At 44.8% G+C, this 287,004-nt stretch overlaps 1 protein-coding gene across 2 annotated transcripts; it reads left to right on the top strand.

Moving 5' to 3' along the window:
- Positions 1 to 6,582: 6,582 nt before the first annotated feature.
- On the top strand, positions 6,583 to 165,099 carry LOC138246098 (F-box and WD repeat domain containing protein 10B-like). 2 transcript variants are annotated; one of them, XM_069200335.1, is made up of 14 exons: positions 6,583 to 7,357; positions 51,550 to 51,750; positions 58,612 to 58,818; positions 59,255 to 59,382; positions 76,354 to 76,476; positions 86,406 to 86,509; positions 108,912 to 109,115; positions 111,753 to 111,874; positions 117,016 to 117,164; positions 139,250 to 139,392; positions 149,824 to 149,982; positions 158,504 to 158,793; positions 161,518 to 161,706; positions 164,202 to 165,099. In XM_069200335.1, the coding sequence occupies exons 1-14, from the start codon at positions 6,817 to 6,819 to the stop codon at positions 165,065 to 165,067; spliced, it is 3,426 nt and encodes a 1,141-aa protein (XP_069056436.1). In that variant the 5' UTR covers positions 6,583 to 6,816; the 3' UTR covers positions 165,068 to 165,099. The 2 variants fall into 2 exon arrangements, with proteins under 2 accessions (XP_069056436.1, XP_069056437.1); XM_069200336.1 differs by lacking the exon at positions 108,912 to 109,115.
- Positions 165,100 to 287,004: the final 121,905 nt, after the last annotated feature.

Raw genomic sequence — 287,004 nt, forward strand, 5'->3', positions numbered from 1 at the left:
GTAGTAACTTGAAATAACTCTAACTGTAACTGGTGAATTTCTATGGCTTTGTAAGTTTAAAATGTGAGCCTAACTATAACATCCCTGTAGCCTTTGTTTTTTAAGCAAATTTAACATTTAAAAAAAAAAATCTATTTCCTAACTATAACATCCCTGTAACCTTTGTTTTTTTCAGTGAATGTCAATGTTTTTTTTAATGTTAAGTAATTTTAATTACTATACGTTAATTCAACCACCGCCATGTACAGCCAAAGGGGGTTGAAGCCAGTCCCTACGGCCAACCCCTATAATCATTCAACTGCGTGGCTGTGTGTGACGCAGGGTTTGTTCTCAGCAGCAGTTGACAAGAAAGAACCCTGTCACAGTCACTACATGAGATACTGCGCTCAAAAAAGGCAAAGATGCAAATACCTCACCTCCATCTAGGATCACAGATTACATTTCAAGGTGGAAATGCCGAGAAAACACACTTGCTTTGCCTTGGCCATGCACACAAAGTTAGGCTGATTAGTACTTTACAGAAGTGGAGCTTCAATGTGGACACCTGCTTTGCTCTGCAGGTCATTTTACAGAAATTAAACCTTAGCGGCCACTGAGGTTTGATTTCTGTAAAATTACCATTGTACCAGAATGAATCCTGCCATGTGTATTTATCCAACAACAGGCACTGTTTTGTGCAAAATGTCTACCCAACTGGAAGACTTTCTACTAGCTTATTAGTGAGTGCTACCTCCTTGGGTAAATATATAGTGCATCTCCTACACTACAGCTACATAAAGGGTGGAGAGGAAATGGCTATGGCGAATGGCGAGGCCCCCACGGTCCAAGCCGGCTGCCGACTCCTCTGGGAGCTGGCATTGCTCCCGCAAGCAGGGAGCTGCTTTAAATAGCAGCTCCCTGCTTGCAGGAGCAATGATTTCAACTTTTTCTCTGAACGCATATTTGCATGCAGGGAAACAGATGACAACACCGCTTTCCGCAAGCGGGAGCTGTTTAACAGCTCTCACTTGCAGAAAGCAGAGTTATGTTTGCTTTTGCTTGGTCGGAGCTGTCAGCTCCCTCCTGAGGGTGTGCACCTTGGGAGGTAGCAGGAGCTGGCCTTAGAGGTTGGCGGTTCCCAGGGCCATCTATGGCTTCCTAAGAGGGGCCGCGTGGGCTCCCTCCATTCTTTAATTTAGCCCCGGGGAGGTTTTAGTCTCGGGGTTGGGAGTCCATGTCGGACCCCCTATATTCATTTCTTTCAGCCCCTTGGAGGTGGCGGACCCAGGGGATGTGTGGGGGGAGGGTCATGTCGTCCCCCATAAATTATATAAATTGCTCCTGGGAGCTGGCGGTTCCCATTGCTGATGAGGGGCCATGCTGGGCCATCCAGATTAATTTAAGATCCTCTGCCCCAGGGAAGTGGTGGTCTCGAGGGTGTTGGGGGATGCTGTGTAGGCACCGCCTGCATACATATTTTTCATTGCCCTGGGGTGGTGGCGGTCCCCGGGGCTGCAGGTGGTCCCATGCAGGCCCCCACATCAATTTACAAACTTTGGCAATTAATTCAATGCCAATGAATACAACACATGGCTAGTTATATCATTTGACTCTGTTGCACCTTCCAAAATCATCCATTATAATCAACAATACTCTCCTGTCCTTTAGTATAATGGTGAATTAAAAAAGACCAAGCATGCAAGCAAATGCCTTAAACATATCTGTAGAAGGCATTATGCTGACCCCGATGAAGAGACTTACAAACAAGAAATTAACTATAGCAAAAAAGTCAATTAAATCTTCCTGCATCACCTACTATGCCACAGAAATTGAGTAACACAATTTTCACATAAGACTTTTGCCATTGTAAAGAACCTACCCAAACCTTCCTTGTGTGCAAAAATCATTCAACCATCTCAACAGATATGCAACAATCTACTTAAATTCTTTCTTGATAAGATTTCCCAGTTGTATATCAACGTTCCTCAGATTACACCAATAGACACTTTAACTAGCTTTCTGCCTGCCACTCAGGCCCATAATGGAGCCTCACTGAAATACTTTGATCTTCTTGAACCAGAACAAGTCTTGTCTCTTATGACTAGCACATCATCAGGCTCACCTATGTATCCTTGTCCCCATGTTATTCTTATTCTTGTCTTAGATGAGATCGCTACAGTGATGACCGAGTTACTCAATCTATCCTTGACTCAAGCCTGCATACCCAAACCATGGAGAATTTATCTAGTGATCCCCTTGTTAATGAAACAGACAGCTGATTTCATAGTTTTGTCAATCTTTAGACCCATCTCCCGCCTACTGTGTCTGGGTAAATTAGTTGAAAAGGCAGTTAATCTTCAACTATCCGTACATCTAGAAAAGAATTCCATTCTGGACTCCTCACAGTCAGTAAAATGATGACTATTACTGACAATGTAAGGCTAGTTTTGGACCAGGGATGATCAGCTGCCCTGGTCATACTCTATCTTTCTGTCACATTTGATAAGCTGTCAGATCCCATTCTCGCATCCAGGCTTGAGGACATAGCAGTCTGCAAACTGGCCATAAAACAGTTGCACTCTTTCTTTAGTGATTGTATACTAATGGTATTCCTTATCTCTTTGCCCTCTCTTGCTACATCACTTAAATTTAGCATCCATTTGTGATCATTAAGTCCCACCGTGTTCAACATTTACATCTACCCACTTGCTAATCTTGTCGGGAAGTTTGGTTGAGATATAATCTCCTACTTGGAGAATACGCAAATTCTCTTAATCATCTGATCCAATCTTAAGGACACGCAAGAAAAATGTAATTCTTGTAGCCAAAAGGATGCGCGCCAACTACCTGAAATTAATGGTGACAAGACTGAAGTGCACGTCTTCGATCTAGGAACACCTATGAGCTCAAGTAAATGGTGGCCCTCCAGTCTAAGCACTTGCCCCACACTTGTCAATCCTACTAAGAATCTTGGAATTATTATGTATTATGAATCACATTTGACCGCAAGCAGGTCATGGTCCCCATAATCACAAAAACACCCATACCACATGCAACAACACATTATAAGGGGGTGTCATTTTAAATAAAGCAGGCCTATTTGGCTTAGTCATGTGGTCACCACATCAACATATAAGGCAAGCCTATTGACTTTGTCAAAGGGTCATCACATCATTATATAAGGCTAGCTTATTGCCTTGTCAAGGGAACACCACATAAAAAGATAAGACAAGCCTACTGGTTTTTTCAAGGAGTCACCACACTACTAAAGATAATAATCACAGATTAGGATTCATCATTAAAAACAAATAGATCTAAGAATCATAGAGAAATGCTTTCATTGTTAATACATGCATTACAATTACATTAATGATCATTATCAGTAATAGTATTTTAAATAAAGCATTTTGAAAGCAATCATAAATATGTGTAAGAATCTTTCATTATCGCATTTCAGTTACATAAAATACAGTCAAAGGACCAACCACTAGGTGCCCCTACATTCCCAAGCTGAAGAACACCAAGCCCTAGCTCCAAGAATGCTTGAATTATATTGTAATTTGTATGGGAGGGGTCATAATTTCAAAAAACCCAGAAACGTATGGCAAGTTGTTGATCCTCCTGGAAGCGGGGTGGTTTGCTGCAACTAATGTAGACCCCCCATAATGTCTAGACATTTTGTTGATACTGCCCCTGTCCAGTTTGGGGCACCACAAGAGAAAAATGTACACAAATCAAGTCCACTCATGGTGCATTATGGGATACTCCTTCGTGGAGCTGTGCATATCATATGAGTGACTCCTGCTGCTTCCAAATTACTGTGTGCCAATGCACCGCATACTTCCTTTAGGGAATCCTGGGTGCCCAGGTGTAGGTATGCACCAGCTACCCGTATGCACCTTGGATGCAGAGTGAGAGAGCTTGCATCTTTGTTGCTGCTCCCACAGGGGGCTCAACAGGTATCCTGCTCCTGCGATGCAGGTGGGGGTGGTCCACTGTGGCTTGGCCTCTCCCACTGCCCCCTGTCACAGGCACAGAGAGGTAGCACCCTCCTGGAGCTTCTTTGAGTGATGGTTCTGGTCCCTGAGTATGCGGTGCTGGTACTCACTATTACTTTGTCGGCCCCCAGGGAGATGGACGAACCTGTGGGGCACTCTGGCCACAGGGGAGGAGGGCCTACCCATGCCCACTCCCCCAGAAAATGATTAAATAAAGATGCACCAACCCCCAGGGACTGGCATACCCAGAGGAAAGTCTTTAAAAATGAGCAACAGCCCAGGTGCTCCATTTTCTTCGGGGGGGGGGGTCAAAGGTCACATCTTTTGAGGAGCATAACCCCAGCCTGATGGGCAGATTTTGTTATTCTTGGTCTCATTTCACTCCTGATGGTAGCCTCCAGGGGCTATTATAGCAGGCTCCCTGAAGGATGTACTTTGCGGGGAGATGGTTTTACTGTCTACCTGCGCCAGTCTTCGCTTCTTGTGGTGCTACTGTCTTGCTAGAGGGGTAGCTTGCACAGACCTTTGGTACTAGCCAGAAGGGTACCCTCCTGCCAACGCACCAAATCTCCAGAAGCTTCTGGCTGTCTTGCAGGGCACTTAGGGTGGCGGTGAAGAACAAATATTCCCCTAACTGGTCCTTAGGGGACATAAGTAGGCCAGAGCCCCTGGTCCTGGAGAGACCCATCTTGTTCTGGGATCAGCTACAGACAAAGCCCTTTGTCTATCTTTGTAGGGCATCAGATGGCTTCTCCTTCCAGCTGTTTACGATTCTGGTATCATTGCAGTACAGGTCCAGGATCTTCCTTCCTGTACTTCCTTTGTACAGGGGTTTATAAGAGGGGTGGAATGTCTCGATGTCAGGCATCCCAGGCCAATCCTAGGATGCCACATCATCCTCCCACTCCTGTTCCAGCACAGCATTCTGAAACAATGTAATATGGCAGAACATGTCTTCCCCTCTTTAGAGCTTCCTGTTCTCATCCAGAAGTGTGGCTATCATATTGGGCAAACTCTTCCCTGTCATCACGAAAAATCGCCTTTGGGGCAGCTCCTCGTCTCATTGGTTTTGGGGTCAAGTTGTCTAGAGGGACACAGGAAGGGGCCAGGCCTGGTATCAGTTTTATCTGAATGTGACAGGATAGAAATAATTGGAGTCTATCTAGTCCTTGGACCCAGCACCCAGGCCATCCTGAAAAGGTAAGGCCAGTACCTTCCCACACCCAATTCACATCCTTCCACCGGGGAGTCATCAGCAGTCAAGTGGCAGTTGAAAAGCATAGAAAACCCTTAGAGTTATTAGGTAGTAAAATAATAACTTTTTGCCTAAGATAGACAAAAACTGATTTTACCCATAAATTGGATTTAGGAGAACTATAAAAATGAGTCCTAGAACTATCTCCCTAGCTATTACCAATCCAAATTGAGCATTTATTAAATGTGACAATGTATTCAGTGTATCCCTAGGGAAGCAGTCATCCTTGGTACCGTGAAAATAGTTTCTGCGTATAGTTATTTCTTCCTTTTTTTACGTTTCATTATCGATGGAAATATGGAGTACAAACATTGAGCACACAGACCTCCATAGTATGTACCATCCACAGGCAGACACATGCAACACAACACTCACATGCAAGTATCACACGCTGTACCAACACTCACATGCAAGTATCACATGCTGTACCAACACTCACATGCAAGTATCACACACTGTCCATCGCTGCACATAATCTATGCAGTCCAATGGTAAGTTAAGTGCACAGCCACAAACTTTACACGAGTGGGCCAGTAGCCCCCACTCCTGTTACACAGGTTATAAAAACCTGTTCACATTGCTGATTTTACTGAACACAAAAACGGGTATGCTGTCACCACTGTGCTTGTGTCACTTAACTCTAGGTATGGGCAGTAGCCTCTTACCCTCATAATAGTGCTTGGTCTGTCCCTGCCAGTCTAAACAGACTTCACTACTGAGAGACAGGTCTAGAGTATGGGTACTCAGAGCAGGGGTGCTTGTCCGTCACCATAATACGGGGGAGATATCCTTCCCCACAAGTTACTATGAGATTCTGTAAGGCATTAATACATCTTGTTAACTTCCATTCTAAGAGTATGAAAAAACAATGACAATTTATCAAACATATTTTTTTTAAAAAATCTGCATATAATACACTTAGTAGTCGTTTTTGCAAATAGTTTCTTTGGTGGGTGTTTTCCGCTCCAACATTCCACTGGGGAGAGTCTGATTTGATTCCTATACTGGCTTTCAGTGAAATTTGGTGCTGGTCAGCCATTGCAGGTCACCTGTCACGTTCTTAGCATAGGTCCTAGGTTCTTCAAGCTAAATTGTGTTTACGGAAATACAACTACACACGTACATTCAGAGAGCACACTGCGAGCTGAATTGTCTTTGGAGTCTTTAGTAATATGCGTATCCGGTACTAGTAGTTACCGGACAAGTATACTCGGACAACCTTCTATGGAAAATATGTGTGTTCGCGCGTCCTATGATACTTACTGTAAGGTCTGGGGTGCGCGCCGTCTCGGTGGTGCGCGGTAGCTCCTTCTGTCTCCTAGGAGTCCTATACAATAAAGACCGAGTTCCAGAAACAGAAGCCGCGGTGCCGGCGCTGGGCTCGGGAAATCAGAGCAGGCTCACTCTGCGGGAGAAAAGTTGACCTGTAGATGAAAAGCTTATTATTTCGGTACTTTCTGTGCGATGGCATGGGGGCCGTCCCCGCACCCCGCGGGGCCCCTGTCCCCCTAAACCTTGGGAGATGAAGGACTCGTTTCTCTCAATCTGGACTGGTGCTCGGGCTTTACAGTACCTGTGGCCAGGATGAAGAGCGCGGTTCTGGGCGCTATGGAGAGCCTGGAGTTCCGGCTTGACGCGGCCCCGGACCTGCGCTGCAGGAGCGATGTGTCCCGGGTCAGCGTCTGCCAGTCGTGCGAGACCTGCGTACTGTCCAGCAGGGCGGCGCTCACCCGAGAGTGGCTGCTGCGGGCCGGGGAGGCGTCGAGGCGGCGCTTTGCAGCGGGGCTGGTGAGGCGCCTAGATAGCGCAGACCTGCTGGCTTACGCCGAGAAGCTGCTGCAGCCCACTCTCGGCAAGGACTTCACATACTCCAGGTCGCGCATCAATCCCAGCCTGCTGGGCGACGCGGGCAGCGCCAGCTCCGACCGGGCGCTCGACCGGGGCCGCCTGGAGCGCTTCATGTCCGAGACCTGGGACTGGTTCCGGACCTGCTCCTACTGGACCAAGGCCAACTACGTGCTGCTGGTGCTCAGGCTGTGCGATCCCGATATGCTGTACATGCTGGCCAACCTGGTGCGGGTGCTGCTGGCCCGGAAGGTCCACCACAGCTCTGCCAAGGTCTCAGGTAAGTGGAGAGCATCGCAGGACCCTCGAACTATTTCAGTCTGAAAATGCTGGACCACAGCGCCTGGAGGCCAATTCAAAGAGGGGCGCGGGTCAGCGTTCATTGGTGCAGCAAGTGCATTGGCACCGAGGCCCAGGTGCTTGAGGAGCGCTCCGAACCGTGATTATTGCTGTATTTTATAACTCAATCAGCAGCCGGGGGTAATTTCTTTCTAGACACTGGAGCCGATCATGCACTCGGTTTGACCATGTTGGCAATGTGACGAAGGCATTTCTACAGGATTTATTGTCATAAATTTGCAGAAGATGTGGGCTAGTATACAAGTGGTAACCAGGGTCGGATTGGGATCACAATTAGGCCCATGCACTCCCCCAAAAAAGTGGCCCACATTCCCGGATCGTCCCTTTTCAATGATCACCATTTGCTTAGTCCCATTGGACTAATTTTTAGAGAAATGGTGTTAAAATAAGCATTTAGCTTATAGAGGAGGTAAAGTTGGTGAAAACCAGAAACACTGAAGTTTGGCCAGGCTGGCGAGGTGAAATAAAACAACCACCCATCTGGACGTTTTTTATCAGCATGACCGGTATTTTTAGCTGGTACGAAAACGAAGAAACTCACCTAAAGCCGGTATTTTTACTGTGGTCATTATATACTTTAAAAGCAAACGTAATGCAAAAGCGCTTTGAAATGTTTTCTTAAAGGTGAGTTAAGCCTTAACAAAGGCAGGAAAGTAATTTTGAAAAGGAATATGGATGTTTTGTATAAACAGGCTTCATTATTTATCATGACTCGGGCCTTTGTAGAATTTGGCCGTTTATTTTTTGCTTGTGTAGTTTTACATAGCATGAACTCGGCCCAAACGCATTGGAGCGATTACATGAGCACTAGTTACACTATACAAGATAACATTAATTTGTATTTAGGCCTTGGGAAATTCATTGATTTGCCCACAAACACAGGATGCTGAGCCTATTCTGGGATTCGAAAGTAGTTTACAGTCTCTCTCTTTTTCTCTCTTGAAAGGTGGCCTAACAGCGAGGCCTATCCAAACGCACAACCTCCACCAGTGCCTAAAAGACACTGGGGCCAGGTGACAACATCTGGTCAAGAGCGAGGCTTCTGCACACTCCCTCCCTTGATCACCATGGCCAGAATTTGGCCCAACAGGGAGGTGTTCGGACATGGGGCTTGAGATGAAAATGGCTCATGGGCCAGAGTAATACCTGCCCCTCTCGGCCTTAGTGCTGCTTGCACCCTGTGCTCAGTGTTTGTTGGTGCCCCTCAATGACCCACTGCCACGGATTCCCTCACTGCCACCCTTTAAAAGTGCACCTCAAGTCTCCACAACCACTATCTCTCAGATGCATTTAGTAAGTTTTATAGCGCCACTCATACCTTTGTAGGGTGCCAGAGCACTTTACATTGCACACACAGTACACAGAGACAATAAATCATAATTGTGTTAATCATTGAATGAGAAATGTTACATAAGGTAGAGGACAACAAGGTGTAGGAGTCACATCCCAACCATAGTGGTAGGCCGTATAGTTTAAGAGTGCTTGTTCTGGAGAAGCACAAACTCAATTTGAAATGTTACATAATGGTTGGAGATTCTCCTTAATAATAAGAATTGATTTAGACCCAAATGAACCCTTTTTGCAAAATTAGGATAATGAAAGACTGTGGAAAAATCATAATGCTCTAACCTATACCTTGCAGTACACATGCAGTTCTTTGATGACTGTTAATAGCTTACAGTTATATATTTTTATTTTAACTTACAACTTGCAAGTAACAAAAGCACCTCTTTGACAAAAGTAGTGACCCACTGACCCATTTGCATTATATACACTTTTTGATCTGCATGGTACATGTTCTTTGTAGCAGGCATATTAACCCTCCCGCTACCTTAAAACTTCCACTAGAGGAAACTCCAGTCTCTCTCCAGACAGAACATTTATCACCATTGACAAATTTATTGTTGCCTGAAAATTGCTGGAGGCAAGGAACGCCATAGCAGGTGCTTTAAAACCATAATATACCTGCAAACTCGGCACCCCTACCCTAAGTCAGCACCTGGTGCGGTAGCACCGTGTGCACCGCCCTATAGCCGGCCCTGGGTGGAGGCATGACTGAGATGAGTACACATTACAGTGGCCTAGAAAGGCCTGCCAGACCGTAAAGCTCTGTGGGGTGGTTAACTGAGGCCGTAAAAAACAGCCCACATGTGACCCTTAGGCGCGGCCCATCGGCCAGTTCCCGACTACCAGCCTTGCCAATCTGACCCTGGTGATAACCTAGCTTACCCCTCAAACACATTGTAGCTGCCTTGATTATTATTATTATTATTATTATTATGATTATTATTGCTCCTCTTCCTGTTTGAGAGATTTTGATACCGCCATCTTGTTGGGTTGACGGCATAGTCTTTTTCTTTCCATGCCGGCTCAGGCTGCCTCTCGACAATATTTGAGGACTGAGGGGCCCCGGCCGCGCAGTGGACGCGTGCAGCGGGCGTGTCGCTGGCGCGCCAAAGGCGCACCAAAGGCAAGCCCGTCTGCGCCTGTCCGCGCCCTGGAGCGTCCTGGGCTCGGAGATGCTGCCCTTTTCCCTCCAACAAGGTTAGTCTACTCCTCTTTACAACTATTGTCATGCAGACCCACTGATCCCTGTGTCTCTCAGCTAACTGGCTATCTCCACCCTCCACTGGCTCCCCATTAAAGAAAGGATTCAGTTTAAATCTCTCTGTATTGTCCACAGGGCCCTACATGGTAAAGGTCCCATCTCTTTGAGGAAACGTATTTTTCTGCACACTCCTTCTAGGAGCCTCCGCTCCTCCTCTCTTAGGTATGCACACATTTCTCGCTTTAAGAGAGCCTGGGGTAATAACTCCTTTTCCAGCAAGGCCTCCCACCTTTGGAACACCCTTCCTACGGAGCTCCGTTTTGAATCCTCCGAGCGCCTTTTTAGGAAAAAGCTTAAAACTTTTTTATTCTGTAAATAATATTGACTCTCTTTCCCACTCGTGTTTCGTTGCTTTTAGCGCTGGGATGCCTTCGGGTCGCCACGCGCTCTATAAATTCTATAAACTAAACTAAACTCCGAGAACTCCATTCACTCCCCTTAGCCGCCAAAGTCGATAGTGCAATGATTTAGCACTTGTTGCTATATGCAGAAATTGACTTTTTTAACTCGGAACCTCTGTAAATAGTCAGTGTTATTATTATTGCTATCCCATGGCTATTCTATCCTACCAAGACAGTTGAAAAACTGATTTTACTTGAGGAACTGAAGCTGTGACGGCAGGTGATGCACACCATCACCTAGGCACCAATGCCTATTTTCTTTCTTTCTTTCTTTCTTTCTTTCTTTCTTTCTTTCTTTCTTTCTTTCTTTCTTTCTTTCTTTCTTTCTTTCTTCTACACACCCCCATTGCTCCCCAAGGACAAAACAAATAGAACATACAAAATGCATAATGAGCACACACCAGACCAATGGAAACACCACAAAACAACAATAAACTCAGCAAGAAGAGACAACACAAACAGTATACAAATACACTACAAAAAGTTTCCAAGGGTATCTACACACAAAATCCCACAACCATACCAGAGGCCTAAGGGACCTAACTACTTATTCAGCAGAGGGATCCTGAACACATGGAGAAACACCAGAGTCCCCTTGAGGAGAGTTGCCTTATTTCAGGGAGATGGCATGGAAGTTGTGCAAACCTTGAAGGACGATGAATTTAGTGGATGGATGTTAATGAAGGACAATGAATTTCAGAGAGGCGGGATATTAGGTGGCAGTAGTCGGGGTTACATGCAGACGTTGCAGCTGGGGACTCTGGTGTTTCTCCCTGTGAGCAGGGTTCATCTGTTGGACAGGCAGTTAGGTCCTGTAGACCTCCAATGTGGGTGGGGGATTTTCTGTGTACTTATACTTGGGTATGTTCATACTGTGTTTGTATTTGTGTACTGTTTGTTGATTCTTCCCCCAAATAAACGTTTTGTTTTATCTTAGCAGTTCTCTTAAAGTCTCAGTTTTGTGAGCAAAATCCAGTACAAATTTAGAAAAAAACTCCACTAGAGCCATGAATGAATGCAGTTTACCTCTATTATCAGGAATTTCTGCATTAATTATCACACTTGACGGGTTTCATTTGGGCTTAATTCCCTCTCTCAAAATGAGATGCCCCAAATACTCAGCTTCTTTTTCCTTCCTTAAGGGCACCCCTAAATTAGCAATGCAATTTTGACTTTGCAAAAGGTCTCATTGTGTGCAGAGATTCTATTTTCAAAGATAATATGTTGTCATGGAAAACACAACATTTGTAACACCAAGTTAAATATTAGATATTAATTTTTGAAAAAACTTGACGCTGCTGACAGACCAAATGCCATTCTATTGAATTGAAATACCCTCTTACTGGGAATACATTTTGTCAAACGTCTGGAATCAGGATGTACCATAACTTGTCAGGGGTGTGGAATTCCTATAGCCCGACGCCCAGGACATGTTGTTTGGGGTAAGGACAACACATTTCCATGTTATATTGTCCTTGGGCCAAGTAGGCTCCACCCCTGCAGCACAAACCCTTTGGCTGCCAGTTTACAGTACCACATTATGGAACAGGGAGTTTGTCTGGAGTTAAGGTAAAGTTTGTGTCCAAATGTTAATGCTGGTCGAACTTGTATTTATGGTTCATTAATGAAAAGCCTTCACTATTAGGGTGAGCACTCCAAATAAATGCTAAAAGCTCAGACTGCACAACTGACATTGGTTCCAGTAAAAAAAAACGTGTACATACATTTGCAAAGTTTAATTTGTGGTTACCTATAATGTTCCTAGAATGCTGTATGATTAGATGCAAACTTGAAAGCAAGATTGATGATTCTTTGCTTTCAAAATAAAAAAGTTCACAAAAAATGAAACTAGAATTTTTTTTTTTGCTAAATTACTGTGACAGTTTAGGTACCATTTCTTTAAAGCATCATTTAGTACAATGTGTTGATACATGCTAGTATTTCCCAAAAATATTCATAGTGGAAAATCAGTCTAAACAGTTTCAAGATTATGGGAAACGTAAAAATAAACAAGCATTGGCAAAGTCAATAGGTCCAACATTGGTGGTCAGTCTTTTGGTTTTGGCAATGCGTGTCTTGTTTTGACATGGCTTTTGTAAAACATTATTGTTGTGGGAGCTGCCATGCCCTCACCATTGTAACAAACATTGGCAAAAAGCAAATATATTTTTTGGTCTCAAAAAGCACACATTGCCACAGTAGTTCCTGGTCCTGAACAAAATTATTTTGCTCCTTGTTAAAGGACAGAATGCTGTCACTCATAATGAAGGCAGCCGGTAGATAGATAGAGAGAGGGAGATATAATTTTAATAAAAACAAAATGTCTTGGTTAACTCAATACCTAATTAAATTCTTAAAGAAGGTCAAAAAAGTGCATCCGTGGTAAATGTCTGTGCATTAGTACAGATTTACTTATTTCATGAATGCAGAATTTACAGAAGAAGACCAGGAAACCTTACTACTAGAAAATATTTGTGAAGTGTATTTTTTTAGCACAAGCAAATATTCATGTGTAGATTTGTTCATGTGAAAAATCTGTTCAGTGTTTATAAGTTCACTTTCCCATCAACCACTTTTTTCCCAACCCTGGAAGAAGTTTTGCTTCTGCCATTGTCAGGAGACAATTTTCAACCTTTCTCAGTATGGGAAAAGATTAGAGAAGCACAGGTGAAAACCCTTAAAACATGCACGTTAGTAGGTTTGCACAGACTAAAACAAAAAGAGTATTCCTACCCTGGAGCTATTGCTTACCTCTACCTCCAGCCCCAGTATATAGATCTGTGGAATGGTGTCAAAATGTAGAAATTCCTTGTATTGAAGCTCTAGTATAGAATTGGCCTGGAATAATCAGATAAGCTATTACCAGAGCTTTTATCTAATGAGATTGCTGCCATAATTTGTCGCCACACTACATGGCACCAAAGGTACAAGTAGATTTTTTTTACAGGACAAGTAGATTTATGAAGCAACCTGCCACAAGGACAAGTAGATATTTAGTTAAATTCCACACCCCTGTTGGTGATATGCACCCCTCAAATCCAGCTTTGAGAAAAACCTACCCCCAGACAACATGAGGATCAGTTCATTAATGTTCTGAAGTGGAAAATAGCAACATTGTTATTTATGAGACTGCACAAATCAACACAAAACCTCAACGAGCCGTCAGATTTCATTGTTATTAACACAAGTGTGATCCATTCTGACGCTTCTACTGCTTCTATTACCTTATTGCTTATCATCTGATCCCAAATTCCTTTCACCTCCTCCCTGATTGCCAAGAGAACCTTCCTTGCAACACTTCTGACTAGCACAACACCTTCTTCATCACAATCTTATGTGCATACCCTCGGGCTTAACCTAGTCTGTCTTTAAAGACTTTTTGATGTTCCTTCAAAATGGCATTCAACTCTACATCTTTGTCTACCACCATCACTTGATTAATCACCCTTAGGTTCACTATTATGTATAAATTCTGTTGGGGTGACCCACCCAGGATAGGTGATCTTGACTATGCTACAAAGACTTTGCCAACATTTTCACTGCCTTGAAATGTTATCCCTGAGGTGTTAAAACCTATCACACCTATATCCAGCCCCTGATACCCTTTCAGAATCACCTCTGTTTCTTTGAGTACTTCACCAGGCCACATGACATCAAGCAGCTGTTTGGGTATAATAGTGAGCAGTGATCCAGAATCCACCATCAACAAGACATCTTTTCCATTAATATTAAAAAAATGGCCTTGGGGCAGACTTTCTTTTTAGAATCCCCTCAAGCCTATTTATTTTGCCACTATCCGCCATTGTTTCTTTGTGCCCAATTTCTTCATCTGCTTCCATCTACCAGTGAGACAGGTCATTGGCTCAAAGCTTTACACATTCTGTCAGAATGTCAGTTTTTTCACAACTGTGACACTCTTTGCTGTAGCAGAACAGTGCTTTGAGTCACCTAAATGAAAATGACCACCACACCCAGGGCATGATATTGTGACCATGTTTCCCGTCTAGTTTGATGCACTCATAATTTCTAACTTAATCTGATCCACATTGACGTGTGCTTCAGCCACCTCTAACACTTTTACGAGTTCCAGACGTTGCATCACCTTCATCCATCTTTCACTTTCCTCCACCATCTTGGCTATCGTTCTCACACCCTTAAGAGAGGGTTTGCAGGCTGCCCAGAGACATTCTGGATTTTTATTGCGGCAGCACTTCTTTTTAGCTCCTCTTTCATTTGTCCAAATTGACATTGAGCTGCCAATTCCCTTAGTATAGCTACAGACTCATCGACTGACTCAGAGGTTTTCTGTGGTTGGATGTAGAATTTATGACCACACTATGCTATATTTACTGTCTTCACGAAATGACATTGCAAACATAGTTGTGTCTCCTTGTACACATTAGTAATTTCATTTCCTTGTTCATCTCGTACAAACGGTAACTATTTAAGTACATGTTGACTCTCTTTACCCAACAACCCAAGGAGAAGAGCTTTCGTTCTCATGGAGAGAAAATCCACCCAATCCGTAGCTTGTAAATAGTTTTTAGGTGTCTCAATCCAATCCTCCAATTTTATTGGAGGATTACCAGGAAGTATGAGAAAGCTCAGTGGGGTGACAATAGATTTATAGTACACTTTTTATTAGAAAACTGAGAGGGACTGAAATCTATCACTGAGCAACTGGTGGCGTTGTGATCAGCAAGGATACAGAGTATGCAAAAATCCCTGGTATTTTCTTTGAGGGAGTGGCTGAAGGCAGAGACACACTTGTTGGAAGCACGGCGTGGAGTGGGTTAAAAAGATGCTCATAGACCAAAAGTGTTGTCAGCAGCAGCTTTATTTGACAGAAGTATGAGGGCTCCAGCAGGGCTATCCAATAAGGATTGCAACACTGGAGTAACTGACTAGTAGCTGACTTGAACACTCTAAGCATAACATTCTGCATAATTATATGTAAACAAGGAAGGGAATGTGTGGCAGAAGAGAATTATATACCACAGACCTTCCTCCTTCACAAAAATATAAAACATATGAATACTAAGAATGCATTAAGACAAATATTACATACTTGTTATCAATCATTGTAACATTAAGTAATAAAAGAATAACCATACAATAATTATATTCAAGCATTACATAATGTAGTCCTTAATTTTAGCAGGGAACTTGTTGCATCATCCACTCCACCTCATACCTTAAACACTGCCTTTTTTCCTGTATCATACACTTCTTGTCTCTGAACACTTATATCACTGAGTTCCCCTGAAACCAGTCCTAATGTTGCTGCTCTGCTCAAATCTCCTAACCCTGGAGCATTAAAAAAAAAACATTATCATTTGCAGGATTAGAAACATTTAATTCACCCTGCTCCCAAACTCTGTCATCACACAGTCACCCTATTAAAATTTCATACCGCCTCACTTTAAATTCTGATGGCATTATTGAGGGCGTCAACTACTTGAACAGGGTCAGACCAACTGGCTGTATCTTTTCCAGAATCGGAAGCCAATTTCAGTCCCACCCAATCACCCACTTTCACACAACCACTACTACTTTTTCTAGTTCCATAAAGGTCTTCAATCTGCATTTGTACATGTTAACAGAGTACCTGATCTCATGATAATTAATGTTGAAACTTTTACCACACTTATGTTGCAACCACCAAGCAACAAGCTTTGATCCTCCTTTACGTTCTCTTAGAGATAGTTTGGTGACTTGATTGAGAGTGATCCTGTATGTGAGAAGTGTGACTTGTAACAATCTTTATCTCCATTGACCACTAACTGAATATCTTCCTTAATGACTCTATTAAATCTCTCCACATGACCATTAGCCTCAGGTGGAACACAGATATTTTCTTGTGTATAATACCACATTTCAACAAAAAAAATCATCTGTATACTTAATGACAAATAAGGTTCCATTTTCTGAGACACTGACTTCAGGTAATCCTTCTCTACAGAACAACTCATCCAAAAACTCAACTGCATATTTTAAAGTGAGTTTCCCCATCATCCTCACTTCTGGCCACTTAGAATAATAATATACTGCAACTATGCCAAACACTTCTTATCTTGGGAATACAGAAAATGTGGTCAAAATATCAATACTTCGTTTCTTCCAAGGCCCACCAAGTAACTCAACAGGGATGAATTCAGCTACTGATGCCTTAGCTGATTTGTCACTTGAACCACACAACTTACATCTCTTCACCCAGTCCTCCACCATCGCATCCAAACCAGATCTCTAGTATTGTTCAAGCACTCTACTCCTTGTGCCGGAAAGACCTTTGTGACACTCGTGCGCATTCTATCATTTTTTCTCTTCAATTGAAAGTAGTAATTACTTTATCTCCTCTGAAAATCACCCTATTTTCAACAACTATTTGATCAGAAATCTTATAAAAATCATAAATTCACCAGAGACAGTGCTCTGCAGGCTGTTGTTTGGTTGTGTACTGTTTCACATTTTTCAGAGACATATCGTTTTTAACTTCTTCAAACCATTCTTCCTCTGTTATATATTCTGACTTTCCACAACCAATTTCCATCTTCGAAACATCAAAGAAAGGATAAGCTACCTCACACTCAAGTTCTTTAGACATGCACAGGCCATCTATTTCCATCGGTAGTCCTGGCATGCAATCTGCGTGCACATTATTTTTTCCTTGTGCATGTTCAATCCTGTATTGGAATGCTTGTAATTTGGAAGCCAATGTAGATAAAATTGTAGCTGATATCCTGCTGCATAGAATTTCTGTCATTCTGCTGGAATGGATTGGAGACGAGTAAACTGCCCTGCCCATATGTAAATGACGAGATCTACACAATGTATCTGTTTGAATTCTAATGTCAGAAAGTCTATTCCATAAAAATAACCAGTGTAAAGGTATTTTTTCTGTTTCATTTTTATTTAATTGATTGGATGAGAATATTTATCAGACTGGAGTCTTGTATGTAGATAAAATTGTTCAACACACTAAGAAGACGTTGTGTGCCAGGGAGAGGGGGTAGTGTATTTCTCCTGGTCTTGGACAAACATTAGGTTTTATTGTAGTATGGGTTTGGGACATGGCCTGATTGTAGTATGACAGTGAGTGGTATGTGTTGTCAGTGTGTTTGAATTTGTAGGGGGTGTGTTTCTTCTTGGGGGATATTTTCATTACTGTATGTGTTGTTATGTTGAATAATGTCATAACCCTATGTTCAATTAATAAGATTTTACTATGTGTATAATTTGTATACTATGTTGCATCAGACAACATATAGGTATCATTGTAGAACCGTATGGTAGTGAAGTATTTAATAAATGTCTGTTTCTCATTAGTTTGTGGCTTGAAACATTAATGTATTTAACTACCTTGGATATTTTAAACCATAATTAAATAGTTGGATGGCAAGTTTTTTGATAGTTTTACGCTGTGTTTCATCTGGGATTGCCAGCCTTATATTCGTTGTTGCAGGGGTTCTCTGTTGATTTTCACTAAAACTCAGTAAAACCCAGAAATGCTACCAGCTTTTCTCAGGTGGTAGGACAAGGAGCTTTCACTATGGGTTCTACATTGCACATTTTCGGTTTTATTCCATCACTTGATATGGGATGGCCTAAATATTCACCTCACATTTACGACATTGGCATTATGAAAGTTTTAGAGTCAAAACTTTCCTCTGTAGGGCAAATAATATATCCTACAATTTTTTTAATCATGTTTAGTGATGTCATTATCAAAAGCTAAAATATCATCTTGGAATGCAACTGCTCCTGGAACCCCCTCTAAAGTTTCCATCATCAGTCTTGGAAAACCAGAGGCCACACTGGCTAATCCAAAAGGCATTCTACGATAGTGGAAGATGCCTTCAGGAGTGACAAACGCTGTTAAATATTTGGATTCGTCCTCTAGAACAACCTAATCATATGCACTTGCTAGAGCTAATGCTGAAATGAAGAAAGATGCTTCTGCTAAGGTAGTTACCATTTCATACAGATTTGGTAAGGGGTGTGAGTCTACTCATATTTCATCATTAGGACTGCAAAGATCCTGAGCTTTGAACAGAAATTATTACTGGAGAATCCAATGGAGATGATTCTACAGGTTCAATAATGTCTTTGCTTACCAAATCAGCCAATATTTTCCTGAGTTTACTCCTGTAAGTTAAAGGCATTTTACTTAAAGTTTAATGGGAATGGCATTCTCCTTTAAAATTATTTTATGTGTAAAACCTTTAAATTTGCCCAATTTATCAACAAAGACAGAACTAAATGTCTTCTTCAAATATTCCAAAAGTGCATCAGAATCTAAAGTGGTACACTCACTGTTAGTTTCAACTAAACTGATAATGTGTTCTGGAGGATCAGCTATAGGGTCAAGTTTAATACCCATCTCTTCCTGATCAGACCATCCTAACAGTGGCTGTCCTTTCTAGATTTTTCCTCTAGTGTGCCTTCTTAAAAATTCCAAATCAGCCCAGAAATATCCAAGCTAATTGATTTTTATGCCCCGTATACCCACCTGGGGAGACCTCGGGTGAGGACTACATCTTATTAGGCCAGCTGTCATCAAGTACATCATTACTTGCAATAGTAAACCAAGCACAGAAATCTGCAAATATCAAGATGGGTTTTTCATCAATGTTAACAAAGCACGAGGGAAAACTCTTGATTTTCTGTGATTTGAATGCTTTGCAATCAATACTGATAACCAAATTGGGATCATATCATCCAGATGTATCATTTTCATCTTCATCTTCTTCTGTTACAAATTGTACTTTCTTGCTGTCTGAACTTATACACACTCTATTGAAGTGTCCCATTTTGTTACATTTAGAACCTATTTTCTCTAAAGATGGACAATTACAAAAAATTCTTAAGTGTGTTTGGCTACCACATCTATAACAAAATGGGTTGGAGTTCTTTCTCTCCCATGAGCTGTTGTTTTTTTTCTCCGCATTTTTTTGAAACCATATTAACTTGCATTTTGGGCTCACCTCTAACTTCCCGAACAAAAACCGTGAGAATGTTCAAAGTCGTTAACTATTTCTATAGCAGTGTTAAGTGTCATGTCAGCTGTTACCCATAGCCTTTCTTGTACCTTTTAGTTATTGATTTTCCTCAAGATTTGGTATTGTAACACTTGCTCATAATTAATATGTTCAAAATCACAAGTTGATGCAAGTGACCTTAAGACTGAAGCATAATCCTCTATAGATTCATCATTACCCTGTTTACTCAAATAATATTTATATAATTCCATAACTACATTGTTTTATTTCTCCACACCCTACCCACATCTGTTTGGAAGCATTCTCATAAACCTCTATATTACCTGGCCCATCCAAAGCAGAGATCTTAATACATTTCTTTAACCTATATCCACCTAACAGGGGTGTGGAATTCCTATTGCCCAACTCTCAAGACATATTGTTTGGGGTCAAGGACAACACGTTTTGATGTTCATTATGTGCTTGGGACAAGTAGTCCCAACCCCTGCATCACAAACCCTTTGGCTACCAGTGTACAGTACCACATTATTGATCAAAGAAGGGAATTGTCTGGAGTTAAGGTAATATTTGTGTCCATATGTTAATGCTGTTCGAACTTGTATTTATTGTTCATTAATGCAAACCCTTTATTATTAGTGTGAACGCTCTAAGGAAATGTAAGCTCGGACTCCGCCGGTGACAGAGGTCCCAGTATAAAAATATGTACACTCATTTTCGAAGTTTACAATATGAGGCTAGATATAATGCTCTCAGAATGCTCTCTGATTAGAAGCTAATATCTGCAGAAGCTTGAAAGCAAGATTAATGAGTCTGCTTTCAAATTAAATGTTCACAAAAAGTGCAACTTTGAAAAAAAGTTTTGCTAAACTACTGTGAAATTTTAGGTAGCATTTCTTTGAAGCATTATCTACTAAACTGTGTTGATGCATGACAGTATTCCCCAAAATATTCCTAATGAAAAATCAGTGCAACCAGTTTCAACAAGATTATGGGAAGCATGAAAATAAACAATCATTGTTAAAGCCAATAGGTATGACATTGGTGTTCAGTCTTTTTGGTTTCACAATGCATGTCTTGTTTTGACATTGTTTTTGTAAAACTTTGTTATTGTGGGAGCTGCAGGCCCCTAAACATTATAACAATCATTAGCAAAGTACAGTAATATTTTTGGTCTCCAAACGCACACATTGCCACAGAAGCCTCTTGCACTGAACAAAATTACTTTGTATGGCAATCTGCTCCCTGTGAAAGATCAGAATGCTGTCACTCACAATGAAGCCAATCTATAGAAAGATTTATATAGCAAGAGGCAGAATTTTAATAAAAACAAAACGTCTTGGTTAACTCAAGACCTAATTAGGGGCCCAATTCTTAAATAAAGTCAGAAAGGGCACCACTAGTATATTCCCTTGCATTTGTGCAGATTTATAGCTTTCATGAATTCACAATAATCTAGAGAAGTTGGCCAGGAATTTGTGCTCCTAGAAAATATTTGTGAACTGCTCTTTAGCACAAGCAGATATGCGCATGTAGATTTAGCTCATGAGAAAATCTGTTGAGCGTTTACAGGTACACTTTCCCTCCAACCTCCTTTTCAAAGAATTTTTATTTCTGCATTTGTGAGGAGTAAATTCCCAACCTTTCTCAGTATGGGAAAAGATTAGAAAAGAGTCAGTGAAAACATGCAAGCTACTAGGTTTGCACAGACTCCAAAGCACATTCCATCCCTGGGACAGTTGTTTAACGCTACCTCCAGGCCCTGTATGTAAATTTGTGGAAAGGTGGCAAAATGCGGGAATTTCTAGAATTCAAACCCTGCTATAGTATGAGCCTTGGCATAGTCAGAGAGGCTATTTATTAGAGCTCCTATATATTGAGATTGCTGCCATAATTTATCGCTGCACTTCGCAGTACTAAAGGGCCAGGTGGACTTTTTTACAGGACAAATAGATTTATGTAGCAACCTTTCCCACAGACAAGTAGATATTTGATTAAATTCCACACCCCGGTCCCAAATAATGTTTTAATAACGCTAAGTTTGCAGCAGCAGAAAAAGAAGAATTACCTGCTAAAACATCCACATAAGCAAGAAATACAGCTTCTCGATGGTGGTGGTACAATGCTAGACATGTGAAACAAATTGCCTTACTGTTATTGAATAAGCATACAATAATGACTTAACAAAAAGAAAGTGGTCAGTTATGTCACTTGGCAAAATAAATAAAGTAGACACCATGGGAAACGTCAGAAACAATGACTGCGGAACAACGATTAGGTTGTTAACGCAAGCGGAACCACGCTTGCGTTAACATCAACTCCCTTTTTCTCTGCCTTAACCATGCTTGTGCTGAACAATGCACATGCGTGGTTAAGGCAGAGAAAAAGGGAGAGTGCATCGGGAGAGGATGCAGTCAGCTAAGTGGGGCCAGGGGGGAGTTGGGGGTAGTTTTTAGGGGTGGGGTGGGTTAAGGGCTTGAGTGGGGTGGGTTGGGTGGTCGGGGTAGTGTGTCTTTTGTAGGGGTGGAGGTGGGGGGATTGGGGTGGTGCTGGTTTTTAGGGGTGGGGTATTGGGGCAGTTCTGTTTTTAGGGGCGGGTTCGGGAGATCAGGGTAGTTCTGTTTTTAGGGGCAGGGTGGGGGGTCGGGTAGTTTTGTTTTGGGGTGGGGGTTGAGGTAGTTTTGTTTTTGGGGGTGAGGGGTGGGGTAGTTTGGTTTTTGGAGGTGGGGAATTGGGGTAGTCTGTTTTTTGTGGGTGAGAGATCAGGTAATAGGTTTTTGGGGGTGGGGGATCGGGGTAGTTTGGTTTTTGGGGTTGGGTGGATCAGGGTAGGTAGGTTTTTGGAGGTACTTTTGTTTTTGGGGGTGGGGGGTCGGGGTAGTTTTGTTTTTTGGGCGGGGTGGGGGTCGGGGTAGTTTTGTTTTTGGGTGGTGGGGGATCGGCGAGTTTGTTTTTTGGGGTTGGGGGTTTGAGGTACTTTTGTTTTTGGGAGTGGGTGTAGTTTTGTTTTTGGGGCAGGGGTGGAGGGTCGGGGTAGTTTTGTTTTTGGGGGTGGGGGTGAGGGGATGGGGTAGTTTGGTATTTGGGGGCGGGGGCTTGGGTAGTTTTTTTTTTGGGGCTGGGGGGGTCAGTGTTGTTTTGTTTCTGGGGTGGGGGATCGGAGTAGTTTGGTTTTTTGGGGGGATCAGGGTAGTTAGGTTTTTGGGGGTGGGGGAATCAGGGTAGTTAATTTTTGAGGGGTGGGGTGGAGGGATCAGACTACTTTTGTTTTTGGGGGTGGGGGATCGGGGTAGTTTGGTTTTTGGGGGTGGATCGGGGTAGTTTGGTTTTTGGGGGTGGGAGGATCGGGGTAGTTTGGTTTTTAGGGGCGGGGTGGGGGTCGGTTGTTTTTAGGGCGGGTGGGAGAGGTCGGGATGGGTTTAGGGCTTAGGGTGGGTGAGAGGTATCCGGGGTACTTTTGTTTTAGGAGTGAGGGTCGGGTAGTTTTAGTATTAGGAGTGGGGTACTTCTGGGCCTTAGGGCTGGTGGGAGGTCGCATGCTCATGCCGTTCCCACACATGCCTTTACTAGGCATGCTTTTACAATGAAAAATCGTTGTAAAGGCATACGTGGTAAAGTCATTTGTGGTAGCAACGCGGTCGTTGTTCCGACCATGTTGTTTAGGCAAGCGTGGTTCCAGCATTCGTTGTTGCATCCTACATTCGCACAAATACAGTGTACTGTCACAGAAATGTTAATTGACATGTAATAAATAGTGTTGCAGAATTTGTTTTTTGAAGTGATTGACAACTTCCTTCAACACAGCTTGAAGGTGTTCTATTATTTTATTTTAAGGTGTGGCAATGGCTGTTGACATTGGCTCCAATATATATATTTTTGAAATAAATCAAGGATATATCCATTAAATGAGAGTTGTGTACTTAGAAATAGCCCAGCAATCCAAAAGCCAAAGAAGAAAATGACGTGACGTGGCAACTTTCCTGGAACAGTCAATGTGAAAATAACCACATAGACGAACAATGCACTCTATTTATAAACAAAAAGCAAAGATGTGACGAGAGAGTCAGAAGTAGATTTACTAGTGTTTAATAATCCTGTACATTCGGAAACTCTAAATGGTGCTCAAGTATAGCACAGAGGTGGGGAAGCATAGTTTGAAATCAGCTAAAGGGCATGAGAATGTCACGGAGGAGAAGCACAAGGCAGTGCACTGTAATGAGCACATATGTGTATGCTGAATTATGACAAAAGTGAAATACCTGGAAAGATTTGCCAACAGCATCCAACCTCTGGAACACAATACAGAGAAGACTGCTTGTGTTTCCTTGATCCAGTGAAGAGAAAGCACTGAGTGCTGCCAGGTAAGAGAAATTACATTTTTTTTTAAAAGACTGGATGTCCCTGCTTTCCACAGATGTCGCCAGTGTGGAGTGGATGAAAAAGATGCTCATAAACTAAAAGTGTTACCAGCAGTAGCTTTATTCCACAGACGTATAAGGGCTTCAACACGGGCATCCAATCAGGGCTGGAGTAACTGACCAGTAGCAGACCTGAACATTGTAAGCACAATTATATGTAAATAAGGAAGAGGCTGTGTGATAGACGAGAACAGGATACCACACACAATGGCTGAAAACTAAGGCACTCTTGGAGGATGTTATTGGCACACAGCAGGTACCCAATATCAAGCTGCTGGTGGCCCGCTGGGGGTAGCGACACAGCTTGTTGGTCCAAAGCGCACACGCACAGTCAGTCAGAGCGGGAGGCCCACCGGGTGGGTGCTCAAGGTCACACTTGCACTAACAAGAACGGCAAAGATGTGAAGAGGGTGAAAGTGCTAATAAAACTCGCCCTGAGACAAATGTATAGTCTGCAACTTGTGTGTATCGTGCAAAACTGTCCTAAGGGAAATCCTCATTAGTTTTTATCCCAGGCATCTCTTCAGCGCAGAGAAATTCATGGAGCATGCTTGGACAGCTTGTCACCAAAATGGTAGTAATAAAACAGGGAACTTGATTGAAGATCACGTTTATTAAGCAGCAAAACCCTCTTACACCCAAGGCCAGGCACCACACAGCAACTGCCAAAAAATACTTTCAAAAGTCCACTAGTCCTGAAATGTTGTGGTGATGTTGTGACGTCTGTTGCGTAGCCAACATTTCTACATGCATCATATTAAAGACAAACAAAGAATTACACTTTACTACTGGTGGGTCAGATTACAAGGTCTTAGGAAATGCTGTTTGAGGTCCCTTTTAAAGGTGGAGAAAAACGAGGGAAAGGTTTTTGGGCCTCATTACAACATTGGTGGTTGGACCAGCTGACCGCCAATGCCGTGAGATGATGCCACCATCATACCGATGGAGTCCCCCCTTCCCCACTGTATTACAATGTTGCCGCCAGGCTGACCAGCAGGAACATTGTAATAGAGCATTCCCGCAGGTCATTCCGGAGGGAACAGTGCTACTGTACAGGACTTCACTCCCTTAAGGGAGCGGAGTCCTATACCGTAGCACAAAGGGGGCCTAGCAGCACCCCCCGGATGGGCACCATCTTCAAAGCAGACAGTGCCCATTCGGATGGCCCCCTGCACTGCCCATGCCTGAGCCACGGTCATAGGCAGTGCCGGCCCCCCCTGTGGCTTCTGGCTTTCTGCCATCCTTTTTACAGCGGGGTCCCCACCATGAAAAGGCTGGCATAAAGTGAAGTTGGAATCTACCAGGCGCCGCTGAGTTCAGCGCTGCCATGGCTGGTTCCAAGCCTGACCGCCGTCACCCCGTCAGGATCTACGGTCCTGGCAGGGACTGTGGTCTTTAGGCGGGTCCACCTGCCAAAGTTGTAATTGGGCGGTTAGACCACCTGGAGTATGGCTGTCCGATCATCAACGTGAGTGTGGCAGTCCTCGGACTGCCACACTCATAATGAGGCCCTTAGTCTTTGTTTTGCTAGCACATAATTTGCCCTTATCTCCAGTCTATGCTGCAAAGAAGATCAACAAAGCCAGTGCTTAGTTTGTAAAAGAATGAGTGCTGGGGCCTGAAGTCATGCTCAGAAGAACACAAAAGGCGCTATCGAAGGACAGCACTCCGAGTACTAAGGCATACACCTCCAGAAATGCCCTGCCTCTTTATCTCACTCTTCTGTGGACTTTGTCATCCCTGCTTCCTACATTTGTCACAGCTTTTCTGTCTTTCTCTTCCTCCTTCTTTCCCCCTTATGTGTTTTTCTCTCTCGTTTGTTGAGAAAAAATACATGTCAGCCCCCAAAGCTCAACTCCGATGCCCCCCTCACCCCTCCGCAACAACTGGGTCAATTTAAGCACTGGACAAACCAAGAAGCCCGATCAGTGAGAAATCTCAGGTAAGTTATCTAAATATGAATAATATAATGTACTCTTGCTCCTGTGAATCAAAATGCCTTTAGTCCTATGGAAGGATTCTGCTACCGGCAGTCGGGAAATTGAAGACCTGTGTGCAGATATATATATATATATATATATATATATATATATATATATATATATATATATAGTATATACGTAACCAAACCAAGAAGCCTGATCAATGAGAAATTTCAGGTAAGTTATCTAAAGTCCTGTGGAAGGATTCTGCTACCTGCAGCTGGAACATTGCAGACCTGATGGCAGAAATATGTATATTAATTATGATAATATAACTATGTAGTATACATGACCATTGTTGAGTGTGAGGAGGGGCCATCATTCACGAGAGGTGAAGCTCTTCAGTGTGAATTTACCTTTCTGCACAAATTTAACCCTTGGAATCCTGGTTTTGGTGAAATGCCATTTATTAAAACAAATATACATGAAAAAATGCCATATCAAAAAGCATATGAGTAAAATATGCTATTTCTTACCCTTGTTGAAGGAGTGAAGTAGTATCATGACGCAAGGCTTTGACTCTCAGGAATCATGGTCCTTCCCCACACACATACTTTTTAGTTTTGCTTATTGTTGTTTTAATCTTTGGTGCTTGGCACTCCTGTTTTTGCACTGTGCTGGTTGGAGGTGGGTGGTAGATTAAGTTTAAGTTTAGTTTTATAGCGCATGCAAAATCCCAGAGGTGCCTTGGTGCCAACAAAAAGTTAGAGACAGGAAACAGCTAAGCTGGCTAATTAACAAAAAGCAAGGTTTTAAGCCCTTTCCTAATGAAGAACAAGTTAGATTGTGTTTTTAAATGCATGGGTAGCTTATTCCATGCTTTTCCAGTAGACTGTACGAAATTCTTCGTACCCCAAAGTGCTTTGATTTAACCTGGGGACCCTTATGTTTTTGTAGAAGGCAGAGTGTAGTTTTCTGTTGGGATCATACCAACAGAACCTTGACTCGTAAATATTCAGGTCCAGAGTCATGCAAAGCTTAATGGGCCTCACAGAGAGCCTTAAAAACGGTGTGTTTCTTTACCGACAGCCAGTGTAGATCAACAATTGCATGGGAGATTGACTGAAAATGTGGAATAGATATGGGGGCCATTTTGTTTGTACCGCTCCCTTGTTCTGAGGGATCTCCTCCTTACTCCCAGCCCATGCTCTATAAAAATGCGGCCGTAGATTGAACGTCTTTGCTCTTTTATATTACCTTTCTACATACATTCCAATGTATGAATTTGAAGTGGTTGGTGGGTATACTTTTCATTTTTCTTATTGTTGGTATAATCTTGGACATTTGGTGCTCCGGTGTTTTTTGCACCTTGCTGGTTAGAGGCAGGTGGTAGATTAGACAGCAGTTTTGCTTGTGCTGCTTCTTCAAGCAGTTGACGCTCTAGTCTTTTGTTCTGGAGGGATCGCCTCCCTACTTCCCATCCACGCTTTATAAAAACGTGGCCATGACGCAGAGGCGCCAATTAAGAGATTGGACTTCTCTGCTCTTCTATATTGCTTTGCTGCAAGTATTTCAAGGTATGCATTGAAGAGCTCCGCCAGGTGGCCACTTGATTCTTCCTTTTTGATATAAAGATGGGCAGAGGTCCCTGGAGCATCTGATTGGTTACGTCAGGCGGGTGACATCCCTGGGTCCCTCTGACAGGTAGGTCACTGCAGAGAGTGACCAACCCCCTTTTAGAGTTATTTAAGGGCTCCCTCGCGAGTTGGTCCTCGAGGAACTCTCTGGAAGGCATCTTCTGCCCCTGGCCTCTGGAACTGCTGCTGGTCTTCGCGTGGAACTGAACAAGTCTGCTTCTGGTGGGAAGGTTCCCACTGCAACATTGTTTCTCCGGGTCCTGCAAGAATTTGGCAACATCCCAGGCTATGCTTCCTCCAGGGTCACAGGAACTCGGTTTGCACCAGGAAGCAAGAAGGAATTTCCCTTGGAGTGAAGGAGTTACTCCCCTGCAACTGAAGGCACCTCAAGGCATCGTTGGTTGGGTTTACTGTCTCTGGACATCTGAAGATCCTGCAAAATAGGTGGTGAGTCCGTGGCCTCCTTTGGGTCCTGCTTGTCTTCTATCCAAGTTGGGAGACTATAGGCCCTTGCTCCTGCTACTGCATTGGCTTCTTTGTGCACTGCGACTGTTGCATTTGCCAAGGCTTGGTGACTCTTCCTCTGGGAGAGCTTAAGCCTCCAAGAAGCCCTTGTCCCCAGCACTCTGCAATCCAAAGATCAGCTCCTGTCCTGTAACGTGTGACTCCCTCTGTCTGGCGCCTGTGGGTCACTCGTGGGCGCTCCATCGACTTCTGTTGGCCTTCCTGTGTGCTGAGGGCCAGCTCTGATTCCACTTTCTGGGTAGTGTCCCCTGGACCTTCCTGGTTCCCACAAACTCCTCTGTTTACCCTTGTCAGTGCCTGGTCACTGACTCTCCTGCAATCCAGCGACCATTGAGGGACAGCTTGTAAGTGACTCCTGGGATGTTCATCGACTCCTGGACCCTGCAGCTGGACTTCTTCCACTGACTTGCAGGAACTTTATCTTCAGCGTGGGCATTGCCACCTGCACCACCTGGGCACCTCATTGGGTGCTGGACTCTGTCCCCTTCCTTTGCAGGTCCTCCATGTCCGGAATCCAACCCTGGGTTCCACCAGCCTGGTTCACGAGTCATGACAGCAGCTGGACAATCTGAGGCATCCACAGTCTTCTGAGAGAGTCCCCTCTCCCCTCTGAATCTGGGTCCCAGGTGTAGGTACTCCTGACTTCTGGGTATACTGGGGTGGGGGCACTCCCCATCCATCCTCTTGCATACTGGTTTCCTCAGGCAACGGTCCTAAATTCCACAATCTCCAACAGCTACTTTCTGTGTTAGCCTATGGGACAACTGGATGGGCAACTGACTTACTCCTGGTTGCTGGGGTCACCTACTATACTTACCTCTGGTGTTTCTAACTGACCCCAGCCCCTAGCTAACCACCAAACTTACCTTGGTTGGAGTTCCACTTTCACATTCCACTTTTTAGTATATGGTTTGACTCTCCCCTAGGGCCCTGTATATTGCTATGCTCTTTTGGGGAGTTATTTTATGTGTATAATAGTATATAAATCCCCAAAGGGAGATATACCAATTTCAGTTAGTAACAGTACTGTAATAAATGATCCTTTATTTTTGCAAAACTGGTGTTGTTCTTTCTTGTAACTGATACTTTCTGACTACTGTGGCATTGTAAGTGCTTTACATACCTTCTGGATAAGCTTTAGCAGCTCGTTTCAGCCACCCCTAGAGAGCTTCTGCTATCTGGACCCCTGTTCACTATCACTAATAATTGTCTGGCCTCAATGTAGGGCACCACACCATAGGTGTACACCATAAACCAAGCCAGCCTCCTACATAGGTGGTGCAGCGCTGGGACAGGACACTTGCATTGCTTCACCACTTGGTCAGCAGTGATGTTTCATTAGAAAGATTACTACTAACTACTACTAGAGTGTATCTGTCACATCCTTACCCTCCCTTGCCTCAGTGAGACTTGAGAAGGCCAAGCTCAAGCTGAAACAGCAGCAACTGGCTCTAGAGAGGGGGGCCCTAGAGATGGAGAGGGAGAGAAAGAATTTGGGGTTATAATCCCCTGGTGGCAGCATAAGGGATTCCAGGGTCAGGAAATGTTCCTTTGATTCCAGGAATCTCAGCAGGATAGCCCCCATTACAAGGCTGGTGGTGACAGCTCTAGAGAGGGACTGTAAGGTACAGAGGGTCCTTCAGAGGCAGTGGGCAGCTATCCTGTGGCTCTCCTTTGTAGACAAAGGTAGAGATAAACTTTTGACTTTAAGGGAGGAAGACTGCAAATCCACAGGGGGAACCCTATCACCCTACCCTATCTAGGGTTAATACAACGTCACAAAAAAGAGAATGACAGGTAGGGACAAATTAAATCCTAAATTAAATAAACAGTCATTAATTCTGTTAATCCTAGATTTAATTTCTTTCTCAAATTTATTTCAAAAAATTAAATAGTAAAAAAGGAAGCTATGGTAGTGTAATCCAAAGTCTAATACACATAACATAAATTGCTGCACTATTATTTACAAAACTCATATATAAACCACAATGAGCCACACATTGCACAAAGTACAGTAACAAAACTAACAAAACATCATACCCTACACATTTAAACAGTGGTCACTATAACACAACTGCCAAGGTGATCCACTTCTATTAACTCAGCCAGTGGGCTTTTAATGCACTTGACTATCACTCACTTGTGTATTTCTTTCACACAAGCGTGTATTGGTGCATTTTGAAATATTTTTTACTATATAGTCCATTAATTCGGTAAGCCCAATGTACTTGTAAGGAGAAGTCAACGCGTTTCGGCCTGTAGATTAAGGCCTCATCAGGACTGGATAAGGGCACAAGTGATTCTAAAAAACAATTAAACAGACAAAAAACAATTCTTTCAACTATACATACAATATCCTACACATATTAATCAGGTCTAGAAAGTATATGGTCTCACTGACAACAGACTATTTGGTATTTACAACCTTTCATTTGTGAACATATTAGCTCATACCAGAAGCATGAAAAAGATAAAAAATATATAACAAATATATATAATGGTGAATCTAACTTGAATCTCAAACATCTAATGCTTTTGTACAACCCCATACAACCTAATTTACCCGTGTTTATCCTATTATGAATTAGCTTAAATGAAAAACCATCATTATATAGACTTACTTTGTGGAGAACGACAACCGGTCAAGCCCTTTTAGTCATCTCACATTTCGGGCCGGTTATTGAATATATCGAAGCCGTCAAGGCTCCAAACTCTCCTGTCAGTGGGGCGAACAAAAACCTCGTAAAAACTAAGGTTTATGTTTGAGATGCAGTTGTTCTACAAGTTGTTGAACAGGAATCACATTAAACCGCTAGTCTTACCGGCTACAGCGTTTACTAATCGCGTATCATTCTTCAACCACGTTGATTCAGGTCGCGTCTCTGCGTCAATCTGGTTGCTAAGCAACGTGGCAACGTTGCACTCATTTAAACGTAATGGCGTTACGAATAACGTCATAACGTTAAGGGCTGAAATAGCCCTCCGATCCCTGTGTTATTCAACTATGTGGATCCTTATTCACATTAACGTGAGTCAATATCGGTGGCCATCTTAGGATGGACAGCACCGTCTTATGTTAATTGCTTGCTACAAGCATAAATGTTACTGTAACTGGAGAGCTCTCAATCTCTATGTGAACACCAAGCGTTAGTGAACTCGAAAAGCGGTGGAAATAATAGGATGGAGTCAAACTAGCGAGGGCCCCCTATGTTCATTTAAATAGAGGCCTCTAAATATTAAAAAGACTCTCAGAGTAATTATGTCGGCCATCTTTACTGTCCCTCATTTTAAAAGAAACAAGGACTTCCTGCCCAGGATGATTTTTGTTATTATTACCCAAAAAGAGAAGTGTATCACTAAATTCTCAGGACTTTTTTTTAAAAATTAAACATTTCACCACAGACACTATATCTCCCATCGTCACAGTATCCACTCTTTCTTCGGTATTGCCATCACAATAGTGACTATACATATCAGTCCAAGGGCAATCAATATTAGCTGGTACTATAAACTATACCACACAGTCTATTGTAATCCCAAAGGAGCCAAGCCTCACTTCAAGAGTAGGTAACTCAAAAATTCAGGAACTCATTTAATTAAAGCCCACATTTCATCATCATCATTCAGACCAGTTTTTGCTGTTTGGAATTTCTCAATAAATCTTGCTTCCATTTTTAGTAATTTCTTTGTCGTTGTTGGTCCATCAGATTTAGTTTGTATTACCAATAATACTGTCCACCAGATGTCTTCTTCTGTGTGTGTGTAATCCACAAAATGTTCGACTAATGGTGCTCCTTTCACTCCACATTTAATTCGTGAACGGTGCTGCAGGATCCTGGTTTTTATTGGTTGCGAAGTCTGTCCAATATACGCTTTTCCACAAGGACACAAAATGCAATAGATCACATTTTTAGTGTTACAATTAGTAAAGTCATTTTGCACATGCACTCTGCCATTTATTTTAACCTCTTTGGTATCTTGCGTGTATTTACATGCCAGACATTTGCCACATCTAAAGTGCCCTTGGATTGCTGGTAGTTGTAATAGGGATCTCAAATCTTTTTTCTTTTTTTCTGGTTGTTTTTGCACTGCCTTAACCAATTGATCTTTCAGACTTCGTGCCTTCTTAAACGAAAAAAGTGGTTTGTCTATATTCAATTCACTGATTATTTTCCAATTACGTTCAATAATAGATCGTATTTTATTTGCCTTAGGGCTAAATGTGATCACACATGTTAAAGGTACATCTTTTGTCTTTTCTTTTGGGACCAATAATGTTTCCCTAGGAGTAAACCATGCCCTTTTCGCTGCATTCTTAACCAATTTTTTGGGGTACCCTCTCTCAGTAAGTTTCCTAGTCAATTCTTCCGCATTGTCAAAATAATCAGTTTTTTCTGTACAATTCCTCCTGATTCTCAAAAATTGCCCATAAGGTAAATTTTCTTTGAGTGTCCGTGGATGTCCACTGGAGAAATGTAACAAAGTGTTACGGTCAGTAGTTTTTTTATATAAACTGACTGCTAGTTTACCATTTTTGTTCCATATCCATAGATCAAGGAAATTAATTTTGGTTTTGTCCTTACTCATAGTAAAATTGAAATCGACTGTGCGGTGGTTTAGCCAGTCATGGAAAGCTTTTAAAGTTTCCTCTGATCCTTGCCATACCATCAGGATGTCATCGATGTATCGAAACCAGTGGTTAATATGCTCCCTAAAAGGGTTAGTTTGAGGATAAACCCATTTGTGTTCGAAATAATCCATCACTAGGTTAGCGACCTCTGGGGCAAAGCTACAGCCCATCGCTACGCCTTTAACTTGGCGATATAACTGATCGTTATATATAAAAAAGTTGTTTTTTAAGCAAAGAGTCGCTAACTCTACTAGGAATTCCGTGGGCGGAGTGTGAGGCATAATGTTATTGTTCAAAGTCTTTCTGATAATTTCAATAGCTTCGTCTTGCGGAATGTTAGTATACAATGACTCAATGTCAAACGTAACCAACAGCTGACTGTTCTCCTCAAATGTTAAATTTTCCAACTTGTTGATAATATCCATGGAATCCCTTACATAAGCTGATGTCTTAATCACAGCAGGTTTTATGAATGCATCAACAAATTGAGCAAGAGGTTCTAGGATGGAGCCACACGCTGATACTATTGGTCTCCCTGGTGGATGCTCAGCATTTTTATGGATCTTAGGGAGCATATAAAAACAAGGGGTTCTTGCGTCAGATTGGCTCAAAAAGTTAAACTCTTTTTTACCAATCCAACCTTGTTCTTCCGCTTTAACCAGAAGTAAATCAATTTGTCTCCCAACCTGTTTAGGTGTATCATCTTGTATTTCCCGATAATGAAGAGGGTTACTCAATTGTCTCATGGCTTCCAAGTTGTACTGTTCTTTATCCCAAATTATGATCCCACCTCCTTTATCTGCCGGTTTTATGATTATTTCTTGGTTGTCAGCCAACTCTTTTATGGCTTCTTTTTCTATTTTAGAGCAATTATCATTGAAATTAATTATTTTAGAGTTAAGTAAATCTAGTTCCTTCAGAACCACATTTTCAAATACTCTAATTTCTTCAGGTAACTCATTTCTCTCTGGTAAAAAACTCGATTTTGGTCTAAAGCCACTGTCTTCAATTCCATCCTGTATAGGAGTTATACTAAAAAAAGCTCTCAATCTAACCTTACGTAGAAATTGCAGTATTTCTATTTTACTTTCAACCGAGTCTTGGTTCTTAATAGGGACAAAAGACAATCCTTTACTTAGCACATGTTTTTCTATTTGTGTAAGAGAGTGTGAAGACAAATTGTAAATAGGAATTGAATCCTCAGATTGCAGAATTCAGAATGCAGCGAAAAGGGCATGGTTTACTCCTAGGGAAACATTATTGGTCCCAAAAGAAAAGACAAAAGATGTACCTTTAACATGTGTGATCACATTTAGCCCTAAGGCAAATAAAATACGATCTATTATTGAACGTAATTGGAAAATAATCAGTGAATTGAATATAGACAAACCACTTTTTTCGTTTAAGAAGGCACGAAGTCTGAAAGATCAATTGGTTAAGGCAGTGCAAAAACAACCAGAAAAAAAGAAAAAAGATTTGAGATCCCTATTACAACTACCAGCAATCCAAGGGCACTTTAGATGTGGCAAATGTCTGGCATGTAAATACACGCAAGATACCAAAGAGGTTAAAATAAATGGCAGAGTGCATGTGCAAAATGACTTTACTAATTGTAACACTAAAAATGTGATCTATTGCATTTTGTGTCCTTGTGGAAAAGCGTATATTGGACAGACTTCGCAACCAATAAAAACCAGGATCCTGCAGCACCGTTCACGAATTAAATGTGGAGTGAAAGGAGCACCATTAGTCGAACATTTTGTGGATTACACACACACACAGAAGAAGACATCTGGTGGACAGTATTATTGGTAATACAAACTAAATCTGATGGACCAACAACGACAAAGAAATTACTAAAAATGGAAGCAAGATTTATTGAGAAATTCCAAACAGCAAAAACTGGTCTGAATGATGATGATGAAATGTGGGCTTTAATTAAATGAGTTCCTGAATTTTTGAGTTACCTACTCTTGAAGTGAGGCTTGGCTCCTTTGGGATTACAATAGACTGTGTGGTATAGTTTATAGTACCAGCTAATATTGATTGCCCTTGGACTGATATGTATAGTCACTATTGTGATGGCAATACCGAAGAAAGAGTGGATACTGTGACGATGGGAGATATAGTGTCTGTGGTGAAATGTTTAATTTTTAAAAAAAAGTCCTGAGAATTTAGTGATACACTTCTCTTTTTGGGTAATAATAACAAAAATCATCCTGGGCAGGAAGTCCTTGTTTCTTTTAAAATGAGGGACAGTAAAGATGGCCGACATAATTACTCTGAGAGTCTTTTTAATATTTAGAGGCCTCTATTTAAATGAACATAGGGGGCCCTCGCTAGTTTGACTCCATCCTATTATTTCCACCGCTTTTCGAGTTCACTAACGCTTGGTGTTCACATAGAGATTGAGAGCTCTCCAGTTACAGTAACATTTATGCTTGTAGCAAGCAATTAACATAAGACGGTGCTGTCCGTCCTAAGATGGCCACCGATATTGACTCACGTTAATGTGAATAAGGATCCACATAGTTGAATAACACAGGGATCTGAGGGCTATTTCAGCCCTTAACGTTATGACGTTATTCGTAACGCCATTACGTTTAAATGAGTGCAACGTTGCCACGTTGCTTAGCAACCGGATTGACGCAGAGACGCGACCTGAATCAACGTGGTTGAAGAATGATACGCGATTAGTAAACGCTGTAGCCGGTAAGACTAGCGGTTTAATGTGATTCCTGTTCAACAACTTGTAGAACAACTGCATCTCAAACATAAACCTTAGTTTTTACGAGGTTTTTGTTCGCCCCACTGACAGGAGAGTTTGGAGCCTTGACGGCTTCGATATATTCAATAACCGGCCCGAAATGTGAGATGACTAAAAGGGCTTGACCGGTTGTCGTTCTCCACAAAGTAAGTCTATATAATGATGGTTTTTCATTTAAGCTAATTCATAATAGGATAAACACGGGTAAATTAGGTTGTATGGGGTTGAACAAAAGCATTAGATGTTTGAGATTCAAGTTATATTCACCATTATATATATTTGTTATATATTTTTTATCTTTTTCATGCTTCTGGTATGAGCTAATATGTTCACAAATGAAAGGTTGTAAATACCAAATAGTCTGTTGTCAGTGAGACCATATACTTTCTAGACCTGATTAATATGTGTAGGATATTGTATGTATAGTTGAAAGAATTGTTTTTTGTCTGTTTAATTGTTTTTTAGAATCACTTGTGCCCTTATCCAGTCCTGATGAGGCCTTAATCTACAGGCCGAAACGCGTTGACTTCTCCTTACAAGTACATTGGGCTTACCGAATTAATGGACTATATAGTAAAAAATATTTCAAAATGCACCAATACACGCTTGTGTGAAAGAAATACACAAGTGAGTGATAGTCAAGTGCATTAAAAGCCCACTGGCTGAGTTAATAGAAGTGGATCACCTTGGCAGTTGTGTTATAGTGACCACTGTTTAAATGTGTAGGGTATGATGTTTTGTTAGTTTTGTTACTGTACTTTGTGCAATGTGTGGCTCATTGTGGTTTATATATGAGTTTTGTAAATAATAGTGCAGCAATTTATGTTATGTGTATTAGACTTTGGATTACACTACCATAGCTTCCTTTTTTACTATTTAATTTTTTGAAATAAATTTGAGAAAGAAATTAAATCTAGGATTAACAGAATTAATGACTGTTTATTTAATTTAGGATTTAATTTGTCCCTACCTGTCATTCTCTTTTTTGTGACGTTTAAGGGAGGAAGATGCAGATAACTACCAGGTCTTGAAGAAGGGTCTGATTGATGGGTTTGGGCTCACAACTGAGGAGTACAGAATTAAGTTCATAGAAACTCAGAAGGAGTCTCCTAAGAAGGGGTAGATGTTGTGGACTATGCAGCTAAGCCTCTGGAAGGCTCACAAAGTTCCTCTGGGGTGGGTCCAAATCCTCTTCCTCCTTCTCCCTCAAAAAGATAAGATAATCGTTATTGCTCGAGATCTTAAAATACTTGAAAACAGCAGGGTAGAGAATTTTGTCGGGGCCTGATAAAGGTCCTTGGAAAACCTACCTCATCAGACTCATTACAGTCATTAATAAAGCTGTCTGTTCAGACCCGGAAAAAAAGCAATCCTTTGCAATCATAGATAAGTTTTGAAAACTGATTTCATGAAAAGATGGTAAAACATGTAAACTATCATTCGCTAGTTGTCAACCAAGGCGCTCTACTAATCAGACTCATTACGGGCATTAATCAGGCTACCTATTCTGCTCCAAAGAGAAAACATTCATGAACGGTACCATGAATAGGTTTTAAAAACTGAATTCATAAGGAGATGTTAAAACATGTAAACAGTCATTTACGAGTTGTCGACCGGGGCACTCTGCATATCAAACGATTACCCCAAGACTGCTATGGTCACTTTCTTGTGAAACAGTTGTTGAAACTTTACCCCCCTGCAGCAGAATGGAATTGACTCACCCTTGAGCCAACGTATTACCGCCAGTCTGCAGTAGCAGACATTATGAGTTAAAAAAATCCTGTTTTAGCAGCTTTCTTCTTTCCAGGTCAAGAGACGGACAGGTGCAAAAGGCGTGCAAAGTTTCTCGATTATGGCCACATAAGCTGCAGTTTTGGTCAGAATACTGATCTTTCCAGGAGAGGCGAGCGTCTTTGATGTAGAAGAATCCCATTCGGTATAGCAAGAATTGATGTTTTACTTTAATGGAAAAGTATTCAGCTAAATAACCTTGTGGGGACGGAGTTGAATAAGACCCCAGGACTGCCCAGGCATGCTGTCTTTTGACCAAAGAGGTCTTGTCTGTGATAAGCAATAGGGAGTGGACAGAGATATTAACTAATCTGTTAAATGCAGACTTCCCCATGCCACACTTCCATGCTTCTTACATTCCCTGACTTTGGATGACTTGATTTAGGTAGTTTCCCCAAGTTCCTTTTCTGTTGCTAATTTGTTGCCCCTGCACTTCTTGCCATCTAGGTGTTCTCCGTGGACCATAGTCGCCAATGTGTTAAGAAAGGCTCCCTTTCACTGAAAGACTTGAATTTTTTAAGCCCATCTCCAACCTGGGCCGGGGAGTCGCTTTTCAGAATGTTAAGAACAGCCTTATATATTTTAACTTGGCTGGTGTTTAGTAAGGGGATCTCCTGGCCCTGCAATACTTCGGTGCCATAGGAAATATCTGGCAGCAACTGGGCTGACATGATTTTTAGGACAATTAGGACAAACCTACTTCCTCTTAAGCTGCTTGAAACTATATATTAATGAGTGGACCTTTGCTGGATCGAAAGCAGGTGGCGCTTCCATTTCAAATGTGGTTCAAGATAGGCTCCTTCAAAAAGAAGCCTTGGTGCTTCTTGTGTTATGAACGAGGCCATAGGACAGGTGACAGCACCTGTCCTAAGAAAAGCACCAAGGGTACTACTGGCACTTCCCCTCCGCCTCCTAGTGCCCCTAGCAATAGCACTGGTGGTAGTACTTCAAACAAGGGCATAGCTGGGTTCGCCTTGGGGAATGTAGTGGACTCTGGCCTTTCCAGAGAAAATACTGAAGCGGTCTTGGTATCGGAGGGTGGCATTGACCTTGTCACTCTGGCCTCCTAATATGAAGAAATACAGGCAGGACCCCCTGATTAATGCTATTGAGGCAGAGGCTTACAGGGACACAGGTGTCAGTGTCACTATGGTGACTGAAAAACTGGTGTCCCCTGAGCGGATCCTAGTTGGTCAGTTACCAACACAGACAACATCACTACGTGCCACCCCATGGAAGTTGTCAACTTTAGCTGGGGGGGTTACTGGCCTTAAAAGAGTTGTAGTGTCCTCTTCCATTCCTGTTGATTGTCTGATGGGCAATGATTTAGAGACCTCAGCACAGGCTGAAGTGGAGCTGCAGACCCATGCAACAATGCTGGGTATCCCTGCCAATGTCTTTGTGACAACAAGAACACCGGCCAGGAAACAGGGAGATTCATGAGCACTGGAGCTTGAAAATATTGACAAGTCGGCTCTAAGGATCAGTCTCCTCAGAGGGATGATCTTACTCTGTGTGGAGAAGCCTGCATCATAGGAGCTGGGTGCCGACACAGTAGAGCTCTTGGTTGCAGGTTGGGAAGAACTGAGCTTGGAGTAGAAGACCTGCCCCTCTCTTGAAGGCCTTTGAGGTGGGTGGTAGATTAGGAAGTCATTTTGTTTGTGCCGCTGCCTCAAGCAGCTGACGCTGCAGTCTTTTGCTAGGAGGGTTTCTCCTCCCTACTCCCGGCCCATGCTCTATAAAAACACGGCCATGGTGCAGACACACCGGTAAACAGATTGGACTTCTCTGCTCTTTTATATTGCTTTGCTGAAAATATTTAAGTTATAAATTTGAATTGGTTTGTGGGTATACTTGTTAATTTTTCGTATTGTTCTAGTCTTCACCTCTTGGCACTCCTGTTTTAGGCGGGTGTTAGATTAGGCAGTCATTGCGTTTGTGCTCCTCCATTGAGCAATTGACGCCCTAGTCTTTTGTTCTGGGGGGTAGTCTCCTCAATACTCCCTGCCCATGCTCCATAAAAACATGCCCGTTGTGTGGACGCCCTGCACATCAATCGCAACGGACCCATTGGGCAGAAATGCTGGTTCTTCTCGCTTAGCATTACATACTCGGCAACTCAATTTCGAGCCCTGCCTCCTGTAATGTTGGGAGTCTGTAAAACCTCTGCTGCTCCTGATAACCATCCTATATGCTGTTGTTACTGTGATTGTGGTAGGGTAGCTGAGCATGCAGTAAGGAATAGTTGTTCCCGTACTACAGTTTCTAGTGGTAACCTTTTAGTCGCTCCTCAGACATTAGACAACTTACTGTTTTTTTTTAATCTCAATTGTTCTCTGTCCATACGCATCATATGTAAGTTTTTAATTTCCTAATTGATTATATGCCGGATGCCTTTTTTCATATGGAAACTTGGCTGAATGATGCTTCCATGCGTGACATTATAACCTCTGTGCCAGCTGAGTAGTCTTCTAAGGCTTAGTACCAGTGTAAAATTGAACATCTGGTAATTCCAGATTGTGAGTGTGTTATCTTCTCACTGGGTTAGAAAAAAGAATTTCAGCATTTCTGGTTCCCTCATTTACCATCCATACAGGCCAGCTAGAAGATGGTGCTCTATGACTTTTACTCTTAAATTCCCCAATTGTAATATTTGGGTGACTTCAATATTCACTTTGAAAATCTCAACTGTAGTCTTGCTTCTTCCCATCTAAGTGATTTCAAGGCCTTAGATCTACAACTACTAGTCAGTTTGCCTACTCATAAAGCAGGGCATTTACTTGATCCTTTTTTTGTAATCTTAGGATGGCACTGTTAGGCCACCCTCTTCCACTTATCTGGTCTGATCACTTTGTTGTACCAGTTCTCATTTTGATTAAAACCCACAGGGAGCATACTTTGGCCTATTCACCTTTCTCTAGACATTAGTGTAAACTCAATTCAGCAACCTTCAGTTCACTTCTTCATGACACAATGCCAGAGTTAGTTGGGACTGTGGACACTGACTCCAGGGTTATTGACTCCAGGCTGTGGTCCTCACTAGATTCTGTGCTTCCACTCAAACCAGATCTCAGTACTAAATCCCACTTCTTTGCCCCTTGGTTTAAGGACTCTTTACTTGGATTAAAAAAAGATGTAAACACCTGGAACGGGCCTCGCACTGACAGTTTCTCTTTGAGGATAAAATTAAGTATAAGCTGGCTAAGAGGATTTGTCTTAATGTCTGTCATTCTGCACGGGCCACTTACTGCTCTGATAAAATTGTTCCTGCTCAGAATCATCCTAAAATGCTCTTTCAGATTGTTAAATTGTTAACAAATCCTGCCAATCTTTCACCATACCCCTTACTCTCACAGAAACAGTGTGATGAATCAGGTGCCTATTTTTGAAAAAATGTGGCACCATCTCTCTCACTTCTCCTGTATGTTCTCTGGGACCTTATCCCTTATTGAGTACTCTACGTTTGTATCTCTTCTGGATATTACAATGTCGGTCTCACCGCTAGACCCTCCAGCACCTGCTAACCTGAGTAAAATTTGTCCTCTGCTCTTTCCTATCATGATAAATCTTCTTGATTCTTCTTTACTTGAAGGTTCAGTTGTGACATCCTGGAAAGATGAGATAGTGGTACCTTTACTGAAGAAACCTAACCTGGATTTCTCAAATTGTGCTGACTATCAACCCATTTCGTTATTGCCAATGTTTTCTAAGATTCTTCAACAGCTGTCAGCCTATCTGGAAACCAATGGCCTTTAACACTCTTCTGGATTTAGGGCTGACCATAATGCAGAAACAACATTATTAGGTGTTACTGAATAGCTTATATTACAGCTCGACAGGGGTGGCACCACAGCCCACATCCTTTTAGACCAGTGCTGTTGTTGATACTGTCTCTCACTTGATGCTTGGAGGATCTGGGTATTCCAGATACGGCGCTGGCTTGGCTACTCTCTTTTCTGCAAGTCTATTCCTTCCAATTCTTCCTCATACATGTTACCTTTAGGGTCCCTAAGAGCTTTGTCTAGAGCCCCACTTTGTTTAACGTATATGTGCCTCCACTGAAATACGTAGTTGAAGGCTGCAGTCTCACTCTGTTTTTATACACAGATGCACAAATTATTTTATCCCTATCCCCTAATGAAGATCGGAGCTCAGTTGCTCTGAATTCTTGCCTTACCAGTGTGGCAACTAGAATAAACAATAAGTCTTTAAAGCTAAATGAGAAAAACTCTGAAGTTCTACGGTACGGCAATCAACCTCTACTCCGGAGCTGGCACTGTTGGCCTATCGATCTTCTAGACCACTCCTACCCCTGCGCAGGTGGTTAGGAACTTAGGGGTCTGACTTGATGGCAAGCTTACTATGGACGAGCAAATAACCAAGGTAAGCAGCCTCTTGTTTCGGAATCCTTAGGTGTTTAAAGAAATAACTTTGGTTCCTTCATTTCCAAGCCCAAAGGACGGTTGTGCAAGTCCTTATTATTTTAAACTTGATTATGGTAACATTATCTGGGTTCAACAAAATCTGTAATCAGGAGATTACTAGTCATTCAGAATGTGATGGCATGAATGCTATACAATCTACTTAAATATTCCTTGGTATCTCACCATCTTCAGAACCTACAGTAGATCCCAGTTGGCAAGCGCGCACAGTTTAAAGTATTGTGCTCCATGTTCCTCAGAGTCATAAGGTGTGGCAAAGTGGTTGCTCCTTTTCTAACCCAGACCTAAAACTTTGGAATTCCCTGCCTGCCTCATGTAGGCTTTGTAATTTGTTTGAAAAGTTTTTTAAAACTCCTGAAGACGTGTCTTTTTTAACTTCTTACCCCAGCCCCTTCATATATATATATACACAAACACATACATATATATTTTTATTTTTCCCCACTAAAAAACAAAGGTTATAGGGGCGTTATAGTTAAGTCCAGATTTTACACACACAAAACCATAGGAATTGAGCTGTTACAGTTGTAGTTATAACTATAGTAACTATAACTCGTGCCATAATGTAACTAAAACTTGTGCCTTCGCCATGCACAGTTTTCTCACCAATAATTTTACTGCAGATGTTACAATATTATCATCAGTGATGTCATAGACGATGTCATGAGTGATGTAATATCTGGGATAATTAGCAGTGCAAGCGAAGGGCATAAGTTATAGTTACCTAATGGCACAAGTTGAAATAGCTCAAACTATAACAGCTGAATTTATGTGGTTTTGTGGGTGTAAAATCTGAACTGAACCATAAAGCCTCTGTAGTGAATTTCTAAGGGTTTCTTTTAATTCTATTTCCTAACTATCCTAATGTTAAGTAAGATACCTGTCGCAATGCATGGTGGGCGGTGGGTTGAATGCAGTGCCTGACCTGGCAGCTCCTATCCCCCCCTCTTCCTTGCCAGTCATTGTCTAAGTCCATAACCCTGCTCCCTGCTTATAGTCCTGTGTGGCCATTGTTCTGCCCTCCTGCCCTCAACAGTTAGCTTGCTGCCCCATCCACTGCCTCCCTATCCTCTGTTGTCCGAGTCCATGCATCAGCCTCCTCTCTCCTGCCCCACCATTCCAGTGGGCTGCCACTACCCTCCATTTAGCTTGATATCCTTGCCAACTCTCTCTGCCCTCTGTTGCCCGATTCTATGCCCCTTCATTGCCCTCCTGCTTAGCCTCTGAGCGTAGCTTGTTGCCGCTACCCTCCCTTCCCCCTACCCTCTGATGTCTATGTGCATGCCCCTGCTCCCTCCCTTTTTGCCCACCATGTTCCATGGACCTACCACTGCCCTTCCTATCTACTCTGAGTGTTCTGTTGAGCTGCCACTGCCCCTCCCACCTGCCTAGCATGATCAGATGGCTGCCTCCTGTCCCTGTCAACCCATCCTGCCTGTCCGAGTTCCATACCCCTATCCCCTCCCTCCTGTCCTCCATGGTCCATTTTGCTGCCACTCCCTTCTGCCCTACATGCTATGCTGTGCTACATCTGCTCCTCCTGCTTGCCCTGCATGGTCTGTTGTAGAGTCTGTTGCTCTGCCTTCTCTTCTCTATGTTCAGCCACTTCCAGCCCCCTTCTGTCCTCTATGGTCCTTTGCGCATGCCCCTGCCCCACCTACTTGCCCACCATGGTTGTTATGCTGCCACTAACCCCCCTGCTTGCCATGCTTGGTTTTCTGTGCTGCCACAGCCCTTCCCACCTACCCTGTGTGGTCAGCTTGCTGCCTCTGACCCGCTCCCACCTTCCGTCCGTTGTCTGTGTGTATGATATTATAGTCTCACTGTTGCCCTCAATGGTGTGTTGTGCTTCCAGTGCCTATCCTGCCGGCCCTCCATGGTCAGCTTGCTGCTCCTGCCCCTTGCCCCCAGCCCTCCGTTTTCCATGCGCAGGTCCCTATCCCCTCCCTCCTGCCTTGTCTGCTCCGTTGTTGTGCCCCTGCACCCTCCCTCCTGCCCTTCATGATCTGTTATGCTGCAACTGTCCCTCCTGTCTATCCAGTGTCGTCAGGTTGCTGCCCTTGCCTCTTCCCCTCTGCTCTCTGTTGTTCTGTGCATGGCCATGGCCCCTCCCTATTGCTTTCCATGGTCCGTTGTGCCGCACTGCTGTCCCGCTTACCCTGTGTGTTGTATTGTGCTGCTGCAACCCCTTACATCTGCCCTGTAAGGTCAGTTTGGTGTCCCTGCCCATCTCCTTCATGCCCTCCATTTCCCCATTGAATTAGATTGAAAAAAGGAGATTTTAGGGAAGACCCGGATAAAATAAAGCCCTTTTGGGCTTAAAAACATTGGGTGTTTCCTGCGTGAATTGTGTCTGTTGGCATGTATGGTTGTACTGCCACTGCCTCTTCCTTCTGCCATCAGTGGTCTGTTATATCACCACAGCCTCTCTTGCCTGTCCTACATGATTGGTTTGTTTCCTCAGCCCCCTTTTCCCCTTACCCACCATGGTCCATGGGGGGGCCTGCCCAGCGTGTTCAACATGTTTCCTCCTCGTCCTCCTCCCTACCCTCAATTATCTGAGACCAGGCCCTTGACCTCTGCTTCCCCACATTATTCTAATGAACAACTAGATTGCCAACATTCTACATTTGTTACAAAAGCGTGGGACACCTAACATCAACTTGATGAAATCAAAACTGTAAAACCTAAAGCATTTCCTTTAGAAATTATAAAAATGAGAGGGTCAGATTCCCAGAGAAATTATGGTTAGTGCTCTAAAAAACTAAAATGACGATAACACACTTTTAAGTTTCTTGCTATCTTTATGTTTTTTATCCAGTTTATCACTTGATTATATGTTACACTTAGTGGAGAGGATGTAGCATTACGGCCAGAGCTGCAGACTTTGCAACTGGGGAACCAGGTTCAAGTTTCAGCGACAGCTTGACACCCTGTGATTCTGTGCAAATCACTTAGGCCCTCATTACGAACTCGGCGGGTTTCCGGTGTCACACAATGAGGAATAACTGAATGGTGTCTGTTTCTGCACCTATTCCCATATGTTTTTCTCAACTCTGGGGTATTTTCCGCAGGCATATTCCATCCGGGTTTTAACTTGTGAACTGTATGATTTTAAAGGGCATGGAATTACCGCACATTTCAGAATCCTGATTTAGCTGCTAATGATGTTTATAGGCTGAATCAGGATTTACGAGATGGTGTAATTTTCTATTGCAGTGCCATTATGCATAAATTAATGCCACAAAAGATGAACTTGTAGGAACAGCTTTTGAACAGCCATTAAACATAGAAAAGGGGTTGCCAAAGGTAAAATTACAAGCCAGATATGTTTGCACATTTCCCAGCTTAATAAAATTTGATGAAAACAAAAATTATCTCTATGTAGCAAAAATTATCTTGCAGAGCTGAAAAAACATGCCCTGTGCTTAGGCAAGAGAACCTTCACAACATTCACAAATGGTGAAAATCAGGAACTTCATAAAACTTTGCTGCTAAAAATACATTTTAAACACTCAAACAAAATACCTAGATAGTGGTGTTTATAACAAGGTAGTAAAGTATTTATAGTAGTAGAAATAAAGTAACATTAATATGCTGCATTAGTCCCATCACGAAACTGGCAAAAAACTGCTCCTCTTTATAAAAGCATTCTGCAGAACTGAGTACTCCCCTAGCGCCTCTCCCCCCAATGCCAATGCTCCCCCATACCCCCTCCACCTCCTCACCGTTGAGGAATGCAGCCTTCCCCCTCAGTGGACCATTGGCACCTTGGTTTCTACTGTATGACTTAGTTCCAGGAATTCCACATTATGTTTATTGTGGACTGGGTCAGTTTTAAGGTGATGTATACAATCGAAGTGTACTTACAGTGGTAACAGGCTGCTTGCTTGCTTGCTGTTCATTTCATCTGCAGTACATCACATCATGTGAGGCCACAACCTCTAGACCAGTCCACTGTCATGGACTGATATCGTCTATAGTTTTACTGTTTTTCCCATTCCAAGATGGCCAATCAATCAATCAATCAATCGAACTAGTTGTAAAGAGCTGCTTCTCACCCAAGCGGGTATCCAGTCCCTGTGCTACTACGTCAGTTGAAGAGCCAGGTTTTGAGTCCCTTCTCGAAGTGGGTCAGTGAGGGTGAAGTGCGTAGGTGGAGGGGGTTCCAAGTCTTGCTGGTGAGGTAGGAGACGAGGCAATCTCCTGTGGGGCGGCGTCTGATGCGTTGCAACTGAGCGACGGTAGGAGAGCGGAGTCGAGGTACATGGGAGGCAGATGGAAGCTCAGGAGGTGGTTCATGTAGGCGGGTCCTTGGTCGTGGAAGGATTTGTAGGCGTGGGTCAGGAGCTTAAATTGACATCTTTTCTGGATGGGGAGCCAGTGGAAGCCTGTCCGATGCTGGGTGATGTGGGTCCTTTTTGGCAGGTTGAAGATCAGTCAGGCTTCCGTGTTTTGGATCGTCTGGAGTCTTCTCATGAGATTGGTGGTGGTGCCGGCATAGAGTGCCTTGCCTTAGTCCAGTTTGTTTATAATGAGAGCCTGCATCACCGTTTGCCTGGTGTTGACTGGGAGCCACTTAAAGACTTTGTGGGGCAGGCGAAGGGTGTGAAAGCAGGATGAAGCAACTGCGTTGACCTGGCGTTCCATGGAGAGTTCCCTGTCCAGAATGATGGAGAGGTTGCGGGCGTGGTCTTTTGGAGTGGGGTTGGGTTTGAGTTCTGATGACCCCCAGGAGTCGTTCCAGAGGGAGGTGTGTCTGATGAAGATCAGTACTTCGGCTTTGTCCGTGTTGAGCTTCAAGCAGTGTCTCTTTATCCAGGCTCTTCATGCAGTTGTGGAAGTTGGTCTTCGTTGTGGTGCAAGAGAATGAACTGGGTGTTGTCGGCACAGGATTTATGTTGTGGTTTCTGACGATGTCTGTGAGTGGAGTCATGTAGATATTGAAGAGTGTGGGACTTAGGGAGGAACCTCGAGGGATGCTGCAGGTGGTGTGCTTCGATTGAAAATGAAGAGAAGGAGCCAGAATATCTGGGTGCCCCTGAGAGAAATTATGCCATCTGTCTCAGACGGGAGATGAATGTGCGGTGTGAGACGGTGTCTAAAGTTTTGGAGGTCGAGCAGGATCAGGGCAGCTGATTCTCCTGTGTCGAGTTAAGCAGTTTGCAAATGTCGTCATATGCGGTGATAAGGGCTGTCTTGGTGCTGTGGTTGGCTCTGAATCCTGATTGAGAGGGGTCCAGTAGGTTCTTTCTTTACAGGTGTTTTGTGAGTTGGAAGTTGATGGCCTTCTCTGAGACTTTGGCAGGGAATGGGCTCAGAGTGATGGGATGGTAGTTCTGGAGTTCGCTGGGGTCAGCCGATGGTTTCCTGAGGAGTTGTCTTACCTCTGCGTGTTTACAGGCATCAGGAAACATGACTGTGGTGATGGAGGTGTTCAGGATGGCAGTAAGCTGGAGGCTGATCTCATCTCTAAGAGTTGGTGGTGGCATGGGTCGGTGAGTGCTCCAGAGTGGATGAAGTTCATGATAGTGTTTGTGTTCATTGTGCTGAGCTGTTCCCATGCAGTGAGAGGGTGGTCAGCGGCTGTGGGAGGGTGGGTTGCACAGATGTTGGTTGGGGGACGAAGTTTCTGTAAATGGTTTCTATCTTGTTGTGGAAGTGGTCGACAAGAGTGAGGCAGAGTTCCTGTGTGGGGGGCTTGAGGTTCTGGTGGCTTGCGGGTGAACCCTGACAATGGTAAAGAGTTCCTTGGTTTGGTTGACGCTGGTCTTGATCCGGCATGTCAAGGCCTCCTTCTTCTTGGCTTTGAGCTGGTGGTGGTAGTTATTGAGTGCTTCTTTGAAGGTGGCCCATTCATTGTTGTTTCTGCTGGTCCGCCACTTTCTTTCATGTTGTTTGCATTTGCATTTTGCTGTGCTGAGTTCCAGGGTGTACCAGCTGGCATGTCTGTTGGATCTGTGCAGTCTGCTTTGTTTGGTGGGTGCGACTAGGTCGGTGGCATGGGTGATCCAGGAGTTGAAGTTCTCTGTAGCCTGGTTCAGGTCAGTGGTTTGTTGGGTTGGGTTGGGTAGTGTTGAGGGCGAGTTTCAATTGATGTTGGGTGAACTTGGTCCAGCTGCAAGAGAGGGCGCTGTGGTTGTTGGGGGTGGACTGGTGATGGTGAAATGTACGTTGAGGGGGTCTGACCAGGTGAGATCCAAGATGTGGCTGTAACTGATTCTGTTACTGGATGTGAAAATGGAGTCCAGCATGTGACCTGCTTTGTGCATGGGGTCTGTGACCAGTTGCTTGAGGCCGGTGTGGTCCAATCGTTCAAGGAGGTCTGTGGAGTTGGTGTCTCGGGGGTTGTCCAGATGGAAATTGAGGTCTCCCAGGAAGAGGTACTGTTCGGATTTGATGGCAAGCGGCATAATGAATTCAGCGATGGCGTCAATGAGGCCGGCTAGGGGCCCTGGGGGTCTGTAGGCGAGGGTGGCTTTAATGGTTGTTTTGTTGTTGAAGCGAAGCCGGAAGTTCATGTTTTCCCTGATTGGCGTGGTCTTGTCATCTTTGGTTGTGCCAACAATGAATTATTTGTGGATGATTGCGACGCAGCCTCCGTGACTGTTGGTGCAGGTGCAGTGTTTCATCTTGAAGCCGGTGCGTGTGGAGGTGGCAATGTCGGGGGCTGGAACTGGGGTGAGCCAGATACCTGTGATGAAGGTTACGTTGTTTGCAAGGTTGGAGATGGTGTCCCAGATGTTGGTGGTGTGTTTGCAGAGTGATCTGACGTTGATCACTATGCGGCCAGCAGGGGTGGCGTTGAGGTGAACTGACAGTAGATGCAAATAAAGGGTCCTGCTGTGGAGCGAGGAGATGCAAGGTAGCAGTTGTTGTTTCGTTTGGGGTTCAGGGCGATGAGGTCTGCGGTGGAGTATCTGTGGGAGTGTGGAGAGAAAGTGTTCCTGGCACTGGTCGCAGTCCAGGCACAGACAGGAGCGTGCGGGCTTGCGTTTGGCGCACCTGCTGCACGTCCGTGCTGCGGCCTTCATTACACAGGTCAGAGGGTGGGGCGCTAGGGCTGCGGAAACAGCACAGGAGAGAGTGGGAACAATGTAGTGGAGAAACGGCACGGTGGTCCAAGGGCTGCCCTGCCCGCTAAAGGCCATGACAAAGGTAAAGGAAGCCTGGACACAAGGAGCCTGGCTAGAGCTGGCAATGACCTGCCAACACATTATTTCTAAACGCAGCCATGCTGGAAATTCAAACCAATAAAACACAATGTACAATACCATTGCAGGAGTGCTGCTGTGCTTAATTTTATTTGTTATTTTTTCCATGTTTTTCTTATAATTTATTTTGCCTATGTTGTTGAAGTTTATTGTGGTTGTGTAAGTGGCTGAATGCAAAAATGAATCTATGGTTCCTGAATAGATGAACAAGTATTAAGATGGCAGTGTGCATATATGACATATTGAATGTCTAAACCCATCACGGACTGACGAGGTACTTTAATATAAAAGTTAGATCTATTAGCATTACCAAAGCTTGTTTTAGCTCGCCTCTGCCACTAAAGACTGGAAGGAACCATGTGCAAATTAGCCTGATCCCATCATAAAAGGAAGACTCCAGACATAACTGCTAGGCCACTTCCCTTCTGAAAATGGTGACAAATAACTTTAGACCGTTTTGGCCTAGTTAAAACAACCTTACAGGGAGTGCAGAATTATTAGGCAAATGAGTATTTTGACCACATCATCCTCTTTATGCATGTTGTCTTACTCCAAGCTGTATAGGCTCGAAAGCCTACTACCAATTAAGCATATTAGGTGATGTGCATCTCTGTAATGAGAAGGGGTGTGGTCTAATGACATCAACACCCTATATCAGGTGTGCATAATTATTAGGCAACTTCCTTTCCTTTGGCAAAATGGGTCAAAAGAAGGACTTGACAGGCTCAGAAAAGTCAAAAATAGTGAGATATCTTGCAGAGGGATGCAGCACTCTTAAAATTGCAAAGCTTCTGAAGCGTGATCATCGAACAATCAAGCGTTTCATTCAAAATAGTCAACAGGGTCGCAAGAAGCGTGTGGAAAAACCAAGGTGCAAAATAACTGCCCATGAACTGAGAAAAGTCAAGCGTGCAGCTGCCACGATGCCACTTGCCACCAGTTTGGCCATATTTCAGAGCTGCAACATCACTGGAGTGCCCAAAAGCACAAGGTGTGCAATACTCAGAGACATGGCCAAGGTAAGAAAGGCTGAAAGACGACCACCACTGAACAAGACACACAAGCTGAAACGTCAAGACTGGGCCAATAAATATCTCAAGACTGATTTTTCTAAGGTTTTATGGACTGATGAAATGAGAGTGAGTCTTGATGGGCCAGATGGATGGGCCCGTGGCGGGATTGGTAAAGGGCAGAGAGCTCCAGTGCGACTCAGACGCCAGCAAGGTGGAGGTGGAGTACTGGTTTGGGCTGGTATCATCAAAGATGAGCTTGTGGGGCCTTTTCGGGTTGAGGATGGAGTCAAGCTCAACTCCCAGTCCTACTGCCAGTTCCTGGAAGACACCTTCTTCAAGCAGTGGTACAGGAAGAAGTCTGCATCCTTCAAGAAAAACATGATTTTCATGCAGGACAATGCTCCATCACACGCGTCCAAGTACTCCACAGCGTGGCTGGCAAGAAAGGGTATAAAAGAAGGAAATCTAATGACATGGCTTCCTTGTTCACCTGATCTGAACCCCATTGAGAACCTGTGGTCCATCATCAAATGTGAGATTTACAAGGAGGGAAAACAGTACACCTCTCTGAACAGTGTCTGGGAGGCTGTGGTTGCTGCTGCACGCAATGTTGATGGTGAACAGATCAAAACACTGACAGAATCCATGGATGGCAGGCTTTTGAGTGTCCTTGCAAAGAAAGGTGGCTATATTGGTCACTGATTTGTTTTTGTTTTGTTTTTTAATGTCAGAAATGTATATTTGTGAATGTTGAGATGTTATATTGGTTTCACTGGTAATAATAAATAATTGAAATGGGTATATATATTTTTTTTGTTAAGTTGCCTAATAATTATGCACAGTAATAGTCACCTGCACACACAGATATCCCCCTAACATAGCTAAAACTAAAAACAAACTAAAAACTACTTCCAAAAATATTCAGCTTTGATATTAATGAGTTTTTTGGGTTCATTGAGAACATGGTTGTTGTTCAATAATAAAATTAATCCTCAAAAATACAACTTGCCTAATAATTCTGCACTCCCTGTATTGTCAGCGTTCTGTACTTTCCGGCGCAATATCTGTATTATTTTTCATTGAGATGATGGTCTACATCTGGTTTTAGTATGCTTTTGATGGTCTGAATATTTTCTCCCAAAAAATAATTGTTGTGCAGAAACTGGCAGCTTGAGAGAGGTGCAAGCTGGATATGTTCAACACTCGTGTATTTTAGTTATTCTGAATGGTTGTATACGCCTAAACTAATGCTTTTTAATGAAATGCAACATCAGCTATTTCCATGGCCTCGTGCTCTTGTTTTTTTACAGTAATTGTTTTCTGCCTGCTTTGAGGAGGCATGATAGAACAGTAATATGTTGAATTTGAACAGAAAGACATGGTGACTTCACTAGCTGCACGCCCCATTCTGTAGGTTCACCTGATGTGACTTGTTCTGCCCAAGTCTTGTCATGGTTCCTGAAGCATTGTTTTGCTGGGAATTATCCCTGTTTCCCTGTGATCTGTGTGTGTGTGGGATATGACAACCAATTTCTCCACCACCAACTCAATGTCCAGTTTCAGCGTTCACCCTCAATAATAATGTTAGATGTTTCATGCTGAGATTGTATGGAGTTTCAGAAAAGCGATTTATATTTCCACCATTCAAGTGACAATCAAAGTTCTAATCATCTTTATCAGTTATATACTTAAGTTAGGGTTGCTTGTGTTTACAAGTGTACATCCTTTTTTGTTGTCTGTGTTGTCAGAGATACGTACCAGAGAAGATGACAACGTCTCCATCCCCGAATCTCACTACACCTATAGGACTGATGATCACCCAGAACTGGAGATGTTGGTACAAGCCTGCCCGGAATATCAAGAGATATCATCAGACACCATCTTTGAGCATTTCAAATCTTTAATCCCGGAGGACAATCCTTACCCCATTGAAGAAATCAGGGCCTCTGGTAAGATTTGACATCAGTCAGTGGGCTTTTCTATCCCTGCTTCAGCAAACACTTTTTTGCTCAGTTAGAAAACAATATGTTTCCAAGACTGGTTATACTCTATCTATGGGGTTTCACCATATTATCTTATGACTGGTCTCACTGATGTAATAATCGATGTGTCCCAAAATGCATTTTTTTTTATCATTGACCACCATATATTTGTATTTTTGTCCCTGAAACTGGCTAATCTTAGCTACAATTAAAGCTCTAATAAGTCTTTCAGTTCATGTTGGGTGATGTGTAAATGGTTTGTCATACTACTATGTTTGTTGTTGCTAAATCTGTCAATAGTTTCTTTTTAATTTATTTTTAACCTACCTGTGCAATTACAATTTTTATTATTTCGTAAAGTGCAAAATGTGGTAGGGTAGTTCCATTTCAAGTACGTTTATGATGCTGTCCTCGAGACACACCCCTTGTGTAAAGTGATTTTCCTCTTAGCAGTGAGCAATGGGAATGACCCCAAGCTGGAACACCCATACCATAGGCAAAATAAAGTGTGAGATCTCACTGTAGTAGCAATTAAAGACAAAGGGCAAGCCTAGAAACTTCCTCACCTTCAAAAACAGAATCTGCAATACCTTTCCTCACCCCTGCATCAACCAAATTACAGTGCTCAAGAAAACCACTATGCATCCCTATTAATTTAAGGGTCTCTTGGAATTTCTAAATATAGCCTGGTCCCTCCCTCCTCACTTAAGTGTCTTGGTCTCCTTATTCCAGATACATGAATGCAAAAAATACACTCCCACTGTCCTTAAAGCTATCCTCATCCCATCATGTGGCCATAGACAGAATGAGTGCCTTTTTTAAAAGTACCTAATATGGTACTATCTTGCATGCAAATAGTGATGCACCTTTCTACAGTTTTGCATCCTCGAGTGTCCACTTTCTCAGAAATGTACTCTAAGGGCCAGATGTAGCAAAGGGTTTTACCCATTCTATGTCTATGGGAAAATGTGTTCGTACATATGGCCCTAAGTTCCTAAAACCCTGCATGAAAAATTTGATCTTGACTTAAATCGTCCAATTTTCTGCTCTCTTTTTATTTGAATGGCCCTCACCTTTCTTTCCATCCTGTACACCCCACCTCTCTCTGAGTACATCCTAAGTCATGTGCATGATTTCATAGATGTCTATTCAGTTTCTGCAAATTGACCACACTTGGTCTCGAAGATCATAACCTGTCCTTCTTTGAAAGTCATACCATGCAACCTATCAGTGCCTAATCTCCTTTAGCTCATCAACTAATCCCACCAACTATCTGCATGAACTCACATAACTCCCCACTAATGATGACACTTAACCCTTACTAATCTAATTCACCACAAAGACACTGGAATAGATGCATGGAATGGTCTCCTTCAGAACATATGACTAATGTCAATAAGTAACACCAACCAATAACCACTGATTAATCACTAACAGCGTGCTGCCCATGGACGTCATTTGCCATTTGTGACCCCTGGCCTCCGAAGTGGCAAATTCAGTTCCAGGAACACAGGGGCAGCTTGTCCTAATGGACATCAGTTGGAGCTCCACTCTTTGTTTTCTGTCAATTTTTATTACCCTAATAGTGAATAATAAAAATGGGCTACAATTAGCTGGGAATATGCCCTTCCACGGCAGCTGAGGAAAGTGAAAATGCTTTTAAATATATGTTGTGTGTGTGCTTGCAGGTGAGAGTGTGTTTATGTAACAGTGTGTGTGTGTAAGTGTAAATTTGTGTGTATGTGTATGTGTAATTATGTGTGTGTGAGTGAAAGTGGAGGTCAAAGGGTACGTGATGTCACTTCCACTACCCTTGGCATTTTGGTGAATCGACGTCCATGATGCTGCTTGGTGTAAAGTGTTTCTGTGCCTTGTTGTGGGTAGTACTCACTATGTAATGCAATGACAATATATTATTTTTATATTTATAATGTATTTTTTTAGAAGAATCCTTTGGGATTAGTGAATGTGTGTCCAAGATGAGTGAGTTTTTGCACACAGGTGATAACTTTATTAAAAATAAGTACGGATTATGAAGCTGTTAAGAGGATGATCTACAAAGGATACGTTATTTTTGTTCTTCTATGAGTAACCAATATAATATGATGGGTAAAGCTGCTGGAGCGGTTTATAGTACCAGGGCTCACCATGACACAAAAAAATCAATTGTGCTATTGAATATTTAAACTGTCAAGACACTTACCGTGGATTGTCTCTCTGGTCGGATCCATGTCAGATATCCAGGATAACCAGTGACAATGTAAATAGTTCACATTTCCTATAACTATAAGTATATTTATTCAGTGTGGAAACAATGCAAATAGACCATTGATCCAACCCTCCTCGACCAATTTTGATCAACAGTGATTTAACTATCTTTTGTAATTCTTTCTTTTGTTATTTCCGGAATGCATAATTTATTAATTCATACATAATGTATTTCCTTTACACCGCATATTTTTATTATCAACTGTATTCTGTACACTGATCATGTCATACCAAAATACCTAACACAAGATCCTTTAAACAGAGAGGTCTGTTTGGGTAGGATCATTTATAAATAGAGACCACTAATTTGGGTAACGAAATAGGTTTTTGGCGGTTTTAAGAAGAAATTCAGAGGAAGGCAGGATTGTATTCAGTTGGTGATCTGTAGATTTGTTATCAAAGTGGGGCATGTCTGTCAGCTTTGTTTATGGATACAAATTAAAAAGAAGTAGACTAATGCAAAGTGTCTTGCTCTTTAGTACTCCCCCACTTTAGGCCATTTATGTTCCACCACAGCTCTAGTGCCTCGCCCATATTCACAGGTATTTCAAATAGGTTCCACCTATTTAGTATGCCCAGATTTTGTGCTTTTTGATCACCTGGTTTTGGACTTTGTAGTGTGGTCTCACTACCTGTGTCACCCAAGGTAATCACATGGTAAATGGAGTGAGCATGTTTACTGCCAGTGTCTGCCTTTTAAGATAAGGCAGCTGCAGCGCAGCGGGCCCTTTGACGTTTATAGGTGAACATGGGTGCAAGCACATGCTGGCTGCGCATGTGAGACCACTATTATGCGCATCCTGGTAACTGTCCATAGTTAACATGGTGCAGAGGGGATTCTGCCAGGTTAGATGTGGACCTGGGTTAGGCCTCATAATAATAGTGCGCACTCACAGGTAAGGTCTGTAGGGCTTACTGGTATTTCTGTAGTGTCACTATGTTATACACTTAGGGCGAAACCTGCCTTAAAGTGCAATTTCACTTACCTTAGGCCCACAAAGTCTTGTAAGGTATGTAACAGATGAAACATGTGTATCACGTTTGAATTCTCAGGTCCCACAAACCTACTTGTATATATTATGAGTAATCCAGAATTTTCATATTTCTCTGGCTCAGCTCAACATCAGATTCGTGGCTTTTTGTCACCCCACTGGGTCAAGATAAATACATTGCAGTGGAACAGAGGGACAAATGCCTCCCCACACAAAAGAATTAATTAACAGTGCATCACTCAACTCCTCGGTAGGAAAGAATGGGGAAGAAAATCTTCATCTGTAAAGAAGCTGTCACACTGTACCAGGGTTGGGACAGTCCATGCCACTGACCTAAGGAGGAACCCAGGCTTCTGGAGCCAACACACAAGGGGCTCCTCTTTGAAGTTTTGGTGGGAAAGTTCTTGGCAGTGATGTCAGTTAGAAGCAGCGCTGAGGCTCCCAGAGTAGATGTGAACAGAGACCCCTTGACAGCGCTACCTTGAATTGTCCCAGCATGCTGTACTGAAGGGTTGAGACAGGGGTGGAGAGGTGATATTGCACACTAGGATTGGATGGATGCCTAGAAGAACTTTCTTCCCCATTTAAAAACTATTGCACAAGGTTGAATACTGTAATGGGGGAACAGCGGCAACCCCATGGAACCACCAGATGGACTAAGGAATGTGCCCACAGCTGACCCTAGGACCAATGGGTCTCTCTGGGACAAGGTAAGCTGGTTCCCCTACACCCGCTGATGTCCAGATGAGGGAACAGCTGGACTTCTGTGCCCTGCAGGGGGAGAGGAGCACCAGAGACAGTGAGTGTAATGTTGTTATCCCTAGGCAGAGCTTAACAAAAGATGACAAAAGTAGAGAAATTTGTTGCACTCCCCAATGGACTATCATGAGTGGAACAGTGACGTTCTGAAGTCTTTTGTCCGTAATCTCAGTTTATGTAGCTCTGGAGTAATGCATAGCTTTACTCAAAAATCTTGCTAGGCACTTGCAGTGTAATAAAAAGCCCTGAATAAAAACATATTTTTGAGAACTTGTTGCCGTCATAATATTTTAGTTACTGTATTGCAGGAGATATCTACCAGTACATCAGCAAAGAGAGGATAGAAGGTAGTCCACTTATGTACATTGCTGATTGTAACTGCCAGGGCGATGTTGGACACAATTGTACAGTTAATATGTTGCTGGATTTTGCCTTTGATAAAAATGCTCATTGCTCTGTACTTCCCCTTGACGTATTTAAATATGGCACCAGTTGAATAGAGTATGTTTCTGTTAGATGCCTCACAGAGGATATTCTTGGTGTAAGCAGCCTTTGCCATGGAAAAAAACTCTCCCTGGGTGGTTCACAGAGCCTTTTAAGTAGTCATGTCTTTGTGCATCAGTGTAGACAGCCCGTTATACTGTTTTTTTAAAAACTTTGTTTATTGGTATTTTAACAATTAGCCAAGTGTTGTGCCCCTTAGCTCAGGGCACCGATTCAAACATATACATTGCAGCTGGTTCATGGACAGTAACAGAATTGTTTCATGGCCCTTCTGGGTGCAATACTGGTATTCTATATATACAGTACTTCGGATTACAACCGCCTTGCCTTGCAACCTCTGTTCCATTTCAATCATATGACATTCACTATCGTCCTAGTTGTTACCGTGTTAACGCAACTAATGAAAACATGAGAACAATGCGCTGGAGGTGCATTTCCGTGCTGCGGTGTGATTGGGGCATGCATGTGTATTTGAGCTCTCCAGTTTGGGGGGGTCTTTATTTCTACCTCTATCCTTCCCCATTTCTGGTGTAGTAGTGGGGGTCCCTCCGGATGGTCTCCATTATCCTCCCCAAATTGACCGTTGAGGCCGTACTTATATGTTGGTGTCAGTGCAGCGGGCCCCAGGCCTCCCACCTCAAATAATAGATTATCAAGACCTCTCTGTTGCCTGTCATATGTTTGTTATATGTGTTCCCCCACATCTCCTCAGCCCACCGCTAACAATGCTTTGTCCTTTCCGAGTTCCCGAACCCCACCTACTTCTCGTCTCTGTGCTTCCCAGGCCTCTAATACCTCAGTCTACAATGGGGCTATGTAACACGTCCGGACCCCCGGGCGTCCTCCCTACGTAATACCTGTAATTCGACTTAGGCTCAAGTTGATACATCTCGTCTCCAGTCCACTAGGGCCGGGCCCGTAGGAGATTTCCAGGCCATGGCAACAGCCAGTTATACTGTTATAGGATGATTCCTGACTGTCCTTTGCTACTGAGGCAGTTCCCTTCATAAACTGGGATTGACTGGGCACGTGCTTTCATCACATAGAGTCATTGAAATCCTCATGCAGGTTCTTTATTGTGGTCACTTGTGGCTGCTACGGACATCATACTATTGTTAAGAACATCTGTCAGGAAGTTATTGAACAATCTAATCATCACCTTTGACTTTAACTCACTTGAGTGAAGGAGAGATGTGTGTAGAACACAGCATGATCAGTTTTGTTGCATGTGAGGATGATCACAGAGGTACCTTCGAGGTTCAGAACATTCCTATTGGTATGGGTAGGCAGGATGATGAGATGATCATTGTCTGCGTTGGACAGGAGTAAGAAAAGTTAATCTATTATGGTCTTGGTGAATGCACAGCCTGATAGTTTGAAGTATCCAAAGAAGAAGATGTGCATGTACCTAACTGAGACTACAGTGATGAAGTCTGATCTTTGGGTCAACAAGGCTGCTTTGTTGTCGTTTTTATGACAGATGAGGTTGAACATGAAATTCTGCATCTAATCTGTGTATCAATGGAACTAGACATAGTGATCACAGCATGTTTAAAGCAGATATTCACAATCGAGGAAAGTCTGGACATACTTATGGCACTCCCTAGACAATTGTGAGTGGAAGAAGGAAGTTTCCAGGACTCTTCCTGAGTTCTCAATTTCTGTAGCTGTTACAGAGTTATTTAATGGAGTTCCCATAATTGCTCCTAAGTGCTTACAACATGAGAAGAAGCCCAAAATCAAACATACATTTGAGAACTTTAAACATCAAAATATGTGAATTACTAAATTTCACAAAATGTGCATATTTGTATACACAAACAGCGTTATATACCTTAACAGTTCAAGGAATCATTTTGTATGTTGCTAGCAGCAATACCTTTTGTTGGCCCAGCAAAATCAGTACAAAGATATTGAAGAGACATGCCCCTTCTTTGTATAAAACCTAAACCTTCAAATGCTCCAATTGAGCAAGTTTAGTATAAAACATGTAATAAATTCGTACATTAAATGGCAGTTTAGATTAATATCACTTTATTGAGGAGCGATTGATGCTTCAAAAAAATCTTCCTTGAGAAGGATGGGTAGTTACAGACTGATTGCAGGTCAGGAAATCTCCAGGTTTGAATGATAACATTTCTCTTGGAGACCGTTTTCAGGTTAGTATTCTTCAAAAAGACAGAATACTTATGATAATACAATGGAAATGATTGTGTTTCGCACCATCAGTGAGTTAAGTTCTCTTTGTACTAAGGCTGCACAGGGTTTTAGTTGGTTTTGTATTAATAGTGCTGCCTTGTGTCAGGTATTTCTAGGTCTCAGCAGGACCATTTCTGGTCCTCTCAGCAGGAGCCATTGATGGTGGATGACAAGGCACCAGGACCATCCACCATTTCCTTGGATGACCCTGCCTTAATGCTGGTTCCAACTTCATTTCAGTCCTCGTCAGGAGTCAGCAAGCACAAGGACTTCATCAGATGTCTCCCAGTGCATCTTTCTAAAAGCATCCTGGGTGAGTTATCTTTGGCAGTGCCTCATAGGGGAAATATGGCACCACAGACCGCTTATCTATTGGTTGTATTGCTATCTCCTCATGCTGATCCTTTTCTTCCCCAGAACCCCAGCTGTCATTTCTCTTTCCTCTTTCGAGGGATCCATGAGAACTCTCCTTTCTTCATTTTCTTTCATCTTTTACCAGGAAAAGTAAAACTAAAGTATGATACCAATTTCATGGACCTGTCAAATCTCTTATGTGGTGGTATGAACACCTTTCCATTTCTTTATTTTGTAACAGTTTTACAGGATTGAAGTGTGTACACTTTTTATTATTCTGACAGTCATAACTTCACCACTTCAGCTAGGAAAAAAGGAATAACTGAAGAGCAAACCAATTACCAAATTGACTGAAATTATAACATGTTCTTAGACACTTTTGTTTTCTTATTAAGGAATCTTGGATGTGAAATCTCTTCTGAATTGTCTCAAAGTGAGTCTGCACTGGCGATACCTGGCAGAAGAGGTCAGGAAGGACAAGGTGGTCCAAAGTTCGGTCCAGGATGAAGCCATGATCCTGCAGGTACCTGTGATAAGGGTCATGATCCATTCTTGTGGGTACACTTCTATTCTTCCCTTACCGGCTGGGGGTGTGATTTTTCAGGGGATTGCCATAGATCAACTCAGTATGTGTTTCTAGATTAAAAAATAGACATTATAATTAACTGGGCCTATCTACCAGGACCTATGATAGACTTTTCACATAACTGCAACATTCCGTGGTAGGGAAACGCCTACCACATTCTACATTACATCCCATTGCCTACATTAAGCGCACCACCTTAATTACTAGTTCTATCTTGCTATATTAGTAGAATTCGTAGGCTCCATTATAGTAACAAGTCTGCTGGATTTTGGGTGGCAGCACCACCAAGTCAGGAGACTGAGTCTGACCCCACACCATGTGACAGCTGTTGGCCTAACGCTTCACGCTATCTAGCAGCACCTCACCAGTACCAAAGGTATAGGTGGTTTGTGGCATCCTATTGCTTGACACTCAGACTCCTCAGGAAAGTCGAGGTAGAACTGATCATACCCTTTTCTCTCAGTTATACGTCTCATACATGCAAAGACAAACAGAAGAAGAATCTTGTTTCAGTAGATTTTTATTGAAGCAACTGCGTTCTATGCAAAAAGACATGAATTGCGATTATGAGGATAATGAAAGACAACACTGTTACAGCAATGAACAGGAAAGTAAAACACAGGAAGAGTCCCACCATACTGTCACAACAGCATCCCTAATATCTGTACCTATACTACTACATTTTTGTTTGAAAGCAATAGCAGTGGTAGGCCTAATCTGCCCCTCTAGTCCCGGAAAGGCAGCCCAATCCCCACACCTGTACTAGAGGTAATTTAGAGGTCTGTTAGTCTGCTAGGAGTCCTCTCAAGTAGACAAAGAGGAAGCATGAGGTTTCAGCAGAAACTGCAAGGATGTGCAGCATGAGATGGCAAGCTGGCTGGAATGTCCCCTCTGCCTTATTTTCGGGCAGCCTGTTGTTTTATATTAAAACATGTTGGTGTTCTGAGAACTGCCCAGACATGATAATGTGTCTTGTCTGTGTAAGGTAGACACTGCACTCTCTGGAGCGGCAATACCCGGTAAACTATCATGTATAGCCTTGGAGTCAGCACAGGATGGAATATTGTGCAGAGAAATGAATACAAATTCTGCCTGGAAAGGCAGCTGATATAAAATAATAAAACATAAAATGAAGCCCTGCTAAAATAATAAGAACACAGGCCTCAGACCCAAACTAAAATAAATGTGCTAAAATAACCCCACAGCACCCTCCTCATTGTCGGGTTGAGCGTGCCAAGGTCCATAAAAAATAACCTACGACTGAAGTCACTATGCCCCTCATTCTAACTTCGGCGGGCGGCGGGCACCGCCCGCCGGGCGGGAACCGCCACTTGGCCACTCCGCGGTCAAAAGACCGCGGAGGCCATTCTGGCTTTTCCGCTGGGCCGGTGGGCGTCCGCCAAAGGAGCGCCCGCCAGCCCAGCGGGAAAGGCCCTGCAACAATGAAGCCGGCTCCGAATGGAGCCGGTGGAGTTGCAGGGGTGCGACGGGTGCAGTTGCACCCGTCACGATTTTCACTGTCTGCTAAGCAGACAGTGAAAATCTTTATGGGGCCCTGTTAGGGGACCCCTGCACTGCCCATGACAGTGGCATGGGCAGTGCAGGGGCCCCACGACACCCGTTCCCGCCATCCTGTTTCTGGCGGTGAAAACCGCCAGAAACAGGCTGGCGGGAAGGGGGTCGGAATCCCCATGGCGGCGCTGCGGAGGATTCCCCCAGCCGGGGGAAATCCGGCGGGAAACCGCCGGACCCGGCTGGGCGACCGCAGCTTCACAGCCGCAGTCGGAATACAAAATGAAGCACCGCCAGCCTGTTGGCGGTGCTTCAGCCGGCCTCCACCCTGGCGGTCATAGACCGCCAGGGTCAGAAAGAGGCCCTATATCTGCAACAAATCTTACTAAAACAAAGTAAAATAAAATGTACATATAAGGAGATAAAATGTCAATGTTGACAAGAAGGACAGACCAAGAGGAAGCCAATTTTGGTGTTCTTGATAAGCTAGTGGTATTTCTAAATACACGTATTGGAATGTAATGTGTGGGTGCATGTGCTGGAGTGTAGTGATAAAATATGTGTGTTCCCATCTGCTGCTGGAAAGGTGACCCAGGAGTAAAACATTTCAGTTCCATATGCTCAACAACAAATGCAACTTCTCCTCCCTCGTCTGTGAGGCCATTTTTTCTTAAGTGTGTTGTGAGGGGTAGTCTCATGCTTGTTGCAATTATGACCCTGTTTTAGTCCACTATTTTTTCAAATGGAATAGAATTGTTTAGAGATAGTAACACCAGTCGGGGAATCCTTTTGAGAGTCAAACCTTGAACAACCTACAGCATCAAATAGGTACTACCCATCTAGCTGAGGAGGATATTCCCTAGTTCCACAGATGTCTCCGTATAAGTTTATCAGGGTGCCTTTTGCACAAAATGAGACGGAGATACTTAGAAGATCTGAAAAGTTAATGCCTAACCAACATTGGTGGCGCCATGTCGTAGACTCCCGTTATAGAAACAAGACTGCTGGATTTTGGGCGGTAGCACCACCAAGTCAGGAGAATGAGTCTGATCCCACATCATGTGACAGCTGTCGGCCTAACCCTTCTGGCTAACTACCAGCACCCCATCAGTACCAAAGGTAAAGGTGGTTTGTGTCAGTCTATTGCATGGCACTCAGACTCCTTAGGGAAGTCGAGGTAGGACAGATCATACCCCTTTCTCTCAGTTATACAAGTCGCATACATGCAAAGACAACCAGAAGCAGAATCTTGGTTCAATAGGTTTTATTGAAACAACTGCGTTCTATGTAGAAGGGCATGAATTGCGATTATGAAGATAAGGAAACCCAACACTATTACAGCAGTGACCAGGAAACTGAAACACAGGAAGTCCCACCATATTGTCACAGTAGCATCCCTAATATCCCTAAGTTTCTACATGAGAGCAGTAGCAGTGGTAGACCTAATCCACCCTTTTAGTCCCAGCAAGGAAGCCCAATCCCCGTACCTGTGTTAGAGGTAATGAAGAGGTCTGTTAGTCTCCTGGGAGTCCTGCCACGTAGACAAAGTGGAAGCGTAAGGTTTCACCAAAAAATGGGACGACATGCAGCATGAGATGGCAAGCTGGCTGGAATTTCCCCTCTGGCTTATTTTTGGGCAACTTGTTGTTTCAGAAAAAAAACATGTTGGTGTTCTGAGTACTGACCAAACTTGATAATGTGTTTTGTCTGTGTAAGGTAGACATTGCGCTCTCTGGACCAGAAGCATCTGGCAAACTATTGTGTATAGCCTTGAATTGAGTACAGGATGAAATGTTGTGCAGAAAAATGAATAACAATTCTGCGTGGAAGGGCAACTGAAATAAAATAATAAAACATTGCCACCAAAATGAAGCCTTGCTAAAATAAAAAGAGCAATAAAATGGCAAGTGACTAGGTGAGAGGATACAGGCCTCAGACCCAAGATAAAATAAATGTGCCTACATAAACTGCTAAAATAACTTAATGACATAGAGATTGCTGGTTGTACTACCCCATTCAAAATACATTTAGGAAAAACCTTGAGCTTGCACCTACCTATGTCTTTAGTTTCATCTTTTTTTATGAAAGTATAATGGTATCAGCCTTTATTTATGCTATGACCTTCCTATTTTACATCTAATAATATTTTGGACCCAAAGGAATTTGCTAGCCTGTCTGCAAATAACGCCTATGTGTTTTCTGTGTCTTGGGTGAGATTTACTTAATTTCTTGATATTCTCCAGCACTGTTACATGGAATGTGGTAATGTCAAATATTTGTCTTTCTATGATTCCAGCAGGGTTGTGTAATTAAATCAGTGCTAGCAAAAAACTTGAAGACCCAATGCAGGTAGATGTGTATTCTTTTCCAGACGCCGTTCTGCAGTTAAACATGCCCAGGTCTAGGATATACAAAACACTTTTCCTATTAGAAACCAGATTCAGGGGGTCATTCCGACCCTGGCGGCCGGCGGTTTGCTGGCGGGAACACCGCCAACAGGCTGGCGGTGTCCCGCCAGCTGTTATGACCATGGCGCAAAAGCCACGGCCATACCGCCGGCCCCTCCACTTAACCGCCAGGTTTCCGCCTGGCGGTCATAATCCCCAGGGCAGCGGTGCAAGCACCGCTGCCCTGGGGATTATGAGTCCCCGTCCGCCAGCCTGTCCGTGGCGGTAGACACCGCCATGGAAAGGCTGGCGGTAAGGGGACGCACGGGCCCCTGGGGGCCCCAGCACTGCCCATGCACTTGGCATGGGCAGTGCAGGGGCCCCCAGGCGTAGCCCTGTCGCGCATTTCACTGCCCGAATGCACCCGCTGCACATCAACATTGCCCCCGGCTCTATTACGACCCGGCGGCAATGTTGATGTGCCATTTCCGCTGGGCCAGCGGACGGTAACGCTGTTACCGTCCGCTGGCCCAGCGGAAATGTCGGAATAGGGAGGCATGAATACCGCCGGCAATGGCGGTATTCTGTCTCCCCCGGCCTCGGCGGTCTGGAAAAAAGACCGCCGAGGTCGGAATGACCACCAGAGTCTGTTGTGGAGGAGTTTGCTTTTGATACATTGATACAGTACAAAATCTACTGATCCTTGTGTCTGCCTCCCGCTACTGGCCCTTACTTTATGCTATTATGCATTTTAACGAGGCACCCGATTAGTCCATTTCTAGGCTTTGCCAACAAACAGCTTTTAGCTGTTGTTGTCGAGGACTTATTGTGAATAATACCAATACTTTCAGTGGGTTTTGCTACTGCCCATTGCTTAGGATTTACTGGCCTTTTTATTAGTCCCATTTGCTTGCTTCTTATTTGATAGCTTTCCTTCCTCTTCTTTTGTTTATTCCTCACCTGGAACATAGCTTCTTTACAATCCTTTTGATTGAATTCCTTGTAACCTCTTACTGCGTATACTGAGTTTACTATTTTTTTCTTTTCCTTTGAGCATTCTAAGGGAATGCATATATTGTCTTCTACAGTCCCTTGTGTCCTGCCTCCCCATTCAAACCAACTACGCTCTCATGCCACCAGTTTGTTTGTTGCTTTCCCATTACCTCCAATGCAACTCAGTTTGGACTTTTGTCATTTTACACCCCTCAGTTGCTTCCAACCCCCACCCCCAGCTGCTCCACTTTTGCTCCCTATCATAAGCTATTTTTATTTTAATAAAGTTATTTTTAGGAGGGCTTGGTAGCTGCACCTTGCTGCTGGCTTACACCTTTCCAAAACAAGACACTTTGGAGCACTTGTTATGTAATTTTGAGATTTACTCCTCCAAAATGGGCGACCTCTGTCTTGGTACTGTAAATTAAAACAAAATGTCCTCTGCATTATGAGGCATGCACACATGTGCGTGCTCATGCATGTACAAACACCTGTGATGAAGCTAAGTCACAGTAGTCTCCTGGCACATACATGTATGTGTTTTGACAAATACACATATATGTATCATATCATTTTTCCTGCTTTTTACTGATGCTTAACAGCATCAGCTAAAAGAGTTGGCAAAGCCAATAGGTCTTCTTAGCAGCCAAAAGGCGAGACCTATTTGTTTTGCCAGTGCTTTTTAATAATGTCTTTACACATAAATTAAGTGGAAATCAACTTCTTTCCCTATCTGCATTTATTTGCAAATATGAAAAAAGAAATTAGATCTTTTTATGAGTGCCTCGCCATGTTGGCAGGACAGTATTTGTGCATTTTGAAAATGTAAAGACTTTAAGAAATTGTAAAACTTTGGAATAAAGGTAAATATATACAGACGTCAACATGTGCCCGCACGAAAAATGCCAGTGGTTTCAAGTGAGACTATTGTTTTACTGTATATTGCTATTTAGCTCATGTAAACCCTACAGCCGTTGAAGTTTGTGTGTACAATTTTCATTTAAAATGTGTGGAAATATACTCATTGCAAACTCATTATTTGGCTAACCCAAAATAATTATGGACCAGTTAGAGATATTAGTTTATTTCCTTCCTGTCCTGTCGTCTTGGAACTAGCATGTATAGGTGATTGGATGACGGATGCTAAGTTGAAGAAGTTACATGTGCTGCATGCTGCCTGACTGGAGAGTTATGTTTCCAGGGCAACTTTGGCTCCATGTGTGTCCTGCCCACGTTCATAACGCCCCATTGTCATCTCGAAGTGAATGCCATTAGACCCTTCCTATTTTCACAGAATGTTTTTTTTCTCATTGAGTTTCTGTTTAGGATTTTGTAATTTGTTCCTACCTGATATTACACATTTGACCATAGGCTGATTTTCTCCACCCCCCCCTTCCAAAGTGATTGCTAAGGTTTCCAGCTCAATATAATTTTGACAACATATTTGCCACTGCCAACTCAAAGCCATTTTAAAAAATAAGAAAAAACAATGATTTTTCACTTTAGGAAAAGCCTTCAGTAGAAAGAATTAGTCAATTTCTTCCTACAATATTTTCTTTATCCTAGGAAAGCATTACATTTCTCAGCACAACATTCTTTCAGTCTGTGCTTTCCTGAAGGCTGCAGCGAGATAGGATTGTCGGCACAAGTGCTACACTGCGTCTCTAATATTCACAGAAATACATGTATTTTTATGCAGGGACATTTTCTCAGAACATCATTTGTTTTATTATAAAAATATTTCCCTGTCTCATGTATGTTAGAGGGAGGTTTCAGCCAGATGACCACAACTGCATTTTGTCTGACTTTGTTACAGCTGCTTGCTGAGACCACTGGTTCCCTGGTCCACATGGGGATGGTGTCTCTGTAGATAACAGGCTTCTTTACTTTCATACTCAGGCATGGGGGATGATGTCTTCCCAGGGGGAAATCATGCTTAGGTAGGAATCGCATATTTGGTGCATAGTGACAGTATGGTGGGACTTTTCCTGTGTTTTACTTTTCATGTCATCATTGTGCTCCTAATATGTTTCATCATTTTAACTATTGCATTTCATGCCATTTTATCTGAGACACCGCTGATTCAATAAATCTTATTGATCCATTTTCTGCCTGTGTTTGTTTTAGCATGTGTAAGACTAATGTAACTGAGTGAAAATGATTAGATCTGATCCACCATGATTTCCCTGAGAAGTCATAATGTCATATCCCCGGTTGCCACAAATTGTCCCTCTCATGGGCAGAGATGAGGCGCTGCTAACTGGCTGGAAACGGATTAGGCCAACAGTTGTCACATGGTGTGGGATTTGGACTCAGTTCCCCACAACTCAGGTGATGCTGCCACCCAAATCCAGCAGCCTCATTGGTACAGTGGGAGCCAATGCAACAAAGCACCGCCAAAGTTTGGTCAGGCACTGATTTTCGCATCCTCCTGAGTATCTTTGCCTCACTACGTGCTAAGGGCACCTCAATACTATATACGGAGATGTCCGTGGAATTGAGGATTTCTTCCGCTGCTAGGTAGGTAGTACCTATCCGATGCTGTAGGTTGATCAAGCTTGAACCTTAAAAGGATCAAACCCCATTTAGTGCCCTTATCTCTGAACAGGTATATCTACTGTGGCGAACCTGCAACGGGTAGTAATTGCAGCAAACCTGTGATTTCCCCTCAGTGCCCATTTGCTAGCTAGTGGCCTTACAGCCCAGGGGGGTCCTGTAACATTTGTAGTTGAGGCTCATCCAGCCTATAGAACAGAAAGATTCTATTCTTGGGTCAACTTTCCAGCAGTCAATGGTAACACTAATACATTTCATCATTACACACCTGCTAAAATACCTGCACAATACAGAGTTTATGCATACTTAGAGATACCTGTCTTTTCAAGGCCATAATAACTGACTTGATGGCACCCTACCTCATGCAGTACTACACGTTAGGTTAGGTCCTCTGAGCAATGATGGTCCTACTTGGCCTTTACTGGCCACATATACACCGCATCCTGATGCAGGCACCTCGGCGGTAGCTGAGCTTTATCGCTTATATGTTGAAGTTACAGTGATATATTAATTCTTACGACAGTTTGTAATGCAAACATTAAATACTAACCCAGTATGCCCCAGCGTAACGCCAGGCATGAACCCTGCAACTGTACATTCGATTATGGGTAAGCTACCTGCCAAATGAGAAGACATTTATTTTTGGTTAGCTCAAAAAACAAATGCGCTGGAAGCAGTTTTTCTCCATACGAGACCTCAAGATAAACATAGAATTCCCACTATGTGCTTGCCATTTGGGATGGTTCCCACAGTAGATAACTGCAGTACTTGGGGCACGGTATTTACCATGCTCTATACTACTGCACATGGTACACCAACATTTGCCAATCTTCTAGAAGTGTTAAAACAAATTCAAGATTAATATAGGGCTGCCCTGGCCCTGGATTTGGGGGTGCAATTAATGGGTAATTTTGCACTGCATCTTAAATAATATTAAGAAGTCTTAAAGAGGAAGCAGTAGCACTAGCAGCGCGCATGTGGCCTCGGGACGTTCCTGTACAGGATCAAGAACGTGAGCTTCCAAAGGTTATCTCTGAGACCTACTCTAGTATTGGTCGGGATAGCCTGGGAGCTAGACCTAGTAAACCATAATTACAAGATAAATCCAATAAGGACTCTACCAAGCAAGCACTATAAAGTTCTAAAAAATGCTGGATAAACAAAAACAAACACCTAAAAAAGAAAGGGGAGAACCTCCGCTTTCGGAGACCCATCAAAACGGATATAATATTATAAATAGAGATAATATAAAAATCTTGTTCTGTTCAGGACTCACTGGATATGTGCAGTGAGAGAGCTGGGCGGTGAGAACAGCAAACTGAGTATGTGAAACCGAGAAAGCAGTCACAACGCTCATCAGAAGTGTCTGTTACGAAAGAAGCGAAACCTCCCCAACAAAAACCTCAATTTAAAAAAAAAAAAAGGTGGCTGCGGTTTCTATACAAATATGATATTTTATTGCCCGAAAAAGTTTGGCCACCAGAATTTGTCCCTATTCTCCCATATAGGGAAGAGGTAATTGAACCCCCTTTTTCACTCCTTGCTTCAAGAGAGCTCAGGGAGGCTTGTGCTACTGATTGGGCATTGGTGTAGGGACCCGCGTTATATCGCAACCAGGTAGGGTTATAATTCCAATTAGATTCCAATCACAACCTCAACCCCAATATCCAATACAGCATGAAGCTAGAGTACCCGTGAGGGAAATCCTCACATAGCTAGAGTACCAGGGCATAATTGAACCCTTTGTATCACCAATGAACAAACTGTTGTTCCCTGTAGCTAAACCGGACCATTCATAAAATATAGTCTTAGACTACAGACATTTAAATAGTCACATATGCACATTTGTCATTCAAAATGCATACAGTACAACACTTATTAATAATATAGTATCCAAAAAGTACAAAAAAAACTTGGATATTTCCAGTGTTTTTTTCTGCCAAAATATAATGCCTGAAAGTAGGGATTTAACAAGTTTTAGCACTTTAGGCTCACAGAAAAAAATTGCCGACTCCCACAAGGGTATAAAAACAGTCCAGAATTGTATACAGCTCGTGTTACTTCAATTTTACACAGCATTGACCTGGAGGCATTGTCCTATGTATAAGATATCTACCTTACGAATTATGATCTTGTTTAGCATATAAAACAGGAAGCTGCATTGTTGTGGGATTTGCCAAATTAGGCTATAAATTTAGTTTAAAAAAAACAAAAATAGCCTTCTTAGTGTCCTATATTTGAGATACCAACTATCAGATGAAGTCAAGAACCTAGCACCCCAATTTTTAGAAAAATGTGCAAAATTGCAGCCACCATCAAAAAGCTCCAATCATTGTTAGGCTTTTTAAACTTTGACGGAACTTACATTCCAGATTATGCACAACACATTAAACTATTATATGACTTAATACGTCCTGACTTTTCAATCAAATATTGGACAGTCGAACACACATGCATTCTCAGAGCATTGCAACAAGGCATTCTTGCAGCCAAACACTTATACACAAGAGACAAACAGATTTGGTCATCAGAGTAATTGCTGGTGCCATTGGTTTCACCAATGTAACGTTCAATGAGGGTGATGCCATCCCTGCTGCATACAAATCACATTTGTATTCCACAGCTGTAAAACGCTTTGCTCCCACTGAACAAATTCTGACTGCTGTTCAAATGGCTGTCATTAAAGAGAGACCTCTGGCCCAGGGGAAACCCACTATTGTCATATCTCCGACCCCAGCCCTCAAGGCTGTCACAAAAGCCAGTGTTCCTAACGCTAAGGCACTACATTGACGTTGGATTCAATGGGCAATGTCTCTGATGGCCTCTGATGTTGATTATGTATTTGATCCAAAATTACAAACTCAAGAATTTCTCTAATTTGAACTAGAATACCCAGTTCCAGTTAACACTTTGCCTATTGAACCATATCAAATAATTGTGCACACTGATGGCTCAGCCCAACCAGCAGTAGGCACTAAACATCAATACTCTGCCACCTGTGCTGTTGTGAGTGGCTACATGAAGGATCGTGAATTCCATCCACAACACACCTACACACAGACCTTAAGGGACTGCGCTGCACAATTAGCAGAGCTCAAGGCTCTGTTGTTGGCTTCAGAACTCACGGATCCAGGACAGTTAACATTAATCATCTGTGATTCATACTACTGTGCCTAGTCCTTCAATGAATACCTGCATTACTGGCGCCAGAATGGGTTCAGAGAATCAAAAGGCAACACCATGAAGCACAGACTCAGACACAGATCTGAAAGAAACGCTACCCAATATCCATGTAGTTCATACATTGGGACATCAACGTGTTGGAATACATGTTACGGGCAATGCCTTGACTGATGAAGCGGCCAAGTCAGCAGGAGCTACGGCTTTTGTTGCTGCAACAATTCATTCACGGATGAGGTTGGATGATGAAACACTGGCTGCTGTTAAAGCTTCGGCTGAAGGCAAGCCTGTGCCAAAGGAATATTATGCCAGATATTGCTGCCACATATGTAGCCTCAATACCACCCTAGTAACAATACCAGGGATGGTTGATTGTGTGATCCCCAACAAAGATCAAAGACCTGAGTTGGTTAAAACAGCGCATGAGGGAGTTGCTCGTGTGGCGGCTACTATTTCACTATTGCAAGCAAGTTCTTGGTGGCCAGCTCTATGCAAACAGACCAAGCAGTATGTCCTTTGCTGTGACATCTGTCAGCAAATAAAAGGGTCCACCATCAAACGCCCACCGCAGACACCCCTCCTAATTTCCAGCAAACCTATACAATGTGTTTACCTGGACATTGTGGCTCTCTTGACACCTGATGGTGCATACAAATACATCTTAGTCGCTGTTGACTCATGCTCCAGATTTCTATGGGTATTGCCATAACACTCGGCTGACAGTCGAACTGTTATTAAAGATTTGCAAGTCTTTATCTGCACATATTCAGTTGCTGCTTTCAACTTGGACTAGGGCCCTGCTTCCTCCTCACGGGCATTCAGGGGCACCATGGCCATGTTAGGGGTCCAACTGTATCATTCATCTCCGCATCATCCCAAGGGAAACAGTGTTGTGGAGTGAAGCAACTGGAACTTAAATCAATCCTTAACAGCTGGTGTATTAGACACGGTCGTAGTTGACTTATTCACCAGTATGGAGTCCAGAGAGCACTTAATAATCTGCCCAGAAGGTCCCTGGGAGGTTGTTCCCCATATGAATGCCTGTTCGGAACACAAATGTATGTTCCAGATCTTGAAGGTCCTGGCCTGGAGCCGTCAGATACACCTTTTGACAGAAATGAACATGTCACTGTCTTGCAGGACTTACAAATGTTCTGTGATGACAACGCATCTGCCAGTGCTGCCTCCTTGGGAATAAGGGATGCACCAATATCACCAACTACTAGATTTAAAAAGTTGGGGATCTAGCGTGTGAAAAGATTGCTGTGAAAAAGGAGTTTGTTCCTTCTTATCATGCACCAGTTCCAGTCCTGGGACTGTTATTCTACCACCTCAGCTTGGTTCTAAAAAAAACTGCTTTGTCTCCATTGACAATGTCAAGCTACACCATATCGCCGATCCTGCACAGCAGACCTAGAGGACTCCGTGGTAGTCCCCGACTCCCTCTCACTACAGGCCATGATGTTCCTCTACAGGTTTTGAGCAGCCACGCTGACAACTCTCCAGGCTTGGGGAGGGTAGAAAATGATTGTTCATTAGTCCCATTAACTTCTTCTGTGACACATATTATCAACAATATTGAGCACTTTTACTCAAATTCAACTTGGATAGAATAGTCTACTATGAATCACCAAGGGAAACTTCTGCTGGTTCTCCTGAACTGCTTCTGGATATTTTGCTGATGTCAGTCACTCTTTCACTGCCTCTTCTGCCTCTTCTGGAACAAGACTGTCACAAGCACGTAAGCTGATACATTGGTTCAAAATTAACTGTTTCATTCTTCCATGGAACTATCTTTGGCTCTTATTAACTATACTTACCTTCCACCTTTGGATTGGGTTTGTCATCGTCTTTTTCTTATTAATATGTGGTCATTACCTTCATGAATGCTCTACAGTTGAACTAGTGGGTGAGGATCTAAAACCACATTTTCCCTCCCATAAGGCCTGCAGAGACTTGTCCCTAGTGAACATTTCAGATATACCAATTCCTGATGTGATTGTTTGGGATAAATTTTTTTTTGATATATATGACCCGACAAAGGTTATTCAAATTCCATATGTATTTAAACTTTCAATGAATGATGTAATGACACCTGAAGTTGTTTCTGATGATTGGGATGTAAAAACAGTTGATTCTATGTTACCTGGATTAGACTATAGTGTATTTGAAAGTGAAGATGTTTATCAATCAAAAGACAATGTATGGAGATATGTTCTGTTATAATTATTATGGACATCATTACATTTCCAGAGCAAGTACCCCAAAGACTATTTTTAAAAACACACAATGGGAACATTGTCCAACTCCGCCAATGAGGAGTTCGAAAACATACTCTGATAAGTTTTTTTTTCTTTTTTTTTTCTGGGCACAATGTTAAAAATGCTGAGTCGTATTATTTTAAATTGCCAATAATGGAAATGCACCTTCTCTTATTAACTGCTAAAAAATTGATTTATTCTGATTCCTTTCCTGAATATTATCTGAAGACGATTGATTTAAAAAGTGTATGGGGAACTAAGTATTGGCAAATATTTAGAGCATGCCTGATACCTGTCTAAATGATAATTATAAATGAAACTGTACAACAGGCAAGTTGTTCAGGCTTGGCAAAAATTAAGGAGTTGAACGCATCCAGTATCCCTGCCCCTGCTAAATTTTATAAATGGCAAAAATGTATTAATGTAATTGAAGATCAGCCCAGTGGGTGGGTCCAAAATGGAACATTTAACACATCACTTTCACAGCGTATGGTGATTGTGGCCAGTGGACACAAATGGTTGTCATGCGCGTTTTGTAAACTCCACAGTGGTTTTTAGATCAAAATAGAACAGACCCTTGCTATGTGTCATCAGAACATTCGGGTATAGTAACAACATACAGTGTAGGGGAAACTGTGCCAGAAATGGTTAAAAAGTTCCTCACTTTTATGCTGTTAAAGAACACCTTAGTCTACTCACTAATAACGCAGACTTGCAGGATTCCCTGTTAGGCCCCAGAAGACAATGTAAAAGGCGCTTCTTATATGCAGTTTATGATGAACTTGGGAAACTTTCCCAACAAGAAGCTGCTGCCTGGTTAAGGAAAATAGATCAGGAAAATTTACAGAAAGCATTAGCCATTGTAGATAACACCTTGTCCGACTGCATATACACTTTAAACAGTATTGTTTTATCTGCAGTAGACATTGTACAAAGTGACATATCATTTTTACAACATGGACAGAGCCAGCTAAGGTGCATTATGCAGCTGGGTTGGACACTACAAACATTGAAATCCGGTTGCGTTCCCTGGCAACATATCAGCGCAAGGGACATATTTTCAGCATTTAGTTTGACACAACAGCAACAAATATTGGCTAAGAAGGAAACAACCTACGTTATGTTAAACATTGAGAAATTAGAAAAGTTGTTTTTTACTGTGGCTGGAATACCATCTGCTGAATGGTTAATACATGGGGCTATCAGTCTGCCTATTTCAACACTGCAAATTCAATTCTGCTTGAAACACAATCCAGTAGGCAGATATGAAAGGCTAGGAGATAGTTACATTCATGAGTGTGGGAGCACAAATGTCTCAATGGCATGAAAGATGTCTTTCTTAGCAGCGGTGAATGTGAGACTTCTGTGAGCCATTCAATGGTTTACAGGCAGCTGTCCTTGCACGGAGTGTGTAACGCTTCGGCAGTGAATTTGGCTTGCTATCTGAAGGGAGTTCCTGTCCCCTTGATTAGACCTGTGTTGCAGGTTCTTTCTGATGAAAGCTATGTGTTTCTTAACAGTGAGAACTGTTGTGGAATGCAAGCCGGAATTGCTTACGTCCTTTCGGTCTCCCGAATTGTCACCTTTTGCAGGAATGTTCTTTTCCCCTTACACAACAGATGAAAGTAGCAGATATTTGGCCTCACATTGCTACTTCAAATGTGAATTTTGAGAAGTTAATCAGACTACAGGCTTTATTATTTCAAAAACATGTGGTGTTGATATCTGTACGCGAGACCCATGCACTCTAAGTGGAGAGGTCATCTGCAGAAATGCAGTCCCTATTAAATACAAACTTTACAAGACACTTTGGTGAACTCGTGGGATGAATTATTAATGTGTCTACTACTACTGGGATTGTACATTTCCTTATGGCTGTTGGTTCTGGTTTCAGTAACACCTTCTCCTCTATATTTGGCTTAATACTGTCAGCCAGACCCTCAATATTTTTAAATATTTGCAGGGGATTTCTGATTACTTTGGCTATGATAGGTGGCGTCTGGCTGTTGCTGTTTTGTATTTGCAATTGGCTGCTTCATCTCAGAAAGAAGGACTGATGGCGATTCCACCAGCGCAACTGTATAATGAATGCATGGTGCAGTATTTCGGAGCACCACTCCTGGAAGAACTGGAGTGCAACTGGTCTCTGTCATTCAGACTGGTTTTGGATTGTGTGCAGCCCATGTTTCAGTGCCTCTGGTGCCTTTTCGAATGTGTACTGAAAGTTTGTCTTTGTACGTGGCGCTTACTTTCATTGGACACTGATCTGTTGATGTTCTCGCTGAGGGCTCATTACCAGACATGCACGTTGAAGGTGCATTTGCTACGGGAAGCCGTCTATGAGCTGCACTTCATGGATCATGCACCTCTCAACTCAGCATTGGGCACAACACTGAATGCTGCTGCCTCACCTGGAGCTCAGGCTTTAGAACATGAGTGCTGTTTGGTTCTCCCTGGCACCAATTTGGTAACATTCCACCTGCTGAAGTGGAACATTTCTTTGTTTCAGTTGTCCTGGCTGTCATTGGATATTTTCTAAATGACACTGATTTTTAACTTTAGTTTCATTGGCGCCACTGCTAGACTTCTAAATTGACCTTTTCTAACATTTCCTTCATATACACATGCACAAGTGTGTTTTAACTTGTCACAATTTACATTTATGGATATATGTAATAAAGCATTGCATTTTAGTTGCTTTTAATTAGGAACTAGGCTGATATAAAACTTCTGAACTGACAAGGGGAGGGCTGTTGTAGGGCCATTTTAGTGATGTCTCTGGGTGCGTTGTTTTAGCAACTAGGCCTGCTGCTGGTGCTCTTTAGCCTAGTAACATTTTATTCTATTTCATTTTATTATTTTAGAATCGGCCACATTCGTGGTGGTGTTTTATTTTCTTCATCTTGTTTTTCTTGTGCCTAGGAAAGCATTACATTTCTTAGCACAACCTTCTTTTACTTTGTACTTTCCTCAAGGCTGCAGCAGGATAGGATTGTCAGCACAAGTGGTACACTGCGTCTCTAACATTGACAGAAATACATGTATTTTTATGTGGGGACACTTTCTCAGAACATCAGTTGTTTTATTATAAAAACATTTCCCTGCCCCACGTTAGATGGAGGTTCCAGCCAGATGACCATGACCACATGCTGTTTGACTTTGTTATAACTGCTTGCTGAGAACACCAGTTCCCTGGTCCACATGGGGATGGTGTCTCTATAGCTAACAGGCATTTTCGCTTCTGTCATAGTCGGGTATGGGGGATGATGTCTTCCCAGGGGGGAATCCTGAAGGGCTGGATAGGGTTTATCCTGCTGAGCTCTAACATAGCTTAGGTAGGAATTGGATACATTGTGCATAGTGACAGTATGGTGGGACTTTTCATGTGTTTCACTTTTCTTGTCACCATTTTGCTCCTAGTGTGTTTCATCATCCTAATTATTGCATTTCATGCAATTCTATCTAAGATGCAGCTGATTCAATAAATATTATTGAACCATGTTTCTGCCTCTGTTTGTCTTTGCATGTGTGACACTGATGTAACTGAGAGAAAAGGATGGTATCTGATCCACTGAGATATCCCTGAGAAGTCACAATGTCATGCGCCTGGTTACCAGAAATCGTCCGTGGTCTTGGGCAGAGATGAGGCACTGCTAGCTGGCCGGAAATGGATTAGGCCGACAGTTGTCACATGGTGTGGGATTTGGACTCAGTTCCCCACAATGCAGGTGATGCTGCCACCCAAAACCAGCAGCCTCATTGGTGCAGTGAAAGCCAACACAAGAGAACTTCACGCAGTGTTCAGCAGTCCAACTGAGGGGTGCTGAGGGATATCAAGTGGTAAAGTCATGAAGCTTAATCCTAGGCCTAGACATGAGTGACAGCCAGAGAGTAAACCATTACTAACTCAGGCCTGATCAGGGTCATATGCTTACTTGAAAGCTGCTTTCCCCAGGAGCCAGTCCACTGACCAAATCACAAAACTCTTGACAATGTTTTTTTTTGTTTTTTTTTTGCAGGGCACATCCCCGAAGGGAGTGAGTGCTTGCTATGCCAAAGTCCGTGAAGTCCCAGTGCCAAAACTGGCTGAGGATGGAGACACAATTCTGAAAATTGAAAACCTGCCCCTGGCCAGACTAAAGGTAAGATAGTGGTTCACTGTTTTTCTTGCTTAGAGAGATCAGCAAGAAGGTCTTGTGGTCTCTGGTCTAAGAGGCTCATTCAGAGCTGCTGGAGGATGTAATGTTTTATTTGACCATATAACACATACTTGCTATACCACATTTTCTTTCTAAACCTCAGAGAGCTTCCAAACCTTGAAAATTCTGTTAAATATTTGTAGAGACAGGGAAAATAATTTACCCATACTTCAGATATCACTTCTGTTCATTCACTGCACAATGGGGTTTTCAATTTTATCTATGTAGTGCTTTAAATGTATGAATTTCTCACTATTCATATTATGTTTTAATTTTGCTTAATTATTTTCACTGTCACTATATTTTAAAAAGATATCACTGTGAATATAGGGATATTTCTTTACTGTATCCAAATCAATCAATCAGTCAGTGTTTGTAGAGCACTGCTTATCACCCCGTGGGGTATCCAACGTTGGGGGCTGATGCTGAGGTCTGACGGCCTCTCCTTGAAGAGCCAGGTCTTGAGCTTCTTCCTGAAGTCGGGGAGGGTGTGTGCGGTTCTCAGGTTGTGGGGTAGGTTGTGCTAGGACTTGGCGGCGAGGTAGGAGAAGAAATGGCCTCCCCAGCGGCTTCAGCAGATGCGTGGGATGTGTGTGTGGGCGAGGAAGGTTGATCAGAGTTCTGTGGCAGGTTGGTGGAAGGGCAGATGGTGGTTAATATGTTTGGATCTGATGTTGTGGAGAGCTGTGTAAGCAAGGGTCAGAACCTTGACTTTGCATCTCTTATGCACGGGCAGCCAATGGAGGCTTCTGAGGTGAGGGGTGATGCTGGCAAGTTTGGAGAGGTTAGGAGGAGCCTGGCTGTGGAGTTCTGTATAGTTTGGAGGCATTTGAGGAGTTGGGTGGTGACGCCGTCGTAGAGTGTGTTTCTGTAGTCTAGCCTGTTGGTAATGAGGGCTTGGTTTACCGTTTTTCTGGAGTCGATGGGGATCTATCTGAAAGTCTTTCATATCATGTGGAGGAGGAGGAAGCAGGAGGAGGCAACTGTGTTTATCTGTTGTTTGAAGGTGAGTTTGCTGTTGATGATTAATCCGATGTTGCGGGCGTGGTCTGTCGGGGTCAGGGTTTGCCTTAAAGCGTGGTGCACCAGGTGTTGTCCCAGGGGGAGGTGTTGTTTCCGAAAATGATCACTTCTCTCTTGTACGTGTTCAGTTTCAAGCAGTTTGATCTCATCCACTTGCTGACATTGGTCATGGCATTGCTGAAGGTGGCTCTGGGGATGGCATGCTCCTTAGAGAGTAAGAGTATGATTTGCATGTGTTGTCTGAATATGAGATGATGTTGAGTCTGTGAGTGTGGACAATGTCGGCCAGAGGCGTCATGTAGGTGTTAAAAAGGGTGTGGCTGAGTGGGGACCCCTGGGGAACGCCATAGATGATGTTCTTAGGTTTTGAGATAAAATTAGGTAGGCGGATTCCTTGAGTGCATCCTGTGAGGAAAGCGTGGATCCACCTAAGGACGTTTCTCCGGGTTCCGATGTGGTGGAGTCCGGTGATGAGGGTGCGATGGGAGACGGTGTTGAAAGCCGCTGAGATGTCAAGGAGGATTAGTGCTACTTTCTCTCTGAGGTTGAGGAGAGGTCTGATGTTTTCCTTTTCAGGGATCAGTGCAGTCTTGGTGCTGTGGTTGGTGAGGAAACCGGTTTGGGAGGCATCCAGTAAATTGTGTTCTTCCAGGTGTTTGAAGAGCTGTCGCTTGTAAGCTCTTTACAGAACTTTGGTGGGGAAGGGTAGTAGCGAGATTGGGCGGTAGTTCTTGTTCACTGGGGTAGGTGGATCGTTTCATCAGGAGCGGTTTTACCTCTGCATGCTTCCAGGCATCAGGAATGGTGGCCGTCGTGATGGAGGCATTCAGGATGGGAGTGAGGGTGCTGCTGATCTCCCCCGTCCCAAGTTGAAGATGTATTGGGGGCATGGGTCGCTGGGTGATCCGGAGTGGGTGAAGCTCATGATGGCTGATGTCTCCTGAATCGTTAGTTTCCAGTTGGTGATCAGGTGGCTGTGTGGGTGGTGTCAGCAGAATTAGAAGCTGGTTGAGACTGGTGGTTTGAGGGGCAAAGTTACTGTACATTGCCTGTATTTTGTCATGGAAGTAGTCTGACAGCGAGTCCCAGAGAGCCTGGGAGGGTTGGATTATGTTCTCGGTGGCTGCAGGGTAGGAGAACTCTCTCATGATACTGAAAAGCTCTTTGGAGTGGTTAGTGCTCTTCTCTATGTGGTTAATCAGAGTGTCCTTTTTTGCTTCCTGAGGTGGTGATGATATTTGTTGAAGGCTGCTTTGAAGGTGACGTGGTCTGATAGGTTTTTGCTAGTGGGCCTTCTTATTTCGAGTCACGTGCATTTTCTCGTCAGTGGGCGGGGTTCGGTGTAAACCAGCCGGCAGGCTTTCTGGATCTTCTGGTGTTGGAATTTCTTGTGGGGGCGATCTCGTCGATGTAGTTGAAGATCCAGTAGGAGAAGTTGTGGGCATCTTGCTCAACATTGCCAGTGTGGTTGGGTCTGTTGGTGCTGAGGGCGGTGATCCATTGGGTCTTGGTGATTATTCCCAACCTGCGGTGTGGGAGGGTGTGGTGTGCGGAGAAGAGTTCAGATGTGCTTTTTATGATGAAATATATGATGTGGCGGTCACTCCATGGTAGCTCCATCGTAGCTCCATCGTGTGGGAGAATTTCATCCTGTGAAAGTGGGATCCAGGGTCTGTCCTGTGTTATGCGTGGGGCTAGTGACCAGTTGTTTGAGTCCATTGTTGCTCAAGTTGCCTAGGAGGTTGGTGGAGTTGCAGTCATTGGGGTCGTCAAGATGGAAATTGAGGTCCTCCGGGAGGACGTAGAGTCTGGAGTCAATGGCAAAGGGGGAGATGAACTCAGTGATAGTCTTGCAGAAGAAAGGACAGGTACCCGGTGATCGGTACGCGAGGGTTTCTCTGATGTTGGTTCTGGCATAGGTTTAGATTTGGAAATTAAGGTGTTCCTAGATGGGGTAACGTTTCGTCCTCAGTGTTGGTGCATAGGAGGTTGTGGATGACGGTGATGCCTCCTCCGTGCTTGTTGTGGTGATCTCTGTGGATGAGTTTGTAGCCTTGAGGAGTTGTGCAAGTGATGTTGGGAGATGATGCGGTGGTGAGCCATGTGTCTGTGATGAATATCAGGTCCGGGTTGAGAGTGGTTATGGTGTCTCCGATTGTCTGTGGCACGTTGGCAGAGGGATCTGACGTTGAGTAGTACGGAGTGGAGTTGTTTCTTGTGATGAGTGGTCGGCGCTGTTTGACCTGCGGTAGCTTCGGTGTTGCAGGTGAAGCGGCATGGGTGGCAGGGGAAAGGTACTACTGTGGTCCAGGGAGACGCGCTGCAGCAGTTGTCTTGATTCCTGGGGACCAGGTCCACAGTTCAGAGTCTGAGTATCGGTGGATGGTAGGAGAATGAGGGTTTCTGGTGCTGGGCAGGGTCCAAGCACTGACAGGGGCAGGCGGGCTTGCCTTTGGTGCGTGCCCACTGCACGGCTGCACTGTGGCCTCCATTAAGTAGGTCCTGGGAAGGGAGGGACACTGGGTAGTGGTGGCGGAGCGGGAAAAAAATGTGGGAAGCAGTGGGAGAGGCACAGGGGCTGAACAAAGGCAAAACAAAGTGGGCTACAGAATACAGAAACGTACCAAAAAGGCTACAAAAGAATACAGAAAATAAGGCTGCAACAGAATACAAAAAAAATAAGGCTGCAAAAGAATAAAAAGCTACAAGGATAATGCTACAAAATAATTCAAAGAGTATGAGAATAAGGCTTCCGCTACCAAAATTAACCGTTAAGGCTGATAATAGGGCTGAATAAGCTGACAATAGTGCTTTCAGTAAAAATACTGAGGCATTCTACCAGAGCTCAGGACAATGGAAGGCGGCAGTCAGGTGGCGTGGGGGAGCTGGCATGAAGACCTGCTCAATGGGGCCTCACTGCGGCCTCCATTAAGTAGGTCCTGGGGAGAGAGAGGCGCTTGGTGGAGATAGGCAGGCTGGCGGGGAGCAGGAAAAAACAGGGGGATACAGCAGGGGCAATGCAGGGACTGAAGAAAGGCAAAACAAAGCGGGCTAGGGAACAAAGAAACTTACCAAAAAGGCTACAAAAGAATACAGAAAATAAGGTTGCAAAAGAATACAAAAAATAAGGCTGCAAAAGAATAAAAAGCTACAAGGATAAGACTACAAAATCATACAAAGAGTACCAGAATAAGTTAGAGCAAATATTTAGTATGAATTGAAATTCTTTCATTCTTGGGTAGCACTGGTCGGTACAAAAATCCTTTAAACTTCCACATGTGCTGAGGCTGAGAGCAGTGCTCCGTGGGTAAGGATTGTTCTGTTGTTTGTTTAAAATGTACTACAACATGTCTCTGATATTGAATGTACCATCCTGGGCAGGGGCAAGTAATAATTTGTATTCCAGTGTGTTAGAAAATGGGTTATTAGTTGTGTGGCCGGCACAAATAATTGGGTCCACATTTGTCCTCCACTGGGAACCAAACACCCCATTGTAGAGCTGACCCTCATATAGGGTATTGAAGCAGAGCACTCCATGGCCTGCTTAAGTAAGGTGGTGTGGACAAGCAATCCCAATTCACAGATACACAATGACAGCACTCAATAAGTGATTGTCCTGTCTGTGCTTTTTTTCTTTTGAAAAAGGAAAAGTACATTCATTTCACACACACTAGTCAATACTATGCAGCAACTTAAAAATATACATAAGCGGATGGAAATGCTTCTTGGTGATAATGCGTAATCACCCTTACCCCTCCCCAAGGGAAGTCTAGATCAACATATCACAGTTCATAATATTTACTTGTATGAAAATGCAATAATTGAATATAACTTTGAATGAACTCTCTTAATATGGTCAATAAACATTCATACTTTTGAACATGAATGGTGGTCTGCATCAGTATTTCATTAAAGCATTTACAAGGGAAAAGGTTTGAGCATGTTTCAGTGATTGGTGAACTCAACATAACTTTGAGTATGAATTGCATAATCCAAATATCATATTTATAATAGCAACCAATGTAATTATATCCTTTCACCGATAAGAGGATGTTTGTAGCACACACTGTTAATACCATAAAGCATAAAATACTGCACTTTAAACATGGCCCCTAGAGAGCCTCACCTTTAGTATTACACCAGTGTGCAATTACCATCTTTCACCCCTACAGAATGTATAAGAACAAAAACTCACATTGAACCAATTCAGGCCACAAGGATTGCAGCCATAGTTTTTGCCCTTAGAGAGCACAGCACTCCTAGCTGTAGAGCAAAAGCTCCAGTCTGGGGAGTCCCTGGAAACTCCTAAAATCCCTTGAGCGTTTATTATTTTAGAGTCCCACCCAACTTAGGGTGGGGACTCTGGAAATATTTTGGGGGGAGGCTGCACTGCTCCTGCAGCTCCTCCCGCACCCTTGCTACATTTTGGTGGTGACCCCGCTCTCCTGGGGACACCACTGACCCCGCTCTCCTGGGGACACCACAAAGCCAAAACAACTGTTGTTTCATGTCTGACTGCGCTGGGGAGAGACGCTTACTTCATTGCTTTTTTTCTTTTTGTTTTATATGCGGCCTCACGCAGCTCTCTCTGTTTCCTCAGGGTGCCCATCCTGCCCAGGGCACCCTGTGTGCATCCTGTCCATGGTGGAAGCTCACAGAGTCCTCCCCTGGCTGCCCTGGATGACTTCCTGCATGGCCAGAACGAGAGCTGTCAGCCACATTCAGGTCTGCACACTGCTGCAGGCAGACATGCTGTGTGTGGCTGACGTTGTCCCTCCCCAGACATGGGTGGAAGGCGGGCCATTAGGCGGGAGTGTTTCAGTCATGGATGTGGAATTCCTATCACCTGATGCCCTGGACATATTGTTTGTGGTCAAGGGCAACAAGTGTTCATGTTTATTTTGTCCTTGGGAAAAGTAGGCCTAACCCCTTGTAGCACAAACCCTTTGGCTGTCAGTTTACAGAGACAAGAACTGTCTGCAATTGAGGTAATATGTGTATCCATATTTTAATGCTGTTCGAACTTGTATTTACGGTTTATCAATTAAAAGCCTTCATTATTAGGGTGAGCGCTGTAAATTAATGTTTTAAGGTCACTCCGCACTACTGACAGTGGTTCCAGAAAAAAAAAATTGTACACACGTTCGAAGAGATTAAAAATATGAAGCTAAGTATAATGTTCCCAGAATGCTCTCTGATTAGGTGCAAATGTTTTCAGAAGCTTGTAAGCATGAGTGATGATTCTTTGCTTTCCAAATAAAATGCTCAGAAAAAAATGCAAGTAGGGAAAAAAACGTTTTGCTACTATGAAATTTTAGATGCTATTTCTTTGAAGCGTCATTTAGTAAAATGTGCTGATGCATGCTAGTATTTTGAAAACATATCCCTAATGGAAAATCAGTGTAACCATTTTGTACAACATTATGGAAACCATGAAAATAAACAAGCACTGGCAAAACCAACCAGTCCGACATTTTTTGTGAGCCTTTTGGTTTCATCAATGTGTGTCTTGTTTTGGGGTGGCTTTTGTATCACTTTGTTGTTGTGGGAGCTGCCAGGCCCTCACCATTGTAGCAAACACTGGCAAAAAGAAAAAAAAAAGGTTTTTTTTGTCTCACAAAGCACACATTGCCACCAGTGGCATAACAAACGCCCCACAGCCCCCCTCCAGGGCCCCACCTGCCCTGAGTGAGTCTGGAGCGGAGGCCTCCATGTTCTTTGCAGGAGGGCCCCCTCCAGTTTCATTATGCCACTGATTGTCACAGTGACTCCTGGCATTGAACAAAACTACTTTGTGTGCCAATATGCTCCCTGCGGAAGAGCAGAATGCGATCACTAACAGTCAAGCCGATTGATAGAGAAATAAAAGTTTAATGAAAACAATGGGGGTCATTACGACCCTGGTGGTCTGTTGACCGCCAGGGTCGTTGTGGCAGTCTGAACGCCGCCAAAGCTTTGCAGGTAGTGAACATGGCGACAGGCGCTGGTGCACCCTAAGCACTACAGCATTGCTGCTGGCTCGATTATAAGCTGGAGACAGTGGTGTAAGCTGTTTCTCACTGGGCCTGCAGGTGGAACCTCAGTTTCTACCCTCTGACCCAGTGGGAAACTCGTAATGGGGTCCGTGAGGAGGTGGGCGCACTGGCGGCAACCTGCCCATCGGGACTTCAGCGGATGGTGTAAACCGTCTGCCAAAGTCATAATGACCCCCAAAATGTCTTTGTTAACACCAGACCTAATTAGAAACCCAATTCCTAAAGAAAGTCACCACAGTGCACCTTTGGTATATGTCTTTGAATTATTCGCTTTAATGAATTCACAAGAACTTACAGAAGTAGACCAGGAAATTGTACTCCTAGAAAATGTGTGTTAACTGTATTTTAGCACAAGCAAATGTGCATGTGTAGATTTCCTTATGTGAAAATCTATTGAGCGATTACAAATTCATTTTTCCTCCAACCACTTGTTTCCCAACCCTTGAAGAACTTCTACTTCTGCCCTTGTCAGGAGTACATTTTCAACCTTTCTCATTATGGGGAAAGATTAGAGAAGAGCTGGTGAGAATCCTTAAAACATGCAAGTTAGTAGGTTTGCAGACTCCAAGGCATTCCAGCCCTGGAAGTATTGCTTACTGCTTCCTCCAACCTCAGTATGTAGATCTGTGAAAGGTGGCAAAATAAGGAAATTGCTATAGTAGGGATTGAAATTGCAGGTATTCAAGCCCTACTATAGTATTAGCCCTGCCATAACCAGAGAGGCTATTATCAGAGCTCTTACATAATGAGATTTCCACTATAATTTTTTGCTGCACTACGTGGCACCAAAGTAGATGTTTTACTGGACAAGTAGATTTAAGAAGCAACCTGTTCTATGGACAATTAGTATTTTATTAAATTCCACACCCCTGAGCAGCACTACCCCTTACTGTTTTACACACGGGTCCTAGGATTGAGGTCCTGGGCCCCCTTCCTGCACTTGTGGGTTAGTGCAATGGCGCTCCCTTGCCATCGATCTTCTCAGGACCCAGGGAAGGGGTCCTGGGCCTCTAATCCCCTCAAACAGGGAAGCACGATGGTGCTCCCTTGTAACAAAGATCTTCTCATGGCCCAAGGATGGGGTCCTGGGCCCCTTCCTGCCCCAATGGGGAAAGCGCAACAGCCTTCCCCTCCTTGTCGTCTGCTTTGCGGCAACCTCCGGGGCCTGGTCCCCATCCCCCCTTGGAGGAAAACAATCATCTGACAGCAGAGCTCCACACTTGCGCTGGCGGGTTGGGATCAAAGGTCACCATAATTTTAAACAATCATAACACAGCCCTCTCTTGGACTAATTTGGACAATCTTTGTCTCGTTTTGCTCCTCGTGGCAAGCCCTAGCCACCTGGAGTACTTTATTGAGACGTTTTGGCCTCCAAGGCAACAAACTCTGCAGGGAACAGGTTTCACTGGCTCCCTGCGCCAGCCTTTCGATTTGTTTTCCTGTGGGCCTCTCCTCCTCCTTGCACAGAAGCTCAGTCTTTCCCCCAACTGGTCCTCAGGGGGTGTAGGGGTACCATCTTCCCTGCTCCTGGGGAGTGCCCCACTGGCCCTGGGGTCAATCAGGGTCAGAGTCCTTGGGCCAGATGGTAGTCAGGGGGTTCCTCCTTCCAGTTGTCCATGCTGGCTGCCTCCAGTTCTAGTGTCCAGCAGAAAAGCACATCCAAGAGAGAGCTATCTTCCCTGTACAGGACTTTATAAGTGGGGTCGGGAGTGTCCAGCGGGGCTGCAACTCTGATCTATTCTGAGGTGCCATTCCATCTGTCTGTCCCTGACCCAACCTCCCTGCACAGTCTTCTGGGATAGCTAAAAATGGTGTCTCTCAGGAGTCACTTGCCTCATGTGTCTTGGGATCTCAGCTCCACCTCTCACTGAAATCACTGCCAGGGCCTCCCCCAGCAAATCTTCAAAGGGGCCCTAGTACTGGTTTGGCTCCAGAGGTCTGAACCCCTCCTTTGTGTAGTGGCATGGGGCAGGCCCTGTCCCTGCCACAGTGTGACAGCTGGCTGATTGATTCAAAGCAGTCCACCCCACCCCTTTTCTTCTCAGGAGATGACTTAAGCACAGTTAATTGCTCCTTTTGTCGGGGGAGGCCTTTGTTCCTGCAGCTGGAGAGAAAAGTAATTACCCCAGCCCAGCAGGATGTCAAATGGCCTTGTTTGTGATCCTGAGCTGAGCAAGAGAAATATGACATTCGTGGATGACCCATCTGCTTTACAGATATGTCTATGGCCTTTACAGAATTGCTCTTTTCAGACAGGTTACATTGTACATCGGTACGACTCTGGAATCTGTAGACCAAAGGGAAGTGGAGCTGTGCCCTAAGGCAGCATTCCCCATAAGGGTATATTGGAGTGACACTGCAGACAAGACATTAAACCACACTGACTTTCCCTATTTGTGTTCACCCACATTATAAGGCCTATCCAAGATCAATACCCAACCCTGCATAGTCATTCCTGTGCCAGGCCACCTGTGTGCAATTCCTGTATTGTGCATGATGGGAGTCTCCCTTGTACAGCATTCACACGTGTGCATGTGCACACATGTAACCAGCCATGTGCCTTTTACCCTTTGCTGCGCTGCAGTGACCTTATTTTTAAATACGGACACTGGTGGTAGAAATACGCAGTCCATTTGCCATGGTTTACTGTGAGTGAGCCCCAGGATATGAGGCTCCACCATGGTAAAAGGTTAAAAACCAGGTGATCAAAAAGTGAAAAATATGGGTGGATTAGAACGTCCGAACCACCTTCTCACACAGTGAAAGTCTTCTATTATTTTAAATATATATTTATATTTTCTACTTCTTTTCCAGGATGACCTGGAGGCAGCTTACACTGGGCTGGAGACTGAAACAATATCAATGGAAGAAAGAAACGTCTTCTGCGGCTCCTACAATGTTATGGTGCTCACAGATCAGTATGTATTCTCTTTTGCAACTTGGGCTAGGCCGATACTCTCTCCCCCCATATGTAGCCATTCAAAAGACAATACTCATAGGGTAATAATCTTCTGTATAAAATCATGGAGTAGATGTTTTGGCTGTGTATATCCCCTCGAAACCTGTGTACAAGTGTAAAGGAAGGAGCTTTTTGTTTGCTCCTATTGAGTTACCTTAACATTGCAACCACTTTCAAATTGTTGTGTCTCCTTCCTTCACTTGTTTCAAACAGTTGCCACCTTTTTTTAACATTGCCTCTCTCACAGGGAGCCAGCTGAGAGTATGTTACCATGGGATGCGTTTCCTAGTGTCGGATTCTCCAACGATACAACTGATGAGAGGTTTCTGGAAGCACCTAATTTTGGTACACAATGCATTGCAAATCTTTCTTGCATTCGTTTAGGATTACGTATTATCTGGCATCTGGAGAGACGTGGAAGCAGGTTCTCTAGCAACACTTTGAATCTTACTTGGACAATGGGGAGATGTAGAAGGCAGGCATAAAATCAAGAGCATTGTGGAAGTGTCACTTCATCCCTGTACTCCCAGGAGATTGGATTCCTAAATTGTTCTACCATACCCTTATGAGGGCTTTGGTCTTTGCTTGGCCTTCATAGTCCATGTTTATACACCCTGACACATTTTGTGATGGACAACATTCTCAAAATGACCTGAAGAAATTGGCTTAAATGTACCAGTGGTACACATAAGACAGTCATAGTGCATGGCCAGCTCCTCTGGCATGCTGACTGGCCATGAAAATCAGGGTAGCCACTCTGATCAGAACTTTGTGAGTATGTCGTCCAGGAAATGTGTGCAGCATTAGACAACAGGTCTTTCTTAATTCTGAGTGAGAGACCCCCAGTATTGTGAACTCTGCTTTTGAAAATGACGATTGGAATTGGCAATAGGGATCACTGTGTGGTTAAAGGGACCAAGGCAGCCAACGACCAGCTGACATAAGCATGCTTGTGGCATCGCAGCAGCTATTAAGTAGTCTATCATGGACCTCTTCTAATTGTAATTACTTGCATGGGGGGGGATCTGTGAGTGGTTGGGTATACCACATATTTTCATATTCTAATAATACACAACATATTGTGTTATAATGGTGTCACTAATGAATGCTACTCAGTAGGTACAAAATGGAATTTAAGATTCACAAATGGCTCGGCAAATTCTAAATTTTGTCACACATTAATACATTGCAATTTGCCAGTTTTGTTTTTAATGACATCCTCATTTAGAGAAAGCTGACTGGGCGCCTCACTGATCCTTCCAATTTAGAACTCCCCACCTGTTCGCCAGAGAATTTTTGATGAAGTGCTACCACTAACATGGTGGCAGCACTTTTGGCAAAGAAAGGTTGACTTTCATCCTGCCATGCAATTGTGGCATGGCAGACTGGTTGGCATTGTTCTTTCTTCAAAGAAACCCCGCCCATCAAGGCCTAGGTTTGTCTTTAAAAAGTAGTTGGAAGAAGAGCTGTTCCCCTACCTCTATAATAGTTAGGAGAGCTAAGAGATGATTTTTTTTATTGATGTCCCATTATCATCCATCCCAAAATGAGGCTATGTGAAATTGACTTTATTCTGCACATCTTTGACAACCAAAGTGACTTTTAGATGCTGGCCTTAAATTTCAGAAGAAGCAGCATGTTACCAGACTTTCTTGATCCAGAGCAGCCAGGTATGTGATTGACAAAGAACTAAGATCTGGTCTGTACTACTCATATAGCATTGGTCATATCACAAACAGTGGCTGCAAATTGCACACTAAACTTTTGCAGCCTCCCCAGAATTTTATGATGGGAATGATGTACTAATCATTCAGATCAGAAAATGGATATTTATAGGTCACAAACCTGAGTTTCAATTTGCTATCCCCTTCAAATGGATGCTCATGCCATGATGGAGGCCTGGGAAGAAGAAAAAAACCTCTGCCCTTAATGAGACCCATGCTGGTTCAAAATATATTGATGTCCAGGGAAGACATCAGAGGCAACATGCAGTGGTCTTCTGTACCAATGTCTGCGCCTCTCCCCCTGAAGCTGCCTGCAAAGGTTCTCAAGTGATTCTTCTTTGAACTGCTTTTGAATTTCTTTACCACCCTACTGTGGGTGTCAGTAACTCATCAGTGGCATATTACTGCAATTGCAGATTCAAAGGTATTTTGCTGTTGCAAACCCTGTGGTTTTGTGAATTATTTGCTTACATGATAAGAGTTAGGTGGCCCTTGAGGGTCGGGAGGACATGGCGGGCTGCAGCGGCGCTGCCGCGCGCTGAGCACCGCGTCTTCCGGGTTAGGGAGGCGGCGGGGCGAGAGCTCCCTGTGCATGCCGAATGTGTTGGCCTGACTTTTTGGATCTCTCGAGTCACGGGAGCAGCGAGCCGGCTCTGACATCGTTGTCTGGCTCCTCAGGGGCTCTGTGGAAGCGAGCAGCCCTGGAGCTTCGGTGTTCCCGGAGGGCCATAGCACAGGCCCCCCTCCGGGGAGAAGCAGGCAGGGGCAGAGCCAGCACAGGCAAAAGCTGGCTTAGCCTCAGAGAAGGCTCGTCCAGGAGGCTGCAGGAAGGTGAGGAGTGGGAGTGGAGCACTGGAAGGGCCTGGAAAGTCTTCAGGGGCCCAACAAGGACTGCCCAAGCTGTGGAACACGTGGAGTGGGGCTCAATTACAAAGTAGGAGGGTCTCGGACCCTGTTTGTTTGGAGACTGTTGGTCCTCTCTCTAACTCTGCTTGTTTAGCTGATGGTGAAGGGCCTCGGAGACCTAGGGATGAAGTCAGTACCACCGGGGCAGTGGGCCAGACCCTAAAAAAACAGTCCAGAGGTCTGTGCAGCAAAAAAAATAGCAGGGTTGCCCCTAAAATCACCCCCTCTGTGAGATCCTTCTTTAAACTTAAGCCTGGGATGGGAGTCTTCTTATTAGAGACTGTGCTGGAAAGGCACTACAAAGATGCAGGAGCAATCGGATAAAAGTTATTTTGGACTAGGGGGCCCCCTTCAAGTAGTTGAGATCCCAAAAAGCTCTGGTGAGGTGTCAGCTTGGGGGGGGGAGGGCTCCCCTCTCCTCAGGCAACTGGCAGCGAGGAGCCTCCTGCTGAGGTAACACAGAGCTCTTTGGAGGGTAGTATCCCTTGTAAGGTTCCGGCTGATCAGTCGGCCTCCTCTCGACATGCTTCTGGCAAGGAGCCTTCAGTAGAAGCGATGTTAGTCTCCCTCTCGAAGGATATTGGGAAAGGGTTCTCTATTTCAGAAAAAATCAGGCAGAGATTAGAGAGGCCTGTGAGGCTTTGGAAAAGAAGCTGGATCTCCTGTCATTAAGAACACAAGCCCTGGAAGCCACAGTGGGGACTATGAAAGAGGAAATTGAAGCGAACAAAGTCGATATTTAGGCCTTGAAAGACTCTGAGCAGGCTCTTCAGAATAAATTGGAACAATTAGAAAATAATTCAAGGAGAAATAACTTGAGGGTTCTGCATGTTCCGGAAGGGGCTGAAGGAGTTGATTTGAAGGCTTTTCTAGTATCACTTTTGAAGTCCGTGCTCTCATTAGAGGAGAGAAGAAATTGCGCGGGACATTCAGACGATACATAGAGACCCCTTCAGGAAAAATCCAAGTGTTAGCAAGCCTCGGAAAATTCTGATTAACTTTGTAACATATGGTCTGAAGGAGAACATTTTTTTAAAAGTACTAAAATTTGGATCCTTAAAAGCGCAGGATTTTTCGTTCGAAGTCAAATCAGATCTCTCTAGGATTGCCATCAACAGGCAGTGGGTGTTGGGGGAACGGCTAGAGGAGTTTAGATTATTGGGAGCTTCTGCACAACTTAAATTTCCCGCTATTCTAAAGATTATGTTCAATAATAAGATGTATAATGTGAGAGATGGGAAAGCTGCGGATGAGCTGTTGGCTACGCTTAAGTCGGGGGCAGAACGAGGGGGAAGTAACATCTGTGGCCCTAACCCGGGAATCACGTGTGCTCTAATTATGGACATAATTCGGTCCACTTTTCGAAGGGGGTCTTCCATGGGAATGGTGGGAGGCGGGAGGGGGTGGGGCACAGGGTGGGGAGCATGTGGGGAAAAAAAACAAAAAAAGGTTCCTCATTCACCTCAATCAATGTGGCACCCAGGGGATAATGGCTGGTGAGAGTAGTGAATGCCGGGACCTCTCTTCTTTTCAGATACTCTCTTGGAATGTGAATGGCTTAAGAACAAAGGGGAGGAGAGACAAAATTTCACAATATTTAAAAGATTCCTCAGCTCAAATTTTAATTCTACAGGAGACACATCTGACCAGAGAAGAGAGGGTTGATCTCTTCAAAAAGCAAGCATGGGTACACTCATATGCTTGTACGGAGCACAATTTCAATGCTCGGGGTGTTGCCATTTTAGTTAAGCATGGGACCAAGGCAGGATTAATAGAGGTACGATCGGATCCAGTGGGAAGATGGCTTATAGCTAAACTACAAATTTATGACAGAAGATTTACAGTGGCGGGGTTCTATGGTCCAAATTGTGACGATATTGCCCCTCTTGAAAAATGCTTTTCACAGTTAGTTGACTTTCCGTATCCGGTCTTAATTGCTGGAGACTTTAATGTTGTGCTAGATAATAAACTAGATAGATCTGAGAAGTGCAGGTCACTAGGGACTCCAAAATCTCAACGTTTTTTGAGAGGAGTGATGAGAGAGTGGGGGTCAAGGGATGTATGGCGGCAGAGGAAGAAAGATCTAAGGGAGTTCTCCTTTTACAATCATAAATATAAGCATGTCTCTCGTATAGATTATTTTCTTATTGATTGTAGGCTTGAAAGTTTGGTAGGTAATATTACTTATTTACCTGCCCACCTCTCAGATCACGCAGCAGTGATATTAGATTTAAAGGTGGTTGGACGGTCAGGTGGTAGTAGATGGACGTTTGACCGCACGCTACTGCAAGATTTGGAGGCCTTTGACCAGTTGCGAACAGAGGCAGAGGTCTTTTTCAAAGCTAATTTGGGCATGGCTTCTCTGTCAGTGGTACGGGACACTTTTAAAGCAGCTATGAGAGGTAAAGTTATGGGTATAGCTAGCTATAAGAATAGGCAGTGTAGGGCTACTATTTTTCAGTTGGAACGGGAAATGCTTAAAGTGAGGAGGCAACTATTGGGGAACACTGAGGAGGAGGAGGGTGAGGTTTTGGAGAATAAATTGAAAGAGATTTCAGTTGGAGGAGGTGTTGCAAGCCAGAGTCGCCAAAAGAGTAGAGGCTAGTAAATTAGCCCACTTTCAGTACGGGGAGAATGCAGGCAAGTTACTAGCTTGGAGCAAGCAAGATTTAGCAAGGAACTATATTAAGGAAGTAGAGCTAAATCAAGCAGACGACAGATCATCGAATAGTGAGGAAATGGATGTAGCTTTCCACTCTTTTTTTTCTGAATTGTATAAAGGAGAGGCTGAGGTAAGAGAGAAGGACATCAGTAAATGGTTGGCGGATGATACACTCCCAACTATATCACAAGAAGAACAAATCGTTTTGAATAGTCCGATCTCAGCTGGGGAAATCAGGAAGGTGTTGATGGGCAGTAAGGATGGTAAGGCACCTGGGCCCATTGACATTCCTATGGAATTCTATAAATTGATGGCAGAGTCAATAATTCCAGTTTTGGTAGAATTATTTGCTGCGATCTTTGAAGATAGGGCCCCTATCCCTGGTTCATGGAATGAGGCTACGATCACTTTAATTCAGAAATCGGGTAAGAGTCCGATTAAGTGTGAGTCTTACAGGCCTATCTCTTTGCTGACCTGCGATTATAAGATATTTGCTAATATTCTAGCTGATAAACTCAGCAGAGTGGTGGGTCAATTAATTCACCCTGATCAAAAAGGATTTATCAAGGGTAGGTTTCTTTATAAATTGACATACAATTTGGCGGGGGCAATAGGTATGGCCACATCTTTTGAAATGCCCTTGGCTGTGTTTACCCTGGATGCAATGAAGGCCTTTGATAGGGGGAACTGGAGATACTTAGCATTCATTCTGAGATCAGCTGGTCTAGGAGAAAACTTGTGTGGAGCTATAGGTCTAATATATAGAGATCCCATCGCTAGAGTTTTAGTAAACGGTAATCTTAATGAGCCTCTGAAGATCACAAGGGGCACTAGGCAGGGTTGTCCTCTCGCCCCGTTGTTGTTTGACTTGTATATAGAGCCACTGGCTAGGAAAATAAGAGGCAATTCGGTTATTGTTCCTTTTAAGTGTAATAGTTGGGTGAAAAAGGTGGCTCTGTATGCTGACAACCTCTTAATTTATATGGCTGATCTGGTATCTGCCCTGCCTATGCTTTTGTCCTTAGCTGAAGAATTTGGTGAAGTTTCGGGATTTCGGGTAAATACAGAGAAAACAGAGGCTATGGCTTGGAATCATTTGTCGGTGGGACAGATACAACTGAAGACAGAAATTAGATATTTAGGGATTTCATATACCCAGGATATTCATCTCCTTGCAATGACGAACCTAAAACCAGTGGTAGAGGAAGGGTGCAGATCTCTTCAGAGATGGATGTACCTTCCCCTGACATTGGTAGGGAGGGTTAATTTGGTGAAAATTATGATTCTGCCAAAACTTAATTTTTTGTATAGCTCTATACCTTTACCAATGCATAAGCAGTATTTGTTAAAGCTTCAACAGGCTATTACCTCTTTTATTTGGGCATCAAAAGGATATAGGATTTCATGGAAAAAACTGAGGACAAAGAGGGAAAAAGGGGCGCTAGCACTCCCAGACTTAAACTATTACGCTTGGGCATTCCAATTGAACTCTGTAAAAATGCTGTTTTCCACTCCTGACGCCTCGGCTATTGGTGTAATGTTTAAAGCTATGTTGGGCACGGTCAAGGGAGCCGCTAAGGGATATCTTTTTAAGTTTGGAGATCCAAAATTCTTTAAAAAAATAAAATTGAAAATCCTCTGGGATCTTGCGACAAATTGGTACTATTTGAGGCTGGCGGCAGGAGTTAGTTACTACAGCCCATATGCTCCAATTTAGGACTCTCCTGGTACCCCAGAATGTTTAAAGGATGTTTTAGCATTGCCATTGAAGAAGGCAGGGATAGTGTCTTGGGGGGATTTGTTTAGCGAAGGTGTGCCAATCTGTCTGGAAGATCTTGAGGTGAAGCTTTTCTATATTGAAGTATGTTAAAATAAAAGGCTGGCTACGGGAATCAGAAGTGCTATGTGGGGCTGCCGGCTTTTTGGAAGAATCTGTGTTAACTGAGTCCCCCAGACTTAAGCGGGTTTCAAATTGGTATTGGGAGATACTAGAAGGTCTAGATGGGGAATTTACACTGCCCTCCTCCCTATGGGGGAAGGCTTTGCCACAAGGAAAAGTGGTGCAGTGGTGGGAATCCTCTATGTCAACTCTGTTTAAGATTGCAAAGCTGGCATCTCTCCGGAGGAATCATTTGTTTACGATTCATAGAGCATATCTGTCCCCAGGAAGGCTCTCTAGAATAGGCAGCAACAAGGCAATTAAGTGTCCTAAATGTGACTTACAGCTTGCTCCTGATGTTCATATGTTTTATGAGTGTCCAGGGGTGGAGCGTTTTTGGAAAGATCTTTGTAAATATCTCTCTCATTTGTTGGGATGGGAGGTTTTGGTAGCTCTCCCTTTGATTATTTTTGGCCAGACGCAAGGGGCAGCTGGAGAAAGGCACAATGCCAGTAAAGCACACAAGGACTTTTTTATTCTATCTTGGTGGCTAGGAGGGAAATTTGTCGAAAAAGGATGGTGAAAACACCTCCCTCGCTCAAGGATTGGCTGCAAGCCCTTCTCTACTTTGCAAAAATGGACTTGGCGGTGGGAGGCTCATGCAAGAGGAAAGAGGAAATGTGGGCCCCTTTTCTTGGTTGGCAAGGAAGATGAATATGCACATAGGGAGCGTACAAAATGAGGGTTGGTCTGTTAATGTCCAATGATTATTTTTCCTCCTCCCCCTCTCTTGTTAGACTGGGTGGCGCAGGTATACCTTTTACCGCTTGATGTCTATATGAGAGAAAATGGGGGCTCCTCGGCATGATCAGCTTCTCTCGGGAAATGGTGCCAGGATTAACTATGGGGCTGATATAGGAGTTTCTGTGATGTGCATGAGGACAAAAATGTTAGGTGGCCCTCAATCACTCAGTGACATAATGACATGGAGTGCCATATGTTATCAACAACCACTAAAAAACTCTGCCTAACTTTCTTGAAGACTGAAGCAATGAAAAAAAACAGTTGCAGGAATAACTCATTTAACAGAAATGTTGAGAAAATAAATGAGGAGTCAAATGACACCTATTTGCAGGTCTAAGAATTTAGGCCCTCATTACGACTTTGGTGGTCCGAGAACCACCACAGTGTCAATGGCGGTCACACCGCCGCCGAAGAAGACCGCAGTGGCGGTGTTCCCAACAGAACACAGCCAAAACTCTGCCAGTGCGGGCAGACTGCCGCGGATGGCAGTAGGCATTTGCAGGCCGGTGGAGACCATGTTCCCGCCGAACATATTACACCCCAGCACACCACAACGATTTCCGTGGTGGTTTCACCACACGAAAAGCCTGGTGGAAACGAGGAACATAAAAGGAGATACTCATCTTCAGGAACAGACACGTCCACAGCCGCCATGGAACCCGAACTGGAAGTCTTCCCACTGCTCCTGCTGGCCATACAACTCCAGAACCAGGGACGGCGATGAAGACAACAGCCTTAAGTACACAGCCCCAGCACACACTATAGGCAAGACCATTAGTACACACCCACACACAACACACAACCCCTGCATTGCTAGCCACGCCCATGCACACACACGCAAACATACACCCACCCCAACACACAAACACATCTACATACACACTCACACACACACCACGTCCAACATAAACGTGTCATACACACACACACCACTGCCACTTTCAGACACCTCCACACACAACACCACCAAGTCACACAACCACAACACCATCGTAACCACACAAAAGCAATGGCCGAGAGACATAATGCACACCTCCACAGGAAAAAACATACTGCCAGCAACACGTAACAACACACAACAAATAGTAACACTGCCAAACAACGTGTCACATCACACGCCACCTCCAAAGTACATCACAGATGCATCACAACACAGCCACAATGACAACACTTTTCAGAACAAGTCCATAGCACAGCTCATCCACACAACTCATGCTGCTACACAAACACATCACATAAACAGAAGTCACACACCAAATCGCGCATATAAACTGTAAACTTCGCACTTGTATAGCGCACTACTCACCTGTTAGGGACTCAAGGCGCTGTACCCATACCACTGTGGAACCCCTCCTGGGTTTTCCCTGTGGGGCACCCACTCCTGCACAGCCCCAGGGTGGAGTCAGGCATCCAAGTGCAGTGAGGGCCGTTGTGGAGATTAAGTAAGCTATTGCCCAGAGTTACAGAGTGAGACCCATCAATTAGATTAGGCACTGAGGCGAGAATTATCTGGTCCAAGGGAATTGAGCCCAAGACCCGCTGAGGTGGTAATTGAACCCTGGTCCCGGGCCAGATCTCTGCATCAGGGTCTGCCGCTCTAACCATTATGCCACACTTCTCCACTTCTCCACATATACAACACATACATGTGGACGGAAAGGCAGGACAAGGCGGTAAACCTAGACAACAACGGATGACTGGTGCATATATATTAAAATAAAGGTCCAGTCATTAAAATTGACTATATACAACATAGGCCTACTGGCCAGTCCAAACGTGTCCATCAGCCCAGGCACACTGGGCAGAGTCTCTGACCACAGCTTGACTCCTGACTGTAAAGTGGCCTCCACATGGCAGGGGCATCAATGGCCATGCAGGCAGCTCAGGAGCACTGGGGGGGGGGAGGGGCTAAGGTGGGGGTTTGGTTTTGGGAGGGGGGTCCTTTGGTTTGGCTTTGGGAGTGGGACCCTTTGGTTTGGCTTTGGGGTCGATTTTGATTTTGAGGGGGGTGGCTTACCCCTTCGTATGGCCCTTTGGAGGAGGTCCCTTGCCTTTTGGGGGGTGGTAGTCTTTGCTGGGGGTGGTGGATGGGATGGGCAGTACCAGAGGTGCCATGGGAGGACTGGGAGGTGGAAGGACTGGGTATGGGGAGGGCATGAGGGCACTTGAGGGAAACAGGGACAGGGTCAGTGGGAGGGAACAGGGCAAACTCATACAGAAATGATTTTTTAGGGACACAAGGGTGCTCATGGGAAAAATGTGTGGGGGGAGAGGGAGTGGTTGAGAGGTGTGTCGTGGTAGGTGCCTTGGGTGCAGGTGCGTGGGTGGAAGCTATGTGTCTACTTGGTGGGTGCGTGTGGGCGTTTAGGTCTTGGGAAGAGGTGGGAGGAGATTCAGGAGATGACAGAGTGGATGTGTGAGTGTGTGTTGGGCTGGTGCCTGCAGGTAAGGTGGATGTGCTGCATGTGGGGGTGTTGGTAGTAGTGTTGAGTGTGCATGTGGTGAATGGAGTGGATGTATGGGGGTCTGCTATTGTGGTGGCTGTGGATGTTGTTATGACTGCATGTGTCTGTTGTCTGTGTGCATGGCCGGACTTGTGGTGCCCTTGTGGTGTCCTTGTATGTCCTTGCAAACCGTGTCTGTTGAAGTGGATGAATGCTGGTCTGACTGTGCTCTGGATGGGTGTACGGAAAGGGGTGTGGGATTAGGCACCTGTAGCGGGGGGGCGGAAGACTAAGGGACACTGGCTGCCATCATTGAGGAGGCCAGAGCCTCAAAGGATCCCTGCAGGCCAGTCAGTGCACTGTGAATGCCTCCCAGTAAGGCATTGGTATGCTGCATCTGTGATGCCAGACCCTGGATGGCATTCACAATGGTTGACTGTCCCACAGAGATGAACCTCAGGGGGTCAATAGGCTCCTCATTGAGGGCAGCAGGGCTGACTGGGGCAGGGGCAGAGGTGCCTGCGGCGAAGGAGACGCCCACTCTCCTGGGTGAGCGGGCACGAGCAACTGGATGGGGAGCTACAGAGAGGGCGGTGCTGGTAAGGGGGTTGGCAGACAAGGATGGTGCTGGGCTTGTCCCAGATGGGTCCGCCACCCCCAGGGAGCATCCATGGGAGGAGGAATCCAAAGAGGATGTTGTAGAACCAGTCTCCCCCTGTGGCACTCTCCTGGTCCCCTCAGCTCTGCTGGTGTCAGCCTCCTAGGTCCCGTGGGCTGCAGCTTCCCCACTCGCCGGTGCCCCTTCTCCTTCGCCTAATGATGTTGATGCACACACAGACAGACAACCAAAAAATCTGCTGGTATGTATGCCTTTACATTGAAATGCTCAACTTTGGAAAATCAGAGGGGAAACAGGAAGGGTCATAAAATGCACAGTAGCACAGTAGCACAGTACTTGGCACACACACATTGTTATTTACATAGACCTACCCTGTACTCCTTACTCTATCGATTTCTGCATGGCAAGGTAGCATGCCAACAAATCCATAAATAATGTGGCCAGTAACATTTCGTCCCCTGCAGCCATCTGCACCTACAGTCTGAGGCAGCTGATTGAGATCACACCAATTATCTCTGTCATAGTGGCAGGCTATTAGTGATGGCAACTCCCTGACCTCAGGTATACTGATGCCGATGGAAGAAGCTGGTCACCCGAAAGATGACAAATGTCAGGAGACAATAGCCCACAATCAAGTTCCTACCCTCATGAGTCACTGTCTGCATGGTACTGGCACACATAACCACTACAATTCCTGTCAAGGTGGCTCATACCCATAGGCGATGTGCAACTACCAATGATCTACACAACATCTACCCACTAATAGGCCAACCAAACCCATGCATGACAAACATTAGGGAGGTGTGAGCCTGTACTTACCCGCTTGTGGCTGCTATGCTGCCCTCAAGCGCCCATCCACCTCATGGTAGGCCACTGCCAAAATGCAGGCCATTAGGGGGGTCAGGGTCCGAGGGGCACCCCTCCCTCATTGGCAGGACGTCCCCAGCTGGGCCTCCACAGTCTTCTGGGCCCAGCGTCTCAGGTCCTCTCACCACATTCTGCAGTGGGTGCTCCACCGGGCATGGACCCACAGGGTCCGCACTTGCTTGGCGATGGCACGCCAAATCCCCTTCTTCTGATGGGCGCTGACCTGCATGGGTGACACAGACAGAAAGAGAAAGTCATGTAGAGTGGCATCACACCAACACCAGTTGACTTCACACATCTGCCACATCTCATGACCACACAAATGTGTCGTTATGGCCCTTCCGCACCTACTTCTTCGCCATCGGCATGCGTCCCCTACGTGTGCATCATCTCCACACCTTTCAACCACATACACATCGCCTGACAGGAACATTGGACTCATCTGCTGCTCTGGTGCCCCATACAACTGTCCATACAGGGGTAGTTCCCCATCCTCAAGCTTTACTAGTTCCTCGTGGGTGGAGGCAGGAGCCCTATCTCCTGCAAGACGTGGCGTAATGGCTCCAAGAGACAGAACACAGCAGCTCACACAGTGGAGGTCTTTCTTGCACGAGTGTCAGGAGTAAAGTGAGCTATGCAACACAAAATGGTGGTCACTGCCTCTGCATACATGACCGTTACCACCGGCGGTGATCATCATTGGCCCCTGTCTCCCATAGGCAACAATGTTATCCAATGAGGAGTTGCATGGTGGTTGCAACTGCCTACCGCCATGACATCTAAGGCTGGCGGAAGGCTGTAATCCCTATGCCATCCCTCCCACAGTACAGGTCTTATCTGTGCTATACTTCCTTGCCTCAGGCTTGTTCCATATGACAGTGGGCTTGGCAGCAGGGATGTCACAGCCTATCTTCAGTATAGTGTTGAACAATGTACTGTGTGCTTTACTGAAACACCTGGGCAGCTACATCAGGTTCCCCCAACATGCGGATTTGACCACTGTAAGATCTGACTTCTATGCCATGGCACATGTCCCTCATGTGATAGGGAACATAGATGGTTCCTCCCAGGGTCAATGAACAAGTGTACAGGAACAGAAAAAGCTTTTACTCCATCAATGTCCAGGTGGTGTGTCTTGCTGACCAGTACATCTCACAGGTGACGGACAGGTTTCCAGGATCTGTGCATGACTTCTACATCCTGAGGCGCAGCAATGTCCCACACATGATGGCACAACTACAGAGAGAGAGGGCCTGGCTCGTTGGTATGTATCCAGTAGTATGTTTGCAACTGTAATGACACCTTCTTCACATTCTACCCTGTGTCTCTACCGGTATTGTGATAGCTCCAACCTTTGTGCACATAGGTGACTCTGGCTATCCTATCCTTCCATGGCGGCTGACACCAGTGAGATATCCAACAACAGATGGTGAAAACTGTTTCAATGAGGCCCACGGCAGGACGAGGCGTGTCATCGAGAGGACCATCGGCCTGCTAAAGGCCAGATTTCAGTGTCTACACGTCTCAGGAGGCTCCCTGCTCTACAGGCCACTGAAGGTCTGCCAGATCCTAGTTGCCTGCTGCATGCAACACAATATGGCTCTGACACATCACATATGTTGAGGAGGTGGCATCTGGATCTGTGGCTGATGATGGTGACATAGACACTGATGAGGAGGCAGATGATGAGGATGTAGTTGACTAGGACAGAGTTGATCCAACAATACTTCCAATAATCTACCGGTATGTGTCAAGTGTCTTGTATGTGAACGGTTCTTCTGTCTGCCTTGTGACATAGCTCATCCTGGTGTGTGCCATCAGTGGAGCTGTAAAGAGCAGCTATCCCTCTGTGTGGGTTTGTGGCAATAACATTTTGACCATTAGGGGAGGTGTTATTGTTCATATGTCAGTGCTATGCTTACTGTGCTGTTGGCTGCCATCACATCTACAAGGGATTGGCCTGTTGTATGGTCCCAGTAATACAGTGTCAACTGCAATAGGACTGGCAACCAAGGTTGTGTCAACAATATAATAACTCATCCAGAGTGCACACAATGGACGAGTATGGCAGCTAACTCATACTAACAGTGGAACTTGGCTTTAGTTGGGTACTGTGAGCTGTGAGGGATGGACCATCTTGAATGGATGTCTTGAAAATGTGGATCTGCTATGGTATTTTGGGTTCAAATGACACGTATGTACTCGCACTAGGAAGGACAACAGTATACTGCATGTGTGTTGGCTGTGCAACAGTGACTCCTATTGTGATAGTTGTCCCTGACTTGGTGTACTTGCAGGTAAATTGGATGTGCTACTTTAGTTCCTGCCTTGATTGGTGGCTCCCTTGACACAGGATTTGAGGATGAGTCTGTTCTACTACCAAACTTGCTGCACATGCCCCCTACCCCTTCTGCCCATCATACAGACATTTGCTGGTCAATGGTTTAAGTAAGCTGACATATTGTACAACAGTTAATTTGTACATGTGACAATAAAAACAAGTTAGCAGTAGCTGTGTGCAATGGTGTTTATTGTGATTTACAAGTGCAATAGGTGATGAGTGGGAACATGGTGGATGAAATCATCAGAGCAGTTGGCCCAGCTGTAAGTAGTACAGGTCCAGTATCCAAGGGCAATGAGAATCTGGCAGTAGTATTGGCATCAGCTCCTGCAGGATGCCTGGATGGATAACCTTGTTTACGGGGGGTTCCTCAGCTACAGAGGGAGGGGTGCAAGTTGCCTGTGGGACCTCTGGCAGGGCCTCCATTCCACTAGCTGAGGTGAAAGTGGATGGCACAGATGGTGTGTGGCTAGTGGAAGGGACCTGCTGGTGGAAGGAGGACACATGCAGGATGGTTGTCAGTACCTTTAGCACCCCTGCAGTGGAGGCCATGTTGACATTGTGAGCCTGCCACTGCTGCATGGCCTCCTGGTGGTATACCCTCTGCAGCCTCTAGTTCTCCTGCAAGGTGGAGAGTATCTGGCCCATTTTGTCCTGGGATGGGTGAAATACTCCCAGGACTTGGGAGATAGCCTCCTGGCCAGACCTTTCCCTTGGGGCCCCATCCCTTGGCCCACAGTGCCCTCCCACTAACCCTGGCCCCCTGTGCCCCTGCCACAGTGTACCCACTCCCAGCTACACCACGACCTTCATCGTCTTGTGTGTGAAGGGTAGACTCAGGTCCCTGTACTGTGGGGCACACTGCTGTTTGAACAGTCCTTGAGACACAAGTTTGGGGACCAGGAGTTGCCTGTATTGTTGTTACCACAGGGGTGGGGGGGCTCAGATGTGGGCATGGTGAGGCTGGTGGTGGTGGACTGACCAGATTCCACAGATGGGCCAGGTAAGTCGTCAATGTCCAGACATCCAGAACTGTAGTCCTCACTGGGGCCTTCATCCTGGGAGGGCTGTCTGTCTCTGGCATCCTCTGCAGGGTGGCAGTGGCAGGGATGCCTGTGGATGGAGAGGAGGAGAGTTACATTGTGGAGGTGTACTTGTTTGTATCATTGTCTGATGCATACAGTGGCTGGACTTGTTTCCCCGTGATGGCAATGACATCTGTGGCACTGCAGACATTGTTAGTGGGTGATGGATTGTGGAACTGGTTCCATGTTCCATGGAGGTTTGTGGATTGTGGATAATATAGCTTTCATTGCCATGTATTGATACACAGTCAAAGCATCCAGTTATTGTAGCTGGAGCGATGGTTTTAGGTGCAGGTGTTCCATTGTGAAATGGGACTGGCAGCTTTTCATGTGTTGGGCGTCAGGCATTGTGGAAGTTGTGCTTGCCATTGTGAGTGCTATCTGTGCAATAGGGGTGGAATGTGTGGGATGGTTGCAGTGCAGCGTAGGGGCATTGGGTGATTGAGTGGGGGGAGGAAGTGTGAGGTGGGTTGAATTAGGGAGTTATAGGGTGGCGGGGACGCATGCTGTACAGGCATCGTTGGTGGCAAGGGAGTGGTAGTGACTTACCGGAATCCAGTCCTCCGATTATTCAAGACCTTCTCCTCCCATGATGTGAACTCTGGGGGAGGAGGTGGGGGCCCACTGCCAGTCTTGTTGATGGCAATGTGGTGTTATACCATGGAACGCACCTTCCCCCATAGGTCGTTCCACCTCTTCCTGAAATCCTCCCTTGTGCGTGGATGGTTGCCCACTGCATTGACCCTGTTGACGATCCTCGGCCATAACTCAATTTTCCTGGCTATGGATGTTTGCTGGACCTGTGCTCCGAACAATTGTGGCTCTTCCCTGGCGATTTCATCGACCATGACCCTCAACTCTTCGTCTGTGAATCATGGGTGTTTTTGAGGGGACATGGTGGTAGTGAAGTGGATTGGGGGGGTGTTGTGCGCAAGGGTGGTGTGTGAGGTGGTTCGGTTGGTGTGGTGGTGGGTTGTGGTGTTTGTGTGCAGTTGCGCTGTGTGTGCCAATGGTTTATCTATGCTATATATTGGGTATTGCAGTATTTCTGGGTCTGTGTGAATCGTTCCTTTTACAGTGTATTGTGGGAAGTGTGGGGGGTGTTTTATAGTGGTGTGTTTGGGTGTGTCTGGTGTGTGTATGTGTCTCAGGTGTGGGGTGTTCGTACTGTCCAGTGTGGCTTTGGGTTGTTTTGGAGGTGTTTTTTTAAGCGTAGCGAGTCACACCCTCAATGGTTTATTGCCGTGGAAGGACCGCTGTGCTGATTTGTGGGTCATAATGTGGAGGGCAGAATGTTGTTGGTGTGGTGGTGCTGGTGGTGGAACTGCCTCTCTCCCGCCCTCGGCCGGCTTGGTCGTGTGGATTTTTGGCTGGTTTTGGGCGTTCTTCTGTCTGTGACTCGTAATACGGCAATCGTGAGACTGCCAACACTGGCGGTCTTTTGGCGGCCGCCACCACGGCAGTCTTCCATACAGACCGCCAAAGTCGTAATGAGGGCCTTAATGTGTTCCTTGAATGGCAATCAATAAATGCTTTCAGGAGAAGAATGTATCATTTCTGTTTGATACCTCTCATCAGTTTTGCTGAGGAATTCTAAATCGACTGCAATCGCCACAAACCATAAACAACTAATTGAAGATACAAATTGTTTTTATAGTTCATCAGCAAGGCAATAAGCACTGCACTGGTAATGGCTGTTTTATTAGCAAGTTTCAGAAGGGAGATACAAATCCGTTTTTTTCATTCAAAACAGATGCTGGAAACAGAGATGACATGTCAATAAATGTGATAAAATGTTTTCCATTTGGGAATGCAAACACAGGGATCTTGGTTTATATATATATATATATATATATATATATATATATATATATATATATATATATATATATATATATATATAGACTGAAAACAGCAAAGGTTACAGAGACGTTATATTTAGGTTCTGAATTTACTCCTTCAAAACTATAGGAAATCCCCTGTTATAGTTAATTATCTAAAGTAACTATAACTTGTGCCCTAAGGTAACTATGACTCGTGACGGGAGTTGGCCTCAGCATATCTCTCCTGGTGTGAGAATAGGTGTAAGAGGGTGTATCTGGGATTTAGAGTGGGTGGCTGTAAGAGTCTCTATCTGGGTGTGAGAGTGCATACATCAGTGTCTTAGTGTGTGAGTCAGTGTCTGCACAGGTCTGTGAGTTGATGCGTGAGGGTGTCAATGGGTCTGTGAGTGGGTGTATGAAAGTCTGAGTGGGTCTGTGAGTGAGTGCGTGAGTGTCTGAGTAGGTCTGTGAGTGGGTGGGTGAGTAAGGGTCTGTGTGGGTGTGTGTGAGTGGGAGAAAGAGATTAAAAGAGAGAGTTAAAGGGATATAGTTTTTTAGGCTTTGATAGATGATTTGCATAGAATGAGATATTTCTGCACAAAATGAAAAAAATGTATTTGTCAATTAAAAACAGTAAGATCACCTTTCAGTATGAGCCTTAAACATTTCCAGTTGGAAAAAAAGGAGGGAAATGACCAAGGATACACCTGGACTCGAACCCTCAACGCTCAGTGTGAAGGTCTGTGACCTTCACACTTAAGCTATTCTTTTTTTTTTTAAATATGTATTTTTTTGCCCTTTATGGGCTATCTGGCACCATGAGGGGACCCTCAAGGCCTCCTCTGCAGTCCCTGACGCCATATATCACAAAAAGCGTCCTGGGAAGGTGGTGGTCCCCCGGGCTGTGGGGGGCCGGGAGGCCTCCCACATTCAAAATTATGAATGCCCCCGGGACCTGGCCCACCTGGGAACTTAATAAAAAAACAAGCGCAGGAGCTTGTGCTTTAAAAAAAAAAAAAAAAACATTCCCATGAATATTGAGAATTTGCAGCAAAAATAATTTTAAAAATGCTTTTTTGCTCTTGGGTGGGGGAGGGGAGGCTCCCTCTGGGACCCCACCACCAGAGCTAAGGGGTCAGGGTGTCTATACCCTGGCCCTTTTTCTTTCTTTTTTTCTTGTGTTTTTTTCTGTGACTTGGCTGAAGGCAAGTCCCAAGATGCCTGCCAACACTTCCTGGTTTAAAGTGTTGGCAGCCAATCTGAAATGTGCATTTCTCTGAACGAGCTCATCTTATTTCGTGAATACTTAGCGGCCAGAGATATACAAATTTGGATTTCCCTAAATTTCTCAAAAACTACTGAACGGATTTACACCAAATAAGCAAAAGCACAATCTGCGTACCGAAAGCTAGCTTTCTGCCAAAATTGGAGTCCGGACGTCCAGTGATTTCGGCTGTAGACAAGTCTAAAAGTCCTATGTGAATTAACATGAGAAATGCAATTTTTTTCACCCCCCCCCTTTTCTCAGCCCCTGCTTGACAGATCACCCTGAAACTTTTCGTGCACAACAAGAATCACTGTGACGACACTTTTTTGGGAAAATTTAGTTAAGATTAGTCAAACAGTGCCAAAAATATAGGCAAGTCACAAAACGCTTTTTGTATGGGAACATGGTCCTAATTATAACTACCTGGTGGCGACTGCCGCTAGGAGAGATATATATTTCATTAAAAAAAACAAAGGTTACAGGGACGTTATAGTTACGTTCAGATTTTACGTACACAAATCATAGAAATTCAGCAGTAATAGTTATACTTATCTCAAGAAACTGTAACTCGTATTCTAGGGTAACTATAGCTCACGCCCTGCCATGCACAGTTTTCTCATCAATAATTTTATTGCAAATGTTGCAGTGATATTAAAAATGATGTCATAGAAGATATCATGAGTGATGTTATATGTGGGGTAATTATAGCAGTGCATGGCCTGCAGGTCACAGAAGATGTGAGCATTGAACTCAAATGGTTGAAAAAAAAGGAGGACCATGGTAAAAGTACAGAAATGCAAAGGACATCACTCTTTGATCATTCTGATGTGTACAGAAATTAATCTCATAAAGAACATCCCCACCACTCTGAAATGCAGGATCACATCTCCCTGAAAAACATGTTTACCCAAGCGAAGTTGCTACCAAAGAATAAACAGTGGCATATTGGTATACTACAGTCATTCTCATGCAAGGCACTTTGGCAAGCCAATGATGCATTGAAGCCCCTTGTGCACAGTACTTCATTGTCCTTCAGACACCACTGAAGGCTACAATGTTTTCACCCATATACACAAACTGTGTCCTACTTGATGTGTGCACATGCTCACACCCAACTCTACACCTCTTCATGCTACTCATTTATGACTCCACACTTCTGAAATATATGATAGTGGCTGCCTTGTGAACACATGGGTTAAGACATCCTACCACAACACAACCACTAGCCAACAGAGAGAATGCAGCATAGTGCATGCCCTGATATAATTCCCAATTGAGGAAGGCGTTGGAGTGCAAGGTGCAGAAACAGTGATTCTTGGCCCTTCATCTTGGTCCTTCATCAAGGCTGCTGCAGAACTGCCTCATACTTCACAATATGGCATCAACAAACAATTAAAAATGATACAAAATCACCCACAAAACCTTCTTGGGCCCATAAAACAAATACTCATGCCTTTTCGTATACATCTGTCACTTGAGAATTGTCGAAGCATGCCTCCAATTAGAGTCCAGGAGATGCATCACAGGCATCTTGGACCTTTCTGCTGCCTTTGACAGCATTGATTACACTCTCTTGCTGAAGGTTGTGTCTCACACTTGGATTGATGGTACATCTTTGTCCTGGATCGGATTTTTATTTAGTGACATTTCTCAGTGGGTAGCCCTCTCCCCTTTTTCTGATTCGAGCTGAGACCTGCCAAATGGCGAGCCTGCCACCATCCTGCAAAATCGCACTTGCTAGATATCTTTTATGTTGACTGTTCTGTTATATTGGTTCATAGTACATTTTATAAGTCTTAAGCATAGAACCAGTGGCTCTCAAGTGAATATAATCTATGCTTTAACGCCATTCAGTATTGGCTGTTGAATCCTACTGATCATCACTCCATCTATTTGGACATCCTTCTGATTCCTGCTGTTTTCCCTCCCCATACTCCCCAAATTTCATTCGAGCCTATATCCTCCATCTGTAGAACTACTCCACTTAAGTTTAAGCATTTTGTAAATTGAGAATCGTGATGCATCAATTCCAAGCTCTCTCTCTCATTCCCAAGATCAACTCATTAAAAAGACTGTCTTTCTTTAATCTTGGACTGTTCCACCAGTACATCCCATTGGGTCACTGAGCATGGATTAGGGAAATGCAATATAACTTGGACTTCCAGATTACATCACCGTTCACCTGTGTTGCTATTCATCAATGCTTATAAGTATTTAAAAAAACGTGCAATTTGTAATTTTAAGAACAGTGCTTCTGATTGAATGAAGCTAGATTTAAAAAATCAGGGCAGTGCCTATTGTCTATTTCTCGATATATTTGAGAAGAAGGTCAGTTTTCTAAAATATTGATGAAAATTATTCCCTCTTTCACTCCCATTCCTCTATCGTGTGCTGTCATAATGGCATGACATTCCTGTCACATGCCATTGTATTCGTACTATCTATAGGCACCCTAAGTACTGCCACCCAACTCCTAGAAAAAGCAGTCATAAGCATGTGTACATGTGCAATGCTGTTAAATGCTCAGGCACTGCAGTATATGTGTAGAAACTACCATCATACAACTGCTGTCATCAAATACTACTGTACAGCTAACAGATATCCATCTATAGTAGAATGAGTAGGTTCTGCAGTTACATTCCATGGTTCAGTTTAATATTGTCTGGGACTGCCATCACAAGGCTCATGTGAAGACTTCTGGACTGGGAAAACCATAAATTACCCAGTGAAGTCATCAAAGGCATAGGCACAGTAATTATATGACCAGGGACTTCATGTCTTCACAAAATGTGATCCCATGTACCCAAGAACTGTACGAACACCCACCCATCCATGCATGCATCCACACAGAAACGCATGTGCATATAATTATTCATTCATACACACACCTGGATGGTGATAGGAGCACTGGGTGTTACTGAAGTGATTCTGTGTGGCATTCAGGGTGAGAGCCCCGCTCATGACTTATACGGAGTAGTCCCAGGTTACAGTCAAGGGCTGCAGACCTAGTTTGGTATATCCTGGTACAAAGAATGAGCCATGCACTGAGTATACCATATAAATACATTCACCACAGCCCACCACTGAAGCTAAGGACATGTTTGTTGAATTGTACTGATGCACAGAGCATTCAGCCATGGGCCTTTGCAACATACATACATAGGGTGTCATTACGCCAATGTGGCAGTCCAGCAGCCACTTTATGACTGTTGCGGTCAGACCGCCAGCACCACAAGAACACAACGTTTCAGCGGTCTGGTGGTTCTAATCCGCCAGGGCAGCGCTGCCCCGGGGATTATGAGTTCCTTCTCTGCCGCCGATTACATGGCGGTAGCCCGGCCATGTAAAGGCTGGTGGAGATGGGGTATAGGGGGCCCCATAAGGGTGCACCCTATGCACTGCAACATTGCCACCAGCTCAATTATGGTCCTGCTGGGCCAGCGGGAAACTCATAATGGGGCCCGCAGGAAGGGAACCACACTGGCGGTAACCTGACCGCAGGAGTTTGTTGGATGGCCGTTTCCGTCCGCCAAACTCACAATGACCCCCATAATCACTAATTACGTTCAGCAGTCAAATTTATATGAATTCATTATTTTTTTTAAGTATTGTTACCTTTTATAAAGACAACAACATTCTTAAAAGTGTCAATCCTTTTAAATGAATACCCCACAATTGAAAATGTCCGAAAATCAATAGTGAAAACACAAAAGTTATTAAAAATCACTACTATTCCATGTAAATCCTCAACCAAAAACTACACATATGTTTTCAAAGTAGATTGTCGACCACTGGAGCACTTATTGAACTATTCAGGCTCAACTACATTCAGAATTTAGGGAATTCAGAATTGACATAGAGTAGACAGACATCCTCCTCTTTTCTGTGTGTACCTGCAACATTCTGATCTAAAATGTCTCATATTTTTGCAATCATCCAGAGAAGACCTGAGCAGAGTTATCCATTATGATGGTGGCAAAATGGTGGCCTCTGGATCAGCTGACCGCAAGGTGAGACTGTACGACATCTCTCTAATGAAGGAAGTGCTGCCAGTCATTCATGGACATGCTGGGAGTATCCGAGCAGTGGTCATCTGCGAGCAGCGAGGGTTTGTGGTGAGCGGGAGTTATGATCTGAGTATTAGGTAAGAGTAACTTGAATTGTTGTGGTGCATGTGTTAGGTTGTGTTGTGTGTTAGGCTATGGTCTGTGGACTAGGGGCCTCATTGACGAGGCCTTAGCGCCACACTGCACCACCGGAGGGTAATTGTTTTTAATGGTGCAGTGTGCCAGCCCATATTTACAAGGCCACCTTGCATGGCTTTTGATGGCCTTGTAAATATGGCCCCTTTTCACACGTAAGACTGCGTGAAAGGAGCATTTCATGGGTGATTGTTGCTTGGGATGTTCCCATGCATCACCCATGGAACCCGAAGGAATCCAATACATTCCCAGATTTACAAGTCTGGGAATGCGTCAGATTCCTACACCACCTCAAGGATGGCGTAAGAGTGAGGCAACAGGGAGAAATGTCTTTACTTCTACCCTTGTGTTCCTCTTCCTGTGTGTGCTGCATTCTGCAGCACACATAGAAAGAGGAAAATACCTCTTGTGATTGTTTTTGTGGAGGAAGGTGTCCCTTCCTGCACAAAAACAATCATCCTCACAACGCAGGCCCTCCTAGCATTACAGTGCAAGGGTGTCTTTGTTGGCGCAAGCAGCAGTTTGTGCACCAGCGCAGGGGGAGAGAACAGAAATGCACTGTATCTTGTAGATACATAGCATTTCGGTGCAGGGCTCAAGTTTGATAAACACTGTAAAATGTACTTTCGTACACCCTTCAGTCTAAAAAAGTAACATATGGAGTGATGACTCACAAAAGGTTAATGAGCGCACAGAACAAATCATCTGTGGAAGCTAGTTAACAAAATAGACAGGAGAAGAAAGGAGCAATTGCATTGGAAAGCCAAAGATAAACACATAGTACGGCCTTCCATATGGCAATATATGTGGGAGCATGAAGAAGAAGGTGAAATCTCAGGAAGATCATGTGTTTGCTTAGGAAGGGTAAGGGAGATATGACATAATGGGAGTTAAGAAATGTATATTAGACATGAGGTAGAGGCAAAGTAGACGGGTGGAGTTGGGAGGGGATTTAGTCAAGGAGATAAAAGAAAAGGAGTTCAGTGACAGTGGAGTGGGTGTTTTATGTCATGAGAATATAACAGGATGGGGATTGGACAGGCTTGGGACTGAGGACTCTGAATCTACTGTAAAACTTCAGACAGTATGCTTGACAGAGTCACTTATGCGTAGAGGTCCTTTGCAGAGGTCCTCTTCTTGTATAACTAGAATTGGAGATTTCAGAGAGTCTCTGTGGTAATGATTGACATTGCCATGGACAGCAGCATGATCGAGCAGTTTTTTTCTGCCCTAATATTCTGTAAGCAAACAGGGATGACATTAAAGTGAGAAAACATCAGTTTTGGAGGAAATAGAGATGTGTACAGACTATTAACATGTTCATTAGAAATAGAAATATTATTTCAACGTTGAGAGTGTTTCTACATATTTAATGAGAAATTAATACACGTCCAGCTTTATTAGAAGCTGACTCCTGTTTTGTATTTTAATCCTCTACAATGTGGCACCTAAAGTATGTGACCGAATTACATTTATGTAATCTTGCTTGCCTGGTAAGCAAGTGTTGTGTTCAGATACCACTTCATATTGTCTGGTTGAACATGAATAGCTTAGATAGGCAGAGGCAACTCATTGGGGATTCACCATTGAGGGGTTAAGGTGTAACCCTAGATCTTCTTCTAGAAATACTACATTTCTTAAGATGGTTCACTGTATTTTATTTACAAATACTCGTTTTTTCCCTGTTGCTGTGCAATATGTGATATATCCACAACATCACTACCCAACGTGGTGGCGAGTCCCAGTAGAGGCTCAGGATGCCAAAGATGCACCCACCAAACAGAAACATACAGAGTGGAGGGAATGACTCCGAAGACTCTAAGACACATTGCACCATAAAGCCCAACCTTCAAGGCTGTCAGATTTTAAACCCATTCTGCAACATTAAAACAAATAACCTGAAATAAGCTGACAAAACAAGCAACTGAAGAACCTTACTCATTGATTTATTTCTAGGGAAGCAGTTGGAGTATGACCTGCTACCTGTGTGGCCTTTACCTTCCAAAATAAAGCCTAGACAGTCACCATAAGGCTTTGCTACCATGCAGTGCAGACAGTTAAAAGCGCGACTGGGCTGTCCATGGGCGCCCTGCACTGCCCATGTCCAGTGCATGGGCAGTGCAGAAGCACCCTGTCTCTACCAGCTTTTACATGGTGGTGCAACCTCCATGTAAAAGCTGGCGGAGAGGGGGGGTTGCAATTCCCAGCAGATTAGGACTGCCAGTCCCGCTAGTGGAGGGAAACTGGCGGTGCTGGAAGTCCAACCGTGGCGCAACCGCCACAGTCATAATGTGGCGGTCAGACCGCCACCGCGACCCTGCCAGTTTGAAGACCGCCGGGGTCGTAATGACCGCCTAAGTGTCTACTGCTATTGAGGAGCAAAAACTCAACTTGTGTAAGTAGACCATCTCATATAAACTTTAGTTACTTGCTCCTACCTTCTGTCACATGTGAGCTCCACAAACAATTTAGCAAAGAATAAACTCACCCAAGTATTGAAAACCATTCACTGATTTCTAGTACCATGACGTTGATTTTAAGATAATGTTACTCTTGTTTGTTCTGTGTTCTTTCTTCAGAAAATGGGACTATCATACTGGTGAATGTTTGAGATTTTTTCGAGGTCACACTGGAACAGTAACCTGCCTTGATCTGAAGGAGAACAGACTGACTTCTGGTGCAAGGGACTGTCAAGTGAAAGGTTAGTGAGGCGTTACTAGAAAGTTCTCAATATTTTGCACCAAATGGTTGCCATATAGACCTACAGTTAAAGTTCATGTATTACTTCAATAATAGGTTGGTTTCCCCTTCAAAATTGGTAATGGTGATTTTCCTTTTTTCCCCTTTTCTTAAAATTCTTACATCTGTGGCTACCTCTGTCACTCTTGACTTTTGCCCATGGACATCGATTAGGTCTTACCAATAGTAACAGCTCTGCCATACCTTTTTTACCCTTGTCAGCATTATTTGTCCCCAAGTCTCGGGGGCCACATAGGCAGCAACAGAAATAGAAAGCAGAGGGGCTTATTTAGTGTTTGGTAGAGAGGATACTCCATTGCAGCAGCAACAGAGTACCCTCTCTGCCAAACTGAAGGTCCGCAAATCTGATTTACAATTAGACAGACCTTAAGTATCTCAGCGAATGAGACTACTCCATATTTGTCACTGACAGACTCCTCGGGCAGCCAGATGGATTAAGGGCCAATAGAGGTTTGACCATTCGGCCACCCACCCAATTTAAAGGGGTCGAAAAGTCAGTTTTTATTCCCCCCTTATCACCATGAACAATGTGCTATTGTGCATTATTTAAATGACCCACACATCATGGAAGAAATTTCCCATGATGTTGGGGTGAGTATTTTTTGTTTTTTAAAACATAAAAATCCTACTTTAGGGTTTTGTTTTTGGGAAAATGATAACCTACTAAACATAAAAGAGGGGAGAGCTGACCCAATTATTGAGAATGAAGGCCTGGGTACTCTGTATATCAACAACATACAATACCCTCATTCACCATTCCTTGAAAAGATACACATTTAACAAGAAGACATTTTGCAACATGTTAATAATTAATTTACTTAAATGCAGAAAAAGTATTCAATAAACACAAGTACGTTGTTGACCATGCTTACAAAGCAATGCCTAATCAACACAAATAACAAATGAAATCTACTCACTGACCATCACCATTAAAAAAAACATTTCACAGTGTTTGTCCAGAGTTTTATGATCACCCAAAAATCTTTTCAAAACAAATAGTCCTTTCATAAATGTCCCATAGCGTGGGTGTAAAACAGTGTCAAATAGTCCAATGTCAAGGGCTCAGTTCATTATCATTGTTAGCACCCAAACAATCCAACGCCTCTGCCTAAGCGTTTTGATCTCCCAGGGGCTTAGTTACACAAGATCTTCATCGGGGGCCACATCTTTAAAAGCTTAAAAGAATGCAAGCACATAATATTTCTATATGATTTAATGTGTGTAAAATAAAATAGCCAATTTTGAGTTTATAATTATCTAAAATGTTCCCATCACCTCACCCATGTGAGTGCTCTATTGCTCATAAATGGTAATATCAAGGGGTAATTGCTTTAAAACGTGTCACTGCTTTTTACAAAAAAAGCTGAGAAAGATTATAGCACCACAAACCATTTGTTGATGCCATTTTCAGGAAAACAAACACAAGCTTTCTTCTTCAGCTCTTTATTTACATTTTTTTATTGTATTTTGGCTAATTTCTTGGTCTCCTCTAGGGGAACCCACAAACTCTGGGTACCTGTAGAATATCTACGATGTTGGAAAGAAAGGACGCAAATTTGACGTGGGTAGCTTATGTGGGCAAAAAGTTATGAGGGCCTAAGCGCAAACTGCCCCAAATAGCCAAAAAAATGCCTGCCACCGGCGGGGAAAAGTCCTGGCAGCAAAGGGTTAAGTCAACATTTATTGACATGTTGAAAAATGTCTGCATGTCTTGTTGAATTTGTATCTTTTCAAAGAATGGTGAATGAGGGTGTTGTATATTGTTGATAAAACCTATGACAAGAAAACTGTCAAATTGTTAACTTATTGACAGGAACCAGCTTGACAGAGATTCCTGTCAATAACTAGAGCTGGATATTGGGCTGACAGACAATTCTAAATTTAGAGGGTGAGTACTCTGCAAGGGCGATGGAGCATTTCACACCATCACCATGATGGAGTACAGTTTGTCTTCCAAAGTCTAAATCAGGGCCACAGTTTTAAGAGCCTTGTTACCCTTCCCAGTGCTGCCTCTAGAATCAACTGCAGCATCAAATGAGAGGCTTTTGAGGAGATAAGAAATTGAACAAGGAGTCAACCATGTGATTTAATGTGGCGTTACCCCTGGCATTTTGGTGAACTAACATCCATGCTTGTGGTGTATGTTTATTCTTTCATCAATTGCTTTGTCTTTTACAACTGTGTTGATGCACAGAACCTAATCATTTTGGATAAGGACATGGTTTTCATCACTGCAATTCTGTCCTCTGCCTGCATGGCAATCATTAGCAAAGTTACAAATGGCCTTAAGTAAAAATATGTTGCCATATTTAGACTAGTGCCATGGTCAATTGTTACTGTTCACTTACATGTGTCATACATTCAGGACTCTTTCAAAATTTCACTATCCTTACCAGCCCAGATTATGTGTTACTTTTTTTAACCACTTAAGATTTTGAAACAAATGTTTCAATACTCCCAGAGTCCAGTTATTGTTTCTGCTTGGAGCAACTACAGGAATTCCCTATAGTCAAGCTCCAAGTCTACCTAATAGGACTGTTATACATTACGCAGAATGTGGAAGTTCAGCTAATGATATGAACCCATCAACAAAACAAATCTCATCTAACCTTGGTATCTTTTAAGTTCTTCCTGCATTCTTGTCAACAACTGTATTCTGGGAAGGTCTGTTGAGAAGCCTTCTCTTTTTTAAATATTTGTTTATTGGAATTTCCAAATAGTAAACAAACAAGCAACAACTGTTTAGGATCAGTTTGTACAACACAAGTTCACCTGTTATTGACTGTCATTTGTTAATCAGTGATAACCAACACGGGTCTAGTGCCACAGACAACATATGTCCCCTCTCCAAGACAGTACATAGAATCAGACTCACTTAATGTATCCCAGTAGTTGGTAGTAACGCAGGAGTGCCAAATCGGGTCTCTCTGTGGAAGGCACCTACACGTCGCTTACAAATCATTTTATCAATTGTCAAGCGAAAATGCAACTCCTAGTATCCATTGTGCTACTTTGCATGGAAAAATAAACATGAAAGGTTTTACGTTTTTCTATAAGAGGAGGAAAAATTAATAAAAGGGAAAATGCCTCGCTGGTAATCTTATAGCTCTTTATTGAAGATGAAGATTAGAAATTGATAAATCAACAATCCACTAAACTTCTTTTGACATCAGGGAGAAGAAAAGAGCCAAGCAAGAAATCAGTTGAGGAATCTAGAAAACCAATGGATTTGGCTTTCTGGATTTGATCTCTCGGAACCACTCAATGAAACGTGTCCCTAATATTTGCAGTTACATTCTGTATGTCTTATATGTCTCTCATTTACAGCCACTATTGTGAATGCCAGAATCTACATTTGGCCATTCACTGCTGTGATGCAACAACAGTAGGTGACAAAACTTGTTTGTGACTATTGCTTTGCCATAAAGGAAATCCAGGCTGATCTGGCAGTGCTCTCTGAGATAAGGAGGAGGAGCGTCCCCTACCCCTCCCCCAGCAGCAGCAGCTGCAAACCTTTTCCCAAAAAACAATCATAAACTGTGTTTATGATTGTTTTTTGGGAAAAGGGTTGGGAAAACGGTGGTGATGAGCAAAGAGGGGGAGTGCACACTCCCCCTCAGGGCGCATGTGTGTTTGGCCAGCCGTCTAGGGCGGTCAAACACACATCCGCACAGGGCTCTCTCCAGTGCATCAACACAGTTGCTGGGCTTGAGAGAGCCTGCACAGGCTCCCAGTCTGCCTGAGAGCGCCCTGGCTGTGGGCGCTCCCAGCCAATCCTAATTCTGCTCTAAGCAGCGTCAGGATTGGCGCAGGGCAGGCTGGTAGAATGTGCCTGCCTGCAGCGAGACAGGAGGAGGCAGAGTAGCGGCGCAGGAGCAGAGGTAAGTGTTTTTAAAAAAACAAATTGTATTTAATTGAATTCTTCTCCCCCCCTGCGCACGCGCCACCCTGCCCCTTTTAATAAGCGCGAGCCGCAACTGCAGTGCAGTGATGGCTGTCTGCTCCCATGGGGTGCAGATTCTGAAGAAAAGGCACAGAGTGTGGTGGGTGGTAGGGCGCTAGGTATTTTTGTCTGTTTTTTACATTTGGGACAGGGAGTAGAGAGCGTGTTATGCATGGCTCCACTATCACACCTCTTCCTCTGCATAGAAAATGCAGATGATTTGGGGGGCAAACATAACAAAATTATAGATGAGTAAAAATTGAACAGCAGGACTATTCCACACCTCGGGGTTTCGAGTGCCATCATAGACAACCTGAGCTTAAATCATTTTGTCTATTTGATGTCACTCGGGCCCCTCAGTGAATATCATGTCTGTTACTCCTTGTTTACTCATATATAATTGTAAATGTGGCATCTTGGTATATCACGTTTGCATAGTTCGTACCCTTCAGTTGGGACTACAAAAACTGATTGCTTCCTAATTCATAGACATTCTTATTTAGAGAAGGTTGGTTCCATGCAAAATCAATGTTAAACGTTTGTTAAGGTTATTAGCTCACATTTAACTGTGTTTTGCTATTTACAGTGATGTAGTATCACTGTATTACAAATGATGCAATACCTGATTTGTAATGCCTCATTATAGCACTGGAAACCCCTAGCTGGTAGGGTCAGCAAACCTCTGCTAACTAGGCACCTGTAAACTTGATCACATTTGCACTGTTTCTGTGTATTGTTATTGTTAAAAGCTAACACTTGTGGTAATACTATGATTACTGACGGCATCACCACTAGTACCGCGGTGTGGTATTTCCTGAAATTTTCTATTAAACTGTTAAACATACAGAGTTATTAATTTATTATCCTGAAGTAAGAAGAAAAATAGTATCTTTTAGCAAATGAAAACTATGTTAAAGAATCGATAAGAAACAGACTTGGAGGAGTCTGCTGGCCATGGCATATTTAAGCTAAATTTGTCAATATTTGCTTAGCATTATTATTGAAAGCTGAGTATCCACAATTGAATATCTGCACGAAATAATGTACTAAAACAAATAATATGTTACAAATGACACCTGGTCACTGTTAGTGTTATATTCTTTTGCAAATTGTAATCAATATTTGCTCTGTTTTTACAGTGTGGAATGTTGAAACTGGAAAATGCCTTATGACTTTTAAACATAAAGATCCCATTTCGGCAGTGAAATTGCACAATGACTTTATTGTAAGCGGCTGTGAGAAAGGACTGGTGAAAGTATGGCATGTACCAAGTGCTCAACTGATCAAGGTAAGAAGAGAACAATGGCAGGGGTTAAGTAACAGGTAGCTTCATAGAGAGGGAAGAAAAAGATTACTATGAAACAAAGTTGAAAGGGTGTAACTTGACTGGAGCGTAGGTCAAAAGCAGCAGCAAAAACAAGGTAATGGATGGAATGCATAGTTGACTAAATTCACCACTGGCAGTTGTTTGGGATGATTTGCCCACCATGCCACTTCAAACAAAGACCTGCTTTATACAAATCAATACAAACCCAGCTCCTCCTGGAAACAGTCTGTCCCAAACTGCCAGGCAAGGCCCCCTCCTGAAGGGACCACATGCAACCTCAGAATGGTTTTGACCTACTTAGGTCTTCTCAATGAGGTGTAGCTTGATTCCTGTGGTACAGTGAGCACAGGACCCACATCCCTCGCTAACGCGTTTCCTAAAAACCATATTAAAATAAACAATTTTAGATTTAATTTTTTATTATTTTCAAACCTGTGTTGGGCTAAAACCGTCACTGTCCTGTCCACCTAGACAGATGTTCAGTCAAGCCATTGCCTATTCTTATACCCCTGAGGCAATCTTGCAAACGTTCACTGAAATCCCCTGAATGAAAACATGGTTAGATACTAGTCATTAATCCAGTACTGTAAGCATTCTGTACAGTATGTGTATGTGCATTCTCATTTCTATAGTCTAATTCTCTTCTGTATGAATTAACAGGTATGGAAACGAAGAGCATGCATGGTGGAGTGGAAAGGCACTATTATACCAGGATGTTTTAGCTGATCCAAAAAAGCTTTTATATCACCCTTAGCTTCAGACTACAAAGGGTATATTGTGCTTGATCTTGAGGCTCACCCCTTGAAGGAATCATGTGTAACAGATTTTTTGTCGCACCCCACTTGGTTTCTATATAATGCAGGAGTTTGTTTTCTTGCACATATTTTCCCTGGTTTCTTTAGGTACTGTGGGCGTGGGCAACCCCTATAATTGTACACTCCTAAATATTACCTTAAAAACTCATCCTCGGATTGATGAATTAGAGCTGGAGTTAAACCTCAGTTTCATGATGCAATGAGTCCCCAAGATAAGGCACCCCACAACATATCAAAATACAGTTAAGTAAACACCCACTCAATATTTGAGTTACAGGTCGAAAATAGAATTTTAAAGATTTATTATAAAAATTCAAAAGGTGCGGTACAGAAATCATGCATGCCAAAGCATAAAGTCAGCACCGTGAAAGCAGTCAGTAAGCAGTGCATACAGAGTAGGTGCAAAACCAAAATAGTTCTAAGTCCCAGATGAGCAGCAAAATCAAAGTGGAATCAGGCAACCTCCCTTGTGGCATCGAAATACGTTCTGGCTCAACCCTCAAAATAAGGGGTTTAAATGGACAGTGTTGCATACAAAATCATCAATTTCTGCAGACTTATCATGGGGAAAGCTAAACTATCACCTAATCACCAAATCAGAGTACAACTTTATAAAACTTCATATTGCTTTAGCATCTAAGCTCTTTCACACTACATGAATATTGATTCTCCCCACTCTATGCTAATGGCATCCAAAAACAAAGTGATAGATGGAATGTTTGAATTAATCTCAGCCACTGGTGATCTCTCGGGCGCATCCCAGTTCATTGGTTTTTGCCCACCATGTCACCTTGGTTTGGACCCAGCCATATTCAAATGAGCCTTGACCCTTCTGCAGTGGGAACAATCCAGTCTGAACTGCCAAGACAGGTCCTCTCTGAACCGGAACTCAAGCAACTCAAAACCAGTTTTCCTTTTATTATGGGCTCATCGGAAAGGTGTAGCTTGAGTCCAGTGACACATTGAGTCTGGGAACCACATTTGGGCATGTTTTCATTGAGAACAGCAAGAACAACGTCAATATAAATAAACAAACATGACTCTGCATGACTGCGTGTTGCAGAAGTAACACACCATGTATGTGCGAAAGGAGTCATCCATTTTCACCTAGATGGCGGCAACAGTTAATATGAGGCCTAGTTACATAAGCCAGAAAAACACACTTTAGTACATCATCGCATTGTCGTTTCAAGTGCATTAGCACTATGTCAATGTGTACACTTTAAGTCAAGAGTAAATCCACATTCTGCACGTTGTCAATAATGCACAAAAATATAAAAAGCACAGAAATTTCAACAGTACCGACAAGGAAAATGTTTGTTTAGTTATCTCCTCACCGTATGGCTGTACTGCTCACAAAACCTGGTAGCTAGTCATCCTCTGGAATAATGATGTGCTTCTAAAAAATAAGACCAGACTGTAGCTTTAATTTGCGCTATATAGCTCCCTCATTGTGTATTTCTACTTCATAGACTATCTGGGGGATTTATATGCCCATCTCCTGTCACATGCTGTATATACTTCTTTGTTGGCATCACCACCAGATGCTCCTTTGGAATCTGGCAAAATATTGTAACTTCTGCTGCGTGCAGAAGCAAGCGCCATTCCGCACAAGTATCTCTAGTTTGTAGGGATTCCTTCTTTGTTAAACCAGCTATCTTTTCTTTAGAAAGTGAGTCTTTCAGAGCAAACCTTTCTCTTCCTTCTTTATATTAACTTCTCATTCACTCACCTGTTAACTTTTCTGTCCGGCATACTTGCCCTTTGTGTGATACTCAGTCTGTTCAGTCCTTTCTGTCCTTTTAATGTCCCCAGAATTCTGTAAATAACTAGAAAGGCTATCAGAATGTTGATAGCTATCTAGCTTCAAATTCTATTACATCCCCTCAAATATATTCACCCCTACTGGACTCCTGCAGTGGAGGAGTTCCAGTTATGGTTTTTTGCTTCACCTTTTGATTTCTCTTTGTCTACAACTCAGCTTTCTCCTTGCTGGAGCCCTCATTCTAATTTTTTGCTTTGAGTTGTGGTTTCACAGATCGAGAGCCTGAGGTATCACAGCCCATAGAGGTGTAAACCTCTGAAATAATCTTTGGATGTTCTTGTTCACAATCTGGAATGGGAAACACTACCACCCTCTGGCGCTCTGCCAGAACTGCAGCTTCCACTCAACTATTACTCAGTATTATCAAGGAGACCATTTCAAAATCACCTATTAGTTTCATCACTAAGTCAAGAGAAGGTGCAGAAACTTGCTCGTTTTGTATTTGTTTTCTGTAAAACGTCAAAGGATGTAGCATGTGTAGTAGTATAAATACTTACATTTGTTGTTCCCCACATGGTACACTGTTCTATGGGTAGTACCATACCAAGTGGAACAAATTGATAGTATCCTATGTGCATCCTGGGGTGTTGCGAGAGGATTTTGTTCGTGCTTTGCTTATGATCATTAATAGTTTGAGGACTAAACTGCCTGCACCGCAGAATGCGTGTGTTGTGCAGGACTGAGAACAAACACTGCCATAGCAGTTCACTGTAGAACATATTGTTGAAGTCACCTATAGATGGCCACTATCTCGTTTATTAAATGCCCTGCAGCAGCAAAATTCGCTATAGCAGGTTATGGTGTTCACCCAGCTAATACGGGCCCGGTAGATCCCTAGCTAAGAGGAGTTGTGTAGCGGGTGCCCTGAAATGTATCCCTATGAAATTAGATTGCTCCATTATCCAACAGATTTAAAACGTGAGGTTCAAAATTTGAAATCAAAACTAGGAAATAACCTAAGTCAAGCACTTGACAAACTTACAGTAGAAAGGACACCAATGTGTCCATACTAAAGGAGGTAATCAATGTTACAACGGACATCTGTGCTAACAGTAATAAGTTAATATCTTGGTTGTGTCGTCCAGAATTACTCACAGGCTACAAAAATGTGTCACATGTATTGGTTGCCTTTAATATGATTTCTAGATAATTCTTCCATACCACGGCCCAGGAATAGATCCTCCTAACTCTGGCGTTGATATACAAACAACTTGGTCAATGTGCCACCCTAGGACAGAAAGCCAGCTGGACTGCAATCACCACACAACCCACTGAGCACTAAGTTGACAGGTATACATTTACCACTGATAAGACACGTTCTGGCATGCCCCCATGTGCAACCCTCCGTAGTTGGCTAAAATACACTACACTTTCCTGTCTCAAGCATAATGGCATGCAATTTTAGAGCCATTCCTACAACTCCAGTGGGAGCTAAGGCAGCTGTAAGTGGGTCACCCCTATTTTCTACATTCATCAACAATCTGCAACGCTTTAAACTTTTCAGTTCTGGAAGTAAACACCCACACCTTATAAACATTCTTATTACATAGAATTCACCTCTATGGCAGTATTACACCTACTTAACATTGAGACATGCACAGACATCAACTAGTGAATATCTATTCTCAAAAGGAGTTTTAGCTTTTTCCCAACAGGTTTGGCTTTAAGTCAAAACCGAATTTGAAATCTACCTCTGCAGCACATATCAGGTACGGTCGCCTTTACCTTGTTTAACAAGGAGTACTACTTGCAATCCATAGTTTTATTAATTGATAAACAGGGAATGCAGCCCTTCTACCCTAGCCTTAAAGGGCAGCGGGACCCTTTCCCTCAGAGCTGGCTCACACACTGTGTCCCGGGACACAGTAGCTCCTAGGCCGCTGGAGCCTGGGCAGGGAAGGCAAGCCTGCTTCCATCCGGCAGGAGCTTTGAAAATGCTCCTGCTGGGTGGGAACAGACCTCTTATGGGCAGGAAAACTATGATTGCTCCCACCTAGCGGGAGCAGGCACCAACAGTTGCTGCTGGGCGGGAGCAATGCCGGCTCCTAAAACACCTAGGATGGGTGCCTGAAGGAAACAACTTGGGCCCTTGGGCTCCACCTGTGGCCTCAAATGTACTGTTTGGTGAGTGCCCTGCATAGGCACTGGGGCACCCACCCTGGGGTCCCTTGTGGCTTTAGGGAAGTGGGGGAAGTTGCCCATCCCCTTATTAGAAAAAAGGGCCTGGGGCCCACAGTGGCACAGGAGGGAACTGCACAGCCCCACCCCTCCAAATATGTTTTGGCACGTGGCCTCACTTCTCTTAAAAAGTAATTACAGCCCCAGGGAATGGGGTCGCTAGGTCCTGAAAAGGCTCAGGACGGAGGGCTGTACACAACATTCCTCTTTTTTGGACAAATTGGCCCTGGTAAATGGCGCCAGCCTAAGTGTGGACAGGACCTGTGCGACCATCTACATGCTGCGCTTGCAAGTCGTGTGTGGGGTTGGCGGCTAACAGTGGGTTAGATGCCATCCCTGGCAGCAGGCCAGACCCTTCAGCCAACCCCACCCTGCACATAGCCAAAGGCCATGAGCGGTGGCAGCTTGGCTGTCTGCGGGAGGGATGGCTTTACGTATGGTAATAAAATATTACATTACGTTACAAAAAATCCTAGAAATCAACTGAAAATACCTAACGTTTACAGTGACTATAACTTGCAACCTCGTCATGCGCAGCTAATTACCCACATATTACATCACTCATCCCATGATGTATCACTGATAACATAACTGGAACATTTTATATTACATCTTTGATGCCAAGACTATGCATGACAAAGGTGCATGGTATAGTTACTTAGGGGCGAAGCTATAGTTACTGGGGATGCATATCTATAACTGGCGAATTTCAGTGGTTTATTGAGTTTAAAACATTACGTTGTCACTGAAATTTTCACCTAACGATAACATACACATATTGTGTGAAATTGGGTAATTGGTTGTGTGGGGTGATAGCCCTCTGCAAGTAATGACCACAATCCCTTGCAGGTAAACCACAAAAACTCACTAAATTTACCTGTGCTTAACCCTGAGTAGCATGACAGTCAGGATTAACCTAGAGGCAACGTGTAAAGTATTTTTGGAGCACACAAACAGTAATCAAGTGAAAACACAAGACAAGAAAAATCTCAAACCAATTTAGAAAAGAGTACATTTTAATAATGTATTTGACACCAAAATGACGAAAATCCAATCAGTAGTACCAGAGATATGATTTTTTAGAATTTTTTGTGAAAACTGGCACCTGAAAGTTAAATGCACCAACCGCATGAGACTGCGTCAAAGTGGAAAAATATGGCCAAACGCAATGGAGAACAGTTTGGATACAAGAAGTGGATTGACCCCGATCAGTGATTATCGATTGCCCTCGGTCATAGAAAAAAAATCTGAGAAAAAGTGCCTGAAAAGGTAAAGTTCACCGGGCCAAAGCTGCAGGAGATGTCTGAGAAAGGAGCGTCTTCGTCAGATAGACTTGGGTTGAAGCCTCAATTAAAATTTCTAAGTTTGGTCTTAGTCTCTGAAAGGGAAGTCAAAAAGCTGCAGCAGGATGAGACAGGTAGCTTTAACCGAAGACGGTTCTGTGAGGCCGGAAACCCATTTGGCAAAGGATTGTTGAAAAGGATTTGTTGCTGCATGAGAAGCCACAAAGTCAATTCAACTGGTGATGCACCTCGGGCAGATTGGAGCCGGTTTGTTCAGGTCTTCCCCTAGTTCTCAAGGCACTTTTGGGACAAAATTTGTCTATTTCTCAGTTTTGGATTTTGGCCATCTGGGACCCTTAAGCACCACTTCAAAGATTTCAGGACTTGTGGGGGAGGGCACTACTTGGAGGGTCAGGACTCATTCAGGCGGCGTCCAGATGTGGATTCAAGATGGTGGAAGCCTTTTGTGTCCCTGTGGCTCTGAACAGGAAGCCAGCACACTATCCCTTGTGAGTCACTCCAGAGGTTCTGGGACAGTTGAAGATCCATTCCTTGTACCTAGACAGAAGTGGCAGAGCAGGAGGACAAAAGGGCAGCAATCCAGCAGGGCAGCAGTCCTTCACAACAGCAGTCCAGCAGAGTAGCAGTCTTTCCGGCAGCACTACAGTCCTTCTTCCTGGCAGATTATCCACAAGTTCAGAAGTATTTAGGTTGAGCATAGCAGAGCGCAAGCGCTGCTTTTCCGACGTGTTGGTATCTATATGGGCTTTTAACCACGGCCACCGCACGCCCATCACTACCTCTCGTTCATGGTCCTTTCTTTTCATTGGTAATGAGCTTTACGTTTGCCCCGCCTTGGGGCAGTTTTGTTACTGCCTTGCAGATCGATCCTGTTACATGGATAATTGGACTTTTGATGATAACTTTGTGAGGAAACTTATTTTTCCTTTTGTGTGTCTCCTTCACGCTTCTGGCGACGCTTTGAATCTGCTTGGTTTTTTCAAGGAGAGATTCTGCTCACATATTCCTGTTACTAAAATTTCATTCATGTTTTTGTATTCGGGAGTTTTAGTTGAGTGTTTTTGTTCTGTGGTGTTGGCAGTCTTTCTGAATCCAAGAGTCATCCCTTCATTTTACTAATACTCAAGAAGGAACCGCAGGTAATGGAGCAGAGGGGCTGGCGTCATCACCCTGGAGGGGATCTGGGTGCTGTCCTGTTATTAATCCCTTGGCTAGGAGTGTAAAACAGATCCAGATGGATTGCTGCCGTTTCTACATTCAGTAACACTTCATTTAGAAGTATGACAAGCTTGGGATCCCCCGAACGACTGCCAGTTACCTAAATATTTCAGAACGAGTTGACTAAAGAGCGTGGAGAGATTGTGGGTGCATAGTGAGAGCTACAATTTTCTGAGCAGTAAGGAATTCTGGACAAGTGCCCTATTGCACAACCATCTGGTGATGCACACCATATTTCCTGAGCTGGAAAGAAGTCCACTCTACCTCAGCATTGGTTTTGTGTGCACAGTAACAAGCACAGGGTAACAAATAATAATGCTGTGATGGAGACATTGGCTTTCCTGAAGAATGGCTGAGTAAACCGACTGTAAAACAGCTCTGCACTAAACCACAACTAACCACAAAAGAGATAATATGAACGGTGGGGAAACCGGTTCCAGCACTGACGCTTGTGATCTTGCGCAGATCATCGTTTGAAACCTGAGTCAGCTGTTGAGGAACATTTCAATATTTAAATATCTAAGTGAATCAGCCTTGCGTTCTGCCATTCCCAAACGAGTTGTGTCATTAGAGTTCTGCATCATACATTGAACCCGAGAGGCGGTCTCTCCTTGAGATGGGTTGAGACGCCCCCGCCTCCTCTCCGAGGCCAGGAGTGGAGGAGAAGCTCATAGCTACGTCTTGATTGCACCTCCATAATCAAAAGGGCAGGAGGTCACTGCGCTTTCTCTTTTGTGCTGCTGACGCGTCCTACAAGGAAGAGAAACAAAGCACTGATTCAGTGGCGCACAGCCAAGGCCGAAAGTGATGCTCTACCAGGCACAATGTTGACATTTTTTCGTAAAAAGCATACCTGGAATCTATAAAGTATTCTGGGGTATAGATTAGTTAATTTTTTTCTTACAGAAACAGAGGTTTTCCCAATTTCCCAGTTATTTACCTTTACGGTTGGTAAAAAAAACTTGAATTTCTTCATATTAGTTGAATGTTTTTTCCACATGTATGGTGGGATATTTTCTCGCAGCACGCTAGAGTTGCTCCGAAAACTGATGTGTTACTGTGAGGGAAGCTTACACTGCTGGTTCCTCTGCTGTGTCTGCTGTGTGTGAGTGAATCTTGCACTGCTGCCTGTGCTTTGTCTGCTGTGTGTGAGTGAATCTTACACTGCTGCCTGTGCTGTATCTGCTGTGTGTGGGGGAAGCTTGCAATGCTGGTGCCTGCAATGTATCTGCTGTGTGTGAGGGAAGCTTCCATTGTACCTTCTCTGTGAGAAAAGCTTGCACTGTACCTTCTCCGTGAGGGAGCATGCACTGCAGTCTGTACTGTATCCACTGTGTGCAAGGGAAGCATGCACTGCTGGTGACTGTAATGTATCTGGTGTGTGAGGAAAGCTTCCATTGTACCTTCTGTGTGAAAAAAGCTTGCATTGTACCTTCTCTGTGAGGTAAGCTTACATTGTACCTTCCGTGGGAGGGAAGCTTGCAATGTACCGTCTCTGAGAGGGAAGCTTGCCTGGTACCTTCTGTGTGAGGGACGCTTGCATTGTATCTTCTCTGTGAGGGAAGCTTGCACTCCTGCTGTGCTGTATATGGTATGTGAGGGAACCTTGGACTGCTGCCTGCACTGTATCTGTTTCTTGTGTAAGGGAATCTTGTATTGTGCATTCTCTAAGAGGGAAGCTTGCACCGCTGCCTGCACTGTATCTGTTCTGTGGATAAGGGAAGCTTGCATTCTACATTCTCTGTGAGGGAAAATTGCACTGCTGCTGTGCTGTATCTGCTCCATGTGTAAGACATTGCATTGTGACATGTGCATTGTACATTCTCTGAGAGGGAAGCTTGCCCTGCTGCTGTGCTGTATCTGTTCCATGTGTAAGTGAAGCTTGCATTGTACGTTCTCTGAGAGGGAAGCTTGCACTGCTGCTGTACTGTATCTGTGTGTGAGGCCAGCTTGCAGTGTACCTTCTGTGTGAAGGAATCTTGCACTACTGTTGTGCTGTATCTGGTGCATGAGGAAGGCTTGCACTGCTGCGTGCACTGTATCTGTTCCTTATGTGAGGGAATCTTGCATTGTACATTATCTTAGAGGGAAGCTTTCACCGCTGCTGTGCTGTATCTGCTATGTGTGAGGAAAGCTAGCATTTTACCTTCTGTTTGAAGAAAGCTTGCACTTCTGCTGTGCCATATCTGGTGTGTGAGGGAAGCTTGCACCGCTGCCTGCATTGTATCTGTTCCTTGGGTAAGGGAAGCTCTCATTGTAAAGTCTCTGAGAGGGAAGCTTGCACTGCTGCTGCCAATCTGCTGTGTATGAGGGAAGCTTGCATTGGACTTTCTGTGTAAGGGGAGCTTCCACCAGTTCCAAAATAAACTACCTATCCCTCTCTATCTTCCTTTCTATCTATTCTATGCAGCTCCTACCCATATATATTCACCATACCACATAGTTACACTACACAAATACACTCAGTACCACACAATTCCACACATAACAATTCATATACAAACCCTAAATTTCCACTTCACAACACGTACATCCACTACACTCCAAACCAAATCACATAAATAAAAGACATTTGCCCTCATTATGACCCTGGCGGTCTTCGCCATGGCCACAGTGGTGGTTTCTCTGCCGAAAGACTGGCGGTAAAGACGGTCACATTATGAGTGTGAGCCACATCCCCGCTCATACCGCCAGGGCGGTTGGACATGCTGGGCTGGAGATTAGCATTTTCGACCCGGCGGTCCAACGAAGACCGCTGGTAGTATTAGGAGACGGCTTTCCACCAGGATTTCCGTGGCAGTAGCACTGCCACGAAAACCCTGGCTGAAAGGCTAGCAGTGTCAGGAAATATCTTTCCTGTCACCAGCAGTTGACTCCCCCACACCCCCTTCAAGCCCAATACCCCTCCACCCCCCTCCATACCAGAACCCCTGACCCCCCTCACCGGAACCCTCTTCTAGTACAGCTCCCCCTCCCCCAAGTGCCCACCCCCCTTTCTAGGACAGAGCCCCACCCCCTTCTAGTACAGCACCCCCAACCCTCTTCTAGTACAGTGCCCCCTTCCCCCACCCCCCCACATACATGCACACAGACACCCTGCATACACTCATTCACGCGCCTTGTATACACTCATACACCAACACTGACATACATGCATATACTCACAAGCATCCATACATGCATACACTTCAACATTCATAGACGCACTCACTTCAACATTCATACTTGCATTCCACCACGCATACACATATACATTCACATGTGCATACACACACCCATGCACACACATGCATACACATACACGCACACACGCAGACAACACCCACATGCACACAAAACACCCATCACCCTCCCACCCCCTCCCCTGTCGGACACCCAACTTACCTTGGTTGCCGAGGAGGTCGTCCGGCAGGGAATGGGAACGGGCACTTCCACAGCTGGCAGCACCCTGCCATCAGGACACTGCCAGGCCGTATTACATGTCATAATACGGCTGGTAGAGTCCTTTTGGCGGGGTGGGGCCGATGGTGGAACAGCCCATGCGTCTCTGACCGCCAGCATGACTACTGGAATTTTCCAAAAAAGTGTGTCCAAGAATCTGGTTTTGCATAGGAACTTTCGGGGTGATCTCTCAAGTGGGGGCTGAGAAAAAGGGGCCATGTCCCATTTTAATTGCCATAGAGATTTTAGGCGCGACTACGGGCTGAACTGCAGTATGAAATTACATTAAATTTAGCAGGAAGGTAGCTCGTAGTCCAGAAAGAGTGTTTTGTTATTTGGTGTAAATTCCTTCAGTAGTTTTTGAACTACTAAAAGAAAACCAAATTTGTATATTTAGAGGCGCAAAGGATTCACAAATTTGCCCTATATTGTGCAAAGATCTGATTGGCTGCCAACACTTCAACCAGGAAGAGTTGGCAACCATGTTGAGACTCTGCTTTAGCCGAGTCTGAAAAACAAATGAAATAAATAGGAAAGGGCAAAGGGTACATTTACCCTAACCCCTAGCCTTGATGCAGGGGTACCCCTACTATATCCCCCACACCTCACTCCCACCCACGGCTTAAAAGTATTTTTTTTTAAAATACAATCACAGCGAAAATCGCGGAAAATACACAAATTTTGCAGTTTTTTTTTTTAAAAAGCAAGAATTTTCTCCTGGGCTTGCTTTTCATTTTGCCCACAGGTGGGCTAGGTCCTGGGGGCATTGCCAGAATATAGGACAGGGGCATAGAGTCCAAGCCCCCTCCCCCCCCCCATATGGCTTATGGGGACCTCCAACTCCCCAGGGCACTTCATATTATGTATGCAGGGCATGCACAGTAATTTTTTGTATGTAGGCGGGGCATCTCCATGGCAAATGCTGTTAAATGTATGTGCAGGCCTGTCAAAACCCCCCTCTACCCCATGGACTGCCACTTATTAGGGGTCAAATGGTCTTTAATGAATGCGCTCTGTGGTCCGCCACATCCCTGGGGCAATGAATGTAATGTATGGGGGGAGGGCTGCGTGGCCCCCCTGCAGACCCAGAGGCCACCACCTCTCCAGGACTCAATTGACTTAATGTAGAGGGTCCGTTGCGGACCCCCAGCCCCAGGGACCACCACCTGTCGGGGGCAAAATTAAATGAAGGAGGGGGGCCACATGGCTTCCCCTCGTGGAAACATAGATGGCCCTGAGGTCTGCCACCCCCCAAGACTGCCTCCTGCTACCCCCTGAGGTGCCCACCCTTAGGAGGTAGCTGTTTCCTTTTGCTTGGCGGGAGCTGACAGTTACCGTCAAGCAGAAGCAAACATAACTGTGCTTTCAGCAAGTAGGAGCTATCATAGAAATTCAGCAGTTGTAGTTAGTTTTTTCAAGTAACTGTAACTTGTGCCCTAAGGTAACTATAACTCGTGCCCTCACCATTCACTGCTAATTACCCCACATATTGCAACACTCATGACATCTTTGATAACATAATTGATAATATCAATATATTATTTGCAGTAAAACTATTGAGACGAAAACTGTGCATGGCAGGGCCACGGGCTATAGGGCCTGATTATGATCTTGGCGGATGGGATATTCCACCACAAATGTGACGGATATCCCATCCACAGTATTACAAGTTCCATAGGATATAATGGACGGCGGACGGGATATCTGTCACGTTTGTGGTGGAGTATCCCATCCGCCAAGATCGTAATCAGGCCCATAATTATCCTAGGGCTTGAGTTTTAGTTACTTGAAATAACTCTTAACTATAACCCCAGAATTTCGATTCTTTTGTACATTGAAAATGTGAGCCTAACTATAACGTCTCTGTAACCTTTGATTTGTTAAAGTAAATTTCTGTGCTTTTTTCATTCTATTTCCTAACTATAACGTCCCTGTAACCTTTGTTTTTTTCAGTGAAAAAATAAATAAATATATATATATATATATATATATATATGTTTGATGGCATGTGTAGCTGCAGATACACAAGCTATGCATTATTCCGCCATCTAGTGTTGGGCTCGGAGTGTTACAAGTTGTTTTTCTTCGAAGAAGTCTTTTCGTAGTCACGGGATCGAGTGACTCCTCCTCTCGGTCAAACTGCGCATGGTTATCAACTCCACTGTTAGATTGTTTTCTTTCCGCTGTCGGGTTTGGACGTGTTTCCTCTCGCTCTGAGATTTCGAATCGGAAACTTCAGAAAACTCCCTTAATCGTCAGTATTGTTTCAATCGCATTTCCACCTAGCCTCGAACAGATAGTACTGTCGGAAACTAGATTTTGCCCTTCTGGGTGCGTCCGCACGACTCAGGCCTGTTCCGGCCTACCGCGTCGAAGCCTGATGGATCGGCCTCCATTTCGATTTTTCCTCAATGCCACGCAAAATTTCCCTACACAGATCAACACTTTGTTTGTAATTTGTGTCTTTCTCCCGATCACAAAGAAGAAGATTGTGAGGCCTGTCGATCGTTTAGATCCAATAAGACCCTGCGTGATCAGAGAGCCAGAATATTGGAAATGGCGTCGAAGAGTACAGAACATCTCGACATCATGGAGGAAGAACAGGCGCAGACAGAGGTCTCCATTAGAGACATTGACTCCAAACAAGAATAGTTAGAAGATAGGCCTATCACTGCTGGACAGCATGTGAGTACGTCTGCCCCTACGCCCACTTATAAAAAATAATCGACGGCCTTGGGTACACCGATGCCAGAGAGCCATGGTTCGACCCGAAAAAAGACTCTTGTCAAACGACCTTCAGGTTCGGCGTCGAAAAAGGCCACTCCTCCGTCGGTATCGGAGTTGAGTAAATCCATTAAGAGTTCTACTTCGGACTCGAGCAAGCATGCTCACTCCTCGGAGTTGAAGCCTCGATGCCCTGCTTCGGAGCCGAAACAAGCGGCTGCATTTTCGGGACCGAAACAGCTACCATCTTCATAGCCGATAAAATCTTCTTATTCAGAAGAGCAAGGACTTTCGAACCGTCTTAAACAGATCTCAAAATCACTGCATGAACAATCTTATAGACCTTCTGATGAGGACACTGAGATTCAGCCTATCCTTGAGGTTATGGATAACAGACAATCAAGGATCCACATCCATAAAGAGACTGGCAGAATAGTTACTGCACCTCCTCTACAAACCAAAAGGAACCTGGCCTTTCAAGAACAATTAGACACTGCTCAACCACCAGCAAAAATGTATAAACAGAAGGAGAAGCTAGTACCTGCCCATACTTCTCCCCCTCATTCTCCACGACTTTCTTTTCCGCCTCCACCCACTAGCCCACCACCCTTACCTTCACCAACTCATTCGCAATATTAACATGGTGATACAGTTAATCCTTGGGATCTATAGGACCCAGATGCTATTCCTGACAATGATCCTGATTTATGCCCTTCTAAGCCTTCTCCACCAGAGGACAATACTGCAATACAGGTTGTTTCCAGGGCAGCAGCATACCATGGGGTGCTTATGCCCACTGAGCCCCTAGAAGAGGATTTTCTGTTTAACACTCTATCCTCCACACACACAAGATATCAATGCCTTCCTATGCTACCTGGCATGGTTAAACATACAGATCAAATATTTAGTGAGCCAGTCAAAGCTAGAGTAATACCTCCACGCATTGCTAAAAAGTATAAACCTGCTCCTACAGACCCTGATTATATTACACACCAAGTTCCTCCAGACTCAGTGGTAGTAAGTGCGGCTAGAAAAAGGGCTAATAGCCAGTCATCGGGGATGCTCCTCCCCCTGATAAGGAGAGTAGGAAATTCGATGCTGCTGGCAAGAGGTTAGCCACACAGGCTGCCAACCAATGGTGAATTGCCAATTCGCAAGCCTTGCTAGCAAGATACAATAGAGCCCACTGGGATGAGATTCAGGAACTCCTATATCACCCCCAAAAGGAACACCAAAAAAGGGTACTGGCACAGCAAATTGTGGAAGAGGGTCAGGCCATAAGCAATAATCAAATACAGTCTGCCCTTGATGCTGCAGATACAGCAGCTAGAAGTATCAATACTGCCAATACTATATGTAGATATGCATGGCTACGCTCTTCTGGTTTTAAACCAGAAATCCAGCAGGCAGTGCTCAACATGCCTTTTAATAAAAAAGCAATTGTTTGGCCCTCAAGTCGATATGGCTATAGAAAAACTGAGGAAAGACTCAGATACTGCCAAAGCAATGGGAGCATTATTTGCCTTCCATCAACCCCACACATCTCCTGTGGGGGGGAGGCTGCAGGAATTCCACTCCCATTGGCAAAACATCACCACAGACCATTGGGTATTGTCAATTATCCTCAATGGCTATTGCCTAGAATTGGTTTCTACCCCTCCAAACATTCCTCCATGTTACCACGAGCCGTCCCCAGAACACAATGTTCTATTACAGCAAGAAGTACAATCGCTACTACTAAAACAAGCAATAGAATTGGTCCCACATTCTCAACAAGGAACAAGAGTATACTCACTATACTTCCTCATTCCCAAAACGGATGGCACTCTCAGGCCCATCCTAGACCTCAGATCCCTAAATCTATATATCCTTTCAGAACACTTTCACATGGTAACTCTGCAGGACCTCATCCCGCTACTTCAAAAACAAGATTACATGACTGCACTAGACCTCAAAGATTCATATTTCCATTTACCCATCCATCCAGCTCACAGAAAATACCTAAGGTTTGTGATAGCAGGAAAACATTATCAATTCAAAGTTCTACCATTCGGCATAACAACAGCTCCAAGGGTATTCACAAAATGTATAGCAGTAGTGGCAGCCTACCTAAGAAGACAACACATATATGTCTTTCCATATCGAGACGATTGGTTAATAAAATCAAGCAATTTTATACAATGCCAAGGACACACTCAATACGTAAAAGAGACACTACATACACTAAGGTTCACTCTCAACTACCAAAAATCTCATCTTCAGCCATCACAGGTGCAACCTTACCTAGGTGCTATTTTAAATATGCAAAAGGCTTTAGCCTATCCAAATACACAAAGGATACAAGCTTTCCAGAATCGCATACCACAAATGCGGCCAAATCAACAATACACTGTAAGATTTATCATGAAACTATTAGGAATTATGGCATCCTGCATAGCAATAGTACTGCATGCAAGACTAAACATGAGGACACTACAACAGTGCCTCTCACAGCAATGGTCTCAAGCACAGGGCCAATTGCAAGATCTAGTGTTGTTGGACCGCCAAACGTACAAGTCCTTTCAATGGTGGAATCTCAGCAATTTAATAAAGTGGCAGTCATTTCAAGACCCTGTGCCTCAGACCACAATAACAGATGCATCAATGATAGGTTGGGAAGCTCATCTCAACAACCTTACCATTCAAGGTGAATGGGATTCAAAACAGAGAAAGTTTCACATAAACCATTTAGAATTATTAGCTGTGTTCCATGCCCTAAAAGTGTTTCAACCCTTTCTCGAACACGAGATTGTTCTGATAAAAACAGACAATATGACAACCATGTATTACCTGAAGAAACAAAGCAGGACACATTCATCTCAACTGTCCCTTCTATCCCAAACAATATAGAAATGGGCAATTCACAATCACATTAATCTATTAGCAGAATACATTCCAGAAATACACAATCAGCTAGCGGATCTCCTAAGCAGGACACAACAAGAGACACACGAATGGGAGATTCACTCCCAGGTACTTCAACAGTACTTTCAAAAGTGGGGAACACCAGAAATAGACCTATTCGCAACAATCGAAAAAGCAAAAATGCCAAAACTTTGCATTCAGACACCCACATCCTCTATCCAATGCCAATGCTCTATGGATCAACTAGTCAGGGATATTTGTTTACGCTTTTCCCCCTCACCCACTACTTCCCTTTCTGGTCAACAAACTACGTCAGACTTCTCGCACCATGATGCTCGTGGCTCGACAACATTGGTACACAAAACTCCTAGACCTGTCAGTAGTACCTCACTCCAAACTTCCAAACAGACCGGATTTGTTAACACAAAACCAGGGACAAATCAGACATCCAAATCTCAGTGCTCTCAACTTAGCCATTTGGCTCCTGAAGTCATAGAATTTGGATACTTAAAACTTACATTACAATGCATGGAAGTTCTCAAACAAGCATGCAAGCCTACAATTAGGCAATGCTATGCTAAGAAATTGAAAATATTTTTTTACTACTGTCAATCTAAAAATACTGATCCACTTATAGCCTCAATACAAGATATTGTATGCTATCTACTTCATTTGCAGAAATCAAATCTAGCTTTCTCATCCATTAAAATCCATCTTACTGCAATATCCGTATACTTGCAGACTATTCAACATAACTCTCTTTTCAGAGTTCCAGTTATAAAAGCCTTCATGGAAGGATTAAAACGTATTGTTTCCCCTAGATAACCACCTGTTCCTCCTTGGAATCTAAATATTGTACTCACCAGACTCATGGGCCCGCTGTCAGAGTCACCAGATACTCGGGGTCTGTGCACGTTCCCAACACTTCCACCACAAGACAGCTCCAATACTCTGATAGGAATTGTCACAGAGTCTAAGAGTCCAAGTGGGGAAAAGGGGATTAGGAAGGGAACAGCTGGGAAGGAGACCTGTAGGGAGCAAAAAGGTTAAAACACACAATATCAAGATTATATCATATTAATTAGTACTAGGCTATGACTCTAAGCATTGTCATTCTGGAAACATGGACAACCTAAGCATAGACTTAAATAACTAGGCTTCAAGATGACTAGATACCTGTGAGGGAATCAAGAAAGATTAAATGCAACTTTCAAATTCAAGTATTATCTTTTGCATGAGGATCAGGAAATAATCTGAATGATTTCTAATCCATCATATGAATCGTGCTTGAGGAATAAATTTTTTACATACAACATCACATCTAGAACTCTAGCATTTTTGTTTTCTCAAAATTGCAAGAACATGAATTGCGCACATTGCAGATTTTCACAAAGGTTGTAAATACCATGGAATGATTGTGCACCATGAATAGCATTAGTTAGACTCGAGAAATAAATTGTGCGTCTTGCCGACTCGGAGGTCACCAAGGAAATGCCATGAAGTGGTAGCGCATAATGAACACCGTGATTTTAAACACAAGAAATAAATTGCGCGTATTGCCGATTCGAGCACCCCCAAGTAAATGCCTTGAAATGGTAACGCTCGCTGAATAGCATTAGTTCAACACAAGAAATGAATTGCGTGTTCTGCCGATTCGAATGTCAGTCAATAAATGTCATGTAATGGTAACACACAATGAATATCATGAATTAGACACAGGAAATGAATCGCGTGTCTTGCCGATTCGAAGCCCACTATGTGAATGCCAAGGAATGGTGGCGCACATTGAATATCATGAATTAAACACAAGAAAAGGAATCGCGCGTCTTGCCGATTCGAAGCCCACCATGTGAATGCCAAGGAATGGTGGCGCACATTGAATATCATGAATAAAACACAAGAAAAGGAATTGCGCGACTTGCCGATTCGAAGACTACCATATGATTAACAAGACATGGTAGCGTACAGGGAATAACATGAATTACACACAAGAATTGAATCGCGCGTCATGCCGATTCGAATGCCACCATGTAACTGCCAAGAAATGGTAGCGCACAATGAATATCAAAGGTTAAAGCACGAGGAACGAATTGCGCGTCTTGCAGATTCGAATGCCACCATGTAACTGCCAAGAAATGGTAGTGCACAATGAATATCAAGGGTTAAAGCACGAGGAACGAATCACGTGTCTTTGCCGATTTGAATATTAACATGTTTATGCCAGAAAAAACCCAGAGCATATTCACACGAACAAGAAAAAATCTCTCAACGTGAAAATTAGGCCCAAGAGCTCAAATGCCTTCGAAAACGGGATCGGGGGCCCAGCCCGACCTCCGTCTTACCGCCCTGATCAAGGATCACCAATGTAAATGAAGGGCAAAGGCCTGGAATATCAAAGTAGGCCTCCGGAACAGGAGCTCAGGAAGTTGCTGCTGCTCTGCACCGGGACCTCTGAATAGTGAGCACGTGGAGCTGGGCTGGCTCCCTTTTATAGAGTCTTAGCCCAGCCCACCAACCACACCCTGGCATATTGCAGGGAAAGCTTCTAAAAGGCCCTGGAAGGGGACCACACCCTGACACAGTCTGAAAGCCTGCAGCAGTACATTGCATGTGAACAGTATTTATATGCATGCTGAACATAAGTCTTCAGGATTTAACTATGTAATGCAAAAGGTTAAACAACATCATATCAGCACAATGCATAAATGATGTTAGCTTGAAATTGTTAGGTTTTTGCATTCTAGTCGCCCGTAGAGCGCGCACTGCCCTGATGTTGACACCCACCTTTTGAATCCATGCATTCAGTTCTTAACATGGAAAGTTGCCTTCCTGGTAGCCATTACTTAATTGCAAAGAGTTAGTGAAATACAAGCATTCATGCTTGAAGAACCCTTTTTCCAAGTACACAAACATAAGGTTGTACTTAGAAAAAATCCCACATTTCTACCAAAAGTGGTATCACCTTTTCACATAAACCAAACAGTACGATTGCCAATCTTCTTTCCACAGCCAGACTCAATTGCAGACAGAGCTCTTCATACTCTTGACCTTAAGAGCTCTAATGTACTATGTTGATAGAACCAAAGAATTCATGAAACAAAACAGCTTTTCGTTGCCTTTCAACAACCACATAAAGGGAATCCTATCTCTAAACAAGGGTTAGCAGGATGGATTGTTAAATGTATACAAACATGTTACATTAAGGCAAAAAGACAACTTTTAATCACACCTAAAGCACATTCTACTAGAAAGAAAGGTGCATCTATGGTATTCTTAGGAAACATACCAATGGCAGACATATATAATGTTGCCACATGGTCTACTCCTCATACATTTACTAAACATTATTGTGTAACTGTATTTTCAAAGCAACAGGCTACTGTAGGCCAGGCTGTATTAAGAGCACTATTTCAAATAGCTTCATCTCCTACAGGCTTGCCACCGCTATTTTTTGGGAGGACTAACTGCCTTGTAGTCTATGCACAGCTTGCTTATCTGCAGCTACACATGCCATCAAACGGAAAATGTAACTTATATATACATACATATACATCTGTTTGTGGCATGTAGTACTGCAGATTCACATGCACCCTCCCTCCTCCCCGGAAGCCTCAAATTAAGACTTTAGTTGTCATCAGTTCAAAACTATACTGAGATAAGCATATAACATTTTCTCAGATGATTATCCACTTACCTAATATGCTCAATCTTTCTCGTAGGTAATCCAATTAGACAAGTCACAATATAAATTTACATAAAGGAAACAAAGAAAACCAAACCAGTATAAGTCATATCTGTTACTTGTAGTGTTCATGATGTCCTCATACAGCCAGATCTCCTAACCAGACACACTGGAATCCTCCAGAAAGCCAACATAGATTGCCATATAAGAGAATGATAGTGTGTGAGATATCTAAGAAATTATTTTTGTGTGAATATAAAAACAACTTAAAAAAGCTAAATAGGGCTTAATCCTTTGACCACCAGATATAATATGCACAATCATTCAATATTAGTTAATACATGTGACTGCAGATGAAGGTCTAGTTCCTCATCTTACTTCAGACCAAAGGGAACTAGACTATTGACATCAATAAACATACATAACTCAAGTCTCCTCAATTTGAGAGTTCTCTCACCACCTCTAATATGTTTAGGCACATGGGCAATCCCCAAATTGTTTATTTTGGTCCGTTCACGATAGTGACATTCTTTGCAATGTGTGCCAGTCCTGTAATTGCCATCTTCATGACTTAGGGCCCTAATGTGCTCAAGAACTATTTTCTTCACAGGAGAAACTGTACTTGCCACACTGTTATATATTATGTAAGTAATATGGCAAGCAATTTTATATTTTCATCCTGTATGAGTTCACTGACTTTCATAGTGGATGCAAATATAAAATTCCTTGCAATCTGTGAGGTTATAAGCAAAGCAAGGTGGGAGCACAAGTCCCAGTTAGGTCAGTGAGCTATAACTGGTGAATTTCAGTGGTCTTTTGAGCTTAACATGTTTCACTTTAACTGATGTTTTTACTTATCTATGATGTCACTTTAATCTTGTTTTTTTAGTGAATTTCTGAGGTTTTTCTTAATGTAAAATAAGATATTTCTACCATCCCTAAACATAACATTGCTTTAATCTTTGGTTTTCTTGAATGCATTTCTCATGTATTTTTTGCTATAAAGTAAGACATTTTTATATTCTTCCCAAACCTAATCATAACATCACTTAGACCTTTGTTTTTTTTCAGTAAAATTATAGGGTTTTTTAAAATATACAATACGATCTTATCGCCTTACCCAATGCCCTGCGAGTGACCAACCCTCCGACACTGCACAGCCTTCAGCGATGCATGGCTTTGGGTTAGGCAGCCAACTCTCTCAATCCCATTTTTTTAAAATATTTTTTTTCAGGCACTCTGTGGGATCTCAGTGAACCTCAATTGTTTTGTTTTAATTTTGGACCTTGGGGCCTGAGGGTCTCTTTAGGGCCAATCAGAAGTGTTGAACATTTGAATTGCAGCCCAAATGTCAATATAGCTATACATTTTGAACCCTAATTTCTCCCAAAATTCTGGACAGATTTACATGAAATCGCAAAAAGCATGCTTTCAGGGCAAAGATTTAAATTTCTGCCAAATTTAGTGCAATTCCTTTCAGCTGTTTTGACTGTAGTGCTGTATAAAATCCCCTAAGGAAATTCCATGGGGAAATTGTGTTTTGTGACACTCCCTTTTTCCTGGCCCTTGCTTGAAAATTCACCATGAAACATTTCAGAAAGAGGGGAGGTGATTTAACGTTTTTGTTGTAAAGTTTTGTGCAGACTCTTCAAACAGCACTGTAGCTCCACTATATAACTAACTATAATTACAAAGTGGAGACTGCCACTGTGTACTTTATATATGTATATATATAATAATGTATATATACCCGCACACACGCATATGTATATTTATTGTTATATGCATCCTGTTTATTCTGAATCATAAAATTGTCTTTCTATTGCAGCATTTCATTTATTCAACTGTATGCTGCTGATGGTTTAAAGAGCTGAGGAATGTTTCCTTTATTTCTCATCAGAAATTATTCTCTGGGTATCACTCGGAGATTACTGATTTTCTTTTTCTTTTGGTAGACGTTATCAGGGCACAAAGGAGCTATAAAATGCCTTTCTTTTGACCTGTGGCACTTGGTGTCTGGCAGCGCCGATGGTTATGTCCTTGCTTGGAGCATGATGGGAAAACACCGCAAACAGCTCATGTCATTCCGCCATCCAAAGTAAGTACCTTCAGACATTGTGATGATACCGTCTGCAGTTACACCCTCCTCAAAAAAGATCCATACTTTCCGCACCTGAGACCAGTGTGTGGTTGGTACTCCTGGGCATGGGCGTATGAAGTGTGGGGGACGCGGGGGATGTATCCCCCTCAGATTTTGGAGGGTGGGGGACACTGGGTCGAAGGTGGGGGGGACAAGGGGACACAATAATTTCCCCTCTCACATCTATTATTTAGAGGGCCATTAGCGCACAAAAGCGCTACTTATGATAGCCCTGCACTGACCATCCTCCAATCTGATGGTAACAGAATGAGGTGAGTCCGGAGGCCCCCTGCTCCCTCTGCCCTTTTGTTTGTCCTGTTCACAGCTGTGGGGATTAAGGGTGCTTGTAAGAACAAAGGGCAGGAGGAGGAGAAAAGAGTTTTGGATGATTACTATCTGCATCACCTGTCGCCTTGAAGAGGAGCACTGCAGGAGGCCTTCAAGAGGAGCTGCAAGACAACGAGGAAGATCTACAGAGGAAACAGAGTCCCACTCACCCTGATGCCTGCAGGCTAGAAAGGAGACTCTGTGAAACAAAATATTTGTATTTGCCTAAGATCACACCAGTTGGTGAAACAGTGAAGTCGACATTGAGCCCAGATTTGACCTTTTCACACAACAATTTAGCTATTAGAAGGGTATATTTTTCTAACATTTATGTTTAATGTTTTGTTTTCTAGGTAATGAAGCGCTTGATTACAGCGTGGCTAACAGGGAGAAGCCATATTTCATTTTGGGCCGTTATGCCTAGCGTTATTATTTATGTTGTTGTTATCATTACATACTTCAGCATATTGAAGTATATTATCTTTTCTCTATCTTTTCTTCACTCTACTCTGAAACAATCTACCCTATGCCACTGCACCCTACACCACTTTTCTCCACTCTGTGCAACTCTATGCCACTGCAATCTATGCTGTACCACTCCATTCTACACCACGCCACTGCAATCTATACTATTCGACTCTAACCATTGCACACTACGCCCCTGCACTCTGCCAGTGCACTGTTCATCACTTTACTCAAAACCAATGCATTCTATCCCACTGCACTCTATGCCAATCTACTCTTCACCACAGCACTCTATTCCACTGCTTTCAACGCCACTGTACTCTGCGCCACAGCACTCTATGCCACTGCACTCTATGTCACTCTACAGTGCACCACTGTACTCTGCGACCCTCTAATCTGCAACATTGCACTTTCTGCCACTGAACTCCATGCCACTCTACTCTGCACCACTGCACTCAATGCCACTGTGCTCTGTCCCACTGCACTCTTTTCTGCACCACTGCACTCTAATCTACTCTACACCACTCCACTGTAGGGCACTTCACTACTTTGAAATCAGCTCCTCTATGCCACTTCACTCTACGCAACTCTACTCTATGCTATGCCAGTCTAATCTATCCTGCATCACGCCAATGTACCCTGCACCACTACAATCTGCTCTTCACCGCTCTATGCTACTGCATTCGCCATCACTATGCTCCACTCTGCAACAATCTACCCTTCACCACTATACTGTACTCTGCAGCAAACTACTCCATGCCACTACACTCTATGCCACTCTATTCTACTCTGCACCACTGTACTCTACGCCACTCTTCTCTACTCTGCATCACTCTACATCACTGCACTCTACACCAATGCATTCTATGCCACTCTACTCAACAGCACTGCCCTTTATGACACTCTACTCTGCAACACTGCACTCTGCCACTGAACTATACTCCTCTCTACTCTGAACCACGGCACTTTACTCTGCACCGCTCAACTATATGCCACTCTACTGCACTCTATACCAGTGTACTATATGCCACTACACTCTATGCCACTCTACTCTGCATCACTGCACTCTACACCAGTCTACTCTACCTTGCACCACTCCACTCTACCATGCAACCATCACTCTATGACACAGCACTCTGAACCACTGCAATCTATGCTGTGCCACTCCACTCTGCTCCCCTCTACTCTTCACCACTCTACGCTACTGCACTGTATGCTAAACCAGTGCAGTATTAGCCAATGCACTCTACACCACTTTACTCAAAACCAATGCACTCTATACCACTACACTCTACACCAATCTACTTTGCACCACTGTACTCTATGCCACTTCACTCTAGACCACCCAACTCAACTGTATGACACTTCACTCTGACATTACACTTCATGATACTAGACTCTGACACTCTATTCCATTAAACTCTAACACTTTCTCCACTTTGTAACTCCCTACACAACTCCCTATACGCCACTCCATTCCACTTTACTCCACTGTATGCCACTCCACACCATTCTATGCCACTTCAATCTACGATACTCTATTCAAGGCCATTGCACAACCTTCTATGCCACTCCACTATACAACAATGTACTATGTTCACTGTAACACTCTACCCAACTTTCTCTATGCCACTTCACATTACTTTACTTCATTCTACTCCAGTTCACTCTTCCTTATGCCTTTCCACTCTACGACACTCTGCCACTCCACTCCATGACACTACTCCACTCTACTACTACTTTATGGCATTGGCGTTTGATTAGAGATTCAGATCTCCATTGATTGCCTTCTCACTCATATGAGACGTGAGTCAGATTTATCTTCGCCATTTTGGTTACAAGCACTCTGTAACCCTTTTAACTCAAGCTTAACGAAGGCTTAGGATGATCCTGATACTTGTCTAGGGGATTGAAATAACGTCGGCCAAAGTACCTTGACTTGAATTTGTGATATTGTACATAAGTTGGCATAAGCATAGGGACTATGAGCTAATGACGTCTTGATTCACTATTTGAGTCATTCATGTAAATGTTGGTGTATAAAAGCTTGTAAATCATTATTGTGGATGCTAACCTTGTAGGAAAGTAGCCTCTTTCTAGCTTGGTTACACCCACATTTGGCCTGTTTGCCAGTGTGTTTGAGTGTGTCTACTGGGATCCTGCTAATCAGACAGGTTTCTGCCCTCCTGTTGCTTGAGAAGCTCAAGCTCATGAAGGCAGAACAAAGGATTTCCTTTGGGAGAGGGGTGTTACACCCTCTCCCTTTGGAAATAGGAGTTACAGGCTTGGGAGGTGAAGCTTACTTCCCCAGGCCACTGGAAATGCTTTGAAGGGCACTTTTGGTGCCCTCCTTGCATAATCCAGTCTACTCCGGTTCAGGTACCCCGAGTCCCTGCTCTGGCACGAAACTGGACAAAGGAAAGGGGAGTGACCACTCCCCTGTCCTTCACCACCCCAGGTGTGGTGCTCAGAGCTCCTCCAGAGGGTCCCTGTGTTTTGCCATCTTGGATTCCAAGTTGGCAGCGAATTCTGGGAGCATCTGAGTGGCCAGTGCCAGCAGGTGGTGTCAGAGCCGTCCCCTGATAGGTGCTTACCTGTTTAGCTGACCAATCCCCCTTTCATGGCTATTTTGGGTCTCTCATTTGGGAGGTTCTTCAGATTCGGATTGCAAGACTCCAGCAGGAATCCTCTGCATCCTTTACTTCACCTTTTCACTAAAGAAACTGCATCTGGACCCTCCAGGAACTCCACAAACTGCAACAACGAAGCAAAGACAACTTCTGCAACATTGTATCTTCAGCTCTTGCCAGCAAATGCAACTGTTTCCCGGTCGTGCATCCTTAGAGGACAGCCTGTCTTCAGCCTGCACCAGAAGAATGAAAAATCTCCCTTGGAGTGAAGGAATCACTTCCCTGCTTCAGCAGGCACCCCTCTGCAACGACGACCATCTGCTTGGGTCCCCTCTCCTGTTGAGTTGCATGGATCCTACATCACGGGTGGTGGACGGAAGTGGTCCCGATGGTCCTGACGTCCTACTGTCCAACTTTGGTGGAGTTAAGAGCTTGCCTTCCCACGCAAGACAGTAACCCTGTTCACCACGTGTTTTTCAGTTGCCAAGGCTTGTTGGCATCCTTCTATGAAATTCTTTGTGCACAATGTAACTCTGGCCCCCAGCACTCCCTCCTGCAATGCACAGCTTCCTGAGTGGTTCTCTGGTGGCGTGGGATCCTTTGTTTTTGTGCTGCATGGGCCTCCTTTTGCAACTCCTTTGTCCCTGTGCTGGAGGACTCCTGTGTGCATTGGCTGGTCTTCTGTGGGCTCTCTGAGTTGCTGAGAGCCCCCTCTGACTCCTCCTCCTGGGTAGAGTCAACCAGGTCCCTCCTGGTCCCAGGCAGTGCCATTTTACGCTAATCGTGAGCTTTGCGTGTGCCAAGGTTTGTTGGCGGAATCCAGCAACGCAAACCAGACTGCAATCATCCATCCGGTGTGGGATATCATCTGCACCAACCAGGAACCCGCATCCATCTTCTTGGGTGCAGTACTGACTGTTGTTCTTCACCAGTGGTTCTTCTTTTGCACCTTGGATCGGGTTAGCAGGGGCTCTTGTCCTCCCTGTACTCTTCTGTGCTTCTTGAACCTAATCCCATTCTTCCACAGGTCTTTAGGTCCAGGAATCCATCCTTTGTGTCTTGAAGTATCTTCTGGTTCTTGCATTATCTTCTTTCTTGTCTTCTTTGTGTTCTAGGAAAGTTACTGTGATTTACTCCTGCTTTCCTGGGCTCTCAGGTGGGTTCTATTACTTACCTTTGGTGTTTTCTAATACTTCCAGCGCCCCTCTACACACCACACTTGCCTAGGTGGGAAACCGACATTCGCATTCTACTTTCTTAGTATATGGTTTGTGTTTCCCCTAGGCCCATTTATAACCATTGTGATTTTCACTAATTGCACTTTTCTAACTGTTTTTATTGCTGTTGCTGCATACTAGTGTATATAATTGGTGTATTACTTACCTCCTAAGGGAGTATAGTCTCTATGGTATTTTTGGCATTTGTGTCACTAAAATAAAGTACATTTATTTCTGTAACTCTGAGTATTTTCTTTCATGTGTGTGAGTGCTGTGTGACTACAGTGGTATTGCATGAGCTTTGCATGTCTCTTAGATAAGCCTTGGCTACAGCTACCCCTAGAGAGCCTGGCTTCTAGACACTGCCTACATTTCACTAATAAGGGATAACTGGACCTGGTATAAGGTGTAAGTACCATAGGTACCCAATACAAACCAGGCCAGCCTCCTCTAAACCACTGTACTATATAGGTTACTTTTTACATTTTTCTTGTAATTGGTGACATTGGGTCATCCAGATAACTTGTGTAATGCCCGAATACCAGTCTTTCTCGATTTCCCCTGTTGATGTTTTCCCACTACATGTGATCTTTTATATTTTGATTGAATAAATGTATGAAACATTCCATTTGCATACTACTTTAATATCATTGTTTATGGGAGTGGTGTTGCATTTTATTCAAGTGACCCCTGTTCCTTTAAAGTTAGTTTACTGCTCCATTTTAGGACACTCTACTTACTCCATGACACTACGCCACACCAGTCGATGACACATCATTCTCCTTTATGCCATTAACTTTGAGCCATGCTGAATAGTAGTCTCACTAGTGTGCAGCATGGCTAAAACACATTGGCAAAGGCAATAGAACTTGCATAGGCGAGACCTATTGGCTTTGCCAATGCTTGTTTATAATGCATGATCTTCAAGGTGACTTGCAATATCCTTATGTATGCCAGGAGTATTTTACCCCATATAATACATGGTCACACCACAAACCACTTAAAACCTTAGTGCATAGCTTCTGTCATTGCGAGCTATTAAAGTAGAGCAGAAGAAAGAAAAGAAACATTCATTTTTTTGCTTTAAACAGCTGCATTAATTATGCTCTGTGACCTGATCTGCCTTTTACCTTGGATGCTAGCTCTGACAGAAGGCACTGTAATGTCAGAACTCGACTGTAATAACCCTATCATAGTCATTTTCCGATGTCTTTTCTTTATAATCAGTGAATGTCTTTTCTTTATACACAGTGACTTGGTGCATCACAAACAGCCGTTTCTAAAGAAATAAGTGACTGCAGTTTATACAGAGATTAGAGAATCCATGTTTATATAGCCTGTAACTGCAAGAGCTTCTTCAGTTGAAATGCTTCTAGTTATGACTGATGTGGAGCTGAGCTGCCCAAGATCACACATAGGAGTAGAAGTGTTATTACAACTATGGTTTCCGAGCATAGTTTACAACTCTTGTACATAATCGCTTTTGATATCTCCAGTGCGGTTCCAATTGGAAGGTGAAGGGCATGGTGGGTGTGGGGCGCAAAGGGTATGTTCTTCCTTTTTACCCTCCTACCTTTATTTGCTTGGTGCATGAAGATGCAAGGTTAATCAACATGTTATTTTTACATTTGAGCTAATTACTTTGTGAATGTAAATAACAATTAAAGATACTTTCAGACTGTGAAACATGCCTTCCTTTCTCCGTATTTCACTTCCAATATATATGATTGCGTATATTTATCGGAATCAGCAGTTCGTAAACAACGAGCGATTTGTATAGGGTTGATTGAAAGTCCCCAAGGCTGTCCCTGTCCCCCCCAGAAATGTATTGTCTCCTACTCCTCTGCTCCTGGGGGTTGACTTTCAATGGTGATGGAACTGGATAAAATGTTGCATTGTATACATACATTTCAAATTACAAAAATGCTTACAGTAATTAAGTGAAAGGCAAATATTGGTATCCCTAGAATATCAATATGGGGATCCGAAAGATATCAGTAAAACCTCAATACCTGGGGCGGAAAGATGTGACTATATTTATTCTGCGAGGTGCTAAGAAACGATGTGTTAAAACATGGCTGGCCTGCTTTGAGATCAAACGCCTTTAATTATTTTTTGGTGTTAAGAATAAAGGAATGAGTTTATGCATTAGACAGCACAGGATATATTTGTGGCATCATGCAATTAGAACTGGCCATATATCCAAATATCACATTTTATGAGATAAACAAGCTTTCACACCTTGACATTTTTTAATTGACCTCCGTTGCAGCCAGCTCTACACAGATACAAATAATACAGCGTAGGTTTAATCTCCACGTTGAGGTTCTTTTTTAAATGTATTTTGATTCTTATCCTTATGTACATAATGTGTGGGCATAGGCACAGTCTTGCTGGCATGTATCGAGCTGAAAACCTCTAGAAAGGGCTGCATGGATGACTTGTAGGATTCTGATTGAATCCTAACAAACTGGGATTTTAAACCCCAATATACTTTAGCTGATGCAGGCATCAATTCTAGTGTATGCTTAGAGTTACAGTTGCTTTAAGGATTTCTGCCTCTGTCTGAGAAAAATAGTGTCCAAACCGCATCCCGGGGCTAGAACTCAATACAGTAAAATGGTTGCCGCTTATAAGTACTGCAAGTACCTTATGGTGTCCATTAAGGTTTTTTGTGCTGGTTGACTTTACATGTGAATGTGTTATTGTTTGGTTCTTAACCTATAAATACCTGGGGGCTACACATGTCGGTGCTTCCCAGATTCTGTGCAAACATTGGAGGCCACTTCACTTACTATTTGTGGTTTGTGTCCGTGACATAGATACATTTTAAGGGCATATTTTGTTTGACATTTATAATGGGTCGCCAAGGATTTACATTCACAACACAGTTTTGAGCTAGGCACTTTTTAAATATGCACAGTATGCTATATGAGTCTTTAGGATTTATGTTGACACTTTATTTGCTCAGGCTAGAAGGCAACGTTTTTGGCTATGTCAGTGGGAGAAGGGCCAACTGGAACTATCCAGCCATACCTTTTATTTTTACAGAAGTGCTTTCCAAGGTACATCCAAAGCCCAATACTAGCCTAACAAAAATTGTAATTCAGAAAAGGCAGTAGTGGGAACAGAATACCCAGTCACTGCTTCCACCTCACTGTCTTCACAGTCTAAAAGAGAGAGAAAGGGTTAATGAGTCTTATGGCTACTGCCTTGATTTTTAGGTAAAGCGTACAAGTGCTCTGACCTGTTGTAATCTATTTGTGGGCTTTTAACCACTCCTATCACTGTCACTCATTCGTGGGCTTGCCTTTCAAAAATCCTTTGTTATCAGTGGTAAATACTTTGTTTGTCCCTCCCTGAGGCATTTTGGTTACCGCGTTGGACATCGACCCAGTTACATGGATAATTGAACAATCGCCCATACGTTTGACTGGGAGCAAACTTCTTTTTCCTTTTGTGTCTCTCCTTCGCGCTCATGCTCATGGCGGCCATGGCACTTTGAATCAACTCGCTTATGTCAACTGTTTTACTTTTCATTTTCAATTTAAGTGTCAAGAAAATTCCAGTTCGGAATTTACAACCTTAACAGCTTTAACTCGAGCAAACGTGAGACCCACTGCATTGCAAATGCTTTTTTAGTAACGGAACAGCAACTGGGAAGGGTCAGCTTGATATTACAGAACCAGTCAACATGTTGGACGTTTCCTTCACCCTGAATATAATTACATCTGTAAAAACCTCTTCCATCCATAAGAACAGACAGTACACGTGCTGTACCACATTAGGTTAGAAAAGAGGTAGTTTCACTGGTAGGCGTGTACCTTTAACCTTTAGATATCCTTACTAGATACAGTTTTGGATTTGTGAAATTTACCAGTAAGACAAGTTCAACATTTCGAAGAAGGCAGATGCGTCTGTAGAACTAGTGCAAATAGTGGGCAGAGCCTGCTACTTGTAAGCCATGTTAAGTTATGGACATTTGTCATTTATTATAGTTTTATCTGGATCCTTGTAGCTCTCAATGCAGTGCCAGTTGTCGACTTCTCTCACATTACTGATTCCAGTAACTTCATGATTCTCATGTCACTGTCGTCTCCCCTATAATATTAGATTGCCCAAGTTCCCTAAGTATAAGTCGCTTTTCACTAGGACATATTTTAACCACATAACTCAGAGATAAAGCTCTGTGGAGCCAAAACCAGTGCCTGAAAGTTTTTTGTATGTTGTTGATTTCATAATAAAAATATTAAATGTCATATTTTCCTTATTTTTTATTTTTTATGTGAAATCAAAGTTTCCCTTTCAAAGCAGAGAAAATATGGCTTTGCTAGTTAATAAGCCATATTATTAGTAAACGAAAAAGTAAAATGGTTATCAAGGTAAATCTGTACAAACATAAACAAGAGAAAATAAACATTTTCCAATGCAGTAAATGTGGTCTTTCATACTGTTTACCTTTATCAATGACCACCAGCTGGGAAAAAAGAAAGGTCTCTGAGCATCTTCCTTCTTAAGAGAGTTGCTTACTACTGTCATCACACTGGGCTGCAGAGGACTAACAGGGGTGGCAATAAATTAATTATAATTGCAGGACAGGCCTGTCTCCCTGTCACCTCCTTGACGGAGCAGCCTACAGGGCTTGTGTTTTTCTACTTTTTCGGTAGTCCCCTACAACTGGGCAGTTTACATGGGTATTATGTGTGAGTGCTACTTGTGTGTAAAAGAAGCATGTATTACATGAATGATGGGTACTTAAGATGGAGGCTTCGAAGGGGAGAGGCCCTTGCATGAAAAAGGTGTTGCTCATAAGAAGCGGAGGCTGCAGGGAACTCAAGAGACGCAAAACGACTCCTCTACTATCACAAGGAGTGCAACCCACACTGACGTACTGCCAGTGAGGAACGGAGGCCTGGACATATTTCTCCAGTAGAAGTAGCATTCGCATCTGTGCTTGAGGGTGTGCTGATATTCAACAGAATTTACATTTCATGTTGTGATGTAGCTCCAAGAAGTGCCAAAGGGTTATGTAAATGGCAAGTGGTACACATGGTCAGACTCACAAGAAGCTTTATGTACTGAGGGAAGACTAAGGGCCTCATTACGACATTGGCAGTCTGAGGACAGCCAATGCCACGGTGGCAGTAAGACCGCCACCGTGGCGGTGTGGCTGGCACATGATGACTCTGGTGGCCGGACCGCCAAAGGACTGCTGTCCCTGCCAGGAACATGGTTCCTGATGGGCTGATGGTGGTCGGACTCGTGCTCAGCTGAGCACGAGTCCCCTTTCCGCCAGCCTTTCAATGGTGGTTCAGTCCCCATGGAAAGGCTGGCAGAGAGGCTGTGCTGGGAACTACTGGGGGGGCCTGCACTGCCCAAGACCATGTCGTGGGCAGTGCAGGCCCCCCCCGCCCAGCACCCTCGGAATGAGCACTGCCTGCTGGTTGGACAGTGATTTGTTGCATTTCCCCTGATGTCTGTAGAGTGCTGAATCCCACACCAACTCCCTGAGTAAGCTTTGTTCTGCTCGACTTTGCTATCCTGAGAGTCAAGTGCTAAAGTATTGTACTGGGTGATCAGCTTTGGGTTCAATAGTAGGGTAAGCCTCGGGACTCTAGTGATAAATGGTCCTAACTCACCCTAATTGAGCCTGAAAAAACCTTGGCACCTTCTCTGAGTCTTCACATGTACACCGTTTTTAAATTGTCTCTTGCATTTGACCCAATATGCTGTTGATTCTTATTTTCCAGGGAGGTGCTATGCTTGGAGTTGCTTTACCTCAGAGTCATTACTGGCTGTGCTGACGGCAAAATACGTGTGTTTAACTTGCTCAGTGGAGACTGTCTAAGGGTTGTCAGAGTCAACAGTAAAGCAGACCCTGTAGCTTCCTTCTGCATTCAAGGAAACAGGTGAGTGGGACATCATCAAAGGCCCCGTCCTCCACTGGTTACATGTCCAACAGAGGAGAGATACTCTTTCTAATTGCAGTCGATTGGCCTAATGGAGTTTTAAGAGATAAAACTATGAAAACACAAAGAAATGCTTTTGTGTTGGGAGGGTCTGATAATAAGTGTGCAGAGCGCTAATTAAAACATGTAACATGCATGCATCAACACACAATATCCGCATTCGACTATTTCTTACTGTACTATTAAACGTGTTGCAGTGTACAAAGAGAAGCACCACCGACCTCCTGCGGGGCTGTGGTTTATTTATGCAAAATCCACAGAGGGGTAGCAGTGTCAGTAATATCCTACTAAAATGGGTGTATTCAACATGGAATTGCACAGCAGAGGCAGCAGTGTCAATGATGTCCTACATTGGCAATATCTGCCACAAATCCTGGGAATCCAGAGCAAAGTGGGATAAAAGTCAAGGGATGAAGGCACAGCTCTAGGTGAAAGCTTTCAGAGAAGGAGGTCAAACACAAGTCCACCAATTTACAAAAATCGAAAACATTTTTAGGAATTCATAAATGCTTCTGGGCCAAACGCTCATAGATTCCAGACACATTGCTGTTTCATAGGTATGGGTCCCAAGACTTACAGTTTATTTTTATTTATTTAGCATTTGTATTAAGTGCCACTCAGCTGGGAAGCAGTCAGGCCCTATGCAACAGAACACCAATATGTAATTAAAGGGTTGCCCAGGGTTTTGGTGTCATTCACATAAAAAGAGCACCACATACCCTAGCATGATGTTTAATCCAACTGCCATATGAGTCAAGCTTTACAACCTACATCTTTCTCTTGAGCCATAATCCTAATCTAGGAGCTACAACGTCAACAAGATAACTTGACCCATAAGAGCAACCTGAATTTGTTGTTTAAAGCCTTTCCTAAAAAATAAAAAAAAAACTTTCAAATAGCTAATGAAAACGTAATGTACAGTAAAGATCTGTGATTTCTTCACTAATTTTATTATTGCATACCTAGCCAGGCAAAATCATTATGATTTACTGCTCGCAAGTTTTTCTCCTAACTACTAAGCAGTAAAGCATGGTTCATCTGTAGGCCTATTTATCTCACTGGTAAGAGTGAGTGTGATTGCTGAAGCTATGTGACTGCAGCAGATGCGCTTGCAACTGAGCGAAAGGTAAACCTTATGGATGCTGAACTTGGGCCCAATTCACAAAGGTAAATATGCCTGTATATATTTGCTCATGTGTAGTTCTACTCCTGCATTTCAGTGTAAATATCCACTTTTTTGCTACTCATCGTTTATGAGTGGCGATTTACACTTCCGTGTATACATGCACCTCGTCTCCCCCTCAAGTGAGAGAGTGGAGCCTCCTACAACAAAATTTAAGATTGTAAAGTTCCTATTAGTAACTTTTCACCTGTTGGTGGAGATCTCTGCTACCATGGTGGAGAGCTCCCTATGCGATATTATAAAGAAATTTAATGATTTTATTTTTTAATTAAACATAGTTCCATGTATAACATGAATGAATATAAAATAGTTTTAAATACTTACTATCAATGTAGAGCTAATAAAATAAAATGTTACAGCACATTAACTGTATATTAGATAATAACAAGGTAAATATTTTAAATTATAAATACAAAAATACAATACTTTATAAAAACATCCTTACTAAACATTTTATTCTATTTTTTATAAAACTTACTTAAACGTTAGTCAGTTAATTTAAATATTTGAATAATTTGTAACTTGTGTATATATATATATATATATATATATATATATATGTTCGATGGCATGTGTAGCTGCAGATACACATGCTGTGCATTATCCTGCCATCTAGTGTTGGGCTCGGAGTGTTACAAGTTGTTTTTCTTCTAAGAAGTCTTTTCGAGTCACAAGAACGAGGGACTCCTCCCTTTCGGCTCCATTGTGCATGGGCGTCGACTCCATCTTAGATTGTTTTCTTTCCGCTATCGGGTTCGGACGTGTTCCTCTTCACTCAGTATTTCGAATCAGGAAAGTTAGTTAATCATCGAAAATTTGACGGTATTGTTCGCGCTCAGTACCGGTTTAGTGTTAGGACATCGACACCGATTGAAGAAGCGCTCCGGCGGCCCTTCGGGGCTTCCACTCTTCAGCGGGGCCTGGTCGGCCCGACCGCGTCCATCGTCGAAACTCATGGACCAGACCCCCTTCTGCCCGAATTGCCACGGCAAGTATCCATATACGGACCAACACTTGGTCTGTAACCTGTGTCTATCACCGGAACACAGGGAGGATACCTGCGAGGCCTGCCGGGCTTTTCGATCGAAAAAGACCCTACGCGATTGAAGAGCTAGAAGACTTCAGATGGCGTAGACACCGGCCGAACAGATCGACGTCGAGGAGGAGGAGAGAATCTCCATACAAGAATCGGACTCGGACGACTCCGAAAGTGAGCTACCGACGGCACAGGAAAAAACTGTGAGTAAAACTGCCCCGGCCAAGACTCACTCCAAAATCATAAAGGCCAAGGGGATGCCATCGCCAATAGGCCATGGCTTAACCCGAAAACACGGTGACCAACCATCGGCACTGAAAAAGGCCTCCCAACAGCCGAAGACATCCGACTCTGGTCGAGAAACCAGCTCCGAACCATCTCGGCACCGAGAATTCGATACACCCAAAGTAAAAAAGGTTTCCTCGGAGCCGAAAAAGACAGTTCCGAAACCTTCGGTGTCGAAAAAGGCAGCCTCGGAGCCGAAAACAGGTTCTTACACAGAAGAACACAGACTTTCCACTCAAATGCAAGAGCACAGATTTGAGCAGGAATTAAGTATGGGAGAGCCAGACCATACTCAAAGGAGGCTGCACATCCAGAAAGAGACTGGTAAAATTCAAACTCTTCCTCAAATAAAAAGAAAGCTAGCATTTCAGGAGTCGGAAATGCAGCCAAAGGCAAAGGTGGCAAGAGACAGTACACCACCAGCAAGGTTTTCCCCACAGCCTTCTCCACTGCACTCACCACAGCTGTCCCCGGTAGCAACACCCCCAATGCAGGATGACCCGGATGCATGGGACTTATATGATGCACCGACAACAGTCCCGATTGTTACCCGGCAAGGCCGTCACCACCAGAGGACAGCACTGCATATATGCAGGTGTTATCAAGAGCAGCTACTTTCCACAATGTGGCAATGCATGCGGAACCAATAGAAGATGACTTCTTATTTAACACCCTGGCATCCACTCACAGCTCTTTTCAAAGTTTGCCAATGCTCCCAGGCATGCTAAAGCATGCCAAACAGGTGTTCCAGGACCCTGTGAAAGGCAGAGCCATCACGCCTAGGGTGGAGAAGAAATATAAACCTCCCCCAACAGACCCTGTGTTTATAACACAGCAGCTGACACCAGATTCAGTAGTTGTGGGAGCTGCCAGAAAAAGGGTGAACTCCCAATCATCAGGAGACGCACCACCGCCCGACAAGGAAAGTCGGAAGTTCGATGCTGCGGGCAAACGGGTGGCATCACAGGCAGCCAATCAATGGCAAATTGCCAATTCGCAGGCTAAACTGGCTCGCTACGACAGGGCACACTTGGACGAGATGCAACATATAATACAGCACTTGCCCAAGGAACACCAAAAACGTGCCCAACAGGTTGTTGAGGAAGGACAGGCGATTTCCAACAACCAAATAAGGTCTGCATTGGACTCGGCAGACACAGCAGCATGGACAGTAAACACTGCGGTAACCATTCGCAGGCATGCATGGTTACGGAGCTCAGGTTTTAAACCAGAAATCCAGCAAGCCGTGCTCAATATGCAATTTAACCAAGAACAATTGTTTGGGCCGGAGGTGGACACGGCAATCGAAAAACTAGAAAAGGATACAGACACGGCCAAAGCCATGGGCACGCTCTACTCCCCACAAAGCAGAGGCACTTTTAGAAGACCACAGTTTAGAGGGGGGTTTTGTTCCCAAACCGCAGACCTTTCCGCCTCACAGGCCAAACCCACCTATCAGGGGCAGTACCAGAGAGGAGGCTTTCGAGGATCCTACAGGGGTGGACAATTCCCAGAAACAAGGGGAAAATTCCAAAGCCCAAAGGCACCTCAATCCAAACAGTGACTTCAATGTCACAAACCCCCAACACTCAACACCAGTGGGGGGGAGACTTACTGCATACTACCAAAACTGGACAAACATAACTACGGACGCATGGGTCCTAGTCCAACATGGGCATTGCATAGAATTCATAAATTACCACCAGATGTGCCCCCAAGAGCACACAATATGTCCAAACAACACTTAGACCTGTTACAGCTAGAAGTCCAAGCATTGTTACATAAACAAGCAATAGAACTAGTACCCAACCATTAAAAAGGAACAGGTGTCTACTCCCTGTATTTCCTAATTCCAAAGAAAGACAAAACGCTGAGACCCATATTAGACCTCAGAACACTGAATCTCTACATCAAAGCAGATCACTTCCACATGGTAACACTTCAAGACGTGATTCCCTTGCTCAAAAAACAGGACTACATGTCAACGTTAGATCTAAAGGATGCATATTTCCACATACCCATACATCCTTCTCACAGGAAATACTTAAGGTTTATAATTCAGGGCGTGCATTACCAATTCAAGGTGTTACCATTCGGGATAACAACAGCCCCAAGGGTATTCACAAAATGCCTTGCAGTAGTAGCCGCTCATATAAGGAGACAGCACATGCATGTATTCCCATACTTAGACGATTGGTTAATAAAAACCAGCACTCGGCAACAGTGTCTTCAACACACACAATACGTTATAGAAACTCTACACAAACTAGGGTTCTCTATAAATTACCAAAAATCACATCTACAACCATCCCAAATACAACAATACTTGGGAGCAACACTCGATACACAAAAAGCGATTGCCACTCCAAGTCCACAAATGGTACAAGCGTTCCAGAATATAATACTAAACATACCGCCAAACCAACACTACCAAGTGAGGTCTGTAATGGAACTTCTAGGCATGATGTCTTCATGCATAGCCATTGTCCCAAACGCAAGACTACACATGCGGCCCTTACAACAGTGCCTAGCAAGCCAATGGACACAAGCACAGGGTCAACTCCAAGATCTAGTGTTGTTAGACCGCCAGACACACTTCTCGCTTCAGTGGTGGAACCCTATAAATTTAAACCAAGGGCGGCCATTCCTAGACCCAGTGCCTCAATACGTGATCACAACAGATGCTTCCATGATGGGGTGGGGAGCACACCTCAACCAGCACAGTATACAGGGACAATGGAGCATTCAACAAAAACAACTGCACATAAATCATTTAGAACTGTTGGCAGTGTTCCTAGCATTGAAAGCATTTCAACCACTGATAGCCCACAAACACATTCTTGTCAAAACAGACAACATGACGACAATGTATTACCTCAACAAGCAAGGAGGGACACACTCGTCACAACTGTGCCTCTCAGCACAGAAAATTTGGCATTGGGCAATTCACAGTCACATTCGCCTGATAGCACAATACATCCCAGGTATTCAAAACCAGTTAGCCGACAATCTCACTCAAGATCACCAACAGACACACGAATGGGAAATTCATCCCCAAATCCTACGAGATTACTTTCAACGTTGGGGAACACCAAAAATAGACCTATTCGCAACAAAGGAAAACGCAAAATGCCAAAACTTCGCGTCCAGGTACCCACACCCTCTGTCCAAGGGCAATGCGTTATGGATGAGTTGGTCAGGGATATTTGTTTACGCTTTTCCCCCTCTCCCACTCATTCCTTATCTGGTAAACAAACTGAGGCAAAACAGACTCAAACTAATACTCATAGCACCAACCTGGGCTCGCCAACCGTGGTACACAACACTGCTGGACCTATCAGTGGTACCTCATGTCAAATTACCAAACAGACCAGACCTGTTAACTCAACACAAACAACAGATCAGACACCCAAATCCAGCATCGCTCAATCTAGCAATATGGCTCCTGAAGTCTTAGAGTTTGGACACTTAGACCTTACACAAGAATGTATGGAGGTCATTAAAGAAACTAGGAAACCTACTACAAGACATTGTTTTGCAAACAAATGGAAAAGATTTGTTTACTACTGCCACAATAATCAAATTCAACCACTACATGCTTCTGCAAAAAACATTGTAAGTTACTTATTACACTTACAAAAATCTAAACTAGCATTCTCTTCTATTAAAATACATCTCACAGCAATTCTGCCTATCTGCAGAATACACATTCTACATCGCTTTTTAGAATCCCAGTTATCAAAGCATTTATGGAGGGATTAAAAAGAATCATACCCCCGAGAACACCACCAGTACCTTCGTGGAACCTTAACATTGTATTAACACGACTCATGGGACCACCATTTGAACCCATGCACTCTTGTGAAATGGTATACTTAACTTGGAAGGTAGCCTTCCTAATAGCTATCACATCTCTTAGAAGAGCAAGTGAGATACAAGCATTCACTATACAAGAACCCTTTATACAAATACATAAACATAAAGTGGTTCTCCGTACAAATCCCAAATTCTTACCAAAGGTTATATCACCATTCCACCTAAACCAAACAGTGGAACTCCCGGTCTTCTTTCCACAACCAGACTCAGTAGCCGAAAGAGCCTTACATACATTAGATATTAAAAGAGCACTAATGTATTACATTGACAGAACAAAACAGTTTCGCAAAACAAAAAAAATTTGTAGCCTTCCAAAAACCTCATGCAGGAAATCCTATATCCAAATAAGGCATTGCCAGATGGATAGTGAAATGTATTCAAACCTGCTATATTAAAGCAAAAAGAGATCTACCTATTACACCAAATGCACATTCCACTAGGAAAAAAGGCGTCACAATGGCTTTTCTAGGGAATATACCTATGACAGAAATTTGTAAGGCAGCCACATGGTCTACACCTCATACATTCACAAAACATTACTGTGTAGATGTGTTAACAACACAACAAGCCACAGTAGGACAGGCAGTATTACGAACATTATTTTATACAACTTCAACTCCTACAGGCTAAGCCACCGCTTTTGGGGAGATTACTGCTTACTAGTCTATGCACAGCATGTGTATCTGCAGCTACACATGCCATTGAACGGAAAATGTCACTTACCCAGTGTACATCTGTTCGTGGCATGAGACGCTGCAGATTCACATGCGCCCTCCCACCTCCCCGGGAGCCTGTAGCCGTTGTTAGTTGAATAAGAATTGTAAATTTGTAAATATATATTATTTTAAGACACATTATGTACATACATACCTACTCCATTGCATGGGCACATCTAGTATACTCTCAACTCCTACCTCACTCTCAGCGGGGAAAACAATCTAAGATGGAGTCGACGCCCATGCGCAATGGAGCCGAAAGGGAGGAGTCCCTCGGTCTCGTGACTCGAAAAGGCTTCTTCGAAGAAAAACAACTTGTAACACTCCGAGCCCAACACTAGATGGCAGGATAATGCACAGCATGTGAATCTGCAGCGTCTCATGCCACGAACAGATGTACACTGGGTAAGTGACATTTTCCATATATAAATATATATATATATATATATATAGTGGGCCACTTGAAGGTGTGATGCCGAAACACGTAGGCCCTTATTTTTATTTTGTTCACATGTTGAAATAAATATGTGATATTTTTCACCCACATATTGCTTTTGAAGACTAGTCTTTGGCGTTGTGAGTACACCACTGATTGATTCATATCTGTGCCACCACATCACGAGTTGGGAAAACTACTGTGTGACGGCGTGCATGTGTGTGTGTGTATATATATATATATATATATATATATATATATATATATATATATATACACATAATACATCTATCATATATGTGTGTATATATATATATATATATATATATGAAACAAAATTCCTAATTTCATGAATTTAACATGTTTCTTTAATTCAGTGTGTTGCAGTACAAGTGGTTAGGCATGTGTGTTGGTTGCCTTACTCCAAGACTGGGATGGAGTACATTTACACCTATTTTGACACATTTAGGGGGTGTAGTAACTTTAGAAATGTATGTTGTGAAATGCAAATGTCTTACTCTGGTGCGTGGGTGTTTTCTATTAGCATGTCCCTCCCAAACCCTCCTTAAATTTCCCTTAACCTTACCCATCTATGAGTAGCCATTCCCCAATCCCCCAACACACCCCAGTCATTCCTACTGGTACTAAAGAATAACATACTTATATGTGAAGAGATTTCTTCCACTATAGCACAGATCTCCGCACAAAAATAGACAGGCGAAGCGAAGACGGATAGATGGAGACAGGGGTCTCCGGTCGTAAGGTTGTGAATGGCATTTTGTAGTACGTGAGTAGTACTACTTAACATACTTCAACATGCAAGTTGTGAATTGGATCCGCTGGGTCTCCTCAATCAAAAAATTTAAGATGTGGTATTATGCTGACCAGAAAAAGTTCACTGCTGATTTTATTTTTCTTTATGTTCACAGAATAGTGCTTAATGCCCTGAGTAGTGTGCTGATATTCCAGTTTGAGGAGGTGCAATGGGATTACTCCATAGCTGCAGAAAGGGTGGATGTGCCAAAAGAAAAAGACAAGTACAAGCGGGCTCCCTTCCGGGTGCAGTCCTATGCCTATGTGCGGGCCCAAAGGATGAAGAGGGTGGGATCCAGCAACAGAAAGCTGTACCTGCAGACAGATGAAGACCTAGAGGATGGTGCAAGCCGACTTTCCCATCACGCACGCAGTCTGTCAGCCCGAAGCATGAAGACAGCACAAGGTAATATGTCTATTCCTTTCAGTCTCTTTTATGAAGGTTGTCTTTGATATTACGCCTCTCTTCCCAACAAAATAACATAACGTGCTAATTGCATGTTCCCACTGTATGGTATCTTAGCATCGAATGACTGATGTTACAGTGCATAATTGGTGCTGGGGTGGGGGCACTGCACTTATTGTTGGGGACCAACACTTACTTTTACCCGTACCAAATATTTACTGAGTACAAGAGAGGGAAAACATATAGATCGGAAAGACAGAGGTAGAACAAGATAGCAAAACCATCATAAACAGAAAGCAGCAACCTGCAAGTGTGTGTAAAACGGGTAGAGGGTCACTGGCAGCAGATTAAAGATTACTAGCATTTAATTGCATCGGCCGCTGGCTTCTGAGCAGAGCTTCGGGCACCAGCACTGTTTTTTTTCAGAAATTAAGTTCTGGACCTTTATTGTTAACCACTTCGATCATACTCAATTTTATCGACTTCAAAAGGAGCAGTGGAGCCCCAGGATTCAAACCTGTGATGATTAGGTCAAACACAGATCCCTGCAGTGGATGCATTAATCCACTGATCCACCAGATAATCTAATCCTCTTGAAATAGAAATCAGTCCTCCAATTCACAATGGAAAAGTGGGCCACACAGCAGATAATCTCCTACCATGTATGTCTTATATCACCCCAGGTCTGACTGATTTTGTCGCTTATCCTAACCCTCACCTCTATGGTTCGCCATCTCCTTTAACTACCTAATGGATTAGAGTTTTGTGGAATCCCATGGTTAGTGAACAAATGCAAGATATTAAGTGAGATCTTGTTTTAGGCTGTTAAAAAAAGAATACAGCTTATAAATAATGTTGCACACAAATAATACAATCACATATTAAAAGAGAAACAGGTTGGAAGAGCATGGAATGAGATAAAAGAATTGCTAGGCATCACACAGTGTAGTTCGTTACGTTGTTTTAGCCATTTCCGAAAATACAATAGGAATAAATGAGAACAAATGAGAATAATTAAGCCTAGCTAATGTTTATTTCAGTGATAAGTGGCATGCTGTGAAATCGTGTAATTTTGTAGACTGGGGGATTCGTATTATGAATTCATTTTCTATGAGATGCACTATATGGAGAGCACTGGCGGCTGAGGTGCGTCACATGTTTAATCATATTGCATATGAGTCAGCAGAACAAGAAGATGGTGGCACAGGACACTGGAAACGCGAAACAGTGCAAACCTTTCCTCATCAATTTCCTCTCCTCCTCAAAAGGTCAACAGTTCTGTGCCTAAGAACTCCTTGCTCCTGGAAATCCAGCACAGCCCTGCGGCCATGGCAGGATTCTTAGTGTGTGCTGCAAGTTCCGGTTTATTTTGTGATTCACATCTTGGTGACATACATTAGCAGAGAAGATAAGTAAATCACAGACATGGAAGCTGATGGCTCTGGGCTATAGAGATGGTCCAGAGAGTGGCCTGCCTAAGAGATACTCTCTTCTCAGCATGCCACAGACATGGCCACAAGGCTCCTAGGAGGATTCAGGAGCTGTCAAGTGGCCAGGGCCTGCACACTAAGGCCTATCTGCACATTCGTGTTTTCCCTCCAGCCCAACTAAAGGGTATATAAGATAAACCTGTTTGTTGGCGTTTTAGGCAGTGGGGAGATTAAAATGGGTTTTCACTAGGGTCATCTAGACAGAGTTTCATCACCGTTCCTTTTCACCAATTTTTACAGGCTTTAAATATGTGGACAGACTGTGTGACAGTATCGGTCACGTGTGCAGTGAAGGAACATCCTGCAAGCTGACAGGCAGTGGGAAGGTCCTGGTCCATGTAAATAGGTAGTGTGAGGAGCTTGGTGCTCATGGATAAGTGGTGGCAGGGGTCTTGGGGCACATAGACAATCTAAGGATCTCGGGGTACATAGACAGATAGTATAAGAAACATGGTGCACGTGCGCAGGTGGTATTTGGAGCTTGAAGTATATAAAAAGTGGACACAACTGAGGGCCCCTGGACTTGATTTGTGAGACTGGGGGCAGTTAAGCAAAATTAGCACACATAATCAGTTTGAGACATCTGCTATACATGAAGAGTATGTGAGGAACTTGGAGAGCTTGACAGAATATTATGGACTGGTGAGCACATAAAAATAATTCTATGAACTTGGTTTGCATTTACAAATCAGGTAAGTAAATTGGGGCACACAGTCACGCAGTTTGAGTTAGATGGAGAGTGTTAGGGGTAGGTAGCATTTGGGCAAATTAACCACTAGGTTCATAGCGGACAAGGAAGATAGTGTGGGGAGAACATGGAGAGGCAGTGTGAGGAGGTTGGGAGAGAGTATGTGATGATGTAAATTAGCTAGCATTGTAATGGCTGTCATAAATCCAAAGTGCTGTGAATTAGTATATTTTATGGCAACTATACTGTCCAGGTGCAGTCAGCTTGCTGTCGGTCTTCCATGAAAGGTATCCTCTACCACTTTAATGCTTAACCCTTTTTACTCTGCACAATATATTGGCACGATCATTAGGTAGTAGCACTGTTTGGAAATTAGTATATGCATTCTTTAGCTGGATGAGACTGTGCCCAGACAGGATTACTACATAAATGTACTGGTGTTGACGTGTTAAAAGCATCGGGCAATTTATCAAAATGCAATCACATTTTTTATAACACATTATTCAACCACTGAGCCCAAATTAACCTCTTCTCTCACCCCAACAGAACGACAGCTGGAGTCCCAGAAGCCCGCCTCCTGGCCACAAATCCAAAGTTTCCGTCGGAGCTCTGCCTACATCGACCTGCAGCCAGAGTTCTATAAGAAGCCTCCGTCTGCCAAAAAGCCAGGCAATGGCAACGCAGAATGCAACAGCCGAATGAGTACCGCCCACTTGAAACTGAAGGTAGATTCTGGTAAGTTGACTCTGTAGTTTTGAATTGTAATCTAATACAGAGTGCTACATTCACAAGAAATTTTGTTTTCAAATATAGATTTTGCGGATGTGCCCGAATATTACAAATAAGTCTGCATTTTGTGCACTTTCTAATTCATGGAGCAGTTGTTAGTGCTTATTCTCAACAATAACCCCGCATGATCAACTCAGAAACACTGTTCATGTAGTTTGACAATATAAAAAAAATACGCCACCTAGAAAAAAAGTCCAGATTTACTCTATTAGAGATTGGATTAAGAACCTATCAATTTATCAGTAGTCGAGAACACGAATTTCAGAATGATAGACAAAGAATTTATTGATTTATTTATATTTTTCCTGTAGCGCCACAGTACCGAACGGTATTAGAGTGTTATACAAGGAACATTCAAGGCAATCCAAAGCCAGTGAAGTAAGAAACTGGAGAGAAGGGGATCGGAGATGGGGAACCACTTTAGCGGACAGAGGGTTAATCAGAGCTCAGTGGAGATGAGAAGAGTTAGAATCGACATCAAGGAAGGACAGTAGCGAACAGGTGTCCAAGGCGTAGTGTTCTTTAAAGAGGAAATTAGGTGAGACGGAAGTAACACACAATTTCTGTTTATGTAGACATGAGTAACCATTAACCCAAATGTAACTTGGAAAGGTGGGTCTTCAGTCAGAAAGTCAGGTAATGTTTTTAGTTGTGCTGGTGGAGAGTTCCAAATGCTTACAGAGGTGCTAGTAAACTACTGATTCAGTGCTTGCGTCATTCGGAATTTTGATGCAAAATGATTTTTTAAATGACGGCATCTGACTTGAGAATGTTAATGTTACGTGAATACAATGTATCTAATGTACTTGAGCAGAGTAAAAAAAAAATGTCTAGTAAAAGGGACAAATGTAACATTGCTGATCTGGCATTAATTAGGGGAGTCATGAGATGTAAGGTGGACGACATAGTCAGGCCAATATGCCAGGGGCAGAGGTCCCTTGAACTGCAATATGAGGATGTCCCAGAGATGCCTTCAGTACTCTTAGTTGGTCAGAGGAGTATAACGAACCTGAGAGCTGAGGTACATGGCAGGCTCTAGTTTCTGCCAACCAGGCATCTTCAGGACACATCTGTCTACCCTGGACAGGCCCAAGATGGCTTATCTTTGATTTGCCTGTTGCACAGATAAGCTTCCATCCTCCACAAGCGTTCTAACAAAGTGCCCTTAGTAATACTGAACCTATTATCCCTAATAGATTAGCAGTAGTACCCGGGAAATGGAAGCCTGCTAGATGAGACTAGATTGGCTAACTGCAACTGACTTAGGGTGTTCTTTCTGACAATAGGACGGAATAGTGTGAAAGTGTAAAGCACAGTAAAAGTGAAGCATAATGACATGCAACTCACTGATAATTTTCAGAGACCATCTGGCCTTCATGCTTGGGTGGACATGCTCCTGTCGCATTATGTGTGGGGAGGTGACTTAGTGTTACTAGTTGTGTTAGGAGCAACATAGCTGTTGGCTACGTGTAATAAGTGGACACAAGTGAGAGTAGTGGACCTACACCTCAAACCAGCATTTACTCAAAACATCTTCCAAGTTCAATAACGAAAATTCTGACAGAGAACACAGAGTGATGTCAACCAAGCCATTATACAGCTTAAAATCAGAGAGAATATAATATTGTGGCATATATGGGCTCTGTTGGATGGGTGTGAAATATTCTGTCTAATTTGTTCTTTTGGGTGATTGTCTTGCTTTTATATACAGTATTTAGTTATAATTGTGGCCAATTATGTCACTTTTGCATTTAAAAGTGACATTGGCTCTTTTTTGTGACTTTAATTGTCCAAGTAAGTGATGTCCGCAAAGTTGTTATATGTGAGGTTGCATGACTTTATGATGAGTGCAAAGAGGAGTTGTGGTTTTATAGCTGCTCATAATTTGTGAATTTCAGTGTTTTGGGGATTTTAAATCATTGCTATAATGTTATTTCAGCTGATTTTTTTCAGTGTTTTCTTTCAAATGTAAAATAGTATATGAGCTTGTTAGAGAACTGTAACATGTTTTCAGAATATAATACAACATACACCCACACACAGACATGCACACAGATTCACACACACACACACACACACACACACACACACACACACTCCCCCTCTTTTCCTCTTTCTCTTTACTGAAACTCTTTTTCTCTTTCGCTCAGTATTTCATACAGTCTAGGAAACACAATTTGAAGCCCGATTTGTACGAAAAGTTGATAAGATGTCATATTATATTCACAAATGTACTCATTTATATGTTCTGCTTGGAAAATTCTAACATTGCACTTTTAGTTTCCCGATTTATTACTAATCTCAATTTTGTGTGCAATGCGTAGACTAGCAAAATAAAACGCAATCACAGAACCAAAAAACAGCAACCAAGTAACATTCTTGAAATGTTCAAAGAAGGCATGGTATATGTGAGTATAGTAATGTGTTCTTTCCACATACAGATGGAGACTCTGGATGCTCCACATTTAGGCCTAAGTCGGCACTCTTACTCAGTGAAGAAGCAGCTTTGAAACGCATGCAACAGCGAGGTCCTCACAATCCACTGAGTCCTGACCACATCCTCCTGACCGTCAGCACATTGCATCACTGTCGGGGACCTGACCAGGTGGGCTCTAACATGGAACACAATGCAGCTGTTCGTGATGCCTGGGGAATGCCACTTATCTTTCAGCACTACACGAGGGAGCTGTCAAAGGCCAAAAGTGTGGACCAGAAAAAGATGGATCAGCTGGCAAAATTAAAACCTACCTGTGCCACCCTGGGACTGCAGACTGTCGGTACCCCATTTGAAATCAAGACATTTAGCTTGAATTTGAAGCACTCTTTTCATGGTTCAGATGTGCCATCTTCTATTCCTATGCCAACCCTTCTGCGTTCAAGATCCTGCTGTAGTTATCGGGAGCCGAACCTGGTCACCATCCGTCAGAAAAGACCAGCTTCAACTGGGGAGGGTTGTGTGAGGCCAGCAGGTGACCCCCCTAACACAGGTCCTGTCCAGCCTGTTCGCATGGTGATGGGTGTATCTAGGAAAGACTTGCCCGCAAAGCGGGAAAGACCAGACACCTTTGTGCCAGCAAATCCTTTCCGTGAGAACTGTGGCTTCAAACTTCTGACCGTGAAACAACTCAGAGAGTACCAGGATGAGAAAGCTTCGGAATATCTAAAATCCCAATGTAAGATTCTAGCCAGTGATGAGAAAAAAAGCAAGAAGGCTTGGCTCATGAAAGTCAAAGGATTACCACTTGAAGAATTTTTGAATGAGTGCAAAGTAGCAGCTCCTGAGCTTGGTACAAATGTCTTCATTTGAATAAAGATTATTTGGCAGGAAGTATCTTTAAATATGTGTTGATCTTTTACAGTTCCCACTTCCCAGCCAGAACTAATAATCCATCTGAGCCTAAGAGACCTCTGATTGTGATGCTTCAGGTTAGATCTTGGCAGACTTATTACTCCGTCAGAAATATAATGGAAATCCCATCTATCATATTATAAGTGCCCATGGACGTCAATTCAACAAAATTCCAGGGGTAGCGGAAGTGACATCATGCGCTATTTCATCTTTACTTTCAGGCACACACACATGCTTAGATAAACACACATTCACACACTCGCTTTTACAAAAGCACAGTCTCACACGCAAGCATGCACACAACATACATTTAAAAGGATTTGTTACTTGCCACAGCTACCAAGGAGGGTCATGTTCCAGCCAACTGTACTCCATTTTATGTTACACTAATAGTGAATAATATGCTATTCACTATTAGTGTAATAAAAAAAAACTGATTGAAAACAAGGAAGTCGAGCCCCAAGCAACGTCCATAAGGACGAGCTGCCCCTTTGTTCCTTTCATGTTTTCGCCACCTCTGAGGCCAGGGGTCGCAGTTGCAGTGCCAAGGGTTGCAAGGGGCATGCTCAGGGTCGTATCTGCGAGTCATGGTGACCCCTAAATGATGTCCGTGTTTGTGACATTTGATTTATTGCACTTGTAATATGGCAGACAGGATATCGGTCTGTGACAGAGTAACCAGTAGGCCAAACTCCAAATCAGGCTGAGAGTGTCTACACGTGTACCCACTATAAATAGGTGGAACAGGACTTCTGCTAGTTTTTGGTGGTTGTCCTGCAACTGCCAAACTTTAAATAACCTCCAGCATGTTCTTTAGTTTATTTGTTTTGTAAAGCTTTCAAACATGTATATAAGTGTGCAGTTGAAGGTAGGAATTTTGGGAAGTAGGTGATTTAAGAATCATTTCTTCCCTAGTGAATATTTTGTGGAGAACAGCATTATAAAGCAGGATTGACTAAATTATCGATGAAGGAAAGACAAATAAATCATAGTTTATTTAGTCAACGCACAAGAAAGCTCTGTTCCGTCTACCTCTAGGGTAAAATATATTACAAAAAATATACAGTGTTGCACGCAGCAGAAAACAAGCTCTCATGTATCCGTTTCTCATAACAGAAGTGTGCCTCATTTTTTCAACTAACATGTACACAATAGAGCCCCTGGAGGTACAGTTTTCCATTAATAAATAGCCCAGCAAATGAATGTAGCACATTTGTCGATATTCTGTATGCAAATGTATGTTCTTGAGTTCGAGTCTCTGGAGTAAACATGAATCAGTGTGAATAGAGGAAAAACATGTTTTGTTTCCGACAGCAAACAAACCTGTTCCCCCATCCTATCAAGTAAGCATGTTTTAACTGTTGGTATCTTTTTAACCCCTTAGCTGCCAGGCCATTTCCCCCTCAAGTGCCAGGCCTTTTTTTGGCTATTTGGGACAGTTCGCGCTTAGGCCCTCGTACATTTTTGTCCACATAAGATACCTACGCCAAATTTGCGTCCTTTTTTTCCAACATCCTAGGGATTCTAGAGGTACCCAGAGTTTGTGGGTTCCCCTGAAGGAGACCAAGAAATTAGCCAAAATACAGCAAAAATTTTGTTTTTCAAAAAACAAAATGGGAAAAAAGGGCTGCAGAAGAAGGCTTGTGGTTTTATTCCTGAAAATAGCATCAATGAAGGGTTTGTGGTGCTAAAATCACCAGCTTCCAGCAACAGGCAGACTTGGATGAGAAAACCACATTTTCCAACACAATTTTGGCATTTTACTGGGACATACCCCATCTTTACTATTTTTTGTGCTTTTAGCCTCCTTCCAGTTAGTGACAGAAATGGGTGTGAAACCAATGTAGACAAAATTCTGAATTCATCAAGGGGTCATTTGTGTAGATCCTACAAGGTTTTCCTACAGAAAATAGCAGCTGAAATAAAAAAATATTTAAATTGAGGTTAAAAAACAACTATTTTTCGCCACGTTTGCAGGGATATATAGTGCTTGTAGGTTCATCAAGAACCCTAGGTACCCAGAGCCAATAAATGAGCTGCACCTTGCAATGGGTTTTCAATGTATATCAAGTATACAACAATTCCTTTGGTGAAATATAAAGAGTGAAAAATAGATATCAAGGAAACCTTTGTATTTCCAAAATGGGCCTAAGATAAGGTGTTGAGAAGCAGTGGTTATTTGCACATCTCTGAATTTTGGGGTCCCCATACTAGCATATGAATTACAGGGCATTTCTCAAATAGATGTCTTTTTTACACACAGTCTTACATTTGGAAGGAAAAAATGTAGAGAAAGACGAGAGGCAATAACACTTGGTCTTCTATTCTGTGTCCCCCCAAGTCTCCTGATAAAAATGGCACCTCACTTGAGTGGGTAGGCCTAATGCCCGCAACAGGAAACGCAACATGGACACATCACATATTTACATTGAAACCTGAGGTGTTTTTTGGAAACTGCCTTGCTGTGGATTTTGGCTCTAGCTCAGCCAGCACCTAGGGAAACCTAGCAAACCTGTGCATTTTTTAAAACTAGACACCTAGGGGAATCCAGGATGGGGTGACTTGTGGGGCTCTCATCAGGTTTATTACCCAGAATCCTTTCCAAACCTCAGAATGTAGCAAAAAAACAGACATTTTCCTCAGATTTCGGTGATGGAAAGTTGTAGAATCTGAGGGGATCCACAAACTTTCTTCTACCCACAGTTCCCAAATGGTTCCTCACTTGTGTGGGTAGGCCTTGTGCCCGCAATAGAAAATGTCCCAAAACACAACATGGACACATCACATTTTCCTGAAGAAAACTGACCTGTTTTTAGAAAGTGCGTAGCAGTGGATTTTGGCCTCTAGCTCAGCCGGCACTTAGGAAAACTTTCCAAACCTGGACATTTGTGGAAACTAGACACCAAGGGGAATTCAGAATGGGGGTGACTTGTGGGTTTCTCACCAGGTTCTATTACCCAGAATCCTTTGCAAACCTCAAAAATTGGCAAGAAAAAACACTTTTTCTTCACATATTGGTGATGGAAATTTCTGGAATCTAAGAGGAGCCACAAATTTCCTTCCACCCAGCACTCCCCCAAGTCTCCCAATAAAAATGGTACCTCACTTGTGTGGGTAGGCCTTGTGCCTGCAACAGGAAATGCCCAAAAACACAACATGGGCACATCACATTTTCTCAAAGAAAACAAACCTGTTTTTTGCAAAGTGCCTACCTATGGATTTTGGCCTCTAGCTCAGCCGGCACCTAGTAAAGCCTACCAAACCTGGAAATTTCTGAAAACTAGACACCAAGGGGAATTTAGAATGGGGTGACGTGTGGGGCTCTCACCAGGTGCTATTACCCAGAATCCTTTGCAAACTCAACATTTGGCAAAAAAAACACTTTTTCCTCACATTTCGGTAATGGAAAGTTCTGGAATCTGAGGGGAGCCACAAACTTTCTTCTACCCAGAGTTCCCCCAAGTCTCCCGATAAAAATGGTACCTCACTTGTGTGGGTAGGCCTTGTGTCCGCGACATGAAATGCCCCAAAACACAATGTGGACACATCAAAATGATCTATTACAAAACTACCTGTTTTTGCACGGGGGGCACCTGCATTTGTGGTCCCGGGTGCGACTGTCATCTAGGGAAACCTACCAAACCCAGACATTTTTTAAAACTAGACACCCAATGGAGTCCAGGGAGGTGTGGCTTGCGTGGATCCCGCAACATTTTCTTACCCAGACTCCTCTGCAAACCTCAAATATAGCTAAAAAAAAACACATTTTCCACACTTTTCTTTGTAGGATTACTGCGCCGGTACAAATTTCTTACCACCCAATGTTCCCCTTGGTCTTCCGATAAACATGATACCTCACTTGTGTGGGTGGCCCAGGTGCCTCTAACAGGAAAAGGCCAAAAACGTGTAGAGATTGAGGGGATAGCACTGCGAGTTGATAAAGACCATTTTTTCTTTTATACATTTTTAGGCTGACTCTGCTTTGGGGACCCACACAAGTGAGGTACCATTTTACTTGGGAGACTGGGGGGAATGGTGGGTGGTAGGAAATTTGTGCCGGCACGGTGATTCTACAAAGGAAAGTGAGGAAAAGATGCTTTTTAAGGAAATTTTGAGGTTTGCAGAGGAGTGTGGGCAAGAAAAATGTTGGGGGATCCACGCAAGACACACCTCCCTGGATTCCTCCAGGTGTCTAGGTTTCAAAAATGTCTCTGAGTTTGGTAGGTTTCCCTAGATGACCGCCGCACCAGTGACCAAAAATGCAGGTCCCTTCCGTACCCTGTGGAAAAAGAGGTAGGTTTGTAGTAGATCATTTTGCTGTATCCACATCCTTCTGTGATGTTCCAAACACTAAAATTGTAAAAAGAAACGCACTTAGGTTATGTTAAGAAGACCCCTCACCCACCAATCAAGTTGGTGGCATGCTTCATCATCGGGGTCCCACCCCAGACAGTGCTGCGATGCCTGATTACAGCAGAGCAGGTTTTGCCATTTTTACCACACATAATGGTTGGATTTGGCACAAGGGTGAGTGATGGTTCGGTAGATCAAATTTTATTAACAAGAGATTTCACAAAAATGAAATGCACTGTTAATAACTGAAAGGCCAAAAAACTGAACCAATGACTTACAACTCGTGATCTGTAAAGCCGCGTCAAGGCACCAACCGTTTTACAGTCCATTCACACACCTTTCATAAATGACATGCACAAGACCATTCATGCCGCCAGCCGTGGGCCCAGCACATTACAACACTTGCATCAACAGACGGCGCCATTCAAGGGCCAATCACTTTCATATGCCCACATGCCTGTTACAGCAACCACACCAGCTGATGGGAGTGTGTGGACTGGCATTTGGCTGGCAGTGTGTTGCAGTGACCAACAGAAAGTCACTATTTACACCGCCAACCAAGCGCCACTCCACGCACACTGCCAGCCAGTTTTTAAACAACAAAGAATCCACTAATTAGAAATAAGTACAAAACTACAAACACAAAAGTTCTAACTGAATACATTACAGTAATGCCAACCGTGAAACTGAACATAGGAAAATAAATAAAGGGCAGTTTACGCTCACGGTAGTTCCCAGTAATTCTGTGTGTGGTAACGCTTGAAACAGCCAGCCACACATAGTCCAGGCTTTGAAGGACAGTCTGGGCAGTGCATCCGGCTGTCCCTCTGAATACCTCTTCAGGCACAGACTCTCCATATCTTAGTGGGCAAGTCTTTTTTGGGAGTGGGAGGAATGTGATCAGGAAAGTGGCGATCTTTCAATCTAGCCACATCCTCCACCACTTCCTCTCTAGGAACTCTTGCCTATTCCACCACAATAAGACTCTCTGTCACTGACTCCTGAAATTTAACAAATGTCATCCTTGACTCAGGGGAACACTCTTTCAACATAATAAAAGCATTAAAAGTTGCCAAATGAAACAAATGGATGGCTAACGTTTTATACCACACGTAAGAATTATGAAGAGCAATGTAAGGTTCTGACCTCTGATCTACTCTGTCAACACCACCCAGGTGCTAATTGTAGTCCAAAATGCATGCAGGTTTGCACACTTCGGCAACCTGACCCCAAACAGTCACAGAGGAAGTACTCAGTTAGCATGTACACATCCCTCCTGTCTGCAAATTTCAGAGCTAGCAGCTCATTACTATGCAAGGCACTGCATTGTTCCCTTTCAAGTTTTTTACAGACAAGCTACCTTGGATAGCCTTCCCAGTTAGAATGGGTTGTGCCACATGCAACAGTGTCCACTCTGAACAATTCATTGAACAACTGCACTCCAGTGTTGAAGTTATCTACTTACAAATGGTGACCTTTATTAAACAGTCATCTACCAAGATCCCACACAATTTTCTCACTAACTCCAAAACTGGGCGGACAACCAGGGGAGGGGGTGTTCAATACTGGAATCCCTACCAGTGCAGATCCGTAAATTATACACATATCCTGTACTACTTTCAGACAGCATATACATCTTAATTCCATACTGTGCCCTCTTGCTAGGAATGTACTGCTTAAAAAACAAACGCCTGCTGAACAAGCTCTTCAAAAATACATTGTCCATAAACAATTCAAAGAAATTGACAGGCAAAACGTTTTCCATATTTACTGTATACCCTGGGAGACTAGTAAAGGCAGGTAACTGTGGCTGCTCCATGTTTGTGGCAACCCAGTTGTCAGGTCTTCCAATGGGAAACCTTTCAGCCCCAGGCTGCTGCACTATTGCACATCAGTGTCCTCCTCTAATACGGGCCCTTCATCTGTACTGAGAGTGGCTTCATCATCAGAATATTCCTGTCTGACAGAAAAAACTCACTGCCAGACTCTCCCACTTCCTCCTCTGCCTCAGATGCAAAGTCATTCTCATAATCATTGTCAGAAGACGACTCAATCAAAAAGTAGGCCAACAACTTGCTGAGCGGTCAATCTGCAGCTAGCCAAGGTCTTTTCTAAGAAGTGTAACTTGACAAATGCACCACCAACAACAAGCACTGTCTAAAATAAGTAATAAACAAAGTGTGGCTTTATCACAATGAGTTAGGTACTCAAAAACTATACCACTCACTTGCCTGAAAAAGCTAGACTCACCAGCAACTACTCTGCACTGACACAGCAATCACCAATGACATCCCACTAAAAAGAAAAAAATAAAAGAAAATTAGACATAACACAACACAAATATCATTGTGCACAAATCTAAGGACAATTTCACACACAATTCTGCATTTAGTACACTACCTACAAACATGTCATTCATGCATGGCAACAATACTCCTTTGGAGTAAATTGTTTTTACTTACCTAAAACATGCAACTTCGTAAACCGCAGGTCAACCACTGCCAAAACCGCAAGGAGCCACAGCAAAGGAAGCAAAAGCTTTGAACTAGAACAAAATGGAGAAATAAACTGTTATACTCACAAATGCAACTACTGTGTCAGTTGACAAACAGCCCACCACCAAGCATTTAGATGTTTTCCCTGGTGCCTAAGTGGATTCTGCCCCCTTTTGGCGACCCTTGGCAAAGGGGACGCCCCAACACAAAAAGAACAAAGGAAACAAAAAAATCCCTGGCGCCTTGGTGGCTTCTGCCTTTTGGAGGCAGATGGGCCTAAAAAAATAATATTCCCCCCCCCCCCATGGAAAGCGACCCTTGCCCAAGGGGCCAACTACCACACATAAAGCGCGCGCGCGCACACACACACACACACACACACACACACACACACACACACACGATCCCTGGTGCTAAGTGGGTTCTGGCCCCCTTGGGGGCAGATGGTCCTAAAACAAATAGGCTGATCTGCCCCCAGGGGAGGCAGAACTGCCCAACAGTGCTTTGCCCCCTATGGGGGGCGGCCCTTGCCCAAGGGGCCACCCCCCCACACAAAAGAAACAAAGAGCAAAACATCCATGGCGTTGCTGTGGCTTCTGCCCCCAAGGGGGGCAGAAATGGCATAAAACATATTGGCCCCCTTGCCCAAGGGGCCGCTCCCCGCAACATAAACCAAACAAAACACAGTATAAACAAAAATCCCTGGTGTCTAGTGGGGATTCCTCCTGCCCGATCGCATGGCAATCGGGCAGCAGGAATGCTGAAAGAGACATCGAGGGAAAGGAAAACCCTTTGCTTTCCCCTGAGGCCTGTTTTAGAGGAATCCCTCCCCCCCCCCCCCCCGCTGGAGGAGAAACTAACCTCCTCTTCCCTCGACGGGCTGGAAGCAAATGGCTTCCTGCGCGTCTGGCAGCCTCTAATGACGTCAACGTGCAATCGTGCACTGACGTCATTAGATGGGGGAGGGGCGGCGGTGGAAGGGAAAGCAATTTCCCTTCCATCTCTGCCCTGATGGGGTGGGTGGGAGGCTCAGGGGGTGAGCGCTAGCGCTCCACCCCCCCCATGTGCTGTGTGCAGGACGAGCTGGTCTCGTCCTCAGCACACGGCGACTGTGGCCGAGGGCGACACAAGCTTGTCCATGGCACCCGAGGGGTTAAATGCTTAAATACAGCAGGAAACAGCAAATTACCCCATTACCTTTCACTTATTCTCTGCTGCTGCATAGAATCTGGCATGCTTACTTTTTTACGAGTGAAACACGGATAGTAGTTTTTTACATCTGCACATTTTTTATGGATGTGGGATGGCGGTGGAGGGGAAAACGATTCCCCTTCCATCCCTGCCCTGATGGGGTGAGTAGGAGGCCCATGGGGGGAGCCCTAACGCTCCCCCCATGAGCTGGGTGGAGGACGAGCTGGTCTCGTCCTCGGCACACAGCGACCGTGGCCGAGGGCGACACCAGCTCGTCCATGGCACCCGAGGGGTTAAATGCTTAAATACAGCAGGAACCAGCAGCAAATTACCCCATTACCTTTCAATTAGTTTCTGCCGCTGCATGGAATCCGGCATGCTTACTTTAACGAGTGAAACATGGATAGTAGTTTTTTTACATCTGCACATTTTTGGTGGATGTGGCAATATTTTTCATAGTCTTTTGTGGCTTGCCATGCTACTTCTGCTATTATCGTAAAAAGGCAGCGAGTTCATGATTTTTGTCCTTTCACTCCTTATATCCCTTCCCTCTAAGGATTCCTTTCTGATACCGTCTATAGGACGTTTAGCAAGATATTAAAATTCCATGATAATTCCAAGTTTAAGGGGAGTGATTATGATTATGGGAAAGTAATCACTATTACAATTTGGTCAATTATTCTACTTCTAGCCATTGTATTTGTGTGAGATATGTGATCATACTTGTGTATTCTTGATCTGGTGCACTTTGGCTCATCTAAAAGCTGTTTTTGAGGTCTTCTTTGGTTTCATCAAGTAATTTATGTAAACTTTTGAGAAAACACGTTTTTGTGACCTGGTTAATTTCTGTTTTCATATTTAATTTGGAGCCAGTGTATAAATGTATTGTTTTTGAGAGTGCTACCCGGTATGAGGGGTATGCAGTCTGACTTTTATGTGGGTACATTTTTCATAGTGCATATTATTAGTTACATCTAGTCTATGTTGGGGGTGAGTTTGCGCACGTCCATTCTTATGGACAGCAATTCTTTTTTTATTGAAGATGTTGATAATAACCTATTGGTCTGGTGATGATGATGATGAACAAGTGCTTGATGTAATAAAAGTGTGGCTGATGGTTGTAATATACATGTAATGAAAGTAGTAAAACATAGTCAATAAAAACGAGTGCCCTACTTTTAAATAAATCAAATCTTCTAGAATACATTATATGGAGAAAACATGTTGCAGCAAAAGGTAATTTTAAGTATTACAACAACAGATCCATCTGCTGCTGATAACATATGCCTTAATACATCTAAACCATGGTATCAACTTCTGCTTAGGACTTCCCTTAAGGCAAATGGCCTATCACTAGCAATATATTGTACTCAATGGTCTATTTACACCTGCAACAAATCAAATCATCCTCAGTCCATTCACAGAAGTATCACCACCTATATTCTATTCATAATTCTGCACTTACCTCACCACTCATACTTACGTACTTACTCTATCAAATCATCTTTGCTTCACATGGACCATGATTGCCTTACAATATTGTGGCTTTAATAAGCTTTACAGCTTCTATCCTTCCTCTTGGAGTATCTCCAGAACCTAATATTTGTCTTCATCCTACCTCTCCCTATCCCATTAGGTACCTTCACTCCCTACTCACATATCCTACTCTCATAATACTCGTATCTTGCAAACCTCATGCTAGCTGCAAACCCTATCCCCTGTCCCAAAAGTGCTTCTTTTCCCCGATTGCACTCATACTCATCACAGCGAGCTTGGCACAAAGCCATGTATCTCATATCTTTGACCATGTCACTATTTGTTACAGTATCTGGGATGCTTTCACATCTGCACCCCTCTTTAATTAACTTATACTGGACAATAATACTATAATTCACGAGGGTGGTCTTGCCAGTATCCATAGTAACTTTATCTGTATTACAAACCTCTTATCTTAATCTTCCTCTTCTGAACTACTTTGTACCAGAAAAACTCTTGACACCTAACTTCACTGTCATTCTCCACATTAACTACTGCCATTCTGGATACAAGAAACTCTTTATTACTGATTTCCTCGATTTAATTTCCTACAAAATAGTCTCTTCTCCTAATAATGCTTACTTTGGTGACTTCAACCTCTCAGCAGACCTCAGCATAAAAGGCATGAGATGCTCCCTTCTTGACATTATTTCCTTCTTCAAACTAACATCCCATATTTGTGTTCCAACTTATTCTAATGTTAACAACATTCACCTGATTATGTCTGCCATGTCAAGTCCCAATTCCTCTAGACTGGTCTGATCATGAAGTAATTCCTTTTCATATTGATACTAAAGGCCCCACCTATGGGACAACCAAAACCAGATGTAATAATCAGTCAAGCTTTAAAGACATTGCTGATAGAAAATCTAAAAAAAATTAACTGCATTCCCATCTACTACCTAGGTTTCTCCTGTCAAACTGCTTTGCACAACAAACAACACCTGAAAGACTTCAGTAGATACTTCTCTCGTGTTTTATGTCATATATGGAGGCTGGCAAAATTTGTCCCCTACTGAATAAAAAACAGACTCCACAAGGAAGACCTTTTTCACTGGTATACTACCAAAATATTGAGTTTTAAATATTGTGCAATGTCAAAGAATGTCAATTGAAAATATCATGAAAGACAATATATTTAAAAAGTGTAGATTTACTATCTATATGTATATTCACTGAGAAAACCAAAGGTTAGAGGGACGTTATAGTTAGGTTGACGTTTTACTCACACAAAACCATAGAAATTCAGCAGTTATAGTTATACTTTTATTAAGAAAACTATGACTCGTGGCCTAAAGTTACTTTATGGCATGAGTTATAGTTTCTTCAGATAAGTATAACTATTATTATTATAACTATAACTGATGAATTTCCATGGTTTTGTATGGGTAAAACGTCCACCTAACTATAACATCCCAGTAGCCTTTGGTTTTCTCAGTTAATTTCAATGTTTTTAACCCAAAGTAATAAATAATTACCGTACTTTAATACAACCACTGCCGCGCCATTTACGGCAAAGCTTTTGTGTGTGAATGGTTGTGTTTATTTTAGTCTGCTTTGGATCCACTGATCCTTTGCAATTTTACACAGGAGGCAGCGCTTAGCGGCCTATGGGGTCAGGATGCCTCTATCCTGACCCCTTTTATGTTTTCCCCTTTATGTTTTCCCCATTTTTTCTTCCCTCCACTGGCTTAAGCGAGAAAAAATTATGGCAGCCGCAACTTTTCTTTCAGGTTGTGGCCAGCCAATCAGGGCTTTGCTTAGGTTCTGGATCCACAGATCCACTTGCGGGGGACCCGAGTCCCTAGATATCTAAATTTGATTTCCTTTAATTACTCAGAAACTACTGAACAGATTGATACAAAAAGAGATTTTTCTGGACAAAGATCCATCTTTCTGCCAAATTTAGTGTAGGTCTGTTCAGCGATTCGGGCTGTAGTTGTGTTAAAAATTGGAAAATCTCCATAGACATAGCATGGGGAAAAATTGTTTTTGGACACAACCTTTTTCTCAGCCCCCTTTTGACGAATCTTCCCGAAACTTTACAGACAGCAGCTTAATGGATATGCATACGAGTTTTGAAAATGTTGTGAATATTTGACAAATGGTGCCAAAGTTATTAGAAAAACAAAAACGCTTCATCTCTGGGAAAAGTCCAGGATGGTAAATGTTGAGTTATGAAGAGTGAATCTCGAATTACCTTGATAAATAAAGTTTATCTAAGGAAAGTAAAGAAGCAATACCTTAAATAGGCTAACAAACGTCTTCTGTTTACTACCGTTTTGAACCAAGATCATTTCTTCAGGCAGAAATTAAATGAGCTTTGAAAAACGTGTGCACTAATTTTGATTGTCCTAAACAAATAACTTATCCCCCATCCCCTTTAAATTATGTTGAGAAATGTCAGTGTGCCCGTTTTGGCACACTGTTTATGCAGTAGTCAAAATGTCAACTTTTGAACTCTCTGTTCAACACAAGAATATTTGTAAAGAGGATACATATAGTTCATATGATATACATGCTACTTCTGAAAAGCTCCAAATTTCTGAAGCAATATTTTAGGGCCTGATTGAGTCTTTGTTGGATTGAGTAGTGTCCATCCGGATGACATAGGTGTCAAGGACTCTGGGCAGAGCCTCCACAGGTTAAGAAATATCTGCCTACAGAAGTAGTGTACTGATGGAGAGAAGCAGGCAAAGGCATACACCCAAGAAAAAACAGGCACAAACAGGCAAAAGCACAGAAACAGGACTGAGAAGGCAAAGAAACCTTAATGCGAACTAACAGGGAACAGAATCAATAATGGACAAACACACTAGGTTACCACTAAGGTTGTACACAGGTAAGACTCGGAACTTCCACAGCAACAGAGAATGTCAATGTTCAGTTTACTCTTACAGATAGTCACCCTGCAAACCCCATGGAAAGGGGGTAGCAGAAGTCATTCTGTATCTGGACCCTAGGGCACAAACAAGGATTGTAGTTACCTACACGACACAAACCCTTATGAGTCCAGCAGGAGCTGACACAAGAGCCCAAGAGGAGTACACAGAGAAAACACTAGAAAATAATCAAAGAAAGGTAAGAAACAAGGCATTCAAAGAAAAACTGGAGAAAAAACGGGGCAGGACAAGCATAGCGATATTAGGAACTGCAGCAAACAAGAGACTGAAACTGCAAGGGAACTATAGACTGCTAGAGAAAGACAGAAAAAGAGCACATAGGCAAGGGGCAGAAAAGAAATAACAAAGGTAAATAATTGCTGGAACAGAAGGAACGATTAGAAAAGCTTCCCTTACTTTAGAAAAAAAAGCAGTGAAGGGAGCAAGCAAAAGCAGTGCAGGGCTTGGAGAAATCCGCAGCAAGCTGCACAGTAACAGGACACATCCTGTGACTGAAGCAAGGCAGGAGCTGGTCAGGATAAGCAGAGAAGAGATCGGGTACACTGAGGATTTAACTTCAATGCACAAACAAGGAGCTTCAAGCAGTGGGCACTGAAAAGTGGAATCAGGCAGCAGCAACCACAGAACAGTGTCACCTGATTGGGCTGCACAAGACTGGTCAAATTAGTCTGCAAGTCCCATCTCTCACAAGCTCTGGGGTAGAGAATCCAATTCTGAGGAACAGCAGGACTACTCCCATTGTAAGCAATGCACAGTGGATGCCGGGTCCTAGTGAACACTTGGCTGTGTATTATGGAACCTGTAGTCCGTGGAAGCACATTAAGGTTTTCCAATGTGTCTAAGACTGAAATGGGAAGCAGACAGGAATCATACAGGGACTTTGGATGCATTGTAGTGGTGATTTTCAGGCTGCAGTTAGCCCATGTACAGCGCCCCCCCACAAGTGGAACAGTGGAATCGCAGAAGGAATAAATTACTCGATCTGCCAAATTGAGAGATGACCAGTTGTCGAGCAATCATCTTTGTACATTGAAAGAAACCATCATCACTGCCATTCCTTTCAGTGTACTAAAGGTTTACACAATGCCCGCTGTCCTTTTGATGGCAATCCACTAAACTTTTTATTTTTCAGAAACAAACTCCCAAAGTACAAGTTTGTTTCTGAGCAAAAAAAAACAAAAAACTAATGATCCACATACCATGGGAGCATTCGCCCACGTTGTGGGGGCCATTATTGTTTTTTCCTGGTGGTGACTGTTAGAGGAAAAAAATACATTACAATGTCCACCTTGTATAGGGCAGGCATTGTAATGTCCTTCATCTGCTGGCCCCTACTGTTGGGCTGCCAGATGAAGTGCTTGATTGTAAGGTAGGCCTGTCTTTAAATGAGAAAGGCGGACCAAGAGTTATACAGGCAGAATAATCTATTGTGTTTTCAACAGAATACCCTGTCTGCCAAACTCTAAATCTGACCCTTAGTTCTTTTGTGCAAAACACATGCCTGTTGCTGTTGAGTCACAGGATGTTTTGAGACTCCTCCTTTAGTCCACAATGCACATGGGCACCTGGCTCTTTTTCTGTTGTTGGTTCCAGACATTTTTATTTAGAGCTGTGGACTGATGTATTTCTTGTGGCAATAAACAAACAACAGTATACCAGGGTCTAAAATGTAGTTTCCACCATAACAGTTTATCTGACAGTGTTTGACAAATCCACAATAGGAAAAGGCCCTTTTTTAAAGTTTTTTTTTTTTTAAGCTAGAGAACGCTCACTCACCATAAGGTGGCATACTTCATCATAGGGTTCTACCTCACACCCCAACAATAGTTGTGGTGTGGGCTACAACATCTAAAATTAGAGGAGCTTTTGGATGTTTTATGTCCTACCTTATATGAGTAGAATGAGTGGGTGAGATGAGCAGAGTGTGAAACCGTGAAATAAAGTGAAACTAAAACTGACTAATTAGACTTTAACATTTTATTTTTGTTTCTTAGGGACAGGATTAAAAACAAGTAGTGTGGGGCACAGAAACAATATATATCCCTGGTGATGTCTACCGGGTCAACATGTTTCTTCCCTAAAGTAACCCTTCAACATGGTGTAGGGGGCATTCATCAGGAACTATATCAATCACTCTGCTATAAAGTGCAAATATGCAGTAGTGTTAAATGAAATGAAATATGATGGTACAAATGGTGGTCACAAAAGAATAGAATTTCTCAAACCTGGCAAGCCACAGCCACGTTGATGATGATAACGCCTTGAGCCCTGTATTTCTTGCCAGGGTTAGCGTCAAGAGGAGGCAATAAAGCCTGACTATTGTGGATACCTGAGAGGTGGAGAGGTGGATTTTCTGTATTCTTTATTCACTGGTGTGCTTCCTACCTTTCCATCTCACACATTTGTTCATGAGTTCCATACTGTCCTCTGTCATTTTTAACCTTTACATGGAACTGCTTGGTGCTGTGCCCATAGAAGCGCATCAAGTCACCAATATGTACTTGAAACCTCTGCTTCAGACATCCAACAACTCAAAAACTGCCTGCACATCATCCAGATCTTGATGTCCAGTGCCTACATGAAGCTCAACCCCACCCAAACAAAATTCCTACCATTTGCCCAGAACAACAAACAAGAAACTGTACAAACCTGGTTCAATGACATGAACCTTGACTTCTTTGAATCCCAACCTTTACTGAATGCCATGTTACTTTGATTCAACCTGGACTCCGACCTCTCCCTCAAAGAACATCTTGCCAAGAACACAGAGACGGCTTGGCAGCTATCGCTTCTAAAAACTGAAACAGGTTCTACTAGAAAGTGACTTCAGAACTGCTATTCAAGCCCTTGCACTGTGCCTCTGGATAGTAGTAGCATTCTGCAACATGGCTTCCTAGACTCCAAACTTGTACATTTTAAAGGAATTCTACATGCCTCAGCACCTCTCATCCAGAGCCTGATAGAATATAATCCACCACCCCATCTTGATGGAAATCCATTCACTCTCATTGCCAGTGCACACTGTCTACAAAAAACAGCTACATCATTTACAAGCAGTCGTGACCATCGCCCCACTTATTTTGCAGTTAAAATCACTCTCTGGTTGTTCTTAGTCAGTACACCATCAGACTTCAGGTTAAGAAGTATAAAAAATAAAAAAACAAGGCAGCAGGCCTTTTCTACCTATGTACCCAGGATCTGGAATAACCTTATGATATCCGTCACGGACACCTCTACACTGCTCCTATTTAGGAAAGTGTTGAAGATGCACCTATTTAAAGAACATTACATCTGAATGCATTAGTTAATTGAAAAGATGAGCAAAGGGGCAATTTATTCAAGTTCAAACAACTGTCTTTATCGTCACTCTTCTCTGTGAAAGACCTTGGCACAAGTTTCGCAAGCCAATTGCTTCCTTGGGACCGCATGATGCTGTATCAAAAACACAACAAATTAAATGCAAAAAGCTAAAATGAGTAAATTACTCTATGTGCATTTGATATTTTATTGTATTTAATGACTAATACAATGTCATGTATTAGCAGTAATATTTAAATCATATCCAAAATGACTAGATTAATTTGAAATGAGTTAAGTTGTTTGTGTACTTCATGCAGTAGAATATTACATTTCTTATACAAGTTGCATTCGCTACTTTGATTTCAGTGTTGCACAACATTTAATTATAATTCATCATATTTGGATAATTAAACAGACTGTTAACATATTGGTCCTAAATCCATCAGCGTTGTCCAAGTCATTACTTAATGAGCTATACCAAAGCAATATAAACCACCATAAAAATAGCAATATTAAGCATAATCCAATGTACTTTTAATTGATATGTAGTGAATAATGAACAAGAAACTGTATTATTACTACCCTGCTGGTGACATAATTTGTATAATATACAGAATTGCCTGTGGTGATCAATTTGCTATATATCTTAGTTCTTTAGCATTGATATCTAACGTATATCCATAACTCAATCAAAGTATTCCATAATCATTACCCGGATAACTTCAGAACAGGGATTCCTTTCCAATCTGATAATAGGACTGTTCCTTCAATGTTTACATTAATCCCCTTCTCTTTGACTTTGTGGAGAGCTCCCATAGTTTTTTGGCTACGTTCGTGCTATAGAAATACCACATACATGCACACATAAATACATTCTGATGACTATCTATTTGAAAGGAACAGTGTGAAAAATTCAAGATGGCACGGTACCCACAGCATCAGGCTGCAGACAGCAGCTGGCAGATTTTGAAGAGGTATATAGAAGAGCTACTGCTACATAGCATAGAGGCTCAGAACTCAAAACACGATTAGTCATATTGCCAATAAACATTCAAATGTTTACTCAATGTACTTAAAGAAATATCTCCGCCATTCATTAGATAAAAGGGATAGCATGAAGAAAAACATCAGCAAAGAATCTTGCAGAAGTTAAAATAATTTTGTCAAGCAACAACTTCTGAAAATATTTACTATCAAATACATATTTTTTTGGGGGGGGGAATAAACTCAAATATTCAAAGTACAAGCGTTGCTTTTCATGAAACAATCACTACTTCGTCTTGAAGTATTGATTAATTATTTTTAATAAATGGAAGTTTGAGCCCCGGATGTCGGTGTCTCAGACATGGACAGATTCTGTCTTACATACATATCTATCACCATCACATAAAAGGAATGTCAGTTTAATGCCAAACATTTCCACTGCCATCAAGTCAGGGGTAGGCATCACAGTATGCCAAGAATTAACACCTTTATGCTAGAAGAGGCATTCTGAAAGGGGTAGGAATCATCTCATTTCATGCTTAGGATACACAGTGTGAAAATAATTATCACCGTTGTGCCATTGCCAACATTATCTTGTAGGTAGGCACTATTGTGCTATAGTTTCCCTAATAAACCAATAAATTACCACAAATATTCCATGGCCAGCATTACACTGAGGGTGGACACAAACATGACAGTGATCCCCCAATATGCCAAAATGTTTCAACATTATGCAAGGAGCCGCCTTGTTCCCGGGGTGGGCACCATAGTGGCACATGCCTTCAAAGCTCATGTCATGCCTAGAATTACCATTATTACGCCATGGCCAGAATGTAATCAAGCATGGACACCAAATTGTGATAGGGCTTCCCAGAATGCCACATATTACTACAGGTGTGCCAAGGGTGTGCACAACAGGTCATTAATGCCCACAATCTGCCAAGAACGTCTGCCATCATGTCAGGGGTGCATTATCAAGGCTGAGATGTGCCCAGAGTAGCTGGTACCTGTCTTGTGATGCTCAGAGTCTCTGACAGGAGAATCTTTCCAAATAGATGGCGACAGCACCATAATAAAGAGAGTACTTGAGGCAGTCTAACTACCTCAAAGAGCATTTGGGGCTTTCCCTTCTACATCATGTGCAGACTACTGATTCAGAAAGGATAGTCCACAGGAAATCTCAGATTTTAATAGCAAGAGAGTGAGCATGTAGGCATATGACACTCCTTACACAGCATGTGTAAGCATGCCGAAGGACAAAATTAGGATGTATCTTAGATTGCACTTTTACACTCAATGCACAGAATTATAGGTGACACACCTTACATATTATGTGGAAGGGACATGTCTAGAAGTGCCACAGTTTACAGATCAGGTGGAGTGGCATAGGTCTAGTCGTGTGTGTAAACTAAGGATTAGGCCTGTTGGGAAAGGTGATGGTGGGCCAAATATACAGCTTACATTTTTGATACTGGTGTCCAAGTCTAGAAGTGATACCACTTGAACATGTGCACGAGTCTTAGCACTTCACTCCAGGGGTTGTCCAACTCAGGAGTCCTAAATTGAGTGAACATGTTCATGATGATGAACACAGTTGGCCAGGATGTGACGCCTTTTACATACGATGTGCAAGCATGCCCATGTTACTGGGTGTAGCAACTCAGAATAGAGAAAAGCTCACATTTCTCACTCCTGGTCTGGACTGACAGACCAGAAAATATACAAACCAATGCTATAGTTGGAGAATTGGTGTGTATGCACCTACTCTTGAAAGCAGTGAATCTGTAAGTGGCACTCCTTCATCCGCCTTGAACTTCATATGTATAAATGCTCTGGGCTGTCAGACCCAGCAATCCGAGCATGCACGCGATGTAGAAGGAGTGTCACTCCAAAACCTACAGAAGTATACAACGTGTCGCAGGAATTTTTGCTATTCTTTTGCGTTCTAGTTAGAAATATTTTGTTTATTTTTCTATTTTAGCTTGTGTATTTTTTAGAGGTATTTTTCTGCAATTTGTTTGTTTTTTCCTCTCTTCTGTACCTCTACGTTGCAGCTGCCATTTCCAAAACTTTTCTTGGTGCCTTGTTTGCTGTCCTCTACCTTCCTCTTTGTGAACATGTGTAAAGATGAGGACACACGTAATCTTGTATTTCTTAAGTTTATTTTCTCAAGCTGGTCCACACATCCTTTCTCAACCGTCTCCCATATCAGAATGCCTCAACCTCCAACCCCCAGGTTCCATCTCCCCACATTCTACATTCCACCCCTCAACCTTCCACTATACTTAAACATACAACACACTTTCCCTCCTTAAACAAAACTAACAAAAGAAATATAAACATTAAAATACATATAACAACAGAATACAGAAAATGTATTGTAAATCGAAACATAATGTAAACACCATACTTTTTTCTAAACAAAGTCTTTCAGCTTTGCAGGCTGTCGTCTCGTCCTGACATAGGACTTTACACGTGACGCAACAGAATTATAATTCACAGGATGATAATTCACAACAGAACGATCATCCATAGTAACATTACCATTACTGTCACCCAACTCCATATTAGCCTCTCCTTCACAAGAACCATTCTCCATGACTTCCTGTTGTTCACAACTTGCCCCTTTTTTTATACAAACACCAGATTGCATCCCACTTCCAAACATCACTGACGGATCAGTTCCACAATTTCCGTCATGATACTCAAAATTACCAGCACATTTTGCCAATCTGCTCACATTCCACACTTTACCATCCTGTGTAACAACACTTTTTTTTAACACTTTTACAACCTTCAAAGCCCTGCCAAACTTAGATGCACCTTTCCTCACAAAACCTGGCTCACGCACCTTTACCCAATCACCAACCGAAAAACTAGGTTCCCTCACCTTCCACTTGTCATCATATCTCTTCTTAAATTTCTCTTGTTTCCCCCTCACCCTTTCTCTAACTTCCTCCACTGAGATATCCTCCCAGTCCTTACTCAGTTTCTTCTTAAACCACCACGGACACAATTTAGACACAGGATGTCTTCCTTTCAGTAATTTGAATGGACTCACTTCCGTGGTACTTTGCGGGGTAATGCGATAATACCACAACTTCTCCCTTAATTTCTCTTTCCACATTCCCCCAAATCCTCTTGCCCAGCAAATACTATCCTTAAGAACTCGATTGAATCTCTCTACTTGATCATTCCCTTGAGGATCATACAGAGGTGTAGTAACATGTTTGATATTTCTATATTTAAAAAAACTTGGCATTTCACCAGAAGTCAGTTGGACGCCATTATCCGAAATCAACACCTCCGGATATCCTTCCCTAGAAAACACCTCCTTGAAAAACTCAATAATAGTTGCAGATGTCACCTGAGCAACCAACTTCACCTCTGGCCATTTGGAAAAATAGTCAATTAACACCAAAGCATAACGTGTATCTGTTGGAAGAGAAGAAAATGGGCCAGAAACATCAAAACCTAACTTCTGCCACGGACAATTCGGCCAGGGAATAGGTTCAAGGGGAGCAGGTACTGTTCTCAGCATTTTCTCCGCATTTACACACACACAACACTCCCTCACAACCCGATCTGCCATTTTGTCTAAACCAGGCCACCAAAAACAAGTGCGTATCAATCTTTTCATAGAAGACATTCCAGAATGACCACGATGTGCCAGTTTCAAAATCACATCTCGCATACCCTTGGGTGGAATGCACTTCCCATTCTTAAACAACAACCCACTCTCTATATGCAATTCATCCCTAACTTTACCATATGGTTCTAACTCAGCAGCTATACAATTCCTTCCTGGCCAACCGTCCCTCACATATCTCTTAACCTCTTGGAAAACTAAATCCTCCTCATCACACTTCATCCACTCATCTTCATGTATACTACCAAACTCGGCAGACATGTATCCAGACACAGAAGATACCACATCCCTTTCCACAATACTCACACCTTTCCCTTCATCCTGTGGAAGACGCGACAAACAATCCGCTACAGCATTACTTCTACCCGGCACATACTCCATTTTAAAACAATACTCTTGCAACCTGGAAACAAGTCTGGCAATACGGGCAGTGGCATTCCAACCTCGCCCAGGAGATAATATACCTAATAAAGGCTTATGATCTGTCTGCAGAATGAAATTGGACCCCCAAATATAGTCCCGAAAGTGCTCCACAGCCCAAATGCATGCTAGCAATTCCTTCTCAATTACTGCATACCTTCTTTCTGCATCCGTCAATGTGCGAGAAGCAAACGTAACATTCCATTTGTCTCTCCCACATCTCTGAGATAAAACCCCACCAATCCCATACATGCTTGCATCAACAGTAACTATGCATTGTGCCCCCACACAAAAAGGTCTCAAAGTAGGCGCCTGTATTATCTCTTTCTTAATCCTCTCAAATGCATTACTCTGTTTTTCTGTCCATACATATTGGACTCCTTTTCGCGTAAGCTCCCTCAAAGGCTCCATTTTTGTAGCAAAATTCTCAATAAATTTGCTATAATACTCACACAAGCCAGTGAATGATAATAATTTTTCACGATCATCAGGAGCAGGAGCATTTACTATTGCTTCCACTAGGGATCGTTTTGGTACAACACCTTCTCCCGAAATTGTATGACCTAGGTACTCAACAGATTTCAAGAAGAATTTGCACTTCTTCTCCCTTAAAGTCAAACCATTCACACTCAACACTTTACAAACATTTTCTACATGCAGTTTGTGTTCAACTTCATCTTTTGAGAAAATTAAAACATCATCCTGGAAACACTTCACATATTTGTCCATGTCTTTAAACAAATGAAACATCGCTCTCTGGAAGACTGACGCTGCTGACGCCAATCCAAACGGCATCCTCTTAAATTGGTATAACCCTTGCGGGGTGATAAACGCCGTGAGATGTCTAGAATCTTCCGTTAATTCAATTTGGTGATACGCCGATCTCAAATCCAATGTGGAAAAAATATTCGCCCCCTCCAACATACTAATGACCTCATTTATCTTGGGTAAAGGATGGCAATTCACAATGATGTTAACATTTACAGCTCTCAAATCCACACACAGTCTCAAAGAATTGTCAGATTTTCGTGCTAAAACGATCGGAGAAACCCACTCAGAGGATTCAATCTCTTCTATCACACCCTCATTCACCATATCTGACAAGATCTTCTTTAATTCATCTCTGACACTAATGGGAACATTCCTAAGTTTCTGAATTACAGGTTTGGCATTAGCCTTGACTTTAATTTTGTGGCTGTAGTTGATCAATTTGCCCAATTTACTAGTGAAAACTTGTGGAAACTTAGAAGTAATCCACTCTGTTGCCTCCCTGGACTCTATCACTAATACAGGTTCACTACACCGGGGATTCAAAATTACACCCAATTTTCCTTGGTCCCTCCATCCTAGGACATTAACCCCCTTAACTGCAACATACAATTTAATATTGGCACGTCTCTCTTTAAAAGTGATTCCAGTTTCAACAAAACCAGTCACATCAATAGTCCTCCCTTCAAAACTTTCAGCAATAATATCTGGTTCCTTCAAATCGGTCAATTCCCAAATTCCCTCAAAGACTTGCTTAAAATAATCTTGTGTAACAATTGTCCAAGGTGACCCCAAGTCTGCCATTAACTCCAGCCTCCTCCCAGCGATTTGTACCTCACATCTAGGTCGTTTTATCTGTTCGCACCGTATTTCATCTCCATGCTTGAGTGACAACACCATGCCCTTTTGCTCATTATCACCCTTCAGCCAATCATGACCATCGTTACCACTACTAACACACGCCATCTTCCCTTTGGCTACATAGTTACTTTTCTTGAAATCTTTACATACCCGAGCAAAATGTCCCAACCTTCCACATTTCATACATTCTTTTCCAACTGCCGGACATTGGGGCGACGATGCAAGATGGTTCACACTACCACAACGGAAACAGGATAGTTTCTCCATCCTATCTTGTCTCACCCATTTCTTACCCACACCAGTATTCTTGAAACCAGGATTACCACTCGAATTACTACCCATCATTGCACCCACCACCTCAGATTCTATATTATTAACTTTATCGACATCCTGTACAGATCTCATCCACTTCTCAGATTGCTCTAGAGCTTTCGCAGTAGAGATTACATCTTGCAATTTAGGATCCCCCATAACCCACAGATGTTCTTGGATCTTCCTGCTTTTCACATGCACTATAATTTGATCCCAAATCATCTCATCAGTCATATCACCAAAATTGCAATGTATAGATAATCCTCGTATTGCTGCTAAAAACTCATCAAATGTCTCATCAGAATGCTGTGCCCTAGTATAAAACTTGAATCTATTTAATGCCAGACTTGCAGTAGGTTTGAATCTCTTCTCCAATCTCATTAGCGCTTCCTTGAAAACGTCCACTTCTCCCTCCGTATGATCTGGTAACAGTACTGGTGGTAAAGTTCTGAAAACCATCTGCCCCTCAGAGCCTAAACAATGTAATAAAATATTTTTTTTCCTATCTTGTGACATTTCGTCATCATCAATAGCTTTCATATAAGTCAAAAACTCTTCCTTCCACCTAGTCCAATGCAATGGTGGTTCTCCCTTGTTCTGTAAAAACTTTGCAGGAGGTTCAAACTGCATCTTTTCTCCCTTTTCCTTTTAATAAGTATACTTATATATAAAAAGGGGGAAGAAAAAAAAAATGAAAAAGACAAAATAAATAAAAATAAATTTATGTAAGTGACTTTAGTTGTTCATAAAGTTAATGAATATTTGTCACAAAGATGTTCCTTTTCCGCATTTTTCCTTTAAAGACCTTCTTTAGTGACAATAATAGAAGAAACCCTCCGATAGTCCTCTGTTTATGTCTAGAAAACAAAGTCCCGGCTCCGCCCAGAACAATATGCAGAGAACAGCACAGACGGCAGGAACAGCAAGAAACAGGTGTACTCCAACACAGGGCTGCGCAAAAAAGTAAGGTATATTGCTAATGTAATCCTCATGTAATCCTCAACACAGCAGTCTTCCACTTAAATTCAATCCGGTACGATGCGAAGATTCGCTACTGCGCATAGAGCACAGAATGTACAGCACGCTCTAGGATCCAGAAAAGGATGTCGCGCGGCTCGTTGTTTAAATTAGGCCGCGTGACCAAACCCACAACGGCAGTTCAAACTGTCAGGCAAAGGCAGCGAAGAAGGAGGAATAGAAAGCACTAAAATAAAATAAAAACTGAAAGCCCAACTTCACTGCCGTGCCTCCATATCGCGCACTCGTTCAATTCATGTGTTTCCTTCTGTTGAAATTGCGTGAAGTACTACTCCTTCACCTCCTCCGTAGTGTGCGCCTGGAGTACATCCTGTCCAACCTTTAAAAGTCCACTACTTCTTTCATTGAATTTTCCTTTCCCTCGTCGCCAAAATGTAAAGATGAGGACACACGTAATCTTGTATTTCTTAAGTTTATTTTCTCAAGCTGGTCCACACATCCTTTCTCAACCGTCTCCCATATCAGAATGCCTCAACCTCCAACCCCCAGGTTCCATCTCCCCACATTCTACATTCCACCCCTCAACCTTCCACTATACTTAAACATACAACAACATGGAGGACAGTGGTGAGACTTCTGAGGGCGACTCTTTTATCATCCCAATCTCAAGGAGAAGGTAAAGAAACTGTGACCTGCCACTAATAAGTTCAGATGTCAAAGGGTACAAGTGTCATTTGACTCTAATAGGGATCAAATGCAGAATTTAGTTGTGAATGTTCAGTCTCTGAATCACTGAGTTCAATCCTTGACAGTAGAAAATTCTGCTTTACTATACCAAATAGTAGCTGCCAGGGGTCAAATTACGTTATAACCTCCACTAGCTGCAATGGGGAAACAAATATGATGAGTGCCCAAAACAGATACAGCAATTTTTTTAATGCCTGTACCATACAATTCAGATTTCAACACCATTAGAGGCATAGGGAACACTGTCTCTATTGATATCACAGACAAAACAGTCATGCCCAGTTTGCCATAAGGGACAGGAAATCTACAATAACCACCTGTAGGGAAGGAGATGAGTGTGGCTACTTGAAATTCACTACTCCCTTCAATAGTCAATAAGACTGGTTTTGTTTCCACGGTCAATAATTCCTTACAGTTTCCACATTCCTTACTATTTCCAGCCTTGAGACTACCATCATGGAAGACTGTGGAACTACAGGATTATTTATAGACAAGTAGTGGGCTAAGCATTACCGAATTCCAGTAGTCCTAAAAAAGGACTTGATATAGTTTGAACAGTAGATGGATCCATTTTAAGCTGTGGTCCAGTGACTGAGCTAGCTGTACTGCTACAAAATGTGTTCTTTTTATTTGATAGGCTCTCCTCTTCATTCTGGTTAGGAATTCCATGTCTCAGTTGTCATAATCCCTATATTAGTGTGGCCACTAGTAATGGTTTTTTGTTTAGCATGCTGTGCTTCTCATTGCGTGCCACCTATTCAGTATTGGCCTCCTGGGTTAACCCCCTTCGATACTGCTTCCTCCCCGATAATAGCAACCTTGTCGCATGTTCTGAATACTGTCTTGAGTTTCAGGTTGTGTTTATTAGAGTTATTCCACAACCCAGGGAATACGATTGTCACATTAGTTTAGTTCCTGGTTGTACTGTTCCTTTCGGCGAGGTGTTTCCTTTATCAGAACCACAAACAAAAGCGTAAAAGAGTTTTTAAATCAAAATCTACAGAATTAATTTACTACTTAGTCTCGTTCCTCAGCAGGAGCGCCTTTATATTTTTGTGGCTAAGAAGGATTCTTCCGAGGTAAGACCCTGCATGGCTTACACAGGTCTTTCTAGTGTAACCATTAAGGGCCGTTATCCCCTGTCTTTGATCCAAGATATTCTTGATTCACTTCATGATGCCAACAGTTTTACCAATCTAGGTTTAAGGAGTGTTCATAATCTATCAGGAATTAAAGAGGAGAGGAGTGAAAGACGGAATTTCGTGTTCCGTTTAGCCATTAATACCGGATGATGCCATTCGGACTTTTTAATGCACCTGCTTTCTTTTAAAGATTTATGGATGGATAAGAAAGTAGAAGCAGCCATAAACTGGTCACCCCTACAAATGTCAAGGAGATTCAATGTGTCCTTCCAAACTTTTATAGTCAGTATATTAAGAGTTTCTCTCTGCTCATTTCACCTATTACACGGCTTTTGAAGAAAGATCTAACTTTTTTGTGGGATCAGGCTGTGAATACTGCCTTTACACATTTTAAGCTCTTCTCCCAACACCAGCCCTGGCTCGGCCCAGCAGCCCCTGCTTCAGCACCAACGTATTTTCCTGGATCAGATGTGTACTATACAAACACATATAACATAGCATAGCATAACATAACACAGAATGCAACACTCGTATTTCTTGTACCCACACTTCTTTGAACAATGGAAAAAAGGAAAAAGGTTTACAACTGGTGTACTCGTAAGGTCTGGGACATCGAGTGGTCAGAGACTAAAACAACATGATTCTCAGTAACAGGAAGTAATGGTCCAATTATTTACCAGTATTCCTCATTACTCTTGGTCCAACTCGACCTTGCCCCACTCACTACTCAATGAGGAAAGTAACTATTATCTAGGACAGGAAACAAAACAGGAAATGGGTACTATAAATAGGTTTAGGATCCCACAGCGCTTCCTGTATTCCAAAGCTTTGTCAAAGGCCATGGTCAAGGAGGGTGAGCACCTCAAAATAACTTCATCGAGGACGAGTTGAACTAAGAGTAATGAACATTATTGGTAGGTGATCGGGCCATTACCTCTACATCCCTTTTCCTTGTGCAAGTCATTACTTAATGAGCTATACCAAAGCAATATAAACCACCGTAAGAATAGCAATATTAAGCATAATCCAGTGTACTTTTAATTGATATGTAGTGAATAATGAACAAGAAATCCAAAAGCATAATAGGCAGCATTCACCAACTTCTTCTGTACTCCTGCTATTTTGAAATCTATACTATTTAATAAAGATGTGGTCTGGTCTTGAGACCTAAGTTCAAGCCCTACATATTTCTTCCAATGAAACTCTTGAACCTCTGCTCAAGTAGCAGCCACATGTCAGGTTGAACAACCTTAAACATTTTATTGCCTATTCTTGATTCAAATATGCCAATCTAGTTGTTTCTTTTGACCATTAACTCAGAGTTTCTTTAGAGGACTTTTTACCCTGTTCGGAAATACCAAAAGCAATTAAAATAGAATATGTCTTCCTGAAACCACTGGAAGTATTAAGATATCAGATAAAGCTCACTCAACATCCAATAAACTTAACAATTTCTCTTCTTTAGAAAAGGGTGAGCAAAAAAGAGAGATGATAATCTCCTGAGAGGAGTGAAATGAAGAAACCATTTTAGGATTAAAAAAACATCAGGCCTCAAGATAACAGCATCACCATCCACGAATCTTAAAAAAGGAGGATGACAATGGAGAGCAGAAATTTCACCCAACCTTCATGCTGAAGAGATTGCTACCATGAATCAAACTTTAGAAAAAAGCCAATACACGTGATTTCTCCCACTAACCTTTTCTCCTTATAGCGGGAATTCTTTATCCCTCGTGCTTCCTACATGCACTAGAAAACTAAACTTAATGCGTGTGCAGACCAGCGCAGTCTGTGCATGCACAGAAGCAAAAATTATGCCCCTCCCACAATAGTAGATTAACACGCCTGCTCAGCTTTGGTGGACTCCATATTGTTGGACCAAAATCCAAGTTCTCCAACCAAACATTCTATCTAAAGTTCAATGGCTTAGCGAAAGTCACATCTTCACATCAGTAAGGTGATCTAATATGCAGCCTACTGTAATGGCTTGGCGGATCCCTTCAACCACTTACCACCACCTGCTGCTCCCCCATAGGATAGGCACAGAAGATTTCAAGAAGTCTAGCAGGGAGATAGACCCCTGCACAGTAGTGGGAGGTTATAGCTGAGCTAGAACCTTTAATCCCCTGCTCCTAGTTCTGGCAGGAAACAAAACTGGAAGTCCTGGGGGATGCTATCCTTTTTACAGTACCAATCTGAGTGCGGGGTTATACTTAGCATTTGCAGTTTTGTTTCCTGCCTTAAGAAATGGTTGCATTTCTCATTAAGTAATGACAGGGATGAGGACGAGATGCGTCCATTCTATGGGTCTTGCATATACAAGATGGTGGCATTCTGTTTCATGGGTCTCTGGAAGAGGTGTGAGTACTGGTTTCCTAAATATAAAGTAATTCATGTCTAATCCTCTGTGCGGCACAACATTAGAGGATTCGTCTACATCACATTTCGCCCAATGCACCTTATTCCCCTGTTTCTACTATCTATGTTCTAGTTAGAATTATTTAGTTTGGGTGTGTTTATTTTATCTATTTTTGATTGTGTATTTCTTGAGTTTGTTTCTGCAACTTGATTGCTTTTTCCTCTCATTTGCCTCTGCCATCTTCCACAACTTCGGGACATACATACGTGACACTCTTGTTGGTGTAAAAGGTCATTTATTAGAACAGGGTTTAACATCATTACTTAAACATTTAACTGTATCTTCTTTTAAACAGACTTTAACTTAACAATTCCCTTTCCTTTATTTTCTCCTTAAAATATCTCCCTTCAATTTTCCTACCGTATATGCTCCCCTATTCCTCCCATGCCTTCCCTGCCTGTAGCCTACTCCTCCCCGCTCTGATCCTTCAATTCCTTGTTTTTCCCCCTGGAAGGGTGGACAAGCCCGCACCTGGCTCTCCACCCTCCCCCATCTCCTGCCATCACTCTCAAAATCACCTGTCCTAAATGACTGTTAACCGCCCCTACCTGACCCCCCTTTCCTGCCTAACTATCCTCTCCTCCCTCTGCCTTCCTAAGCTGGGTGGGTGGGTGGTCCTAAATAAAACGACCCTCCCACGCTAAGTCGGCGCGGTGAAGAGGCCGACCCCACCCTCCACCCCCCTTATATTTCTTAACCTAAACCCACCCCCACTTACCTTTTACCCAATGGGGCGCCTTGCGCGCCACTTCCTTTCTCCCGAAACCGCCCGCGGAGAGACTAGACTGCGTCTCTCTCTCCGCGGGCCCCTTCATTCTCGATGAGTTGATTGGTGTCTCTTCACTTTCCTTTTAGTGAATCTGGAGGACATTTGTAAGTCTTCTGAGGGACGTTGCCCTTATAACCCCTCTCTCAAAAAGAAGACAATAGCCTTATTTATGGCTTCTCTTAATTAGAAGTTACGTTTGACTTGCAAACCCTGAAACAATGCAACAAAAGTATTGTAACAAAAGCTTGCTTGACACATGTTCTAATTCCAGACTGGTAAGATGTTTATTTTACAGCAGCACACTATAAATTTTTTAAGTTTATTTTAGGGGTGTGTGTTGACAGTGCAGTCACACTCAACGGATGAGGGGAGAGGGTGAGCCTACTTTAATGAAAAAGAGAAGGGAGGAAAAGTTAGCAGGAGACAATGTTAATTAGAGCGATAAACAGAGAATAAGAGAAAAGGAACAGATCGTACAAATGAAGTGCGGAAGAAACTAGCAAAGGGACAGCAAATAGAAGTTGTGGAAAGACCAAAAGGGACAGTTGACAGTAAAGTGGAAGCAGTTCCCCATATAACGCACATGCACACGAAATAGAGGTGCAGAGGAGGAGAAGGGATAGAGATAGTCTATAGGGAGAGGGAGGGAATGTGGGAAAATGTGACATTAAAGCTGAGGAAATATTGGGAAGGTGAGGGAAGACTGGAGAGAAAATAAATACGGAGACGAATATAAGGGCAAGAAGGGTAGATTAACAACTAGAGGAAAGAAAACAAGAGAGACAAGAGAACTTGGGAGTTAAATAGACCAACAATCAAAAAAAAAAACTGGAAAGGTTATGGTACTGAAATTGTTTGACTAATGTTTAATGAAAGGCCTGTACAACTGTAGGTCAATGTGTTACAGTCACTGCAAAAAAGGTAAACAATTACGATAATGTAGGGTGGACGCTATTTTTCTTGGACAAAAGTGGCAACACAACTGTTGTTGTACCATTCACATTTTTCTTTCACTCACTGCCACACTTAGCATGGGGCAATGAGTCCGCCCACTTCAGCCAATGGAAATCTTCACTCTAAGTGATGATATTCAACGTTTCTACAAAGAGCACATCCACACACCAGGTTGTTCCACTCTGTGGCAGGAGGTATAGTGGCACACTGCTTTTTTGAGACCAAAAACGTTTTGCAGTTTGTTTTATATTGGGGGAGGGGGTATGTGGGCCCTGCAACAATAACGTTTTACAAAAACTAAAAAAAGACAAGCATTGACAAAGCCAAAAGGTTTGCATCTATGACAGACTGTAAGGAAATGCCTACTTGGCATGGTTACCCCCTAAATTTTTGCCTTTGCTGATGCTAAGTTTTGATTGAAAGTGTGCTGGGACCCTGCTAACCAGGCCCCAGCACCAGTGTTCTTTCCCTAAACTGTACCTTTGCTTCCACAATTGGCACAGTCCTGGCACATCCATAAGTCCCTTGTAAGTGGTACCCCTGGTACCAAGGGCCCTGATGCCAGGGAAGGTCTTTAAGGGCTGCAGCATGTCTTATGCCACCCTGGGGACCCCTCACTCAGCACATGCACACTGCCTCACAGCTTGTGTCTGCTGGTGGGGAGAAAATGACTACGTCGACATGGCACTCCCCTCAGAGTGCCATGCCAACCTCACACTGCCTGTGGCATAGGTAAGTCACCCCTCTAGCAGGCCTTACAGCCCTAAGGCAGGGTGCACTATACCACAGGTGAGGGCATATGTGCATGAGCACTATGCCCCTACAGTGTCTAAGCAAAAGCTTAGACATTGTAAGTGCTGGGTAGCCATAAGAGTATATGGTCTGGGAGTATGTCAACACAAACCCCACAGTTCCATAATGGCTACTATGAAATCTGGGAAGTTTTGTATCAAACTTCTCGGCACAATAAATGCATACTGATGCCAGTGTGCAATTTATTGTAACATACACCCAGAGGGCATCTTAGAGATGCCCCCTGAATACCAATCCCACTTCTAGTGTAGGCTGACCAGTTTCTGCCAGCCTGCCACACACCAGCCATTTTGCTGGCCACATGGGGAGAGTGCCTTTGTCACTCTGTGGCCAGGAACAAAGCCTGTACTAGGTGGAGGTGCTTCTCTCCTCCCCCTGAAGGAAATGTAACACCTGGCGGTGAGCCTCAAAGGCTCACCCCTTTTGTTACAGTACCCCAGGGCATCCCAGCTAGTGGAGATGCCTGGCCCTCCAGTCACTGCCCCCACTTTTGGCAGCAAGGCTAGAGGAGATAATGAGAAAAACAGTAGGAGTCACCCACCAGTCAGGAAAGCTCCTATGGTGTCCTGAGCTGAGGTGACCCCTGTCTTTAGAAATCCTCCATCTTGAGTTTGGAGGATTCCCCCAATTGGATTAGGGATGTGCCCCCCTCCCTACAGGGAGGAGGCACAAAGCGGGTGTAGCCACCCTCAAGGACAGTAGCCATTGGCTACTGCCCTCCCAGACCTGAACACACCCCTAAATTCAGTATTTAGGGGCACCCCAGAACCTAGGAAATCAGATTCCTGCAATCTGAAGAAACAAGAAGGACTGCTGACCTTCAAGCCTGCAGAGAAGACTGAGGACAACAACTGCTTTGGCCCCAGCCTCTGCCTAGCCCAGGTGTTGGCTGTCCTGAGAAGCCCCCCCGTGCCTGCCTGCACTGCTAGAGTGACCCCCGGGTCTCTCCATTGATTCCTATCTGAAACCTGACGCCTGCTTTGCACACTGCACCCGGCCGCCCCTGTGCCACTGAGGGTGTGTTTTGTGTGCCTACTTGTGTCCCCCCCAGTGCTCTACAAAACCCCCCTGGTCTGCCCCCGAGGACGCGGGTACTTACCTGCTGGCAGACTAGAACCGTAGCTCCCCTGTTCTCCATAGACGCCTATGTGTTTTGGGCACCTCTTTGACCTCTGCACCTGACCGGCCCTGTGCTGCTGGTGTGGTAACTTTGGGGTTGCCTTGAATCCCCAACGGTGGGCTGCCTATGCCCAGGAACTGAGACTTGTAAGTGTCTTACCTCACCAACTAATCTTTACTTACCTCCCCCAGGAAATGTTGATTTTTGCACTGTGTCCACTTTTAAAATAGCTTATTGCCATTTTAATAAAGACTGTATATGATATTGCTTTTATTCAAAAGTTCCTAACTTACCTGTGTGAAGTACCTTGCATTTTATGTGTTTACTTCAAATCTTGAACCTGTGGTTCTTAAAATAAACTAAGAAAAAATATATTTTTCTATATACAAACCTATTGGCCTGGAGTAAGTCTTTGAGTGTGTGTTCCTCATTTATTGCCTGCGTGTGTACAACAGATACTTAACACTACCCTCTGATAAGCCTACTGCTCGACCACACTACCACAAAATAGAGCATTAGAATTATCTCTTTTTGCTACTATCTTACCTCTACGGGGAATCCTTGGACTCTGTGCACACTATTTCTTACATTGAAATAGTGTATACAGAGCCAGCTTCCTACATTGGTGGATCAGCGGTGGGGTCTAAGACTTTGTATTTTCTGGACTACTTAGCCAATACCCGATCACACAACTAAATTCCCAAAATTGTCATTGGAAACTGATTTTTGCAATTTTAACTATTTTCCTAAATTTTTAAAAGTCCTGCTAGGGCCTTGTGTAAGTCCCTGTTAGCATTTCTTTTAGAGTTTAAAAGTTTGTAAACGTTTGGGTTTAAGTTCTAGAAGTATTTTTTAGGTTCTTAAAAAGTTATCCCAACTTTTAGAGACATAGGCCCTCATTACAACATTGGCGGTAAAAGCCGATTACCACCGTGCCAACACACCGCTTCGGAAATCCGCCACAGCTATTATGACCCACAGCACGGAATCCGCCAAAATTCAGACACCCACACAAGTCCGCCACACCAAAGGTCAGTGATTAACTGGCGAAAACAAAACCTCCACCGTCACGCCAACAGAAATACGCCCACAATATCACGACACACGAATCCACGCGGCGGTCTTTCAACCGCGGTATTCCATTGGCGGTACACACTGCTGCGCTCAAAATACGCACACAAGTACAAAACACAGCCACATTGGACAAATTGAAATACACACACCTGATACACATACACACACCATTCCCTCACACCAAATACAATATAAAACACACACCCACATCACCCACAAACCCCTACGACAACAATTGAGAAAGAAGCACAGAGAGAGACACCACCATCAACAATACTAGCATCCACAGGCACACAACACCATCACCCACATAACTTCCACGCACCTCATACAACACCCCACTACATAACAGCACACTTATCACCACACACACCACCCCACACATCACCCACACCACCCCATGGCATGGCAAAGACACCCCAGGTTCTCGGAGGAGGAGCTCAGGGTCATGGTGGAGGAAATCGTCCGGGTAGAGCCACAGCTATTCGGATCACAGGTGCAGCACACCTCCATTGCAAGGAAGATGAAGCTATGGCGAAGAACAGTGGACAGGGTCAATGCAGTGGGACAGCACCCAAGAAATCGGGATGACATCAGGAAGAGGTGGAACGACCTACGGGGAAGGTGCGTTCTGTGGTCTCAAGACACCACCGTGCGGTTCAGCGGACTGGCGGCCGACCCCCACCTCCTCCCCCACAACTAAAAACATGGGAGGAGCAGGTCTTGGCGATTCTGCATCCTGAGGGCCTCGCAGGAGTAGATGGCGGACTGGACTCTGGTAAGTCAAATCTTAACTATTACATCTCCCACCCTACCTGCATGCCATCACATACCCCGACCCTCACCCCATCACTCCAACTCCTCACAGATGTCCCACTATCACAAACTTTGTCACCCTAAGTGGGAAGGGTATGCCCAGACGTGGGTCCCGTGCTTCCCATGCCACTGGATTCAAGCTAGCCTGGCTGATGAGGGTTGAAACCCCGAAACCGGTCCCAGGATGCTTGGTTCCGGTCCAGTGAGGACCTGGCTTGGCAGTTCGGGCTGGACTGTTCCCATGAGGAACAGGGTCAAGACTGATTTGCATATAGCTGGGTCCAAACTGGGGTGGCATGGAGAGCAAAAGAACGATGGATTAAACCCAGATCTGTGACTGGGGGTGAGTGTTTGACAATGTTCAGCATTCCGTCCATCACTTGTTGTTTTTGCTTTGTCACCCTAAGTGGGAAGGGTATGCCCAGACGTGGGTCCCGTGCTTCCCATGCCACTGGATTCAAGCTAGCCTGGCTGATGAGGGGTGAAACCCCGAAACCGGTCCCAGGATGCTTGTTTCCGGTCCAGTGAGGACCTGGCTTGGCAGTTCGGGCTGGACTGTTCCCATGAGGAACAGGGTCAAGACTGATTTGCATATAGCTGGGTCCAAACTGGGGTGGCATGGAGAGCAAAAGAACGATGGATTAAACCCAGATCTGTGACTGGGGGTGAGTGTTTGACAATGTTCAGCATTCCGTCCATCACTTGTTGTTTTTGCTTTGTCACCCTAAGTGGGAAGGGTATGCCCAGACGTGGGTCCCGTGCTTCCCATGCCACTGGATTCAAGCTAGCCTGGCTGATGAGGGGTGAAACCCCGAAACCGGTCCCAGGATGCTTGTTTCCGGTCCAGTGAGGACCTGGCTTGGCAGTTCGGGCTGGACTGTTCCCATGAGGAACAGGGTCAAGACTGATTTGCATATAGCTGGGTCCAAACTGGGGTGGCATGGAGAGCAAAAGAACGATGGATTAAACCCAGATCTGTGACTGGGGGTGAGTGTTTGACAATGTTCAGCATTCCGTCCATCACTTGTTGTTTTTGCTTTGTCACCCTAAGTGGGAAGGGTATGCCCAGACGTGGGTCCCGTGCTTCCCATGCCACTGGATTCAAGCTAGCCTGGCTGATGAGGGGTGAAACCCCGAAACCGGTCCCAGGATGCTTGTTTCCGGTCCAGTGAGGACCTGGCTTGGCAGTTCGGGCTGGACTGTTCCCATGAGGAACAGGGTCAAGACTGATTTGCATATAGTTGGGTCTAAACTGGGGTGGCATGGAGAGCAAAAGAACGATGGATTAAACCCAGATCTGTGACTGTGGGTGAGTGTTTGACAATGTTCAGCATTCCGTCCATCACTTGTTGTTTTTGCTTTGTCACCCTAAGTGGGAAGGGTATGCCCAGACGTGGGTCCCGTGCTTCCCATGCCACTGGATTCAAGCTAGCCTGGCTGATGAGGGGTGAAACCCCGAAACCGGTCCCAGGATGCTTGTTTCCGGTCCAGTGAGGACCTGGCTTGGCAGTTCGGGCTGGACTGTTCCCATGAGGAACAGGGTCAAGACTGATTAGCATATAGCTGGGTCCAAACTGGGGTGGCATGGAGAGCAAAAGAACGATGGATTAAACCCAGATCTGTGACTGGGGTGAGTGTTTGACAATGTTCAGCATTCCGTCCATCACTTGTTGTTTTTGCTTTGTCACCCTAAGTGGGAAGGGTATGCCCAGACGTGGGTCCCGTGCTTCCCATGCCACTGGATTCAAGCTAGCCTGGCTGATGAGGGGTGAAACCCCGAAACCGGTCCCAGGATGCTTGGTTCCGGTCCAGTGAGGACCTGGCTTGGCAGTTCGGGCTGGACTGTTCCCATGAGGAACAGGGTCAAGACTGATTTGCATATAGCTGGGTCCAAACTGGGGTGGCATGGAGAGCAAAAGAACGATGGATTAAACCCAGATCTGTGACTGGGGGTGAGTGTTTGACAATGTTCAGCATTCCGTCCATCACTTGTTGTTTTTGCTTTGTCACCCTAAGTGGGAAGGGTATGCCCAGACGTGGGTCCCGTGCTTCCCATGCCACTGGATTCAAGCTAGCCTGGCTGATGAGGGGTGAAACCCCGAAACCGGTCCCAGGATGCTTGTTTCCGGTCCAGTGAGGACCTGGCTTGGCAGTTCGGGCTGGACTGTTCCCATGAGGAACAGGGTCAAGACTGATTTGCATATAGCTGGGTCCAAACTGGGGTGGCATGGAGAGCAAAAGAATGATGGATTAAACCCAGATCTGTGACTGGGGGTGAGTGTTTGACAATGTTCAGCATTCCGTCCATCACTTGTTGTTTTTGTTTCCACTATCACAAACCACACATCCCAACACCAAGCCCTGCATGCAACACCAAAGCATGGACACCCATCACCAAAGCATGCCCACTGCACAAACCCATGCACCCCCCTAAACCATCATCACACAAGGTCCCACACAGGAATGCAAGCACTGGGATACACGGTCACCCACCCATTGCACACCATGCCACACACAGATGTAATAAACATCCTTTTATACCCCTGCAGGACCCCTACCCAACGTCACCGGACAGGAGGGTCCACACATGCCCACGCCACCAACAGAAGAGGCCCACAGTGATGACAGCAGCTCTTTCCAACTGGATCTAGATGACCAGCCCGGCCCATCGGGGACTTCGGGACAGTCGGTTCCCCTGACACAGTCACAGGCCACCACAGAGCTTGCCCCCTCTGGAAACACCAGCACAGCACCCACCTAGCGGGCCCATACCTCTGTCCCCAGGACACGTCAATCAGCAGTGTGTCCGCCACTACAGGGAACCCAGGTCAACCCACCACCCCAACAACAACAGGGACCTGTGGGCAGTGGCAGTGGGCACACGGTCCAGGGGACAGAGGCCCAGGAACACAGGGGAACTGGGAGGGCTGCTGTGCAACAGAGGGAGGACAGGCCAAGGGAACCAACTCTCCACGAGGCCCTTTCCTCCATCATGGGAGCCTACCACCACTCCCAGGAGACGATGGCAATGGTACTGGCCAAGTTTCAGGAGACCCAGCGCCTGCAGGAGGAACAGTATTTGGGCTTCAGGGAGGAACTCAGATCCATCAATTCCACCCTGGGCACCATCGTAGGGGTGCTGAAGGAAGTACTCAACACCAGGAGGGACACTGTGGCACAACAAGGGGCCCCTGACACTAGCAAGGACGATGAACTGCCCATCACCTCCGCCGGCGCTACTGGACAGGAGGCACTGAACCACCCCACCGGTACCCCACCCCCTGCAGAAGGAGAACCACCCCGCAAACGGTCCCTGAGATCCAGGACAAAGACAGAGAACGATGCCAAGACCCCCGCCAAGAAATGAGACCACCCTGAATGTCATCCTTCTGTCCCACTTTGTCACCCTGTCCATCCTTAAACTGCCCCAGCTCCACTTCCTATGCCCATTTGGGCAATGCACCTGTGAGACTAACAGACTGGACTCTGCCATGGACATTCCTCCACCATCACCCCTCACCATTTTGCAACCCCCCCCAATATTTTTCTCTTAAATAGAGACCCTTGAAGCACAAAACAATCTGGAGTCAGTCTGTGATTTTGGAATAGTGTATTAGCAATTACTGTGGCAAAAAGCTCTTTCAATTGTAATGTCAACATACCTATGTCACACAGCTCTAGTCCATGAGGAATCAAAGCAGATGTCGCACAGTGGGACCCACATCTGTGAAATCGTAAGGGAAAGTGACAACTCAGTGACCATACACTGGGTGAAAACGACAGACAGTAGAGAGGTAGTAGTGTTAAAGTACATGGTGGTAGGCAGGTTTGTATTCTTACCTGTGGCCCACTGGAAATATTGCTGGATCACCAAGTCCCTGTTGTCCATGTCCTCTTCTTCTGCTTCCTCGTCTTCACTGTCCACAGGCTCCACAGCTGCAACAACACTGCCATCTGGACCATCCTCCTGCAGAAAAGGCACCTGTCGTCGCAAAGCCAAGTTGTGAAGCATACAGCAGGCCACGATGATCTAGCACACCTTCTTTGGTGAGTAGAATAGGGATCCACCTGTCATATGGAGGCACCTGAACCTGGCCTTCAGGAGGCCGAAGGTCCGCTCGATTATCCGCTGTGTTTGCCCATTGGCCTCATTGTAGCGTTCCTCTGCCCTTATCCTGGGATTCCTCACTGGGGTCAGTAGCCATGACAGGTTGGGGTAACCAGAGTCACCTGCAAATGGCGAGGGACAACTGTTAGACACACACTAACCTGGAGGGATACCCAGACAACCATTCCCACTGTCTTGCATCCAGGTGCTCACCTAATAGCCACACACGGTGCCTCTGGAGTTGACCCATCACATAAGGGGTGCTGCTATTCCGCAGGATGTAGGCGTCATGCACTGAGCCAGGGAACTTGGCATTCACATGGGAGACATACTGGTCTGCCAAACACACCATCTGCACATTCATGGAATGATAACTCTTGCGTGGGGACCAACGCCACATGTGTCCCATCAATGGCATCTATGATGTTGGGGATATGTCCCAGGGCATAGAAATCACCTTTCACTGTAGGCAAATCCTCCACCTGAGGGAAAACGATGGGGGCCAATGACTGTGACGGTGCAGTTGCTAATAACTTTTCTTTTCCCCATGTACATTTCATGTAGGTCAGCGCCCACCAGAAAAAAGATATTTGGCGTGCCATCGCCAAGGACGTCCGGACCCTGGGGGTCTACCACAGACGGAGCACCCACTGCCGGAAAAGATGGGAGGACATTCGCCGCTGGAGCAAGAAGACGGTGGAGGCTCAGCTGGGGATGGCCTCCCAACGTGGGAGGGGTGCCCGTCGCACCATGACCCCCCTGATGTTCGGGATCCTGGCGGTGCCGTACCCGGAGTTGGATGGGCACTTGACGGCATCACAGCAGCCACAAGGGGGTGAGTACACTCTCATCCTGCTGATTTTGAGGTGTCTGGGTGGGGGAGGTGGGCTGTGGGTTTCCCTAGGCCAGGGCGAGTTTAGTAGGCAAGGTCCCTCCGTAAGGCAGCCTATGTGGCACCCCACACCACCTCTGTAGAGTGCCAAGTACACCTAGTCATGCCCCTGTGTCATCCATGTGTGCGGATGTCGTCCATAGCCTAGTAGGCCATTTTCCAGGGATTGAACAGTGGAGCCCAAGAGCCTGGTGTAGTGCAGGGGGCTTCTGTGTCTGTCGTGTCCGCCAACGGTAGCGGTAATGCATGCAATGAACATGTCTTTCTTCTGTCGTCCCCCCCCCTTTTTGTGGTCTCCCTGTTCTTGTGTGCATTAGCATCATCAGGTGGAGGAGCAGTGGCACCGGAGCACGGGGGAGCTGCATCCCACATGACCGCCAGCAGCTGAGTCACTGCAAAGGAGGCCGCCGCCTCATGCACCGCTGAACAGGACACCGCCGCCTCATGCACCGATGAACAGGGCACCACCGCTACAAGCACCGCTGAACAGGGCACCGCCTCTACAAGCACCGCTGAACAGGGCACCGCCGTCTCATGCACTGCTGAACAGGGCACCGCCGCTACAAGCACCGCTGAACAGGGCACCGCCGCTACAAGCACCGCTGAGCAGGGCACCGCCGTTTCAATGCACCACTGAGCAGGGCCCCGCCGCCTCATGCACTGCTGAACAGGGCACCGCTGCTACAAGCACCGCTGAACAGGGCACCGCCGCTACAAGCACCGCTGGCCCATGAGCGCCAAGGGCACTGACGCTACTGAGTCCGTCGCAAGCAGAATGAAGCACTCTGGGCACAGAGCCCCCTCCAGAACCAGTGGATATTCCCATCCACTACCTCTGTCCTTAGCAGGATGAAGCACTCTGGGCACCATGCCCCCTCCAGAACCAGTGGGGACTGTCATCCACTACCTCTTTCCTTAGCAGGATGAAGCATTCTGGGCACCATGCCCCCTCCAGAACCAGTGGAGACTGTCATCCACTTGAGAGACTGTGGCTTTGCACTCCCCAGGATGGCACAGTGGGCAACCCACCCACTGTATAGACTTGAGAGACTGTGGCTTTGCACTCCCCAGGATGGCACAGTGGGCAACCCACTGCTGCTTTAACACCGTCCGCCAGGGTTGTAATGACCACCATAATGTCTAGCACACAAGATATGGTGGTGGAACTCAACCCCTTACCTGTATCTAGGGATGTCAGAGCTAAGGACTCTGTAAGCTAAAAAATATAAAAACTGGGTCCAACCCTACCAAAGTTAAGCTCCAGGAGCTTTTGGCAGAGTTTGCAAAGGACCATCCCTCTGAGGATAACCCTACAGAAGGGGAAGCTAGTGACCAGGAGGAGGATTCCCTCCCTCCTGTTCTAGTTAGGGAGGCCAGGGTCCCTCAAACCCTGACTCCACAAGTGATAGTCAGAGATACTGGTTCTTCCACAGGGGAGACCAGAAACTCTGGAAGCATTGAGGGCAGCCTCAATGAAGATGACCTCCTGCTAGTCAGGATGGCCAAAAGACTGGCTTTGGAGAGACAGCTCCTAGCCATAGAGAGGGGAGGCAGCTTCTAGCCATAGAAAGGGAAATACAAGAGATGGGTTTAGCTCCCATCAGTGGTGGCAGCAAAATAAATAGGGTCAGAGAAAATACTGACATGCTAAAAATCCCCAAAGGGATTGTAACAAAATATGAAGATGGTGATGACATCACCAAGTGGTTCACAGCTTTTGAGAGGGCTTGTGCAACCAGAAAAGTAAACAAATCTCACTGGGGTGCTCTCCTTTGGAAATGTTCACCGGAAAGTGCAGGGATAGACTCCTCACACTCTCTGGTAAGGATGTAGAATCCTATGACCTCATGAAGGCTACCCTGATTGAGGGCTTTGGATTCTCAACTGAGGAGCACAGGATTAGGTTCAGGGGGGCTCAGAAATCCTCGAGCCAGACCTGGGTTGATTTTGTTGACTTCTCAGTCAAAACACTAGATGGTTGGATTAATGGCAGTGGTGTAAATGATTATGATGGGCTGTATAACTTGTTTATGAAAGAACATCTTTTAAGAAATTGTTTAAATGATAAACTACATCAGCATCTGGTAGACCTAGGTCCAATTTCTCCCCAAGAATTGGGAAAGAAGGCAGACCACTGGGTCAAGACAAGAGCGACCAAGACTTCCACAGGGGGTGACCAAAAGAAAGGGGTCACAAAGCCTCCCCAGGGGAAGAGTGTTGAGACATCCAAGGGAAAAAGTAAAGAGTCTACTACAGGGCCCCAAAAACCTGCACAGGAGGGTGGGTCCAAAGCCTCTTCCCAATCCTCATTTGGGTATAAGGGTAAAAACATTGATCCCAAAACGGCCTGGTGTCGCAGCTGTAGCCAACATGGACACAAAACTGGAGACAAGGCCTGTCGCAAGAAAGGTTCCACAACAACTACTACTCCAGTTAGCACTAGAATAGCCAGTCTCCAGGTAGGATCAATAGTGTGCCCAGAGCAAATCAGGGTTCACACTGAACATACATTAGTCTCAGAGGGTGGGGTGGACCTAGCTACACTTGCTGCCTGGTCGCCTAACATGCAAAAATACAGGCAGCAGCTCTTAATTAATGGGACTAGAGTAGAAGCCCTGAGGGATACAGGTGCCAGTGTCACTATGGTGACAGACAAACTGGTTTCCCAAGGACAATACCTGGCTGGACAAACTTATCCAGTCACCAATACTGACAATCAGACTAAAGTACATCCCATGGCAATGGTAACTTTTGAATGGGAAGGGGTCACTGGCCTGAAACAGGTGGTAGTCTCTTCTGCTGTACCAATAGAATGTCTGCTTGGAAATGATCTGGAGTCCTCAGCATGGGCTGAGGTAGAACTCAAAACCCATGCAGCCATGCTGGGTATCCCTGAACTGGTGTGTGTCAAGACAAGGGCACAGTGCAGGGCTTAGGGTGAAAAAGAAGTGTTGGAGTCTGGAATAATGGCCCAACCTTCCAAGAGAAAAGGAAAGAAGACTGGGGAACCAGCTTCAGTGCAGAAAAATAAACAGAACCTCTCTTCCCAGAAAGAAGTTCTATCCCCTGAGGGAACTGAGTCCATGGAGCTAGAACCTTACCAGGTTGAGCTCTTGGGCCCTGGGGGACCCTCAAGGGAACAGCTGTGCAAGGAGCAAGAAACTTGTCCCTTTCTTGAAGGCCTAAGAAAGCAAGCAGCTGAACAAGAAAAAGGAATTGTCAGTGGAAAACACAGGGACTATTGGTAAGATGGACTCCTTTACACTGAGGCAAGAGATCCCAAACCTGGTGCCACTAGGAAAGTGGTAGTGCCTCAGGAGGTTAGGGAGTTCATTTTGACCATAGCCCATGACATTCCCTTTGCTGGGCATTTGGGACAAACCAAGACATGGGAGAGATTAGTGAACCATTTCTATTGGCCCAATATGTCTCAGAAGGTAAAGGAGTTTTGTACCTCCTGTGTCACCTGTCAAGCCAGTGGTAAGACAGGTGGCCATCCAAAGCCCCCCTCATTCCACTTCCAGTGGTGGGGGTCCCCTTTGAAAGAGTGGGAGTGGATATAGTGGTTCCACTTGAACCTCCCACAGCATCGGGGAATCAGTATATCCTAGTAGGAGTGGATCATGCTACTAGGTACCCTGAAGTAATTCCCCTTAGGTCCACTACTGCCCCTTCAGTAGCCAAAGCACTCATTGGTATTTTTTTACCAGAGTGGGATTTCCGAAGGAGGTGGTTTCTGACAGAGGTACCAACTTCATGTCAGCTTACCTGAAACACATGTGGAATGAGTGTGGGTGACTTACAAATTCACCACACCATACCATCCACAAACCAATGGCCTTGTTGAGAGATTTAACAAGACATTGAAGGGCATGATCATGGGGCTCCCTGAAAAACTCAAAAGGAGAAGGCATGTCCTCTTGCCATGCCTGTTTTTCCCCTACAGAGAGGTGCCTCAGAAGGGAGTAGGGTTTTCCCCCTTTGAACTTCTGTTTGGCCATCCTGTTAGGGGACCACTAGCTTTTGTAAAAGAAGGCTGGGAGAGACCTCTCCATGAGCCTAAACAAGATGTGGTGGACTATGTACTAGGCCTACGTTCAAGGTTGGCAGAGTACATGGAAAAAGCAAGTAAAAACCTTGAGGCCAGCCAACAACTCCAGAAGATGTGGTATGACCAAAAGGCTGCTATGGTTGAGATCCAGCCAGGGCAGAAAGTCTGGGTTCTGGAGCCTGTGGCTACCAGGGTACTTCAGGACAAATGGAGTGGCCCTTACCCAGTGCTAGAAAAGAAGAGTCCGGTCACCTACCTGGTGGTCGTAGGCACTAGCAGGACCCCCAAGAGGGTGATCCATGTTAACCGCCTCAAACTTTTCCATGATAGGGCAGATGTAAACATGTTCATGGTTACAGATGAGGACCAGGAAGCAGAGAGTGAACCTCTCCCTGATCTCCTCTCCACTGACTGCAAGGATGGCACAGTAGATGTAGTGATCTATTCAGACACCCTCTCTGGCTAACGGCAAGCTGACTGCAAGCAAGTCCTCCAGCAGTTTTCTGAGCTCTTTTCCCTAACCCCTGGTCAGACTCACCTGTGTACCCATGATGTGAACACAGGAGACAGCATGCCTGTCAAAAACAAAATATTCAGGCAGTCTGATCAAGTTAAGGAAAGCATCTAAGTGGAGGTCCACAAGATGCTGGAGTTGGGAGTGATTGAGCACTCTGACAGTCCCTGGGCTAGCCCAGTGGTCTTGGTCCCCAAACCTCACACAAAAGATGGCAAGAGAGAGCTGAGGTTTTGTGTGGACTACAGAGGGCTTAATTCTGTCACCAAGACAGATGCTCACCCCATTCCAAGAGCAGATGAATTAATTGACAAATTGGGTGCTGCCAAATACTTAAGTACATTTGACTTAACAGCAGGGTACTGGCAAATAAGAAGGGCACCAGGAGCAAAAGAGAAAACAGCATTCTCTACACCTGATGGGCACTACCAGTTTACTGTGATGCCCTTTGGCATAAAGAATGACCCTGCCACCTTCCAAAGGTTGGTGAATCAAGTCCTTGCTGGCTTGGAGTCCTTTAGTGCAGCTTATCTTGATGATATTGCTCCAGCTGGCAGGAACCGACTGGTCAACCTGAAGAAGGTTTTGCAGGCCCTGCAAGCAGCAGGCCTCTCTATCAAGGCATCTAAATGTCAGATAGGGCAGGGTACTGTGGTTTACTTGGGACACCTTGTAGGTGGAGGCCAAGTTCAGCCACTCCAACCCAGGATCCAGACTATTCTGGACTGGGTAGCTCCAAACACCCAGACTCAAGTCAGGGCATTCTTTGGCTTGACTGGGTACTATAGGAGGTATGTGTAGGGATATGGATCAATAGTGACACCCCTCACAGAACTTACCTCCAAGAAAATGCCCAAGAAAGTTAACTGGACCATGGACTGTCAAAAGGCCTTTGACACCCTGAAGCAAGAAATGTGCACAGCACCAGTTTTGAAAGCTCCAGATTACTCTAAGCAGTTCATTGTGCACACAGATGTCTCTGAACATGGGATAGGAGCAGTCCTGTCCCAAACAAATGATGATGGCCTTGACCAGCCTATTGCTTTTATTAGCAGGAAGTTACTCCCCCGGGAGCAGCGTTGGAGTGCCATTGAGAGGGAGGCCTTTGCTGTGGTCTGGCCCCTGAAGAAGTTGAGACCATACTTTTTTGGTACTCACTTCATAGTTCAAACTGATCACAGACCTCTCAGATGGCTAATGCAAATGAAAGGAGAAAACCCTAAACTGTTGAGGTGGTCCATATCCATACAGGGAATGGGCTTTGTAGTGGAACACAGACCTGGGACTGCCCATGCCAATGCTGATAGCCTTTCCAGGTTCTTCCACTTAGAAAATGAAGACTCTCTTGGGAAAGGTTAGTCTCATCCTCTTTAGTTTGGGGGGCGTTGTGTAAGGAAATGCCTCCTTGGCATGGTTACCCCCTAACTTTTTGCCTTTGCTGATGCTAAGTTTTGATTGAAAGTGTGCTGGGACCCTGCTAACCAGGCCCCTGCACCAGTATTATTTCACTAAACTGTACCTTTGCTTCCACAATTGGCACAGCCCTGGCACTCAGATAAGTCCCTTGTAACTAGTACCCCTGGTACCAAGGGCCCTGATGCCAGGGAAGGTCTCTAAGGGCTGCAGCATGTCTTATGCGTCCCTGGGGACCCCTCACTCAGTACATGCACACTGCCTCACAGCTTGTGTGTGATGGTGGGGAGAAAATGACTAAGTCGACATGGCACTCCCCTCAGAGTGCCATGCCAACCTCACACTGCCTGTGGCATAGGTAAGTCACCCCTCTACCAGGCCTTACAGAAGGGTGCACTATACCACAGGTGAGGGCATATGTGCATGAGCACCATGCCCCTATAGTGTCTAAGCAAAACCTTAGACATTGTAAGTGCAGGGTAGCCATAAGAGTATATGGTCTGGGAGTTTGTCAAACACGAACTCCACAGTTCCATAATGGCTACACTGAAATCTGGGAAGTTTGGTATCAAACGTCTCAGCACAATAAATGCACACTGATGCCAGTGTGCAATTTATTGTAACATACACCCAGAGGGCATCTTAGAGATGCCCCCTGAATACCAATCTGACTTCTAGTGTAGGCTGACCAGTTTATTCCAGCCTGCCACATACCAGACATGTTGCTGGCCACATGGGGAGAGTGCCTTTGTCACTCTGTGGCCAGGAACAAAGCCTGTACTGGGTGGAAGTGCTTCTCACCTCCCCCTGCAGGAACTGTAACACCTGGCGGTGAGCCTCAAAGGCTCACCCCTTTTGTAACAGCGCCCCAGGGCATCCCAGCTAGTGGAGATGCCCGCCCCTCTGGCTAATGCCCCCACTTTTGGCAGCAAGGCTGGAGGAGATAATGAGAAAAACAAGGAAGAGTCACCCACCAGTCAGGACAGCCCCTAAGGTGTCCTGAGCTGAGGTGACCCCTGCCTTTAGAAATCCTCCATCTTGAGTATGGAGGATTCCCCCAATAGGATTACGGATGTGCCCCACTCCCCACAGGGAGGAGGCACAAAGAGGGTGTAGCCACCCTCAAGGATAGTAGCCATTGGCTACTGCCCTCCCACACCTAAACACCCCCCTAAATTCAGTATTTAGGGGCACCCCAGAACCTAGGAAATTGGATTCCTGAAACCTGAAGAAACAAGAAGGACTGCTGACCTACAAGCCTGCAGAGAAGACGGAAGACAACAACTGCTTTGGCCCCAGCCCTATTGGCCTGTCTCCTGACTCGAAAACCTGCAACCAACGACGCATCCTACAGGGACCAGCAACATCTGAAGCCTCAGAGGGCTGCCCTGGACTAAAGGACCAAGAACCTCCCGTGAGCAGCGGCTCTGCTCAACAACAGCAACTTCTTTGCAACAAAGAAGCAAGCAACTTTCAAAGACTTCACGTTTCCCGACGAAAGCGTGAGACTTCACACTCTGCACCCGACGACCCCGGCTCGAGATCCAGAGAACAAACACCACTGGGAGGATTCCCCGGCGACTGCTAGCCCGTGAGTAGCCTGAGACGACCCCCCCCTAAACCCCCACAGCGACGCCTGCAGAGAGAATCCAGAGGCTCCCCCTGACCGCGACTGCCTGTAACAAAGGACCCGATGCCTGGAACCAGCACTTCACCCGCAGCCCCCAGGACCTGAAGGAACCGAACCTCAGCGCAGGAGTGACCCCCAGGCGACCCTCTGCCTAGCCCAGTTGGTGGCTGTCCCAAGAAGCCCCCGTGCCTGCCTGCACTGCTTGAGTGACCCCCGGGTCCCTCCATTGATTCCTATCTGAAACCTGATGCCTGCTTTGCACACTGCACCCAGCCGCCCCTGTTCCACTGATGGTGTGTTTTGTGTGCCTACTTGTGTCCCCCCCAGTGCTCTACAATATCCCCCTGGTCTGCCCCCGGAGGACGCGGGTACTTACCTGCTGGCAGACTGGAACCGGAGCACCCCTGTTCTCCATAGGCGCCTGTTACAGTGGGCAGGTGATAGAAAGGACTCTGAGACTCAGGTAAGTGATAGGGTGTATTTATTTAAATGGTCTTTTAATTGTCACAGTGTATCGGTGTCCTCTTAGTCCGTATTCTCTCTTTGTCTTTCCTACAGCTTCCTGTTTGACTGGCGGAGATCCTCTGACGTGTCTACCGACGTACCGGAAAGGAACGAAAAGGGAAGGTAAGTCAGGGTAGGTATTTCTAGGGAACGTATAAATGACAGGTAAGAAGGGGAGAGAGAGAGAAAAGAGAGAGAGAGAAAGAGAGAGAGAGAGAGAGAGAGAGAGAGAGAGAGAGAGAGAGAGAGAGAGAGAGAGAGAGAGAGAGAGAGAGAGAGAGAGAGAGAGAGAGAGAGAGAGAGAGAGAGAGAGAGAGAGAGAGAGAGAGAGAGAGAGAGAGAGAGAGAGAGAGAGAGAGAGAGAGAGAGAAAGAAAGAAAGAAAAAGAGAGAAAAGTCCCGGGTGCGTATGTGGACAGGTATGAATGGGAGTTCGTGATGACAGTCACCCTCGGTGTCTGGCCAGAGAGAGACAAAACCAAACTTAATGGTTCTTTCCTATTAGTTCGATATCCCCAATAGACCTGTTCTTTACAGTTCAATCCCTCCTTGACTCCTCACCTCCCTACCCCCCTCCCAGCTGCTCCCCTCTCCAACTCCTCTCCCCCCTTCCCTACCCTCTCCCCTCCTGCCACCCTTTTCCCGCTTTAAGAACTGGCCGTCCCTCCTGGGACGTGGCGGCTCCTCAGCGTCTCCTCACTCGGTTGCCGATTCTCCGTGCCTCCTGTGCTCCTTGGACCGTCTGTGGTTCCTGCAAATTTTTTGGGCTCCTCCTGGGTTTCACTCTCCGTCACTGTGAGTTCGGCCGTCTGGAAATCAGCCACGTCCGACTCCTCTGCCGCCCGCAACCGTCCGTCTTCTCTTTTCCTATCCTCCCGGACCCGGAAATCCGGGTTCACCTTGCTGACGCCGGGCCCCCGGTCGTCAGGGCAACGGGTGACGCCGGACTCGCGGGCGCGCGAGTAGCGCCAGTCGGATTCTAGAGCCGTGTCCGAAGACAACCGGCTACACACCCCATCCCAAGATTGGGACTGATACAGTACGCAGGATCCGGAAACCGGGACAGAAAGTCATCGGGGCCCTGCTGAGAGCCCGGAATGTGCCGGACCTGGAAGGAAAAAGGTTGAAGTTCCATAAACCAGCGCAGTACCCGGGAGTTTGAGTCCTTATGGGAAGCCAACCAAGTCAAAGGGGCATGGTCAGTGAACAGCACGAAAGGGCGACCCAAAAGGTAATATTTCAGGCTATCCACTGCCCACTTAATGGCCAAGCACTCCCGTTCAATAACGGGATAATGACATTCCCGTGGCAGCAATTTCCTACTGATGTAAACAATAGGGAGGTCAATACCCGTCTTGCTAGGTTGCGCTAGGACCGCCCCAAGACCCACATCGGAGGCATGTGTGTACAGATGGAAGGGCTGAGAAAAATAAGGACACTGTAAAACCGGTTCGGAAGTGAGCGCTTCTTTGAGGAGGTGGAAGCTATTTAACTGTATCGTGGAGAAGGGAGGTAACTTCGATGGGTATTGTTTCCTAAGGAGATCAGTGAGGGGAGCGGCTAGTGTGGAATACTGGGGAATAAAACGACGATAATACCCTACGAGACCCAAAAAGGAACGTAGACCTTTCTTAGTAGTAGGAGTGGGCACTTGTAGTATGGCCTCCACCTTATTTTTTGGGGGCCGTAGTTGACCCTCTCCAATAAAATCCCCAGGTATACAATATTATTGTTCCCGAGATTGCATTTCTTAGGATTGGCGGTGAGACCTGCTTGTAGTAGGGTACGGAAGATGGTATGTAGGTGGTCAAGGTGTTCGTCCCAGGTGTTACTGAATATGACAATATCATCTAAATATGCTGCGGAAAATGATTGGAATGGTTTTAATAAATGGTCCATTAATCGTTGGAACGTTGCAGGGGCCCCATGGAGGCCGAAGGGGAGAATTGTTAAATGATAGAGCCCTGATTGAGTGGCAAAGGCCGTTTTCTCCTTATCTGCTGGTGCAAGAGGAATTTGCCAATAGCCCTTTGTGAGGTCCAGGGTTGACATATATTGTGCTTTTCCCAATTTCTCTAATAAATCGTCAACTCGGGGTATGGGATAGGTATCAAATAGCGATATTTCGTTCAGTCTGCGGAAGTCAATGCAAAAACGGATAGATCGGTCAGGTTTTGGTACTATAACCACTGGGGAGCACCACGGGCTAGTGGAGGGTTCTATAACTTGTAATTTAAGCATCTTTTGCACTTCCTCTTCAATGAGGTGTCTGCGAGCCTCAGGTATACGGTATTGTCTTAATCTTATTGTTTGTCCCTCAGGGGTCCTAATGTGATGTTGCACGATTTTGGTTCTTCCAGGGATTCCGGAAAAGAAATTCTGATAAGATTTTAATAAACCTATAAGTTGGGTTTTCTGGCCTTCTGTAAGGTTCGGATTGATGGGTGGGGTCTCTTCTACCTCTCTCTGATTAGTGGGAAACAGTTCTATTCCTAGGGGGGCCTCAGTCGTTACTAAAAACCCGGTAGCCTCCGTCGGAGGATTATCTTTGGGTTCTTCCCATTTCTTTAGTAAGTTGACGTGATATATCTGGGTTCTTTTGGGGTGTTTGGAGAGCTCAATTAAATAAGTGACTGGGGATACAGGTTTTAAGATGGTATATGGACCTTGCCACCGGGCTAAAAGTTTGTTATCAGAACAGGGCCTTAATATGAGGACCCTGTTGTTTGATTGAAAGGAGCGAGGTCTGGCTCCTTGGTCATAGTATTTCTTTTGACTGATTTGGGCTTTTTCTAAGTGGTTACGAACATCTTCCCACACGGCCTGGAGTTGGGTTTTTAATTTGTGTACGCATTCTAGCAGAGGCCTCTCCTCCCCGCCTTCTTCTTCCCAAAGTTTTGCGGCCATATCTAAGAGATTGCGGGGTTGTCTCCCAAAGACCAGCTCAAACGGGCTGTGTCCGGTGGAAGCCTGTTTGTGGGTTCTTATAGCATAGAGTACTAGAGGGAGTGTCTGGTCCCAATCCCTCCCTGTCTCAGATACCGTCTTCCTGAGTAGAGTTTTGATGGTACGATTCTAGCGTTCCACTAGGCCGTCCGTTTGTGGGTGATAAACCGAGGTTTTTAACTGTTTTATCCCGAGGATCCTACAGATGTGACTCATTAGAGTGGACATAAAAGGTGTTCCCTGGTCCGTTAGGATTTCCCGAGGAAATCCTACTCTTGCAAAGAACGTGATCATTGCTTGGGCCACTGTCTTAGTGGTCATGCTGGAAAGGGTAATGGCTTCGGGATACCTCGTAGCATAATCAACTAATACCAATATATAAGTGTATCTCTTGGTGGAGGGTAAAAGGGGCCTACCAGATCCATACCAACTCGGGAGAATGGGACATCGATAATAGGAAGGGGTTGTAGTGGGGCTTTCCTGTGGGGTCCGGGATCGATCAGTTGGCATCGAGGGCATTGAGCACAATATTTTCTGAGTTGACCATAGATCCCAGGCCAATAAAACCGTCTTAGTAGGTATTCCTCTGTCTTTTCTCTTCCATAGTGCCCCCCCGGGTTGGTTATGTGCTAAGAAGAGGACCTGTATGCGATACGGTTCGGGTACTACTAATTGTTCCTTTTCAATATTATTGGACTTTAGGACCCTATATAAGAGGTTATTTTGGATAAGAAAGTAGGGACCCACCTCATTCGTGGATTCGGATTTTACTGTCCTACACACATGAGGTAAGGTTGGGTCTTCTCGTTGACTCGCCCTAAATGACGGTGGGGATGTGGTGAGATTGCCTACTACTTTTTCTGTGACCTTCCCTTGTCCAGAGGTCACATAATTTTGTTTTGCTTGTCTCTTTTCCCGTCTCGTCAGTTTGATGCGATATGGTTTGTCTTCGATATGGGTGTTATGGAAGGGTGCTTCTGTCCACCAGTCAGTAGTCAAGGCATGAGATTTAACCTTCTCCAAAAGTTCCGGAAATCTAATATAGTCCGTGCCCAGAATACACTCTTCCACTAGTTGGTCCATGACTCCCACAGGTAATAGGTCCTGGTTCTCCTCCCATTCTACGCGTACTATCGCCAAAGGGTAGTTGTTCTTGTCGCCGTGGATGTAACAGATGGATACCCATTGGTTCGTAGGTGGGTCGGAGGTATTTAATATCTGTTCGTATCACTGATTGACTGCAACCTGAGTCTATAAGAGCTAAGACAGCCTGACCATTAATTTTAATGGTTTGTTTATACTTGAGAGTGCCCTTCCCTGTGCACAAGACCCTTCCCCGGGTGACCCCAATTTCCATGGGTTCCCCTCTTTCTCCTTTTCTGGGGCATACTCTGGCTATATGGCCCCACTTCCCACAGCTGTAACATTGTGGTTGTTGCATGGGAGGGACATCTCCGCTGCGGCCAGGCCCTGACTCTTCTGGTAATGTTCAGGGAAAGGACTTATAGGATACCATAGGTGGTTTGCTGGTTAATTTAGGACTGTGTTTTTTTATATTGACTGATTGATGGTAGGCACAGGCCAAATCTACTGCCATGTCAGTGTTCACACTAGGGTGTTGTCTTATCCAGCTTCTGGTGGAGGAGGGAAGGGACTCCAGATATTGTTCCAGTATTACTGACTTAATTACATCCTCCCTCTCCGTTCCTAGTGGTCCTAACCATTTTAACCCGAGGTCCTTGACTTTAAAATAGAAGGTCCGGGGATCCTCAGCCTGCCCCCACTTGATCTTCTGGAATCTCAACCTATAATATTCGGAATCATGGCCCATCCTTTCTAGTATACTTCTTTTAATTTCTTTATAGGGTGTCGTGCCTCCCGGGTTAGCGGCTTGGTAGGCTGTTTGTAGAATGCCAGTTAAAAGTGGTGCAATGTACTGTCCCCAAAGTTCTTCTGGCCATTGGGCAGAGGAAGCCACTCGTTCGAAGTTCGTGAAGAATGCATCTGGAACCTCTCAGTCTTGGAATTTCTGGAGGACCGAACTAGGGACATTGGGGTGCACTTTACTTGCCGCTATGGTATCTGTCAACTTCTGTAGGGCCGTCTCGTGCACTAATTGGTTATTGGCCATGATGGTGGCTTGGCTCTTTAGTGCACTTTGTCAGGCTTCCCGGTCTTCCTTGGCCTCCCTCTGGTGCGCATCCCATACTAGCTGGAGGTGCCTTTGCCCCTCGGCTAGTTGCTGGATCATGTCCTCCAGGGTAGGCTTTTCCCCCATGATTGCTGGTCTCTTTCGTATCACCTTCTCAATATCCCACTTCTGACACCATTGTTACAGTGGTCAGGTGATAGAAAGGACTCTGAGACTCAGGTAAGTGATAGGGTGTATTTATTTAAATGGTCTTATAATTGTCACAGTGTATCGGTGTCCTCTTAGTCCGTATTCTCTCTTTGTCTTTCCTACAGCTTCCTGTTTGACTGGCGGAGATCCTCTGACGTGTCTCCCGACGTACCGGAAAGGAACGAAAAGGGAAGGTAAGTCAGGGTAGGTATTTCTAGAGAACGTATAAATGACAGGTAAGAAGGGGAGAGAGAGAGAAAAAAGAGAGAGAGAGAGAGAGAGAGAGAGAGTGTAGTCCCGGGTGCGTATGTGGACAGGTATGAATGGGAGTTCGTGATGACAGTCACCCTCGGTGTCTGGCCAGACAGAGAGAAAACCAAACTTAATGGTTCTTTCCTATTAGTTCGATATCCCCAATAGACCTGTTCTTTACAGTTCAATCCCTCCTTGACTCCTCACCTCCCTCCCCCCTCCCAGCTGCTCCCCTCTCCAACTCCTCTCCCCCCTTCCCTACCCTCTCCCCTCCTGCCACCCTTTTCCCGCTTTAAGAACTGGCCGTCCCTCAGAAAGGACCCTACCTTCGTGAGCCACGCCCCTCCTGGGAAGTGGCAGCTCCTAATCGTCTCCTCACTCGGTTCCCGATTCTCCGTGCCTCCTGTGCTGGTTCCTGCACGTTTCTTGGGCTCCTCCTGGGTTTCACTCTCCGTCACCGTGAGTTCGGCCATCTGGAAATCAGCCGCGTCCGTCTCCTCTGCCGCCCGCAACCGTCCGTCTTCTCTTTTCCTATCCTCCCGGACCTGGAAATCCGGGTTCATGTTGCTGATGCCGGGCCCCCGGTCGTCAGTGCAACGGGAGACCCCGGACTCGTGGGCGCGCGAGTAGCGCCAGTCGGATTCTAGAGCCATGTCCGAAGACAACCGGCTACAGCGCCTATGTGTTTTGGGCACCTCTTTGACCTCTGCACCTGACCGGCCCTGAGCTGCTGGTGTGGTAACTTTGGGGTTGCCTTGAACCCCCAACGGTGGGCTGCCTAAGCCCAGGAACTGAGACTTGTAAGTGTCTTTCTTACCTCACCAACTAATCTTTACTTACCTCCCCAAGGAACTGTTGATTTTTGCAGTGTCCACTTTTAAAATAGCTTATTGCCATTTTAACAAAGACTGTATATTATATTGCTTTTATTCAAAGTGCTAACTTACCTGTGTGAAGTACCTTGCATTTTATGTGTTTACTTCAAATCTTGAACCTGTGGTTCTTAAAATAAACTAAGAAAATACATTTTTCTATATAAAAACCTATTGGCCTGGAGTAAGTCTTTGAGTGTGTGTTCCTCATGTATTGCCTGTGTGTGTACAACAAATACTTAACACTACCCTCTGATAAGTCTACTGCTCGACCACACTACCACAAAATAGAGCATTAGAGTTATCTAATTTTGCTACTATCTTACCTCTAAGGGGAACCCTTGGCTTCTGTGCACACTATTTCTTACTTTGAAATAGTGTATACAGAGCCAACTTCCTACACAGACATATTGCCTTTGACAATGTTTTTTTCCTTCACAAAGTAAATACAAATAGCAAAACTCAAAAAGAACACTTGATAGCCAGCAGAAACTGGATCTAGACAGTTTCCATTTTATGACAGTACTGTGTGACATAGAATAACGTAACTAATCACTATATACTAAATATACATTGTTGTGCTTAAAAAAATCTAAATGATAGAGTGGCAGGGCCAGCACTAGGCATGGGCAGTATGGGCAGCTGCCCAGGGTCCCCCACTCAGCCCACCATCTTGGAGCCCCAAACAACCAATATGAGTAATATAATGTATTTTCACTTAACCTGTAGAAGTGGGTGAGCCACTGAAAGCTCGAGCCAGATGCCTGGCTCTGACTCAGCTCGAGGACCTCTTGAGCCCTTGAGACCAAAACCAGCTGAGCTTTCTTGTGGATTCTGCCTGCCACTCATGCACCAACCTCAAGCACCAAGAAAGAAAGACAATACAGTAATCTTTGATGCAAAACAGGAGAAGAATAGCCATTTAGGGCCTCATTCTAAGTTTGGCTGGCGGCGGGCGCCGCCAGGCAAACGGGAACCGCCAAATGGCCGCTCCGCGGTCAGAAGACCGCGGATGCCATTCTGGCTTTCCCGCTGGGCCGGCGGGTGACCGCCAAAAGGGCGCCCGCCGGCCCAGCGGGAAAGACCCTGCAACAAGGAAGCCGGCTCCGAATGGAGCCGGTGGAGTTGCAGGGGTGCGACGGGTGCAGTGGCACCCGTCGCGATTTTCACTGTCTGCAAAGCAGACAGTGAAAATCTTTATGGGGCCCTGTTAGGGGGCCCATGCACTGCCCATGCCAGTGGCATGGGCAGTGCAGGGGCCCCCAGGGGCCCCACGACACCCGTTCCCGCCATCCTGTTTCTGGCGGTGAAAACCACCAGAAACAGGCTGGCGGGAAGGGGGTCGGAATCCCAGCGCCGCCGCCATGGAGGATTCCCTGGGCCAGGGGAAAACCGGCGGGAAACCGCCGGTTCCCCTTTTCTGACTGCGGCTTTACCGCCACGGTCAGAATGGCCCTGGAAGCACCGCCAGCCTGTTGGCGGTGCTTCCGTTGCCCTCCGACCGCCAGGGTTGGAATGAGGGCCTTAATGCCTAAAATACATAATGGGAAACTAGAAAACCTTGAATCAGTCCTGGCTTCCCTGCTGGTTTGTGTGATCATAGGGGACTATTTTATTTCTAAAGCCTTCTTTTTTGTCACGTAAGAAAAACATCTTCAACCATGTGAGTTCAAGATGTTTGCTGTATAAAAACCTTTCTTGTGTTTCATTTAATATACTATAGTATTGCTCCATCTATTATATGAAACTAGACTACAAAGGTTACATATGACAATATATCTCCCTTTTAATTAGATATTGCCCTGGTTACTTACCAGTAATCTTCATTGTCCTTAGTCGAGGTCCTCCTCACTGTCACCTATGTACGAGGTGGTCCTACCTCATTCACAAGACCAAAACCAGGAAGTAGGAGTGGACATGATCCTATCCCCCTAGGAGTGGTATCATTTGTGGTCGGGCTCACACCTCTTCCTGAACTGCCAAGCCTTCTGTAATGATTGTGATGAGATAAACAAGATTGTGAAGGATAATGAAGATTGACGATGAGTAGCAGGGTATTATCCCAATGTCCTAATGTCCTTGTCCCAATGATGTACTTTTTAGGAATACCAAAGATGAACTGGCCAAAGAACCATGAGTCACTATAACTGCAATAAACTCAACTTTAATAGTGAAAAACAAAGTAAAGGTGAATCTCACTCTAATATACTGATTCTAAACATTTGTGACCAGAATTATTCTGCCCCAATGCCCCCACTCCTTGAATTTTGTAATGTTTCAGGAAGGTGTGAGCAGTAGCCTAGGTAAAGGAATCCCCTTTAAACCAACTGCACCTCTTGTGGACCTAGCCTTGATATCCACTGGTGAAGTGTCATTTCAAGACTCAGCTATTTAAATAGTTTCTCTAATCCACCTGCTTATATTAATGCTAGAAGAGTTGCATCCCTGGTTGACACTTGCGAAGGTAACAAAAAGCTTATCTATCTTTCTGAATCTCTTGGTACAAACTACGTACATCATGATTGCCCTCTTCACATCCAGAGGATGAAGATGGCTTTCATCATGAGAAGAGGGATTAGGTAAAAAAAAAGGAAGAAAAATACCCTGCTCCTTGTGGCCAAAAGAGGGCACCTTTGTTAGGAAACCTGAATAATCATTCTCAAAATTATTCCATCTTCAAAAACCCTCAAACCTGGAGGGATCCACAACAGGGTCCCTAATTCACCAGTCCTCCTGGCTGATGAGGCTGCCACCAGAAAAACCACCTTTAATGTGAGCCATTTAAGCTGTGCCATAAATAAAGTTTTGAAAGGGAAACTTTGCAAGGCTTTAAAGACCACAGGTAAATCCAAAGAAGGGAAAAAGTCGAATCACAGTTCTACAGATGTAGAGACTTCTCAGAGGTCTAACAGCTAAGGCCCAGATTTAAAAGAATCTGGTGCATCAGTACTGATATGCCAGATTTCTTGCGCCCTGCCACCTAACAACACCATGGGTGCACTGTATTTACAATATGGTGCACCATGGCACACGTTAGGCCAATAGCGTCAAAATGCTTGATGCTATTGTGGTGCTTTGCTGCACTAGCGTCAAACATTTTGACGGTAGTGCAGCAAAGTGCAAGGAGGCCCATTGACTTCAATGGGTGGATCCTTTTAACGCCTGCTTTGAGCCCAAAATGCCAAAAATGGGGCAAGTAAATCTTGTAGATTTCATAGCGCCATTTTTGCGGTCTTCCTAACGCTGGAACTCCCCCTTTCATACATTATGCTTGGTGCAGGCATAATGTGGCACAAGGGGTCACAAAGTGGCACAATGCATGCATTGCGCCACTTTGTAAATATGGTGCAGCGTTTTCTGCCTCTTTGAGCCACATTAGTGTAAAAACAATCTGGCTAATGTGGCACATGGTGGCCCTAGGGCCTTGTAAATCTGGCATTAAGGCCCTCATTACAACCCTGGCGGTCGGTGTTGAAGCGGCGGTAATACCGCCAACAGGCTGGCTGTAAAAAAATGGGATCACGACCACGGTGGAAACCGCCAACACAGACAGCCACTTTAAGACTTCGACCGCCACAGCGGTAGCAACAAACAACTCGGCGGTCAATGCCAACAGACAGGCGGAAGACAATGTACCGCCCACCCCATCACAACCTGCCAATCCGCCAGCTTTTCCGGGGCGGTACCAATGCCATCAAAAGCGCAGAGGAAACAGTGTTTGGAAGGGAAACCACTCACCACTCGACACTCAATGAAGAACCAGGACGCCATGGAGCCCTAGTTACAGGTCCTGCCCATGATGGTCTACCTCCTCATCTACCAAGAATACGAAAGACGGCAGTGATGACCACGGTGAGTACTGCACCTAGAACACAGGGGAGAGGGAGAGGAAAAAGAGAGTGATACACACACGCCACACCCCCACGCCCACCCTCACCCACAACACCATACACACCAACACATTCTGCAACAGTACATTTACACCCCGTTACCCCCTGGAAGAAGGCAAGGACAAAAGGAATAGAGTTAAATCAGTGTAATATTAGAAATAGGCAGATCAACGTAACGATTATAAAAACAGTATCTACACAAATATACAATATGTACATAAGGCCATACATTGTCCCTTCCAAATGTCCGTGGGCCACTGGGCCAAAAATCATGGGCCAAGCCTCACTTGACTCCTGCATCAATACGGAGAAAACACTGCAGGGGCATCAGGTCGAAAACACACAGGCACCTCAGGGGGACGGGGAAAGGAGGGGCACCTCAGCCGGAAGATGGAATAACACCACTGCACCTCGAGGGGGCTCCATGTCCTGGGAAGTGCAAGGCCACAGTCTCTCAAGAGGGTGGTTTGCCCACTGCTTGGTCCTGGGGAGTGCAAAGCCACAGTCTCTCAAGTGGGTGGTATGCCCACTGCTTGGTCCTGGGGAGTGCAAGACCACAGTCTCTCAAGTGGGTGGTCTGCCCACTGCTTGGTCCTGGGGAGTGCAAGGCCACAGTCTCTCAAGTGGGTGATTTGCCCACTGCTTGGTCCTGAGGAGTGCAAAGCCACAGTCTCTCAAGTGGGTGGTTTGCCCACTGCTTGGTCGTAGAGAGTGCAAAGCCACAGTCTCTCAAGTGGGTGGTCTGCCCACTGCTTGGTCCTGGGGAGTGCAAGCCCACAGTCTCTCAAGTGGGAGATTTGCCCACTGCTTGGTACTGGGGAGTGCAAAACCACAGTCTCTCAAGTGGGTGGTCTGCCACAGAGGATACACTTGATCAATGCCAGCAACACCACTACCGTTGGCGGACACAACACACAGGGAGCAGCCCTATGCATTAAGCCATGCCCAATCAGTTACTTAGATAGTCACCATCCCATGGGGTACAATGCCTAACGCCATCAGCTGCACACCAGAAACCCCCAGGACCCTGCCCAGTAGTAGATGCCCACTAACACTATTGGGGTAGGAGTGCTTCAGAGCCTGCCCAACAAGGGACCTACCCTGCCATTTTCGCCCCGGCCTAGGGGCACCCATAGCCCACATCCCCCACCCAGGTACCTCTTAACGCATGCAAATTCAGGAGTCACATTCTGTACTCACCCCCTTGTGGCTGCTGTGATGCCTTCAAGCGCCCATCCAACTCCGGATAGGCCACCACCAGGATGCGGAACATCAGGGGGGTCATGGTGCGACGGGCACCCCTTCCTCGTTGGGAGGCCAACCCCAGCTGGGCCTCCGCCGTCTTCTTTGCCCAGCGGCGCAGGTCCTCCCACCTCTTGCGGCAGTGGGTGCTCAGCCTGTCAAAGACCCCCAGGGTCCGCACTTCCTTGGTGATGGCACGCCAAATACCCTTCTTCTAGTGGGCGCTGACCTGCAGGGAAAAGACAGCAGATAAGGGAATTAGTCAACCGTCCAGACCGTCAGACTCATGGCCCACCAGATCCCTCCAACCCCCTGCCTCACATACATTGTCCACCTTACATGCTGCACTCTGGCCAGGGCGCCTCTGCCCCCCCACTACATGTGGCTTACATACACAGCACTCCATGCATTCATGGGCCACGCATCATCGCATCATAATCATGGTGTACTCACCTCTTTGTCTGGAGGACCGTAGAGTAATGTGTACTGGTGTAGGACCCCATCCACCAGTTTCTCCAACTCCTCCGCAATGAAGGCAGGGGCCCTTTCCCCAGACACATGAGCCATTGTTGCTTCCAGACACAGGTCACAGCAGCACTTGCAGTGTAGGTCCTCTCCTGTTAAAGGTCAGGTAGCAAGTGAGCGGGTAGATAGAAAATGGCAGTCACGTCCGCGGCGGTGCGTACTGTCACCGCCGGAGTACATCGTCATTGGCTCCTGGAACCCATAGCGCCCAATGATAACCAATGCGAAGTTGTTCCGCGGTCATCGACCGCCTACCGCCACGGCGCACAACGCCAGCGCAATTATCTCATTTCCACTCGTCCCTCCTCACAGGTCAGGCATCTGCTATTTCAGGGGGGCACAGGGCATGGCACCTAACTTCGTCACAGCAGACATTGGCACGGCAACTGACAGTCTGGTTCAAATTTTGTTTCTGTAAAGTAAACAAATCATCATTAGTGCAATAGATGTGGGAATATGACCCTCTGCTCACCGTTCTCTTCTATAGGCTTCAACCTCTGAGACTGAATATAAGATGGCGGCATCCCCCAGTGTACAGACCCCTGGTGGACCTTGCGACAATGGAGGACAGACACATTATCATTACATACAGACTTGATCGGGCCACAATCCAAGAACTGTGTGCCCAATTGTAGCCAGACCTGATGTCAGCTATCTGCCAGCCCACAGGTATCTCCCCTCTAGTGCAGGTCCTGTGAGTGCTCCATTTCCTGGCTCATTCCAAACAACAGTGGCCATGGCATCAGGGATGTCTCAGCCAATGTTCTCCAATGTGTTGACCAGAGTGTTGTCTGCCCTGCTGAAACACATGCGCAGCTACATCGTGTTCCCCCAGGTGGAGGATTTGGCCACAGTGAAAGCTGACTTTTATGCCCTGGGTCATATCCCCAACATCATTGGTGCCATTGGTGGTACACATGTGGCATTTGTCTCCCCCCCCCCCCTGGAGAAATGAACAAGTTTTCAGGAATAGAGAAAGCTATCACTCTGTGAATGTGCAGATGGTGTGTTTGACGACCATTACATCTCCCATGTGAATGCCAAATACCCTGGCTCTGTGCATGACGCCTTTATCTTGAGGAATAGCAGCATCCCCTATGTGATGGGCCAACTCCAGAGGCACCGGGTGTGGCTAATAGGTGAGCCAAAGGTCCCCATCCAGTATAAATTGGTGTCTGGGTATGGGGTTGTCCCTAAGGGTTAGTTTGTGTCTAACAGTTGTCCCTCGATATTTGCAGGTGACTCTGGTTACCCCATCCTCTCATGGCTACTGGCCCCAGTGAGGAATGGCCGGACAAGGGCAGAGGAACGTTACAATGAGGCACATGGGCGTACAAGGAGGATTCTTGAAAAGACCTTTGGCCTCCTGAAGGCCAGTCTCCGGTGCCTCCATCTGACAGGTGGCTCCCTGTACTACTCACCCAAGAAGGTGTGCCAGATCATCGTTGCATGTTGCATGTTGCTCAACCTGGCCTTGAGACGCCAGGTGCCTTTTCTGCAGGAGGATGTGCCTGGAGATGGTCTTGTGGCAGCGGTGGAGCCTGTGGAGAGTGAGGAAGAGGAGGCAGAGGAAGAAGATGTTGACAACAGAATCAATATAATTCAGCAGTACTTCCAGTGACACACAGGTAAGACACTGTAGGTTCACTTTCAGTTTTCTGCTTGACATTGTACATGGCAGCCTGATTTCCCTATGTCTATGGCCACCTACTGTACCCTTTGGCATCTCTATTTTCAGATCTCTGTTCCCCACTCTGGCTCCTGCTATGTGTACTGCTACACACCAAAGGTTATTCCAAAGTACATTTCACTGTACATTTGAGTTGCAATGCTTTGATAATGTTGTACTAATACATTTGTGAATCACTTGGCAGGCTCCAGATCAGTATTTGTTCCAAGGGTGTTTATTTAGGTGCTCTTAAGTAGAGGGAGATGTGCAATGGGCTGGGCTGATGGTGGAGGCAAGTCCAGGGTAGAGTCCAGTCTCTTGGTATCACAGGTGCATTGCCCAATGGGGTATAGGAAGGAGAGGAATGGCAGTTCAAGGTGGACAGGGTGACAGAGTTGGACAGAAGGGTGACAGTCAGGAGAGTCTTATTTCCTGGCGGGGGTCTTGGCAATGTTCTCTGGCTTCTGCCTGGATCATAGGGACCGTTTGCAGGGTAGTTCTCCTTCTGCAGGGGTTGGGGTGCTGGTGGCCTGTTGGTCCTGTGGCGGGGCCTCCTGTTCACTAGCGCTGGTGGAAGTGGAAGGCTGTTCATTGGTTTGGCTAGTGTCAGGCGCCCGTTGTTGTGCCACTCCCTCCCTCATGGTCTTGGCCATATCAGCCAGCACCCCTGCAATGGTGACCAGGATGGTGTAGATGTTAGTTAAGTCATCCCTGATCCCCAGGCACGGTCCCTCCTGCAGCCGCTGGGTCTCCTGCAACTTGGACAGTATCTGGCCTATCGTCCCCTGGGAATGGTGGTATGCTCCTAGGTTGTTGGAGAGTGCCTCGTGGAGAGTGGGTTCCCTGGGCCTGTCCTCCCCCTGTCGCACAGCAGTCCTCCCAGCTTCCCTGTTGTCCTGTGCCTCTGTCCCCTGAACCGTGTGCCCACTGCCACTGACCCCGGGTCCCTGATGGTCCTGGGTTTGGGGGGTTGCCTGGGATCCCTGTAGTGGTGGACACACTGCTGATTGACGTGTCCTGGGTACAGTGGCATGTGCCCGCGGGGTGGGTGTTGTACTGGTGTTTCCTGAGGGGGGAGGCTCTGTGGTGGGTTGGGACTGTGGCTGGGTACCCGACGGTCCAGAGGTCCCAGATGGGCCAGGTTGGTCATCCCGATCCCGGAGTGCAGACCTGCTGTCATCACTGTGGCCCTCTTCAGGGGGGGGGGGACTGGATGTAGCTGGCACCTCCTCTCCGGTGACGCTGAGTATGGGTCCTGTGGGGATGCAAATGCAGTGTTAATGTATCTGCGTGTGCCATCTTGTGCATGGGTGTGTTTCCCTGTATGGTTGTGATTTACCTGTCAGCTTTGCCTTGTGTGAGTGGTGATTTTGTGGGCTGGGTGAGTCTCTCTACTGGGCATGCTGTGGTGATGGGAGTCCATGCAGGTCTTTGTTGGGGGTCCATGCTGTGGTGTTGCATGCAGGGCTTGGGATTGGGATGGGTGGGTTGTGATAGTACGTTATATGTGAGGTGGTGGAGTGATGGGGGTGAGGGTAGGGGTAGGAGTTTGTGATGGCATGCAGGTATGGGGGGTGAAAGTGGTAAAGATTTGACTTACCGGAGTCCAGTCCTCCTGAGACTCCTGCGAGGCTCTCAGGGTGCATTATTGCCAAGACCTGCTCCTCCCATGTTGTTAGTTATGGGGGAGGAGGTGGCGGTCCACCGCCAGTCCTCTGTACTGCTACCTGGTGTCTTGCAACCACGGAACGAACCTTCCCCCGTAGGTCGTTCCACCTCTTCCTGATGTCATCCCTGATTCTTGGGTGCTGTCCCACGGCGTTGACCCTGTCTACGATTCTCCGCCATAGCTCCATCTTCCTTGCAATGGACGTCTGCTGCACCTGTAATCCGAATAGCTGTGGCTCTACCCGGATGATTTCCTCCACCATGACCCTTAGCTCCTCCTCAGAAAACCTGGGGTGTCTTTGGGGTGCCATGGATGTGGTGTGTGTGATATGTGTGAGGATGTGTGGGGTGATGTGTTAGGGTGTATGCTGTGAGGTGCGTGTATGGTGTATGGGTGATGGTGTTCTGTGGCTCTGATTGAGTGGGTGCTCCTGGCTTGTGTCTCTCTGTGTTGGCAATCTTTTTTTTTCATTGAAAGGGTTGTGGGTAATGTGGGTTTTGTGTTTTATAGCGGTGTGGGTGTGGTGTGTGTATATGTGTCAGGTGTGTGTAGTTTGAATTGTCCAATGTGGAGGTGTTTTGTAAATGTGTGTGTATTTTGAGCGCGGCGGTATGTACCGTCAATGGTTTACCGCGTTTGAAAGACCGCCGCGGTGATTCGTGGGTCGTGATTCTGTGGGCGTATTCCTGTTGGCGTAACGGTGTGGGTTTGGCTATCGCCAGGTTATCACTGACCTTTGGTCTGGCGGACTTGTGGGGATGTCTGTATTGTGGCGGATTTCTCAGTGTGGGTCATAATACCTGTAGCGGAATACTGTCGCAGTCACTGTATATTGGCGGCCGTCAGCACAGCGGTAGGTGGCATTTACCGCCACTGTTGTAATGAGGGCCTAAGTCTCTTTTAGCCAAAAACTGTCCTCCTGTTTTTTTAAAGGCTGATATTCCGTTAAAGCATCCAGCCAAGTTTGGAGTATGAGTCAAAACCTCTTGAGCTGCGTGTTGGTGGAGGATGCAAAAAGGTTCAGGAATGGTTCGCCAAATCTAAAACCTATCTTATTGAATGTCTGCTATGAAAAGCACAGATCCCAGACTCAGGCAGTCCGCTTGAAGATTGTTTTCCTCGTTGAAATATCTGTCTGTCAGGGATAGAAGAAATGTTTCTTGCCAAATCCCTATTTTCACTGCGACCACATTCAAGTAGGATGATTTCGACCCCTGCCCCCCCAGCCTGTTGGTGTACACCTTTGCCACTCAATTGTTTGTTTGAAACAGGGGCTGCAATTGCGAAGGAGCATTGCCCCCCTGGCCAAGCGCCAAGAGATGAAAAATAAAACAATATTTTATTATCGTTTTTTTTTTCATCTGCTGGCTCAGCCAGAAATACATGGAGGGGCTGGGCCACATGAGGAGGGGAGAGTGCACCTAAACGCGCATGTGTGTTTGGCCGGTCATCTCAGGCTGGACAAACACACATGCACACTTAGGGTTCTTCAGCCGAGCTGTGTTTAACAGCCGGACTGAAGAAACTGCACAGTCCCCAGGGCTGTGTCTGAGCGGCAGTCACTGTCGCTCAGACCAATCCTGACACTTCTTTCATGGTAGGTTTAGCATGATAGCAGTGCCAGGATTGCTGGGGAGCCTGTGCTGGTGTCCCAGTGAATTCAGGGACACCAGAAGAGGAACGACGAGCAGGGCAGCAGGAGATGGGTGCGGTGGTGATGAAGCCATAAGTATTTCCCCACTCCCTGCATCTCCCACCTCCTGGCCTCCCCTTGACATTTGCCACTGCTGGTTTGAACCAGTACATGGTTCTGTTTGAGAATGGTGTGGAAAGTTTTCAAGGTTTCCCAGATTTCTGAAGAATGTTCTCTCCAATTCAGAGAAGGTTGTTTCTGTTTCTATGACCATCTTCCTTGCTCTGTGTAAGTTCCCAGTATTGCTCCCCATCCTGCTAGACTGGCATCCATCATTAAATGAGAGGGGGATAGGGGTTCAATGAAAATTTCTTGTTCAAAGAGGAGCTCTTGAGCACCACAGGAGCTGCATTGAGACTTGTTTTATAACAGGTATCTTCTTCTCGAAATTCAGTGATGTCTGTCTCCAGAATTTGAGCCGATGTGCCAATAGAGGTTTTATATGCAATCTCGGCCAGGAAACTAGGAAGGTACATGAGGCCATGTGACCTTGAACCTTTAACCAAAACCTACCTGAGGCATTGTCTTCTCTGAGCAGCTGACATAAGGTCTGTTGCTACCTCTCCACTCTGTCTTGTGGAAGTTAGACCACCCCCTTTAGACCAGTGGTTCCCAACCTTTTGATTCCTGAGGACCCCCACTTAATCACTACTAGATGATGGGGACCCCCAATCAATTTGTACAATTTAAATTTCAACCATTAAAACAGTAATTCACAAAAAATACACAACAAAGTACACACCATATAAATACCTGAATTACTAAGATATAATTATATTATATTTAAAAAATATGCAAAAATCAATAAAATTGTAATCGGAAGGTTGGCGTCGCATCTTGGCCACTAACTTTTCAATGTTTGGTTTTATTTAGGAAAGCTGACTCTTCCGGTCAGATTCTACATTTCCCAAGCAATTTCTGTTTTTATTTTTTAGGTACATAAGATCTGAGAAAGCTTTTTCACATAAATATGTGGTGAGGAAAGGAAATAAAATCATACGGGTTTCATATCTCCACAGCCTCTCTGTCACATGCAATTCATTTGTTTTATAGCACCTCGCTTACCAGTGTAGGGTGTCAGAGCACTTTACAGGGGACTAAAAGGTGTAGGATTCATATGTGATCAACACTGGTAGGCATTTTCTAAGAGTGCTTGGCCTGGAGAAGCACAAACTCTAGATTCAGAATATAACACATTGGTTAGCATTGCTTTTAATAATAAGAATGTATTTCTACACAAGCAAACCATTTTTAGCAGCATAAGGTTAATTAAAGACTGGGAAAAAAACAGACTTTCTAATTTGTGCCATGCAGTTTGGATACAACTCCTTGATGACAGTTCATAGGATTACCGTTGCAACTTATAAACTGCACAGTAACACAAGAATCTCTGTGACAAAAGTAGTAACCCACTGTGCTATGCACATAAAATACTTTTCTTTGCATGATACACGTTCTTTGCAGCAGGCATGTTAACCACCTGCGCTACCTTAGATGAGTCAAAACTGCCTCTAGACAAAACTCTCTCTCTCAGCAGGAACACTAATCACTACCTTTATCTTGACGTTTTTATTTTTGCCGGAAAGCTGACAGTTGTACAGGGAACTTTGCAGTGCTTTTAAAACTGCTGCACAAATGAAGTCTTAAATATAAAAGCACACACGTATTTCTGTCCAGAAGCTCAGGCCTGCGGACCCCCTGGGAATGTGTCATGGACCCCTGGGGGTCCGCGGACCGCAGGTTGGGAACCACTGCTTTAGAGTATTGAAGAGAGCGCCTATGAAATCCTATAAATTGGCACTACATTTTAGACAGTTCCCCATGAGTTTGACTCCATCGAGTGGATGAACGTTTAGTACCAGACTAAGGGCGCTAGCCAGTAGGTAGTTATAGTTAGGACCAACTTTTCCCATAAATGAAGACTCTGAACGGAATTACACCAAATTTGGCAAAATGCTAGACCTTGTTCTAGAAAAAGCCCTGTTCATAACTTGGTGTAAATCTGTTCGGTAGTTTCAGATTCATTAAAAGAAATAAAATATAGATATCTAAGAATGCAGATCCACCCATGGGGGATCTGCGTATCCGATCGAAAAGCAAGGCCCTGATTGGCTAGCTGCAACCTGAAAGGAAAGTTGCGGCCATCATTTTGCTTTTCGGTCAGCCGGGGAAGATGGGGGGCAGGTTAAAAGTGAAATATAACTTAAGAGGTCAGGGTAGAGATTTCCTGACCCCATAGGACACATAAGGGGTATCTGGAGGATCACGTGCAAAAAATTGGCCAGTTTTCTTTCTTTGTAACTGAACCATGGATCCACATATCCACCACGGGGCTCAGTGTGATCCCCAGTATAAATCCAGTGTACATTTTTTCAGTTAATACATATATATATGTATATGTGTGTGTGTCAGTGTACATACATACACATATATGTACACACGCATTTGGTGCAAATTAATATAAATGTTGTGCAAAGCATAAAATGTTGACAAGGCGTCACCATTAGCCATCAATAAAACCACTGATGCTGATTCAGGAAACTTCTTGTCAACATCTTTCAAGGGATCAACTTTAGATTTGAAGAGAGGCATCATCTTCTAAGGGGGTCAACTTTAGACATGAAGCGAGGCATTGTGATTCTTTCAGGATCTTTCCATTTTCTGAGAACCACATCTAAAATGTTGATGGGTGGGCAAGGCTGGAGAGTGTGATTTTATAAATTGCCTTAAAACAGGTTAAGTGGAAGTCTAAGGCAACTTAGAAGGAGCAAACCCCATATTCGTTTATATTCTGGAGAGAATTTCAGGCAACATTTCCCTATCAATATACTTGCTTTTCAAATCAGATGTCTTGGTCAATTCTCCTCCTCCTCGTCATCATCACTTCCAGAAGAGGAAACATCCATGTAATTCTTATCCAATTTTTTGGGAGTACCTGCATCCCTACTAAAGTATCCTGTAGAATTGTATGAATCATCGTAAAAAAAACTCTAACTGCCTGTTTTTGTGGTGCTTTCCCATAATGCCAGTCCACACTTCTGACAATTACAGGGAAGGTAAAATGCCCAAAAGATAAACATTGGGAAAAGGATTACCACTACTGAGTCATAAGTACATCTACCTGCAACCAGCGCTCACTTAAATACTTGAAAAGAGCACAAAAAGGAATTGAAAGTAGGAGCACAAACTGCCCTTTCTCATGTGCCCAGTTTTGTGAAACTGTTCTCAAATGAACATGTGCATATGCTTGCTCATCGTAAGATTTCCTCACCAATATAAGAGAAAGTACCCGCTGCGTTGCCACATACGGGGACTGGTACAGGAGAGTACTTACTTACAGGAAGCATTGCTACCAGCACCGCCACGGACTCAGGTAGGAAGCTATCCAACTTAGTTGTCAATTACCATTTCCCTGCAAAACAAGATTTCTTGGAAACAACACAAACTAAATTGCACCCAGGGAGGCTGCAGTGTACTTTCTTTGTGCGCATGGAGCTTCCCTGACAGACAGACGTAGCCCACCAGAGCCTGGCAGAGCAAGCTCTGGTCTGTCAACGTTGTAGACCCCATCTGCAGCAGGGCTCCGACTCCTAACATTCCGGTCTCAGGCATGAGACAGGGACAAAATCTGGAAGAGATGTGGGTCTGGGCATAATTTATAGTTAGAGCAGATTTATGTCATATCCACTCGTACTTCCTGGTTTTGGTCCTGTGACTGAGGTGGGATCACCTCATAGGTAATTGACTGGGATAAGGACATTATGGCGTATGGATAATGGCATTGTCCCCGCGGCAGGGGCGAGGCATGAATCTTTTTGAGTTCACGTTTTGAAACTATCATTGCCTCTCAATGCATGGAATATCTGTTGTAGTAAGGTGCAACGGTCCTGCAAGTTAAAGAAATACACTTTTTTGACTTCTGAAGAGACAGCCTTTATCGTAGTTTTAAATATATTTTTCCCATTGAAGCAGATGAAATTTCAGGTGGCAGGCAGCTAAAATCGGGGGTCTCCCACCTGAATCGAGTCTGTTGGCATGTATGTGTAAATCGTACAACAACCATAATTTGTTTTCAAAATCTCCCACTTTCCCGTTTAAAAATACTGGCTTGTATGGATTTACATGGGAAACATTTTCAGAGCTCTGCTCATGCTTGGCCTATTGAGAGCCAAGCCAGACCCTTGGCTCGGCTCTCCCTGTTAATTTCATGTGTCACACACCTGTAATGTAATTTCCTGTGACATAGCATAGAATGCAAATTACAGGGGCCTGGAACATTTCCTTTCTGCCCTGGGCCCTCAAAAAACCTAGGCTACTCCTAACACTCAGAAGAGGAATGGGCAGATATGAAGGAGCTGTCTTAATCACATACCTGTATTTTAGGGTGACCAGACGTCCAGTCCCACTTTTCACTTTTCAGGACTGCCCGGCTCCCCAACGTTTTTGTTAATTTTCCATAAGTGTCCCGGTTTTTGGAAAAAGGTACAGTCATTCTGCAAAGCAGAAACAAAACTACACTCTACTTTCAAGAGACACGTCTAACGTGCTTTAATTAATTATCTGTTTTTCCTGGCGGCACAAGAGGATGTAGGCTGTGTGCTTTCAGCAGAGGGAAGACAGGGAGTAGGGATCAGTGTGTATGGTCCTGCCACAGCTAATGTTACATGTAGATATGTAAATGTGTATATATGTGTTGTGTTTTAATTAGAGTTAAGTTGTAATGCTCTATAGTGGAGAAGAGAGTCTATAACTTTGGAGAGTCTGGCAACAGCCTGCCAGAGGTTTGATGCCTTATTTTTTGTTCTTCGAATTTTCAATAAAGATTCCTGAAAAAAATCTTGTAGGAAAGTACCCTCTTTTTTGGCATGGTTACCCCCTTTTTCTGATTGATGTCAATGTGTTTGACAGTGTTCACTGGGATCCTGCTAACCAGGACCCCAGTGATTATGCTCTCTCTCTCCCAAAACTCTGTATTTCATCCCACAATTGGCACACTGGTGCCCCATTATAAGTCCCTAGTATATGGTACCTAGGTACCCAGGGCATTGGGGTTCCAGGGGATCCTTATGGGCTGCAGCATATTTTTTGCCACCCATAGGGAGCCCAAGCAAAGGGTTCTGCAGGACTGCCATTGCAGCCTGCGTGAAAAGGTGTAAGCACCCTTTCACTTCCACTTTTCACTGCACCAGGTCACTTATAAGTCACCCCTATGGCAGGCCTTCCAGCCCAGAGGGCAGGGTGCAAAGTACCTGTGTGTGAGGGCACCCCTGCACTAGCAAAGGTACTCCCAGGAACTCCATGCCCATTTTCCTGGACTTCGTGAGTGCGGGTACGCCATTTTACGTGTGTACTGGACATAGGTCAATACCTATGACCAGCTACATAATGGTAACTCTGAACATAGGCATGTTTGGTGTCAAACATGTTGGAATAATAATTGGGGTGTAATAATAGGGGAATATTGGCGCTAGGGAAACTATTTGGCCAAAATGGCATCAAGGGTTGCCCACACAAGGGAAAACACCCATCCCTTAAAGGTTAAAAAACCCAACAAACATTAGCACAATGTGAGGCCCCCCCTTTCCTTTTCTTTTATCCTTATTATTGTGTTTTTTCAAAGTATACCTATTTGTAAATTAAACGTGTCAAATCTCAAGTGAGTAAAGTTCAAATAAACGCAATCTTAAATATCACGCCAATCTTTGTAAATGAAATCATAACATTGCATATCCAGAAAACTAACAATGAATAACATGATGTGAGATCTCTCCCATATTTCTTCAAAGTTTCATAAATGAGTCAAATCTCAAGTGAGTAGAGTTCAAATATACGCAGTCTTAAATATTACGCCAGTCTTAAAAGTCCCATCATATCCAAGATTTATTGGATCACATCTTCAGATTATCAGCATGCTTCATGAAGATACAGATTGAGCCAACACGTGCTTTGTCAGGGGAGAGTCCAATGGTCCCCAACGACTTCTTCAGGGCTATTCTCATATAATTTTCGAGTTACTTCAAAATTACGCAGGGTCCTTATTATGACTGTGCCGTACAAAACATCAAAATTCTTGGTTTTTAAAGTTCATGACTTGGTAGCCGTACATTTCAAGGCTCCTAGCATTTCAAGAGAAACCGATTAGTACGTTCCCGTGCTTAGGAAACGCTTGGTTGCGACTGCGTATATTTGAACTCTACTCACTTGAGATTTGACTCATTTATGAAACTTTGAAGAAATATGGGAGAGATCTCACATCATGTTATTCATTGTTAGTTTTCTGGATATGCAATGTTATGATTTCATTTACAAAGATTGGCGTGATATTTAAGATTGCGTTTATTTGAACTTTACTCACTTGAGATTTGACACGTTTAATTTACAAATAGGTATACTTTGAAAAAACACAATAATAAGGATAAAAGAAAAGGAAAGGGGGGGCCTCACATTGTGCTAATGTTGGAATAATACCCCAATGCTTTTGCATGCATTGGTTGTATGATTCCATGCACTCTGGGGCTCCTTAGAGGACCCCTAGAATTTACATTACAGCCTTCTGAGGGTTTCCAGGCAGCCGAAGCTGCTGCCACCTCCCAGATAGGTTTCTGCCCTCCTGTTGTTTGAGAAGCTCAAGCCCAGGAAGGCAGAACAAAGGATTTACTTTGGGAGAGGGGTGTTACACCATCTCCCTTTGGAAATAGGTGTTACAGGCGTGGGAGGGGTAGCCTCCCCAGGCCACTGCCAATGCTTTGAAGGGCACATTTGGTGCCCTCCTTGCATAAGCCAGTCTATACCAGTTCAAGGACCCCGAGTCCCTACTCTGGCACGAACCTGGATTAAGGAAAGGGGAGTGGCCATCACCCTGTCCATCACCACCCCAGGGGTAGTGCTCAGAGCTCCTCCAGAGGGTCCCTTGGTTTTTCCATCTTTGATTCAAGGTTGTCAGGGAACTCTGGGAGCATCTGAGTGGCCAGTGCCTGCAGGTAACATCAGAGCCCCCTCCTGATAGGTGTCACCCAGCTAGATGACCAATCCCCCTTTCAGGGCTCTTTAGGGTCTCTCTCTTGGGTGGTTTCTCAGATTTGGATTGCAAAACTCCAGCAGGATTCCTCTGCAACCTCCACTACGACTTCTGACCAAAGAAACTGCATCTGGACGATACAGAACCCGACAAGCTGCAACAAAGAAGCAAGACAGCTCCTGCAACATTTTATCCATGGCTCTTTCCAGCAGCTGCAACATTTCCCTGGTCATGCATCCTTTGAGGACAGCCCGTCTTCAGCCTGTATAAGAAGGAAGAAGGAATCTCCCTTGGGGTGAAGGAGTCACTCCTCTGCTTCTGCAGACACCAACTGCAATGACAGCTGGCTGTGTGGATCCCCTCTCCTGCTGAACTGCGTGGATCCTGCTCTATAGGTGGTGGACTGAAGTGGTCTGATGGTCCTCTCTTCCAGCTTTCTAACTTGGGTGGAGGTAAGCCCTTGCCTGCCCACACAGGACAGTACCCCCATGCACCGCGTCCTTTGCAGCTGCCAAGGCTTGTCTGCATCCTTTTCACTAGATCTCAGGTATCTTGAAGCTCCAGCCCCCAGCACTCTATCTTGTGACACACAGCTCTCTCAGTGGTTCCCTGACGGCGTGGGAGCCTTTGTTGTAGTGCTGCGTGGGCCTCTTCCTCGACCTCCATGTCCCCCTCCTGTGGGTGCTGCCTGGGCTTTTGTGGGTGCTCTGTGTTTCTGAGGGCCCACTCTGACTCCCCCTCCTGGGTAGAGTCCACCTGGTCCTTTCTGGTCCCCAGGAGCTCCACTTTCCGCTAACCGTGAGTTTTGCATGTGCCAAGGCTTGTTGGCGTATTCTGAAGACGCATACCCAACTGCAATCCTCCTTCTGGCATGGGACATCACTTGCATCCTCCAGGAACTCGACTTCATCTTCTTGGGTCCAGTGCTGACTCTACTTCTTCCACGTCAACTCTCCTCTTGCACCCTCAGTCTGGTGGTAGGGGCTCCTGCCCTTCCTGGACTCTGCTGTGCTTCTTCGACTTGGTCCCCTTCTTCCACAGGTCCTCTTGTCCAGGAATCCACTGTAGGTGTCTTGCAGTCTCTTCTGGGGTTTGCATCATTTTTCTTCTCTTCTCTCTGTGTGTTCTGGGGAACTTACAGTGATTTACTCCTGCTTTCCTGGTCACTGTAGTGGGTTGTGGTACTTACCTTTGGGCATTCCTAGTACTCCGAGCTCCCCTCTACACACTCCATTTACCTAGGTGGGGGACCGACTTTCGCATTCTACTTTTTTGGTATATGGTATGTGCTCCCCCATGGCTATTTCTCTCTATTGTGATATTCACAAATTGCACGGTTTTCTAACTGTTTTTATGCCTATTTCTGCATACTAGTGTATATAACTTGTGTATTACTTACCTCCAAACGTAGCATAGCCTCTATGGTATTTTTGGTATTTGTGTCACCAAGATAAAGGGGGTCATTCTGATTCCCGCCGGCCGCGGTAACCGCAGGGCCGGCGGGAGCCGCCAGAATACCGCTGCACGGTCAGAAGACCGCCGCGGTTATTCTGGGTTTCCCGCTGGGCTGGCGGGCGACCGCCAGAAGGCCGCCCGCCAGCCCAGCAGGAAACACCCTTCCATGAGGATGCCGGCTCCGAATGGAGCCGGCGGAGTGGAAGGGGTGCGACGGGTGCAGTTGCACCCGTCGCGATTTTCAGTGTCTGCATGGCAGACACTGAAAATCTTTGTGGGGCCCCCAGGGGCCCCACGACACCCCATACCGCCATCCTGTTCCTGGCAGCCGAAACCGCCAGGAACAGGATGGCGGTATGGGGGTCAGAATCCCCATGGCGGCGCAGCAAGCTGCGCCGCCATGGAGGATTCCCCAGGGCAGAGGAAAACCGGCGGTACACCGCCGGTTTTCCGTCACTGACCACGGCTGTACCGCCGCGGTCAGAATGCCCATGGGAGCACCGCCAGCCTGTTGGCGGTGCTCCCGCGTTCCCAACCCTGGCGGTCTCGGACCGCCAGGGTTGGAATGACCGCCAAAGTATCTTTTATTTTTGTAACATTGAGTGTTTCTTGCATGTGTGTAAGTCTTGTGTGACTACAGTAGTATTGCATGATCTTTGACACTGACTACACTACACTAATAAGGGGTACCTGGTCCTAGTATTAGGTGTAAGTTTCTTAGGTACCCACCACACACCAGGCCAGCCTCCTACACTTCTACATTGTATTGGATAAAAAAAAAATGGCAATGAGGATGAGATCCATTACATGGTAAAACCATGTTTCCAACCCCTGAGAGTTGCTTCGGTGTACTTGATGGGGCAATGTTCACATATTAGCAACAGCAATGGGCAGGAAAGGCAACCTGAACCAGGAACATGAACAAGAGTTGGAAGACCTGTATGCTGTTCAGTGTCGGTGGCCTGAGATCTCCATGACAAATACTGTGATTTGTGTGTTTGTTTGGTCTATGTGTTTCTGGCCGCATTATCTGTTAAAATTGTGCTGCATGCTATAGCGCAGCTGTGCACAAGGGAGAGATATTGCGCAGCATGGCCGTACCGGATTGAGTCTAGCACGAGCCGTACAGCGCGGCACATGATAGTGAGCCTGTGCGTGAGTTACAGAGTGTGTGGAAGGAGAGGAACTCGAGTCTAGTGCTAGCCGTGCAGTGAAAGCACAGGTGGTGGACTCGATTCATTAAAGTGCACATATCTTTGTCTATGAGGGGCCTGACAATGAGTTCACAGATGTTATGAGGACATTGGAGGAACATTTTGGGGAAAAAATGAGTATAGACATGGAGTGGCATACATTTTTTTCACATGCCCAGTTACCAGGTTAAAATATAGAACAATGTGTAACCAGTGTCATGTAAATTTAAAGATTTCTACATGAGGAGATTATAAGGGACCAATTTAATAATAGGGTGAACAACATGAGGATTCAAGAGAAATTATTAGAATTAAAAGATCCTTCTTTTAAAAAAACTATTAATACTGCACGTCTCATAGAAAATACATCTGGGTAAAGGAAGGAATCTAGGGCCAGATGTATCGTACAACCGATTTGCGATTCTCAAATAGCGATTTTTAAGAAATCGCTATTTCAGAAATGCAAAAAGGTATGTATGATTTTTGCAATTCGGTAATAGCGATTTCTTAAAAATCGCAAATGCTATTACCAAATCGCAAATAGAGAATCTGTCCCCATTCACACCTTCTGAACCAGAAATCGCAATTTTGGAAATGCAAAACCCCAGGGTGCTGGGGGCCTAAGGCCCCCTCTGCTGCACCTCAAAAACTTGTTGGGGACATGTAAGGTGCACACATGCCAAAAGGGCATGTGTGCTTTACATGTACAATTTAAAAGTGCATTTTAAATGCATTTTTTAATTTTGTACATGGTTACCACCAAGTTCAACTTGGTAGTAATTAGCGATTCCTAAATGCAAAAATGGCATTTAGGAATTGCTTCTTACATGTGCAAAGGAATCACAAATAAGGAATCCTTATTTGCGATTTCTAATTTAGGGAGTCGCAATTTGCCACTCTCTAAACAGGGTCGCAATTTTAAGGAATTGCTATTTTAGCGATTCCTTAAAATTGCATACATTCTGAAATGGCATTTTGCATTTGCAAACGGGCATTCGCACCGTTTGCGAATGCAAAATGCTTTCATACATCTGTCCCTAAGCAACTACCTGGTGCATAAGATACTGAAAAATTCCAACTTAAAAGTGTCTCCTAGAGAACAGTCTACCAAGCGTGCATGTTAATGATGTGTAGTGTGAACCATTTAGCCACCAAAGCCAAATGTTTTAAATGTAAGAAAAAAGGCCATTTCTCGAGAGTGTGCAGATCTGAGGCTCGGGGTGAAAACACATGAGATATTATTGTAATAAGAGATGTGTTAAAAGATGATAAAGATTCATCAGATGATGACAAAGTGGAAGTGCTGGTTGTGAGTCAGAAGGTGATTCAGGATCCATAATATGTAATAGGTGATATCAAGAAAGGGTATTGCCATCCAAATTGTAATGTAAAGATTAATGGCAAGGAGGTCTGTGTATGGGCTGACCCGTGTTCACAGTATACCCTGATTGATAAACCTGTTTGGGGAAAACTGGAGGAATGTCTTTTGATTCCTACAGATGTGAAGCCGGAAGGTTATTGCGGACTGAAGTTACCTGTCATTGGATACTTTAAGGGTACACTTGTGTTTAGAGATAGCTTAGCTGTGAGCAAAGTGTATGTCGCAGACAAAGGGAAAACATTGTTGAGGTGGAAAGAGCAGAATACGCTGGGTATGATTTTGAATCCCAGTTAGGTGTTGCTCACCAACGACACAAATAAAGAGCATTGGAGCAGCAAGCTTCTCAAAATGTTTGTTGAACAGTTAGGATGCTTAAACAAATTTGAGCATGAATAATATTAATGGGGGATAGTCATCCCAATGCATATAAGTAAGAAACATTCCTTCAGCCTTCTATGGTCAGTTGAAGGATGAACTGGAGTAACTTTATACATCAGATGTGAATTAGCACATTGAGCCGTCTGAATGGCTAAGTTTTGTGGTGTTGGCAACAAAGTCCAATGAGAAGTTAAGGTGTGTTGATTTAAGGGACACAAATGAGAGTAGTCGAGTTGACTGTCATCCCTTTCCATGTATTAATGACATGCTCATAAATGTTAGGAATACTTGGTATTTCTTGTCTTTCGATTTGTTGAGTGCGTACCATCAAGTGTTTTTGCATCCTGAATCTGAACATCTAATCTCTTTCCTAACACCCGAATGAGCATTTCAGTTTGTACACATGCCATTTAGTTTGGGTCCGTGTCAGCTGTATTCCAAAGGGTGATGCAAAGCATTCTTAGGGGGTTTAACAAAGATGTTGTTCTTTCAGGATGACATATTGGTATTGGTTCTGATAAAGAGAAACATGATTGTGTCTTGCATGCTGTGTTGGAAAGGTCATAAAGTGCAGGGTTGACAGCATTGAAAAGTGCAGATTTTGTGTGTGTGAAGTGGAATATTTGGGACACAAGTATTCTTGGGAGGTTATAAAGCCTGAGATTAAACTTGTAGAGGCAATTGAAAAAGCACCATCACCTGTAGATAAGGAGCAACTGTGTTCTTTTCTGTGTTTAGTTGAATACTATTCTAAATTTGTGGAACATTTCTCAGACAAGCTGCATGTGCTACAATAGTTGATGATAAAGGGAGTGAAATACAAGTGATCACTTGAGTGACAGTTGGCATTTGGGGGGATTAAGCAAGCCATTGTTAAAGCTGTGGTTTTGAAACCATTTGCACCATAGCACAAGACCATAGTAGTAGTGGATGTAAGTGTCTGTGGGCTTGGAGCAGTTTTGATGCACAGGCATGGCGATCAAGTAATGGTTGTTGTATTCACATTGCACACACTAAAGGGGCTGAAAGTACATACTCCACTATGTAAAAGGAGGAGTTAGCATGTTGGGTGGGTGTGCATCATTTCAACATGTACGTGTGAGGAACTTTATTTGTGCTGCCCACTGACCACAAACCCCTCTTAGAACTGCTCTCTAGCAAAGAGGCAGGAAGAGTGACTCAGAAAGTTGCCAAGTGGTTGTTTCAACCTCAAGAGTACAATTTTTCAATCAAATACGTTCCAGGCACCAAGATGTGAATGCTGATTGTTTGTTTTGGCTACCTATTCAGGATAATAATTGTGTAAAGGATGATGAATGAGTAGTGATTGATGTAGAGGAATCTTGAAGGGGGGCCATTTATGAGGACGAGTGGAGGTAAGCACTTGCTGCTTATGAGATCTGACAGTCACTTATAACATGCTTATCCCAATGCAAAGGATGGATCAATGAAAAGAAGCTGATATTAAGTGACTACAAAACCGTATTGTCTAAGCTATCTGTTTTAAATGGTATAGTCATGCGGTGTGGTATGTTGCTGGTGCTCATCGGTGTGTGTTCCTTGTTATTGGAGTTATTGCATAAGGGTCACAAAGGAATGTTGGCTTTGAAAAAAAGGGTGCTCATGAATTTCTGGTTCCCAGGAATGGACAGAAAAATCGAGAGGTGTGTGTGTCTTTGTATTGTGTGCACATATAGTGATAAATCTCATGCAGTCAATGAATGAATTGTGTCAACTGAATTTCCCACAAAGGCATGGCAAAGGGTGGGAATAGACATATGTGGTCCATTTCATTGTGGTCTTTTGAAGGAAAGTATTGTGTGGTGCTAGTGGACTATTTCTCTGAGTGGGTGGAGGTGGCCTTCATGAAGGGTATTAGAGCGTCTAATGTATGTGAAGAAGTTTTTAGGAGAGAAGGTTATCCCAAATGGGTAGTATCTGACAATGGTCCACAATTTATGGCAGAGGCGTTTCACCTGTTCTTGAGTAAGGAAGGGATAAGACATCACAGGACTGCAGAGTATCATCCCAGAGAAAACGGTCTAGTGAAGCGTTTTATTTGTGTGGTGAAAAATAAAGGGAAGACAACAAAAGTCAGATTCCATGTAGTCAGAAGCGACACAGGCACTTTGCTTGGGTGTCATACCGCAGAAGATTTGAGATTGATCTTTATTGCCCAGCAGGTACACGACTCACATGCCCGAAACATCCTACAAGAATTCCCACAGCTCTTCACTGGACTGGGGCACTAGAAGGGCCTAACAGTAAAGCTTCACAACGATGTGTCAGTGAGGCCTGTGGCAGTCAGGCACCAGAGAGTGCCATTCCACCTGCGCCCCTTGGTGGAGAAGGAACTAGATGAACTCAAACAGCTAGGAGTAATTGAGAAAGTGACTGGGTCCACACCCTGGGTCTCTCCTCTCGTGATTGCCCCCAAACTTAAGCTACCGAGAGCCATAAGACTATGCATTGACATGCAGCTCCCAAACAAAGCCATATGCCAAGACAGTCACTTTGCACCCACAGTTGACAACTTTGTAGCTGATCTCAGTGGAGTCAGGTGTTTTTCGAAGCTAGACCTCAGTGTGGGATAAAACCAGTTCAATCTTGATGAGGCTAGCAAGTACATAACTACCTTCTCAACACATGTTGGTCTTCGCAGGTATTGCCGCTTAAACTTCAGAATATCATCAGCTGTTGAAGTGTTCCAGAATGTCATGCAGGAAACCCTCTCTGGGTTTGTTGGAGTGCTTATTGTCAGCATTAACATCTTAATATATTCTGACACGTTGGAAGACCACGATGTGGGACTGAGGGCAATCCTTCAGCGGCTAGCTGATTCCAGGCTAACACTCCATAAGCAGAAGTGCTTGTTCTACTCCAATACAATCGAATTCTGCAGATACAGCTTCTCAGACGAAGGGTTACAAGAGAATCCAAAGAAAGTGGAAGCCATAAAGAATGTGGCTGTCCCACAGAAAGCATCAGAAGTGAGAAGCTTTCTTGGCATGGCCAATTACTGCGGGTGATTCATACCAGGGTTAGCCACTCTGTCTGAGCCTCTATGGGCCTTGCCAGAGCATGACAGTCCATGGGACTAGATCACTTGAGCTAACCTGGCACTCAGAGTGGTGAAGGGAGCACTGCTGGGCTGATGCAACTATGGTGTACTTTAACCCAAGACTGAGTTAGTGGTAAATGCGAGTCCCTTCAGCCTTAGTGCTGTACTCCTGCAAGAGAAGCGAGAAGGGTCACAGGTGCCTATTGCCTATGCGAGCTAAGTACCCATAGACACAGAAACCAGATACAGTTAGATTGAACTGGAGGCACAAGTGATCCTGTGGGTGTGCCACCACTTTTACCTATACCTCTGAGGGCAGAGGTTTCAAGTGGTAACCGACCACAAACGTTTGGTCCTGCTCTAGGCCTGAACAGCCAGAAATGGACCACCTTGTATTAAACAGTGGGCCATACAGCTTCAGCCTAAGCATTTTAAGTGGTATATGGCCCAGGGGCGAACAACCCAGCAGACTTTCAATCTAGACACCGGCTAGCACAAGCAGGCACAGGTGACACCAAAGAAGACAAAAGGACTGAGGAATTCATGGTGGTCCATGATGCCTGCCCAAAAACAGTCTCCATCCTGGAGATCCAAGAAGCTGCAGAGCATGACACAAGCATCTCCAAAGAGAAAAAGGCTCTTCGAAGGAGACAGTGGCGCAACTTCCTGGATGGTGCCAAAACACTGGCTACTGAGGAACAAGCAGCCGTGAGTCAGATCTTGAAGGTCCAGAATGAACTTTACATCAGTGAAGAAGGCCTGCTTCTCTGAGGAGGACAAATGATAATGCCCAGAGGGTTGTGGAGTTAGCATCCTAGGGGCAACAGGGGCACCAGGGCATCACGAAAAACAAGGCCCGCCTTAAAGACAAGGTATAATTTCCAAGCATGGTCAACTAGGTGGAGGACAGAGTCAGGGGCTACCATTCGTGTGCCATAACAAGTGGGGATCCACCGTCAGCCCCAGTAGTCACTGAGGAACCATTCCTGGTCCTGCATTAGTATGGATTTTGGCAGTTTTCCAGATGGGCAGCTGACAACTGTGATAATAAATAACTACAATAAGTACCCAGTCGTAGAATTGGTGCCATCAACAGCCTTCACAAACATAAAGCCCAGCCTGAAAAATATATTTGTGTTGCTAGGGATTCCCCACAAGGCAAAGACAGACAATGGTCCTTTGTTCCAGGGGTTGGAGTTTCAATTGTACGAGGTAGCCTGAACAATAAACAACTAAAGATACCCCTGCAATGGCTCCAATCCAACTGAGAAGTAGAGCACTTTATGCACACACTGAATAGAGCCCTAAGGATTGGAACAAGGGGAGGACCCAGAGTGCTGCCTACACTGGTTCCTAAGGGCCTGCCTTCAAACACAGCACAGCACCACAAGATGTGCTCCAATTGACCTCATGTTGTGCTCCGTTTATGTGGCACTTGAGTAGAATATCATAGATGTGCATGCAGCTGAAGCCCAGATGGGTGCTTGCATCTATCTGCTTGTTTTTGGAAAGGTATCAGTGAGATCAAATGATGTTGACAATTGTCCACAATTAGGAACATAAATGTGGATGTGATTGTCCAATGTTTGGGTCAATCCTAGTTGGCAGCCCTCCTTACCTGTGGTGGACTGACTATTCCATGGACAGCTGTCCAAAACTTGCTGGCTGTCCTTGATGTTTGAAAGTATGTGTTGCATGTCCATTATCCCCTGAGGCACAGGGTTATGGTTATGAAATATGTGTGCCTAGGTGTGAGGATCCCAGTGTAGGAGACAGACATGTAATTCCAACATTCATTTGTTCCAACCTAGGATACCCCCTCATGATTAGCAACTGCATACCGTCCAGGCAATTCCATTTACAAATCACAGGTCTTGTGGGCCTTGATTGTCATCCAGAAGATAGTCATTAGTTGGCCTGTACAGCATTTATAATGTGACTAATAGCAGTGCAAAGATGAACAGATCCTTTAAGTAGGTACACACCTTGTTGTGCATTGCTGTGCTGTTAGATAGTAGATGTGTAGGCTGCGTTGGCATTCTATTAACTGTACTGTGATTTGGACTGTATGTGCTATTTTTATGGAAGTGTTTGAATATCATCTGTAGATGTATCACACAATGATGTCACTAATGTTTGGCTTTCTCTATTTTTACAGCTGCCAAAATGAATGCAATTCCAGAGGCAGGCAATGCGTTACTGCCACATACTAGATGTGGAGTCTGGGTTCCGCAATATGGCACGGCATTATCGCCATGAGTGAGCCACAGGGGTCTGGAGGGCATTTGCCCAAGGGAGGCAGCCTTGCCCACAACAGCCACCTCCACCAGCACTACAGCTCAGACTGCAGGTCTGTCACCACAGACAGCAGCTCCTGCACCTCCTCCTCCAAGCACGGCACCGGCACCAGCAGTGCCATCAACTAGTGGAACACAGACAACCCCAGCTGCTGTGATAGACAATGCAGAATTTCAGTCCATGAGACGTGACATGCAACTGATGTTGCGCAGGATGGACAGGCTGCAGCAGGAGGTGTCCCGCAATAGCAGGAGACTGCGGGGTATTAGGAAGATCCTGCGGAGGGCCAATTTGTGACTTTTGGATACTCAGCCATGATTCCCTCCCCTCCCTCCTCTTTCCTAGTTCTTATCTTTAGTGGGTTTAGGGGGCTTAGTGTTAGGTTAGAATAGGCTGTTAGTTTAGTTAGTATAAGTGGTATAGGGTGGAGGGGGTTAAATTATTACATGTGTTTTTTTGTGGGTGGGTGGGTGGAGAAGGATGTTGGGGTTTGTGTGTATAAAACAAAACAAAATATATAAAAATATAAAAAACAAAAATTCCCAAAAAATATATATTTGTTTAGGATAAGATAGTATGTGTTTAGGTTAGTATATGTTGTCCTACATGTGTCCAGTCATATAAGGGGGGTGGAGGGGCTAATGTTTAGAGTGTTTAGTTAAATGTGATAGGTAAGTTAAGATTAGGGTAGTTAGGGCCAGTTGTGGGTAATGTGTAGTTAGGATAGGTTAGGTTAGTTAAGGTGTTTCCCCTAGTTTTAGTATCCTTTATTACTGTTAAATAAAGTTTTAGGTACTCCTTTACAGTATGTGTCATATGCTTGGGGATCAGGGCCTTGGCATGGGTGAACAGTGTCAATTTAGTATTTGCATTTCTGTTCCATCCTGCATGTGAATCCCGTTCTTGACATGGTTATTCACAATTCCTATTGTGCAGTCACATTGGCAGCTACACCAAGGCTACTTCTCTATGCATCTGCCATCCATTGCACCCACCACTCAAGGTTACTATGGTTCCCAATGGGTTGTGAAGTTTGGATGTGTTTTTACATCTGTCATCGTTTGAGTCCTGATTTGGAATCTTGGGCACTGTGGTACGTCTACCTGCAGCCTGATGTTCATGTGAACCCTGATAAGCTGAGTGATGTTATAATCTTATGTAGTACTGTATATATAAATCACTCCTATCATTTCTTACATTCTACTCCCAGGTTACATATTTGTCCATACACTGGTACACATCCATTCCTGCTGTATGGTGTGTGTGTGTTTTTGATGAAAGTTTATAGTCAGATGTCACATACATAAAGATTGTCTTGAAGGGAATGTTGGCCACATTGATTTTCAGCTTATACATACCTTGAAGTGGACTTTTTCAGTCCAACACAGCATTATACTGTCTGTTTTCAATTTACTTCAGAAATAAGCCTCAGGAAGCGCAGATGATGATACAATCCAGACCCCAGTGCATTGTTATCAGCCCACAATCTTTCAACGCAGTTGTATTGACATTCTATGGCCATTGACATGTGACATACATCACTAATCTCCTACACAGTTTATGTGTCACATTACACAGAGACAAAGTAGTTGTGTAAGTGCTATTTATTTTAAAGTGCTGTAGTTCAATAATTACATAGTCCCGGATTGTGAGTCCATTAGTGTGACACCTTTTATTGTGATGCAACACAAGTGCAATGGGACATGTCATTGGACATGCTGGGGTGAAGTGTCATACAGTGCAGAGGAACATGAATTGCCAATGAGGTAGTGAGAGACAATAACAGTTCATAGTGTCAAGGTAAACAGTGTGCTGAAGAACAGTGCATATGACTAACTGTAGTAAGACTAGCATGTTAACACGCACAGGACCTAGGATATCAGTGCCCATGTGGCATGGACTGGGGTACTCCTACAGGTGAAGGTGATCTGTTCCACGTCTTCATCTTCTGAGGTGTGTGTAGTCACCTCAGCCCTTGGTGGTGGTGGGTTTGAAGGGGCAACACACACTTCAGTGTTTGAAGATGTGGAGTCAGAATTCCCGGTAGCTGCCAACTGTGGGGCTATTAAGGGCATTACTGCAGCAAGGAGGAGCTGCTGGTTTTTGAGTATAGCAGCTACATCACTGTGGTAGGCAGCCAGGTCAGCCCTGAGGGGGTCATGATTGAATTTGTGCACACAGTGAAAGGTTTGGGATGCCAGGTGTTGTGGCAACTCCCTTACTGCTGTGGTGAATTCCCTTACACTTTGTTGTAGTCCTTGCAGGATGGATGTTAGCGCTTGCATGGCTGCTGCCTGTTCTGCAGATGACATAATGCACGTACGCATCCCCTCAAGGCTGGCTGCCATATTTTGCATCCCCACCCGCATCTCCTTGGCCAGCTCCTGCTGCACTCCAACTATAGTCCTCTCAAAGGTGTTACCAGTGTCCTCAGAGTCCTCAGCTGGGTTGGAGCTGGCAGGTCACACTATTGGGGTGGTGGGTGGATCCTCTGTGATGGCTGCTACTTCTGTGCTTCTCCTTGCGACTGAAGGTGGGGTCTGGAGGGTTCCAAGGACATCTTGGAGGGTCTGCTGGCTAATGTTTGTCAGCTCATCATCCATGTCATCAGGGAAGTCCAGGACAGGCATATCCCCAGGAGAGCCATCGTCCTCTGCAATGAGATATTGTACAATTAGTGTGTCTGTGTTGTGGCATTTGTAATGTGGCGTTGCTGACTTCCTATTAGTGGAACAATGTAATCTTGGTTCCTGTTCATTGTTCCTGTCATTAAGATTACCATTCTCACAGGCCTATGCCCCACCAGCATGTCACATGTAGTGTGGGCAGTTTGGGGAATTGTCTGCGTCACATCCTCTAGGTGTAAGTTCTGTCCAAATTGTATGTTGCCACCTTCTTGTCCTACTCAACCCTCCGTCTACTTCCATTATCATGGTGAGGCCTTGCACTGGCTGTGGGTGTTCTGATGGCACTTGCACCACACTTAACAATCTGGAACTGACCCAGTCTCTGATATGTCACATCCACCTATATGTTGCTGAGACCTAGCATATACTATGTATAGCATTGGCATGGCACGATACAGGTGTCAGCATTGGTAGTGTGTAGTGCTGATGTTGGGGAATGTGTGCTACATTGGATTGCAGTGATGGTCCTGGCAGTTTTCCATTTGCTTTTATGACTGTGCTGGTGTGTTTAACTAGCTAGACACACATATCCTCACTCTCAGTGCTGTTGTCTTAGCAGTATGACAGTTGGGATGTTGTAAGGTGGCATTGCAGCTATTGTAACACTGGCACAGGGTAGACCCTGAAATGTGCAGCATGGGTATGAAATTACTGCTGTGTACTTCATAATGTTAATAACAATACCTGATGTTTATTGCGTCAATAGACATGAGCATTTGACAGGATTTGCACTTTGTTAGGAATTACAGGGGATTTATAACGTCGTCATCTTGGACCCTCTATTTTGGGTGTGTTTGATCCAGGGGCACGTAACTGCCATTGGCTACTTGACCTGCACACACAGCACAGGTGGTAGTGGCGACAATACCAGCTGCTGTGTGACAGCAGGCCAGTTTTACGTTGTACCTTACCCTCCTGGACTGGCTTTGCCTTTCCAACAGCCTTGGCATGGTAGAGTACCCCCATGCAAAGGTTGTTGGTGTAGTGTTGTGCTGTGCCCCAGGTTTCCCCTGCACAGCCCATGCACCCATGCCGTGCCCCTTTGCCCTTTCCACTACCTGATTATCATGGCTGACATGCATTGTGTAGTAGGTATGTCACCCCCCTTCTTACAGTTAACATTTAGGTATTGTTGTCCCCCCTACAACTTACCCTGCATCTGTGTTGTTTCCTTGTAGTCTGTGCTGTCCTGTCCTTAAATCCCTGTGACGATCTCCTCAGGGATGACGGCTGCTACCATCTCCTCCATGTGGTCCAGGGCCTCCTGAGGTGCTGGACTCCCACCTCCAGACTGCAGTGCTGCCTTCCTGTTCCTTGCCATCTTTTCCTTGGTCCTGAGCTTGCAGTCATGCTAGCGTTTCTTGCATTCAGTGACTGTTCTCCGTACTTCTTCCACACTGTTTAACTTGTCGACAATTTGTTGCCAAATTGCCTCTCTCCTCCCAATTAGCAATTTTGAGGTGACAAAAAGTTGATGCTGGTGTTCCGTCACCTCTTTCACCAGTATTTCCTGCTCATCTGCACTGAACCAGCACTTCCTTTTCATCATCTCCCTCTCCTGGGTCTTGTCTGGGTCCTCCTGGCTGGTTCCTGGTCGGCTGTAGTTTTCCTGGGGTCTCTAATGGCTTCTGGGATCCATTTTGGGGCTCCTTTGCACATTGTGCTGTGTTTGCGCTGCTTTTTGACGTTATTGCAGCAAAAAAGGCGCGTATCCAGTTTGCGACATCGTAAACCGCATAAAAGTCATTTTCGCCGTATTAACGTCGTTTTTCTTTACGACGTGGCGCAATGGCTTGAGTAAAAAAAAAATTACTCTAAACCGTGGTTTGCGCCACGGAGCGTCAAAGTATAAATTTGATGCACGGGTGGCGCAAAGAAATGGCGTTTGCCGGCGTTAAATGTTTTGACGCAAAACTGCGTTGGTGCAGCTTTGCGTCAAAAAGTATAAATATGGCCCTTTGTTCTCAAACAGGATGCGCAACGCCCACTCCGGGTGTCGGTCTCTCATGATGACTTTGTCTTCTATGGCCAGATCTGGGACCACTGCGTTGCAAGCCCAACTAGCCCGGTCAATGATCGTTCTCTTCCTCTCCTGCATAGCTTGTGTATCGTTGACTGCTGGGCTCCAGCTGGGTTCAGCAGGTGTGACATCTCCAATGTGCCTTCGAAACAGGAGGTCACTTGCACAGGCATCACTGGTCTGTGTGAATCAGGGTATGACTTTCTGACTAAATCATGAAAATGGCCACCTCCAAATTAATCATTGGCATACAAATATCACCCTGTTCACCTGCCCATGCCTATAGCGCAGCACTCGACTCCCAATATATGACTCTCCGCCACAGATTGTCCAACTCAAACATGGAACAAAATGTCAAATTCCAGTCAAGTCACATATCAGATCATGTGCCAGCACATCATAACTTGCAATGAGTCCAACACACAGGAGTCAATCATACAACAGCTGCAAACACAACACAGGACAAACATATCAACACTTACTTGCTATGTCTGGGTCCGGAAATCGAGCCACTTCACCAATTGTATAGGGGGCTGGTCCACCTGTAAAACATGGAAGGGTGAAATGTGCTCAATGTCTGCTCCCTGTACAGAACTTGGATTAACAAATTATTGTGGGTGACATTTTATATGATAGAGCAGCACATCAGGCATGTAGACACCCCAACAGACATACTACTGCAAACATGCATTGACCCTGTCACTCCAGTGAGTGATAGACACACATATGTACACATGCACAGGCCCTAACAATCATGTGGTGCCAAACATGATTACTCAATTTTGTGCAAATTATTTCTAGAGGGTACTCCATTTCATCATTTGTTATTATGAGAGACATGCAAAGTCACATTCCTGGTGCACTGCAATACCAGTCACTCAGGTATTGTGGCTTGTGCCTCAAGGGACAGTGAGTTACTGTGTGATGCTCATGTGGGTTGAGTTTAGTTCAGGAATTATTGTGCTTTCTATGGTCCATTATATGTGTGCCTGTATTGTACATAGGTTACATATGCCACATTGGCAGTGTACCCAGAGCCGTATATATGACCCCTATGACACCATGATGGCCGGGATCCTGTGTGTTACTTGCTGACAATGTTACGCTAAACATGGATTGGTCATTTATCTCAATCAAAACAACAAACAAATATATGCTGACAGTGTCTAATTTGATCATCCGTGACAGAATGCATGGGCACAGGTGTAGTCATTGCACCTGAAATGTGTTACTCAGGGTCCTATGTACCTATATCAGGTATTGTAGATCACAGTTAGCCACACTCACTATCTTACATTTGCCAAGTTGGGTGATCTGACACTGTCCCCTAATTGAAACATGGTTTAGCAAATGTCCTACTTCGGCAATCTTGATAACGTAGGTCTGTATTTGTATGCAACTTGGGAATGGCGGCACTCACAGGAATGCTGGCCTGCTGACCTTAGCATACACCCATGTCTGTGATAGCCTTTATACTGAGAAGTTAACAACTGTACATATGCTGCACTAGATCAGCAGGGGTGTACCAAACGTAAACTACCAAACTATTTTGTCACTTTAAATGTATGATGGAAGCAGTCAGGGGTCCCTTGCACAACATCATGCAAATAAATAATTTGTGACCATGCATTCACAAAGTTCAGGGATCCCATGATGACCCATTAACTTTAGAAATTTGTTTGGCAATAAAGTGACACCGATGGCAAATGCACCAGCTCTGTACCAGCAATTGTGCCCAAGGCAAAATAAACACACAGAAACAATGAACTTAGGGCCAGATGTTGTTTTTTTTTATGTGTAGCATTTGCTTCATTTGTTTATGCTACAACTATGGAAAGTAGCACAAAATATTTATATTATCAAGTGTGCATTACTTTGGCATCCATAATTAATTTAAATGCTGCACAAACCAAGTCAAAATATCAGCCTAAGATATTACCAGAGGTTAGGAAGATCTTTGTACGTATGGCCATGAATACTGTCCAGACGTGTTAAAAAATTTGGGGACCACATTGGTTCCTTGCATTAGCATGTGAAATACATCTCGTTCCTGGTACACTCACAGGCCCTGAATAATACTTGTGTTAGTGCCGCATTACCATTATCTATTGACATCAGAGCAGCACTAATTTACAAGATAAAGTTGTCCTTTGTGTGTTTGTGCAGCTTTTGCATCAACAAATGACGGTAATGCGTAGCAAATTTTTTATAAATCAAGGCCACTGTTTGTTCAACTTGCATTCCACATGTCCACAAACATTGCATGCAGCATGTCACAAAATCTACTACTGTCACTACAGAGCATTTTACTGTACACATTAGTCTAATTTGTACTCACCAACAGGGCCACTAATCACCACACCCAGGTGGTCCAGCAGGTCTTGCTCTCTGGCCACCAGGTCAGCCCAGCGATGTTTAAGTTGGTGGTCGTTGCGCTGGCTGTTGAACACTCTCTTGAGGTGGAACAGCACCTTTGACCACCTGAGCCTCCTAGCCTTGGTGTGATACCCCTGTATCACCCTGCCACCAGCCTCTAACATCAGGGGGAGGAAGTGGCACACAAGCCAAATAAAAGCCCCCAGCTCCTCCTCACCCATCCTCCCCAGACGTGGCCTTCCCAACATCTCAAAAATAATAGGGATAGGAAAGGGAAAAGAGGGAAATACAAGGAAAGGGGGTATAGAAATGAAACTTAAAGAACCCACAAACAGCCCAACAATACCCCAACTAACAATACCCACTACACACTCCCAACAGTACAAGGACAAATGTAAACACAAAAAATGACAAAAACACACTTACACTGATTTACACAGACACTTACAAAAACAACAGATGACAATGGAAATGGCACACAGGAGACAAAAGCACAATATTGACAAACACAACTCTACACAGCCATACAGTCTAGAAGAATCACAGACTACAAAGTGAAAGTGAAAGTACACCCACTGTACCATTTCTGTAAACAGGATATCCTATTACATCACTTCCTGTCTCAACTGTGGTGCGTTTTAACTATGATGCGTGGAATTTTTTTACGCTTACGGCCGTTGCGTCAATATTTTTTGACGCATATGCTTAAAAATTCCCCTGCATTCAAGGATCATTATTTTTTTCATGGATAACCGATTTCATGGGGTGCAATGTTGGAATTAACGCTAGGGACCAATCGATGTATAATGGGTGTGAGCATAATTTTTTTACGCATATGCATCATATTTTTACTCATATGCGTCTTTTTTTATGCTTTTGCATCAAAATATCTGTCTATAACTGTGTTTGTGTCATTTTTCTCATTTTTAACATACATGAAGGCTTTAACTATACAAAGATAGGATGTTATGGCCTGCTTTGTGTGTTCTAGTGTTTGGGCACATGTGGCAGACCACACTACTGCGGACCATAATACTCATGTTGTAGTGCCGGATTAGCACTCTTAACTGACGCAACAGCAATTTTGCAATTAAAATTGGTATTTCCTAGTTTGAGCAGGTGTTGCATCAATAGAGGATAGCAAGGCTACGCAACTTAAAGAATTCACTCATGGCCTGTGTGTTTATGTCTGTGAATTGGCTATTTCAATTGTTGTTGTGCCTCTGTGTGAACTTCACAAGACGTGTTTTGCATAATGTGCTTGTATGCATGTGTTGCAATTGAGATTTTCCTAGCCTTGGTGTCTGAAAGGCTAGATTTTATTAAAGACACGGAGGCGAGTATTATGCGTTCTTTTTTTACTTTATTAAACACAGCAGCCAAGAAACTACAAATCCCAGAAACCCTGGGAAAGAAACTACAAAATATCGTCATAAAGAGGGTAACCGATCATATATCAAGTATGAGTACAATTATCTTGACTGAGAGCAACAAGCCCTCTTTTCTTGCAAGAGTCAGTCAGAATTGTCTGAGAGCGAAATCAAAACCAAATAGAAAGTCAACAAGGCCAACAGAAAATCCAAAAAGGAGTCCATGAAGAAGGAAGTAGGCCGAACAGGTAACCAGAAAGGACGATGAGATGAAATGGAGCACAGCGAATCCGAATGCAAATCAGCTGGATGTAGCAGAGCTGGTTGTAGGTAGCGAAACTGTGAAGGAAACAACAGGGAGGGTTAAAGCAAATGCGGCGGGATAATACTCGCCTCTGTGTCTTTAAGAAAATCTAGCCTTTAAGACATCAAGGCTAGGAAAATCTCAATTTTATTACAAGACCGGAGGCTCATATTATGCTAGTTCAAAGCAATGAAATAACATTGTCCAATGAATGGTCAAAAGGTTTACAATAAAATATTCTAAAAGTGTTGACGTTTGACCAATCTGCAGATCTGAGAATATCGTGTAACCCAGCCCCGACCAAAAGGCGTGAGACGCCGCAGCCCCTCTCACCGAATGGGCACCAAAGGAAAGGGTAGAAATACCCACAAGGGACATGAGCCATTTAATCCAACGGGCCAGAGTGGGAGCAGAAACAGGCTTATGTGGCCTTTGAAAGGAAATGAGTAACTGGGAAGAGGAAACATTTCTAAGATCTGCAGTTCGAGAAACGTAAGTCTTTAAACAATTACCAACACACAACTTGGGTTGCGAGGGAAAAAAAGGGTAAAACACAGATGTTAAATAAGTTTTGGTGCATCTACTGACCTGGAAATAAACGCCCATAGAGGAATAACGGAAAGAGGAAACATCTAAAGCTTTTACATCAGAAACAAGCTTAATAGATACTAAACACAAAAGCATTGCCAATTTAGCAGACAAATGTTTGAGCGATAATTGAGCATTATCTGGCCATGTAATAAAAAGACGAAGTACAGTATTAACTTTCCACATAGCATTGTATTTAGGAATCGGAGGTTTAACAAAATGTACTCCCTTCAATAACCGGCAGACTAAAGGATGTTCCCCAATAGGCCTTCCGTCCACTCTGATATGTTCTGAAGAGATTGCAGATCTATATGGATTAACAGTCCGATAAGCTTTACCTCGGGACGCTAAAGAGGCAAGGTAATTGACTACCAAGGTTACATCCGCTGAAACGGGATCTGAATCCCTGTCCAAACACCAGCTACACCAGGCCATCCAGGCCGACTTATTGTGCCTGGAGCCCAGGATTGCTGGATAAAATGGATAGCTTCTTTAAAAATTCCTGGGGCTCTCCAGGAAGCCCTGAAACCCTCCAGGCTACTAGATGAAGGGAATGACCAGAGAATGAGGAAGACCCTGGGGGTTCAGGAGTAAATCAGGAAAGGGAGGATTCAACACTGGAAAATCCGGGGTCAGCTCCAGTAGGATTGGATACCAAGGTTGGGACTGCCAAAAGGGCGTGATCAAGACGAGGGATGACCGTTGTCTGCAAACCTATGCTAGGACCCGAGCAATAAGGAGAAAGGGAGGGAAGTCGTAGAGGAGGGAAGGGGGCCATGACTGGTGGAAGGCATCCGTGGCCATTGCCAAAGTGTCTGGTCTCCAGCTGAAAAAGGAAGGGAGTTGAGTGTTGAGACGGGAAGCGAAGAGGTCTATCGACATTCCAAAGATGGAAGAAAGATGATTGAAAACAGAAGGATGCAGACGCCAGTCGCTTGAGTTGTAAATATGTCTGGAAAACCAATCGGCCACGACATTGAGCTGGCCCAGTAGATATTCTGCCCTGACCAAAATGTTTTTCTGCAGGCAGAATTCCCACAGGCTTTTGGCCAGTAAGGCCAGAGGTCTGGATTTGGTACCTCCCAAATGATTTATGTACCTGACCGCTGACAGGTTGTCCATCCGGAGTAGCACTGTGCACCTTACCCTGTCTCTATAAAGGACTGGATGGCAAAGGGACCTGCAAGCATCTCTAAACAATTGATGTGCAGTGTTGACTCCTGAACGGACCATGAACCCCCAATCGAGAGTTGACCACATCTTGTGCCCCAACCTGTCAGACTTGCATCTGACTCTAAAACAACATCTGGGGTGGCAGAGAAAATCGTTCTCCCGTTCCAGGCATCTAAGTGAGTGAGCCACCAAAGCAGTTCTTCTCTGGATTCTGAGTCCAGAACGACTGGATCTGAGTAAGCAAGACCTTGACGGGGATGACGGATTTTTAGTCTTTGAAGGGCCCTGTAATGTAAAGGCCCTGGAAAGATGGGGTGAATGGAGGAAGAGAGAAGGCCCACTAATCGAGCCAAAGACCTGAGGGAGGTACGGAAAATGGATAAAGCGTGAAAAATCTCTTTCTTTATCAAGTCCACTTTTAGTTGAGTGAGTTGAAGAATGAAATCAACTGTATTTACTACAAAGTCGAGAAACTCTAATTGTTGGGAATGGGTAAGGACTGATTTGTGAGGGTTGATGAGGAAACCCAGACTTATCAAAAGATTCCGACAAAGATCTAGATGAACCAAGAGACGGGACCTGTCCTGGGCCATTATGAGGAAGCCGTAGATAGACTATGAGCCTGACACCCTGAGTCCTGAGGAAGGCAACCACCGGTTTGAGAATCTTGGTAAAGCACCAAGGGTCTGAAGACAAACCGAAAGGCAGCGTCTTGAATTGGAAGAAAGAATCTTCCCACTGGAACTGAAGGAACTTCCTGAAAGCCGGATGCACGGGGACTGAGAGATAGGCGCCTTGAAGGTCTAGACGGACCAGCCAATCACCCTGAAGGAGAAGGTCTCTGAGATGAAGGATAGTCTCCATCTTGAATTGACGATACACTACGAAATCGTTGAACAGCTTCAAATTTATGACTGGACGATGTTTGTTGTTTTTCTTGTGAACAAGAAATATATTGCTCAGGGAACCTGAAGGATCGAAGGAGACCCTTTTTTATGGCCTGTTTCATAAGTAAAGCCTGTATCTCGTCTTGGACCAACAGAAACTGGGGTTGAGGAAGATGGGTCTGAAAGGGATGTTGGTAAAATTCTATGCAATAGCCCTGGACCGTCTGTAAAACCCAGGGATCCGACATTAGAGACACCCAAACGTTGATACAAGTTGCTAATCCGCCTCCTACGGGAGGAAGACCAGAACTGAAAGTTCTTACCTGCGAGTTGATCGCTCTTGGGTTTGAAACCGCTGCCACGGCCTCCATGGAAACGTCGGGGATAAAACTGGGGTTTGTATCCCTGATAGAAGTCTTGCTGGGAGTCTTGGTTAAAGGAACCTCGGCTGAGGTATTGTCCTCAGGATGTATAATGGCCGGCAAAGCGTCTCCTTCCTCTGCCGGCCCTTCCAAAAACCTGTTGGGAAAAAATTTCTTCATAGAAGACTGGGCTTTGTTAATAGAAGCGAAGGTTGAGACATATCTGCTCATTTCCTTGATGAAAGTGTCTCCAAAGAGAAGACCTTCAGCCTTAGGTCCTTCTTCTTTGGTGGCTAAGGAACTTAGTTTAGGGTCAATTTTGAGCAAAAGGCTCTTACGTCGCTCTTGAGATATGTAAGCATTGGCATTGCCAAGCATGCAAATTGCCCTTTGAGCCCAATTGGACAGGGTCTCAGGATCCACCTGACTGCCCTCCGATTTAGCCTCTTTGCGAGGTCCAAAATCCTTGTTAAAGGACCAACCAGAACAAGTAGTCTATCCTGGCAGTTAGACCAGGCTCTATCAACCCCTTTCTTGGGATTCTTGACGAACTTGGTGAAGAATAACAACATGTTCGGGTCAATAGTGGGGATGTCAGCCACCTTGGATGGAAGGGAAGGTCTGGGACATTCGGACTTTAATTTATTCCTGCATGACTTGTCTAAGGCGTGCCTTAAATAAAATGAAACATAGTCTGAGACATGCTCAGAAGGAAACCACTCAGAGGAATTAGGATGGTGGATCGACGTAGGGTCGAACATGGGTTCCCCAAACTGGTCCACCAAGTCATCTGACAGTGCGAGGGATGAAATTGCAGAGGGAGACATTTTTTGCCTTTTCTCCAAAGTCCCGTGATCATAAATATCATCATTGACAGAATTGTCAAAGACATCATCCCCATCACTGTCCGTGTCCCTGAGGTTAGTGACATTGAGGGGGGAAGAAGGGAGCCCCGAAGGATTCGCCTTTTGGGTGGGAGGCCCAATCTTGAGAGAAACGCCTTTAAGAGGCACCCGGGAGGGAGCCGCACGTTTCGTTCCCCTTTTTGAAGGAACATCACCAGAGGGCTGTAGCATTTCAGATACTGAGGCCTCTAAATTTTAGGGAATATCCAGCATGGAAACAGAAACGGCATGCTGCACTGAATCTTTAATAAAAGACTTTAAATTGTCTTCTAAAAATTGGTCGTGTTCATCCCCAGACATTATAAGGTAAAAGGAAAAATACACACTAAATAAATAAATACTACTAAAAAATATTTAACCTATATTCAACAAGTAATGGCACTAGAAACCCGGCAAACGCTAAAAACCCACAATAAACTAATAATAGGCTGTGAGGAGCCAAAACCAGACAAGCAGGGGTTAACCAAGGCTGAGACCAGAGGGCGTGTGCAAGGCGGAGCCAGAGAAGGACTGCCAGTGAAACCGGGAATACCCCTGAGGGAAGGGGAAACGCCCGGAAGGCAGACGAAGAAAAATGTGGCGAGCGAGAGCCAATATAACCGAGGCCTCACAACGAGGAAAGTGCTCTGCAGCCGTTAGAGCATAACGGCAGAATCAATCAATCAATCAATCAAAAAATTTATAGAGCGTGCTACTCACCTGTGAGGGTCTCAAGGTGCTTGTGAGGGGGGTCAGGGGGGGTTACTGTTTGAACAACAATGTCTTGAGGTTTTTTCTGAAGAGTAGGAGGTCTTTGGTTTTGCGGAGGTTGGTGGGGAGGGAGTTCCAGGTTGTGGGGGCGAGGTAAGAGAAGGCCCTGCCTCCTGTGGTGGTTCGTTGGATGCGGGGGACTGTAGCTAGTGCGAGGTGAGCAGATCGGAGGTTGCGGGTGGGAGTGTGGAAGTTCACTCTTTTGTTGAGGTAGGTCGGGCCGGTGTTGTAGAGGGATTTGTGTGCGTGAATGAGGATCTTGAAAGTGATTCTCTTGTCTATGGGGAGCCAGTGAAGGGATTTGAGGTGTGGTGAGATTCGTTCATGGCGGGGGAGGCCAAGGACGAGGCGTGTGGCTGTGTTCTGGATTCTCTGGAGTTTGCGTTTGAGTTTGAGTGTGGTGCCGGCGTAGAGGGCGTTACCGTAGTCTAGTCTGCTACTGATGAGTGCATGGGTGACTGTCTTCCTGGTCTCTGGGGGAATCCATTTGAATGATTTTTTTAGAATGTGGAGTGTGTGGAAGCAGGAGTAGGTTAGTGCATTGATTTGCTGTGTCATGGAGAGGGAGGGGTCCAGGATGATGTCGAGGTTGCTTGCGTGGTTTGCGGGGGTGGGTGCGGGGCCTAGGGCGGTGGGCCACCAGGAGTCGTCCCATATGGTTTTGTTGGGGCCGAAGATGATGATCTCGGTTTTGTTGGAGTTAAGCTTGAGGTGGTTAGTTGTCATCCAGTTGGCGGTGTCGAGGAGAGCAGCGTGCAGGTTGGTTTTGGCGGTTGTGGGGTTGGGGGTGAGGGAGAGGATGAGTTGGGTGTCGTCTGCGTAGGTGAGGATAGTGATTCCGTGTGGTTGGAGGATGTTGGCTAGGGGGATCATGTAAATGTTGAAGAGTGTGGGGCTGAGGGAGGACCCTTGGGGGACTCCGCAGATGATCTTGGTAGCGGTGAAGTGGAAAGGTGGAAGGCAGACTCTTTGGGTCCGGTCGGTGAGGAAGGAGGTGAGCCAGTCTAAGGCTTTGTGGCGAATTCCTGTGTTGTGGAGGCGTGTGTGGAGTGTGTGGTGGCAGACAGTGTCAAAGGCTGCGGAGAGGTCTAGGAGGATGAGTGCGACGGTCTCTCCTTTGTCGACTTTGGTCCTGATGTCGTCAGTGCATGCAATGAGGGCGGTTTCTGTGCTGTGGTTCTTGCGGAACCTGGATTGTGAGGGGTCAAGAGTGTTGTTTTCTTTGAAAAAGTGGGATAGGCGGGCATTGACTAGTTTCTCTGCAACCTTGGCGGGGAAAGGGAGGAGGGAGATGGGGTGATAGTTGGATAGGACCTCCGGGTCGGCTTTGTTTTTTTTAGGAGAGCAGTGATTTCTGCGTGCTTCCAGGGGTCTGGGTAGGTGGCGGAGTCGAAAGAGGAGTTTATTATGTCACGGAGTATGGGGGCGATGGTTGGGCTGGCTTTGTTGTAGATGCGATGAGGACAGGGGTCGGAGGGGGATCCGGAGTGGATGGAGTTCACGTTTTTTTCGGTTTCTTCGTGTGTGGTGGGGGCCCAGGTGGTGAGTGTGGTGGGGGGTCATGAGTGGGGGTTGAGTTGGGTGAGTGAGGGGTGTGTGTGGTATGAAGCTGTTGTGGATGTCCAGGATTTTGTGGTGGAAGTGGTTGGAGAGGGCGTCACATAGGGGCTGTGTGTTTGTGGGGTCTATATTGCTGGCTTTGGGTTTTGCTAGCTCTTTAATGATGGTGAAGAGTTCTTTGCTGTTTTAGGAGTTGTTGTCAAGGTGTGACTTGTAGTGATCTCTTTTGGTGGTGCGTATGAGTTGGTGATGGGTGCGAATGGTAGTTTTGAGGGTGGAGAAGTTGGTTGTAGAGGGTTCTTGTCGCATATTTTCTCCGCTTGGCGGCATTTGCGCTTGGAGTCTTGGAGTTCGGGGGTGAACCATGGGGCGTTCTTGATGTTGCGGGTGGTGATGTGTTTTCTGAGGGGGGCTAGTGTGTCTGCGCAGGTAGTGATCCATTTAGATAGGTTGTGTGCTCCTGCGTTGGGGTCGTTGGTGTGGTGTGGGGAGGTTGTGAGCCAGTTGGGAGTTCAGGCGTTCTGTGGGGATCTTGTCCCACATGCGGTAGGGTGTGGTGTGTTGATGGTGGTGTGTGGGAGGTTTGGTGATGGAGAAGTGGACGCAGTGGTGGTCAGTCCAGTGGAGTTCCGTGGTGTGGGTGTAGGCTATGGGTTGGCTTGAGGTGAAAATTGCGTCAAGCGTGTGTCCTGGTGAGTGGGTGGGTGCGGTGACCAGTTGTTTGAGTCTGAGGTTGGTGAGGTTGTCTATGAGGGAGGTTGAGTTGTGGTCTTGAAGGTTCTCCAAGTGAAAGTTGAAATCACTGAGGAGGATGTAGTCTGTGGAGGTGAGGGCGTGCGAGCTGATGGTGTCGGCGATGGTGTCGCAGAAGGCGGGCGTGGTCCTGGTGGTCTGTAGATTAGTGTACCTCTGAGGGTGGAGTTGTTGTTAATGTGGATTAGGAAGTGCATGTGTTATAGAATGCCTCAGGTAACAGCGTGTGACAGAGTAAAGGAAGCGCGGCACGAGGCATAAAACGATTAAGGCAAGGCAAATGAAAAGTTATACATGGAATAAATATTGAATACACATATGACGCATGAAAAAATAAATGTAAATAGAGCGAGCAGAGTACTTATCTTGACTGCGAGCAGCAAGAAAAGAGGGCTTGTTGCTCTCAGTCAAGATAATTGTATTCATACTCGATATATGATTGGTTACCCTCTTTATGATGATATTTTGTAGTTTCTTTCCCAGGGTTTCTGGGATTTGTAGTTTCTTGGCTGCTGTGTTTAATAAAGTAAGAAAAGAATGCATAATATGAGCCTCCGGTCTTGTAATAAAATTGTGGATAACCATCAGATGCCATTCATTGAGGTACATCAGTCATGATATTTCTTTGTCATATCTGCTGCGTCTTATGCTGTGTGAACTTCCATGACTTTGGGGACAAAACATCTCCCATGACAAGCTATACACAGGATAGATAGAGGACGGTTGATAATGGCAACGTAAAAAATGTAAGCCATCACTTGGTCACTTCTGTGTATACTACCCATGAGTCAGGCATTTGAACATGCTAGGTAGGTACAGTGTTTGTGACACAGAGTCCCAACTCCAATCCAAAAATGTTTTGGTACACCATAGTTTGAGTCATGTAAATTACCTATGTTTCTCCTGTGGCTGTGGAGGACCAACAGACCATGCTGCATGTGTTCACATATTTCCAGTGGTTCATTGCACAAAGGTGTCCAGTTCCAATGTGTGGCCATGTGTTCCCTGTGTCAGTATTGGCCTCCATGTTGTCATAGTTACGTGCACGTCTAGTCTTGAGTCTGTGGAGCCATTCCCTCAATTAACAGAGTATCCTTCAAAGCAGATTTGCCGTAAAACCAAGATAAACTAACGACACACATGGTGACAGCCCAGCTATGGCACAGCAGAACTTTTAGAAGGCTGATGACAGAGCAACCTTGGTGTGCTCAAATACGTTATGGATCAGTAATATGAAACAGGCAGGTTTCTTCACAACATTTGTACACAGGGTGGGCTCGAAAATTCCCGCTGCAACAGGGAACATCAGTGCCTCTTTGCTGATTAATCTCACAGCTAGTCACCACGCAAGCCCCATCAGAAGGTGGGGGCAGAAGTGAATCTGCGTCTGGACAGTCAGGGCACACATGTTTTGTCCTTACATACACATTAGCAACCCCTGTTTGTTGTGCTGTAGGCACCGTACCAAATCCATGAATACAGCCATAGCACACTGTCACTGTTTCGCACTAATGATTACATGCAAAACCAGACAACGAGTGGGGGCTGGAGTAGGCCATTTGAATACATGTCCCAGAACAGAATTCGACAAGTAAAATTATTAAACTATACTGTACATTTGAGGATTCATTGTAGGCCTACCAGGCACAATACCCCAGGAGGAAACAGAGGGCATGGAAAGCAACTATGAGACAAATGTAGCCAAAGGGAACCTCTATGGTTAACGCAAAGACTGGAACCAGTCTGGAAAACAGAATGCAGGCTCTGTCAGGAACAAACATGAACCAGGCAAATACACAGTGAGCAGACTCTGGGGGTCATTACAACATTGGCGGTAAAAGCTGCTTACCGCCGTGCAGAAGACCGCCAATACACCGCCGCAGCAGCGGAAATCCACCACAGCTACTATGACCCACATCTCGGAATCAGCCGAAATTCAGACACCCACACAAGTCCGCCACACCAAAGGTCAGTGATAAACTGTCGATAACAAATCCTCCACCGTCATGCCAACAGAAACACGCCCATGCTATTACGACCCACGAATCCACGCGGCGGTCTTTCAACCGCGGTATTCCTTTGGCGGTACACACCGCCGCGCTCAAAATACACACACATCTCCAAAACACCGCCACATTGGACAATTCCAAATACACACACCTGATACACATACAAACAATACTCCCACACACCCAACACAATATAAAACACACACCCACATCACCCACAAACCCCTATGACCAAAAATTAGAGACGAAGGCGACAGAGAGAGAGCACAGCAATAGGCAACCCCACCACACAGAGGCACATAACACCATCACCCACACAACATCCACGCACAAAACACCACACACCACTACACATCACCACACTCATCACCACATACACCACCCCCCACATCACCTACACCACCCCATGGCACGCCAAAGACACCCCAGGTTTTCGGAGGAGGAGCTCAGGGTTATGGTGGAGGAAATCGTACGGGTAGAGGTAGAGCCACAGCTATTTGGATCACAGGTGCAGCACACCTCCATAGCTAGGAAGATGGAGCTATGGCGAAGAATCGTCGACAGGTTCAATGCAGTGGGACAGCACCCAAGAAATCGGGAGGACATCAGGAAGAGGTGGAACGACCTACGGGGGAAGGTGCGTTCAGTGGTCTCCAGGCACAACATTGCGATTCAGCGGACTGGCGGCAGACCCCCACCTCCTCCCCCACAACTAACAACATGGGAGGAGCAGGTCTTGACCATCATGCATCCAGAGGGCCTCGGAGGAGTCGGTGGAGGAATGGACACTGGTAAGTCAAATCTTAACTATCATATCCCCCACCCTACCTGCATGCTATCACATACCCCCACCCTCACCCCCTCCCCTATCACTCCAACTCCTCACTAATGTACTAATAACATAAACCACACATCCCAACACCAAGCCCTACATGACACAACAAAGCATGGACACCCATCACTAAAGCATGCCCACTGCACATACCCATAACAACCCATAACCATCATCACACAAGCCCCCACACAGAAAAGCTAGCACTGGGGTACACGCTCACCCACCCATTGCACACCCTGACACACACACATGCAATAATCTTGCTTTTATGCCCCTGCAGGACCACTACCTAACGTCACCAGACAGGAGGGTCCAGACATCTCTACCCCACCCACAGAAGAGGCCGACAGTGATGACAGCAGCTCTGGCCAACTGGATAAAGATGACCAGCCCGGACCATCGTGGGCCTCGGTACAGTCGGTTCCCCTCGCACAGGCACAGCCCAACACTGACCTTCCACCCTCTGGTAACACCAGCACAGCACCCACCCAGCGGGCCCATACCTCCGTTGCCAGGAGACGTCAATCAGCTGTGTGTCCACCACTACAGGGAACCCAGGATAACCCACCACCCCAACAACAACAGGGACCTGGGGGCAGTGGTAGTGGGCACACGGTCCAGGGGACGGAGGCCCAGGAACACAGGGGAACTGGGAGGGCTGCTGTGCGACAGGGGGCGGACAGGCCAAGGGAACCCACTCTCCACGAGGCCCTCTCCTCCATCATGGGAGCATACCACCACTCCCAGGAGACGATGGCGACGGTCCTGGCAAAGTTTCAGGAGACCCAGCGCATGCAGGACAAACTGTATTTGGGGTTCAGGGAGGAGCTCAGAACCATCAGCATCGCCCTGGCCACCATCGTAGGGGTGCTGAAGGATATACAGAAGTCCATGAGGGACACCGTGGCACTCCAAGGGGCCCCTGACACTAGCCTGGACGATGAACTGCCCACCACCTCCGCCGGCGCTAGTGGACAGGACGCCCCGCCACAGGACCACCACACCAGCACCCCACCCCCTGCAGACGGACAACCACCCCACAAGCGGTCCCTGAAATCCAGGAACAGGAGAGAGCAAGATGGCAAGACCCCCGCCAGGAAAGGAGACCACCCTGATTGTCATCCCACTGTCCCACTTTGTCACCTTGTCCAGATTGGAACTGTTCCAGCTCCACTTCCTATGCCCATATGGGCAGTGCACCTGTGAGACTAATAGACTGGACTCTGCCATGGACATTCCTCCACCATCACCCATCACCATTTTACAACCCCCTCCAATAATTTGCACTTCAATAAACACCCTGGAACCACAAAACAATCTGGAGTCAGTCTGTGATTTTCAAAATGTGTATTAGCTATGACAATGACAAAATCAGTTCGAAAATGTAATGTCAACATACCTATGTCACACATCACAAGCCCATGAAGGATGCAAGCAGATGACACACGTTGGTAACCACACCTGTGAAACCGTAATGGAAATGTACCACTCAGTTAGCATATACTGCGTCAAATTGACATACAGGATAGAGGTAGAAGTGTGAAAGTAAATGTAATAGTAAAAAAATTTGTTCTCACCTGTGTGTCACTGGAAATGTTGCTGTATGACAGAGCCCCTGTTATTAATGTCTTCTTCCTCTGCTTCCTCCTCATTACTGTCCACAGGCTCCACAGCTGCCACAACACCATCATCTGGACCATCCTCCTGCAGAAAAGGCACCTGGCGTCGCAAGGCAAGATTGTGAAGCATACAGCAGGCGATGATGATCTGGCACACCTTCCTTGGTGAGTAGAATAGGGAACCACCTGTCATATGCAGGCACCTGAACCTGGCCTTCAGGAGGCCGAAGGTGCGTTCGATCACCCTCCTAGTCCGCCCATGGGCCTCATTGTAGCGTTCCTCTGCCCTGGTCCTGGGATTCCTCACTGGAGTCAATAGCCATGACAGGTTGGGGTAACCAGAGTCCCCTAATAGCCACACACGGTGCCTCTGGAGTTGACCCATCACATACGGGATGCTGCTATTCCGCAGGATGTAGGCGTCATGCACTGAGCCAGGGAACATAGCATTTACCTGCGAGATGTACTGGTCTGCCAAACATACCATCTGTACATTCATCGAATGATAACTCTTCCAGTTCCTGTACACCTGTTCACGCCTGTGGGGGGTGACCAAAGCCACATGGGTCCCATCAATGGCACCTATGTTGTTAGGGATATGTCCCAGGGCATAGAAGTCACCTTTCACTGTAGCCAAATCCTCCACCTGAGGGAAAACGATGTAGCTCCTCACGTGTTTCAGCAGGGCAGACAACACTCTGGACAACCCGTTGGAAAACATAGGCTGGGACATCCCTTATGCCATGGCCACTGTTGTTTGAAATGACCCACTTGCAAGGAAATGGAGTACTGACAGCACCTGCACTTCAGGGGGGATTCCTGTGGGATGGCGGATTGGTGATATCAGATCTGGCTCCAACTGGGTACACAGTTCCTGGATTGTGGCACAGTCAAACCTGTAGGTGATGATTAAATGTCGCTCCTCCATTGTAAACAGGTCCACCAGCGGTCGGTACACCGGAGGATTCCGCCATCTCCTCACATGTCCCAGCTGACGGTGCCTAGGAAGGACAACAGCGACCACAGAGTCAAGCAACTCAGAGGTATGTACCCACAGCTACACAGTACACGAAACATAATCCAAAAAGTTGTCTGTAAGTGTGTTGAGTCCAGGCCTAGGTATGTGTGACGCAGTTGTAAATGAAGCCATGTGGGCCCCTGAAATGGCGGCTGCCTGACCTCTAAACTGGGACAATTGGATGTGAGGTAACTGCGCTGGCGTTGTACATCGTCACGGTAGGCGGTCGAAGACCGCGGCGCAATGCTGCATTGGTTCACATTGGACCCTATGGGTCCCAGGAGCCAATGACGAAGTGCGCCGGCGGTGATGATACGCACCGCCGCGGACGTGACCGCCATTTTCTATCTGTTCAATCACTCGATACCTGATCTTCGACAGGAGAGGACCTACACTGCAAGTGCTGCTGTGAACTCGGTCTGGAAGAAACAATGGCTCGTGCGTCTGGGGAAAGGGCCCCTGCCTTCACTGCACAGGAGTTGGAGAAGCTTGTGGACGGGGTCCTCCCCCAGTACACGCTACTCTACGGTCCTCCAGACCAACAGGTGAGTACATAGGGTGCAAGTTGTATGGGCTATGCCTGGGTGGAGAGGGCTGGATGTAAGAAGGAAGGGGGCAGAGTTATGCGAGCATGAAGGAGTGTGAATGCATGCGCCACATGGCAAGGGCAGGGATGTGGGCCACTCACTTCGACGGTGCTGTTGCTAATGGCTTCTCTTCTTCCCCTGTACATGTCATGTAGGTCAGCGCCCACCAGAAGAAGGATATTTGGCGTGCCATCGCCAAGGAAGTCCGGACCCTGGGGGTCCACCAGAGACGGAGCACCCACTGCTGTAAAAGATGGGAGGACATTCGCTGCTGGAGCAAGAAGACGGCGGAGGCTCAGGTGGGGATGGCCTCCCAACGTGGGAGGTGTGCCCGTCGCACCATGACCCCCCTGATGTTCCGGAACCTGGCGGTGGCCTACCCTGAGTTGGATGGGCGCTTGAGGGCATCACAGCAGACACAAGGGGGTGAGTACACTCACATTCTGATGCATTTGCGCGCAGTGGAGGGGTCTGGGTGGGGGAGGAGGGCCTGTGGGTTTCCCTAGGCCAGGGCGAGTTCCGTAGGCTAGGCCCCTCCGTAATGCAGGCCATGTGCCACTCCAACCCACCTCTGTAGAGTGCCAAGTACAGGTATACATGCCCCTGTGTCATCTATGTGGACAGATGACACTCATAGCCATGTAGGCCATATCCCAGGAACTGCATCTGTAGAGGCCAAGAGCATGGCGTAGTGCAGGGGGCTGCTGTGTCTGTATTGTCCGCCAACTGTAGCGGTAAGCCATGCACTCAACCTGTCTTTCTTCTGTTTCCCCACCCCTTTTTGTGCTCTCCCTGTTCTTTTGTGCATCAGCATCATCAGGCGGAGGTACAGTGGCACCGGAGCACGAGGGAGCTGCATCCCACATGGCCATGGAGGGCCACACCACAGACTCCGAATACACCAGTGGGACGGAGGGCGAGGGGAGCTTCACGTCGGTCACCGGATCAGCAGACAGCGACACAGACTCGTCCTCCGATGGGAGCTCCCTTGTGGTGGCGGCACCATCTGTGCCCCCCACTTCTACAGGTACAGCCGGCACCCCCCTACCAGCACCGCCCTCCCAGCAGCCCCTCAGCCTTTGCTCCGTGCCCGCTCACCCAGGAGGGTGGACATCACCTTCGCCCCAGGCACCTCAGCCCCTGCCCCTGTCACCCCTGCTGCCCTCAGTGAGGAGGCCATTGACCTCCTCAGGTCACTCACTGTTGGGCAGTCTACCATTGTGAATGCCATCCAGGGTGTAGAAAGGGAGTTGCAACACGGTAATGCATTCCTGGAGGGTATTCATTCTGGTCAGGCTGCCCTTCATCGAACCCTGCAATCTCTGGCCTCAGCACTGATGGCAGCCATTGTCCCTGTGTCTAGCCTCCCCCCTCCAACTTCCTCCACCCAGACCCAATCCCCTGTACCACAGCCTATCCCAACCACACCATCAGACCAGCATGCACACACCTCAACACACAAAAGTGGCTCTGGCAAACATAGGCACCACACATCCCACAGGCACTCACACAAGCATCACCAACATACAGACACAGCAACATCCACTGCCTCCACTGTGTCCCCCTCCTCGTTGTCTCCCTCCTCCCTCCCAGTGTCGTCTACACTCTCACCTGCATGCACTACATCTACAGCCACTAGGACTCGCACCAGAAAACCCAGCACCACACCCCGCTCACCTGCACTCACCACCCCCACTACCATTTACACGTCCCCTGTGTCCTCTCCCAGTGTGTCTGTGACGCCCCCTCCCAAAGTACACAAACGCGGACACCCACACACCCAACATCCATCCACCTCACGACAGCCTCCAGAACCTGCACCTGCACCCAAATCATCTAAACTTACACCTCCTACAACCACCTCCTCTTCCTCCACTCCCAGACCCCCTCCAGCTACCCATCCCAGTGTTCGTCAGAAACTTTTCCAGAGCAACGTTGACCTCTTTCCCACCACCCCCACCCCTACAATTCATAGGTCCCGTACTAGCACCTCAGCCAAAAAAAGTCTGGTTCCAGTGGTGCGTGTTAGAGGTATATGGAGTGCACCGGGCACCAGGGCAGCCAGTGTGACACGGGGCCAAAGCACTGCCAGCCCACCCCCTGTAAAGCACCAGAAGTTGGACAGTGCCCGACGGGAGAGGGTGAAGACTCCTGCTAGCAAAGCCGCTCACAATGGTCCCGGGGGGAGTGCCGAGTCAGCTGTCACTCCTCACAAGGTGGTGAAGGGGCAGAAGAAGTCTCCAAAGTCTGGGAAGAGCAGCATGGCGGAGAAGGCCGCCATCCTCTCCGCTGGCCAGGACAACACCGCCAGCACAATCGTCACTGGTCAGGAGACCACTGCCAGAGTCAGTGCCCAGGAGGGCAGCACAATCGTCACTGGTCCAGAGAACACCGCCAGAGTCAGTGCCCAGGAGGGCAGCACTATCGTCACTGGTCCAGAGACCACCACCAGAGTCAGTGCCCAGGAGGGCAGCACAATCGTCACTGGTCAGGAGACCACCGCCAGAGTCAGTGCCCAGGAGGGCAGCACAATCTTCACTGGTCCGGAGACCACCGCCAGAGTCAATGCCCAGGAGGGCAGCACAATTGTCACTGGTCAGGAGACCACCGCCAGAGTCAGTGCCCAGGAGGGCAGCACTATCTTCACTGGTCCGGAGACCACCGCCAGAGTCAGTGCCCAGGACGGCACCGGCAGCCACAGCCCCGCTGGGCACTGAGGGACCGTCATGCCACACACCACTGCACAGGTCAGAGACAGCAAAGTCAAGCACCGCTGAACAGGGCAAAGACCGCCATGGCAAAGCACCACTGAACAGGGCACAGACCGCCATGGCAAGCACTGCTGAACAGGTCAGAGACAGCAAAGTCAAGCACCGCTGAACAGGGCAAAGACCGCCATGGCAAGCACCGCTGAACAGGTCAGAGACAGCAAAGTCAAGCACAGCTGAACAGGGCACAGACCGCCATGGCAAGCACCGCTGAACAGGTCAGAGACAGCAAAGTCAAGCACCGCTGTACAGGACAAAGACCGCCATGGCAAAGCACCGCTGAACAGGGCACAGACCGCCAACTCAAGCATCGTTAGCCCATGTGCAGCTGGGACAGTGACGCAACTGGGACCGTCACGGGGAGCGTGATGCACTCTGGGCACCAGTCCCCCTCCGGAACCAGTGGAGAACTGCATCCACTACCTGAATCCTTGACAGGATGAAGCACTCTGGGCACCAGTCCCCCTCCAGAACCGGTGGAGTACTGCATCCACTACCTGAATCCTTGACAGGATGAAGCACTCTGGGCACCAGTCCCCCTCCAGAACCGGTGGAGTACTGCATCCACTACCTGAATCCTTGACAGGATGAAGCACTCTGGGCACCAGTCCCCCTCCAGAACCGGTGGAGTACTGCATCCACTACCTGAATCCTTGACAGGATGAAGCACTCTGGCCACCAGTCCCCCTCCAGAACCAGTGGAGTACTGCATTGACTTGAGAGACTGTGGCTTTGCACTCCCCAGGATGGAACAGTGGGCAACCTAACCACTGTAGAGACTTGAGAGACTGTGGCTTTGCACTCCCCAGGATGGTACAGTGGGCAACCCAACCACTGTAGAGACTTGAGAGACTGTGGCTTTGCACTCCCCAGGATGGTACAGTGGGCAACCCAACCACTGTAGAGACTTGAGAGACTGTGGCTTTGCACTCCTCAGGATGGTACAGTGGGCAACCCAACCACTGTAGAGACTTGAGAGACTGTGGCTTTGCACTCCCCAGGATGGAACAGTGGGTAAACCAACCACTGTAGAGACTTGAGAGAGTGTGGCTTTGCACTCCCCAGGATGGAACAGTGGGCAAACCACCCACTGTAGAGACTTGAGAGACTGTGGCTTTGTACTCCCCAGGATTGAACAGTGGGCAAACCACACACTGTAGAGACTTGAGAGACTGTGGCTTTGCACTCCCCAGGATGGTACAGTGGGCAACCCACCCACTGTAGAGACTTGAGAGACTGTGGCTTTGCACTCCCCAGGATACATTAATGGGCATGGAGCCCCGTCGTGGATCTGGCGTGGTGCACTCATCCGGCTGAGGTGCCCCTCTTCCCTTCCCCCTGAGGTGCCTGTTGTATTTCTATCTGATGCCCCTGCAGTGTTCTCTCCATTTGTGGACAGGTATCTAGTGTGGGCCTCGCCCATGCATTGTGGGCCCAGTGGTCCACAGACATTGAAATGTGCATACCTGCACTACTAATCGTGATGTATATATTTTTTATGTGTATATATTTCTGTATATATGAGCTTACTGTATTTTGATACATTACAATGGTTGGACTGACTTCCTTTTTGTCTTTGCATTCTTCCGGTGGGGTTGTGGGTTGTGCCTGTGATGTTTGGAAATGCATTGGTGTGTGTGTTGTAGTGTGCGAGGGTCGGGTTGAGGGTGGGGGTGTTGCGTGTGTGTGTCCGTGACTTTTGCCTCCCCTATGTCGTAGGTGCAGTACTCACCGTTGTCTTCGGCGCTGCCGTTGCTGGTGTTCGTAGAGGAGCAGGAAGACAAGCGCAGGGAGTATTTGGAGTTTGGGCTCCATGGTGGCCTCCTTCCTCGTGGAGTGTGTTAAGGTGAGCGTTTTCCCATTGCAAAAGCTGTTTCTGCCATGTTTTTATCCACGGTGAATCCACCCCGGAAAAGGTGGCGGATTGGTGTGTTGTAATACTGTGGGCGGTACTTTGTCTTCCGCCTGTCTGTTGGCGGTGACCGCCGCGCTGCTTGTCTGTACCGCCGTGGCGGTCGGAGTGTTAAAGTGGCTGTCTGTGTTGGCGGTTTCCGCCACGGTCATAATTCCCTTTTTTTTTCTGCCGGCCTGTTTGCGGCATTACCGCAGCTTTAAAACATTCCGCCAGGGTTGTAATGACCCCCTCTGACTGGGACAAGCAGGAACAACACTGTGGGAACAAAAAACAGTTTCTGCTGTGGTCTGCACTGTTACACAATCCCCCAAGGGCTCTGGTACACAAGTGATTTTTACACCAATGCACAACAAGGAGGATCAGAAAATGGCAGCTTCTAAGAAGTTCCAGGCAGCAGCAAGGGCAGAGCAGAGTCAAATGCCTGGTCTGCATGGTAGTGCTCACAGGTGTGTGCAGCTTCAGTCTCTCACAAGTTGTGGAGTTGAGAATCAGGTTTAAAGGGCCAAGTAGACCTTTCACATGGGAAGCAATGGACAGCTGATTACAGGTCTTACCGACTACCAGGCAGTGCATTATTTGACCTGAAGTCCGTGCAGACTGATGAACTATGACTATGGCATGCCATCCTGAAGTGGGAAGCACACAGGAGTCAGAATGTGAGTCTGGGTGTGTGTAGCTTAGGAATCTCAGGCTACAGGTAGTCCATTTAAAGCCTCCCCTAGGAAAGTGTAGGGAGAGACTTAAAACATGGCAGTGGCAGGACTTATTACCTGGGATGGACTGCGCAGGGAATGTTTTGTGAGCAATGCTTGTCATACTTGGGGCACTCGTGCTATCCATTTTCAGCCTAGATGGACTTCTTGTCACTCATGCTCCTTGCAGAGATAGCTGATGTCACACTTACTGCTGTCAAGGGTCTGGTCATACATTCCTGTTACCAATGCAATAGCACATCCACTGCCTCATGTATGAGCCACTTTTTTTCTTTATGATTGATGGTGTCTTAGTTGTGTGTCATGTGCTGCAATGGACCATGTTGGCAACATGGATGTGTCTCATAGCTGTGGTCCTCTGATATTGCCCTTCACATGTGAAATAGACAGGATATATGTCATTTACACTGTGTGTGATGTTGGGTGTACATTCATACCCATCAAATGTGATGTGGCTTTTTCAGTATCCTAATCTGTATTTCTGCAATGCTCCATGAGGCTAAACTCTGATTATGATTCCCTGGGATCATGTGATGCACAAAAATTACCCAGAGTATGATTGAGTGATGAAGGTAGGTGTTTTATGACATATGATAACAAAGTGGTGATGGTGACTATAGTTAGAAGAAGTTTTGTACAATGTGTTGTCTCCGACGCAATCCTGCTGCAGTGTTTGGATGGTCCCCCTCATTTTCACGGGCAGCATCCTCCTTTTCCTCCTCTTCAGGCATTTGTGGGTCTGGTTCATAGAGGGAAATCTTCCTCCTTACACAAATGTTGTGCAGGATGGCACAGGTCAAAATGATCTTGCAGACCATTTCAGGGGTATATAGGAGGCTGCCTCCGGTGATGTCGAGGCACCTGAATCTGGTCTTCAGGATGCCAAAAGTCCTCTCAACTATGTGCGTGTCCTACAATGTGCCTCATTATAGGCACGCTCTGCTGCTGTGCTTGGGTTGGCAAATGGGGTCATGATCCATGGTTGCATCCCGTAACCCTGATCAGCTGAAAGAGAAAATGAGGGTAAATATTTGGTTGTTGGTTGCACCTTGGTTATCACTTTGCATGGCAGTTGTTATCTTGTGTTGTCTGTGACTCATCTGTGTTTGTGTTATTGTGTGGAATCCTAGGCTTCTAGGATGTTCTTTCTGCATTGGGTTGTCTAACTATCAAAACTGGTGTTTGGCTGATTGACCTGATATCAGCGGTATGTTTGTAAACTTTCAGTTCATTGTGTATCTCCCATGCATTATGTCATGTCAAAGAAGTGTCCATGTGCCTTCACTGGAGGTGACATGATACTTCCACACACACAATTGATTCCACTGTGGTGGTAATACGGTTGCGGTTGCACTATATGGCCTGAACATCCCATCCAATTAGACATATGTAATTGCATGTGAAATACAACAGTGAGGCCCTATGATTTGGGTAGGTGACAATGTACAACACATCTCCATAAGTTGGCAGCACTGACTTGTTCACAATTGACAATGCACAAATATCCCATGTGTGACAAGTTCTATGCAAACCTATTTTTGTGCCCTCACCGAGTTGGCTCATGTGCAAACGTGTACCTACACTACTGAACCTGCTCCAGGTAAGCTGGCTAACTTGGTTGTGGGGGTGAAGGTTTAAGTGTCAGAAGGTCTATGTGCCTGTACATTTGTTATGTATATGTGTACTTTCTCTCAATCTGTATGTGTAGCAGTGTGCACTTTGCATTAGTGTCACATCAATATGTGTTCATAGCACAGTCCACTTCCTTATTGCTAGCGGGCAATGTCACCCCAAGAGTGATGTGAGACGTTGGTACTGCCTTAATGATTACATGTCACCTTCATTAGAGTCAGCATCATCATACTATGTGTCTCATGGTGTTTGACCTGCAGCGAAACACATTACACACCCCTTACACAGTACGTATTGCTTGGAAGGGTTTGTGATTGAGTGTTATTGATGTGATATTGGAAGATTCATCTTCCAGGTTGTACTGCCAGTTTAGGCCATGTCATTGTCACTGTGTGGTTTTAAATTGGTCCCTTGAGGCTCTGGAGGGGCATCTGTTGTTATTTGCATCTGTCATTTGTCCATTGGTGTGTATCCCATTGGGTCAGGATATCAAACATGACTACCAGTGTCACAACCTCAGTGTCTTCCTGGCCACGTGTCAATGTAGTGGTATATGTGTTGTGTGTCCTACAGGGTGGCTGTGTGTATATAGTTAGGTTTCTGTACTTACCAGCAAGTAGGCCATTGCCATATCGTCCTGGCGGAAGATGAATGAATCATGTACACTCCCAGGATACTTTGCCACAATGTTGGTGATCAATCCCCGGTGATCCACAATGGCCTGCACATTGATGGAGTGTGTGTGCTTCCTGTTGCGGTATAGATGCTCTGTTGCAGCAGGTGGCACAATCCGTACATGTGTGCAGTCAATGGCACCAAGCATGTGTGGGAAGCCATTGATTTGATAGACGCCCTGTTTGGTCTCATGCTGCTTCTGCTGTGTGTTGGGGAAGCTGATGTGGTGGGTGTGAGGGAGTTAATGGCATCCAGTACCTTGGGAAGGAAGGCAGAGAATGAGAGCTGTGAAATCCCGGCATCCAGGGCACCAGTGGTTTGAAAAGAGACACTTGCCAACATGTGCAGGACAGCTAGCAGCTTGGCCTCTGGTGGAATGATGTGGGGTGTCTGCAAGCTGGGTGCAACTGTGGCTCAATGTGGCGCAGCAGCTGCTGTATGGCTTGCCAATTAGTCTGTACCTCTGGATGATGTCATGTTCCCTGAGGCCCTGAAGGGTTGTCATGGTCCGGAATATCCTCTCCTGTCTTCGGCGTTGCCTTTGGGGTCCCTGTTGGTGTGGTGGAAGCTGCTGCTGTTGCTCCTGTGCTCTGCGTCTTCGTGCATGCTGGATGAATAGCACCTCAATGTCTTCCTTTTGGAGCTCTGATGTTGCTTATGTGGGTTTTCCGTAAGTACTGGTGTGTTTGCCCTATTTTAATGCCTGCCCTGACCCAGGCATTAATTTTTCGCGCAAATTGGGATTTGTGCCATTTTCCGTCTCTGCCTCCCAGCCGTGCTGCATTTTTGCGTGGTTGGATAAATATGGCGCACAGGTGTTTAAGTCATTTTGTGGATGAGAATGTCTACCTTGCATCTCATTAACGCAAGGCGGTTTCACGCATCCAAAAAATGACGCACACTTGGATATTTTGACATTAGACGGGTCTAGCGTCAAAGTATAAATATGGTGTTAGCTTTGCGCCGAATTTGCGTAAAACAATTACACAAATCCGGCGCAAACAGAGTATATATATGCCCCAAAGTGTGAAAAATAATCAACATGATAACCGTCCAGCAAGGCTTCTCCACTGTGTCCAGGAATGTCTCCTGGTTCAAGAGGGGAGGTCCGAGGTGATTGGACAGGACGATGGCCAAGAGACAGTGGGCAAGGCACCGAAGGCCGACGCCGTGACACCCAGTCTTCAAAAGGACACCACACAAGTGGAACAAGATCGGACAGCACCGGCCTCTAGTGAGACTATTCCCCGGGAGCTCATGAGTCTAAGGGACGTGAACGATGATGAGACAACGCGAGCCAGGAGCAGAGTGGCTGAAGCCAGAGGTATGAACTCAGGCCTAATCCGGCTTTGAGCCTAAGGCTAAAAGACTGGACCAGATTTAGAGTGTGGCAGATGGGGGTTACTCCGTCACAACCGTGACGGATATCCCGTCTGTTATGATGAGGGCCATAGGCCCACACTCTAAACAGATGAGTGACACAGAGACCTAGTTGATGGTACTGGTAACTGCCGAAGGCACGTGCCCCCGGCCCCTTTTATTGGCCAGTCCCCTGACCTGTGACACCTGTTATGGATGTGTGTGGGGTGAGTATGACAGGCCAGCCCTCGGGGAGTGGCTGGCAAACTGGTATAAGGTCAAACACAAGAACGTGTCCAGCAGGAACTACACTGTCCACTGTATTATGATTCCATTATGCCCTATGAAAATCATAATACAGTGAACGGGATATCCGTCACATGATGGAGTAACCCATCCGCCAAACTCTAAATCAGGCCCTTTGTTCATTATGTTACCAAGTGATGCATACCCAGTTTTGTTTTGCTCATTAAAAGTTGATAGGGATGTAGAGTGCCACCTGGCCTCTATGATAAAATGTATCGCACTAACAGCTGGAAGGCCGGACGCAGCCCGAGGGTATAAATAAGAGGCAAAGTGATTGTGGTCACTTGGCGATACCCTCTGTAACACTATGTGAGTCTCCTGATATTTGCGGCCCCTGCATTGTACTGCGGCCTTGTCAGGTGCTGCGCCTGGAACAGATGTTTGGAGCTGTTCAAGGACTTCATTTTTCGAGTTTTGGATCATTTGTGCTAGACTGACGATTGCAATGAAAGAGGCAGTCAAGATGGTGCTTGCCAAAATTGTAGGAGCGCGCAGTGTTGCCAGATTTTGAGACCCGTCCAAAGCCCAAAGCTGTCCAAGTACAAGCCCAAACTCAGCCCAACGTAGAGTAGTATCAGCCCAAAAATCAGCCCAAATACACAACTCTGAAATTATGCAAAATTAGCCTTCAGAAAACATTTTAAGAATAATTCTAAAGTCTTTTCAACATACACATGGTTGAAGGGGGTACAATGGGCACCAATGGACTTCTGCAATCATGTCAAAACACTAATCTTGAAGACCAGTCCCTAATCTTCTAATTGGCACTTCTGTGACCACAAATCCACACTCAAGCCTGGCATTCATGAATGAACTCTACAGGAGCAGATTATAATCAACCTTAACGAAATCTAAGAACTAGAACTTCAAAGCTATTTCAGCAGTGTGGCTTCAAAAAATAACATAGAATGGATCTTGCAGAAGTAACACCACACAATGATATGTGTTTAATGAAACAACCCTTGCGTTTAAGTAATTGCAGTAGGACTTGTCTGGCAAGGTTTTCATTCTATTGATTTGCCTGAAAAAATTTGAACAAGAAGGCCTCTTTTACAAGGCATTCATCACAATATGGGACAACAATAAAAATAAACATTGCGGCAGGCAATTAACAATTTAGCTTTAATATGAAGTGACAGTGTGAAAGCACAAAAGACTTGAAGGAGATGAGTACTGTTTCTCAACTGCGAAGGTCACCACCGTAAGATGAAGGGGTCACACCCTTCACTTAAAATGTCATGAAGGTACCAGAAAAGAGACAGTCACTTACTCGGAGCTATTCCCTTCTCTGCCCTCCACTCCAAAGTTAGTCACCATGACCATATAATCTGGCACTGAAAGTAGTACAATACCTGTGTAGTTGCCTTCATGTTGCCAGCAAAAACTAGATTAAAGCTTCCAATCTTGGCAGAGTATTTGCTTTTTCCAGATGATGTTTCTGTAGTTTTATTGTCATGCAACATATGACTATTTTATTGTACATACTGTGAACTGAGTTGCCTCCTGGTTTCTGGATGAGTTCAGATTGTGGGTTGGTGTTCCTGATGGGCATGACTAAGAGCCCTAAGGCTGAAAGTGGTACAGGTTTCTCACAGTGCTTTCCAGTATGTCATTAAGGAGTGCAGACTAAATGCACATGCAATCCTTGGCCCCTCTGCAGGGCACACAGATCAGTGGTCACATATATGTAAATTACAAAAGAAAGCAGAACTACATGTGTGCAGCAGAATGTTGGGTCATTACCAGTTTTGCAAGCCCGTCTGACAAAGGTGAGGCTAGGCTTGTAGATACCATTTTAACCCCACATCTTTCTGAAATACTCCATTGCCATACCTTACATGCCATCTCTTACCCCTTCATTACCAGTTTTCACTTTCTCCTTCTGTACTTATTTCACGTTTTCAGTGCAGGAAAGGAGATGGGTCTGCCAGCTTTTATTGAACTGGATCTGGAATGGGGGCAGCATACATGAAGTAGGCTGAATTTTCCCTTGTATCATTTGCTGACACTGTGACTCTTTCAGCAACAGCCGCACAATGACTGCTTCACTCTCAGAAAAACAACCTTTAGGGGTTTCTTATTCTCACTTCCATCTGGGCCCAAAACAAAGGTCTCAGTTAAAGAGCAATTAGCCCTCCTTTTGTTGGAATTCCAACTTGGTTCAGAAGATTCCGGAGCCTTGCACTTACATATCTATGCAGTGGACGGAAAGAAAGACACTAAGCTTAACACTTCACAAGAACTTAAGCAACACTATGATTTGGAGGCAGTTTTTTTTTTACTTTGTTCACGTCTTTATACGAGACATGGATGCAATGTAAGAAAAGCAAATGTATGTCTGTATGAGTAATTACACCAATGATGTAAACACCACTTACAAAATTATTTTTCATTCAAAATCTTTTATATGCTACTAATCCTAATGTATAATATCAAACTACTTTACTACATACAAACATTTACATAGACAATAAATCATACAAGTGTGTAAATCAATGTACGCAAGGTTTCTCCATAAGTAATGGTTGTTAAAAGGTATAGGAGTCACATGTCATCCATACTGGTAGGCATTATAGGTTACAAATACTTGGTCTGAAGAAAAACAAAGTGCCTCATTTACTAGAAAATGTCAGAGTGTGGCGCTGCCCCCAATTTGGCAGCACAGCGCTCCTATAATTCCAAAATACAGGGATGCGCTGTATTTAAAAGAATACAGCGCATCCCTGTGTTTCCCTCTGCACCGGCGCTAAATTAGCTGCCACCCTTGCTTCATGGTGCAGGATGGCTGTGTTGCAGGGGAGATTGTCCCCTGCAACATTCTTTAATGGTGATTTGCTCCTTCTATGTGTGCTGCATAATGCAGCACACATAGAAAGAGCAAAGACCAAGAAGCAATAAAAGTATTTCTCCTTGTTTCGCCATGCGAACGCCACCCCTAGGGTGGCATTAGTATTTGGCGCTGCCTCAGGTTTATGATTTCTCGTAAATCTGGGTAAATGTCAAAAGCAATGGGTGTTGTGGTGGAATGACCACAGTAACACCCTTTGCACGCCCCTCTGCTGCAGAAAACTGTGTCCGAAGGGCCCATATTTACAAGGCAGTGCTAAGCCACAAAAAGTGACTTAGCGCCACCTTATAAATATGGAAAATGACACAGCGCCACCGGAGCATTGCAGAAAATGACACTCTGGTAGTGCTAGGGGCTTGTAAACGAGCCCCCAAAGTTTGAACTTTTGCAGTGGTTGTCTGTGCTGCTAACACTTCATTATAACCCAAAATTACCCCTTTTTAGCAACCTTAGAGTAATGAACGCTTGAGGGGAAAAAAGGTCCAAAGCTATGCCTTTCAGTTTGCTTACAGCTCCTTGATGTCCGTTCATTGCTCACTGTGCTATATTAGAAGGATGTTAACTTATTTACTGCTAATAACTAAAGGATCTCTGTGACAAACGCAGTAACTCACTGAGCTATATACAATACAAATTCGGGAGATGCATGTTACAAGTCAGATTGCCACCTAGCTGAATTTGAACCGGCATGACAAGTATTTTAGTGTCACAGAAAAATTAACAAAACCGTCTAATGCTAGTATTTTTCCTCCTGCTGAAAATGAATGCAAGAGATTTCATATAAACTTACATTTAAGGATCGTGCTCAGGCCTTTACAGAATCTTCAGCTGTGAAAATATGGCTAGTATTTTCCTCTGGGAAAGGTGGAAAGTGGTGCTTTGAAGCAGTTACGATGACTCTCTGCACTATTTTATGGCCAGGCAAAACTGTGACAAGATAAAATAGACCTCTCTGGACAGATACTTAAGCTTGCTATCTTACCCTATTTTTAACCGTTGGAAATCATGGGACACAGCGTATCATTAAGCAGAAACAGCCAGGGCCTGCCCACATTCATGAAGAAATTCATAAAGGAAAAGAAATAATAATAACAGGCTTGCCCCTGGTGACCACATTGGTCCAGTCACTCTGGGGGTAGGCCAACAGCATTACGCAGGGCCATCATAGGTAGCGCTTTTATGCTATGAATGATTGACACACTGCTCTGCTGACTCCAGGAACTGAGCAGTTTTTTGATTGCCAGCTCCGCCCCATCCGGTAAATTTGTGCACACTAGGCCAACTATAGCCCAAATTTGTACACCCCGACCTGAGAGTTATTTCCCCCACAAATGAGAAAAATATTGCCTATTTGTGCGGGAAATAGTCTAATCTAGCAACACTGGGAGCGCGTTGGTTATGATTGGTAGGGGTCATGTTATGGTTTATTGGGAAATATAGTTTTTACATTTAAAATGTTTTTATTGGTTGCTCTATAAAATGTAAGAAAAAAAGAGAAAGCATAATCCTTGCATCCGTGTCCTTTATAGAATTTTCACTTCTTGGTGTGAATGATAGCACATTTGTAATTTTCAATAAAGATCCCTGTAGAACGTCTACATAGTATTGGATTTAAAAATATATATATAAATTTGCATAGCTAAGCATACCTTCCAGAATGTTCGTCTCTCTTTTCTTTCACACATTCTGAGGTACGCACCTCATTTGGCCGCTTACCACCTGATGCCTTGGTTGACGTCGCGGTTTAGCAGCGCGTCTTTATTTTGATTTTCTCTGCGTCTCCTCAATCTGGAGCCTTTGTGTCACGAAGCGATTCTGCGCGTCCTTCACCAGTTTCCCAGTGCTTTAGATTTCCTCCTTTGGGCGAAGTCAGCCTGGCGTGCCTCGCCCTGTGTAGCCTTTTTTTGGTGTTTAAGAGTAATAATGAGCTTAGTACACTCCCTTTGCCCACACCCCAAGCCCAGATTGTATTTTTAACCTCTTCTTGACTACTTTAGTTTTGTGTAGTCTTTTTGTTCATTTTCCCTATTTGTTTTTCTTTATTTTTAAACTAATTTCGATTTTTTCTATTTGTGAGCTTTCCGCCCCCTTTTGATTATTTTAAATATTTAGAAGGATGTCTAAGGACAACTCTGAAGCAATTAATGATGATGATATACAGGATTTTCGCGCCAATTTGAACACTTTCATTCAAGATTCTGTTCAGCAAGCTGTTTCAGCTTCCATGCTACAGATGTCAAAAAAATTTGAAATTTCTTTTTAAAAACTGTCTTCCCAAAATTCGAACGTTTCTGATTTGAATAAAGGGAAGAAGTGTACCCTTTCTAAGGCTCAATCTATTTCTGGCACTGAAGGTACTTCCCAACTTTTTGGTCCTTCCCCCGTAAGGAAGTTAATACGGTGGAAAAGGGTCCCTCGCATCTTAACATTACCCAGTTGAGGGACATGGATGATGATATAGAGTTTGATGATGTGGATGATGATGATGCCCAGGATTTTGACAATCTCTGGCAAGGGCCTCTAGAGAAAAGGAGTAAAATTTCTCTTTCTGATTCGGATCATTCAGCCAATAATGGCAATTTTACTGTTCATGACGGACTGGGGGAACTGATGTTTGACCCCACTTTAATACACCATACGAATTCAACAGAATGGTTCCCGTCTGATCATGTGGCGGATTATGTTTCCCTCCATTTAAGGCATTCGTTGGATAAATCCACAAGGAATAAACTCCGTTCTGAATGCCCCCATCCCTCCCTTCCTCATAATATCACTTCCACTCCCGCCATTAACCCTAATATGGAGTTATTTTTCTCCAAGTATGGCAAAGACCCTAAAAAAGGGGTTGATAGGGCTTGGTCCATGTGTCAGGACAGGCTTTTGGATTTGGTGGGTCCTCTGACCAGAATCCTTGATTTAGCAGAGGAGGCTAGGCTGGAAGGCTCACAAATTGACCCAGCAATCCTTTCTAACTAGGCCCAACGAGCAATATGCATTTTGGGCAATGCGAACACCGCTATTTCTCAAGAGAGGCGTAAAAGTCTTTTGTTAAAAATGGACCCCAAGTTGGGCAGTTTGGCTACCAGGGAGGAAGGTCAGCAAGCCAATGGGCTTCTTTTTGGGGACTCTTTTAGAAAAGAGCTGAGCAAATACGTATCTACTTTTGCTACTCTGGATAAGGCTCAGTTCTCCTTAAAGAAGATTTTCAACTCCAGAGTTTTTGGCAAGGCCGGTAAAGGGAGGAGCCGCTTTACCGCCCGCTTTGCCTCCTGAGGTGGTAGTTCCCTCAGAAGCTCCTCTTTCTACTCCCCTTAATACAAACCTCAGTTCTACCCTCAAAAAGGGAGAGGGTTCAGGAGCAGAGGTTACCGTCAAAGAGGAGGACAGGTCTCAGGTAAGAAGTTTCGATTTTGGCCCTCTTCCTGTGGGAGGGCATTTGGCACATTTTCTTCCAAATTGGTACCAAATTACTGCAGATCCATGGGTTCTTCAAACCATTCAGGGGTATTGCATAGACCTTTATCAAATTCCTCGCCAAACTCATCCTCCTTCCCCCTTTGAGGTTTTCCCAGGAACAAACTTGCTTAGTCAATCTGGAGATTCTTTCTTTGATTTCAAAGAATGTGATAGAGAAAACACGTTTTCATCCCTCGGGTTTTCTCAGTACCATCTTTCTGGTCCAAAAGAAAAACAAAAGGTTTCGTCCAGTGATAAATCTGAAATTGTTCAACAATTATTTAGTTTACAATCATTTCAAAATGGAGACCATTCTCCATCTCAGAGACATTCTGATGGAAGGCGGTTGGTTTGTTCGCTTAGATCTCCAGGACGCTTATTTTGCTATTCCCGTCCATCCTTTTTACAGAAGATTCCTACAATTTCAATGGGAAGGTTCGATCTTCCAATTCACAGCTCTTCCTTTCGGGCTCACTTCCGCACCTTGGTGTCTCACGGAGGTAATGAAACCGGTAGTAGATCATCTAAGAGCTCAAGGAATAAGACTGATCATTTATCTAGACGATTTTCTCATCATGGCTCAGAACAAGGATACCCTGTTGGGTCATTTGCACATTTGTCTTCATCTTTTGCATTCCCTTGGTTTTCTAGTCAATATGGAAAAGTCTTCTCTTGTTCCCTCAACTCAAATAGAGTACGTGGGGTTTCTTATAGATTCCAAAACGACATCTCTGTCTCTCCCTCAACAAAAAGTGAGTTGTAGAAAACAAGAACTTCGGCAAGTCCTCAATCTTTCTGTTCTTTCCCTTCGGTCCCTTGCAAGAATCGTGGGTCTCCTGGCCTCTTCTATTCAGGCCATATTTCCAGGTCCGTTACACTACAGAGCCCTCCAGAGGTTGAAGATTGAACATCTTCGCAAAGGTCTTTCTTATTCGGACACAACCCAGCTAGACAGGGAGTCTCGGGCAGAGCTACAGTGGTGGCTAGATCATTTAGAAGCGTTGAATGGAAGAGCAATTTTCTCTTCGGCCCCAGATCTAGTATTAGAATCTGATGCAAGTCGAACAGGTTGGGGTGCAAGATGTGGCAACATCTGGACTGGGGGCGTATGGTCAGGGAAGGAGTCTGCACTGCACATCAATTGTTTAGAGATGCTTGCAGGCTCCTTTGCACTGAAGACTTTCGCAAGGGGCAAGGTAAATTGTTCTATTCTTCTAAAGATGGACAATATTTCCGCAGTAAAATACATCAATCATCTTGGAGGAACAAAATCAAAACCTCTTGCGAATCCAGCCAAACGTTTTGGGGAGTTTTGCCTTCTTCGAAAAATGTTGGTCAGAGCGCAATATCTTCCAGGCTAACTGAACACCATGGCGGATTGGTGCTCCTGACATCTAAGGGACTCCAGCGATTGGCGTCTTCACCCTTCAGTATTCAACAAACTTTCTTTGACATTCGGTGTCATGACAGTGGACCTATTCGCTTCTTGATTGAATTCTCATCTTCTCAAGTTTTACAGTTGGGGACCGGATCCTCAAGCTCTTGCTACAGACGCTTTTCTCCAAGATTGGTCTCTTCATCTCAACTATACCTTTCCTCCTTTCATGATGATAGCCAGAGTCTTAGCCCAAGATTGTCGTCAAAGAGCTTCCCTGGTTCTAGTAACTCCCTTTTGGCAAACTCAGCCTTGGTTCCCTTCGGTTCTGGAGTTGTCAATCGATTTTCCAGTTTTAATTCCAACCTTTCCAGAACTTCTTCTCAACCCGGAGGGTCGTCCTCACAACATGATTCTCAGACATACATTAACCTTGGTAGCATGGAAGATTTCGGGACAGCCTGGAGAACTACTGGAATTTCGGTAGAAGCTGCCCAATACATCTGCCACTCTTGGGCTCCGGGAACAGCTAAAGCTGATAAGTCCACCTGGTTGGTCTGGTGTAGCTGGTGTTTGGACAAGAATTCCAATCCCTTTTCAGCCGATGTGGCTTTAGTCATTAATTTTTTTGCCTCTCTAGCTTCCCAAGGTAAGGCATACAGCACAGTGAACATCTTTTGGTATGTCGACTTTTGAAGGGAGTAAAATTTTCCAACCCCCCTGCTTCTAAATATGACCATTTATGGGATGTCAATTTGGTTTTAAATTTGTTTAATTCTTTGCATGATAACAAATTTCTTTCTCTGAAATGCCTTTCGGCAAAGTTAACAATGTTGTTATGTTTAGTTTGATTGAAACGTGTTTCCGATGTTAGGGCTTTAGATGTATCCTCTGTCCAGTTTTCTCCCACTGGCGTGTCTTTTAGAATTCATAGAAGAACGAAAACAAATCTTTCCATGGTTTACTTTCCGTACTTTCCTTCACATCCTAAACTCTGTGTTGGAAACTGTTTGAAAGTTTACATGGCAAAAACTGCGGATTTAAGAACGTCCTCCTCTCCCCAGTTGTTGATATCCTTTTTGAAACCTTATAAACTGGTCTCTTTTCCTACCCTTGCTCGTTGGGTTAAGTGGGTTATGGCCCTCGCGGGTATTGACACCAGTTCGTTTGGGGCACATTCCACCAGAGATGCTATGGCTTCTAAGGCCCTCTGGGCGGGTGCTCGTTTGGGGACATTCTTAGATCGGCAGACTGGTCTAATGTTTCCACTTTTAGAACTTTTTATTGTAAACCAATTTCAACTGTTGCTGATTCTGTTATTAATATGCTTTAAACAAGCATAATAGGAGCCTCCGGTCTTGTAATAAAATTCAGATTTTCCTAGCTTTAGTGAAGGAAAGTCTAGATTTTATTAAAGACACGGAGAGATTAACACAACCCAAGAGACTGTCCGGCGCAAGGGAGGACATGCTCCAACTGCGGAAAATTGAATCACTTCGCAGCTGTCTGCAAAGGAGGAGTGAGAGGAAGAGGATCAAGGGAGGGAGGCATCCACCTATCAGAGCGGTCAAACAACTATCACTAGATGACCATATGACACGGGGAACAAATTATCCACAGCCGGGCCATGCATTAGAGGACTCATCCCCAGGAGTAGACGAAGAGGAAGAAGTATTTCTAATATAATTTACAAATGATTTAAAGAGGCACCGGCGACCTCAGCCCACGTGTATGATTGAAGTAGCAGGATCCCCAGTCAAAGCCCTCATAGACACAGGAGTCTCAGTCAATGTAATGGGAGTGCAACAATATCGCCGCCTCCAACCCCATCCACCCTTGGCACCATCGAGCACCAAAATATTTACCTACGGAAGTCGCACGCCTCTACCGCTAAAAGGACGCATGGCGGTAACAATGCAGGGGGAGGGAAGGACGATAGCCACTACATTCCATGTGGTCGACAGAGAGGCGGACACTCTGCTTGGCAAAGGAGCTGGGCCTGGTGACGTTTGCAAGATGTATACGGTCGTGCCAAATCGACGACATGCTAAGAGAATTCCCAGAACTCTTTGCAGGCCTTGGCTGCCTTAAAGCTGCCCAGATCAAGCTACACATTGAGAAGGCTGTGAAACCGGTTGCATTGTGACACCGGCGAATACCATTCCATTTAAGACCCATAGTAGAACAAGAACTGGCCAACCTTGAAGGAACAGGGAGTCATCGAAAAGGTATCCGGACCCACTCCCTGGGTATCGCCCATGGTGATCTCAGAAAAGCCGAAGCAACCAGGAAAAATTTGCATCAACATGAGGTTGCCCAACCAAGCCATTAAGCGTGAAAGGCATATTACAGCAACTATACACGGTATAATAGCTGATTTAAACGGATCTAGGTGGTTTTCCAAATTAGACCTAAACGCCGGATATCACCAACTCCAACTGGCAGAG

This window comes from Pleurodeles waltl, chromosome 7 (assembly GCF_031143425.1).
Source record: "Pleurodeles waltl isolate 20211129_DDA chromosome 7, aPleWal1.hap1.20221129, whole genome shotgun sequence".
In the NCBI taxonomy this organism is placed as follows: domain Eukaryota; kingdom Metazoa; phylum Chordata; class Amphibia; order Caudata; family Salamandridae; genus Pleurodeles; species Pleurodeles waltl.

Coding starts and splice junctions, on each gene's coding strand:
- LOC138246098 (XM_069200335.1), top strand. CDS start 6,817: ATGAAGAGCGCGGTTCTGGGCGCTATGGAGAGCCTGGAGTTCCGGCTT. Junction 149,983..158,503: donor TTCTGCATTCAAGGAAACAG/GTGAGTGGGACA, acceptor TTATGTTCACAG/AATAGTGCTTAATGCCCTGA. Junction 161,707..164,201: donor GAAACTGAAGGTAGATTCTG/GTAAGTTGACTC, acceptor TTCCACATACAG/ATGGAGACTCTGGATGCTCC.